General features: G+C 34.9%; 19 protein-coding genes across 51 annotated transcripts in view; 7 read left to right on the top strand and 12 right to left on the bottom strand.

The window, feature by feature from the left end:
* Positions 1–37,129, bottom strand: part of LOC120767435 (dnaJ protein homolog 1) — a 57,688-nt gene extending 20,559 nt beyond the window's left edge. Inside the window, exons 1-6 of one of the 2 annotated variants that reach the window (XM_040093496.1) lie at positions 37,006–37,129; positions 35,880–36,109; positions 5,724–5,884; positions 5,223–5,651; positions 4,816–5,044; positions 3,766–4,135 (exon numbers count right to left, since the gene is read on the bottom strand). In XM_040093496.1, coding sequence (XP_039949430.1) covers positions 3,766–4,135; positions 4,816–5,044; positions 5,223–5,448 — 825 coding nt within the window. In that variant the 5' untranslated portion in view covers positions 5,449–5,651; positions 5,724–5,884; positions 35,880–36,109; positions 37,006–37,129. Of the gene's footprint in view, positions 1–3,765; positions 4,136–4,815; positions 5,045–5,222; positions 5,652–5,723; positions 5,885–35,879; positions 36,110–37,005 lie in introns of those variants that run through there. The other variant, XM_040093498.1, reaches the window with a different exon arrangement.
* Positions 37,130–40,184: 3,055 nt separating this feature from the next.
* LOC120767427 (RNA-binding protein 5-A-like) lies at positions 40,185–45,997 on the bottom strand. Its single transcript, XM_040093470.1, has 13 exons — positions 45,824–45,997; positions 45,618–45,738; positions 45,223–45,516; positions 45,020–45,170; positions 44,864–44,930; positions 44,391–44,464; positions 43,412–43,507; positions 43,234–43,348; positions 42,858–43,094; positions 41,839–42,345; positions 40,921–41,773; positions 40,607–40,847; positions 40,185–40,534 (listed from the first exon to the last, which is right to left on the bottom strand). The coding sequence occupies exons 1-13, from the start codon at positions 45,837–45,839 to the stop codon at positions 40,421–40,423; spliced, it is 2,886 nt and encodes a 961-aa protein (XP_039949404.1). The 5' UTR covers positions 45,840–45,997; the 3' UTR covers positions 40,185–40,420.
* A 475-nt stretch (positions 45,998–46,472) lies between these two features.
* On the top strand, positions 46,473–48,656 carry LOC120767430. 2 transcript variants are annotated; one of them, XM_040093477.1, is made up of 6 exons: positions 46,473–46,656; positions 46,732–47,386; positions 47,446–47,642; positions 47,699–47,816; positions 47,909–48,407; positions 48,468–48,628. In XM_040093477.1, exons 2-6 carry the CDS (start codon positions 46,754–46,756, stop codon positions 48,626–48,628), a joined length of 1,608 nt encoding a protein of 535 aa, XP_039949411.1. In that variant the 5' UTR covers positions 46,473–46,656; positions 46,732–46,753. The 2 variants fall into 2 exon arrangements, with proteins under 2 accessions (XP_039949411.1, XP_039949412.1); XM_040093478.1 differs by lacking the exon at positions 46,473–46,656 and having other exon boundaries at positions 46,754–47,386; positions 48,468–48,656.
* Positions 48,657–48,660: 4 nt separating this feature from the next.
* Positions 48,661–49,371, bottom strand: LOC120767440 (zinc finger matrin-type protein 5). Its single transcript, XM_040093503.1, has 3 exons — positions 49,184–49,371; positions 48,989–49,126; positions 48,661–48,927 (listed from the first exon to the last, which is right to left on the bottom strand). Exons 1-3 carry the CDS (start codon positions 49,311–49,313, stop codon positions 48,734–48,736), a joined length of 462 nt encoding a protein of 153 aa, XP_039949437.1. The 5' UTR covers positions 49,314–49,371; the 3' UTR covers positions 48,661–48,733.
* Positions 49,372–49,784: 413 nt separating this feature from the next.
* LOC120767437 (transmembrane protein 222) lies at positions 49,785–50,852 on the top strand. The gene has a single exon (XM_040093500.1). It carries the CDS (start codon positions 49,951–49,953, stop codon positions 50,542–50,544), a length of 594 nt encoding a protein of 197 aa, XP_039949434.1. The 5' UTR covers positions 49,785–49,950; the 3' UTR covers positions 50,545–50,852.
* A 127-nt stretch (positions 50,853–50,979) lies between these two features.
* Positions 50,980–51,707, bottom strand: LOC120767441 (RNA polymerase II transcriptional coactivator). Its single transcript, XM_040093504.1, has 2 exons — positions 51,414–51,707; positions 50,980–51,345 (listed from the first exon to the last, which is right to left on the bottom strand). The coding sequence occupies exons 1-2, from the start codon at positions 51,471–51,473 to the stop codon at positions 51,055–51,057; spliced, it is 351 nt and encodes a 116-aa protein (XP_039949438.1). The 5' UTR covers positions 51,474–51,707; the 3' UTR covers positions 50,980–51,054.
* Positions 51,708–52,117: 410 nt separating this feature from the next.
* LOC120767426 (ubiquitin conjugation factor E4 B) lies at positions 52,118–61,259 on the top strand. Of its 2 annotated transcripts, none has more exons than XM_040093467.1 (13): positions 52,118–52,404; positions 53,994–54,310; positions 54,392–54,485; positions 54,549–54,687; positions 54,775–55,695; positions 55,764–56,476; positions 56,574–57,145; positions 57,665–58,061; positions 58,140–58,252; positions 58,312–58,489; positions 58,556–58,702; positions 59,859–60,201; positions 60,281–61,259. In XM_040093467.1, the coding sequence occupies exons 3-13, from the start codon at positions 54,432–54,434 to the stop codon at positions 60,577–60,579; spliced, it is 3,876 nt and encodes a 1,291-aa protein (XP_039949401.1). In that variant the 5' UTR covers positions 52,118–52,404; positions 53,994–54,310; positions 54,392–54,431; the 3' UTR covers positions 60,580–61,259. The 2 variants fall into 2 exon arrangements, with proteins under 2 accessions (XP_039949401.1, XP_039949403.1); XM_040093469.1 differs by lacking the exon at positions 52,118–52,404 and adding an exon at positions 52,455–52,612.
* Positions 61,260–62,741: 1,482 nt separating this feature from the next.
* Positions 62,742–73,056, bottom strand: LOC120767425 (serine/threonine-protein kinase Tor). Of its 2 annotated transcripts, XR_005704698.1 has the most exons (7): positions 72,831–73,056; positions 72,540–72,757; positions 71,911–72,477; positions 70,636–71,846; positions 68,249–70,154; positions 64,667–68,149; positions 62,742–63,076 (listed from the first exon to the last, which is right to left on the bottom strand). XR_005704698.1 is itself a non-coding variant. In XM_040093466.1 (6 exons), the coding sequence occupies exons 1-6, from the start codon at positions 73,054–73,056 to the stop codon at positions 64,895–64,897; spliced, it is 7,383 nt and encodes a 2,460-aa protein (XP_039949400.1). In that variant the 3' UTR covers positions 64,421–64,894. The 2 variants fall into 2 exon arrangements, 1 of the variants encoding a protein (XP_039949400.1); XM_040093466.1 differs by lacking the exon at positions 62,742–63,076 and having other exon boundaries at positions 64,421–68,149.
* A 1,523-nt stretch (positions 73,057–74,579) lies between these two features.
* On the top strand, positions 74,580–80,780 carry LOC120767433 (protein FAM151B). Of its 6 annotated transcripts, XM_040093490.1 has the most exons (6): positions 74,619–74,667; positions 75,721–75,818; positions 79,232–79,492; positions 79,631–79,872; positions 79,972–80,184; positions 80,252–80,780. In XM_040093490.1, the coding sequence occupies exons 2-6, from the start codon at positions 75,755–75,757 to the stop codon at positions 80,612–80,614; spliced, it is 1,143 nt and encodes a 380-aa protein (XP_039949424.1). In that variant the 5' UTR covers positions 74,619–74,667; positions 75,721–75,754; the 3' UTR covers positions 80,615–80,780. The 6 variants fall into 6 exon arrangements, with proteins under 6 accessions (XP_039949427.1, XP_039949428.1, XP_039949426.1 ...); XM_040093493.1 differs by lacking the exon at positions 75,721–75,818 and having other exon boundaries at positions 74,580–74,667; XM_040093494.1 differs by lacking the exon at positions 75,721–75,818 and having other exon boundaries at positions 74,592–74,781.
* A 689-nt stretch (positions 80,781–81,469) lies between these two features.
* LOC120767429 (protein peste) lies at positions 81,470–104,990 on the bottom strand. Of its 3 annotated transcripts, none has more exons than XM_040093474.1 (7): positions 104,465–104,990; positions 92,246–92,552; positions 84,069–84,377; positions 83,788–84,003; positions 83,408–83,708; positions 82,688–82,967; positions 81,470–82,620 (listed from the first exon to the last, which is right to left on the bottom strand). In XM_040093474.1, the coding sequence occupies exons 2-7, from the start codon at positions 92,369–92,371 to the stop codon at positions 82,212–82,214; spliced, it is 1,641 nt and encodes a 546-aa protein (XP_039949408.1). In that variant the 5' UTR covers positions 92,372–92,552; positions 104,465–104,990; the 3' UTR covers positions 81,470–82,211. The 3 variants fall into 3 exon arrangements, with proteins under 3 accessions (XP_039949408.1, XP_039949409.1, XP_039949410.1); XM_040093475.1 differs by lacking the exon at positions 104,465–104,990 and adding an exon at positions 92,626–92,644; XM_040093476.1 differs by lacking the exon at positions 92,246–92,552.
* A 4,750-nt stretch (positions 104,991–109,740) lies between these two features.
* LOC120767428 (protein peste-like) lies at positions 109,741–123,400 on the bottom strand. Of its 2 annotated transcripts, XM_040093471.1 has the most exons (7): positions 123,162–123,400; positions 112,188–112,327; positions 111,624–111,929; positions 111,347–111,562; positions 110,977–111,280; positions 110,623–110,899; positions 110,097–110,520 (listed from the first exon to the last, which is right to left on the bottom strand). In XM_040093471.1, the coding sequence occupies exons 2-7, from the start codon at positions 112,302–112,304 to the stop codon at positions 110,097–110,099; spliced, it is 1,644 nt and encodes a 547-aa protein (XP_039949405.1). In that variant the 5' UTR covers positions 112,305–112,327; positions 123,162–123,400. The 2 variants fall into 2 exon arrangements, with proteins under 2 accessions (XP_039949406.1, XP_039949405.1); XM_040093472.1 differs by lacking the exon at positions 123,162–123,400 and having other exon boundaries at positions 109,741–110,520; positions 112,188–112,304.
* An 8,290-nt stretch (positions 123,401–131,690) lies between these two features.
* Positions 131,691–150,858, bottom strand: LOC120767432 (large neutral amino acids transporter small subunit 1). Of its 10 annotated transcripts, none has more exons than XM_040093485.1 (8): positions 150,756–150,858; positions 144,916–145,532; positions 141,021–141,216; positions 138,819–138,921; positions 138,166–138,433; positions 132,950–133,274; positions 132,744–132,868; positions 131,691–132,680 (listed from the first exon to the last, which is right to left on the bottom strand). In XM_040093485.1, exons 2-8 carry the CDS (start codon positions 145,182–145,184, stop codon positions 132,404–132,406), a joined length of 1,563 nt encoding a protein of 520 aa, XP_039949419.1. In that variant the 5' UTR covers positions 145,185–145,532; positions 150,756–150,858; the 3' UTR covers positions 131,691–132,403. The 10 variants fall into 10 exon arrangements, with proteins under 10 accessions (XP_039949419.1, XP_039949421.1, XP_039949423.1 ...); XM_040093487.1 differs by having other exon boundaries at positions 144,916–145,358; XM_040093489.1 differs by lacking the exon at positions 150,756–150,858 and adding an exon at positions 150,576–150,592 and having other exon boundaries at positions 144,916–145,358.
* Positions 150,859–152,810: 1,952 nt separating this feature from the next.
* On the top strand, positions 152,811–154,759 carry LOC120767436 (guanine nucleotide-binding protein subunit beta-like protein). 2 transcript variants are annotated; one of them, XR_005704699.1, is made up of 3 exons: positions 152,811–153,002; positions 153,124–153,665; positions 153,784–153,876. XR_005704699.1 is itself a non-coding variant. In XM_040093499.1 (3 exons), exons 1-3 carry the CDS (start codon positions 152,894–152,896, stop codon positions 154,417–154,419), a joined length of 957 nt encoding a protein of 318 aa, XP_039949433.1. In that variant the 5' UTR covers positions 152,812–152,893; the 3' UTR covers positions 154,420–154,759. The 2 variants fall into 2 exon arrangements, 1 of the variants encoding a protein (XP_039949433.1); XM_040093499.1 differs by having other exon boundaries at positions 152,812–153,002; positions 153,124–153,335; positions 153,784–154,759.
* A 689-nt stretch (positions 154,760–155,448) lies between these two features.
* Positions 155,449–182,988, bottom strand: LOC120767788 (protein phosphatase 1L). 5 transcript variants are annotated; one of them, XM_040094046.1, is made up of 7 exons: positions 182,688–182,988; positions 177,420–177,603; positions 162,547–162,870; positions 156,704–156,986; positions 156,503–156,646; positions 156,265–156,437; positions 155,449–156,195 (listed from the first exon to the last, which is right to left on the bottom strand). In XM_040094046.1, the coding sequence occupies exons 1-7, from the start codon at positions 182,896–182,898 to the stop codon at positions 155,829–155,831; spliced, it is 1,686 nt and encodes a 561-aa protein (XP_039949980.1). In that variant the 5' UTR covers positions 182,899–182,988; the 3' UTR covers positions 155,449–155,828. The 5 variants fall into 5 exon arrangements, with proteins under 5 accessions (XP_039949980.1, XP_039949982.1, XP_039949984.1 ...); XM_040094048.1 differs by lacking the exon at positions 182,688–182,988 and adding an exon at positions 178,742–179,301 and having other exon boundaries at positions 177,420–177,971; XM_040094050.1 differs by lacking the exon at positions 182,688–182,988 and adding an exon at positions 178,746–179,301 and having other exon boundaries at positions 177,420–177,971.
* A 4,541-nt stretch (positions 182,989–187,529) lies between these two features.
* LOC120768263 (trimethyllysine dioxygenase, mitochondrial) lies at positions 187,530–188,948 on the top strand. Its single transcript, XM_040094860.1, has 2 exons — positions 187,530–187,910; positions 187,983–188,948. The coding sequence occupies exons 1-2, from the start codon at positions 187,715–187,717 to the stop codon at positions 188,888–188,890; spliced, it is 1,104 nt and encodes a 367-aa protein (XP_039950794.1). The 5' UTR covers positions 187,530–187,714; the 3' UTR covers positions 188,891–188,948.
* Positions 188,949–189,042: 94 nt separating this feature from the next.
* LOC120768998 (EH domain-containing and endocytosis protein 1-like) lies at positions 189,043–215,521 on the bottom strand. Of its 3 annotated transcripts, XM_040095838.1 has the most exons (10): positions 214,544–215,521; positions 192,166–192,438; positions 191,910–192,090; positions 191,727–191,846; positions 191,553–191,648; positions 191,392–191,490; positions 191,177–191,317; positions 189,682–189,723; positions 189,432–189,557; positions 189,043–189,364 (listed from the first exon to the last, which is right to left on the bottom strand). In XM_040095838.1, the coding sequence occupies exons 1-9, from the start codon at positions 214,561–214,563 to the stop codon at positions 189,495–189,497; spliced, it is 1,035 nt and encodes a 344-aa protein (XP_039951772.1). In that variant the 5' UTR covers positions 214,564–215,521; the 3' UTR covers positions 189,043–189,364; positions 189,432–189,494. The 3 variants fall into 3 exon arrangements, with proteins under 3 accessions (XP_039951772.1, XP_039951770.1, XP_039951771.1); XM_040095836.1 differs by having other exon boundaries at positions 191,727–192,090; XM_040095837.1 differs by having other exon boundaries at positions 191,180–191,317; positions 191,727–192,090.
* On the bottom strand, positions 193,827–213,267 carry LOC120768996 (laminin subunit beta-1). 3 transcript variants are annotated; one of them, XM_040095833.1, is made up of 3 exons: positions 213,019–213,267; positions 200,654–200,724; positions 193,827–200,584 (listed from the first exon to the last, which is right to left on the bottom strand). In XM_040095833.1, exon 3 carries the CDS (start codon positions 199,975–199,977, stop codon positions 194,536–194,538), a length of 5,442 nt encoding a protein of 1,813 aa, XP_039951767.1. In that variant the 5' UTR covers positions 199,978–200,584; positions 200,654–200,724; positions 213,019–213,267; the 3' UTR covers positions 193,827–194,535. The 3 variants fall into 3 exon arrangements, with proteins under 3 accessions (XP_039951767.1, XP_039951765.1, XP_039951766.1); XM_040095831.1 differs by having other exon boundaries at positions 200,654–200,711; XM_040095832.1 differs by lacking the exon at positions 213,019–213,267 and adding an exon at positions 203,091–203,192 and having other exon boundaries at positions 200,654–200,711.
* A 622-nt stretch (positions 215,522–216,143) lies between the features above and the next one.
* On the top strand, positions 216,144–286,603 carry LOC120768995 (dedicator of cytokinesis protein 9). Of its 3 annotated transcripts, none has more exons than XM_040095829.1 (14): positions 216,144–217,448; positions 265,749–265,865; positions 266,690–267,282; positions 267,349–267,534; positions 267,608–267,725; positions 267,787–268,954; positions 269,039–269,289; positions 269,371–269,706; positions 271,777–274,866; positions 274,935–275,081; positions 282,748–282,958; positions 283,022–283,310; positions 283,385–283,611; positions 286,189–286,603. In XM_040095829.1, exons 1-14 carry the CDS (start codon positions 217,344–217,346, stop codon positions 286,209–286,211), a joined length of 6,861 nt encoding a protein of 2,286 aa, XP_039951763.1. In that variant the 5' UTR covers positions 216,144–217,343; the 3' UTR covers positions 286,212–286,603. The 3 variants fall into 3 exon arrangements, with proteins under 3 accessions (XP_039951763.1, XP_039951764.1, XP_039951762.1); XM_040095828.1 differs by having other exon boundaries at positions 217,344–217,448; positions 271,774–274,866; XM_040095830.1 differs by lacking the exon at positions 286,189–286,603 and having other exon boundaries at positions 271,774–274,866; positions 283,385–283,687.
* Positions 277,371–280,084, bottom strand: LOC120768997. Its single transcript, XM_040095835.1, has 4 exons — positions 280,064–280,084; positions 278,064–279,976; positions 277,835–278,003; positions 277,371–277,656 (listed from the first exon to the last, which is right to left on the bottom strand). The coding sequence occupies exons 2-4, from the start codon at positions 279,695–279,697 to the stop codon at positions 277,588–277,590; spliced, it is 1,872 nt and encodes a 623-aa protein (XP_039951769.1). The 5' UTR covers positions 279,698–279,976; positions 280,064–280,084; the 3' UTR covers positions 277,371–277,587.
* Positions 286,604–288,358: the final 1,755 nt, after the last annotated feature.

Here is a 288,358-nt window from a genome sequence, read left to right as displayed (position 1 = left end):
TGCACTTGTCAACTTTAGTTAATCCAATTAACAATTTTGACATGACAACAAACTAAACGCGACTCTAATGGTCAATACTTGTAGTACAACAAGCGATTGGACAAGCTTAAACAAGCATACTTAGATACATAGTTTTACTGAAGCAACTAAGCGCAACTTAGAACTAGCACACATTACAACAATTAAGCAATTAGGCTGTGAAAATGCTATCGAAATATGTGTGTTGTTGCAATTTTGAAAATATTGTATGTGCTGGGAAGCATAACATATTTCGATTAGAAGTAAAGATAGAGCCATTCCTTTTTCGTGTCGATATCTTGTCAAACAAAAAAGTTTTCCTTACAAGAACTTGATTGCGATAGTGCAGCGTTGTATTGCAGCTATATGCTATAGTGGGCCAACATTGTAGGTTTGGGCAAATGAACAGCTTCTTGGTGAGTAAAGGACGTGTGGAAAATTTCAGATCGATGTCTCAAAAACTAATTCGTGTATATACAGATGAGGATACGGACATCGCTAAATCAACTCAGCTCGTCACCGATACTTTGTAGAGTATCTGAAGTCTCCTTGAATGAGCTAGCATTTTTTTGTTAACTTAATATATCTCTATCAGGGGATATATATTTAACCACTTATTAACCTACATATTCATAATTCTTGTTCACCCCTTAATGCCATTTTTTATACTTTAGTTATATGATCTAATGATAGCTTTTGGAAACTGCCATCAAAAAAAGATATACTATCTAATCTCCAAATGTACTTTTCGTACGTCATATGAGACTAGCGGCTTTCCGTAAGCGTTATGATGGTTATAAGATCATTAAGGTAGTAGAAGGGTAATGTCTACCAATAGAGTCAAAGTTTTGCTCATAACTGCTTTCATTCACCGAACTATAGAAGAACTGAGAATTTATGAGATATCCATGTACGCTTTAGTACTTGCTTTTGATATATAGTAATACCTGCGTTATTTTTCACTGACTGAAAATAGATTGGAAATGATTATTGCATTACTGAGCCCATAGAAAACTGCCCTGGATAAGAAGATTGTAAGATAGTTCATATCGTTTGAAATTTCTGAGATGTTGATTGTAATATCAGACTCTTACTTGAAATTTCATTGTCTCATTGGGTGCTTTCCTTAACATATTCTCAAAGTTTGTGCCTCTAGCTGCCATAAAACATTCAGCTCATAAGGAAAAGATGAAATGACAATCATTTAAGGGGGTATTCTAGTCTTGTGCCAGAGATTTCAGGTAATTTTTGAAGAGTCGTAAAAAATATTATTCTGAAATAATGTTGCAATGTCTGGTTCTACGGAAATGTTTGACAATGTATTTTTTTCATGAATTGGCAACTTCCTGAAAAAATAAACAATTTTTGTAGCACTTTTTTGACGGTTTCGACCTTTTTGAAAATAGTAAAAATTGAAATTTAAGAATTTTACTTCTAGACATGGACAAGTCTAAAGCGAAGCTCCTCTTAAAATGTCAGGGAAATCGTGTGTGGCGTTTTGAATAAAAAAGTTTCGAGAAAAATACGTTTAAAATTTTAATTCCGACCGAACCAGTTTGTATGCCGGGTTAGCAAAATACCTATATATCCGAAAATGGCTTGAGTTTTGAAAAAATCTCTTTGAACATAGAAAAGATAGTTTTTTTTTTACTTTTATACTTGAATAACCCTATGACTTTTTAAGCAAAATCTCGAATCGATCTTACGGTTGGAGTCGTGTTATATTTGGACTCTGTTGTGCCACGGTGCTCCAATTCAAATTTATTAACGTGGTTCACTATATCTAATTTCAGTTTGTTTTGTATTTTTCCAAACTATATTTATTCACACAAATATACATACATATTGTTCTCATTAAACGTCAAGATCTATAGTGAGATCATACAACGCAAACGTGGTAGATTTATTGGGCACCGTAACGCAATTTCTCTAGGGTCTTTAAAAAAATTCTTGCTGATATGTGGCAACCAAGCCAATCCAACTAAATAAAATTGAAAATTTGAACTTAAAAAAATCCAAAAAACTAAAGTCATTTAGAAACCCCCAACATAGAAATAAATGATTTTTTTTTTTTATTTTCTGAATGTGTTGAAAATTTAACACCTTTTGAAATTCACGCAACGTTTATTATGTATGAATTCCTGTATACCATGTATATGACATATGTATGTATGTATGTACATTTGTATTTTTTTTGTGCGTAGACAACAATAATCCAACAATAATAAACAGCGTGTCACGTTATTCATTAATTTGAGACCGACTGCTGGGAAAAAACTAAACGAATTATGTAGTATTTTACTCAGCCAACAACAAATTTAGCCACAAATTGAAAATTTTTTTCCTTCGCTTTTGGCATTTTCATGGTGGTTACTGCTTTTCTTTTTTGCAAGTTTTTTCTTAATAAAATAAAATGCGGTTGGCTATAACGAGAGGAAAACTGATATTGCACGAAAACTGTCAATTGCCGGCGATTAGTTAGACAAAAATAGTGAATTGCCATTTGTGCACAAAACATTTTTTGGGTTTGGAGATTTTTTAATGTACAATTTTTTCCAGATTTTTTATTGCATTTTTCTCAGTTTATCAAAGTTGCATTTGTTCAGCATAAATGGCTAAAATGTGTGTATTTCATGCTGTGAGAAAATGCCACTGAGCTTTTTGCCAATTTAATTTGTTAATTAATTATTTTTTTGTCGGTATTAAACTGAGTAAAATTTCGACTTTTATTTATTGTTGAGTTTGTAGACGTGATAAAATCTCGATTTGTTAAATGTGCATAGAGTTTGTGGAAATTTTTATTGAACGAGAGCGGATTTGCTATACCACAAAATATCGATATTTTTATCAGATTTTATTAGTTTTTTTAATGTCGATGCCATAAAATATCGATTTTCATCAGATTATATATATTAATTAAATGTCGATTTTTATCAAAATCTAGGTATGTTTCTTTAATATCGATACCATGAAATATCGATTTTATTGAATCGATTTTTTATATCAATAATTCGACCTGATTTCAGCATTAATAAAATCTTCATTTTTTGAAGGCAAAAGGCGAGAAATTTTATTTTTTATTGAAGAGGGTAAACGGATCGTCGGTCCATGAAATATTGATAACTTTTTTTTAGATAACATAACTATATCGATTATTTTTTAAATTAACTAAGTACTTGAATCGATATTTTAACCAAATGTGATTTTTTATCGGAATGAATGTACATATGTATACTTTTTTTTGAGGTATCGATTTTTTTAATTAATCTAAGTATTTCAATCGATATTTAAACCAAATATAATTTTTTATAGGAATAGATGTATGACTTTTTTTAAATGAATCGTTTTTAAATCGATAATTTCACCTGTTTTCAGTCTTCATATCATGAAAATATCATTATTTTAATATTTTACTGAATAAGTTTAGTAGATTGTCGATATATCGATAATTTTTCAGACCAAAATGTAATGTAACAATTTATTTTACTATATCTATTTTTATGTCGCAACTCGATATTTCTACCTGAGTTATAATTTCATGCTAGAAAGTATATCAAGTTAAATAGTAGTTAACTCTCTCTTTTGTCTTCTGTTCTCCGTAAAATCGGTTCAAAATAACAAATCTGTCGTTTTTTTTCGATATTCGATTCGATATTCAAAAAGTTCTATACCCGAAATTTTACCGGAAAATTATTAAAATTATTCTACATCCCTCGCGTCTTTAAAAACCCAAAAATAATGACTCACCTGCTTGAGCGTTAGGCGCGCCGTATATCTCAAGTCGCTGCCTTCCCGCTTAAACATCGCATGTGGTTTGTCCCTAATGATGAATACAATATCCGCTGGTATCTTGCCGGGTGCTTGATCGCCTTCTTTTTGAAATGTCACCTTCGTACCGGATTTCCAGCCCGGTTTAATCGATATACTCACATATTTATCCTCTTTCCTGGACGAACCGTCCGCCTGTACAACTCTTCGTGATATTTTCATCTTTTTCACACAACCTTTGTAGATTTCATCCAACGTTAGGTAGAGATCATGTTCGACGGGTGGATCTTGTTGTTTCTCCTTTTTGAATGGCGTATGCACATTGAACGAATGCGATCTAAATGAAGGTCTTCGCTTTATTTTTTAAGCATCCAATACAAGCGCTAAATGGTCGATATTATGAGGTTAACATTGACAAAAGAAAATACTTTCTGAGAAAAAGGGTTTTGAGGGAAAGAATGTACCTTCGAAACTCTAATAGTTCCAACTCAAAATGAAATTTCTATGAAACCAATGAAATACAAATAAGACTTTCAAAGTAATCATTACTTGAATTCTTGAAAGCCTTCCTGGGAAGAAACGATTTAAAAAAATAGGGATAGGTAGAATTCGAACCTCATTGTGAGATACATAAATATCTTAAATAGTTACTGTCGTAAGTATTCTCGTCATCTGAGCTATATTTTATTCCAAGAAGGTTCCAAAACATCTCATATTAATTCTAAGGAGCAATTTATGAGTTTTAATCGTAAGCTCTGACATTACCTATGGCTTATAGCATAATATAAAGATTTGTGCCCTGGTCAGAATACCATGACGTTGGAAATGTTAATCATCAAATCCAAAGATTTGAGTAGAGAAAGCTGAAATTGTGGTTGGAGCGGTTCATTTTTAGGGCTTATCGGGATTTGATGCTTAATTTTTCGCTTCACCAAGGAACCGCAACAAATTTCCCAATTTACTTTCCTTTGCCAAAGTCAACCTCGTTGAAATTTTTCTTTAAGCTGATATCGTATGCAAAAAACTCACCTGAACCCACTGCCGAGTCCATGCCGTGAACCCAAACCACCGAATGGCGATGAGAAGAAATCATGTTCGGTATCTAAATCGAACACATTCTTATCGAATAGATTATCGCCCATATCGAAGAACGACGCAAAGGGATTGCTCGAACCGAAGAATTGTGCGAAGGTCGCCCGTGGATCACCATGGAACTGATATGTGAAGGTATTATTGCCGGTGGTGCCGTTACGAGTGCCTACAAAATGTAATTGAACACAAAATAATTTTGTTAAAAACTGAAAATATAACTTACATGCCCACACATACATACAAGCACACAAAGTTAGGCATTTTTACACACAGAAACACACACAAATTGAGAGAGTTATAGAATTGCATGTTTTAAAAGTAGTATTGTAGAATGATCACCGTACCTCCACTCTTCAGACCCTCTTCGCCATATTTATCGTACACTTCACGTTTACTCTTGTCGGAGAGCACTTCGTAAGCCTCGGCCACCTCCTTGAATTTCTCCTCCGCATTAGCGGCTTTATTTTTATCCGGATGATAGCGTAGCGCTAATTTTCTGTAGGCCTTCTTAATCTCCTCGTCGGTGGCAGTTTTCGGTATACCCAGTGTTTTATAATAATCTTTACCCATTTTTTCACTTTTTTATTGTTGTTGTGGTCACTTGGTGTAACGCGTTATTGTGCTGAGAAATGATGTCGCTGAGTTATTGATGCGTGAGTATCTTCAATTTGTATGTTTGTACGTGTTTTTATGTGATGTTGCTTGGCGTTTGTTTGCGTCCAAATTGAACGAAACGGTAATTTAGCTGCAAACTTTAATTTTACTGCTTAAATCTGTTGGAAAAACAAATACGTGTAAATGCATTTGAAACTAGTCAGTTCACCACTTCGAATCTCACCACTTACACAACACTTGTATAAAACTAACTCAGTTGCTGTTGAACTCTTGGTTGTTGTTGGTCTTTCCATATGATCCTTTAGCGCTTTGTATACGTCACACACATTATTTGCTTTCGATTCCAAAACGTTGAAAGTATACTGCTCTTGCCGCTAACGGTTCTTCTAGACTGCAAAATTTTTTAGAGCAAAAATGCACAAAATTGTTAGTTGTTTCACTCGATGAAAGAATTTGGTAAAAAAAATACTGGTTGATACGAGAATAATTGTAACTTGTAAGGACAAATAAATGGCAACACAAATATATGTATATATTATGTGGATATGGTTTATCCAAAAAAAAGATAATAATAATAAAACAAATTTTGATGACTTGTTTGAATTTTTTTACTTCGAAAAAATATGGTTTGACAGCACGAAAGCGTGCGAACAGCAAATGCTTAGGGAACTGTGCAGGGACTAGGGTTGTTCAGAAATAGTAGCAAAAGTTAAAAAAAAGTCCATAAAAATGAGAAGAATTGTAAAAAAATGGTGGATTGCTTTTGTGCCGCTATGTCTGAATTTGGTATTCTCGCAAAACTAATACGGCTGTGTAAACTGAACCTCTCCGAGCCGTTCGATATTAAACGAGGTTTCAGACAGGGCGACTCTCTATTGTGCGACTTCTTCAATCTACTGCTGAGGAAAAGTATTCCAGCTGCAGAGCTGAATAAAGAAGGTACCATCTTCTATAAGAATGTACAACAGCTGGCGTACGCCGATGACAACGATATCATTGGTGGACAAAGTAGCGAATAAAATGGGTCTGGTAGTGAACGAGGGCAAAACGAAATATCTCCTGTCATCAAACAAACAGTCATCGCTTTCGCTACTTGGCTCCCACGTCAGTGTCAGTCATAACTCCGAAGTCGTAGGTAATTTCGTCTACCTTGGAACCAGCATTAACACCAACAACAATGTCAGCTTTGAAATGCAACGCAAAATAACTCTTGCCAACAGGTGTTACTTCGTACCGAGTAGGCAATTGAGAAGTCTCGACGAACAAGGACCAAATTCTACAAGGTACTCATCATCCCCGTCCTGTTATATGGTGCGGAGGCATGGACTACGGCTACAACATCTGATGAGTCGGCGTTGCAAGTTTTCGAAAGAAAGGTTCTGCGGAAGATTTAAGGTCCTTTGCGCATTGACAACGGCGAATACCGCAGTCGATGGGACGATGAACTGTACGAGATATACGACGACATTAATATAGTTCAATGAATTAAGACAGTGGCTACGCTGGCTAGGTCATTCCGTCCGAATAGATGACTCCAGCTCTGAGAGTATTAAACGCAGTACACGACGAAGGAAACAGAGGAAGAGGAATACCTCCACTTCGTTGGAAAGATCAAATGGAGAAGGACCTGACTACACTTAGAATCTCCAATTGGCGCCAAACAACGAAAAGGAAGAGCGACTGGCGGGCTGTTTTAAGCTCAGCTATAACCGCGTAAGCAGTGTCTATGCCAATAAAAGAGAAGAAGAATTTACTCATTTTCAAGTTTTTACCAGTTTAATTCAGGAATCATCGAGACCTTGGTTGAACCATCACGCTGTTTCTATGCTTTGTTTTGATATCTTGTGACTTCATTTTTCATGAACAGGAATTGATGGTTTGAGATTGTTAAAGATGATAAAGTCCTATAACATTCGATACGGTTTAAAGTCAGTTTGACAAATTCAAGAATATGCCTTTCATATGGCTTTCACCAAGACAAGTGATTTCTGGCATAATGGTGTCCATATAACTCGATATCGTTGGAGTTTTTTGTTATTTTGTTGACATTGACACTTAGAGGTTCATTACCCTTGACGAAGTTCAGAATTAAAATTACAAACAATTTTTCACTACATTTTGAATACTTTTGAAAAAGCAAATTAAATGACCGTTGGCATATTGAACTGGCCTAAACCAATGCTATTCATTTAATCTTGTAAGCTTTCTAAACAAGTTTTTGATTCTTTTTTTCACCAAACATTTTCGAAAAAAATGCGTTCTTCAGTTTTTTAGTAAGGCGAGGCTTCCAAGCCAGCAAAACGAGTCAACAACAACACAAATACATATATACACCAATCGGGCGTAAATACGCACGTGCGTGCAAAGAAGCTAATACACCTGAATATATTACTTATGTATCCCGATATGTAGATATCTATAAGTATATATATACGTACATATATACATATAAATAAATATATGTACATACATATATCATTAAAATTACACCACAGTCATTGAAAACATAACATTCAAAATCTCTTGCCCTCAAGTATTACGATCATCGACAGCAACAACAACGCGCACTTCATAATCATGCTTATGATCAATCCACTCGAACCCACGCATTCGATAAATTTAGCACAGCACAGGCGGTCCAACATTAACTAACTATCATAATCGCGGCGATCGCCGATGCTTGTGAACGCGCTGGCGGTTGGGGCGAGCGGCGTTGGCGATGACGCGCACAAAAGTTTGTGTATTATTGGCGTGTTGGCGAGCGGCAGCGTTGCAGAATGAAATAGTAAAGGAAATTTTCAAATATAAAAGAAAACATATAATATATACATACAAATTTGTATGTATATGTTTGTGTGTATGTTAGCAAGTCAATAAATAAATATAAATATGTTAACAGAAGTACGAAATCTGCTTACGTATGCTACATATTTTTAAACTTTTCATTTTCACACTTTATTAAATTGAAAAAAATATTTAGTCTGTTACTTAATTCAAGAAAATAAAGGCTTAAATGGAAAATCTGTATAGTGTATGCCTTTGTATACTGCTAAATATGTATGTATATACATATGTATATACATACTTATGAAAGTTTTCGATAGATTTTACTCAAAGCATATTTGCAAGTTTTTGGTGTTTTATTTTTTGACATTTTTCTCTTAGACCGAAGACATACATACGTATATTTAAGTACTTACATATAAGTATATGTAATAGAAGCATACATATAGTAATTAACATTTCCGACTTCGTAAGTGTATATGTATGTGTATGTATGTATATTGTTCACGACAATCATGCCTGATTAGTCCTATGATCTTAAAATTGTGACAAATTCTGTCTATATATTATATTAGGGCTATCTCTTGGTATGCCAGTGGAAAATTAAGGCTTTACTCGGATACAAATTCCTTAAAATGTTATGTTCTATAGAGCTGTCTTAACGCTCATTTACTTTTCTCTTTGTGTTTTGAGGGTTTTAGTCACAACTGTTTGATTAAAATTATAAATCATTATCTGAAATAGTTTTGGAGATAGATACTTCTTATGTATGGCCGCTCAGTTCAATCAGCTCTTTCAGCATACAATGTATCTCTAAAAGAGGAGACGAATGATCCGATCGCTATGAAGTTGGTTGCATATACTATACATACATATATATCTACTATACATAGGTCTTCATACAATGACCTACCAGTTTTGTCTTGGCATTTCATCCTGGAAAGACTTAGGTCTGAACAACATTTACGAATCGTTCAATTTTGTTAAAAAATTTTCAGTTCTGTAAGGAGTGTACTTCGCACACTTCACTCAAATTATGGTTAATATAGAAGCCTACTAAACCTACTGTTCGCGTCACCATCACACATTTTGAGACCCAGCATTCATTATTGGATAATATTCGACCAAATAAACCACGTCCAACACGAAGTGAAGAAAATATACCAGCCGTAGCTGAGATGGTACACAAAGACCGTGGAGAGCCGATTCGACGCCGTTCGCAGCAACTCGGACTGCCATATGGAACAACTTTGCACATTTTACGTCGAGATCTTAAACTGAAAGCACACAAAATACAGCTTTCGCAAGAACTGAAGCCGCTCGACCTACACAAGCGACATCGCTTCGCAAAAGTTCCAAGAAGATGCGACGTTTTTGAGCCAAATTTTGTTCAGCGATGAGACCCATTTCTAGTTTAATGGATATGTAAACAAGCAAAATTGCCTCATTTGAGATGAAGAGACACCTGAAGATATTCAAGACCTGCCATTTAACACAGAAAAAAAGGGTTTGATGTGCTGTCGACCGGTGGAATCATCGGTTCATATTTCTTCAAAAAAGATGCCGATGAGAACGTAACCGTCAATGGCCACGGATCGCGCCATGATAACTGACCATTTGATGCCTGAAATTGAAGCTCGTGATCTCGGCGACATTTTGTTTCAATAAGACGGCGCCACTTCCCACATATCCCATCAGTCAATGGATTTATTGAGAGAACACTTCGACAAGCAGATAATTTCTCGCTTTGGGCCGGTCGATTGGCCACCAAGATCTCGTGATATCACACCGTTAGACATTTTCCTTTTGAATATTCTTTTATTTTTTCGAATGTTAACAAACACTCCCCATTATATTTGAAGCTTCTGTGTTTTTGTTTTGAAAAAGTAGGGAAACCTTGTAATGGATCACCCTTTATTATTGCCTTAGGCAAGTTACAATAGGTCGGACTATGAAAACTCCTTATAGATGGAGGCTATTCGAGCTTCGCTACATTCAAGTTAACATCTTTTCTGTTTTTTGTTAAAAAAAAAGCTATAAAATCCATCTCCTCTATTTTTTAGAAATGCTTGAAGATCCCTTCAGAACATCAAAGTTGAAGTACGCACATTTCCTTGAGACTAAAGCCTATTTTGGTAAAACTTGAAAACTTTACATTAACGATAATTTTCAAAGCCATAATATTTCATCGCAAAAACTAATTTCTAAAAATCTAAATATAAATTTAAAATAATAATAATAAATTCTTTGCTGGAATACATTTTAGATAAACATATCAAAAATTTAGTTTCAAAGTTTACCCAATTAAACACATTTTCAAATATTATGCAAAAACATTTTTCTTCGCGACACAATAATCCAATTATAAATCCATACACATGTGAAAATATCTAAACAAAGAGATTTCAGTACAAATGTCTTGTTGTTGCTATTTTTATATGAATAGTTAACGGGATGAAAGGCTTAATTGGGTCAGCAGTTTGTGGCACCATGACCGCTTTCTGAACGCCTCAAAAAGCCGCAAGGCAGCACAATGGCAAAAAATCTAAACAAATTGTGAAATAAAAATAGAGTAAATTTAATAGAAAAATATATGTATGTATAATTGTTGAGGCATCAATGCCGGCAGTCGCGCTGATTTTTGCTTGGTAGAATACACATGCTTTCATACGCACACAGTTACACTTGACATGTATGAGTATGTCGGTGTTTGGGGCTATGTAGTGGGCGGACAGCTGTTAAATGACTATTTAGAAGCATGTGCATATGAAAGTGTGATTTTGGCGGATATGTGGAACATTGAATTTTGCTTGCTATGTGTTTTGACTTTCTGCACTTTTTGTTTTATCGCAAATAGACTGGCAATTTAATATTCGTGAGTCGTGTTTGCTGTTTTGCCTTTTAACCCGATTTATTTTTGAAATTTGGGCTGCCTTTTTTGCATACATGAAAGGGAAGCATATGAAGAACAATCTAATTGTTAGCAGAATGGCGTTAGGATGGTAACACAGTACATGAAGAAGCACTCAGTAGGACATACACGTAAGTGGCGGCAAGCCGCTTTGTAAGTCCACTAAAAATGTAAAGAGGTTACGAAAGAAGTGATAGAGAACATATGAGAGTATGAGAAACAACTGCCATAGAAAAGATAAGGCGCTGGGCATTGCTAATAACGTAGTTACCTAGAAATTCAGTATTACATTCGAAGTATGAGAGAGTAGGTAAAGAAAAAAACACCACAAAACACGGCTGATCAAATATGTAATGAACTCTCCATAGGAACTACGCATATAAAAGAAGCCGGTAAATGCTTTTAGTGAGACTCTTTTAGTTGTGGGAAACTTAACTTATGCTAACTTTCGTTAGCTCTTAGATCATACTCAAATATACAAGGAAGCCTAGGTTAGGTTAAGTTAAGCTGGTTGGCCAATAAGATAGATCAGTTTTGGTCCTTTGCGATACCAGATAGAGTTCAATTACTAGGTCCATGAGGAGTAATCATCTCTTAGTGCCTGCGTTTGACGCGAGTTTTAACAGACTCTGTGGCCTTACTATCGATACCTCAATTTGTCAATGCATTTCCTTTGTGTCTTGCTCTAGACAGTTCTGCAGTCTTCGCGATTTGTCAGCTCCATTTTGCGGGCATGACAGTGATCAGTTAGTATTCCGATCATATTCCTACAGTCTCTTCTATAAGAATTTTGTGTACGTCCGATCTACCGCTTTGCTCATGACTTCTGACGTTTTGCACCGAGATAGCTGGTTACATGCTTCTGTCCAGATCTTCATTTAGACAATGCATGGGTGTCCCAATGTTCGCGTTTTCGGATGTTGGCCATACACCATTCATGACAATCTCGTTCATTATTTCATTGCTCTCGATGCCTTTGTGGCTTGGCACCCAGTAGAAATGAAATTGCTTGCTACTGGCAATGCTCTCCACTTCTGCTCTACTTCCCAAGATACTTCTGTCCGATATGCGACACGAGGTTACTGCTTTGATTATTGCTTGGCTGTCAACGTAGATGTTGACTCTGTAATTGCCGGCAGGTGCAATTGAGGCCAGCTCCGCGACTTTTGCAATAGCGAAGACCTCAGCTTGTAATATACTACAGTAATCCGGCAACTTATAAGGCTGTTTTATGCCAACTCCAGCGTCTAATTTCGAGTCATACAAGGAAGCTAAATAGCACAGAAACTAAAGCTCAACCTTCTGCTAACCACAAAATGAGATTTATCACCATAATATTTGAACCCATCTCAACTTTATATATGTCACTATAAAGATTTCTTTGCATTTTCAAGCATTTGTGTTATAACTTCATATATGTATGTATTTACCTTCCGTCTTCACAGAATTGAGACTTTCCCTTTTTCGCACAGTTTGTACGTTAATCAATTATTTATCATGAATTTACAACAACTTTTTGCAATGTTTACTATTTTCTTCTTTTTATTTTTCAAGCATATGCAAATTTTCTTCAAAACACATACATGCCATATATACATATGTACATACATATATGCATATGTACCTTTGTGTGCGTATACATTTCATATCAGGCATAGTTGTCGTGTGTCTTACTGTCAATTTGTCATTATTAGCATTTCTGGGATGTGTTCCCAACCTTGATTGATTGTTTTTACTTTACGTGCGGGCATCACTTACAAGCGTTTCTATAAAAATATGTACATACATATACACAAACATGCAGTATTCTTATAACCGAATCAATCAATTTGGTATTTACTCAATGTAACAGAAAATGTTTTGCATGTTTTCAATTTTACAGTGGTTGCAGAAAGTGTGTAAACTTGTTGAGTGTGAAATTACGAAACAATTACACGATTACACGTGGCACACTTCGACGTAAACAAATGCATATGTTGTTTATAAATATGTGTGCAAGCGTCTAACTAAATTAACGGGTGTGCAAATAAAGTTTTCCAGCCGGCTTTCATTCTGACAATAAGAAAATTAGTTGCATTTCGCTTTTAAAAATATCAATAAGACAGATGCTGTTAATTAATTTTAAGAAAATTCCTTTCAGAAGCAAAAAATGCTTGGTTCTGCTGCCTTGTTTAGATCATATGGGTCAAATAGCTACATTAATAATTATAATTTATGAAGTATCAAATCCTCAGAAAGAATTAAATTTGAAGTCAAAAATCATATCTTGGATGCAGGCTGCTAGTTGGATCTATATAAGTCAAGCAGACACCGTGCCTGGCCAGTGCTTTGGTGACTATCGCGCCTCGATGAGATGTGATTTGAAAGTCATGAGGTGACTTCAAGGGAAGCTAACTGCGAACTGGGTTTAGTACGAACTTATATAATGGGTAGTCGAAAAAAAAGTTTTCGTATTTCGTCAATAGGTGTCGTTGCAGTCGTATATCTCCAGTGCTATCAATTGTGTCATACCATATAGTGTTTGGAAAGGTGAGAATTTAAGCTTCATTTAATCAAAAAAAGTTATTCGGAGCCTCGAAAAAAAGTTACAGCTGTTCAAAAAGGGGTGAAAACAGTGAAGAAATTCGCTACATTTAGAAATTTTGGTATAAAAAAGGGAAGAATGCCACGCAAGCCACCAATGCGTGAAGTTTGCGGAGACGGTGCCGTATCAGTTCGTGTAGCACAACAATGGTTTACACTGATGGAATAATGTCTCTAGCGGAAAAATGGTAAAAAGTGGTCGACCAAAATTGTATAAATTTTTATTTAATTATTGGTATAATAATAAAAAAAAAAATAAGTTGAAGTTTGATTATAAATACGAAAAGACTTTTTTGACTACCAATATGTCCAAGAACTGTCAACTCAGCACTATTCCTCGAAATTACTTCTGGAATGTTTTCCATCGCTACAAAAACAACAAAAAAAATACTTCAGAGAATTGCTTTTAGTTTGTTGCTACCCTGCCTATTATATATTTAGCACCATGTATACCCTTTTACAAATACCGAGCATATATTTGTGAGTATTTATAACATTTATGATTAAATACTTGACAAAAAATCTTACTTTACTTAAATGTTGCCATTATTATACACACTTATCAACTTATTCGTCGATGGACAGAAAGTGCTTTGCCGCTTGGAATATATGTATGTACATATGTACATCTGTTCTTAGAAATAAATAATTTGCTATTGTCACTTAAGTCCACAGACATGTCAAAGAGTGCAAATAAAAATTCACATTTTTCAAAATTCATGCTAATAACTTAATCCATAATATCGCGACTATCCATACACATGTCCATACATGCATACAGATGTAGAACTGTCTTTTGCTGTGTCTTTCTAAATGTTTTTAAGATGTTAAGAAGACGCTGCAAAATTCAAAAATATAAAAGAACAGCAGCATTATTTATTTTATACAAATCACACAAAATAAATTTTGTAGTCTTTTATACAGGCACAAACATACCGTACATATGTTTGTATTCATATGTATGTATGTATGTTCATTCATATGCATGTATGTCTATATATATGTATACATATATATATCTTCGTGGATATGTAAATTTTTGAAATCGTTTCCATTCGCTTGCTTTTTGGCGGTTGTGGTTAATTTCAAATAATTATCACACTTTTCCCGAGCAACCCACACAATGCAATATTTGCGAATGCGCATAATTGTTGAAAGCGGAAGTGTGCGGGGGTATAACGCTAATGGCGTATATTTGGCTGACAATGGCATGGCAAACGGCATATTGCGAGTGCAAGGTCATCAGCGGCGGCATATGGAAAATGATACAATGCGCAAAGGCGCCAATGTCAGTATATACAACATACGAGGGTGGATCAATAAGTGAAAAAATTTTCCCTCTACAAATGGTAGTGGGTGGGGGCTGTACATAACGAACTTGTTTTTTTTTTTTACTGGAACAAAGTCCATTCGAAAGTCACTCGGATGATGATGTGGAGAGGCAGAGATATCTAGGCAGCAGGAGGCTTCTAGATAATAGACCGGACAATAGTCCTATAAACTTTCGATTTTATCTTAGTCTTAGTCTATCTGATAGCTCGGGGCGTTTGTGTGGAGTACTATGTGAAGACTGGGTTCATGTGATTGTAGAGTGCCTGATGTACTCGGACATTAGGAATCTTTCCTTAAAGAACTTATGGACTGACGAACACTTAGAGGTTAGCGATGGGATCTCCACTAGTCGAAATGTCGAACTGTCATATGTCATATGGGCGTGAACTATTTAGACGGCCAAGGCGTTTAACTGGGAATTAGGATCAGTTTTAGTGTAAGTGGTGTGTGTATGGGGCCCAACCTCTGGCCACCAGTTCTGAGTAGTATGGGGACTCAACTGGTAATAATTTCGGCTACGAAGTCTGACCGGAGACTTAATTCTGATGCCACGAAAGCAGAAGCCCTTCGAGTGCGCTCCAACCTGCTCATGCGGACTGGTCCATCGGGGAATATGGTGGTGGTTGTGTTTAAAACCCAAATGCGGATTGAACTGACAGTTTTTCAGTTGAATGTGGAGTTGCTTTGTAACCTGGTGCCGAACCCAAAGCACGGCAGAGGTTTTAGATGGACCTGGAACCCTACCAAGGTGGTTAGTGTATCCAAACTGTCAATTGGCATTTTTATTGATTTGATCGGTTGTGCTTTTTAGCATTGTGGAATAAGACTGTCGTCAGCGGATATAAGACACTTTTACTAAAAACTATTTCCTTAAAGAACTTATCGGTCCAGCGCTGTAGAATCGTTAAATATATTTGTATATGTATAGAACTTATGTGCAAGCATACATATTTATATACCCACGATTGTGTTTTCCACATTGCAGCTATTTTTAATTAAACTCAAAGCACAGCAAATGCCAAACGACAATTCATAAAATAACGCGGCAAATACAAATTTTATTTTCAATTCTGCGACATATGAAAATAAATACTGAAGATGAAGTGAAAATGAAAATTTCTGTTGAAACGCCGCAATAACACTGAACAGCAGATAATCAGATTGTTTGGCTAGAAAATTGTGAGGTTGAAACAACAAAAGCAAGAAAAAAAACAAAAACAAAATATATTATAATTTATTTATCCAAAAAGACGCACACAGTCTAAACGCCACTAAATTTTGGTGAAATCTGAAAATTTTCAAAAATTTCTAATTGCTTTCGCCAGCACACTCGCTCGCCCATACAATTCTACACTCGCTCGTTCTTACAAAGTTCAAATTATTTTCTCAACACGCTGATAAAATTACCATCATATTACGCAAGAAGCAAGATTAATAGTAATGACAAAGTTTTGATTTTATAGTATCAAGTTTAAATATAATTTTCATTTATTTAAGTTTTTAATTGAAATTTCGGTTGCTAAATTGAGCAGTGTATGCTAGTTGAGATTTTGAGTAATCTTCAAGTAAAATTTTGGTCTTTCTATACAAGACATACAAATTTGTTAATATCTGTTTAAGTAAATCATAATATAACATAACATATATACTATATATACTAACAATAATTTTTAGTCAAGTCGCCGAACTAAAATTGCTCATAAGAACTATTTTAATTGTTTATTACAATTTTTAAGGCGACCACGCCTAGCTCTACCCAAACCATGAGTCACAATGCTAATTATGTTTTCTATGATTACAAAGCAATAACCTCTCTCAATGACTCTTTATGAGCACAATCTATAAATATTAGTCTCACGCCTACTTATTGGTGTATAGAAGTAGGTTCAGATTTTCGGAAATCGTGTCGCATATTTTTAGAATATTGAATATTAACTTTTTCAGCTATGAAAACATACGAAGCTTTTTCGGTCATACCTAAATGTCATACGTATGTATATTCTTATAAAACTATTCCAAATAGCATGTTTTATGTTTTAAATCAATTATAAACCTATATTGGGTTTTTATATTTAGAAACTTCTTACTTAAGACCCATGCTACTTTGTGCTCCTATGGTTTACTGAAGCTCCATATTTTAGAAAACGAGTCAAAATCAGAACATTGTGATCAATCACAACATTATCATTTTAATGAGGTTTAGTTCTAGATATCGACTGTATTTTGAACTCTAAGATATCTATGGTACAAATAATATAAAGAGTGATCCAAGTAAAGGTACTTTTTTCAATAGTCTTTTTTGACAGATCACGCGGGCTGATGTTATTTTTGTTCAGAATTATTTGGCATTTCATCGTGGAAAACAACGTTTACAAATCGTTCAACTTTATTACGAAAATTCGCTACTGAGCGTACTGCTTGCAACATCATTACCACTCTTCAGACCCGGCATTCATTCTTGAATAATATTCGACTGAATAGACCACGTACAGCGTAAAAAATACAGCAAGAACAGAAGCTGACCTTCCCAAATAACGCTTCATCCGACGGGCTACTGAAAAGTTCTAAAAAGATCTGTAAAGTCTAAGGTATATGCGGACTTTGATGCAGTCCTTGGTGCAAAAGATCACGCTCGAACGAATCATCGAAAAATGAACTCAACGAATGGATTATGCCGGGGCCAACATTTGAAAAAGATATTTTTCAAAAAAGAAATGCCAAAGAATGTTCTTTCGATTGATATTAAACATTCCCCATTAAATTTGAAGTTTCTGTGTTTTTTCTTTAAAAAGTAGAGAGATTAAATGACTTTTAGGTTTTTCATCTTCTTGAAATGAAAGATCATCCATTTGTGCAAGCCTGGTAAAAATTAAATGAGCTTCAATTAAAGTATCGAATCGAACAGACAATTGGTATAAATCTCATATACCGGCATAATAAAATAGTGATGAAATAGCAAGAGGTTATAACACTTTAAAGAGATATTACAATATTGTCTTGGGTAAATCTCATGTGTATAAAATTGTTTTGTTTTAACCTTCTTTGACAAGAGAGTAGAACTAAAGCAGTACTAACAGCGAAGTGACGAATCGAAGAAGTCTGTTATCTAGCTAATTACAACAATATTAATAAAAAATGATATTTATTACAGAAACCAGTAGAGTTTAAGAAAAAAATTAACGATGAACGTAAATAAATTACACAACTAATTAAGTTATTGCCTTTTAAACAAGTAAATACGGCTATATGTATATTTATATAGATAAATATTTATATAAAACCACACGACACTATGCGCTTCTCCTTTTATGAAAATTTCTGCAAAAAATAAAAACGCTTTAATTACAAACGCAATAAAATACGCTTCTTTACTTTTATGTCGGCATTGCAATCGCTTAAGCTTTCCGGTGAACGCGACATGGTTTCACTGGCTGGCAACGCGCTTCACGAGTCCGCATCTCATTTCACAGCAGGAAATTTGGCTCAATCTACTGGCATCTTTGCTGTTATTAATATGCCGACAGTTTTCTTAATATTTATTTACTTATTTTTCGCAATGACACGCTGAGCGGCCACAGCAAAAAGCGGACAACAACAAAGTGACAGTCACAACAATTGGAAATACTTCTTTATTAATGCTGTTGACATAAATTAATGCAATATATTTTATGTAAATATCATTCACTTCGTGGCGACAGACACGCTCAATCATATACACAAACATACATATATGTATGTATGTAAGTGCGCGTCTGCGTTTGGAGCGCATATGGCACTAATCTCCGGCGCATTTTGCACAGCTCTTCCGCTTGTGTGTAAGGTCAAGCGGTCGAAATTTCAATGAGATGGAATTAAAGTGTGCACATACAAACAAACATATATATATTATACTTATGTGTATAATTAAATATTTGCTTTGACTTGACGCTTCTGCTCAGGCATCTTAACTTCCATACGGACAATATGATTGAGGCATCTTTTTTCTGAAAGGTCACTTCATCAAAGCGAATGTTAACGGAAAAAGGATATATTTCGGTTAATTAACAACAAATACGCGCGATTGTTGACAGCATGACCTGACAGCTGCAACATGTCATCTTTGACCATTACTTTTATTAATAAGTATTTCCATATACATTTTTATGCAAGCTTCTTCCGTGTATTTCTTCCAGATTTATAAGGACACAGCTCAATTAATTATTAATTGCATTGTCAAACTTAAAATATGAGCTTTGTACTGAGCATGGCACTTTAATTTTATGTATATTTCATATATATGTACATTACTGGTTAGTTAAAAGTTAACACTCTTCAATATGTGTTGAATTTCTTCAAATATTCCACAGAAATTAAAATTTTCCCAGAATTGAATACTAATAGAGATTTTATTTCAAATGGCTTTTATGATTTTTTATTACTTTTCGTTTCCCCTTTAATATTTCTTCAAAATTACGTCACGAAGCCCTTACCCGCATAGGCCGAAAAAATAAATTTTTTAGCGATTTTTTTTTGAGAAATTAAAGCGTTGCACATAAAATGGATATTATATGTACATACGTATATATTTAGGGCGATATTTCAAGACTTTTTGATTTTTTTTTTTTATTTTTGCGTTAAAAATTATCTAAAAAACAAACTTTTTGGCAATTTATTTTTGAGAAAATTCAAACGGGCACAAAAAATGAATATTATATATGTTTAGGGAACATTTCAAGAATAAAAAACATGAATTTACATCTTAAAATAAAAAATTCGATTTTTTTTCAAAAATTTTCGATTTTTTTTATTATCTAAAAATATTTCAAAATCGACTGAAGAAAATTGGTTTACTAATAACTCACTTCTATACCCTAAATATGGTATAACAAATGTTGCTCATACGCCACAGTGGACAAAAATTCCTTCTTTTTTGATTTTTTACACTAATGAATATTTTTTTAATAAAAATTCAGTGATAATGATTTACCTTCAAAGGTAGCTACATATTTATTTTTAAAAATTTTGATTTGATCCATTTTATTCTCAGAATTTTTGTTTAGGCGAAGCTGTATATGTTTTAATATGGTTAATGAGAAAATTTGTTTCAATTCGAGAATATGCCTTACATGAAAAATAAAATAGGAAACTTGCTATTTTTTGGAATTAATGTATTCAAATAGGTGCATACAATTTGTACAAAAAGATGGTTGAAAGTTCTGGCCGAAGAATACCCAAGCCCAAAGCCAAATATTTAAGTAGTTATAATACTCATATATTCCCATAAAGTTCAGAATCACCTTAATTCAATATAACATGTATTTTGAAACATATATGTGATATATCTTTATACAGCCAACTCCAAAAAAATTGTCTCAATATTTCAAAAGTATCCGGCATGCGCTCGTAAATTTCCAAGCAATTAGGATATCGATGAAATTAAGCATTTTCGACAATTAAATACGCCTCAATTTCACATACATAAATTGGTTTATAAGCAATTAATCAGAACAAAGTTGTCTGCGGCAGACAGTAGGGATATACATTCCTATGTGCATATATGCATATGAGTATTGAATTTTTTAGTCAATTAAATGATGAAAATGAGAACTGAAAAAATGTGATACATTACTGAGTTTCTCGTTTGTTCTTTTTGCTGCTCATTTGGAAATGCAATTTGTTGAAGAAAAATATATTAAGTTTCAGTTGTCTCAATTAATTAATTTTTTTTTTTGGGGTTCATAACATTTATAACTATCAAGTGCTCAAATGAAAATATTATGGTACATACCATATAAGCTTGTAAATAATACTATGTTGTAATAAATAAAACATATGCCTCAGTTTAGTAAAAATTAATTAAATGAGATGTTTTATATAAATTTCCCTTTAAAAATTCGCTCAAACAAAAATGTGGTAATTTTATCACTGTTCTAATTGGAGATATGAGGATATGTGTACCCAACAGTTTAACGTTTGAATTACACAAACGCCGCCGAACGTGATATTTTCATAAAGCTAACCAAAACAGCGTACAATTACAGTACAATTGCTTAATTGCTTGCTTGTCTACTACTGGAAATAAAGAGAAATTACAAAAACTAGAATTTCTTTCTAAAGTAGCGTCTCGGGCGGTTAAATGGCAAACGGAGTACAAATAAGGATAAAAAATTAGCAATCGAAAATTGTGAAGAAAAATGTAATAGCCTCTAGACCCGCTACTCGAATGAGTTCACGTGTCTCAATAATACCCAGATATAGCAATCACATCTTAATCTAAAAATCAATTTCTTTTTTATTTTCAAAGTTTAACTACATATTTGAGAATATGTCTACAAGAGAATTTTTCGAAATTTAAATTATTTTCGATGATATGCACAGGTATTTTGCGAACTCAGCATTCACCATCCAATGAAACATTAAAAAATTAAAGGTTGTTTTTTCCGAGGTGTCTCCGGAATGGAAATAAAATATTTATTTCAAAAAATTTCAGAAAATAGAAATTAATAGTTTAATCTTGTAACATAAAAAGTTCTACTAAAATATTTAATTTTTTAAAGAAAAAATTTGTTTAATAAAGGCTGTTTTTACCCGAGGAAACCCATGTGACCCCTTAAATTTAGCTCCGTACAGAATTCCAAAAGAGCCAAGTTTTTAAATGAAATTCTAGGTTTATCAGTTGTTTTGTCTCAACTGACATACAAAAAGCATATCTCTGAGCTCCCACGTATCAAAATGGTGTAGTTCGGGAATTTCCATCTAAATAGTTGTACTCAAAAACAATTTTACTGAATGACGGTGGCCTCGACGTTCCCTCCCATATTAACAGTCTGATTAACACAGTATGTCAGAAGTGAAAAATTAGCTTTTAAAGTCGTATACCTCAAATTCCAAGTTTTGATAGAACAACTAAATAAAAGATAGAATAGCCTTTCACAGCTAAAATGTATTTTTATGGTTTTTTATTATTATTATGTGTATGTATAAGGGTTTATATATGTAAATAATCGGTTAAGTTAACAAGTGAGCGGAACATTATTTGAGGTTATCTATAGTTTAAGCAGATAATCAGCGGCAAAGTTCATTGAACAATTGGCTCTTTAGTATTACGCGTATGTAGTACATATACTTGTAGTGTATACATTTATACATATGTATGTATATTTGTAAGCAACAGTTATTTTATCTTTTATCTTCTTTGTACCCGTAAACAGCTGCAAAGCGCTCAATCAATTTTTAGACCGTGTTAACATGAAAAGGTACACTGAAAGTAATGCTAATACAAAGCTACATATGTATAAATGTATGTACATATATACATACATATATTATAATTACAACTATTTAGTACAAAGTGCACTCAACCAAAAAGTTCATTAAACCGCCCATTTGTTACTCAGACATTTCTATTATTCTTTTGTTTTTGTTATAGCATTTTATTACTATTGCTGTTGTTGTTGTTATTTAGCACTGAGCTAGTAAATTTTTCGCAGACAAGCGTAAATTAAATTTGTAAAATTTTTTGATTTTTAATTTGCATATTACAAATGCTTACTTTTATAATATATTATCTCTAAGTATGTATGTACGTATGAGTAATATCATAATATGCTTACATACCTTTATTTGTTTATAAATTTTATGATTTATATTATTTGTTTTACTTTTGTTTTTAATTTCAGAACAATATGCAAGTGACATTTTTGATTGTCAACAAATTTTAAGGCACTTAAAGGTACGTAATTTTATTGCAATATTTGTTACATCTGATATGAGTGTGTGTATGTTATTCGCATTATTATTCAGTTACACACACAAACATATGCCTTATTATACAGTTACACGCACAAATGTATTTTATACACTTATATATACATATATGATTCCGAGTAGTAGGTGTAGGCGCCAAACTAGGTGTAATGTGCCATTTAAGTCCAGAGACATAAGCATCGTTTTGTTGTTGCCCATAATTTTATTATTATTTTTTTATGAAAGATTATTGTACTCAAAGCCTCACATTTCTTTTTTGCGTTTTTAAAACTAAGTCTAAAAAAATTATTACTCAAAAATATATTATATAGATATATACATATATCAAAAAAAAATTTTCTTATATATGTACATATGTATGTATGTTTATATTGTTTGCTTTTCCAAAACTAACCCAACAAAAAAATTAAAAATTACTGAAATTGCATATATTTTACTCATAAGTGTAAAATGTTAAATAAATTCGCTATCAATTTTATTGGCAAGCGCAAGTGTTTGAAATGGCTATAATAAGATCCAAAAACGATTTCAAAATCTTGAAGAGACCCCCACGCATCTACGCGCAAAATTTGTTACTTAATATAATATATGTACACATTACATATAAGTATATGTATATACATACATATGTATGTATCTATAATATATGGCTTAAAACTCTAACAAAACTTATGTGAAAATTAAATGCTCAAGCAGATTTGTTGAACACACAAGATTTCTTTCAGAAACACAATTTTTGAAAGAGTAATAAATATACAAAAATATTCTTCGAACTCGAAAGATTTAACCATATCATTTATAAACACTGACATTTATGGAGCTTTTTCGCTTAAAAGTGACTTAAAATGTTCGCTTTTTGATTCCATTTTTTAGCCAAAGTGAATATTTTAAGTTACTGTAAAAAGCCATTGACTCGCCAAGTACTACTTTTCACCAAATCGAATAAGATTTAAAATTGAAAATTATACCACATTAATGAGGTATCCACATACTCACTTGTACGAATTCAACTCGTTAACTTTGTTGTTGCTTTTACATGTACATTTCTTGACAAGAGAGCAGAAGCGAGCAGAGAAATGGCGAATCGAAGGCAGCCAATAAAATGGTGCCTCTATGTAACTAGTAATATGTATGTAAATATGTATTTTGAATTCCATCATCAATTTTTCAACTATTTCCGTAATTTATCTATATAAAAAATCCTTACTTTCACGTAAAACTGCGTAGGCCACAAGTAAATATGCAGCTCTATTCAAATATTTGCGCTTAACAACTACATTTCACCGGCTGGTGAGTATCCATTTCTTAGGATTGGAACAAATCACCAAAGTCTAGTGTTTATTTTTGTGTTAACACACTCATCAGTTGTTGTGCCACAACAACAAAGCTCATTAGAAATATAAAAAAGTTATTTTGTTTACATTTCCGCTTATTTCGCATTCGTCATTTCTTTTTTCACACACTTTTTTGTTGGAATTCGCTACGAAACAATTCGAAATTTCCAGTGAGCGACCACTGCACCGTCACCGGCTTTGATATGCAAATTTTTGCGCATAAATTTCGGTACAAAAAATGCAATTTTATTTGCCGTAATTATAGGAACTTATGGTGTATTCTCACTTTTCAATGTTCTCTACATACATATTTACTTACAAAATTGTTCATCGTATTTCTTGAAAATACTACTGGGTTTGTAAATTTAAGAGTTAAGGGTCTCATTAATCGATAAATTTACCGAAACTTTTAACTGTTGCTAAATTTTGTTAATTTGAGCGATAATACCAAGTTTGGATAATCAAGGGTTTCTAATCAAAAATTGTTTGCATAAAGCTATATTGAGCCAAAATGACAAATCAGTATCCCGACCTAGGCACTTTAGGTTCTTTATAATACTTATTTTAAAGTCTTACTTAATGGCTACTCCGTTATCCATATTTCTTTGGGATACTTAATCAGAACGTTTTAACATACGAGCGTTATTGCTGTTTTTTACAGTAACTTAAAGTGTTCATCTAGGCCGAAAAATAGAATTCAATCGCGAACATATTCATTTTTTACAATTTTTGATGTGGATTAACTCATCAAGAGTGCATAGATTATTTTTATTCAATTTTTGATGATAAAGCTTCATCAAAGAACAGTGTTTATAGATAATATGATGGATATAGAACGGTAAATTCTATGTGTCACACAATAATTTTGTTGCTAGTTGCCAATTATTAGCCAATAAGGCGATCAAAACTGGCAAAACAGATTTCACCGGTGTAATATCTTAACAACTAGTGATCGCTTGAAGCATTTTTAACGATCCCTGAGTAGAAAATCCAACTTAAATATTAATTATATACGTAAATGCAAATTTTAAATCATAAATAAAAAAACTCACAATGGAGTTATTAAAAACAAAACGAACACTTCCCAGAGATTTACGCGCGCCCAACACCTACGTGTGCAATGTAAATAAAAACATACAAATATATATGTAAACAAACAGTTGCGTAAAAATATTGCAGAAGTAAAAACCACCAAATACTCAGAGCCACAAATTGAACGAATTAATTGCGGCATTGAAAGAAATGGAAGGCAAAGCCTCAAACGCACACAGACGCATGGAATTAGCAAAATATTTCTTTAATTTTTATCATTTCATACAAAAGCACACACAGCTACATATTTATATATAGCCACACTCAACAATGACCTCTGAAAATTCTTTAAGGCCAACAATTATACTTCATTAAGCGAAATTTGAAAAATTTATAAATTTATTGCGAACAAAAAACACACGAATCTATTTTTACAACACTTTCAATGGCCGGCCACTTTGCTATAAATTTTGAAAAATATGTAAATACATATTTATGCTTGTATGAGCATACTAACAAGCATACATATGTATATAGACAATAAGATATATGAAAAATATTTATCACAAACATAACCACATAATTCAGCTTGCGGCGAAATTTATTTGTAAACGATTGCTTCGTGTGAATATGTAATTTAGCCTACACACACGCCACACTTCGAAATGTAAGAAGAAATATTTTATTTACAGCACATAATATTTTGCGTAGTAGAGTAATATTTTATATTACTAATTCATTTTTTTATTTAATTTTTTTTGTTTTCATAATATTTACCCACTTTTCCTTTGAATCAGACACGCACGAGTTCGTGTCAAACAATCTTTAGATCGTTTATTTATTAGATTTAGCTCATGAAAAAATTAATTTTTAAATAAAAAATTCATATTTAGTAAGAGAAATTTTAAGCATTAGAGGTTAGAGCAATTTTTTTCTTCTCGCGAAATATAAAATACGATTAGGTCTATAATTATATTCGTGCGGTTTACCAAGCGCCATCTCTTGATTATTATTCCATTGTTCCAATATTCCGAACATGCGTTGGAACAGTGGCTTTGTGAGCTTTCTCAATGCATATGCATCTAATTTCAAGCGTAAGCAACAGTATTTTTTTTACTCAAATACGTCGAACTTTGCGCCTGGAGAAGTGTTTTTACGAGGAATTCTTCTTCATGACTTTAATATGAAGAAAACCTCAACCGAAAGTTATGGTTTTTCAGTGGAAGTGTATGGTGAACATGCTTCAGCAAAGCGATAGTGCTAAAAGTGGTTTAGAAGACGAAGAACGTCCACGGCGGCTAAAAAAGTTTGATGAGGAACAGAAAGCGTTACTCGATAAAGATCATTGCTAAACTCAAAAACAGCTCACAAAATCTTTGGGAGCTATTCAAGCAGCCATTTCAAAACATTTAAAAACTACCGAATACGAGTACATTTTAAAGCAAGATAGATGGAAGCTATCTGAATGGAAGACCAAGTGATGCTCGAAAAACGCTACAAAAAGAAGAAACTTTGGCATCGGATTGTGGCTGGTAATGAAAAACGCAACCATTACGACAAACCTAAATGCAAAAAATCATATTGAAAACCTGATCAATCAACCCAATCATATCAACGCCAAGATAGTTCTCCATATTTGTTGGTATCCCTGCAAAGCTAATACGGCTCTGTAAACTGACCTTAAACAACACCAAAAATTCCTGACGGAGTGGAAGGACCACTACCACTCGTTCGATACCAAGCGAGATAGAGAATATAATACGTGCCAAGCTAAATAAAGAAGGTATAATCTTCTATAAGTCATTAAACTCAACAACAACGCCTTCAGTACTGCTTTCTCCAAACTGATAAGGAAGTGAAGCGTATGGGTCTGGTTGTGGACGTGGACTAAACGGAGTATCTCATGTCATCATACAAACAGTCACCGCATTCGAGACTTGGCTCAAACGTCACTGTTGACAGTCATAACTTTGATAGACTCGTAGATAATTTCGTATTAACACCAGCAACAATTTCAGCGTTGAAATCCGACGCAGAATTATATTTACCACTTGGGAATGAGTGAGAAATTGAAAAGTAAAGCCACAATCAGCAACAATTTCAGCGTTGAAATCCGACGCAGAATCATTTTTCCACTTTGGAATGAGTAGGCAATTGGAAAGTAAAGTCCTCTCTCGACGAACAAAGACCAAACTCTACAAGTCCCCCATTATTCTCATCCTGCTGTATGGTGCAAAGGCATGGACAATAATATCAGCTGATGAGTCGGCCTTAGGTGTGTTCCAGAGAAAGGTTTTGCGAAAGTTGTGTGGTCCTTTGCGTATTGGCAACGGCGAATACCGGAGCAGTACAAAATATGCGGGGATATTGACATTCAGCGCATCAAGGGACAACGGCTGCACTGGCTAAGTCATGTCATCGATGTGGATGAAAACACTCCAACTCTGAAAATATTCGACGCAGTACCCCCCGTTAGAAGCAAAGAAAGAGGAAGGTCCCTACACTGTTGGTGAGATCAGGTGCAGAAAAACCTGGCTGCACTTGGTATTTGGAATTGGCGGCAAATTTCGAAAAGAAGGAACGACTGGCGCGCTGCTGTTAACTCGGCTATAACCACTTAAGCGGTGTCTACATTAGCAAAGAAGAAGATTGCCGAAAAAACCCGGAATTTGTGACTAGATACGAAACAAAAATTTTTCATCATGACAGCGCTCGGCCTTATGTTTCAAAACCGGTTAACTATTCGACAGCGGTTGTGAAGTTTTGCCTCACCCACCTCATAGCTCAGACTTCGCCCCTTTTGACTATCATTTGTTACGGTCGAGGCGGAATGCCCTCACTGGATTACGATTGATTCATTGTTGACTAACAAAAGGGCGTAGTTCTTTTGGAATGAAATCCACAAATTTTCAGAGAGAGGGGAAAATGTTATAGCTTCAGATGTTCAGTTATTGTTGATAAAAAATAGTCTATAAAAACTCCAACATAATAACCCTTTTTTAACGCACGTTTTTTAGTCATTTCCGCATTTTAATTATTGCTTCGAAAAGAATAGCACAAATTTGGATACATCTGTGCAAAGATATACAAACAAACACATCTAAAATGTTTATAAATATTTATGTACTATTATTTTCGAAAAGCTCTCGATCTCTTAATTATTCTATTTTGCATACTGAAAATTTCCTAAATCAGCGTAGACATACATATTTATGTATATTCACACAGATTTGAGTAATTTCGCTTTTTTTCTTCACTACTCACATGCATATTTTCCTTAAACGCTCTCACTTTTCGTGCTTATTCAACAACACGCTCAACGAATTTCGAGAAAATCTGTATCGATGAATACGTAGGTGTCTTTTACGCATTTTTGACACCGTAACACCTACACACACGCGAGAGTACAACAATATACAAGATTATAAATTTCGGTTCTTTCAGCTTTAGAGTGTTGGAGCACACCAAAACCATTCAGCGCTCTTTGCTTTGCTATAGCCTACAAGTTAGACTTTCCTACAGGTGCGATGGCAGGCGAGTAAATATTTATTACAAGTTCAACCTTTCACTGGTGTCGATGTGAAAGCAACTTGCAGCTAAGCCAGAAAGCCTACAAGATCTGCAAGAAAGCAATAAGATCGCTCCACTCATGCTCATACAAAAATATAGAGAGACCCATGACTCGATTCTTCAACTCGTGCGCATTTTCATTTCTCTATCTTCTCGCTGTGGCACAAATACATGCATACATTGCATACACATTCATACATACATACATGATTCTTATAGTATACTTATGTGTATGTTTTTCAATGTGATCGCAAACCGAAAAAAGCGCTCTGCCCGCCAGCGAGTAATACAAGTATGTGTCATAATTTAAAAATAAGCAAATACTATTCATACATACTTACATGCATACATTTACATACAGTAGTGTGATTTCATATAAACAAGTCGGAAAAAAATAGTTTGCGTAGCATAGCTAAAAATTAAGCAAATATTTGTAATTCTTTCAGTTTCACTTTGTATTTTTATGAATTTTTCTTGTTGTTGTTTAAACTTTGCCGTTGTGTGGGCGTTTCTTCATTCAACAACTCACAAATTCTTACATTGCCTCACTTTTTCTTCACCACTTAGCACTCACTAAAACAATAGCAGACACATGCTTCCGCGCACGCACACACACACAAACACACATTTAAAGATTTTAGAAAAATACTGAAGTAAAGTGTTGTCAAATTCCTCTACTCATTATTTCCAATACTCCAGTGCCGAAAATGCACAAACAGCACACCGCTCTCACTAAGGTGATTGGCGTATGTATGTGTGTGTGTTTGGTTGTATATGTTTATGTATGTGTTGATAAATAGTCAAGGCGGCGAAACGGCACTTAGTTGTTGATCTTGCAAATCGTGCTCAATGGCTTTTTACCGCTCCGTGTCGTAGTACAATGTGCCAAGCAATAAAACAAAAACAAAAAACAGAAACCCTCAAAATTATTGGAGGCCAACCATCTTTTTGTTTTTTTGTTGTTTTTATCATTTGAATATGGCGTTTTATTTTTTACCCTGCCTTTTTAAGATTTATTTAGACAAGACAAGCGGTTTTGCTTTAATTTATTTATAAACCTTTCATGGCAACATGCCTACATACATACATGCAGACATATGGAAATATGTGAATGTATGAATAATTGTATTGAAAAAATATTGAAATAGTGGAAGATCAGTGATGTACTTAGGTACAACAACCTTTAGAATTCTTAAGTATAAATGCGTAGAATGAAAACTTTTTCAAAGTTCAATATTTTCATCCTAAATGATGACTACTCCTCTTGGACTTAGCAACTGAACTCCATTTGTTATCGCAAGGGACCAAATTGGTCTGTGCGTGGCTTATTGGCCTAACAGATTTATCCAACCTAACATAAAATTGCTAGCTCAAGAAAACTTAAACAAATCTTTAAGAATCGTGCCTTCCTGGCTATGCACTACATTTTGTATAAATTCTCCAAAAAATCACATTCTAAAATTTTGACTTGGTTATGTCTAAAGATAAAATGCAATGACCTCATGTAATGTCATAAGCCTCATGAGTTTGCTCCTATGCGGTCTACGAGACTTTGTGACAGATTAGAGCCCACATTTTTCCTAACATTCTCTCGGCTCTGTCGTCTTTAGGATACAGAGTTGAAACTATATCCAAACTAAATTAAAAATTTTCTCTTCATTAACAATCGACTGATCTCTAAGCAACTCAAAATATAATTTTTCCAGTTCTAAGAGGCCGGAGTCAATTATTGTCATACTTCTTTGGCATTTCCGGATTCTCGTTATACTTCTGTATGATGAAGAAGATGATGATGAGTCGTGTGGCCGATCACTTGACTTATTTTTATCTCATTGCAAAAACTTAGTTAACTGCATAAAGTGTAAGAAAGAAAGCCCACTTTACCAATATCCTTCTATTCTACTCTCACAATATCGAACGTTTATGGTAGCAACGCCTTAAGACGATACCAAAGCCAAGGCTGCTAAAAGTTAAATCACCAAAAAAGTTAACCTCGTTTGATATTGTTAATAAAATCGTTGGATTAATATATGATGATCGCAGAATAAGAATTCCTAAAGTGGGTAGACACCATAAAACCATGAATAAAATCGAGCTAGCTCAAAACATACGGCAGTGATCGAATATATAGTACATATTTTTTTTGAAAAAGTAATTTATACCAAAGGAACTGATTGACCAAGAAAACTTGGTCATAACTAGCACTATTATAAAAAATAAGACTTGTGACCCTACAACAGGGGCTTAGGACAGAATTTTTTAAAAGAAACGCAACACCAGTCAAAAAAAATATTAGTCTACGGCACGACTTCTTCTTCTACTTTGCTGTAGTAGACACCGCTTACACGGTTATAGGCGAGTTAACAACAGCGCCAATTAGAGATTCCAAGCGAAGCCAGGTTCTTCTCCACCTGATCTCTCCAAAGGAATGGAGGTCTCCTCCGCTTCTTCGGCGGATACTGCGTCGAATATTTTCAGAGCTGAAGTGTTCTCGTCCATTTGGACATCATGACCTAGCCAGCGTTCTGTATTTTAATTCGCTGAATTACATACATATATCAATGTCGTTCCATTGAATGCGGTATTCGCCGTGATCATTGCGCAAAGGACCATAAATCTTCCGCTAAACCTTTCTCTCAAAAACTCGTAACATCGACTCATCAGATGTTGTCATTGTCCTTGTCTCTGCGCCATAAAGCAGTACAGGAATAATGAGTGACGTCTGCAGTTTGGTTTTTGTTCGTCGAGAGAGGACTTTACTTCTCAATCACCTACTCGGTTCGAAGTAGCACCTGTTGGTAAGAGTTCAATGGCGGGACTATATGAAATAAAATCAAGATCTAATGGAAGATTATTTCGAGATAGAGATAGAGATAATTTTTCGCATATTTTCGATAAAGAGCCTGAGGTTAGGGATTACATGACGTTAGTGTGTGCGAATAGTAATCAATACTGGAAAAATAAATTTTATTACTAATAAGCCCACAATTGGTCAAAATATAAGAAATGCAAATATCAAGAAACAAGAGAGCATTCAAAACTTTCACGAATAAATTCGTAATCTGGACACTTGAAACCAACGAAATTTGTTAAGATAGCCAGAGCAATAAAAAAGGTATATTTTTTTGCAGAGCTACATATGTAATCTAATTCCTCTATTAATATGAATGTCCCTGTCCGATACTATTTATTCCTCTTTAATATGGTCTCATCCAATTTGGATTTACTGGGCACCTTAATTCCTTCACGAAAGACTAATATATCATGGCAAATTACCGACATCAGTTATGGATACCCTTACCAGTTTCTTTTTTTTTGAATTTCAGCTGTCAAAAATTTGCTTGGTTTATTGTCGTTCGCAAAAATTTTTTTCTCGCGTATATTTACCGAATTATGTGTGTAGGTACACATACCATACATACATACAAACATATGTACATATATGCAAATGCTTATGTGGGTAAATCTTGATATATTATTTTGGGTTTACCGCATTTTCTCATACCAAATGCTAGCATTGTTGTTATTTTTAACATTTATTGTTGTCCATATATTTTTTATGGAATATTTTAATTGTTGTCGCTGCATCGGCGAAATATAAATGTTTGAACAATTTCGTACAACACCTTCGCCGGTCACTCAAATTCAATGAGTTTTTTGGCATGAGTTCGGTTTGTCGATGTCAAGGCCCCCACATGCATGCAAACAAACTTATGTATGTACAAATGTGCGGGTGTAGAATTTAACAACTGGACAGACATACATATATGTACATATGTCAGTATTCATATATTTGTCTGTAAGTCTATATATAATAGGCCTTTATAAGCGCCTATTTAAATATCCAATCTTGTGTTGTTGCTGTTTTTGACTTACAAAATTGTATTTATTATTTTTCAATTATAATTGGAATTATATTTTCGCAAAAACAAAAACAAAAACATTCATCAAATTAATATTTATTGCCACGCGAAATTTGTTCTTAAATGGTCTGTATAATCTTCATAAACGTAGACGAGAAAATAATGAATTCTCAGAAAATACAAAAGTACACGAGGTGTGGTTCCAAAACAAGCATAATGAAGTATTATTTCGTTTTTTGGTAAACAATTGTGTAGAAATCATGGTTTTTAGTGATTTATTCATTTTCTATAAAAAAGTTTTTCATACAAGATTTTGGTGTTGAGCGGTCAGTTTGTATTGCTGTATTGGTTTGCATCGGCGGTTCGGACAAATGAGCAGCTTCTTCGGGAAAAAGAGACGTGTGCAAAATTTCAGATTGATATCTCAAAAACTGTGCGACTAATACGCGTATATACAAACAGACAAACTGGCATACAGCCTGACATGGCTAAATCGACTCATGTATAGATACATATATAGAACATGTATTTTATAGGGTCTCCAACGTTTCTTTTTGGGTGTTAGAGACTTTATGACAAACTTAATATACCTTGTGCGAGCTATAAAAATAAAAAAGTGTCAAGAAGATTGTAGTGCTGAAACTCTATGACACATGAAAATATCAGTTCTGTAATGTGGACCAAAAGAGGACAAACTAAACGGTTTCAAGGCATTTTTCTCATTCTAGAGTTAAAACGTCTGCCTAAAGGTAATATTTCCAGTTAAAAAATATATATTTTCTTTTCTCCGACTGCTACACTTCAATGACGACCGATGCTCCTCGCAAAGAAGAAGCGATTTGTACTGCTCTTTTATTTAATTCATCTGTTAAGAACTAAGAAAAAAGTGCCGGTGATGAGTACAAAGAGTTAGAAGTTGAAGGCGATCAAAGAAAGAATCAATAAAGAACATAAAGCTAATTTTCTTGATAAGAATTCTGAATTATTTCACAAATATATTGGTAGATAAATAGACAGTTCTGATCAGGAAACACTCCAGAACGCCTTTAATGTTTTCCTAGAGCCTTTCCCTCCTAGAGCGGATGAAAAAAAAACATTCGCCCATACCCTTCTCTCTTTGTGAGAGTATTCTAATCGAAACAGAAACGAAAGAGAAAGAAACTATTTCCCAAATAAAAAAGACAGTTGAGTTTATATCGGTCAAAATTTCTACATATCGAGCACCCAAACTAACTGTAAACTTTTTCCTGAGTTCATGGTACTTATACAAATAGTATAGATCGCAATTGCATACAAGTAAAGAATTCTCAACCGAAATAAACATTTATCCACCAAAATGAGAGAAAAATTGCAACATTATTTCTTTTTTCATGTATTCCATGTTTCAAACTTGCACAATAATTAATCTTTTCGTGTTTTTTATAATCATTTATTCGATGTTTCAAAATTTCACACCCTGTTTACAACATCAAGGTGCTTATTTGAAAAATAACAGAACTAACACAACAACTTAAGGCAAATCTATAACTAGTCAACAACAACAACATATCTACCTACACACGTATGTATGAATGTATGTACACTTACACTCATACATATAAACATAAAAGATATTCCAAATTCGAAAAGCAAAAACAAAAACGAGAGCAAATCAACCAATCGCATGCAAAGCAGCAACAACAATCACACCAACGAAATAAATAAAATGTACAAAAAAAATAAGAAGAAGAAACTCAAAAATAAGCAAAAGTGCTAAAAATAAAATTTATTTAAAGAAATGAAACCATGAAAATTTTCGAAAAACCGAAAAATGAGTGGAAAACTTTTGCTAGCAAACAAAAAGCAACGAAGAAAACTTGTGGAAGAGGAAATTACTATTGGAAAGCGATATATAAAGACATAATTAGAGATATTAAGATACAATTTTAAGGGAAAAAATGTTTAAGTTAAATTAAATTCAATAGAAAAGGTGAAAATAAAAAAAAATGTGAAAATCGTAAAAACTCATGCCTACAATAGACATTATAAGTATTAGGAATATTTTAAGAAATATGTTGGATATATTCTAAGTATATGATAGCAAAGATATCTCGCTTTAGTTCAGAAACATTATATAAGTTATATAGGCCTTTTTGGAGGACCGGGAACAGGTCGCTGAAGACCGTGCTGGGAGACTTGCGACTTCGATAAACACCGACAATGTGACTCGTGTGCACAAGGTTTTGAATTAAGACCGTCGACTAAATATTCGTTTAATTGCCCAGATGTTAAATTTATCAAAATCAGGGTCAATCGGGTCCGACAAGATATCGCAGCCAATTGGAAGTTGCACCACGACACCGCCAGGGCTCACACTGCAGCTCCTAACCAAGGCCGGCATCTCAATGCTTCCGCAGTCGCCCTACAGCCCAGATGTGGCCTCCAAACTTTTTTGTTTCCTTGCCTGAAAAGGCCGATGAAAGGCAAACATTTTGAGACGACAGAAGGGATCCAAGCAGCGTGCACCTTAGCTCTCAAGGCTATTCTTTAGAATGTCTTCCGTGACTCCTTTAATGCATCGACGCGGAAGGAGCTTATTTTGAAAGTTTTTAAAGAATTGTAACGATTGGTTCAATTTTTGTTGTTACTTTTTTTAAATCAAATCAGTCCTATTACTTTCGGGACAAACCCTCTATAGCAGGTATTAAGCTAAGAGATAGCAAGAAAAACACTAGAAAAGAAGTCGGGACTACATAACCGAAACGGAATCAGATTATGATCCGTCCATGACCTTTCAATCAAACTCGAAAAGAAAGCTATAGCTACGAATTCGTAGGTTCTCCAGGAGATCGGCTACGGAAACAAAAATGAATCACCGATTATTAAAGTACATAAAAATCTGCCTTTTCAAAGCCTCTTCAAAAAAATTCACGAAAAAAACGCGTTCTTTTCCGACTTACAAGTGGTTATGACCCCTTAAAGCTTTTAAGCAATTGAAGACATAAGAGATTTTCTAGCAAAATTGTGCTGAGATTTGTTCACCATTTTTGCAGTTAAACTGAGCTCGGTTGCTGTTTACTGCTTAGCGATTTTCTGAAGCTTTACTGCTTTCCAACTCATTTGCTTTAGCGCTAACATTATAAATATTGTTTTTGTTTCTACTTATGATTATTATGATTTTTTGTTTTTCTTTCTACTTATGATTGGTTGTTTTTGTTTGTTTTAAACATATTCCGACTCGTTGCTTTATACCTTATTTGTATATTTTTCCGTAGCACGTTCAACACCGGTAGATAATTTTCTGCAAAATCGCTTACGCTGCTGCTTACGTTCGATTTGGTTTTTGTTGTTGTTATTATTGTTGCTATTTGTGTTGTATGTGTTGAGTGCAATTGCTAGAAGCTTAATTGTTAATTTGTTGTTTTATTTTTAAGCTTCACTGGTTTTTAGTTGTTATTGTTGTTGCTGGCGCGTCGATGACACTTTTTGTATATTAATTATAAATATGTATATTTTATAATTACTTTTATGAAATATTATAAACTATTAAGTTATAGCTGCACGCTGCTTAGGGGAAAATTTAAAAAAATATTTATACATATGTATGTACATATGTTTACGGGAAAAAATTAAAAAAAAAAGAAATATTTTAAAAAACTTAAAAAAATTTATTTTTTAAAGTTAAAAAAAAAGTGAAATTATTAGTTTTTTATTATTTTTTTATGATTTTAATAAAAAAAATTGTATGGAGGAAAAATTAAAAAAAAAAGATGAAAAAAAACTTTTTGAAAAATAAAAAAATATATGTATGTACGTATTTTTTAAAATTACAAAAAAAGTGAAATTATAAGTTTTTTTAATTTGTTTTTTATGTTTTTATTTAAAAAAAATTGTATGCACTTAAATTAGCACTTGGTTCACTTAAATAAAATTATTTATGCATATGTATGTATGTATAAATTTTTTTTAATATTTTTAAAAGTTTAATTTAAAAAAAATTAAATATTAAGTTTTTTTTAATTTTTTTTTTGCATGCACTGGGTTCACTGAAATAAATTTTTTAGGTTTGCAGAGTCCAAATTAATATTTTTTTTAATATGTTGAGTAGTCGTGAAAAATATCATTTGTTTAAAAAATTATTATTTAATATTTTTTTTTTACTTTTTAATTTTTTAATAATTTTTTTCCACACTTCACGTTCTTCCATATAAAATACGTTATGTTTTATTTATCGTTTATTTTATTTAACTTCTTCGCTACCATTTCACTATTGTTTTACTAATTAACGAATATTGTGGATTGTCTTCTTCGCACACGCACACACTGTGTGTTCCTCACTAATTAACTCACACGCTCGATTAGCGTTCGTTTCACTCACGGGTTTATACAATAACGCCAACGGACGACTGAAAATCTGACCGGAACAACTACAAGTATGTAGCTAGCTAGCCAGCCAACCAACCAACCGACAGATACAAAGATAGATCAGATACTATTCGTAATTTGCTTGAGATTTTCTGATTTTGCCATTTCAGCTTTTAGCTGATGTGCGGTGCGCGCCTCTTCGCCGCCTGTGGGCTTTTTTCACCAACTTATTCTTTTTCTCATAATTATTGCTGTGTTATTTTGTTTTTGTTTTCGAACTTTTCAGACTTTTTTGCGACCAATTTTGACCACATATGGCAGATCGTTGCGTTCAGTTTGAGCGCTGAGAGCGCAAAAGCGATTGTTGTGACGATTATTAACAAAAACAAAAAGCACAAAAGCAAAAATAAATAAATCGCAAACAAGCTCGAAGGCTCAAACTTTTTTTTTTATCAAAAAATTAATGTTGTGATATTTTTATATAAATTTACGCCTTTAATTATTATTTAACACAAACTTTAGCACTTCTTTTTGAACCACAGGTGGACTTTAATATATTTTTCACAAATACATATATGCATATATATTTTAAATATACTTTATAAATATTGTAAATATCACTATTTTCCCGTTGACACCGCAGACAGCTCTAATGACCAATTGATCCGCGGTGAGAACATGTTCGAGAGACCACTCAGCTGTATTTAGCTAGACACTAACATGCATACACACATATATACTGTATATATATACATATATGTACAGATGTATGTATGTATGTATGTAGAAATCTTTTTTTCACACAAATGTAGTTTTAAGCACACTATGAACACAAAAGCACGATCCAAAAACAAAAACTAGAAAAATAAATTCGCTCTCGCGAAAATGACGTAAAATGTCAAAAAATAAATAAATAAATAAACCACGTCCAACAAGTATTTGCCAACGTAGTATGTGTGCGAGTTTGTCTGTATTTTGGGTTGGGTTAGCACGAGTAGCGGCTGCTTAGAGCGCCGCGAACTTCACACGATCGTGTCGGTGCAGAACAAACCTGTTTGTGGGTTGCGCGTACGCGTCTTTAGCCAACAGCAGCTGATTCGGTACTAAGAAGAAAGCTTCGGCTTTTCTTATTTAACCATGTTTGTTAAGCTAAAGCTTGGCGAAACAGCAGAGTAATAATATTTTTAAACAAATTCAATAAAATGTTTTAGTTCTTTATTTGTTAAATTATAATTTTTTTTTTTTGTTTTTATGAGGCAATGACCAAAAGTGCGTCACGCTTGTTGTTGTTGCTCCAGTTGAGATAGAGTTTAATGAGCTTTTACTCGTTTCATGCGCTATGTACTTAGGACGCGTTCGCATATGAATAAAGTGGTGAGATTTCTAAAGAATATAGAATTTGATATTACTTTAGGCAGAAGAGTATATTAGCAACACGTGTTCCACTATGACTGACTTGGTCTCGACGAAGCAAAGAATATTGTATAACTTGCACGACTAATGTCTAACGAATTTTTCAACCTGAAACGGTCACTTTAGTAGAAAAAGTAGTGACAAGTGGAGCATGACAAGTGTGCGCGCCTAAAATCACACTATTTTCTTTGGTAAAGGCATGAAAGTAGCCTTCATCGCTCATAAGAAGTATAAAATGCTCAAGGAATGAGTTCGAGAAATTCGACTGTAAATTTTGACTCGTGAAATATAATAAAATGAGCCTCATTAGTTCTACCAATTAAAAATGATCGAAAATTGGTCGAAATTGAATATGAAATTCGAGTTTATGAATGTGATATTGCGAAACAGCTCTACTAACTTCACAAAATAAGCATGTATTTACGTTCTCTGTATTCCTGAGAAAATACGTTGAGCTTCTTATCGATCGGGTTAGAAAACCAAAGCTTGGTTCAGGACATCGATACGACTTCTTATGAAATAATGGAATATGGAAGCACATTAATGGATTATAAGGACATATATTATTATTGTTCTAGCGATAATTTCAACCATATGTATATGATCATATTTGACCCGGACTGATAAAAAAATTTACATACTTCAACTAACAGTGTGTTCTGTAAACGAACTATTTTCAACGGATTGGACCTGAGGAAAATTGATGTTAGATGAGTGAGTTTACATGTAAAAAAGTGTTTTATGTCTCACGGCGCCTCATTTAATGCCAGTTTAATATGTCGGGATCGATACTAAATAAGTTCTCAGGAGCAAATATGGAGGTTTTACTCGAAACTCTATGAAATATCCCAGTATTTCGTTTGCACTTAGAGATAATTTGACTCCCGTTACGTCATTAACGTCAGAGAGAAGGTTCTCAGTGGTCTTCGCCGCAAATATCCACCTTTAGTTTTGTGTCACGCTACACACACTGTAGCACAGAATTAGTGATGATTTGACTCTCGTTACATTATTTACTTAAGAGAGAAGGTGTCTAATTGCTATGTGAGTATCAAGCCCGACTTTATAACAACCTGCGTCGGAGGACTGTACCCAGGGGTCTTCGCCTCAAATATGCATCTTCAGTTATGTCAAGTACGACAACAACAACAAGTTCCTGTGCGGAGACTGGCCGCATCGTTGTGTTGAAGTTAAAAAGCTCTAAAACTGTTTATCGGTAATTATGATATTCGTGACCTTGGGTATGAGGATTGCCAAGAATTTGTTGGCCTTTTTTCAATTTGCTACCCTCTAGTGTCCTTTTACCTTTTTGACAAATATTCAATCTGACGCACTGATACGATTTAGGCATGTTTACCTGTCTGACCCTCTGTATATACGCGAACTAGTCCAGCAGTTTTTAAGATATCGGTCTGATATTTTCTACACGTTTTTTTCTCCCCAAGAAACTTCCCATTTGTCGAAACCACCGACATCAGACCCCTAACCAAACAATCGGAATCAAGTGCTTGTATGGAAAACTTTTTTGTTTCACGCCATATCTTCACGAAATTTGACAAAAGTCATAGCCTAAAGCAATAGTGCAATCTCTCAAAAAATTGTTAAGATCGAACCACTATAACATATAACTGCCATACAAACTGAACGATCGGAGTGAAGTGATTGTATGGCGTTGTAGTATCTGTGAAAGGTATTATAACTTCTGTGCAGCCGAAGTTAAGTTTTTCCTTGTTTTTTCTTGATTTTTTTTTTGTTAAAATAAAGCAATTTCTTGTTTCATCTGTTTTACAATATACAAACATATATTTTAATTTATTAATTGAATTGTATAGAAATATTCAACAATGAAGTGAAATCATTTAATTTACTTTTCAATAATATCCTTCTTAAAATTAGGTCGAATTGAAAAATATATTCCCACTTGACCAACCAGATTGATGAGTACACTTCAATTTAATAAAAAAATATTAAAATATTTGCAAACTAATTAAATGCTTTCGTAAGAAGTAAAGCAATCATACTGATTCATAGCGTGACTTCATCATCTTCTTAATATACGTCTTATAGTCCTCGCCGGGTGTTATGCCCGCCTTGTTGCCCAAGCCAACGGTAGATGAACGTGCATCCGCCTACAAAAAACAGAAATATATATGTGTTCAGTACTATTATTTCGTTAATTTGTTATGCGGTCAAACACAAACCTCTATAATGCTTGTGCGTCCTTGATTTTTACGCCCGAGGCCCTGCCCTTCGGACCAACCCATTTTTTGTAACAGACGATTGCCAACATTATTCGAACCTATCGGCATTGGCGGCGCTTCCGCTTGGCGTGTGGAAATCGATTTCATCTCCATTTCAAAACGCTCGCGACTACGATTGGCAACCGGTGGATCACTCTCGCCGTATTTCTGGCGTCTTTCTTTGGCGCGATCGCGATAGTTACTGCAGAGAAATCCAAGAAGATTTTATAATATAAATTAGTAATGCATAAAAATAATTAAGAAAAAATACTCACGACAAGCCTGCATTGCCCATAGATTCACCAGCTGCATTGGAACCACGTGCCAAGTTAAATTTCTGTAGATTTTCCTTATGCAAATTAGACATTTTTAGATGCTTTTGCAATATTTCAAGCGATTGAAAGGCGCGTTTACACAGCAGGCATGTGAGCTTTTGGAAGTCAACGTAATCTTTTTCACTGGCCTCAGAAGCAGCACTAGTGCCACTCGTGGTCGCCGCCTGACCGCCATGTTCCTCATCGGAATCGGAGGCATACGCTGTGAGCTTATTAGTGCTCGCCGTGCTTGGCATATAGTCTGTCAATTTGGCACGTTCCTTCTTCTCCAGTATAGAGAAGCCGACATCAGCATATCCGCTGGATAGCGCACCACTTGAGCTACCCGCGGCTACGCCCGCAGCACGAGCTGGTGCATCGTCTGCTTTCGAAGGCAATATCGGTTGCGGCGTCGCAACTACTGTATAATCTTTTTTCTGATTCAATTGTTTGGCCCACTTTTCCATGTCCTTAACTATTTTCTTAGCTACCTTCACTTTATCATGTTTATTACCAGATTCCTTCTTGTCTTTCTTCTCATCTTCATTGGCGGCACTCTGATTACCGCCAGCATTTGCGGCACTCGCTTTGCCATCTTCTCCCATTTCATTATTGACTACATCTTGTATTGTGGCTGCTGCCGCGGCCGGTGTGGCCAAAACATAAGTGCTTTTGCGCTGATCCCAATAGAGATAAGCGCCCGTTTCACTATTGTAATAATATTGGGAATGTGCATCATAATACAGACCCGTGGTCGGGTCATAATAATATCCAGAGGTTTCATCATATTGATACAGTGAGACATCGGGTGTCGCTGAAATGAACAAAATGTGGATATCAACAAAAAATTCAATGAACGACGACTATACGAGTACTTACGATATGTCTTGCCGTCGTTTCCCTTTGGTGTGGCGACATTTTTCAAAGCTAAACTAGCCTTCACCGCCGCCGCGGCAGCCGCAGCAGCTGCAGCTGCTTGTGTTGCTGTCGTCTCAATACTATTCATTTTCTTTTGCTTACGTTGTATAGCCGAGAGCGCAACAGCGGCTGCCGAATTCGCAGAGGTTTCTGTTAACTGAGCAGAGCTTGGCAGATTACCGTAGTGGCCTTTATTAATCTCACTTATATAGTATTCTGTGTAGTACTGTAAATAATGTGCATGCTCCGCCGGTGTCGAAGCGTACAAGGCGGCACTGTATTCGGCCAAGCGAGGCACATCTGCCAAGGTGTATTCGCTGGCGCCGCCGGCTAGGGAACCTGAAGCAGCCATCATTTCAGCTGCCGTCATCGGGCCAATAGAAGCTGAGGCTGAACCACCAGCAGCTGAATCGCCCTTCTTGGGCACGATTTGACGATTCTCGTGATCTATGCAATAAGTGACGAGTACTGCAACAAATTGTTATAAAGTAAAATATTAGTATTATTGTTATAAGGAATGATGTGGGACTAGAAAAACAAGAAAACTGTTGTTGTTGTTGTTTTAACGGGTTATCTAGTCCCTGTTAGGATGGTAAGGATTATCTAAGTTGTCGTCGACGTCATCTAACGGGAGGCCCAGGAAACGTGCTGTTTCGACAGGGTCGGACCAAAAGGAAAAGGGTGTCAGATGAATGGGGTTGGCGGGGCATGCAAAGGGGTAGCCAGTGTCATGCGAAAACTCATTGCACGCAGGACATATGTTGGATATGTCGGAGTCTATTCTGGACAAATAGGAGTTTTGCTTGCTACAATATCCAGAATGAAGCTGCGCAAGGGTCACTCGCGTTTCTCGCGGCAACTCGAACTCGGCAATCAAACAATTAAACTCGTTAACTTCGGCTGTACCGAAGCAATAAAACCCACATCCTTCAAAAAGAAAGATGTTTCCATACAAGAAATTAAAAAATATGAATACTCACATTGGCGATTATCAATTGTTAGCGGTGGATCTAGCGCCTTTAAAGCTGTATACAAATTCATCGAATCAATGAGGCTATCGAAATTCAAATAGCATATACCACGTGACGTCTGTGTTAATGTGTCGCGGCTAACGAGTATTTTCGTAATTTTACTCGCCAAATCTGGCACATGCTGCTGCATCGCGGTGAGTACGGCCTCCTCTGTCGTTAACGTATCCAAATTGCGTAACATGATCTCTGCATTAGGGGGATTGAAGGATCAGTAGAATTTTTAGTTCAAATAATTCAGAACAATTTTAATATGTTATGCGTTAATGATTTGAATATTGCTTGCAATATTGCTTAGTATCTTAGCAATAAGTTTGTATAGTTATACTTTTCGTTAAGATGTTGCTAACTTCTTCGCTACCCTCGCCGATTTTTTCGCTATCCTCGCGCGATGCAAAGCACTTGAAACAGACGAAACGTCGTTTGAAATTCAAAACGCCACACTGTAAATACAAACAATTGTCATGTGCATACATAAATACATATGTATAAATACTATTACATACCTTGCTACAATGCCATTCTGTAGCATTTCCTTTCTGTTTAGGTGAGACACTGTATTGCAGATTGGCGCACGATTGATCCGGCAATTGTATTGAGCCCTAGAATGCATGAAATGGGAAGAAAATGAGAGAGAAAAAGGAATATATTAATAACGATTGACATTTCAGGTTCCCACAGACTACACAGTCACCGATTGGTTGATTGCATTGAGTTTGCAATGTTGCAGGTTGCACGCGCTTGATCGCATCAAACTAGAACTCGAACATGACTCAGCTAGTTCTGTTTCTCATGCATTGTTATATATATGTATATATATGCCATTTCGATATCAACTCGATTATGGTGCAAATTATATAAATTTTCTAATCTCATCTCATATGTTGCATGATAATCTTTTTTTCTTTGGGTTTATGTGAGATCTGGCTGAGCGATTGCATGTCTTGTCGCATAAATTTTAGGTATCAGCTGAATTGCTGCGTTGATGTTATGTTGATATTGTGTGCCTACTTCTAAGCTACCATAAATCTTAGTGTGAACTTTTGTTGTTTTCTAACTGTATTTAATTTCGCGAGCAAAAAATTATTAACGAACCTTGTATGCCTTTTTGAAAGAGTCACAATTTCTTGATATTTCGTAAAAATAAAAAATTAAAAAAATTAAATTATACATAACCAAACATTTTTATGTGTAGCAAAATATAATTTTTTTAGCACACGAAAATTAAAATGTATTTTATGCCTCTTTAGAAATTCATTCACTATTTTTTTAATACACTTAAAACACTCCCTAAAATTTAAGTTTCTTTCTATTAATATTTACGTTTCAATAATTAAGTATCAAACTATCTACCCTCGCCCTCACACATTCTTTTAAACTCATTTTTAAACACATTTAAAAAGTATAAACACAATGTATGCGCTTGAACGTGATCTGAGATCGTTTGATGGGTGTGTGTAGAGGTGGTTGAGCAACAAGTGATACCTGGGTTAGCTCCATCCAACGTGCAGCTTCATCAATGGTACTAAACTCGACGAAAGCGAAACCTCGTGATGCACCTAAATTTTAGATAGAAGCAAATACAAAATATTTACGTCAAAAAATAATGTATTTTTGTTGTTGTTGAATATAGTTGGATTTTTTTTTATGTGGAATTGCAACAAATATCGTTTCTTGTTGTTAAATCAATTACTACAAGCAATATAGGGTATAATTGTTTGTAGAATTGTCTTTTTATCTTTATTTTTATTGTAGCTGCTGCTGGTATATTTGTAAACGTTGTAATTATATGTAGCCCAATTTGTGGCATCTATTGCATTAGCTAACTTTAACGAGTTTCTGCCGGTACTTACGTGTCATATATTTAAATTTTTTATTTATCACTATTTATCACTAATATCATTGGAACTAGTAAACTAAGTTTATTTTAAAAATTTTGCAATGTGTTAGAAACCCACCTGTTGGTCGTTTGCGTATCAGTCGTATTGAAGCGGTCATGCCTTGTTGAATCAGTATGCTCATTAGCTATATTTTAAAGGATAAAAATGAAATATAAGCATTATTTAAATATTACCGTTTTCATGTGTATATTGCAAAATTATTGAAGTGCTTACATCTGCTTCGGTAATGTGCGATTGTAAGCCCAAAACAATTATGGTGTTTGATGGAGTTTTGTTGTAGAAATGACTGTGAAAGCTCTCATCGCTGTCATCACTTTCACGATCATTTTCGTATCGCCGGCCATAACGACTATGACGATTATCCCTGTAAATCAGTCAATGTCAAATAAAACGATTTATCTGAATATTTGCTTTACCTTCTATCACGATCCCTGTCATAATCGCGGTCGCGATCTCTATCGCGGTCATAATCACGTCCTTTGTCTCTGCCGCGATCGTTCCAAAATCGATCACGTTCTTCATTATAGTCATCATCACCACGACCACGATGACCACGAGCATTATAGCTTTTATCTTCTTGATAATCATCATAAATTAAATCACGATATAAATCCTTTTCTCCACTACCACCACGTCGATGTGGTCCCATGCGTTCGCGTGATCTCGAGCGTGAATTACGACGTCGAAAATTTTGATCACGACTACGTTCGCTACACATATATACATAGAACCATAACACATATATTAGAACCATTAATTATTGCTTTAAACACTTTACTATACGATATAGATATGTACTTTGTACACTTACCGTGATCTTGAACGAGAACGGGAGCGACTGTAACGGCGGTAGTCTCGTCTCGAGCCTCCGCCTCCGGCCACATTACCACCATTACGATGTCGACGATTGCCTGGCGATATGCTACGTGAACCTGAGCGCAAGAATAATGCCGATATAAACATGTAATTTATATACATACATAATTTTGTGTAATAATTATAATATAGAATACTTACGCCTATCCATATTCATTTTAATACTTTTCCACGCAATCCTTTAGTGCGTAAGTTTTTTTTTTATATATTTTAAGAGTTCAATTTCTCTTTTCCTCTCCTTTTCCTCCTTGTTATTTATTTGGAGTTCTTTTCATATGTTTTCTACCGTTCTATTGTAAGTTTTATAATAATTACAGAATTTTTAAAGCATCTAAAACTATTTTATGCAGATATTCTCAGAAGAAAAACGCACGATTGAAAATTATATCGATTTTTACCTTTTTGACATTAACTATTCCGACGAGTAATCAATAGAGATGCCAGATATTTGTGTGTACCAACGAACTAAACGCCTGGTATATTGCACACTAAAGTTGTACTAAAATTTACTTATATTTTGTTCTGTAGTTCCATCTCTAATATAAAAAATAAAAATACATGTACATGTTACTTGTAAAATTAAAATTATTTTATATATTCGTCATTACTATCAGGGAGAAACTGAAACAAGACCGATATGAGCAATTATAATAATTTTCAATAGCCTACTAAGGTTTGTTTTAGAACGAAATTAGAATCAGTCTGGTAAGCACATTGAATTTTTATTTTTTTATGTCAAAATTTGAGGGGGTTTCCTCTTTACAAATGATGGTATTAACTAAAAAGACATGTGTGATATATTTTCAAAACAACATTAGATTTCCAACTAATACATTGTTATAAAATAGAGAAAAAATAGTAACAAAAATACGAAAAATTTAAAACTTTTGAAATATATAATATATAAACTGACATTTTTGATTAGTGACAAGCAGGTCTGGGCCTTGGTATATTGCTTTGGATTTTGTAAAAAGGTATTTCCCCAAATAGTGCTTTATGGTCAATGAAATTACTTACTTATTTTTCTGTGCTGTAAATTGCTATTAAAGTGCTTGTGACAGTTGAAGTAATATGAAAAAGGTCATTTTAACAAAAAGCAATAGTAAAACAGTTACAACTGCCTTAAAGATAACCAGTCCTGATAACGCTAAATCTAAATTGGCCTATGCAGAGTTATTTCGTGTGGTACTTCAAATACCCGAAAAAGATGTACAACTTCGTATTTTGGAAGCAGTTAATGGGAAGTCATCGAGTGCACAGATTGTACATGCTTTGTGCCCGAATTGTAAAAAAACATTTGGTAATAGTACCGACTCCTTCAAAGAAAAAGCCACTCAAACTGATATTACCGAAGGAGTTGCTCATTCAACAAATCAAACAATTAAGATAATAACATTGCCAATTCATTCGTCGCAGAATACTTTGCATCCAAGCCATGGTGATGGCAGTCAAGAAAGAAACTTACCAGTTCTGCAAAGAAATGTAATTTCTACAACAGTAACACGAAATCATACGATAGCACAACAGTCTGTGGAGTCGAAGTCTACAGGAGATCAATTGTCTAAAACTAATGATTCAACAGATACACCAGTGAAAAGGAAACGAAAACGAAAAGTATGTTTGCCACAAGTGGTAAAAAAATCTCATGCCCAAATGGCACATACTCAACTACAACCCAAACTAAAGGCTAGAAAAATTGAAAAGGTATTTCCATTTGAGAATATTACATATGCATATATTTAAGACAAATACTTAATTTATAGGGCCCAGACATAAATCAAGCTGCAACAAATGTATTAAATAGAAGAAATCGCAGTGACTCGATAATATCTATTTCATCTGACATCTTAAATGATATCATTTTTAATTCGCCAGAGCCACATAAAACAAAAGAAGAACACATCATGCGCAAAATGGCTGAAGAATTTATAGATGCGGACATACGCACAGATGGTTTGCTGTAATATTTTATTTAATAAACTATGAATATTATTTAACATCTTGAATTTTGTATAGTGCCATACATCGCACCATAGTTGAAAATGACTTGGATGCCTTACGAAGGCAAATATTCGTTTGGAAGAAAATTAGAAAAGTGGAAGATCTAAATACCTTACTTACCGACGATGACGAAGTAAGTTTAACCAATTGATGTCTTAAGCTATATACATACATTATCACAGTGCATACGATTATTAAATGCTTTAACTTAATATCATCTTTCAGAACTGCCTCCAGTTAGCAATAGTTCAAGATTGCTTCCCTAAAATAATCAATGTTCTTATAAATGAGGGTTTGAACACAAATGAGATCGATGACCACTCTAACACCTGCATTCATTTAGCTGTTCTAAACGAAATCGACGATAAGTCTTTGCGTTTGTTAATGGAAAAGATAGATCTAAAGCTATTGTTACACTTAAATGATGATGGATATACTCCCCTACATATGGTTGTGCGTACCAATAGTTACAATCAGGCAGAAATCATTTTAAATACACTAGATGAACGGCTTTCAGAAAAAGCTTCATTTATTCGAGATTTTAGCGCAAAATCATCCGAAAATGAATTTAGTAAATATTACGAAGACGTTTGTAAGAAACTAGAACAAAAATATGGCAATACAACAAGAAATGCACAACCGAAGTTGAAGAAGAAATTTTTGGAGATGGGCGATAGGAAAAGTGGGAATACGGCATTATTTTTTGCAATTGAAAATAAATTGGGTAAAATTCAATGGTTGGTTTTACTTTAAATGTGTAATTAACTAATATTAAATTTTTCAGAACATTTTGTGTTCTTCTTATTGGCGCATCTTACTGATCCTCGTGTTATGAATTTTAGCGGTCAAGACGCAAAATCGTATTATGCGGAATTCGGCAAAATGTTACAATTAAGTTTAAAAGTGGATAATGCCATGGAAAGTGTGGTGACAATACTGGGGTAAAGCTAAAAAATATACTATTAATAGAAAATTTTGTGTTATAGTAATTTATTATTGAAAAATTGCAAATATTTAAACTATTTGACAAAATTTATTTTTTTGACATTTTTAACCCCATTCAAGTGTGAGGCAATCATCATTTATTCGATCAAAGTTTATAGGTTTCAGAGATTCTGGTAGGGGTCTGATTTTCATTGTTTTATTACTTTTTTCATTATATCTATACCATGGAAGCATTATTTTTTGCACATTTTTCAGTTTGCCATTTCCTTTGGACCTTTGAACTTTTTCCAAACGCTTCACTAAAAATATATAATAAATAATTATTTTAAATGATGATTTCATTTTAAATTTGCAACGTACCAATTTTTCGCAATTGCTCTAGCTGCTCTTTATTGTAATGTGTCGACTTGCACATCAAATCGAATTTGCAATATTTGCCGTTTAAGTAACGTGTGCAAGGCTCCTTATTAAGTTCCTGTTCCAGCACTTTTTTAGGGTCTATTAAATTATATCATAGTTAATAATTTGGTGAAACCCGTTTGGATGCACACTCACCTTCGAATCGTCTCATAAAACGCAATTTTGCCATATTATGAGTTAATCCCGAGTTGTGCGTTTTGCGCACATTTACATCATTCTTAAGAAAACAGCAACAATAGTCGCAATAAAAACTTTTACCACCCATTCAATTCGATCTTTTTTCATACAATAAAATACAAAAAATTAAGAATTACGGAAATGTAATATTATTTTTGACAAAATATTTTTTGTTTACAAACCCTCTACTAACAATTTTGGAATTCATTCACAATTTGTGTATCCATTCACAATAGATTTTTCCTCTTTTGTACCGATAATGATTAAAAACTATCTAAAACATAACTAACTTGATGCAAGTTGAATTTCAAAAGTTATGAACTTGAATCCCAATTTCTTATCAATATAAATTTATAATCGAACAAAAACTTTTTATTAAAATAATGTTCAGTAATTTTTAATAATTAGTTCAATGTTTTCTAACATCTGCATTGGTACTGGTGGTATTGGTTTATTCGCATTAAGTTTACAACTAGGTTGATTGTACCTATTATCGGGCAATCGCTTTGGTTACTTGTATTGATTAAGAAAGGCAACATTGCGGAGATATTGGCAGTGTTGCATACTTTATATAAATGTCATATAGTTCACCTATGTAAATGTTTATTTTTTCACATCAGCTTATCATATAAAAAGCTGAATAAAAAGTACACAAATGGATTTACACACGAAAAGTCGTTCAAACAGTTCTAATTAAAAAAAACAAAATTGTTTCAAAGCCATAAATGACTAACACCAGTTCTGAAAACATTGGACAATCCCTACCTTCTGGAACAAGAGGAGAAACTGTTGATGTCGCAATGGATGATCAATCGGATCGACTCGTCCTACCTCCAATAAATTTTGAAAATGATCGCTTTCCTTATTGCATCGTTTGGACACCGATACCTGTCCTCACTTGGTTGTTACCCATGATAGGTCATATGGGAATATGTACATCTACTGGTATCATCCGCGATTTTGCCGGACCATATTATGTGTCCGAGGACAAAATGGGTTTTGGAAGACCGACAAGATATCTGCGTTTGAATCCAAAAAATGTTGCAGGTGGATCTGCTGAGTGGGATGAAGCTGTGGCTAAAGCTTCAATATTATACGGAACTCGCATGCATAATCTCTTTTGCGACAATTGTCATTCACATGTGGCCACTGCCTTATGCGGTATGCGCTACAATAGACGAACCAGCTGGAATATGGTAGTGCTGTGTCTTTGGATATTTGTTTGTGGCAGATATGTTGGTTTCTTGGGTTTTATTAAAACATGGCTACCGTTTATAATTTTCGTATCGTTGTGCTCGTTCCTGGCAGTGTACCTTTAAGTTTATTTAAAAGAACTTGTTTGTAAACATGGGTTAAGCTAAAGAATTTATTTGCATATACATATAAATATGTAACGAAATATTAAAGCGAATATTAAACTGTGCAATTCTTTTTTAAGATTAATAAAAGATAGTATTAGTAATTTGGTGTGATTAATGTATATGTATATCTCGTGATTAGAAATAACGATGTTAATGGACGTTGGTGAAATTATGAGCGAGATAAGATGAATAGCATTTATTCCAGGTGCTCAGTTATCTGTAAGTTCGTTGTTTGGTTAATAAAATTGATAATTTCATAGCATTCACATATAAATATTTTGATAAAACAATTCCGGAAATATCGCCTGAAACTCATTTACCAAATGCTAAAATTTATACATACTTTCTTATCAATGTCTAATTGAGACACGGTGGTTTTTGTTTTTCCGATTATATTATTTTATACACATACATATAAAAATTAATAAATACAATTTTGCTGGTGAGCGACGAGTGTAATTGGTTGACTTAATCGCCCAAAGCTTTATTGACCTCAGGAGCTAGTTCCAACAATTTTTTCCATTGATGGGGATACAGGGATATTCCTTTTTTACCAGGCAAAATTTCACCATTTTTTTCGTAAAACTCACGGATGTCCACCATTTTGCGACCTTTAAACTCATTTATACGCACCTGACGCAATTTTTCAATTGTCCAAGGACCATTTGGATTTTCTGAACTATTAGTATCTTTATTGCTGGATCCGCTACCAGTCTTATCAGTACTTGCTTTGGATTTTTTTACCGGTGGTACATTTCTCTGTGAAGGCAAGAAGAATTGTTAATTTCTTCATGAACTTATATATTTATTTCGAAATATAAGCTTACATCGTCAGGTCCAGAATCACTGCTAGATGAACTAGTGGTTCTCTTCTTTGTTTTAGGCATTTTAGAAAACTTTTGTAAAAAGTTAATTTCTTTAATATAAGAATTCTCTTTATTGACGAAATATAAATTCACGCGGGATAAAACCTTTTCGGCAAGCTGCTAAGGGGACATATACAGTGTTGCCTTCACTATTAAATGATTTTCAGAAATATTAGAATTCATATAAGTTTATAACGTATTATAACATTGTTAATTCAAAGATACTCAAGTTCAAGGAATTCGGTTATCATGTTAAATACAAGTTTTATTTAATTTAAACATTTTATTTCTATCGTTATTGAACACTAAAATAAGTTAACGAAGCAGTTCAGGATTTTGTTGAAAACTGGAAATAATTAATTCGCCGCAAATAAACCACATATGATGGATTTCACCAGTCATTCATGCTCAAAGTTGCCAACACTTTAATTGCAAATAATAACAACATATTTTTATGGGAATTTTTAAAAGTTCAAGAAAAAGTTACATAAATTGAGGTATTGACACTTTGAGTAATATGCTGGTTTTGGTACCTCGCCAAATTGTAAGCGGCTTATTAATTCCAATGTTTTTAAATTAGTGCAAAGGCTTACGGATTACTTGAAAAGCTTAAAGATATATGCGCTTGGCATCTCTACTAATCCACGTCCAATTGTTCATTTGTGCTGCGACATTTTGCGTTCAGTTAGTGAAGTGGTGAAGTGCAAGATTACGCGACATAAAAAATAGGAAAAATTAAACAAATTTTATATTCTACAAATAAAACTAAATTGCCCTCTTTGTAAAGGACAAAAGCTAATAGCAAACTCTACGAAAAATTGTGAGATTACAAGACATAAGCCACAATCGAAAAAAAAGAAAATATACGTGTACATCATAAGTATTGACTCGAAATCGTTCGGTTCAATGCACACTCATATTGTACAGATTTAACAGTAAAAAACGAAAAAAGGTATATAATGCTGGACAAATAAATAAAAATGTATTATATTTTTTTTTTTGCTTAAACCGTAATTTTTTTTGGCAAGAAAAAGTTCCCGAAATAAAGTACTATAAAAGACAAACAAAGAAAAAGTGCATGGAAGGACATATACCTTTTTATAAGTAATTTTTCTATAAAGACACTACTTTTGAAGTGTGTAGAAACGATAGAAAAAGGGGTGAGTGCGCGGAAAAGATAACTGGTGCTGCTAATTAACGGAAAATGTTTTGACTGCTGTGAAAACTTGAGTAAAAAAATATCCATATACAAGTATATACATATGTTATATATACGGAAGTTTAGAAACAGTATTTTAAAACACGGTTAATGCCTGTAATAAATTTCCTGAAAAGTTTACGTAAACTTGTATTAATTTTTAAGCAAATTATTTCAAAGAGCCGTCGCAACATTTTAATGACAAAGAAGAAATTATACGATAGCAATTTCAACAAATTTCTATTGCGTAGTTGCACATATGTACATAATTTATGTATGCATATACCAATAATATGTATATACATTCGTATATGTAACTTTTTATTCAGCTTGTATACAAAATTAGAACAAATTTGGTTACTGATTGGTTGACACATATTACGTTTATTTTTTCTTATCAGATTTAGTCAATGGCCTGTCACTTTTCCTAATTTCATAGCATATTGGCTACACATTTCTTTGTATGGATGCTCTATTTGTACATACTTATATCATTTCCTATTAGCAAGACTTGTCATTGCTCTGAAAACAAGAATCAATCCAATTACGTTAACCAAAGATTAAACATTTTTAATGTTCGGTATATGTGGTACGCCTATTATCAGCCTCTTTTAAATTTTTATAAAAGCCTTGATGCTGCACTTGACCGTCTATGGCTTATCTATAGCCGGGCGTTCGTTTTTCCACAGCTGATATGGTATACTTTAGGTAAATGGTAATAAAATATATACAATAAAATTGAGTGGATGGATGCGATTTCGTTTTTATGTCTTTCACCAGACAGTTCGCATTCGTCGTAATTGTATTTACATAAAATTTTCCTGTGCCTATATTTATTTATATTTCAAGCGCCACTACCACAGGGTGTTCTTAGCATAATGCTCATCATTTTTATCGATTTCTAAAAATAGTTTTTGCAAAAAATGCATTTGCATTGTAATCATTGAATGGCAAAGATAAATATTAAGTTTATTTTGTATTGGTAATTTCTTGTGTTACTGCTATTGTAATATGTTTTCAAGGTATACAACAAATAAATATATGGCATATATGTATGTACATATATAAATTATGGGAACATATACGAATTGTATACATACATACAATCATTTATGTTGGTGTACATAAAATATTAAAATAAAAAAATATTTTTGCAATATATAATTATTATATACCCAACGTATTATATAGGATAACAATTATATATTTATAAACCGTTATTTCTGTTTTTTTTATAATTACTCTTAAACGTTTTGTTGACATTTGGACTTAGAAAGACATTTGGCCTTTGCCAAGAGTCAACATATACTAAATATTTACCATGTACTCATATATCCCCATAGTTCGTTCACCCACAAAAACGCAGCAACGAAGTCGGCAGTCATCATTTCAACCTCCACCTTCATACATCTGAACGCATCATAACACAATCGCAAAATAAAATAACGCCAACGACAAAATAGCAACAATATTGTGAAGAGCTTTGGTCACTTTTTAATTTTCATGTGAAATTTACTCAGCCAAAGAATTTTTACATAAAGAAATTTTATTGGTGCTGAGGCAGTAGAGCAATTGCAACGCATTACCTTGACGGTGACAACACTAAGAGAATAGGAAAGTCAGTGAAGAAAGAAGAGGCTGCTCTTTTGTTAACTAAAAAGTAAATAAATATACACATATACAAATATTTTATATCGGTGAAATAATATAAAACTAAAATAAAATTTATTTACGCATATAGAAAGAAAAGAAGGGGAACTGAATAACGGCATTTATTTGGCATGTCATCTGCCGAGGAGCAAAACACTAAGATGAATGAATTAACGCCGGAAGAGGTAAAGTGCAAATAGTTCTTAGACACGAACATACATATATAAAATAAAAAATTATTTCCATAGATACGCGCCCGACGATTGCGTACCTTAGCGGCAGCTAATTCGTCAAAAGTAATTTCGCCAATTAGTAATACACCTACAACGGCAGAAAGAAGCTCAAGTAGTACAACAACGCCAGCTACAACGGACGATAATGAAAAAGGTTTGTGTTATATATTTTGATTTAAATTTTGTTTGACACAATTGTTTAATAATAATACATATTAACATTAATTAATTTTCCATATAGAATTACGTAGTCCTAATTATGCTGCAAAGGAGTCTCGGCTGTTACGCACCAATCTGGTAGCACCGGCGGAAACACAACCGGAAAATGTGCTGCCGGATGGAGAAAGCACTAAAATGGACGTTGACGTCGAAATGAACTCGTTGAACACTACACCTACCCAGCATATAGACATAACGAAATGCGCCTCCATTCTATCAACTGCCTCATCCACAAGTACGTCCCTACTTACACCACCAACTGTTAGTATTATTAAATCAGAAAACGGCAATCATGATAGCAAAAAGTCCATTGACAACCAATTAGAACACATGGAAACAACTGATATAGATACTGCCGACATGATTATTGAGCACAAACAACCGGAACAAACGACAGATGAATTCATCGAAGATATGCTTTCGAAAATATTCAATGCTACATGGAATGAATATAGTGTCGGTTCAATGATATGCCCGCAAACGGCTAGTTTTCTTGAACATTATCCGCAAATGCGTTTTGATTTCGAAACCATTATGCATGATGTTCTCTTAGAGTGTGTACTGAAGCTATTTAAAGAAGAACTCGAAGCACCAGAAGGAGCTGGCAGCAGCGCGAATTCATCTGCCGAATTGGAAGGTGCGTCGGCAAGTGGCACCGCTTCAGCAACGGCAACGGTGAACGCAAGTGACACCAAAGCAACTACATCTCCAGCGGCAAGCACTTCTACAGCTACAACATCATCCGGTGTGACTTCAAATCCCACATACTCAACGCCAAAAAAGATTAAAAGCGATGACACAGAAGTACAGGAAATACTAGCAAACGCGGCGCCCGGCAGCGCTGGTGGCACGCGATCGTCAATTTTCTTTTCCGAAAATGCAATGACGCGCGGCGGCAGAAGTAGCAGCGCACGCGAAGACGAGCGACCAGCGTCATCGCAAGGTGCAACATTTACATGAATGCATATTTTATTATTTTAATTGCAATACAATTTGTATCTTTAAATTCAGCATCCACATCAAATGCCGCCAATTTGGATAATACTATCGGTCCAGTAACACCTTCAAGCAGCTTCCATGGCACCATGGTCAGGCAAGAGGTGATCTTGTATTTGGTGAATTGCCATCGCCTCCGACAACAATATACAACAGATAACAACGTTACCGGCAGCAATGTACCCATGGATACACAAACAAAAATACAAAATGTATTACAACAAGTACATGATGCTATAATGCGTACTACCATACTCGTGCTCACCGATCGCATTAATGAAAATGCAAATTTCATTTTCGATCAATCGCCAATGCTGGAAATGCTCTATCAGGGTCGCATACCCGACGGTTTCTTATATGATTTGGTAGCCACGGCGCATAAAACAACTGAGGATTTTCAACAAATATTTGGTCAACTACTGCGCGGTCTCTTCATTGGCATGCAACGTAACATTTGCACGCCCAACGTCAATACACAACAAATCGATGTTCTAGCTAAATTGGTGGTTATAAAAGTGGGGGCAGCACGACCGATTTGCGATTTGATTGCAGCACAAGTCAATTTCCTACCGTCGATGTGCACGAAGATACCCGGTCGAGAAATCGTTAAATGCAGTTATCTGGGACCGTTTCTCTCCGTATCGCTCTTTGCTGAGGAGAATGTGAAATTTGCCGAAGCGCATGGCAAGAGCAATGTCATCGTGTACAGCATGTATCACTTTCGTTGGGTTAGTAAAGCTAAATATTGCTTGTAGTTTAATGGAATTGAATTTTCAAATTATTATTTTTTGTTTCTTTTTTTTATTTTTGGTATTGTCAAAATAGGAAATGCAATCCATGCGCACATCAATGCATACAGTATTTCATTCGTTGCTTGTGAATGTCAACAGCCGCCCCCAAACACTCGAATACATAAGTAGAGTATTGCGCTACAACGAGCGTCGTGCACAGTTCGCTTGCGATGAAAAATTGCTTGCACGCGATGGTTTCGTCATTAATTTAATGAGCGTGTTGCAACAACTGTCGGTGAAAATCAAATTGGATCGCATCGATCCGTTATTTCCATTTTATAAAGACACATTGATCTCAATTGAGAATGATACGAAATTGCGTTTTACCGCCGACGAATACAAGCAATTCATTGAACGTGATTTCGCTACAGCCACCCATAATGCCAATTTCCAGACGCAATGTTGGTTCCTCACACTACAAGCTCATCATTTAGGCTACATGCCGGCCATACAACGCTATCGGCAGAAGGCGCGCGCTATAAAAGAACTACAAAAACTCATCGATGAAATTGATCGTACCAAATCACATTGGGAGAATACACCGTACGCCAAAAGGAATAAACAATTTCGAGAACGTTGGCATAAGCAATTTAAAAAGTTGTCCAGGTAATTGATGTTCATACATATATCAACACAAAAGAATTTGTGCATTGAGTAAACAAAATTATAACGGCATATACCATCTGATCAAATTAGAACCGGACTGACAATACCGATGGAAAAGAATTCATACTAAAAATTGAGTAAACAAAATTGCAACGGTGTATGCCATCTGATCAAATTTGAACCGGACTGAAAAATATCAAAAAAATTAAATTTGCTCATATCGTTATTATCGCCTTCAAAATAGGCTCCTGAAAAAATACAAGCATGCCAACGCCGAATACAATTTTCCATAGACCGGCTCAATTTTGATCAGATGGTATTAATGAAACTTGTCTGTTTTTAGGCATCCCTCAATTTTTGAAAAATTTATCTGAAATTTTGCACACGTCCTCTTCTCCCCAAGAAACTGCTCATTTGACGAAACCGGCGATATCGGTTCACTTTATACTAATTTCCACCTAAATACTAACAATTATTTTAACATATTCCAATAATTTCAATATTTGTATGTACTTTTAGGTCCAAATTGTGCAGTGAACTTTGTCTGCTCGATCCAAAACTTTTATCCTCTTGCATGTACTTCTATTCGACTGTTTGCGAATATCTGCTGTATCAGATTGAGGGACGGCCCGTTGATGGTCCATACATAGCCAAGGTGCCGGTGCAACAGTTGAAGCCAACCGATGTGCTAGCCGCCCTGCCGGAATGGTATGTGGACGATATTGCCGAATTCATATTGTTCGCCATGCAGCACGCTCTCAATGATATACGGCAGACAATCGATCATTCAATAATCACATGGCTGCTAACATGCGTATGTGTGCCCAATCTCATTAAGAATCCTTACGTCACTGCCAAATTAGTTGAAGTGTTATTTGTATTCTCACTGGGACCACAAAATGCTCTAAGTGCATCTGTAAGTCTAATCAATTATTATTTTTTTTTTTCATTTCTATTTATAATTTTAATTTCATTTCTATTTTTAAACGAAAAGATGTGGAATCACGAATTAGCACAGACGGTACTTTGCAGCGCGCTCATGAAATTTTACGTAGATATTGAAACGACTGGACAAAGCACTGAATTTTACGATAAATTTACAATTAGGTTTGTGAACACACACTAGTGAAAGAATTTTTTTTATATATATTTTTGCATCTTTACAGGTATCACATAAGTCATCTGTTTAAATCAATGTGGGAGAACCCTGTGTTGCGGCAGGTTATGATAACTGAATCGAATTCAGGTAAACAATTTGTCAAATTCATAAATATGCTCATGAACGACACCACATTCCTGCTGGACGAATGTTTGGAAAATCTCAAGCGCATACATCAGACCCAGGTACATTTTACGCAATTTTCACCAATTCTTTTGTAATGAATTGTATTCATTTACATTACTTTTTAGGTATTAATGATGAATGACAGCGCTTGGGCGCAATTGAGCTCTGACCAGCAGCAGACTAGATTGTCGCAATTGAATACCGATGAGCGACAGTGTCGTTCGTATTTGACGCTAGCACGCGAGACAGTGGAAATGTTCCATTATTTAACGGTAAGTACATTAATTTTCGAACTGTTTGGAAAGTGGTTAATGAATAGTGTGGAGAATTTCGCGATCATGCAGACGAAGAGCTCGAGTTGCCGCGAGAAACGCGAGTGAGCCTTGCGCAACTTCGTTCTGGCTACTGTAGCAGGTTAAACTCCTACTTGTCCAGAATAGACCCCGACATATCCAACATATGTCCTGCATGCAATGAGTTTCCGCATGACACTGGCCACCTCTTTGGATGCCCCGCTAACCCCACTCATCTAATACCCTTTTCCCTTTGGTCCGACCCCGTCGAAATAGCACGTTTCTTGGGCCTCCCGCTAGATGACGTCGACGACAACCTATATAACCCTTATCATCCTAACGGTGATTAGATAACCGTTAGAACAACACCATATGCACAACAACAAAAATAATGTGCACTAAAATTTGCATGGCTTTTGTTGTTTAAGTAAAATAACGGTGTTCTCACGACAGTCGGGTCTACTTAAACGAAACGGATTCAAATGTGTATGTACATATAGTGAACAACTCGTCACAGAAGCATAGTTTTGGGGGTTCGGCGATGATTATTTGTTTTTTTTTTTTTTGTTTTTTTTACTTATACTTTATTATTCTTAGTTAGGTAGGGTTTACTGGTTATTATTCGGAAGACTATAATTCACGAAGCACTGCACCATTAAATGCCCAAGCTGTCTATAGTAAACAATCGAAGGTCAAAATTATATGTTTTCTGTTCCCACGTGGGCTAGGTCCCTTAAATCAAACTTATACACTTATCCAAACCTATTAAGAGCTCTTGATTTTTAAAACTAAAACCACAAAACTACCGCAAATGCAGAGGTTACATCAGTCATGTTTTTTGTCGCTGCAAGAACAACATGCAGAGAAACATTTTTGGAATTTATCTTGATAAAGTTCAATTTTGCAGAATTTGTTGAGGAAAGACCGCTGTCAGAAAAAAATACTGCTCAAAACTCATACTACGCATTTGGCACAAAACAAACAATTATTTCTACTTTCTATATACACCTAGAACCTATATGTACATATGTATGAGTACATTTACCTAAAAAGCCATTATTGTCGCTATTAAGACGTATGTGGAGAGGTATGTGTGCAATTTTTAATTAAATATAATTTTTTTCATAATTTTCAGAACGACATTAAAGAGCCATTCATGCGCGACGAAATAATCGACCGTCTGAGTTCAATGTTGAATTTCAATCTACAACAATTGTGCGGCCCCAAGTGCAACGATCTGAAAGTGCGCAATCCCACCAAATATGGTTGGGAGCCACGTCGGCTGCTGGGCGAAATTTTCGATATATATCTACATCTAGACTGTGATAGGTTTGCGCAGGCATTGGCTGCCGACGAACGTTCGTTTCAAAAGCATCTGTTCGACGATGCCGCCAGCCGCATCGAACGTTTGGGCATACGCTCCACGATTGAGGTGGAAAAGTTCAGAGCATTGATTAGTAAAGCGCATGATATTTACGGTAAACTTGATATTGCTCTACATTTATTTATAACAATTGAGGTTATTTTTTGCATACTTATGTCTTTATATTTTTGCAGTTGCTAATCAACTGGCCGAAGATGAATGCGCCGATGCGCCCGATGAATTCAAAGATCCGCTCATGGATACACTAATGTCCGATCCGGTTACACTGCCATCGGGTACGATTATGGATCGTGCTATTATAACGCGACATTTACTCAATAGCAGTACCGATCCATTCAATCGTCAGCCACTAACCGAAGATATGCTCGTGCCAAATAATGAGCTAAAAGAACGTATCGATGCTTGGCGGAAAGAGCAGCGCTTCAAAAGACAGCAGGACGCGAATGTGCGCGTAAATGATAAGAGCAGCTAAATTGTATTTGTAATTAGTGTGTGTAGCATGGTACGAACGATGAATGAGATACAAGTAAAAAAGAAAACGAAAATGTTACAAAATGCGCCATCGTACGTTGCTGCTGCTGCTGGCTGCCATTGATACAACAACTAATCGCGTTGTTTGTTGGCGAAGGTTCATGAATCGAATTTTAATTAGTTGTTTTGTGTGTGTGCGTGTGTTTGAACAAACAAAAACAAAAACGAAACTGAACAGAATTGTCTTACTTATGATTGCTGCTGCTTCTGCTTCTATTTATTTACCTCAATGCAACTTGAGATACTAAATATTCCATTTCATTTGTTATTTTTTCGCTTGAAAGCTGTTGCGATTACGCTGCGTCATATATGCATTTTTCGTAATTATAATTTTTGTACGATTTGTTTTTGTTACAAAATGGAGAAAAAAGCCAACACATAATGCCGTCAAAATAATTATATTTTTGCTTTATTTATTCCATTTTTTTTGTCTTTGTATCTGTAATTATTAGTGGTCTAGTGGATATGCTTATTACACAGCTGAAATTTGCAAAAACATAATAATTTTTTTATACATACATACTTACGCTACTGAAGGAGAAGAAAACACGAAGAAGAAATAGTTATAATAAATGTTGGTTCCATATCCGCCCTGCTTCAATAATACAACAACAACATACATATATTGTCAATTTATTTGAATAGACGTATACACCAACATATAATAATAATTAGCAGAAAAACGCAAACGAAAAACAGCAAACAAAAAAAATTATGTAAAATTATAAAACAAAAAAGGCGTTTGAAAATACGATTTTTTTATGTAAGCATTAGTTTGAAGCTAATAATTAAAATAATAAAATTAATAATAAAAGAACAACATAAATAAATAATTATCAAAACAAAAAAAATATATATTAAAATATATGCGTAATATACGATGGCCTATATTTGATTTAATACAATTTTTACATATATGAGTACATAAATGCATATATATATAACTAATATATACATCTATATAAGTACATATATATAAAAGCAGAAATTACATAAAATAATAGTAATATTAATTGTAAGCTATCTATATTAGCATAAAATGGCGACGTCATTGCCGCCGTGCATAAAATAAAAACGTAAGTTCTTGAAAAGATGTTCAAAAAAGCATAAACAACGGATTTTTAAATACATTCTCATTTGCAGTCTCCGATAGGAAGTAAATTTATCAGCATCGTCATAAATAGGAGGCTGTCCGCTGGCTAATTATCACAAAGTAACCAATTTTTTCTTATGTCTCGGCAATAACTAGCACTACCAGGCGCTCAGACGTCACCACAACTGTGAGCTTAGCGGCTTCATACCGTTTAATGTTACTAAGAGTAAATACTATTCCCCCGACAGTCGGGTCTAAGTAATCGAAACGAACCCGGATTTTTATTCGACCAAGGACTGTCAATTCGCACTATTCCTCAAAAATTCTTCAGGAATGGTTTCTGCCACTACAACAACAACTAATAGTAAATATTGCTGCCTGCATTTAGGCGCTGAGTGTTGACTGCTTATCATATAGCATAAACGATATCACGCCACGCTTACAAATAATGTGTATGTTTTCCTATGTATGTATATTTCCCATATTTTGACGAATGATTTTAAAATTTTACGAAAAAATGAGTTATGTAAAAAATAATGCAACCTTTTTATAATTTTTTCAGGAAGTAGTTCGAACAGTAGTTGCATTGCCAATGTGTTTTTGGAAGAAAAAATGCAATGAACTGAAACCAAAGATTCTGTGGTTTGAGAGATATAGTGTAAATATATGTAGTACTAATAAATCTACGTCAATAAAGAAGAAGAACTACTAATAAATATAAATATCTCGTAACAAATATAACCCCAACCCTTACCCTTCGTTCAGTATTAGTGCATAAACCCTAACCCTACAATAAAAAGAAAAAGAGATATTGATATTTTTGTTTCTGTAAAACTATTCACTATTAAACTGAATTTAATTGTCGCTTATCAGCAAATACAAGCGCCGCGCGCAATTTTGTATTATCAATTTTGCAATATCATCATCGCGTCTAAAAATAGTTTTGAACCAGAAAAAAAAGACACAAGACTCTTCATATACATATGTATGTACGCATATACGTTTTTTTATTATTTATTAAATTTAAATTTCTATTTCACTTTTATTATTTCATAATATGCTTATAAAATATGTATGCTTAAGTGAGCGCGTCTGTCGCGTAGACTCTTGCGCGCATAAAGTACACTCGTATATATGTATGTATATAAAATTACGTATAGTAATATTTTGATTAGAAATAACGAATTACAAGTTTTTATTTGTTTTTGTTATTAATTACTATTTATTTAAATCTAAGCAGTTTTATTTCAGCGCTCTACGGCGTGAAAACTATGTTAAGACTTCAAAACAAATCTACAAATACAGAAAAATAATCAGTTTACACGCTTCGGTGGCAATTTACTAGCTGAAAAAGAAATTATTATTTATTGAAGCGCAATTTTTACAAATTCAAACAGTAAAAATAATAATAAAAATAAAAAATAATAGAAAAAAATAATAAAATAAGATAAATAAGATAAAAAATTAAAAAAAGAAAAATTAAATTTAATTTAATTAAAAAAAAATCATAAAATTAGTAACATAATAGTATCAAAAAATAACAAAAATAAAAAATCATAAAATTCTATTTTTTTTATTATTATTAAAAAAAATTAAAAAAAATAATAAAACCAAAAACAAAAATAAAAAAATAAAAGTATAAAATCAAAGAAAAAAAAAATAAAAGTATGTAAAAATTTTAATAAAAATAAAAAAATTAAATAAAATAAAAATTGTAATGAAAAATAAAATAAAAATTTTCAAAAAAATAAAATTTTAATAAAAAAAAAATAAAAATTTTAATAAAAAAAAATAAAAATTTTGCTAAAAAATAATCAAAATTAAAAATTTGCATTTTTGCATTCGCTGTAAACGAACAAATAAACACTTTTCGGTAGTGAAGCAATAGTCAATATAGTCAAAGAAAATTAGTAATAATAACTTAACAAAAACCCCTACATATGTATGTATGTACATCATACAAAAAATTTTAACGTTTCGAAAACAATATTGAGGAAGTAAAGTACTTAAAGTAGGCGTGGCAGCTTTACACGCGATTTTTTGTTATTCTTTTCTAGCCGTAAAGAATCTAAATATTTATCTGAATTATGTAAACAAGACATTGTTCGAATCTTTAATTTAATTGAACAAAAAGTGAGGTAAGGAAAATATTTTGGTTACAAATAAAAACGATGTTTTTAGTGTAAAAAAAAAACGACGAAATTAGCAGTTTAAGAGAACTTTTCAATTCTTATAGAAAAACATAAATTTTTCCAACCTGAAATAACGCTCGTCAAGTAATTTCAGGCTTTAAAAGTGAAAGTCTTAAAAAAAAAACAATCTATTTTTTTACATAACACACCCTCTACTCGGAAATATTATTTATAATTAGCTTTTAATTTTTTCGTTTAATTTCTTTAAGCAACAAACTACATACATATATTTCTTCTTTGTTATAGGTATGTAAACATCATTTGTGACGCAAACTTTATAAATTCAGACCTTAACCACAACTACATATGTACATTTGTATGTATGTTCTACTTTGTATTAAAGAAAATGAACATAACCTCAAAAGAGTTACATACATAGAATGTTGTTTAAAGCATTTGGCTTCGAAATGCTCTTACCAAGCAACATTTAAGTGCACAACCCAATATTAAAAAGTAAGTCAAAGCAATTTTTATTCTACGAGAAAAAGATATTTTTGTAAAATATTGTCAAGAACTCTTGCGGTATTGAAGAAATACCATTATTTTATTTACTATTTTCACTGCTGATTTCAAGTGCTAAAAATACATGTTTACTTTTACTTAATAATTGCTAGACTGCCATGCCCACTCTAAGAACTTTATAGTAGAAATAGGTTTTCGAAACTAAAGCGTTCTCGAAACGTATTTAAATATGTGGGTATGTATGTAATGGAAGTAAAGTAAAATTTCAATTATTCTAATACCTTTGAGCGACGTTTAAGCAGCTACACTACTCCAAACACAACAAAACTGCGTACAACTTTCAAACCTGTGTATGTAGGCGTGTAGTGCGACAGTACAATTGCATGTTGCGCCAAAAAGTATGCTACACTTTGCTGCATTGGTGACAAATTTTCGTAAGTGTTCCATAAACTTTTTTTTTCACCAAATTTCTTAAATATTTTAACATTAGTATTAGCGTTAGCTATTCTTTACCAGAATGGACACCAGCCTATATAGCATTGGCATAGATTTTCATTATTGGTCGCCTGCTGTATGAGCAGATCCACTTGTTGTGGCACCGCCACACTATTCTGCGTTTGGAAATCTGTGCCATTCAATTTGCTCCGCACACGCTTGATAACTTTGCTCGCCTTGCTGTTCGTTATGTCGGCGACTATTAGCGCGCCACCCATCAGGTGATTGGCACTCATTAGTTGACTGTGCAGAAGTGGTTCTTCGACGGAGTTGCTGAGACTGCCGTTGCCGCCACCGAACGCCATGCCGGAACCGCCTGGATCGTTATTCGATTTGGAGCGATGATTTTTGTCCATATCGAGTAAACGCCAATTCAGCAGCGGATCGTAGACGAATGCTTCCAGCACTGCCATTAGTGAGTCTTTGTTGCGTCGCAACACCAACATAACACTTTCACAAGTGCGTCGATAGGTACCCTCAATGCCAGTTACCTCCATGGCTTTGATTAGCATGCGTGTCAGTCGGAAAGGTATCTTTTCGGGGAATTTCTCACGTGTCATTGCCACTTCAAAGCAATCACCGAAATCGATGTGCAGTATTTTGCCACTCATGCGATCCAACATCAGATTGGATGGATGTCGATCGCCCAAGCCGAGTATATAACCCACCATGGACATGACAGCGAGTGAGCGTGTGTAATTGGTGCGGCGCTCGAACCACACTTCCGACGATGGTGACTTCAGCCACAGCAATTTGGCCAAATCATCGCCCTGTGTTTGCGCCAGCGCGCATTCGAACACTTCGACCTTTTGCATCAATGTTAAATGGTCATAATCGGGTGAGACGCTCAGCATGAGACGATGTTCCTGATTGAGTAGCATCTTTCGCTTGTCACGGTAGTCACGTATGAGTGTGTGCAATGTGTCACAGTGCGGCACCCAACCAATAAGGCCCGAGTTGGTGCTTAACGGTATAACGGCATAACGTTGTATAGCCAAATTGCGTCGGAACGTGTCGGGATCGTCCAGTAGCAGTGTGTTGACCAGCGAGAAGAGTTGCATAACACGCTCATCTTGACGTAAGTCTTCGTGTCCCTTTAGCAAATACATATAGTCCTTACCGTTGGAACCGCGCAAACACAGCTTGCGTGGACGCTGCTTTGAAGTGATCACCTGCAGATTGGTTTTGATATGATCGATACGTATCAAATCCTGGTTGGGATTGTAGGAACCGGGTACGGCTAGCTCCAGATTTTTGCATGTCATCAATTTGGGCGAGACGTAGGGCAATTCAAGTGAGGTTAATTGCGGCAATTGACGTGATATCTTTTGGAAAACATGATAATATATATCCCAAGCATGATCCAAGTCCATCAACACGGATGAAGTTTTATAGCGTTGAGTCCACTCGTAGGCTTCGGTTAGCTCACGACCGTAGGCTTGTGAGAATGATGTCTCCTTCAATGTTTGTGGTCCACGCGCAAGCAGCGCATGCAACGGCTCCAATATATCAAACATTCCCTTCACATTGCGATCGGCAAAGTAAAGACGCGACGCCTCTTCAAGTCCTTCATGCCATTGTTCGTGCCATAATATGGCGACGCGTATCAACTCTTCGCTGCACGTCATGGCCTGCTGCACCAGCGTCGGATAGTGTTTACGCATTGATTCCAGTATTTTGAAGGCGGCGTTTTTGCGCGCCACCGACGCTGACTTGGATGCCACTGTGAGTGGATAGACCAAAGCTTGTGGATGATATTTGCCGATGTCAATGAGCAGATGATGTATCAGTTGATTGACCAGCTTGCGATGGGTGTCAATGCGCGCTATTAACTGCGGTATCACTTGCAGCCACGTGTTAATCTCTATTGTCTTCATGCCGGTTAGCAAAGCGTCATAAACTTCCGAATACTGGCCATAATCGAACCAGAGTGTTAGCAGACGCAGTGTGTCTTGCAGCGAATTGCCTTTAATCAGGCTGATCGAACGGAAGAAGCCATCGACCGCCTGCACAGCGTGCTCAATGATAAGTTTCTCTTTGTCTTGCAATATATCGCCGTTCGTTGCGGTGTGCGCTAGCTTATCGAGTTGTTGTTTCTGCGCTTGCACCACCTTGAAGTTCATGTACGCCCATAAATGCCACGCCTTGTAGCAGGTGGGATCATTTTCAGTCGCCTTCTCGAAACAATCTAAAGCGCCTTGGACGATTTCCGGTTCCAGCGAACTCTGCAATTTGTTTTGCCACTTGCCGAGCCGTAGATAGCAACGCGCCAATAAGCGATGATCTTGTTTCGCTGCTTCCTCGGGACCGATACAGTTCAACTTTGCTTGGAAAGCATTGACAAAACAACTGAGTTGCTCATAGGCACCTTGCATGTTCTCTGCAGCGGCCATATGCTTGGTATAGGCATATGTGACTTGCGGCTGATTGTAAGGCAATTGCTCTTTGGGTTGTGTGGATGGATCGGTGCCCAGCAGCATGACGAGTGTTTTGTGCGATAAATGCAGCGAACCGGATTTGCGACACAGACTGGCGTATTTCAGCCAAGTGTGTACATCTTCCTGAGGACGCACAACCAGTGAGTGCACCTGTATGATACGACGCCAATCCTCGACCAAACGTTGACCGCCCTGTAAACGTTTCCACCACATACTCTTCAATGGTTCGCGGCGTTCCGGTATCAGTTTATATTGTATAACCTCCTCCAATTCGGCCAACATCTGTACGCAAACCATAGCACCATAGGCACGTTCGTACGACTCGCCGGCCATGGATGTGAGCTCGGTGTCGAGCAAATCGCGTGTGCCATCAATTAAACGTTGCGCCGTCTCGAAATCTTCATTATGTACGGCGAGCACGGCGCGATAGAAGCTGCCGTCTTGCGTTTCCTCCGGTATGCAGCGCACATATTCCTGCATCGCCTCCCAATCTTGCAGACCCCAAGCAGCAACTGCCGCCAAGGGTCCAGCACGTGATCTTGCGTCACGACCCAGATTGTCCCACTCTTGTTTGGCCACAGAGCTGAGCTCAGACCACTCGCCTAATGCCTCTAAGCAACGCATGTGTCCCAAACGTGCCTCCAGATCATTACTGTTATCCTTTAGGTTGCCGGAATAGTGTTTCAGTGCTTGCTCCCAGTTGTGCAATTTCTCATACCAACGTCCTTGTACTTTGAACTCATTGCTGGCGTTGCGATAGGTGGTTAGTAGGCCCTCAGCGGCTTCCTTCTGTTGTAGCTTATTGTTGATGAGGATCAGTGACTCAAGCACCTGTGGTGAAAGTGAGAAACATAAATTTAGAAGTAAACAAAAAATTTTCGTGGTTTCTGTTAGTTTTGAACTCAGTTTAACCTAACCTAGGTTACCCACCTGAGGATCCTTATGCGTTTGGAATTCTTCTTCTTTGTAACGTAAAGCCTTGGCGTATGCGCGGCACGCCATAGCACGTGTACCCAGCAGTTTGGTCTCTATTGGTATTGGGTCCGTGTCACAGTGCTCCATAAATTCGGCCAAATTCAAAATGGTTTGTGTGATTTCCGGCATATCAGTCACTTGCAATGCTTGTATAAGCGATTGTGTGAGTTCGTTCTTATGCTCCTGCAAGAGTTCAGTCCAACATGAGATGAAAGCCGCATTGAATAGATCACGTAGTAGTTTATCATAATCTTGAGCAAGCACGTGACAGGCGCGCAAAGCCTGCGAACGTGATTCCTTCAATAAACCGATTGATAGACGTTTCAGCCATTCGACCCAATCATCTTTGGAGACACGACGTGTCACCTGCCAGGCAGCGCGCAAATTACTTGTGGAAACGATGAGTCGTTTCATAGCGAAATTGCCGCCGCTGTTGGGCGCAACTAATTCGGTGGATTTAAATTTGGTCTGTCGCATATGGAACTCATCGTCTAGGCACATAGTGGTGTTACTTTGTATTTTCGTCAATAGTTTTTCATATTTCGAGTCGACAATGCGATGCTTAGTAATGGTGCGTTCGACCAGTGGCACAAATACCAGATACTTCTTACCCAATTGTATGACGACTGAGCAAAGTGTGGACATGGCTTGTTCGCGTAGCTCAGGTTCGGCCTCCAGTACGCGCACCAGCGGATGTATGATACGTGATGAGAAGTCTGTAAAGTCAAGTATCCATGCGAGATGATCGATGGTTTCTAAAGCCACCAGAGAGACTTGTTGCGGCACGTATGGCGCATCAAAGAGCTTCACAATTGGCGGCACAATCAAATGCAGATAATCATCCAAAGTATTGCCGAACTTTTGCAAAGCCTGCAGCAGACGCTTGGTTACCGCGCGGTCTTTGGAGGTGTCGTGCTGCAGCACACGCAAAATTTGCGGTATCAATTCTGATAGGTAATTGCGAAATTCACAGCCCAAAGCCAAGGCGATTTGCTCAATCAAGTTAATCAGTGTCAACTGTAGCGTCGTATAGACCGTCCAGAACTCTTTAATGAGCTTAAAAATGTCACTCATATAGCTGATGATGTGCTGCTTAACAATCTGCACCAATATGGCCAATTGCTGGAAGAGGAATTCACGCAAATTGATATCGGCCGTACGTACATTCTCCAATAAACTGGGCAACACTTGTGCCAAATAGGGCACACACTTAATACCGAGACTCTTGAATATGAAAGTAATGGCCTGTACGACGCTGGTGTGACGACTGCTGAGTGTGGGATCGCGCAATATGCGCATCAGCGCGGCAATCGCAACGGCTGGATAGTATTCGTCGAGTACATTACTCATGTTCACAAGTAATTCGGCCGTGGAAATGTCTTGATTCTCATCCATTTTGAAATCACTTAATGAAATGAGCACACTATCCTTTTGACTATCAATTAGACCTTTATTCATTTTATGCTTATACGGATCCATTGCGCCCAATAAACCGAGTACGCGTATGGTTTCACGACGTATGGAGCGGCGTTGTTCGGTTTTCAAAAAATTTATAAGTATGTCAATCAGACCGGGATACTTGTGATAGGGTGTGACTACACGACCAGTGGCGCTTATCAGTTGGCCGAGTGTCCAAAGTGCCACGCCACGTTTCTCCGGACTACCAGCGTCGCCCAGCATTTCTAGAAGAATTGACAATAAATCGTCGGCCCACATTTCCATTTCGTTAGAACCGCCATTCACTTCGGCTAAGTCGCCGATTGCACGCAAGACATTCAATATAACGCCTGGGTTGGGATCGGCTTCACGTAACTTCGGCACAAGTATGGTGAGTATGGGATGCATGTAAGATGAAATCAATCTGTAAAATATGAGAAGAGATATTATTACAGATTTAAAATGCGACAATACAGAAGTAAAAACCGGTCCCACGACAGTCGGGTCTACGTAACCGGAACGGAGCAGAATTTTTTTTTGCTAAAGCTTTCATTTACGGTGTGTGTTCAAAAACTGACGGGAATTTCGATTTTGTTTATATTCATTCGACTACATTAATATACATATGTAATTAAAATAGTATACATTCCATATTATGCACTTATGTCAGCGCTTCTTCAAATCGTTGAAACGATTCTCAAACTCAATATTTGGGTAGATCATCAGCAATTTTCATCTATCTTGTAAAACAACGGTCCTTTTAGGTTCTCTTTTTTTTTTTTTGGAAATTGGAAAAAGTCACAGGGACAATGTCTGCCGAAAAAGGAGACTCGAAATTTTAAAATTCCCGTTATTTTCTGAACACACCACGTAAATCTAGTTAGTTTTCGTTCTTAGGCACTAACCTAGGTGTACTGATTATCAAGTGATCCAACATCCTGGCGCTCTGTTCCTTATTTCGACTCATACCAGAGTGCTCCAATTCGGTCAAAAGTTGTATCATAATTTTACGCAACTTAGGCATAACATAGGCTGGATTCATGGCAGACAGCCGCCCTACGGTCACCATAGCCAGTTCGCGTATTTCGAAAATTTCATCATTTAATGTTATAAATAGTGCACTAAGCGATTCGGGTTGCGCCAACTCAGCATCGAAGGTTTCATCCAACGAACGCAGTATGCGTATGCGCACATTGCAGTCCATATCAGTGATGGCGACAATTAGCAGTCTTTCGATGACATGCGACACTGTTTCGCTCAGTGTATTTGAACTCTCTGTGCTATCAGCTGACTGCACGGCGAGTTTTAATAGACGTGTACACGTCTGTACAGCCTCTAAACGTATCTCCTGCTGATCGTGATTAATGAAATGATCGGCGCAACGTTGTACAAAATCTAACATGTTTTGTTCTTCGAAATTGAAACTGCCGAGCGTTTTGAGTGCCAACACTACAGTGGGTACATCATGTTGCAGATTAATCGATGGATCTAATGGTATGGTGGCCAGTGTTTGATAGGGTATGGCCAGTGGTTTGTTCATAAGTACTTGCGAGAGCACACGTATGAGCCCTTCAGCAATGGCCGACTTTAAATGTGGTACATTTTCGGCGAGTTCACGTAAGCAAACGGTTAAAGCGGGCGAGAGACCACTGAAAAACATCTGCTCCAATATATTACGCACATCCTCTGTGATGCCGGATTTGACGGCGTGCGCTAGCAATGTTATACAGTGGAAAATTGCTGGGTCAATGGCTGCCTTACGCTTGCTTGGCGTAATTTTTGGCGGTAAAGCTATTTTGATGGCGCACATAATTGTTCGTAAATGCTTGTCAATGTCGCGCTCCACGGCTACGGCTATATAACCAATAGTTACGTAAGCAATGTTGCGATCCTTTTCTTTACGTGGCACAATGCTGAGTAAGTGACTAACGCATTCCTGCAAATAACGCTGTACGAATACTTCGCGATTGAAGGCCGCGAGGCGTGGTAGTATATGTAAGAGCGCTTGCTGCACATAGGGTGACTTCGAAGTGCGCTGTTCCAGCACATTATCGCAAATGTTTATGTAATTTTCTGTGAGTATCTCACGTGAATATGCCGACTCCAGCACGGTAGCCTAAAATATGTCATATATTGTATAAAAACATTTATTTTACTACTACACATTCATAAATACTTACCGATGAAAATTTATGTGTACCGCCGTGTTGTGCATCGTGATCCAAATGCATGTGTGTGGAACCTAGCTTACTTATAAAAGGTGCTTTCAAGCGAGGCACTAAGGTGGTTAGTTGACTGCCAACTGAGCCGGAGTGTATAACTTCGCCAAATTTATTATGCTGTGCATCGGGCAAAAGCGACTTCAATGTTGCATAACGACGCTCCCAAGCGGCATGTGAACAACGGAAGAGTTCATTCAAAATTATCAGGCCGCCATGAATGCAATCATCACGTGTCATGCCTTTTTGATCTTTTGTGCCAGTCGGTTCGGCTACAAAACTAGCGCTCGCCTCTTGATAGCAAGTTTTATACCATTGTGGCTCAGTTGATTGTTTGGTACTTTCACGTTGTGAAGTTACAATAAGTGCGGCACGTAAAGCTTCGCCGGCCGATTCACGAATAGCTGCTTTCGGATCGAATATTGCGTTAAAAATATTATCAAAAAATGTGGAAATTTGTTGATAAAAATATGTTGGCATGGCTATAGCGAGTTCACGTAGTATAAAAACTGCAGCATGACGGCGATACTGAAATTAAATAATATTTATTACTACTTGCTATAGAATACAAAAAAAATGTGGAAGAGTACCTCTTGTCGATCACCGCTTAACATCTCGAATGCACGCTTTATATCAAAATCAATAGATTCAGCGCCTTTCGATCCAGGCAAGTTGGCCAGTTTGACCAATGTACGCGCCGCAATTTCCATTACAGTGGTGTCGTTTGAAGGCAACAGCGTACGCAAATGATTGTAGTAAGGTGAAATACGCTTCATTGTATTTACTACATCGCCACTGATTAAACACTCTGTAATTGCAGTATAGAACATGGTTATAGAAAAGCAAATATATATACATATATATAGTAAGTTACTACGCACTTATGGCCAGTACAGCGCCTTTTTTGTCATTTATATCGGCAGAATTCACCATGCTGAAAATTTGATGGTTGAAATCATCGAAGAAGGCTACCAAATCCTCCTGGGACATTTCACGCAGTTCCGTTTTTACGTACATGAATAAATCTTGTGCTGCTTTGTTTTGCACATTGCGATTACGCGACTTGAGACCAGCAACGAATTGCTGAACAAGCGCTGCAGTCGACATTTTTACAAACTCTACTTATTACTACCAGTCGTTAGAGTAAATATTAGTTTTATTCAAGCAACTATTAACTTTTCCGGCAAAGTATTTCCTGGTTTCCCAACTAGTGATGCATCTTATACTAGATGTGGTGTCTCATGGAGTTCCTCATACATACATGCTGTTTGAGGTTAAGTAGAAGAGTGTATATTGAAATTTACTACAACACCGTTTATTTCATTATATATATTACGAAAAGTTTTAGTTAAGTTGCAGCGGTTTGTTTACAACTGCTTTTTATTAAAAAATCACTTCACTATATAATTATAATACTATTATTATATTTATATTAGGTTTTTCACAATATTTTCACAGTACGACTGGATTTTACACAGTTTTATCTGTCTGGCTCACTTGTCAACTGAAATGTCTATAAATTCGCCGTACTAGTGCGTAAAAACAAAAATCACGGCGAAATGGCGCATAAAATAAGCGAATTCGATGTAAACAAAACTTTTTTTCACCCATTTCGGCGAGACGCGAATTCAACGAGAATGGCAGAAATTGTAAAAAACAATGTGTATTTTGATTCATGAATGAGTGTGTGATGAATGGGAGATGAGGAAAGGAAATGATACAGTGTGTTCAAAATGATTACGTATATAGAATGGGTATATGTATGTATGTAAGTACTATAATGCGCCAATTAAAGTATTTGTGCCCTGAACAAGGTATGTTAATTTGCCATGAAGTCTGTAACAGCTAGAAATAAACGTCGAAGACTCTGTAAAATATATATATAAATGATCAGCATGACGACATGTATCGATTTCATCAGGTGTTTGAGAGTCTGTAACAGCTAGAAATAAACGTCGAAGACTCTGTAAAATATATATATAAATGATCAGCATGACGACATGTATCGATTTCATTATATCAGGTGTTTGAGATATCTATCAAGAAATTTCACACACACCTATTTCTTTCCCAGAAGCAGCGCATTTGTCGGAATGGCATATAGTAGCTGTCATACAAACTGAACTTGTAAAGAAAATATCTCCATTTGACAAGATACAAATCTTCATGAAATTTGGCATGGACTTTCTCTTAAAGCAGCTGCACAATGTCTGAAGAAATTGTTTGGATCGGATCATTATATGTATATTACTACCAAACTTGTCGATGTATAGATTTTTTTATTTGTGAAGAATCTTTTTAGCTTTTTTTGTGTTTTGCATTTGATTTTGGAATTTTTATTTGTTTTCGCAATTATAGTAAACTATAAACTAATCTGTAAACAACATCATAAATACGAACTTAACTAAACTCAAATATCTCTAATCTATAATTATAAATTCAATCGCTTTATTGACTTTTATTAGGCAAATGAATCGATCTGTGTATTAACCAATTTTTTGTTTAAGCATCAAAACAAAAATTCACAAACAAAAACACCGCGCAAGAGCAAATTTAAAAGAGAACATATTGGTGCAAAGAGCATACAAATAGATTGCTGCCGGCTAGACTTGGAAAAATTTCGCAAATAGTATACAAATTCAATTGTGCACCGACTTTCCAATCACAAGGGTGGTTTCGTTGTAATCAGCAAAGCGAGAGAGTGAAAAATTTGTTGAAGTTAGTTGAAAATTTATTACCCAAAAAATAATTCCATAACTAAAGGTGTATTAATTAATAAAACGCGTTTAATCTTATATATGAACTGGAGTATTTAATATTCTGACATAAAATGTATGTGTACGTATGTATAAATGTGCATATATTGGCAAACGAAAGTCGAACAAAGGTTGATTGAGTGTAGTGGGCTAGCCGTGTCGGCTCAATGACCAGCGTGTGGCTAAGTGTTTTCAAATTGTATTACTAATACATACACAGTATATACTTAAATGAAAACTTAGATATTTATTTGTTTGTAAAATACACCGCTCAGTGCATGCTAATTGAATTTACATACATAAAAAATTTAATTATTAAGTGGTATTTTCAGTGGTGATTTGAAATGAATTTCTGTTGGAGAAATCATAAGATTATTTATTTGCCAATGCTTTATGCCTACATATGTACATACAAGTATATGCTCACGGAGTTAATTAAATTATTCGTTCAACATGGAAAAGAGTTAGATCATAAATTTTTAAATATTTTTGTATTTATTCTCATATTTTTTAAATTTAATACAAAGTAAGAAAAAGTGTTAAGTTCAGCCTCATCGTAGCTATAATATCCTTCACAGATACTCTACTTATAGCACAAACCGAACTGAACGAATTCTTTGGATATTGCAAAGTTGCTTAGGATAATAATCTATACCAAATTTAGTGAAGATATCTTGTCAAATAAAATTTTTTGTTCTGACTTAGAACGATCAGTTTGTATGGTAGCCATCTGCTACGGTGAAGCGATATCAATAGTTTCAACAAATAAGCAACTTTTTATTTAAAAAGCTTTTGATCATTAATTTATTTAAACTATCTTTAATTTTTTTTTTAATTTTAAAATTTTTAATTTTTTTTCTATATAACATTATTTTCAAAAAAATACTACTACTTACATATGTATATCTGATTTTATTTAGCACATTATTTTGTTGTATATTTATATATGTACCTTGCACTAATATTTTCCCGCTTTTTATTTTCTTTTTGTCTTAAAAATCTTACCCTTATGTAGACCAAATTTTAGCAACAAATCTTTTAGCATAAATATGTTTCCGCACCTTGAAAACCGCAACAGCGTTTATTTGTATCTAACTGCACTGCTTGTATTTGGTAAAGTAAATTTTATTTTTTGCCATTATTATCAATTAGATATAGCGCTAATAAAGTAAACATGCAAATGTATACAACAACAAAGCATATAATTATAATGTGTTTACTAAGATATTATTGCTACATATTCTGCTTTGTAAATTTTCTGTGCGCAAGCCTTCTATATACATATGTAGCTATGAATGTTCTTATATAGTGTATATAAACATTAGGGTGGGTCAAAAAAAAACTTGGTACTCTGAAAAATAATAATCATGAGAAACTCTTTGACAACAAGTATGAGCGCTTAATTGTAACGGGATGGTCCTGCGCCTTGCAGTTTTCTTTTTTTTTTTGGAATTATTGGATAAAAAGTTCGCTTCCAACTACTTCAAAAATTTTTTTTTCATAGGTTTTGTAAGAAATTGTATGCTTTTCGAAAAAGGCTTCTTACGATTTTTTTGTTAACAGTAAATTTCTTATAAATTTATTAGTTTTGCAAATTTTAAATGATTTTTTTTTTCATTGAGTTAAAAAATTTGTAAGAAAAAAATTTACCTTAAAACAATCAAACTTCAACCGTTAATATCTTTTCGGCCATTGCGACGCCATTTCCGGTGGCCCCTCCGAAAAAAGGTGCACCCGCGTTGGCAGAATGACTCCTTACAAGATCATCTAAAGTGAGAAAATCAGTGTTTTAGTTGAAACCTTCGAAAAAAACTGAATATTGGATTTTTGCCAAACAAAAAAAATTTCGCGACATTTTTTTTAAATAGTTGTAATCGAAAAAAATCCTTCTTGCAAGTCTTTAAGAATTATACCTCAAATACCTGTGTAAAATTTTATGAAGATCGGTTGAGTAGTTCTCGAGAAATCTTGCAAAGCGACTTCAAAATACAGTTTCGAGGAAATCGCGTTTAAAGACGGCGCACTTAGCCTAGATAGCCTCGAACACACAAGTTCTTAAGGCTGTATCTCCGAAATTATTATTCGGATCAACTTCAAAATTTAGAGCAATATTTAAAAAAAATATATTAAAAAAATCTATTTTTTGAAGCCTGTAAACCCATGTAACCTTAAGAGCTCATGCTTGCAGAGACTCTTAGAAGAGCCTCGTTCGTTTTTTTGCCCGCTCTACTATGTACATCTTTCTTATATGTGCTTACAACTGTAAAAAATGTAATTGTAGTTCTAACTCACTTACTTCGTAGTAAATGTTTGTATGCCGTATCTCATATATCATAGTTCTTCTACACCTTATTTGCTTACAATATCTTTATACATACATACATACATATGTACGTACTCATATTTTAGATAAGTAAAGAAACACTTACTCATTTGTATTTTCTTTTTCAATTTTGTTTGCACGTTTACTTGCTGTGATCTCTTTAGATAGTCATTTTTCATTTAACAACATTTTTGTTATTATATATTTACGTATATTATTATTGTTAGATACTATATATATGTATGTACATACCCTGCTGGAAAATTTTCTTGCTTCTTGACATTCTCTGCTGTAGTCTTCAACTAGTTAATTTTATTCGCTAGTCGTTGAAAATCAAATATATCAATTGAAAGATGTGGTAAATTCGATCCTTCGGCTATTACCAGTGATTTTTTTATTTTCGATATTGTTTAGATCATTCGCATTATATTTGTGAGGTTATGGCTTAAATAGTGTCACACTAGAAATATATTATAAAATTTGTAATCTTTAATTTTTTTTTTTTCTTCATTAAGTACGAAATATTTTCAATAATTCTCGATTGGTACAAATTTAAGGTAATTGCAGTAATCTCTGCACACTACCTTTGTCTCATCACTTCGCATTTTCCTGCAGCGCATCTACTCCTATAGGTAGTATATACCGTATATTTGCAAAATGCAAACAGCTGTTCGCTATTCAGTTTGGAAATGACCGGCAAATAGCATTACTTTTCCACATGTCAGCTGGAAAATTCACCCCTTTCTGTCACACACTGCCTTTGCATGCTCGCTGCCAGGTGACAGCCAGCAATTATTGTATTCGCGCTTAGGTAGAAATTTCATCGTTCTTAAGCAGCTGAGGTGATTACATTTTCACATGTATTTGGGTGTATGATTGCGAGTTTATGTGTGTGTTTTGCAACAGTAAATGTAAAAGAAATGCAATTAAGATGCTTTCAAGTGACGCTATTTAATGACCGTAGTTGTAAAATGAACCATATGAATGCGGAGAGAAAATCCAGGTTCGTGGGCAGCCGATACCCATATATGTACATCTGTGGTATATTCGGTTTTGGAAGAGTATTGCTCATATTTGGCAACTATTGTGTAGAGAGTAGGCAGCTTATAAGGTAGTCAGCAATTTAAATTAATTCTTTCTTTGCAAATATTTCTACTTTTATTTGAAGATAATTGCTTATGAGGGTGTCTTTTACAATTACCTTCGCCCGGGAGATCATTTTGGATTATAAAGAAAATTTGAACAAAGTTTTCGAAATTTCAGACTTTCAAATTGTCAGATATTGTGTCTTTGTTGAGGGTTAAAGGGATTTTTTAAAACATGCAACCGATTTTTTCTATACCAATAATAACCCGCACACTATTATAAGTCTAAGCATCGTTGCTGCTGTAGCCTATTCGTATTTTTATGTGTTTTTAGACCCGATAGTTATCATAAATCCTACAGTCTTCTAGAGATTTGCAAATGCCTTCTCGCTAAGCATTTTTTAAGTCTCGGCTTTGTCTCTTCACTCCAAGATGAGTCAGTAATCTATCAAGTGAAAGGCAGCGAATTCGAAAAGTTGGCTCGGTGTAATTCTCAATGATAGTTCGCCTGAAATGTAATCTAAGACGATTCTGTATCGTTTAACTGCTCTGCTTTAGCACTGATACTTATGCCGAAACTTTAAGCTGAACCTCTTCCCCTTCGACTTACTTAATGATTGTCGTTATTTAGTAGATAACGTCCCTTAAACTCGCACCTTTTATGAATAAAATTTCTTTCTTAATAAATTAGCTGCAATTTTCAAAAAAATAAAATAAAATAAGTCCCTTCCAAGAAGACCGGGTTTCTATCAACTCGTACATCATTAAATAATTTCCGATGTTTACGAAAATTAATTTATGAATTCGTCTAAGCATTTATTTACTTTAAGTTGTTTTTGTACTTGCAAGCATATTTATCATTGTCAATATATCTACCTTTTCAGCAAACTAATATTATTATACGCTTTTATACGGTGTTGGTTAGAGGTTCTCAAAGGAAATCTATGTTAATCAACTTTAATAAAAAATCCATTATTTACCATTATCTAGCATCAAATATTATAATTTTCATCTCATGTTATGTCTTGTACATTGTACAATTGGTGTCCGTAATAATATGTCCGTCACTGTATTTAAATCGAAATTATTCCAAAACTTGGACTAACAAATTTTTACAGCTTTTAACAACAACAACAATGTTTATGTAAATGCTACACCTGCATTTCAAATGCAGAATGGCGTAAACAACAACAATTTCCACTCCTACCACATTCTGCCGATTGATAAAGACAGTGATTTTAACTCCAATGCAACACAATTGAATTTATATAACCAGTCGCTAATAATCAAAATGACACTTAGCGATAAAGCCAATCTCACCGCCATCACGTGGGCGCATGCGGTTAATAGTCAGCAAGAGCTGAGCGAAGCGCTCAACAGTGAGTATCATGAAGTGCATTTTTTGTACGCAGTCACCATGACGTATACGTAACAACACATCATTTAGTTGCTTATACGCACACGTGGCTTTTGTTGTTGTAATTGTATTTTATGTGCATGCATAAATGTGTTTCTAGGCGACATAAACATGATTGAGGCGGACATTGTGCTCGGCAAGCTTAACAACACTGGTGACGATTTGCCGGTGATGGCGCATCCGCCGGCCAATTCCTCGGATCTCTCATTGACTGAATTCATGTTGCGCATTTTGGAGCACAATGAGGCGCATGACGAGAATGCGAAGGGTGTCAAATTGGACTTCAAGTCCATCGAAGTGTTTGAGGGCTCGCTGAATATTCTAAGTGAACTGATACCATTGGTAAGTGGATAATGCCAATTCGAAATTTTATGCGAAACAGTAATCATTTCAGTGATTAGTTAGGGATTAATTATTCTTTTCTGTTTCCGTATCGCTTAGATGACCCAACCCGTTTGGCTGAATGCGGACATAATACACGGACCTGTCAATCAGACCAGCACCGTACCGGTTGATCCGGAGCGGTTTTTCGCTGGCGCTGCGAAATTCGAATCAGCCGTACTCTCGATTGGTTGGACGACACGATGGGGTGCCAATTTCACAGACGGTGCTTACACGGAGCAGCAAATCGATGAAATGCTGCTTGCAATCAAAGTAAGCACTATATGCTTCCTTATTGTTGCTGTTGAAAGGGAATTCTTTTCTTTTTTTGTTTGATTAGAATAACAATGTAACCGCCAAACAACATCCAATCACATTCCCCGTGCGCGCTGGCATTGCCGCCAACAGTTTGGAACAACTGCATGCGCTGGTGGCTGCTGTCAATGAGACCAACGAAAGCTCACTCACCATTTGGTCATCGGCTGGTGATTTTGTTGATGTGCCGAAGTTACGGCAGCTCATTTTCTCTTTTGGTTTTGAACGCGTGTATTTGGATGTACCGGCGGATTTAGCCGATCAATTGGAATTGAATCGCACGGAAACTGGCAATGCCGCCAGCAGATTGCCGTCTTTGCTCAGTTTTAGTGTTGTCAGCGCCTGCTTGTATTTGACCAGCATGTGGCTGAATCGCATTAGGTTGTAAGTTTTTTTAATAAGTGGATAAATTTCCGGAAGGTGGAAAACATGGTAGTTTGGAAAGTGCGAAAAACTCTGAGAGTAGAATATTCAACAAATTAAGCACTAATCTTTATTGGAAATAAATAGTATGCATTTAAAATTAAAACTGAGAATTTATCATCGAAATCATATAAAAAAAATCATAAAATCAATTCACATCACGGCGTCAGAGTCACCCAAGCACTGGCCAGGCTCTGTGCCTGTTTCACTTATATAGAGCCAGCTGGCGGCCAGCTTCGCGCGCATTTGCTTCGTGACTTTCAAATCACACCACATCGCGGCGCGAATGTCATCCAAGCACTGGCCAGGCTCTGTGCCTGCTTCACTTATATAGAGCCAGCTGGCGGCCAGCTTCGCGCGCATTTGCCTCGTGACTTCAACTCACGAATGTCATCCAAGCACTGGCCAGGCTCTGTGCCTGCTTCACTTATATAGAGCCAGCTGGCGGCCAGCTTCGCGCGCATTTGCCTCGTGACTTCAACTCACGAATGTCATCCAAGCACTGGCCAGGCTCTGTGCCTGCTTTACTTATGCTTGTATAGAGCCAGCTGGCGGCCAGCTATCGCCTCTTTTACTAAACAAGTGAAAATAAAACAATTCTTATTTATATTACAATTTTCATTTTACATTTTATTAAAGTAATAAATATTTTATTACATTTATCAATTTCATATTTTGGTTTCTTATACGGGAAGGCTTTTACCCTATCACGTTTTGCTGTTCCAGTTTTTTCTCACATTTTGTCATGCGTGCTTTTAAAGCTTTGCATTAACGGTATACAGGAAAATATTAAAAAAGACCAGCTTTGTACTTAATATAATTTGTTTTTGTTTCTTTTTGTTTTTAATTTCAAGAAAGGGCACACAATTTGAGTTCGAAGTGAAAATACTTTTTGATTTTGAGCCTTACAAACTAGAGAAGAGAGTGACTGCTTCACTTATATGTGAATATGTAGGTTTGTATGTATTTATTGTATGAAGACATGATGCTTAAGAGATTAGGGAGCATGAAAAGTGATTATAAACTATTTAAATTTTGAATACCAATAAATTATTTTTTGTTTTAAAAATTAACAATTTAGGTATGCAATACTTTAATTTAGAGTCGTAAGGGTTTTTGAAGAAATGCAAAATTAATTACAAAGCAATACAGTACAATAGGCCTATATTTCTCGTGGCTCCATGCACTAAATTGTCATTTTGCGCTGTGTTTTTCCTTTGTTTGTTACTTGCTTATAATTATTTTGTTATACAAAAGTCGTTTGATTACATGGATACCATTGCGAAAGTGACAAAGACAATGTTGAAAAAAAAATATTTTATATAAACTTTACATATGAATAACGTCTATATGCTAGAAATTACTTTAATTACTGTTTATGAGGTTGCATTTCACTATTTACATACATACATATATATAAGTAAGTAGAGTTGTATTCCTAGAAACTTAAGCTATAATTGCTTGGTCTCCTAGTTGCATTCAACAATGGCAGGCGCTCACATAAGGAGCATTTGAAGAAAAAAACTACTACATATGGAACCTACTAACAAATATAACACATACTATCTACTTATCAGATCAGAACGCGGTGTTGCGGGTCGCAGTAAGCTTTCGCTTAACGGCACATCGTTTTGTAGCACTTCACCACCTTGGTTGTAGCCCAACAGTGACACAACTTCCTTCTGTGGCTTTCTTAGCGGCGTTAGCGCTATCGAACGGGTTGTGCTGTTGACAATTGGATTGAGTAGCGCGTTTTTACTCTTCGGATCGCGACAGAGTTGTGACATATATTTTGTTGGATACCAACAAATGAGCAGTGTACCGACAGCAAGCATAATGCCCGTCACCACCTGGCCCAGTGTCACGATTAGTGGTACCAAGGCGATTTGGCTGGCGATCTCCGGTGTAACACGTACGCGCTCTTCGGCCCACATGAGCGGCATAAATGTGCGAGGAATTTTATCGAATGGACTGTGTAGAGAAATAAAGGACACATTTCAATTTCTGTAAGTAAAGGTTTAATTTTGGTCAAACTTACGCCATTCCGGGCACGGGCGACATGAGATAATTCGCCTGGAAACCACCGCCCACGTCCATGGGCACACCACCATTTGGTTCCAGTGTCATGAAGAACTCATGCTTTGAAGGATCCGGTGACAGCCCTTCGATTGCTTCCAAATAACTAGGATCGGCTTTGTAGAAGTGTGGAAATGATGTGTACGTAGGCGAGTTATATTGGCAGGGCCCTAAATTCACCACACCAGCTTTTTCACATTTTCCATTTACGCAGAAACATTTCATTTCTGGATAGAGTGTACCTAAAAAATTTAATTATTTTAAATTAATGCATACACATTAATATGTACATATAATTTTACAACTAACTCTGTGAATGTGTAAACTAACCCTAAACTATACGCTTTTATTTACTGAGTGTGATCGCGGCATAACTGATCAAAACAGCTGAGAGCAGAGTAGTGAAACAATTGTTTTTGATAAATGCAAAATTATTTAACATTTAAATATGTGATAAATTTCGTTTACTAAGTCTTATAATTAAATATAGTGTTTTTAATTAGTCTTAAATCAGAAAAATTAAGTAAACAAACGTGGTAAGTGCTTTTCATTTAACAATAAAGTAAATACTTATTGCGATTGTATACCAATGATTTATTATGCAATTTCCTGATTTAAAAAGTGTATATAATATGTAGCTTTTAATTTAACTTCTAATTGAATGAGTAAGTCCACAACTTACCATTGTCAAGCGCCCGTTCAGTAGCGGCATATTTGAACGCGGTGATTCCGTGAATTTTCACCGTCTCAATGTAATCCAAAGGCACCGCGCGGCATAGATTCTGCAAAAATATTTCTATCGAGTCTGTCGGTACAAGATTTGGTGGAAAGAATTCTCCCATTGAACCTCTAACACGACCACATTCACCTTCATAAACGGTTTGTGTTTTGTGATTCCATTCGTTAATTTGTCCCATTTTTCTCAGATCATCTGCGCCGGTATGTATATTGAAGTGACCGTCATATACTGAACTGTCGTTGCGCTGTTCGAAACAAGCAAAAAAATTATGTTTTCTTTATTTACAACATTTGATTAGTTGAATTTGCGCCGACGGCACTTACCGTATACAGCCAGCCTACTCGATCGAATGGCACCACAATATCTGCAGCAAATTTAGATACAAAACTGCCCATTGTAACTAATGGATCACTATAACCGGCAAATATCCACTCATTCGCAGTTTTTGTAATTGATACTTCTTCTCTATACATTTTTAAAACATTTCTCAATATACTCTTTTGAAAGTATGAACCATTAATAGCTTGTAAAGCGGCACCCTGTGTATTAGAAAGTATAAAATTTTAGCAAAAGTTAATGAATGCGCCTCACAATAAGCACTTACATGCGCCACTGTATTTACTGAGGTTACGCGATCAGTGAGTTTTCCTTTACTATTCGCTTCATCGAAATAGAATGCAGCATATTTGCGATATGATACAGTATTATTGTGCTCATGCCAAACAATATTTACTTTATCTGGTTTTTCTCGAAACCGATATGGACCCAACTCCTCGAAACGTGGCTTCTTGCCGGACCCAACGTAAAAGTCTTCCGGATTCGTCCAATTGAATAGATATACATCAAAATTAAGTGGTAATGGTGAAACTTTCCAACCTTCATATGCGGGTGATTTGGGACTCAAAGCCATTTCCTGAAAAAAATAGAAAATGTCAATAAACAATTTATTCATTAGAAATATGTTATTTAGTTATGTCATACAAAATTACTTACATATATATATTTCAGATTACAAAATTTAATATACATATAGTATACTATACTAAAGTGGCAGCACTATGTTAGTAGCTCAATATTTACATTTGATATACATACGTAACCGGTGGGTAATTCATTTGGAAGAGGTTAGCGATCAGCTAGCAGGAAATTGGTGTATAATTAGAATTGTAATGACGAAATTGGGAATAAAATTAGTTAGTCGTTAGAAAATAACATTTGTGATTAGAATTAGCTCTTCAGATGAAATTAGGTTAGAACCGAAGTTACTTTAGCAGCTGTGCAATTACATTGAATTCCAATTATTTTGACATACTATCAGTAGACTGGCAAATTATGAAAAATATAACCCCCTGAACCAGTGATAAGGGCGTTTCTACTTCTAATGTCTATACGTATTTTCAATCGCAAATGCAGTTATGTATAAACTTGGAAAATTGTGTAAAAATATATAAATACTGTTTGTAAATACCTGGAAATATCTATATAACAACATGTGTACATATGTTGTCAATTAAATTACACGATTTTTAATTATTAAACAAAGTAGTTATAAAAAAATTGATGAATTAATAGTCATGTAACAATTTTTTAAAAATTTCTAATTAACTGATAATTGAATTCTTACAATGACTTTAATATTTAATAAAAGAAATACATACACTGGTGGCCAAATAATTTGAAATGATCTGTTTTGCACAACTTTCTTACATTCTGACAAAAAGCACACGGAAATTGTAATTAAATGATATTCTGTAGAAATGTATTTTGCTAAGTTGGTAGGACTGTCCTTAATTAATATGCCAAATATGAGTGCGATCTGCCAACCAATTTGTTTACAGCAGCTGCTTAAGTCGGTAAAAAAATCGAACAAAGAATTTGTCACAAATTTTGTATTTCTAACCAAATTTCGTGTGCGGAATCGTTGCAAATGTTGGAAAAAGCTTTCGGTTTTATCAAAAACACCTGCCTACCAGTCGTACAAGGCCTTGAAAGACGGTCGAGAGACGTTGAAAACATGCTCGACATCTCTTGCTAGTCCGTTCGAATGACTTTTGTTGACATTTTCTTAGTCGACTGGTCCCGAAATTGTCAGAAAGTTAATATCATTGATCAACCACCGTATTCACAAGATTTGACTCCGTGTGATTTTTTCTTCTTCCCCAAACTAACATTGCCGCTCCGTGGAACCCGTCTTCAGTCGATCGAAGAGCTTAAACAAAATTCGCTGAAGGAGCTGAAGTCTATCGCAAAAAAGGGTTAAGGAAAGTGTTTCGAGAACCGGAAAAATCGTTGGCATAAGTGCATTTTATCTGATGAGAATTACTTTGAAGGCGACAAAATAAATATTGATGAATAACTAAATATTTTGCGTTTTATTTACAATTTCCGGAGACTTTTTTGTCACAATGCGAAAATTATGTTTAGGCTTTTTATATTTATAAATTACTTCATATATTCGAATATATGTACATATTTTCACTGCAAAAAGGGGACTTTTTCTCGAGATAACAGTAACACCAGTAATATTCAACTTTAAAAGATATCAGAAGTCAGTTAGGGTGTTCACATAGCACAGTTATACAATCTGATCTAATCTAACTAGGACTGGTCCATTTACTCACAAATCGACTTGATTAAAAATTTTCCTGGATTGAAACAACCTTTTTATAAAACTCCAAACAACGTCAAGTAGAGATTGCAAGATATATGTATATATAACGTGACCGATAGCTCTAAATGTATCAAAAGCATCAATATAATGAGAAATGGGTTTATAAATATGAAGTCGAAACTGTCCAACAATCCACCGAATGGCGCACCGAAAAAACCAACATTTTTGCAATATTGAATTAGGAACCTATTTTGCAGACAATAATAAATTTTTTTTTCTGAAATACGTAAATTTTTTTCTATTTTTTTTTTTTTTGTGAGTCCGGGTCAAATTTGTGGGTGCACTGGCGATAATAGCAAACATATGTATTTTTAAATATTGAGAAATGCTGAATTTATGATGAGAATGAAATTATAAAAATAATTTTTTTTTGTTTTTCCGTTGTGATATAACAAATATAAAAATAGCACCCTCTAACTCGCTTAAATTTAGTTATAGTCGGAATTAAGTCTCAAATAAATACATAGAATGTATGTATATGTCAACTTTTGTATTAAATTTGCAATTAATTTGTTGCGTTTATTTTCTATTTTAATAATATGTTATAACAATTTTAATTTTCCAACTATTTTCGCTAATTACATACATATGTATGTATATTCGTAATATTTGCTTGCATTGAGGTCGGTTTACTTTTTAAAAGTAAGTGCCGCCAAACCGCAACAACCTCATAGTGATGAAATTGTAGTTTAAACACCTTTATATGCTTATGTAAATACATTATGTATATACATGTATGTACATATATGCTCATAGTATGTGCGGGTGCTAAAAAATATAATACAACCCTGTAAATGAAAGCTATGGAAACCCCACAATACAATACGTTTTTGCATTAAGCGCTTATATGGCGGAAGAACTTTTTTGTGCCAAGAATAAAACACGACTAAAGTATAAACACATGTACATATGTATGTATGTATGTTTGTAAGTAAATATCAAATTGACGATATGTGTATAATATAGAAAATATATGTACATACCTATAAATCAACATAAAGTATACAATTTGTTATCGCATCACTAATTTTGCAGGTGTTCAGAAAGATAAGACATAATCAAAGAAAAATAGCATTTTGGCACAATACATACTTACATATGTATGTACATGCACAGTTATGTACCCACAAACATACATGACAATGTATTTACGCAGCTATAACATTTCTCGATTCGCATATTTATAATAGCGATTGTGAGAATCATTCTTTGGCTATTAAACATTTGTTATCGGCGCATGGGCCGCAAGTTAATCTTTCTTTCAGCTTTTGCAGAATTAAAGCCACGAATTTCCGTAATGCATACATATGTATATGTATATTATACATTGTATGTATGTATATAAGTGCATTTAAAATGACAATATCTGCAGGTATTTAACTGTGCCCAAGACGGTAAAGAAATATAATAATTTTGAATATAAGCGTCACTCGCAACGGAAGTTTGGCCTCCTTAACTTCAATACGCGACACGTGTGCTCCATTAAGGCAGAAATTTATGGCGTTTATCGAAAATGTATTTTTTTTTTTTTAACGAAACTGATTTTTGGGTTTTTATCTCAACCGTTGGTAGGCTAATTAAAAATTACGATGAGCTCAATTCGCAAATTGTCTTTGTAGGATATGCATATAAGCATTTACAAAAGATTTACCATTGCCTTCAAATAGTAGATTTTTTATCTTTTTTGTAACAAAAAAAGAAGAAATTTGCCTGCAATGCAATCGAATTCTGCCAACGATGAACCCATTCGATGATTATCGCAAATATATATGTACATGTGTATAAATGTATGTATGCACAAACAGTTGCACTAAATGAATCAGTTTTTTAATTGTAAAAATATTTCCAAAGCAAAATGAACTAATACCTTCTCATGGGTTTTTGGTGCTCGTATCACAAAAAAACAAAAAAAAACTGGGCTACAAAAAGTTTATGCATTTTATTATATACCCAAAATTTAGTAGAGGTATTAAAGGAAAAATAAATTATTACGAAACGGTTCTGACTATTTACTTTATTTGGAATTCTTACTCACCGTCGGTGATATCTACTTTTAAAAATATAGGAAGAGAAAAAGTTAGAACATACACATATTTTATACATTGGGACAAAAAATCTTCCGGAAATTGTAATTAAATTCCCCGGGTAAATGATACCTCGTTCTGGAGGACCTCTTCAACTGATGAAAATATTAAAAAAGGGAAAATTATGGTGCTTGAAAATCGTCAGGCAAGCGTTAGAGGGATGGCAAAAGAGATCGACATCTTTCGCGAGTCCGTTCGAATGATTTTGGTGGAAAAATATAAAATGCGTTCTTGCTCGACTCGTGACGATAAAGCTGAATTTTTTTCAAAAAGAGCACCATTGTGACCGAATTTAAAGCCAAAAGCACAATAAATACTATCGATCAACCTTCGTATTCACCAGATTTAGCCCCGTGTGATTTTTCCTTGTTCCTCAAACTGAAATTGCCACTCCGTGGAACACGTTTTCAGTTGATCGAAGAGATAAAATAAAATCGTTTGAGGAGCTGAAGGCCATCCTAAAAACTGCTTATGAAAAGTATTCGAGGACTTTTAAAATCGGTAGCATACGTATATTACATTACTTTGAAGGCGACAAAATAAATATTGATGATTAATTAAATATTTTGCGTTTTATTTACAATTTCCGGGTACTTTTTTGTCTCAATGTATATTGGTTTAAAAATATATATCTATATACCAATTCCATCCATATTTGTTACTAACTTACACAATATTTCTACCTTAAAAATCTCACGTATTGATCAATGTATCGTATTATGATTAAAATTAAAGAAGAGTTAGTGGTGTTTGGGTTATCTTTTTGAAGTCAAAAACTGCGTACTTAGGAGTTCTAGGGATCACAACGGACATGCCTCTCTAGCTGACCAAGTGGGTTTATTCAAGGTCTCACGAATATCAACCTATTTACCTAACCTAACCTAGAATAAGTTATAGTATTATAAAAGCGGTGGTTATTACCCAACTTTCTTCGTATTTCATACGGGGGTAAAGTTTGTGAAATTAGTGGTGTTATATGTAAATGGACAAAACAAGACTAATTTTTCAAAAACTGTATATACATACTTTTATACTAGACAATCCCCAGGCGGACTTCCGAAAAAATGTGCTTATGTGAGGATTATTCTGCTTAAAATTATCTCAAAATCCAAAATCCCCAAAAAATAATCTTGCTATAGAGGAATATAGGTAATGATGGAAGTACTAGTAAAACTTTTAGTTTTGATAAAATAGCATTTTTTTCAAATATGCTCGTACCTTTAAAACTTTATGTTATAAAAATGTGTTTCTCTAATTTTTGAATTGCGTCAAAAGGAACATGAAAACTCAAAATTAGTCCATGGTCACTTTAAGTACCAGCTGTATTTAGAAAAGTGGTTGTCTATATGTTATAGTGTCTTCAACGCGAAGTTCATCAATCACGTTATTGAAATAAAAAAAATCGGTGACTACATGTGAATGAAATAAAATCTCATTAAAAAAAACCTAAATTGCCAAATAATAAAAGTTAATATCCGGAGTAATGGAGGTTTTGTTTATATATGTATGTATAAATTAAAATCATACACGATTAAAGCATTATACTAGGTCATAAAATTTGAACTTTGAATCCAAGAGCATTTATGTTAAGGTAAATTATATTTTTAATTCGTTTATTTTTTTAATAATGTTGGCTGTACTTTTTTCCTCAAAACATTACAATAGCTAATTGAATTGTGCTAATTAAACTTCAATGCTGATTTTTATACAAAAAAGTGAAAAGCAGTTTTATAAACTAAGTGAAAAATTAAATTAAAAATCTTGTAAGGATTTTAATATTTATAACAAAGACACCTAGATGAGTATTTACTTAGAAGGTTGACATTTTTAAAATTATCTTATCTAAAACAAAGTCGAATTAGGCAATAGTATAGTACTACTAATCGAAGTTAGCACCTGTATTTATTTTGTTCCAAAGATTTCTTTTTTGCTCGACCATGAATCATAACTGTTAATGAGGCAATCGATCAACCGATAGATATTTGTTTATAGGGTGGTCTTATACCATTTACAATTTCATGCTCAATGGTGAGTTTAGATAAAGAAAATTTTAAAATGCATAAATTCAAATAGAGGCGCAACTAGATGACAGTTTGTCGGGTTAAAATAAACCTAATTCAAACCCAGAAAGCCTAATCATCCACCGATTTATGGGTTATGAACCTAGTATATACAGAAAAAAATCCCTGAAAGAGATGTTTAGCTTAATTAAAAAAAAAATCACATTTTGATTGAAAAAATGGCCTTGTGAGGTAGATTTTTGGGAAATTTTATGTTGCACAAAAATCTACGTAGTAAAAAAAATGTATCATAACCGGTTGAAAAGTTCTGGTATTTAAAATAAATGATTTTTATCGTGTTTTTTATATGATAAACTTTGAATGCTCACCGATACCATTTAAAATTAGCTAAAAATACTGCCCTGCAGTCATATTTTTTTCTCTATATGTGACCTGGTCTACGGAAAGGGGGCTTAGGTGTCAAAAAAAAGGAGAACAATTAATGAGATAACGAGAAACTGACGATTATTTTTAACAGCTTTTCCCAGAAAACTAGTTTTCGCACGTTAGGTCCCTTTTCGTAGACCAGGTCACATATAGTTTTAGGTTAGCTTTTGGCTCTTCCTAATCTACATACATATGTAAATGTACATTAGTGTATATGGTAAATATTTCTATCACATATAGTTTTATGAATCACTATATAAATTTTAAGTATTTATACTTTATCACTTTTATCATTATCAGTTAGATTATTTCTGTATTATGGTTTTCCGATTGAGTAACATTTACGGCCACATATTTGACTTTGTGCGTAATAAATGTCTGAGAAAACAAAATACACGGTCAATTGCTGGAAATTACCGTAGTGCAGCTCGGCACAGGTGTGCGAATTTGCTGATAAGAGTTCACTTTTTGTGATAAATGTGCAGCTGTTCATATTTTCACGGCAAGAAGTTATGTTACGAGTAATTTTACGCCGATAGCATTTAAAAGCTTTTCGAATGGGAAATTGCATTTGTATAACGTGTTTGGTTGTTTAGTAATGAAAAGTATGTACCTTAGAGGCAGTCTGAGATTTTCAAAAAATCAAAAAAAAAATTGGGTGGTCGGCTTAAAGTAGAACTTTTTGTCTATTAAGCATTATTAAATATCTGGAATACTGAAAAAATATTTTCTTGTCCAATCTGCTGTAGTTTCGAAGCGTTCGAGTCAGTCAGCTGAGAACTTTAAACGCGTTTTTTCGAAACTGAATTTTTGAAATCGGGCAACTATGGTACATATTTTATTTCATGCTTTCACTTGAAATTTTAGTCGTGGATGCTCATTTTTTATTAAAAACTATTAATTTTTCAGTATTTCCCTTTTTTATAAGTTCGCAATTTCGCAAAAAAAAAAAAATATGCTAAGCTTAAGGGATACGTCCTTGTATTTTATCTTATGCAAGTTAAGGGCCCATTTTTTATTTTGTTTCAGATAAGAAGAGTTCAGTAAGAGTTCCTAGAATCACATCACACCGTAGACGTCCCCGGCCCTGTATATACGCGAACTATTCTTTCCGGTTTGAGATATCGCTCTGAAATTTTGCACACGTTCTTTTCTCCCCAAGAAGCTGCTCATTTGTCAGAACCGCCAATATCGGAATATTATAGCATAAAGCTGTAATCAAACTAAATAATCGGAATCAAGTAGTTTTATGGAAGACTTTTTCATTTGACGAAATATCCTACCGAAATTTGGCATGTATTATTGTTTTTGTTTGAAATACATTCTAACAAAGTCGGAAGGAAAGAAATACGATAGCTTTTTTCTAATTCACATAATAAATTGGCGAATATAAGCCTTTTTATGGCTCTAGACTGGCCTACCCACTAAAAACTTTTTAACTGTAAATCACATAACTATACGGTTTCGCATATGTGAATGTGTGGTGATACCTCTATAAGCTTCTAATATACATATGTATAGTATAATTAGTTCATTACCAATTTTTATTACATGAGTAGATTTCTGTCTGTTAACTTACCTTACCACGCATGCGCGTGAATATATCAATCCAGTGTGCGAACAGGTAAACACCGCTGGTGAAGATGAGTGCGCCTAGCGCAATAACACTGAGTCGCCAAATGTAGCGACAGCATAAAGCAGACATCTTTCTGGTAGCACTACCCTGATATAATCACTGATTCTTAGTTGAATGTAGATCTACCTGGAGCCGCGTTATAAACGATACAACGGTAATACGCGGAAAGTTACCGCACACGTTTGTATGTATTTATATTTGCACAACTGTCTTGGTTCTTATCACACGTAACTCGAATGCGTTTTAGAAACTAGAAAAAACAAACGAGAAAAAAAAAACACTTTTTAGACACTTTATTAAAATTTTATATAAAATACAAGCACCTTATGTAAATATATATGTATGTATTTATGGATGTCTTAATAATAAATATATTCTAAAGTGCGGCGCGAAACGCGTCCGTTCGTTCGACTCCCACAATATAGACTGTTCGTTTGCGCTACATGCACAAATTAGCTGTGTGATCGTTTGACACTGCCATGCTTATCAGCAATTATGTGTAGTCGTCGAAATTCCTCCGATAAGCATTTGGACTTACCGAGGCAGCGTGCGCTATAATGTCACCAACAGACGTACATACATATTTAATATTTAAATATTTGAGGTGCGAGAGTCGAGTTTTCATCGCTATATGAGTAAGTTTGGCGAAAAGGTTTAAATGGTCTTGTGTCAGCTATCAACTCTCCCAGTATGATTCATCTAGTATAATCAGTAAAAAAATATGAAAAAAAAATTGTTTTCATAATATATTTATGCACACAATAGGTGTGTATACTTGTAGGTATCAAAAAAATGCTTGACGTCACCGTTTATTGCCACACTTACTTGCAAATTCAGCTTGATTTTAGATAAAACTTCCAAAACATATATAACTATACATATTTATGTAGATATTGACGTGAAATTTACTTATTTACAAACAAAAAGATCTAGAAATAGAAGCTTAATATCCTTCCTGTATTTCTTATAGCAAAACATGGTATAAAAAGGTCTTTATCTTGATTTTGCTCGGTCAGTAGTACTTACATATGTATATGGTTCCTAGGTTGTTTTTTATATTTTGGAATTTGACAACTCTGGTGTTGCAATCTGGCATCCAACAACTTAATCGTAAAGTTTGATATTTTTCATGTTATACATACTCAGAACGTTTTGTCATACGAGCGCTATTTGTGATGTTCACAGTAACTTAAAATATTCATCTCGACCAAAAAATGGAATTAAATCTTTTTTACAACTTTCAACTTAGTTTCAAAGTAGTCCGATATCGGCAGTTCCGACAAATGAGCAGCTTCTTGAGAAAAAGAACGTGAGCAAAATTTAGATCGACATTTCGCAAACTAAGGGAATAGATGGCGTTAATACAGATAAACAGACGGACAAACTGAGAGACGGAGATGACTAAATCAACTCAGCTTTTTAGGGTCACCGACGTTACCTTTTGAGTGTGGCAAACTTAATATACCCTGTTCAGTTATTTTCCGCTTCCGGACTACTGTTTAGGGACAGTACAATCAAGTGGTACCCCGACGGTTCGAAAACGTCGGAGGGAATTGGCGCAGGGGCTGCAGGACCACGTATAAAATTCTTCATATTTATAGGTAGCTTTCCGAGCATATTCCAAGTAGAAGTCTTTGCTATAAGTCGGTGTGTGGAGTTAAACCTGCAACGCAACTATCGCAATGAACGTATAGCTATACTAAGCGGTAGCCAAGCGGCACTCACAACGATTTCTGCACACAAGATCAAATCGCTATTGGTGCAAAAGTGTATACAGCTACTGAATAGTCTATCAGAACGTAACCACCACCACCAGGTGCACTACCTTAATTGGGTGCCAAGTCACCCTATATACTTAGCTATAGCTGAAAAGCTTGCCCGCTCCGTAGCATCCACCAACATGGTAGGACCGGAACCTTTCATTGCATTGGTTACCACACCATAAAGGTGCTGCTCCGCAATGATGAAACTGTGGGTAGAGAGAAGCATTGGCAACACCTCCTAGGCATGCGCCATGCCAAGTTTCTAAAGGGTGGTTATAACCTTAAAAGGTTCAAATATATAATCAACCTACAAAGGGAAAAACTCAAGCTACTTGTCGCCTTCTGCACTGACCATTGTAAGCTCAAAAAGCACTTATTTCTGCGGCTTGGAGTTCGAAACATCAGAACATCTAGGTCCAGGTGCAATCTTCACTTATTTTCCTGCAGTGAAATTTCTTAACTATTTAGCAATAAATTTTGTTTTTCAGAGGAATTGTTTTTGCTATAAATAATATAAGTATATGTAATAAAAGAACTTTTCCATGTCAAGTTTCTTTCGACTGTATCCTCAGCACACTTCAAAAACCTACAGTTTAATCACCAACCCGATAGAGCCCTATTTACCCTGCCTTCAGTTTCGATTTCTTTCTAATATCGATGGTAAATATTGCTGAATTGTATTTTTTGTAAAGTATTTATTTATTTATAAAGAAATAAGGCATCAAGAATGATATTAGTGTGGACGGTTCCTATAAACAGTGAAATTCAATAGCTTTTATTGTAAACATTCTCAAATAATGATGTAGTACATATGTATGTATAATATTTTTTTATTTATGTATGTATGCACATATGTAAGTAGTTAACTTGCTATTGGAGAGGGTAAATAATGAGCATTTCAGAATTTCTTGTGGGGCAATACGATCACAGCGCTTACTCAAGTTAGAGCTAAGCGTTGGCAATATGTATAAGTATGTATAAAGTAATAAAATACGAGGATATGCAGAATAAACAAATAAAAATCATGGAAATGTTAGTTCATTCGCATAAATATATATGTACATATAGACATACTATGTATAAATATACAACATGACGTATCAAATTCATCAGTCAGCACTATACACTCATCTAAGTTTTATTCAATCAGTGAAATCGAATACATCTTTGTGTAAATGTTTGTGCTTGTGTATATGGTTGTAGGCGTTGCTATTTTTAAATACTTTGATTCTCAAATATAACCAAATTAGCATTAGATTTTTCTAATAATAGTTTTCTTCTTTCGGTTTTTTCGTATAAGCCGAATTTACGGTATTAGTCATTAGGTCAGTTCATAAAGAACATTATTTTCTCCAGTTTTGCGAAACCAGTACAACAATAAAAAATAACTTGTAACAAATTAAAATTAGTTCATGAGAATCCCTTTTGAAATTATGAAATTAAATGAGTGGTGTGTTTTTTTAATAAAATACGCAGTAATGCTTCGCAGAGCGGTATATTATAAAAACAGAACATTAGATGCGATCGGTCTACTAACATACTACAAAAATTTGAAAATTGACACGTGATCGAAAGTTTTTAGTAAAGTGAAATGAAGGTCGTTTTCTCAATATCTGCTTAGCAACCAAACCATCTGACAGTTAAGTTCGGATTAGCTTAGCCAAGACTTGGAAACAAATATTTCAAACTCGGCCATTGCGACGCCATTTCCGGTGACCCCTCGAAAAATAGGTACGCCCACGTTGAGAGGATAACTCTTTACAGGATTATCTGAATTGAAAAAATATGTGTTTTAGTTAAAACCTTAACTTAGAACTTAGACGAGGAAAAAAAACTGAAATTTGGATTTTTGGTCGATATTTTTACAAAAAAATGAAAGTTTCGGTCCAATTCTTTAAGAATTTTATCTCAAAGTTCGTGTAAAATTTCATGAAGATCGGTTAAGTAGTTCTCAAGAAACCTTGCTAACCGACGTCAGAAACACAGTTTCGAGAAAAACACGTTTAAAGACGACTAACTTTAGCCTAGCTAGCCTCGAGCACACAAGTTCTCAAGGCTGAATCTCCGAAACTATTACTCGAACCAACTTGAAAACTTAGGACAATATTCTAGAGGTTTTATAGAATTCAATAAGACAATAAAAAATAATATTTTTTTGAAACCTATGTAACCCCTTAAACTAAAAAAGTCTGAAAAATATTTATGTTAGTTATATTTTAGAGAAAAGTTGCCACCTGTTTGAATAATTTGAGTATTGTCTACTATATAATTCGAGATACAGAGGGTAACTTATTTTAAGGTTTAAAAACTGTCTCTGAATATCCCTTATGCTTATCATGTTCCCTGCTGAGTTTGGTAATTGCGATACATCCATCAAAACCTAAGTTCTGTTGTGCACAGTTTTACGCCACAAAATTTTATATTTTTATTGTCTAAACATCATATACATACATATATATATATAGTTAATCAGTGCTATAGTGAATTTTGCAAATTTTAGATAACGCTTCATACAAGCGTTTATTGAAGCAAAATTCTGTAATTTACTTAGTTCCACTCTAATGTTATTGAAATTGTTTTAATGTACATATACATACATATATGTTATACAAATATACATTATCAATTTATAATTAAAACGCACTTGCATATAATATTTGTGGCGAGACATTCGATTAATTGAAAGTAGTCAAACCAGTTCCAAAGAAACTGTCGCCATAAGGCAAGTAAAACCATGCACAGTAAAAAAAAGTGGTTTATGTATGACTCGGCACGCCTACACACAAAAAAACGTAGGAATGATTTTACAAAGGTGCTCCACTTAAGCGGTTACATAGGTTTCCTCGGGAAAAAAAGCCTTTTTCAACAATTTATTTCTCATATAAAAAATATTTTATTACAATTTTTTATTTCACAAACATACACTATTAGCAAAGAAATTCTGAAAAAATTTTTGGTCGAAGGAAAAAAAACTGAAAAATGGATTTTTGGCAAACATTTTTACAAAAACAAATGAAAATTTCGCGACATTTTTTTTAAATAGTTGTAATCGAAAAAACCCCTTCGTCCAAGCCTTTAAGAATAGTATCTCAAAGACCTGTGTGTGCCTCGAGCGCACAAGTTCTCAAGGCTGAATCTCCGAAACTATTACTCGGATCAACTTAAAAATTTAGGACAATATTCTAGAGGAGAAATTAATAAAACAATAAAAAAATCGGTTTTTTGAAACCCGTAAACCCATGTAACCCCTTAAAACTTTTGGAACTCTTCATACGTAATGTGCTATACTTAAGTGGTGTATGTGTAGGTTATGTATGAGATTATGTATACCAATATGTACTATATAAACCTACACAATTATGTATACTGAGATCATGAATAACCGAATCGGCCACATACAGTTGGCGTCATAATGAGTCATGGGTCAAGCTTTCTCATTCATTTAAGCATTTAATATGCAAATTATTATATTTATATTTTTTTTATTTTACAATGACAAGCGAAAAAGCGTAAAAATTGCAAATTTGACAGCTGCCGAAAAGTAAGCAATTTGTTAAGGCTACAGTTTCGTCTAAACTTATTCGTACATACCATACTTAAATGGTAAGGCTAGGAATACCGAACAAGTTTTGAAGTTCCGGTATTTACAAATTTAAAAAATTACGGCTTACTCCAAAAATTAATATTAATTTATAATAAAAGGGCTTATCTCCATTTGCGAATTTCAAAAATATACCTTGTTTTGCTCTATTTGAGAACATTAACTGAAAATTTCGAGCTTTTACAGCAAACGAATAGTTTCGGAGATATGAGCGCGTTTGTAAGAAATTTTAAAAGCTTAAACGCGTTGAAGAAAATGTTTCCGGAACGACTGGGCTGATCGACTAGAAGTTTTCACACGACCATTTTAGATATATATGTCAGTTAATGATCGAAGGAATAAGAATTTTTTATATCAATTTTTTATGCCTTGAAATCTAAATTTCTTCGGAAAAAATACTTTTTTGGAAAGGTGGCATAATGTCAAAAATTAAGCTTTTAACTCGACCTTAGATCATTTGGTGTTTTTATTTATAGGATTTTTTTGTTTTTGTATTTGATATATTTTGAAACCTAAAAATCTTTCCCATAGCCAAAAACTTTTTTAAGGTAACTGACGTTCGGCAACGGGATCAAGCGAATTCAAAACATAGAATTATATGGAAATAAAAAAGTATTTATTGATCGTGCAGTCGGGAATTTTTATCTCAGAACTTCATATAAAAACTGAATAATTTAATTAATCTCTATTAAGGGGTTACAAGAGTTTCATCGGGTAAAAAACAGCCTTTTTTTCAAAAATTTTTTTCTCATACAAAATTTTAAATATTTTATTAGATTTTTTTCTTGTTACAAATATACACCATTAACAAAGAACCTCTGAAGTGTTTGGAAAAAAATATTTTAAACTCAGCCATTGCGACGCCATTTCTGGTGACCCCTCGGAAAAAAGATGCGCCCGCTTTGGCAGGATAACTCCTTACAGGATCATATAAAGTGAAAAAATATACATATGTACGTGTTTTTGTTAAAACTTTAATTTAGAACTTAGACGAAGAAAAAAAACACTGAAATTTAGATTTTACAAAAATATGAAAATTTCAGTGAAAATTTTTCGATTTTTTTTTCAAATTGTTGTAATCGGAAAAAAATCCTTCGTAGTTCTCGATAAAACTTTCGAGAAAAATGCGTTTAAAGACGGCGCACTTAGCCCAGCTAGCCTCGAGCGCACAAGTTCTCAAGGCTGTATCTCCGACACTATTACACGGATCCACTTGAAAATTAAGGATAGTATTCTATTCTTTGTAGAATTTAATAATAAGAAGGAAAAATCGATTTTTTGTAACCACTTAAACAGCTTGTTAGATAGCTCTCGAGTCAAAATTCTCTCGCCAATAAAAAATTTCGATGAAATGTCGTGAAATAGGGAGAATCTAAGGTCGAAAGCGGGACATATATACATATATAAGTATATGAATGTGGTTTGAAATATTCAGAAATAGTAGAGGAATTCGAAATGCCAAAAGGCATGAGGATACCGGGACTTTATGACCTAGTACGTATATAAGATTTTACAATACAAGTACATACTTACTTACGTAGTTGAAGTCAAGGTCTATTGGGCTTAATTTATTTCCAGTAACATTTGCGTAATTCTATTTATGGCATATATCCATATGGTATACACATATATAATATTGATATGCATATTTTTATGTAGATATGTACATAATTATACATATGTAACGTGTTCGAAGACCTCTATTTTTCTACAGCAAAATTTTTATCAATTATTTGGTTTCTACTAAATTTTTATACTTATATTTAAAGTATGTGTTTATATAGAAATATATGTAAGTATATGTACATATACATATGTATATTTCTTTTGTAAATATATAGTAAATATTTTTTAACCTACCCGCTCATATATTATAGCGCATTTATTGAACTTGTCTGATTGTCAGCGCAAGTTGCAAATTAATTCAGCCAATTGAAAATTATTAGCTTTGCGCTCTCTTCGCTTGAAATGTGCGCTGCCAAACGTCAAACAAATTAATTTTACTGCAGTTATTGATAAGATTCGTATTTCTATAGAGCCATGCACGAATAAATTTATGAAATTTCATTAAATTTTATATTGATATTTTTTTATATTTTTATTTTTTTTAGCATTACAATTTTGCTTTGTCGCTCTCTTCTGATGATGGACTTGAAAATAGAAAAAAAACGCCTGTTAATACATGCACATACATAGGAACATATTAATATGTTTATATGCATACATATGTACATATGTATAAATATCTAAAAAGTAAAAAAAGCAATTTGCTCAATATTCAAAATTATTTGCCAAAACAATGGAAGTGGAGCGTAAAAAAAATATATATGAGTGTATGCGCTTGTTTGTTTTGCGAATAAAGTATTTGTATTAATATCGGAATAGAGTACATACATACATATGTACATAATATGTATATAAGTGACAGCAGTGCGCGAATATAAAACAAAGCGAAAGAGAAAATAATACTGTGTTTACTAGAGTATTTTCTACATTAAGATTCTTTTTTTTAATGTTCAAAGTGTAATAATGTGAAAATAAACAAACCGGAAGAGCGCTGTAGAAAAATATTTCGGTTTCCTAATTATAAAAGTGTGGTTAATTCAAGTGTTGAAAAGTAGTGGTAACAGCCGGCGTAAATGAAAAAGCAAGCGACGCGTTGGAAGCGGCATACACGGAGAACAAAGAGAGCGTGCACGAAATTTGAAAAGTTTGGTGACTGAAAGGTGAGTGGAAAATATATGAAATAAAATTGTATTACTACATACATAGTTTATTTAATAAATATAACTTAAAAAATTCAAAAAGGCGTAAGATTGAAATATTCAAGCATACATACATATGTAATATACTATATACATATGTATGTATGTACATGTATATATAATATGTACATAGTACATACTAATAATTGCAAGCAAGAGAAGCCGATATATGTATGTAAATAATATTGTTATATTGTTTGCTTCCATTGGAGACTTTTTAATTTAATTTTAATTCATAATGATAGAGGGGTTTTACTAGTCAGTTATTGCCAGACTGAGAACGGCCAGACAGAACTTTAGAATTTGAACCGAACAATGCTTTCTTTTGTTTTAAATACGAGTAAAATAACCATTTGTTAGCCAGGAAAATCGCATTTTTCTGTGATTTTTTATTTTATTTTTTGAGGAATGATCGCAGGGCTGGTAAAAATTTTAATTTTTGACAAAATGGCGGCTTCCTAAAAAGTTTTTTTTGTGTTGAAATTTACACCTCAGAGTGCCTTAAGATATACTTATGTATGATAATTATTGGATAATCGAAAAAGTCTTTTCGTATTTCTAATCAAACTTCAACTTATTTTTTTTATATTTATAATAATAAATAAATAAACAAATATGTATGTACCTTTTTGGTCGACAACTTTTGCCATTTTTCCACTAGAGACATTATTCCATCAGTGTAAATCGAAATTTCGAAATTTCCAGAACGGAAGCGACCGAATTTCTTCGTTACTTTCACTCATTTTTGAACAGCTGTAACTTTTTTTCGACTTCCTCGAATTTAATTTTTTTTTTTGGTTAAATTTCCAACACTATATGATAGCATACAATGTGATTGGTAGCACTGCAGATATTCGACTGCAACAGCATCTATTGTCAAAATACAAAAAGACTTTTTCGACTACCCAATATTAACAATAATTGTAATCCATCGATCAACATCTGGCAAATGTAACTAAGAAAGCCGCATAAAATTTCAAGTCAAGTTCAAGTGCTTTTGCAAAATAAATCATGTTGTTATAAAGAGCCTACTTACACACACATCTTTGTCGCTTTTGTCGCAAACCTTAAGTTTTTTTCCACATGTAGAAAGTTAAGCGGAATGAGGCTATGCTCTTTAACATTTGACTTGTTACTTAACTTCCCCTCCAACATCTTACATACTATATACATATGTATACATTTCTTTTTAATTTAATTGGTCTCATAACCAACTCTGCTACTAAATTAGACAGTTCCTCCCTCAAATTTACACTAAGTGATCAATTCCCTGAATTATATATAAATTGATATACACACTCTCGTCTATATCGGCATATTTAATTAAAGAAGTATTATTCAAATGTCATGAGACAATTTTGCTTGTTGTTTGTCCACAAGTATACAGAATACGAAATTAATTTATATCGGCATATGTTTTATAACCCAACTGTACATATGTATACATATTTCTATACAAGCAAGTGCATTGCACATACATAAGTATACTTAATTTCGTGGCAGAAAGACCAAAATCAATGTACAATTTCGGGCAAAGTAGTATATTGACCTTTGTGAACTAATTCGTCATGTGAGAGAAAATATATTTGAGCTAGAAAGTAAATTACGTTGCAGGGTGATTCAAGTTGCGCCGTATTGATCAATGGCATATATGTATGTATGTTCATACATATTTCGGTGCATGCAAGCAAATAAAAATATTTTCAGCAACTGTAAACCAAAGCCACGCAAAAACATTGAAAATCTTTAATATATTTACACATTGAGAATTAAAGCGTATTACATCCGTTTTTAAATTAATTAATCAAAATTTCATATATCATGGCTACCATAAGAACATCGCGATCTTGGCATATAGGGAAGGCCTTTTATTTTCGGGCTTTTTCCGTTCCGCGACAGTCGGGTATAAGTAACCGAAACGGATCTCGAAAATATCTGGGAAGGTTTCTGCTGCAACGCTTCAGGCTAGTGAATATTTTTCTAATAAAATTCGGCCAATTTGAACCCGGGCTTCTTATACTTTTGATTAACTTACAAATCATATTTATACCCTTAACACAGTGTATTAAGTTTCCCATGAAGTCTATAACACGCAGAAGAAAACTTTGAAGATCCTATATAGAATTATATATGTACATATGTACATGCATATGTAAATTCTCAACGTGACCAGCTTAATTGATTTAGCCCTATCCGTCTGTCTGTCCGTTTAGGGGTCAAAACTCTCTCCCTAAAATCGGAGAATGATAGTTCGGTAACAATAAAAGACTGGCGAAAACTTAGATTGTGAAAAGATCGCTTCACACAGGGTTTAACCGGAAAGTAATAGCACTGATTTTCTTCCGCCGCCACTGTATTCGGAGCGTGCGCGAATTGACTGGATTCGGTAAAGATCGTTCCATGCTAACGAACGAGTAGCTGGTCAGTTGTCTCCGAACACCTGGAGAGTCAGGACAAACATTTTTGCGCGACGTGCTTCTGTGAGTGGCTCAGGCCGAAAATGCAGCGTTCTTTAGAGCAGAGGTACGCGATTAAATTCTGTATGAAATTCGGTAAATCTGCGTCAGAGACGTTTGATATGATCAAGCAGGCTTAAACAGTCAACATCAAGTTTTACGTGGAAGTCCTCAAGATACTCAAATGAAGGGTCAATCGGGTCCGACAAGACATGCAGCCTTTATTGTGAACAGGTACCTAACCAAGGTCAGCATCCAAATGCTTCCGCAGCCGCCCCACAGTCCAGATTTGAAGGGACTTTCTTGTTTCCTTGCCAGAAAAGGCCGATGAAAGGAGATTCAAGCAACATGCACCTCGGCTCTTAAGGTTATTCCGGATAATGCCTTCTGTGACGCCTTCAATGATTGGAAATCGCGTTGGCAGCGCTGCATCGACGCAGAAGGAGCATATTTTGAAAGTTTTTAAAGAATTTTAACGATTGGTTCAATAATTTTTTTTAAATCGACTCTGTCCAATTACTTTCTGGACAAACCCCGTCGAGCCCGTTACTAGCATAAAACCAGAACTCAGAAAATAGTTTTAATTCAAATTCAGAAAAATTTACGAAGTAACATCAATATTAAAAATATTTTGGAAGGGAAAAACCCGACCAGGAAGAATTCTGGATCCGCCACTGATAGCTGTCATACAAACTGACCTCTTTTTACACCCTTTATCTTGTAATAAATAAATATATAGCTTCAGTGTGGCTGAAGTTAACGTTTTTCTTATTTTTTTTTTTGTAATGTATTCTATGAATTGCTTTCATCTATTTTCATTTCATTTCAAACCGAATATTCTACTTCATATGTTTTTGTTTTTTTTTTCAATAAATTAACAGTGTTATTGAATTTCACTTTTTGTATTTACATGGATATAAATATTTGTATCTGAATATGTAAATACATACATACATATATATATATACAGATACATATGTGCATAACATAAGTATATAGAATAATGTTCATCTGACTTTTTTGCTGCTTGACAGCAAGGAGCGTCGTCTGTGCGTTAATAAAGCCGCACACATTCACAATTTGTATATTAGACTATTTAACACATGCACATACATACATACAAATATGAAAAATTAAAAGAAGTTAACACCCACTTTAAGTTAACAGCGAAAATAAACACGTTTTTCGGCGCACAAATTTCTTGAATATTTGCCATGAATTTTTCAATTTTATGCATTTCTTATTACTTTCTGATTTTTTGCTAATTTGTATTTCATTCATTGAAATGCATATAAATTTCGTTATCAAAGAATATTTTATATATTTTTATATTAAAAGCGGAATTTGCCTGCAATGTGAGTGCTGCGGATCACTGAGAGCGAATTCACACCTACATACACTCATACATATTTACTTATTCGCATATGTACTTATAATCAAATACATGATTATTTTTATTTAATTACTATTAGCCTCATATACTCAAGGGCAGCATAAATATGTATATATTTTTTATATATGTATGTACATATATATTATTGCTATTTTCACATATTTTTGCATTATATTTTGCTTACTTTTCTTTGTTGCTTTCCTTCTTATATACTTATTGTGTATTTCCTTTGAGTTTTCGACACTCTTCCACACACAAGTTCACAGTCATATTTATTTATATACACTTATTTTCATTTTATGTATTTTTTTTAGAATGCACATTCTTCACTATAGCTTTGTGTGCATAAACATATATACATTTATATACATATTATGTATTATATATTATTATTTTCTCACTTTCTTACTTGCGGAAGAATAATCACAATTTTGCATTTCATACTTATAATCTACTTATTTTCTTGCTTTGTCACTTTGCGTACACTTTCGCCACCACTGTACATGTAAAATGCGTTCGGCTGCGTAGACACAGGCGTATTTTCCCACTTGTTTATTCATATTACAAGCATGGCGTCGCACTGCGTCGCACGGCAGCCCTCTAGGTTGAGTTCGTTTAGACGCGATTTATTTGATAAACTTTTTTTTTCAAGCAAAATTTTCATTGAAAATTCACGTTGCAGCGACCACACGCTCGCGACTGCAATATTTCGACTATTTTGTTATTAACAATTTGTATTTAATTTGAACCATCGCTGCAAAACTCAACACTCGATCGTTTAGAGAGCGACTAGTGCTCGGCAAACCAATACACGATGGTGACGAAGAGCGTGTGTGGTATTGCAACTGCTGTGTACCATATAGCCAACGTCAAGAGTCAAGAGCGGAACTCTAAGATTGTTGGTTGGTTGGCGCACCACTTTGACTTCTACACATTGCTACATGCATACCCTCTACATATATATGTATATGTATATATATAAATTTGTAAATACTGTCTACTTTTCAAGGCGCATAAATGTTTCTAGTGCCGCTCTCTCTTTTGTTCGGTTGCTGATTCTCGAGTGTCGGCTGATCGGTTTTCACGTCACATCATTTGCTGTGCTCAAAACGTGTTTTTCAAGAGTATATCTGCGTTAATCATGCTTTTAATTATACACGTATGTACATATGTATGTGATATTTTTATTTTTGACTTGTATATAAATATGTACATACAGACATGTATTTTCCGATCAGTCTTCCGCTAACCGGTCGTTGATTTTTTTTATCTTACTGCATTCCTGAAATATCATAGTGTCTTCTTGAACGCGTATGTAGTTCTGTTACTTAATCACCATGGTACAGCTATATAACATCTTTTTTTGGCGATCTTTGAGGGCTTAGTAACACAATCAAAGTGCCAATTGTTGGCTCTAAGTTCATGATATCATACAAATGAATGAATTAAATATTGCGTAGGTCAATAGTTCAGTTGTTAGATGATCTAGGTTAGATTAGGTCGTAGGGTTGATCCAAAATCGATCAATCTCACGTTTTGAGCATGGATGATCTATGAACATACATACATATATAGTTCTATTCTTAGAGAAAGAGACACATTTATTATGAAACTTCGTGCAACAAAGACACTTCTCTAGATACCGATGATTCCACCGGTCCACAAACCACACTAAACCCTTTTTTCTAGAGCAGATGACAGATCATGAATCGATTCTGGTTTCTCTTCGTCCCGAATGCGGCAATTTTGCTTGTTTACATATGTACATACCCATTGAGCCAGAAATGGGCCCCACCGTTGAACAAAATTTGTCTCGAAAACGTCGGGTCTTTTTGGAACTTTTTAAGAGCCCATAGCGTCAAGCGATTTCGCTGAGAAGGGTCGAGCGGCTTCAGTTCCTGCACAAGCTGTATTTTGTACGCTTTCAATTTAAGATCTCGATGTAAAACACGACAAGTCGTTCCATACGTCAGTCCGAGTTGCTGCGAAGGATTTGTAAACATTTTTCAGGCGTAAATCTTTCCATGATGAAATGACAAACAATACTGAACAAAAATAACATGACAGCTTGACACGACTCACGCGCGATCTGTAAAAAAAGGCTACCCGTTATATGGTACATCAAGTGTCTTTAGCTTCAAAATTGATAGGTGGAAAACCTTTGAATGCTCTTGGATAAATTGCGAATTGTAAAATATGCTCTCACATCTTATGGGTTTTTTGAACTTTGAAAATGAGTTTAAAGTTTGGAGGGAAGATGAAACTGCTGGAGCCTAATTTTATAGAAGAATATTCAAAAGCAAAGCAAGTAAATTTTAATTTATGATATATATTATAATATTCTGCGAAAACGAGAATTCTAATATGGTTGAGCATCGTACGATGTTTTATTGAGAAACGCAAATATTAGATAATAATAAAACTCTGTTATCTATTGCAATATGATGACATTGTGGAAAAAATCAGCATATTAGATTAAAATTTTATTTACTTTATTTTTAGATATTCACTCGTAATTTAAACTCAGCCGGTTTTAACGAATACACACATCTTACTTTAAACCTTTTAAGCACCTGACGTAGCCAGATAAAGCTCATAATTCACAGTTTCTACGTCAAATTAAGTGAATAGTACTTGCATACGTATACTAAGTAAGTGCTGATAAAAATCGTGATGCTTTTAACTTCAATTGTGAAATTCAAAAAAGAAAAATCATATTTACAAACTTGAAGAGATAAATTTTTTCACTGTGCTCATATGTATGTACATATATAGTATGCCTGGGTTCGTTCAGTACCTAACCCTAGATCATGAGGATCACTATTGAATCGCTGATTTAGCTTATAGAAAACAAAAATCTTCATCAGTTGTCCTAGTTAGATATATATATGTACATTTGTCATATACGTTATATAAATTCTGAAATATTAGATATCGAAATTAATGTATTATTTATCTTGACCACATGTACCGATAAACCGTATAAATCAGTCTACCGTTTTTTTTAAGTGGTACATAATCAAACGTCAGCCGATGAGTTTTTAGGAGTATTGCTTAGGCGTTACTTCGGTATTTGTTTATCACATATGGGGTTTTTACTTTTTAATGCTTCGCAAAACACACAAAATACATACTTGTATACTCAGGAAAGAGCTTGATGCTCTGGAAAAACTTAAGGCTACATCGAAAAAATACATAAATATTTCTTTTTTACAATGTAAGTCCTCGAAAATGAGAAACCAATATTCTTAATATACACAAAAGTTGTTTGCCTTTAAAAATTTATTTATTTAAAATTTTGTTATATGGGAAATAGGCGTAGTTGCAGTCCGATTTCTTCCATTTTCGGCCTGTGGCATAAAAATGTTAGAAGAATGTTAATTACCGAATGTGGTTGAAATCGGTCGAGCAGGTCCTGGCGGATCAAAAAGTGGCCGGTGTCACACCCATCATCTAATTTTTACACCGGCTCGTATGAAGCTCACTCAAATCATTCCGGATGTAAACTTTAGTTTTTGTTCTATCGCGCTTTTAGTAGTTCATAACAGTTCCGTTATAAAGGGAGTGGGCGGAGTTGTCATCCATTTTCACACTGTCAATAATAGCTCTTATAAGAATTGTCATAAGGGAATTTGGCTATTGTAGCTTTAGTGGTCTAGGAGATTTGTACATTAAACCTATTAGAGGGTATAAAAATAATACTACAATTAAAAACCACGCTCAATTCAGCCTTGTCTACCACAAATATGGTAAACATATTTACAAAGGTGTCAAGAAAAAATAACTATGGGACTTGCAAGTCATACGCGCTTTAATTTACTACTCAAAGAGCAACGACATTTTATATTTTATTATAACAAAAGAGCAATCAAATCAAGTCCCTCAATGTACAAAAGCATGCAGAAAGCTAATAGTAGCTGCTACAAAACATATTTATATACATATGCACATATATAAATCAGTTAATCATTAAACAAGCAAAGTGTGAATATGTCGACTTAGTATTAATATGAGTTAATATTAATAAGAGCGCCGGCATAAACTTTTGAGAGCACTGAAATGTGCTCAAAGTAGCAAAGCTCTCGTTATAACACTCTGTATACAATTAACAGCATGTCACACTGTAAAGCAAAACATTTTTCATGTAGGCTTAACTGTTAAAAGAATTGTTTAAGTTACAGTTTTTTAGTTGGATATCAGCTACCGGCAAAAACGCACTGAAATCTTCTCAGGTGTTGTGTTTCTATTTCCGCTATTTCTCCTGGATGTCAAAATGTATGACAACCGAGGTATTTTTGCCTTGATGTGTTGACATTATTCTATCTCATCTTCTTCCAAACAGCTGATGTAGCTGGCATCCGGTAAGATATTCAATCTTACTGCATGAATCCCGATCGGACAGTGTTTTTTCAGAACTCCTACCTTGCTGAGAGCGAAGACTGGCCATTTTCCGAATTACCGAGGATTCGAAGGACCAGCGACTGCAAAGCAACAGATAGCCGACCAGCACTTGCAGATTTGATGTAAGGCCCACCAGTTGAATAGTGAGCCACAGGAAGCCAAAGGATCTCCTTACCGGTTCTAATTCCGCAGTTATTGCTTAAATGCTTGTTCTTGCAAGCCATACAGCCCGGCACCCAAGCCAGTATAATCGTGAAATAACTCGATGCTAGAGTTAAAGAGTTTAGACATCTTTTTGATAGTTTTGAGCGCACAGTCAGCGGACTCAAGGCTAATAACGCCGTCCTACTATTGGTGTGGATAGTCATATCTCTGAAGTAGGCTGCGCTCCGGAGCAGTAGATCTACTACTTGAAAGATGATTCAGTGGTAAGGAAGCCTAAAACTGGAGCCGATGTTAAGTTACCGGTAGTGTATTGCTCCACCAGAGAGCCTTTACTATCAGTTGTTCTCTCAATTTTTCAGAAGTCTATTGGCAGCATCATTCACTAGTTGAAGTTGAAAAGTTTTTTGCCTATGAATTAGTTCTAGCTTTGAAGTTCGAGTTAATCGATGAAATTCAATGCAAGTCGACGATGTTCAGAAAATTAGTACTGAACTGTGCTGAAGCAGATTTGCCATAATATTTCTTATAAACCCATTGCATTACATCAGCGGTGTTTTTATCAGAAAGAAATGTTTTTTCTAAACACGAAATTCGCTTTTTTCCATTGCAAACAAAAATAGCAGAGAAAGCGTCATTTTAGATCAGTAATCTGAGAATAATTGGATGCAATGTCGAGAAATTTGATAGTATGCGAATTTTGTTTTAACCTTCGAAAGTTAGTAACCTAAGGCAACAACAGATAAATGTTTTTCTAATATTTCATGTATAAAAATAAAAAAATCGTTCTTATTTAACATATCAAATTTAATGTTTTATTTCTTATTTTTTTCTAAAAAAATTTAACAATAATTTTTGGTTTATAAAAATATAAAATATATAAAGAATAACCTAGACCAAAAAAAAATCTTACAAATGACCATATAAAATTATGGAATAGATTTTTTTTACTAACCACTAAAAATGCCAAAGAACTAGAACTAGACACAATACATGCCTACTTAATTTTGTGTAAAGCTTTACAAAGTCACGCGCATAGAACTATGTTTATGAAAATGAAGGCATTAATAAATGAATAATCACTACAATATTTTGTATAAAATCGCCTTTACATTTGTACATACATATGTGTAGCTGTGTAATTGAGTAAACTTCAATTTAAAAAAAAATAATGCTTAATAACTGCTGCTAAAATTAAGTTTTTTCCACACAAGCTTATAACTACTAAGGAACCCGCTACAATTAAAAGCTAATCATGTTGAGCTCGTTGTCGATTGCATTGAACTGCGATCTGTTGAGCTCATGCTCGCTTCTATACTGAATTCCGACAGCTGTGTATCGGCTCTTTCTAATATTTTCTCATTCGCCTGCACCGATGTCACCAACAGTGGCGCATTCTCCGGTTGCATTGATATGGCTTTGCCCACAATGTGATGGGTTTGTGTGTCTAAATTGTTGATTTTTATTTGTTGTATAAGACGATTCTGTAGATGCAACTTAATCGGATACCAAACCAGCATTATCACGCCAATTACTATGCTGATAACGCCAAATACTTGTAGACTTAGTAAGACTCGCGGTAATAATTTGAACTCTTCCGACAGCTGTGGTGGGATGCGCGTACGAGCTTCGAACCAAAAAAGCGGGAAGAAGATGCGACGCTTATCACGAAACAATCTGCGTAAAAAAAAACAAGACGAATTAGGAACACCATCGATTGGTAGATGAAATTTTGTATTTGAATATTTTTGAAATTTTGAAAAATTTTGCTTTACTTACCTAAAATCGGAAACCGGTTCAACCAGTATATTAGATTGTAAGCGTGCCGACATCTCCAGCATCAACCCTGATCTCGGCTCTAACACCAAGTAGAGTTCGTGTTTTTTCTTGTCGGGCTTTAAGCCATCGATTTCGCTAAGATAATATGGATCCGCATCGTAAAAGTGTGGGTAGGATAGAAAAATAGGTGATCCAAACCAGCATGATGTTATGTTCATTAGACCGGATGGTACGCACTCCCCATTACAATGGCACACATTTTCGGGGTATAATGTGCCTGAAATCGCAAAATTAAAATAAATAAATATCTAGCTTACTTAATAGAGACGAAAATTAGTAAAGTATATTATTTACCATTATCAACCATGCGTTTGCCACCCTCATACCGGAAACCTTTAACGCCCTCCACCTCCGTCGTTTGCACATAATCCATTGAAACTGTGCGACAGACATCCGATAAAAAGAAATTAACCGGCTTATGTGGCTGCAGATATAACGTTTGGAATTCGCCCGGCGAGCCGTAGACCTTAGCACATTCGGGTGCGTATGCTCGTGTCGTGTCACGATAGTTCCAGGTGTGTAATTGTCCGAATTTTCGCATATCATCAGCGCCGGTGTGTATATTGTATATGCCTGTAACGTCAGCACTGTAATTACGCTAAAAGGAGAGAATAAATATTAAATTTTCGAAAAACTTTCTTAAAGAACACACAAAGGCACTTACCGGATAACAATAACCGAATTTGTCGAACGGCACTTTCACATCTATAAGTGAAGTCGGCAAATAGTTGGCCATATTCAAAAGCACATCATCAAAACCCTCAAATAGTAACTCATTCACTGACTTCGTTATCGAAATATCACCGTTATAGACATTTAAAGCAATATCGATTACGCGACGACGTAACGGACTCCAGCGTTTCGCTTTAGCTGCAAGTGACTGCGAAAAAAATAAATGATAAATTGACTTATTTGGCTTAAATTCAAGCAGCGCTACTCACCACCGCCAACGAGTTGAGTGTCACTATATTGTCATCCAGTTGTCCCTTACTGTTCGCAGCATCAAAATAATATTTGCTTTGTTTTTTATAAGTCAGTGATGCATTTTGTGTGTGCCATTTGATGTCGACTTTGTGTGGCACCTCGGTGAAGCGATATGGCCCTAGTTCTTCGAACTTTGGTTTTATATCACGATTTTGAAAATCTTGCGGATTTGTCCAGTTAAATAGGTAGAAATCTAAAGTTAGTTTCAAAGGTGGTGTTTTCCATAATTCGAACATTTTTGCACCCGGTCGCAAAACCATTTCCTATGAAAAAATATAATGTAATTTTTATTGAAAAATATTTATTTTATTTATTAGGATGTTAAACAGCTCATTTTGTATCTCATTATTTAATAAAAAAAAATCTCAAATAATAACTCGACAAAACTATAATATTTGGTATTTTTATCTTATGATTTTTTTTGAAACCCTTTTTCTATCATAAATAAATTCCAAAAAATTCAAATTTTAATTTTAAAAACTCAACAATAATTGGATTGTCATATAAATTTAATTTCTCACCTTTTCTAAGAATTTGTTTAACATTGTTTCACCAAATAACACATTTCCTATTCCCAGTATGACTAGACATAATCCAACTATGTTGAATATGAAGCGTCGGTTCTTGCTCGGCATCATTGCTATGGCGAACTTCGCCGAAACTGAAATGGCAAAAAATATAAAAATTATTTATGTATATATCATACATATTTACTCCAATTCTGTAAAATGATCGAAAAGTGATAATGCCCACAAATTTAATTTAATTTTATTATATTTAATTTGTTTTTGCCAGCTTTTTTCTAAGCAAAAATCATCCTGCCGATTTTCACTATGAAAAAAGTAGAAATCATTGAAAACCTTGTAAAACTGTTTAGAAAAGTCAATTTTAACAATAACGAATTATATCTGTAGTATCAAATATTTCGACCTGCACGGGGAATCGTAGAGCCCTCTTTAATTTTTCCTAATAACGGCAATGTCATTGAAAAAGTGATCTTTACTGATCGAATTTGACAAGGATTGACAAAAAAAACTATATTTTTTCGTATTTTAGTACAAATCTTTATTATAGCATTCAAAATAAGCTCCGGAACCAATGAAAGCATGTCAACACTTAATATAATTTTCTATACTCTTGCTATAAACCTCAGCCACGTCTCGTGCTTTTGATAAATGTAGGGTTCTTAGCTATGTTGTAAAGCATCTACATATTTTACGACCTCTAATCGATGTCAATTTTGCTAAAATATAGGTTTTTTGATACGAATCTAGCATTGACACGCTTGATACCCAAAAAATTAACCAAACTGTGTTGAGTGGATCCTTAGGAGATGTTAATATCCTCTGTTATCTGTCTGCTGCCCAAACGGCGATTCACACTGTTACTTTAACATTTCCGATGTTATCGCCATTAGCAGAGCTGGATGGACAACTCGCATGAGGCAAGTTTTCGACGGTTTCACGATCCTCACTGAATGATTTATATCACCCAAATATTTGTGTAGGTGATAAAATGGACTTCCCAAAACACTTCTGCAACATTTTCAACGATTTCGAATACGTTGGAAACACGCAATTTCAAGCAAACTCATGATTAATCTTTTTTTACTGTAAAAATTGTCAGACGAACACTTCGCGTCATAGGCATATGAATATCAAACTTCACACAAACGAAGATCATAAAAAAAGGTCGTACCAATCTAGGAAAAAATTGTTTACCGATTCGGTTTCGATTCGCGCAGCTTAAATGGAGCAGTCTGACTTAAATGTATCATTGATCAGATGGTATACGTGCCGGAAATCCATAATCCCTTATTATCGGTAAATTTCTTACTAAAAAGTGTTGTGTCATACAATTCATTTCATTTCCCTATTTTTCAAAGCGTAGAGTTATGGGGTAATAAAGTTTGTATTAAGCTCTTATCAAATTCTAAAAGTCAACTGACAATTTCATTACAAAACGTCCGTTTCGTCACCGTACTAAATCCATAAAATTCTAATTATATAAAAAGTCCATATAAACAAGAGGGTATAACAAAATACTATATATGGTACATAGATTTGTTGTTCTATTCAAATTAATTAAAACTGTTCATATGGTCGTAAATAATCTGAATTACTTTGGAATTCATGCAAATGAATATTTCATTAAGGCAAACTGGAGTTTCAACTGAATGGACGTTTTACGTATTTCGAGTAGTAATAATAACTGTTTTGTTGTATTGTAATATTCTCAATGAATAACATGTATGGCAACCTATGTTTATGAAGCGTAGCATTCATTGTTGCATTGATTTATTTGGAGGTCCCCTCAACGCTTTCGACACTACCTCTTGGCTATAATTAATTCTAGAACAATTTGTTATCAAATCACTGCAGCGATTACAACCATTTGGTCTATTAAAGAGTCATAACTTACAACATTTTAACGAGTAGTACAAGCGTAAACAAATTTTAATTGAATAGCAGTAATAAAAAAGCAGTGATATTTAAGAAAGGCATTAATTATCAGGTAATTTAACATACATTTGGTATGTGTGTACAACATGTGTGGAATTATTTGCCGGTGGATATCACATTTATATAGTTAAATTACACAACTACTATTACAGTTCAAAGTTACAAAAATTGTAATAAAAATTTGATAAACATTGTAATGCATTTAACGATTTTAGGAATGCTGAAAAGCTATCGCAGAAGTTCATAGTTCTGTAATATGTAATTCTGTAAATATGTAATTATTTTGTAGATATAAAACGTACTATAATTCAGTTAGCAGTTAAACTAGAATGGTTCGTATAATTGAGCACAACACGGGCCTAGAAAGTTTAATGTGCGTACCTCATAAACTACTAAGGCTCTCTCTGGAAATTTAGAAGAAACATTGCGCTCTCAACATCCATATATGTATCTAATTCTGTGTTCAAAACTTGTTCCTTCAGAAAGTTGGAGTTAGGATTAGTGTTGATATGCCTAGAATTAGTATGGTATATGGCTTTATTCACAGTGCGACTATAGATTTTTCATATCTCACAAGTCACTAGACTAATTTCAACTCAACTGTATAATACATTAGGTCATCTTAGAATAATTTATAAATGAATTAGAACCTTGCCTATTTCTTATATGGGGGTTTTCAATAGGGCACTACAAAAGTAAACCAATCGGGACAGCAAATGACGCCATATTTTTTCCCGGTCTTTTGACATTTCTCTTCAGTAAGATTTGCCATTTCATCATGGAAAGATATATAATCCAACAACGAGTCGAAATTATTGAGATTTACTACCGAAATTCGAAGTTAGTGGTCTCAACTGTAAGAGCATAGAACGTCAGTTTATTTGACTTTACAAAAGATACATCACGATTTTTTAATTTTTGGATACAAAACTGAACACATGTAGTATACTACCTCTGATGTTTGGACTGACCCTTATCTTACCGTACCCAACTTACATATATAAGGATCTCTGTCCGTTTTCTTAACTTTGTACTGTATAAGTCGGCCAGCTTTTCATAAGGTTAAATATCTAGCTCGACGCGAAAAATGGATGAAAAAATAATAAAAAAAATTCCACGCTATTGTTCATAGCATGTTTTTGAAGAAATCTCAGTATTTTTCAACTGTTTTTTAAGCTTATAATTTATAACTGTATTTAATGTTTCGTGAGCTTGTAAATTTCTTCGCAACAGTCGAATAAAAGTAACAATAATGATTTTGAAGAAAGACATGATAGAAAATATATTATCCTTTTAAAAACACTTTATTTTCCAACTGTAAACAGGCTGTTCTATAGTATTATCAGCGATTCTTTTCGTAAGGTTTAAGATGAATTCATATTTTATGAATATTGTCTCCAATTTGCGTTAGAAGAGCCTAGTCAACCGATGAATATAGAAAAGCACCTGTCGTAAATAAGTTCGAAGAATAAGTTCGCGAAGTTTCGAATTTAGATCGCGAATGTTATTTACTTTTTATTTTGTAAAGGAGAGCTTTAACAGCATATTCGCTAGTCAGCAATTGTTATGCATTATAATACAAGAATTATATAAAAATGTGAAGACGTAAGCTAGCTAGCAAGAATTGTATTTATTTTGACATGTTAATATTTTATGTATTGTTAGTTTCACTTGATAAATATATTTCAATAATTTTGAGTTTCTAGAAAACTATTTCTGAGGGTATATACATATGTATGTATATGTGTATTGCATGCATGAATAAGCTTGCTAATCAGACACTAAAAAATGTTTTGACAGTTTGGGTTATAAGTCACGTCAAAACCACTAAAAAATTTGTTATATTTTGTTGCCGGGTCTACATAAGTAAATGCAAATATGGTGCGCTATAGAAATCTCAGTAATTTAGACAGATTTTTAAACAATAATACTGATATTATTTATTTTCGTAATATAATATTTATATAATAATATCTCTACATATACATATATATTTTTATATTTTATTTAATTATTGTTATTTTTAATTTATACATTTATGTTGTATTTATTTTGTTTTTAATATCAATTTTTTCATTTGTAAATTCCATTTTACACTGAACAAGGTATATTAAGTTAGCCAGGAAGTTTGAAGTCAGAAGGAATGTTCGGGACACTATAAAATATATATAAGTATGTACTACTGTGGGCAAAAAATAGTAAGACTTTTTTACTTCAATTTCGCGCGAAAACCCATTCGTCGAAATATTTTTTTTCTAGGTTGGTATGACTGTCAGTGACATCTGTGCCACATATCACCAAAAGAATCTTTAGTGATTATCATACTCTTGTCCTGCTGAAGTACATAAAGTGCATTCGGCGATTTTTACGATGAGTGAAATTATTCAACAAAGAAATTCCTTAAATTGTTTGTGCGAAATCAAATTTCTGCTGCCGAAACGGTCAGAATGTTAGAAAAGGCCTTCGGTGATAACTGTTTATCGCGAGCAAGTGTTTTTGATTGGTACAAATTATTCAAACAAGGTCGAGAACGCGTTGACCTCGAACCACATCCAGGATGGCCATCAACATCAACTGTTGATCAACACGTCAATAGAATAAAGGAATTGGTTTGAAAATCGAGGATTAACAGTCAGAGAACTTATTGGCATCGTAGAATATCGGAAGAATCAAAGAAAACCATTTTGGAAGACCATTTTAGTCTACGAAAAGTGAAAGCTCGATTGGTTCCAAAATCACTAATATTTTTCAAAAAACAGCGTTGCGTTAACGTTTGTAAAGCAAAGTTTTCCGACTACCAGGCTGTCATGAAATGTACTTTTACTGCCGATTAGTCTGGGATCTATGTTTACAACACGGAAACAGGCGATCATTCGGCCGAATATCGTTGCAAAGGGGAGCCGAAGCCGAAAAAACCACGTCAAAAATCAAGATTATGTTAACAATTTTCTTCGATTATGAAGGTGTGGAGCACTCCGAATTCGTTTTGATCGGCCAAACTGTCAACAGGGAATAGTATTTGAGTGTTATGCGTGGTTTACGTGAAGCAATTCGTTAAAGTAAGTCGGAATCATGGACCGACAACTCTGGTTTTTGCCCTACGATAATGCACCGTCGCATACTGCATTGATTCTTCGTGAGTATTTCGACAAATTGTCAATTAATATAGTGCCGCAAGCACCGTATTCGCTTGATTTAGTTCCATGTGACTTCTGGTTATTTATTAAACTGAAATGACCGCTCCGAGGAAACCGTTTTGAGTCAATTGAAGACATTAAACATGAATCGCTACGCGCATTGAAGTCTATTGCGGAAAATGACTTTAACAACTGTTTCGAGGATTGGAAAAAGACGCTGGCAAAACTGTATTGGGGCCTAGATCGATTAATTTGAGGGGGACGATGTAGATTTTGTAGATTAAATTAAGAATTTTAAAATTATAAAGTCTACTATTTTTTGCTCATAGTAGTATGTCTGTTCAATGGCGAATTAGTCCCTCAGTTTTTGTGATATCGATCTGAAATTTTGCACACGTTTTTTTTTCTCGAGAAGCTGCTGTTTTTAAGAACCGTCGATATCAGACCAATATCAAAATCATGTTCTTGTATGGAAAATTTTTTTGCTTGGGAAGATATTTCTAAAAAATTTGGCATATATTATTGTCCCAAGTAACTCTACAATCTCCAAACAAATTGCTTAGATCGGACCACTATATATACCACTGAATTTTATAGCATACAGTTGCCATTTAGTACAAACTGAACGATGAAAATCAGGTTCCCGTATGAAAAAATATTTTATTTGTGAAGGGTATTATAGCTTTGATGCAACCAAAGTTAACGCTTTTTCTTTTTTTTTATACTTTTTTATTATTCCAGAGAAAGTGCTTGATTTTGCCACTTATCTAGCAATAAATCTGTCAATGCGCACAAATTCGCACATTTATCTTTTATTGTTATTTTTTTGTTGCATAAAGCGTTGCAAACTGTTTTAAATATTATGAGTTTGTGCCTTCTTTTCATTAGATTTTTTTTATGGTTGCATTTAACTACAATCAGTGCTCATTATTTTGTTATTACTTTAATAGTTTTAGTTTTGCGTAATTAAAAAAAATATATATTACATCATTTTCATTTACATAAAATTTCTCGTAGCAACCGTTATACACACACTGCGGTTCAATTAAAGAAAACTACAATTAACTAACCAATAGCTTTGCAACACATTTTTTTAAAGTTGACTAATATGTTCTCAGCAATTTTATTGCATTTTATTGTGAAGCGATTCTGACTAAACCTTTACCACAGCATTCCGAAAAGCGACTAAAATTGCACTCAACCCGAAATTTTTATGCTGCATTTGTCCAGTTTATCGTTATCGAAGAAGTATTGAAAAAGAAAGTGTTTTTATCAGTGACCTTTTATAAGACTGACATCAACATACCAATACACACACACATGCATTTACAACTGTATTTATGCGCGCACACAGTTGCATTTGTCGCTTTATGTAGGATAGCCCCTCTTGATGTTGTCTTATCGCGTTTGGTTGCTTAAAAATACCGTTGATGCTTAAGTTGTGTATTATCATACATTAATACATAACATACATACACACACTCATACATATGCACAAATGTGAGTACAAATATTTCCGTGTGTATGTTTCAGTAGTTTTCTGGAGACAATCAAACACTCGAATCCCTACAACATAAAAATGCAAGAACAAAAATCAACCAAAAACATTGCGCAAAGTATATTCTTAAGTAAACAAGCGTTTTCGTTTACAATGATAAGCAAGTGTTTTTTTGGCCCCGCCGATAATGCGTCGAACGCTCTGCCAATGATGATCAAATAGCTAGCTGATTGTGCGCCTTAACGTCATTTGCCGGTTGTAAACACACTTTTACAGTGTGACTAAACCAAGAAGGTACAAAGGCAGCCACAAGACTGGTGATAGACGAAGGTTGTGAAAACAGTCCGAATCGTAAAATTTATCATTTGATGATTAAGTGTTTTTATTTAATGGCCTGTATGTGGATGTATATCTATAAAAGTTGTCGTAAAAAAGTTTGTTTTCAACTACTTTTTCACCAAAATGCCAATTTTTAATTTAAGGTATCACTGAAGGCAACCCTATCAATTTGACAATTTACCTGAAACTAATGAAACTATTCTTAAATATTCAGTAGTCTTTGTCCCACGAATCACTTCGTAAATCATTACCGCCATGAATTGGTGTTGGTCTTCAGTGGAATCTAATATTTTTTTTTGATTCATCAAATTACCTTAAGGGGTTACATAGCTTTTTTTTCAAAAAAAAATTATTATCTTATTAGATTCTGCAACTGCAACCTCTAGAATGTTGCCCTAAATTTTCAAGTTGATTTGAGAAATAGTTTTGGAGATACATCCTTGAGAACTTGTGCGCTCGAGGCTAGCTAGGCTAAATGCGCCGTCTTTAAACGCGTTTTTCTAGAAACTGTGTTTTGAAGTCGGTTGGTTAGATTTTTCGATAGCTACTCAACCGATTTTCATGAAATTTTCCACAAATCTTTGAGATACAATTCTTAAAGAATTGGACGAAGGATTTTTTTGATTACAACTCTGGTAGTTGAAAAAAAAATGTTGCGAAATTTTCACAGAAATTTAAATTTTTTTGTAAAAATGTCTGATAAAAATCCAATTTTCAGTTTTTTCCTTCGTCCAAGTTCTAAGTTAAGGTTTCAGCTAAAACACGTATTTTTTCACTTTAAATGATCTTTTAATGACTTATCCATCTTTTTTCCGAGGGGTCACCGGAAATGGCGTCGCAATGGCCGAGTTTAAAATATTTTTTTTCGAAATATTTCAGAATTTCTTTGCTAATAGTGTATGTTTGTAACAATAAAAAAATCTATTGAAATAATTCTTTTTTATATGAAAATTGTTCAAAAAGACCGTTTTTTACCCGAGAAAACCCATGTAACCCCTTGATTAAATTTTTTATGGATCAACTGAGCCGCCCTTTTATTAGCATTCAGATACATTGCGTTCCGGAAAAATGAAATTTCATTAATCAGCACATTCACGCCTATTGCATTTTATAGACAGAGGTCGCTACGTCATCACTCCCGAATACGTCAAAATACTTTTACGTCTGAATACGTTTACACAATGGGTGCATATAGGGACACATAATGGTTATTGATATCGATTCTCTATCAGCTCAAATTTTCATATACAAGACTCTTCATTTAATTCCGAAGTTAGCTAGCCAGTCGGTCAGTGTTCCACTGTTATTTTCAACGGACAAATGTCGAAAATATTTAAACAAATTTTTTAAAGTTTTGAATACTATCGTGAGTTAGATACTGTATAATTTTGACTATTAAACATTAAACCCGTAATTCGTTAAAAAATATACATAAAGTTTTGTGGTTATTCAAGTGCAGTGATTATAAAAAGTTTGTGTATGGCTATAACCATGAAATAAAAATAAAGATCAGAATTAACTGACAACATTTTTAAGGTGATATTAAGTGGTTTTCCGCATAAAGTGAGTTCTAAAGTTACCACGTTCTATACACTTCACACGACGCGTTCTGAATCTAAATCAATGTTGAGAAATGAGATGAGTTTAATTGGCACAAAAACCCACCCCAAAAAATAAAAATATCGATCAAAATTGCTGAGTGTCTATAGTTGATTTACAACTATTTTTTATCAAACTATTTGCGACTCCGGTTGTTTAAAATTAAGTATCAAAGCGTCAGCACAACCATCAAGGAGCTGAAGATTTTGTTTCAAGCTTCCTGCTTAGATCACTAAATTGTTTCATTGTTCAATAGTTTCTTGTCAAGAAAGTGTGTTTCTGCGTGTTTTTCTGTAATAATCCACATTTGGAATACATTGAAAGGGAAATTTTCTAAATTATTTTCTCGGTATATTAAAGGGAATTTCTCAGCCGTTATTATAATTACGATTAAATTTGCCTCCCATACGCTTTTTTTTTGTCAAATCATCGCAATTAATTATATGTATATACATAAGTACATAATTGATAACCCCAAATGCAAAAAGTTGGCCCTTAAATTAGTGCCGTTTAACACACGTTTAACGAATTTATAAATTTATATCATTTTCAATCATCAATCATCAATATAATTTTCAGCTACGTTTAAAATGAGCAGTACTTATTGCAAAAAAAATTGTATATAAATATTTTGTTATTGATAGTGATAAGATTGTGAACTATAAGTTTTAATTAACTCATATTGTTGATTTCGCAATAAAAATTAACGCTAAAATCAGCTGATTCATAGAAAGGAAAAGGAAACAAGTAAAGAAGGGTATAGCCGAACATTCCTTACTCTTGCAACTTGCCAGGATCAAAGCAGGGTAAATACCTTCAGATGCATATGGTTTGTTAGTTATATGGAGTCTAGGGCAAGTTTTTCTCCGATTTTATTCATTTTATGTACAAAAATATACTGCAATTGGGAAAATACACTCACTCAATTTCATTAAAATAACTCACACATTGGGTGATATAAATATGTATATAAAGTCAATTGGAAGGGAAGTATTGACCCGATTCAACCAATTTGATTGTTGTCAAAGAAACATTATACTGGAATTTCAATAACATATCGCACAGATTGACCGATATTTTCGGCAAAAAGTCAGCCATAAGCGCTGAGGTTCACATGTTGGGAATGTTGTTGGTGGCTCGAACAATTATGGTCCGATTTCGCCGATTTTTAGACTCGAGATTTTCTGCCTTAAAGGCACTATTTGAGCAAAGTTTTATACGAATATAGTATGCTTTGGTGCTTGATTTGTGTACTGAATTTCTCAAAACGGATATTTTTCAAATCTTTTGTCAAAGTAAACGCACGTGTTCGTATTTCCAAAAAGCCCTATACGCCTTATATTTCCACTTTTTCTTCGAATCACCTTGAATGATGATACACTTGATTTCTTGAAGGGTATGCAAATAAGAAAAATTGTCACGTTTGGATTAGGAATAGTCCTGAACAGATTCATCAGAATAAAGGTTTTAAAATATTATTGATCCATTATTATTCGAAATGGAGTATAAAGACAAAACTAGTATAAATAGTGAGTGGTTCAGCCAAAGCAAACTGAAGCAACTCTTTGGGTCTCCTCGACAATATTTAATGTTCAAGTGCTGATTTCTCAGCTAAATTTATATAGCATGTGTAATCATCACGCCCTCTCGTGCCCAAACAATATCAAGAACTGAGCTTCGCAATTGTTTTTTACATGGGTCGTTTGATTTAACTCCGTTAGACTACTTTTCGAGGAAGTTAGTCAAGTCAGTGAACTACACTGATAAATCAGCTTAACCGAGCAGTTGGAAACCAACATCCGGTCCGTTATTGTTGAAGACAGTGTTGCGAATTTTAATCGATATGATGGACTACGTAAGACGGAGGGTCCATTGAAATTCACAGTTTCATAAAATGTGCAAATATTATATTATTTATAAATTTTAACTTTCGCAAAGCTTTATAATGTGTGCTTAAGAAATCTCCACAGTTACAAATATTATATTCAACACGAATTTTTTTTAGCATACTCGTATTCAGTTGGTAATCGAACCCGGGCGTGCAGCATCGCCTGATCCTTCACACTTGCCGTTGAGTTGCGCCAACTGCGGTGCAAGTGCAGTCTTCAGGGCAATGCCTGCAGACATGCGCGATGAAGCGTGCCGGCTGTGTGCGATAAGAAAGACAGCGGAGTTGGATTCGTTTTGCATATTCTTTCATGTAAGAAAGAAAGGCACATACTTATGTATATTCTACAGATTTTTGCCACTTGGCGACAGCGACACTTTTGTCGCCGAATTTCACAGTTCAATATTATTCTGTCACTTGTTTCTGTGGCTCTTACTATTATCACTTGAATTTTGTTTATGTTTTTGTTATTTTTTTCATTAAATTTCCTTCAAGATAATTGCTCACATATTTAATTATCAATATTTAATTAAACGTGTGATTTATATAAAATAAAGAAATGTTTCACTTACAATTTACACAAATTGAAAATTGACTTTTCCAGTTTTCTATTTCAAGCTCAGCTTTGCATAGGTAAGCGCATAAATGTTTATTATTATTATTTTTACTTTTTTTTTAAATCAAGGTACACTAAATGGTTGTAGAATTGAGGATTTTAGTAATAGGTTTTATTAGTTTGCTCCTTTGCTTTGGTCGGCTGCTCAATTTGATTGGCTTCACTTGATCCGCGCTTGTCCGCAGCTTGATAATGACTGTGTGATCACTTTGTCGGTTGTGTAGCAAAATAATACGCCGATATTGTTTTCAGTGTTTTTTAGTAATACTAATCTAATGCTAAGATTTTTTAATCTACATACGCGTTTTATATTGCAATTATATATTATACATAGCTATGTGGAGAATACTTACGTATTAATCTGTATGTATGTTTGTAGCCTATTGAAGTGCATTGGGAAAATAATTATAAAACACTAAAAAATAAATATAGACAAATAGCAGAGGCAATATGAAATTAAGACATTTAGGGATTTAAGTAGAGTAATTACTGCCAAATAAAAAGTCACCGATTACAGACTGCTTATGAGGGCTTCTTAGAGATTATTAAAGCATACATTGGAACAAAAAAGACTCTAGAAATTGTAAATAAAACGCGAAATATTTAATAATTCTTTAATATTTACATACTTTGTAGCCTTCAAAGTAATCCCCACCAGATGTAATACACTTCGCACGATCAAGCATGTCCAAAGAGACCTTTTCATGGTACTCTCTTTTAAAAAACTTCAGTTTTTGAGAGTGGACGCGTTTCATATCCAAAATATCCATTAAAATCATTCCAACGGACTCCCGAGAGATATCGAGCTCTATTGCCATCTCTCTAACTCTTGCCTAATGCTTTTCAAGCATCATATATTTCACTTTTTGAATAATTACATCAGATTGTCAGGTCGAAGGTAGTCAGTTTTAGTTGTTTAGCACCATCGGTGATCGCGTGTAACTCGAAAAGTATTTAATTTTCTTCTTAAAAAATTTTACACTGGTTTTCAAAATATTTTCCATAATTTTACACTAACATTCTCGTTTCAACCAATTTTCGAAGACCTTTTAATCCTTTGAGTTTTGAAAACATTAACCATTATTATTTTGTATTATGAGAAAGGAGAAGCCAGCAGTTTCCAAACTATATAAGAAGATTCCTCAATTTAAAGTTTTTGCTGTCAAAACCCTTAGCAAGTGACGTTTTGCGAAATTTTGTCTGACTATAACATACTTACATACTTACTTATATATGTACGTTTTTTCCGTCTAGCAACACATGTAACGTGGATAAGTTCTATGTATATTTCATAATCCAAGACTAGACATTTTGTGACATAAATTGGCTTCTCTCGTATAGGTCAAGAACCGTAGACATCCTACTTACGACATGCGCACATACAAACTAATATGCATTTAGTATATATTAACATAGTTTCACAGTTACCATTATCAGGCGATCTCCGACCTATGTATAATATGTCGCGCGACTAAAACCTCGTGCCGTAATCGCGCCCCAACATCTATGCTGCGAGACGAAGTTACATACATACATACGTACTCAAATAGAAACATACTTATACAGTTATGCACAGAGAAATAGCACACTTACAACATTTTTAAAAATGTTTTGTATTTATTTTTAGAAACTTGTTTTAGATGTGATATTATATATATTATTTTCCTTTTTTGTTCAACGTCCACCGGTTTCGGCTGCACACAGAAACAACATACTTTCAGAATTCTATAAAAAAAAAAAATTATATGAAAGAATGTAAAAAAAATACTATATTACTCATTACCACGTTAATACTTTTGTGACATCTGCGAGATTAGCTATCCACCAGTTTCTGGCATGTATTGCGTGGAATGGAATACCACGCTTCGTTAATTCCAGCCCTAAGATCATCCGAATTTTTGGATTTCCGTGGCCCGATCTTAACTTTTACATTATTCCTCTAAGGTTTTCGGGTTTCGATTCTAATACATCAATAGACTCAGTAGATAATCAATCCTTTACTGCCCTAGCTACATGTTTCAGATCATTATCATACATCAATATCCAATTTACAGACATTGATTCAAATGATAATGGCTCTATTGTGTGTCTGAGGAGGTTTAAATAGGAATGTTAATTCATTCTACCATCTGACCAACGCTCCCACTTCATACCACGAAAACTCACCCCACACCACGACATTACCTCCAGCATGTTTAACCGGTTTTTGGTTTATATTGGGTTTCTAGGATTGGCATTATATACGATGATTATACGTTTTACCATCGGGTCCAATTTAGATTCATCGCTCCATGATACACTTTCCAAAAATTTTCACCACTACCGCCATGAGTGTTAGCGAAAGTAACTTTTATATTTTGTTTTGATAGAAGCGGTTCTTTCGGCTGATGCCTCCATAGAGGTGAGCGTCATTGAGGCACCATTTAACAAGCCCGCTAGATAGGTTTATTGTTTTTTTTTTATTTTTGTCTCTGATTTAGAATTGACTGATGTAATAGGAGTATATACCATTTTTCACAAACATTTCAATATCTCTGCGATTTGAGAAGGATTATTCCCGTTTCCAAAGAGTCCGTACACAGCACACCGTTTTTCACACTAAAATCAATAACTTTCTTGCACAACTTTCGACTCTTTTTTTCCTCAAATATCAGCGTCAATAAGTGTGCTATTTCTCTGTGCATAGCTGTAATATGCCTATATGTAAATATCACTCATCTCCTTCGATGTTGCTGTTGCTGTTATTAATCGTGTGCGCCTCTTTTTGCTTGTCAACATTTCATGTAATTATCTATTAGAAACGTTCTTCGATTTTTAGGCTTTTATATTTTAATGAGACCCATTACTAGAACATAGATTAAATATTCTTAGCAGCATACTTATGTGTGATTTCAATCCAAACATCGCACCAACTTTTGGTATAAGGGTCATAAAGGCTATCAAGTACAGATATGTTAACGCACATCCATATGCTCATAAATTTCTTAAGATGCATGGATGCTTGTGATTTTTTCTTGTACCTATAAACACAAAATATCTATCCTTATCTTAGGCAAGTCAAGAATTTTTTTCGTTGTAACCTTTCTGGAAGGCAGCAAATAGTGCGAAAATGTTTTGAGTGATCGAGTAAAACTCAAAAAGTGACTCGACTTGGAAGTACTTACCTTCCAATGCGGAGCTGAAAATGGAAAAAAGAAGGAAACTGCATTATTCTAGATTTCAAAAAACTTTTTTTGATTTTTTGGGCAATGACAATGATTTCAGTCCAGCTTTTGTGTTTCTTAATTACTGTCTTATTTTGCTAATTATTCAATTAAATTATAATTTTCACAGTTTCTATGTCGAAATTGCATTTATTTGTGATACAAACATGTTTGTGCAATTTTATTTGGTCAAAAAATGTCAACAAAACATCGAGATCCGGCATAATCTTTACCCCAGACAGATGGCTGGTGGAAAAAATTTATTTTCGCCGATAAGAAGCTAGACACAAAATTTAATCTGCAAGAAATGATTCCATTCTTATCTATGAATATAAATATGTGCGTACAAATAAAAGCGTACATGTGTACATAAATTGTTTATTATATATAAAAATGAAAAATACTTAAATGCAATTAGATATGTCCTCAAGTAGGAAGTCATGAATGGAGGCGTACAAGACGATATTGTAAATACATTTATTCGAATCAAACAAGAACAATAAAGTAAATACATATGTAAATAAACGTTCCTTTCAGTCATATATTTGTTGTTTATACGAGTATACTTATATATGTACATATGTATTTAGGTAATACTATGTATGTATGGAAGAGGCATGTCATTAATGCTTATGATGCTATGTCAATGCTCAGCGTCTGGCCGTCTGTATATTATATATACACAAAATAATACCTCAGTTTTTGGGTTATCGATCTAAAATTTTTCACGCGTTCTTTTCTCCTCGAGAAGCTCCTCATACCTCGGATGTCAGACTCCTCTAGCATATATGTAGTTGCCTTACAAACTGAATTAAGTGCTAGTCTGGAATTTGTATTGATGAGATATCTTCGGGAAATTGCCATGTACCTGTATTATTCTCAAGTCAAGTGTGCAATCTCCGAAGAATGAAATCGAACCGATCATAATCACGTTCAGGAATATCATTGACTCCAAATGTAAGTAGAGGTTGTTGACTTGGCTAAATGTAAACAAAGCTTGTAGACTTGGCTAAATGTAAATAAAAATGTCATTGACCTCATAAGATGTAAGCAAAGGGGTCATTGACCACGGTAAAACGTATAAGAAAGGGCCATTGATCCCATAAAATATAAACGGCAATAGAAATTGAACGATCAAAAACAAGTCGCCGATCCGATCCGGTATTTGGCCTGGATTATTGTCCAGGCATATAGCTCCCTTACAAGCTGAACAATCGATATCAATATAAAAATCTCTTTATATGCTATAAGAAATACACCTCTGAGTAATCTTTTCAGTCCACTTTTACATTGCGAAAAATCGTTGTCTATTTAACTGTGCTATTATTTTCAAATTAAACACAAATCTTGCTTTGACCAGCTTTAACAATGTCCCGCTATTCAGGGGTGTGTTCGGCTGATTTTTGTGACTTTTATTATGTCGCACCTAAACTTATTCAATTTTTTATGATTAATAAAACAGATGAGAAGAAATAAAAAAATAGTCTACTAGAATACTAAACTTCTCGAGCGTCTGTTGTCCAATATAGAAATTAAAAAATATGCAGTCCCTGAATTTAATGGCCGGCTGCCGACGATTTTAATATTTTTTTTTTTTACAAATTAATCTCGACTGGTTTGGCGCATCCGTGTGAGCCACAAGTATGTGAAATATTTAAAACGCTCTAAGAAAATGTTGATTAGAATTTGAATTCCCAATCGGCATATTGATAAGGCAAATTACTGCGAAAGTCTTTAAAAAGCTTTATAATAACCTAGAATGACTTTACAATCTGCATATTTTATTATAGGTAAATTAATTATAATAAAAATAAATTTAATCAGCCGCTTAGAAGACTCTCAGATTATTATTAAGGAATGAGAAGCTAAAAACTTTCGAGACTTTATACTTATGTTTTGAGGGCTCAAGCACTCGTTGTTAGCATTGAATTTCGAAGCGTATGTGTTTCAGAGTTATTTCTGTTATGTAATTGAATAATAGTTACGAACTGACCCTTTCGCTGGCACCAGTTGTGTGTAATAGTTATTGATAGTTTTCTATTAAATCATATTTACATGGAATGTATTGGTAATCTTGATAAAGATTTAATTGTTTTGAAAAAAAAAAATAATCCGTTTAGACGCTATGATGAAAGTGAATTAAAAATCTAGTCATATAAATTTTCCGTGATCACAAATATTTTTTTTTTCTACAAAGCGAAGAGAAAATCATTTTTTCTATAAAATCTGATTATGTACATAGCATAAATAAAATAATTCGTTTCCTATAGAATACAAATATGTTTGCCCTTCAGGTTGAAGTTTTTGGGACGGCAAGCTTCCCCATATGTAATACAAAATCATACAAAAGTCAAACTATTTTTTACATCACGATTTAGATTTAGTTTTAATCTCTTTTAGTGTATTAACTATTATTTATTTTATTTAATAAATTTAACATTAACTATTTCTAAGATTCCCTGCTGATGTAAGTCAAACATTTACTTTAATTAAAAATTGAACCAGAGCCAGAAGCGCCTATTTGTTTATGTTTGCTGTCACTTCTCCATAATTATTATGTCTAGTCATTATTATTCGATTTAAAAATATTTTTTGTTCATTTTTGGTGACCTATTTGCCAATCAGTGCACTAATTTCTTCTTTATCTTGGTAAGTTTATTCGCTTGGTTTTAGAAAAGATTTGTTAATAGAAATTGTGACGTGCTTTTCGAAATAGCAGATGTTTATACCACTTAAAAAAATGTCCTTATTTTATTTTAAATTTGATTTCAAACACAGCAAAGAGAGAAGATCGCTTATTAAAATAATTATATTACTTTTTATAAAAAATGGTAGAAAAAAGTTGCAGCAGTGTATGAAAATTGTTACTAAGGAGATTTTGTTTTTTTTTTGATTTTTTTATTTTAATAAGTCTTAATATTTTTAAACCCAAAACGCTAAAAATTAATTTCCAATAAACCAAGTTTTCGTTGGAGAAGCTTTAGAAATTTTTCTAAGATGTAAAAAAATATCTTAAATATAATTCAATGAATTTTATTTTTGTTCACAATTGATCGTGAAATCGCGTGTCGTGTCTGTTGGCTATTTTATCTAATTTCTCAGCAATATTTGCTCAGACTCAATAGTTTTGTTGGACATCCCCTCCATTTAAGAACATATTTGCTTCAGTCAAAAAATACAACTCGCACATACATTGAGACAAAAAAGCACACAGAAATTGTAATTAAATTTCCCAGATAAATGATATTTCAAAAAAATGTATTTTGCTAAGTTGGTCGGACAGTCTTTAATAGCATAGCATTTGGCATAGTAGCCAAATAAGAATGCGATCTGTCAACCAATCCACAAAGATTTTGTCTTAAATTTTGTATTTCTAACCAAATTTCGTTTGCGGAATCGTTGCGAATTTTGGAAAAGGCTTACGATGATTCAGTTTTATCAAAAACACAAACCTACGAGTGGTACAAGACGGTCGAGAGATTGTGGAAGACTTACCTCATTCCGGCCTCTTCAACTGATAAAAATATTAATTAAGTGCAAAATATAGGGCTTAAAAATTATCAGGCAAGTGTTAAAAAGATTTGAAGAGAGCTTGACAGCTCTCGCGAATCCGTTCGAATGATTTTGGTGGATATTTTGGAGATGAAACGAGTTCTTGCTCGTCTCGTTCCAGTAAACCTGATTTTTTTTTCAAAAAGAGTACCGATTGTGATCGAGTTTAAAGCCAAAAACGCAAACAATTTCCGTGTACTTTTTTGTCACAACGTATTATACATATACTCCACATTATCTCGTGCTTGAAATATCTTTAGCCGAATTTTTAAAATAAATGTGACCTGACTACAAAGAAAACAAAATTATATCTCATGTATGTATTTTTCAAGCATTTATTTAATTCTGAAGCTATGTTATTTCACATTTAAATTATTATGGTTATACTTTTTCTAATTATTAGTATTAAATAAGTATTTTAAGCATATCTGCCATTACATATTTGTATAAGCAATGTATATGTTTAAGTGTATAAGTGTGTGTATATTCATAAATTTTTAAATAACTTATATTAGACCAGTTTTTTCTTAAGCGAGCGGCAAAAGAAGGCTCAACTCAATTAGAATTTCGCTGAAGCTAATTTTCAATAGAGGTTATAACGCAGCTATCAATATGAAAGTAATTGTTTGAAAAATTTTTACTTCATTTCAAGGCGTTTCTAATCGAGCTCACTATACTCGAAAAAAAAAACAAGTTTGTGTTGTTGTTTTACATTGCTTTGTTTTTTGGCGTGTATTCTTTTGCAACTCGCTTAGCAGATAACTATTCTTTAATTTTATATCAACTAACCTATGTATATACATATGGTATATTATGCTGCATTGCATGCTTTAATATCGTTTAAGGCATTATTCCCTAAAATGTCATAGTTATTTCGTTGCGTCTTTTAAAGCTAAAAAAGGCTTAATGCGAAGAAGTTCCTTAGCTATCCAAGCAAGTTTAATAGTTTAAAAATTTAGTACATAAATATTAAACAAATCATATTTAATGGTTAATTTAAAGAAAATTTTGTTTTTTTTTTCTTAATTTCACGAAGAGTAAATTAATCATTGCAATCCAAGGCTGAGCTCATGGCTGCAGTAAAAGCAAAATAAAGTTGCCAAGTAAGAAAAAAATATAAGTGACTATTAATATTTGTATTTTTTTATAGTTGGCATCTAAATGGCAAATTATATGAATTAAAAAAAAAACTCAAAAATATTCAAAAAACAAAAAAAAAATGCTTTTAAAAATGCTAAATTTAACAAAGTATGAATAATAAACTATTTTTAACCATTAAATATTTAAATATTAACAATATTTACTCCATACAACACTCCGTATCGGACCAAACCATTTTTTCAACAGATTGACTCATAAGTAAATAAGTAATGTCACCGCTTTTCGAAGTCAATAAGCCTAATTTAGAACTTCTGAGACTTTGATTCGAAGTCATTAAGCCTAATTTAGAACTTCGAAAGCAAATTTTTTGATTTTGGATGCTAATTTTGAAAAACATAGAAATCTTTTTCATAACTAAATCTCTCGAGAAAAGTTATTTTTTTTTTAATATCCGAAAAATGTTTTTTTTTTACCGTTGCAGTTTTTTTTATTTTTTTAAACCATACTTTAAATAAAAACGTTCCTTTTTTCTACTTACTCTTTAAAAGAAAAACGTTTTACTGCTTGACTACGGATTTTCAGACTAAATTTTAAATTATTGCATTCGTTTGGTAAAAAAGTTATTTAAATTATATTATTTAACTAAATTTGTGTATATTTTTCACATATAATAGTATCTGTGTTGCTTCACAATGTTCTTAGTCTAATAGTTATATAAGAGAGCCTCTTAATTTAGTCAATTAACAAATTATTCACACTTTTCAGAAAATTTGGTGCATGATTTATTTAAAAAGATGTCGGATGCGCCCATAAAGAATACACTTATAGACATAAGCTTCCTAAATTCATTTTAATAACGGAAAAAGTCGTATTAAAAATTGTAATAATAATATTGCTATTTTTTAGAAGCTTCATATATAATGTTTACTAACTAAAAGCACTAACAATTCTTATATTCATTAAATTTTTGTTTAAACTTTTAAACCAAATCGTTACATATGACCTTGTACATACATATTTTGTTGGTCTGCAAACTTACATACATATTTACAAGTTTATTCCAAATATGCTTGCATAGGTGAGAGTCTGACTTAAATACATGAACTTTAGCTTTAACTTATAAAATTAATTTTATTGAAATAAATACAATACTTTTCGCTATAAAATTAAATATTTAATACGCGTATGAAATATTTCGTACTTATATAAATATTTACATATGTACTTGCTTTAAACTAAAACATAACCTGTTTAGCGCTGAGTTTGTTTAATTTAATATTTACTAAAATTAAAGCCTATGTATATAATTTTATACTTTGTAAAGCCTTCACTGCTTTCTAGTTTACTTCTCGTCACTTTCACTACTCTCTATGAGCTCCGTATTGAACATGGCTCTGCAGAAATTCACCATACCACGTGAGAGTCTACCATAACAAGCTGGTTTATTCTTACGCGCTATGCATAGATAATAAAACGGTATACCAGCAACGGTAATGCCAATACCAATAATGAGATTCATCGGATCCTTGAAGCTAGGCAAGAGCACCAGGGTCAGGCAGCATATAATGAAGATTATTGGCAGTGCCAGGTGCACGCGAATAGGTCGCGGAATGTTCGGTCTGTAAGTGTAGAAACGTTAGTTATTTTCATTATAGAAAATTAATTTCAAAAGTTGCATTTACTTGGTGTGACGCATCCAGAGCATGCCCGCTATGCTGGCGACCACCGACAGCCACAACATGGCACTGAAGTAATTTATCAAAACGTAAACATTGGCAGTGAGTAGTGTCAATAACGACATGATGCACTGTGTGAATGAAAAAAAAAATCACATATTAATTATGTTGGCATATTCTACTCCCACTCCATCGCAATCTGTGTCACTTACCGAGAATATCAGTGATGGTATGGGCGTTTGTTGTTTAATGTGGAATAGTGTAAAGAATTTGGGTAGATGACCCTCTTGTGCACCCGTCGCAAAGAGACGTGCCGACGTGAAGAGCACACCGTTAACGCCACCAAATGTGCTAAGCGCTACAAATATCGGCACCATGAAGGCGAGCGGCCCGAACACGCGATTACCGAACGTGACCGCCACTGCCAATGAGCTGAGCATTTCCGTTTTCGAGACCACTACAAAGTAGGCGAGATTCACAAGCACATAAATACCGGTGACTAGGGGCATAGCAATCCAAATGGCGCGTGGGAGATTCCTAGAATGAGAATGAAAAGAAAGAACACATGAAATGTTTTAATAAAAATTCATTGTAAAATCCGTTTTTGCATCGAACTTTCAACTAACCCAACAGGTGTCTGCATATTCTGTATCTTATGTTGTCTATCTTTATCTTTTTAAGCTTTCATTAGAATTTAACACATTTTTTGACTTTGCTAACTGAACTGATAGGCAATAAGAGATTGGTATTCTGCGCAGAAGTCTCTTCCTAGTATAGAAATTTTATAGTGTTGAACAAAATATCCGAATCATAACAATTGAATTTGATTTTCGACCTAAGTTTATAAAATCTAGGTTAGTCAGACAGATTTTCACCAGTGTTAAGTCTGGAAACTTTTAATAAAAATTCTCGAGATTGTAATTCCCCGTTTTGTTTCGAGGTTCAAGCTTATCATCAGGATTGAGAATTCCACAAATATATGGGCACTACCCAATCTTCTCATATTTGATGAAGACATCTTCCAAATTGTTTTCATTTTAATGGAGAGATTCAGTTTTTTTTTGTCTAAGTTGGTGGTCCTTGATCAGATAAAATTCGAGATCAGTTCCGATTGCTTAAACCTGACTCTTGTGGGAACGTTACAGTGTAAGTCTTTGTCGGATAATTTTCCAACGTATACTCTAGTGTCTAAGTAATTCTATATACCTACAAAACCAACATAATTTACATTTAAACCTCGTCCAAGATAACTATAGCGAAGATTTTGACATTTTCTAAAACTTTTTTTTGTTATGGATATTACTTTAAATATACTGAAAAATATTTTTTATTTGTTTGATATTTTCTTTAGACGATTGCAAGTAGATAATTATGCCAGATAAATGTATACTGAGATGTGCACTTCATTTGCATATTCACTTATTTCACAGCTGATAAGCTATATCCGAGCCGGTTAAGCGGACACATAAACAGCTGTTCATTTAACAATTCACTGTTTTCTGAATTGAACTCTCATGAATTGCAAATCACAGCAATTCAACAAGTGTAAAATTGCATACATACAAATATGAATAGCAATGGTTGTAAGTTTTATGCACGCACCCTGTAGAGAAACCGAACGAATTAACTCCGAACAGTATTAGTTATAGTAGGTTTTCCTTAATTTACAATATTTTGTGCTTATAGGTGCTACTGGCTCCCAAATAATAAATTACTTTGAAAACTATCGCCTCGTTTGACCAACTATCGAGTACAACTTGTTTTCGGTTATGCAATTTATTTTCCTATATTTGTTCTAATTTTCATTCACAGTAAATAAAATTAATTTTTGAGCAACTATCCACTTTCAAAATTATAAAATCGGCGTACGACCTTGACTTTACATACATATATCATATCAATTTCCAACCAGCCAATCGACTTTATATCGAATATTTAAAATATTGGAATGAATCGTTTTTATATTTGTAAAGTATATATGACTTAAATATTCTATATACCAATCAGTTGAATAGTGTTGTTACATGTATTTGACTTTTCATCGCTTTAATAGGCCCCGTTTTTCCTACTAAGCCATCTGAAAGATTACTCCCACGTTACTTTCATTCGCAGCTACCCACATTTGAGCATTCAATATATGTAGATATGTATGCGTTTGTGTGAAATTTATGTGCATACATATTCCAGAATCAACTGGTGGGCTTTGCTTTTCAACAAACGCTGCGCCCAATGAATGAGCGCTTGACAAACACATAAAATCACTTGAACTTTCACTACAAAATAAATTGCCTTCAAGGATTGTTAAACGCTTGACTTTTACGCACACGCACACCCACATTCACTTTATATAAACACCACTCATCAGGGCATAGTGCTGCTGGAAACTTTACTTTTATGCGCAATGAAGCCACTTGAGCGTGATACAATGGAGGTGGAAACAGCGTTGCAAAGAGAGGATTGCTAAGCAAATAGGATAAAAGACCGTCGCGAATGACTTGCTAAGATATTGACCGAATGACGCAAGCAATTGATTGACACAACACTTAAGAAAATTAAAGTTTTCAGTTAAATTGAAATGTGATTTCATTCCTGGGATGTCACTGGAGTAGAGAAATCCCAGAGAAATAGTTTGGCGTGCATGCGCCGCAAATTTTGCCTATTTAAAAGTATTGAAATAAAATCGATAAACTTTAAGGGACACATCTAGTGTGAAAATTTTAAAAATCGTGTTTTTCATATTTCGATAACATACTAAAATTTTAGGTCCATATCTCAAATAATTTTTAGTTAAAGACTTCTGAATCAGGCTTGCCGCTCAATGCGCTAAGCTCCCTCAGAAGTACATTTTTAAATTATTCGGTCTGATCAATTTTTTTAGGTGTGTAATAGATGGTTTGTAACACAATTTTTTTTTTTATTAATTTTTATAATAATTATTAAAATACTTTTGTGTGCGTTGAAAGCAATTGTCGAAGCTCTTTTGTCCCTCAGATTGAGGTATCTCCAAAAAATGTGTTCTGAACGCTTTAACCAACTGTACAGGTTGTCGAAAAACGTTGATTTCTCTATTTTTGACGTATGGAAAGAAAAAAAATGTCAGGACTATACAGTGGATAACTCAACAAATCAATGTTTTAAGTGCTTAAAATGCAATTATTTCAGTCGATTTGTGAGAGCTCGCATTGTCCTGATGAAGAGTGAATCGTCTTTGGTGGTTATTTTTTCTGATTTCTTGCAAGACAACAGGCAAATGGTTGTGTGTCCTCCGAATTTACTGTTCTCGGATTTCTAGTGGTATGGTTGCGATAAGTCTAGCTTTTCCCCAAAAACAGGCAACCGTTTGCTTCGAAGTTCTTGTTGCGCGAACAACTATTGTTGTATTCCGCTCTTGAAAAGCCTATACAGTCAACTGCTGTTTACCTTCGGGTTCATACGATTAATCTTCTTCTTAATTGGCGTAGACACCGCTTACGCGATTATAGCCGAGTTAACAACAGCGCGCCAGTTGTTTTTTCTTTTCGCTACGTGGCAGCAGTTGGATATTCCAAGCGTAGCAAGGTCTTTTCCACCTGGTCCTTCCAACGGAGTGGAGGTCTTCCTCTTCCTCTACTTCCCCCGGCGGTTACTGCGTCGAATACTTACAGAGCTGGAGTGTTTTCGTCCATTCGGACAACATGACCTAGCCAGCGTAGCCGCTGTCTTTTAATTCGCTGAACTATGTCAATGTCGTCATATATCTCGTTCAGCTCCTTGTTCCATCGAATGCGATATTCGTCGTGGCCAATGCGCAAAGGACCATAAATCTTTCGCAGAATTTTTCTCTCGAAAACTCGTAACGTCGACTCATCGGTTGCTGTCATCGCCCAAGCCTCTGCACCATATAGCAGGACGGGAATTATGAGCGACTTATAAAGTTTGGTTTTTGTTCGGCGAGAGAGGACTTTGCTTCTCAATTGCCTACTCAGTCCGAAGTAGCACTTGTTGGCAAGAGTTATCCTGCGTTGGACGATTTATCACCTGTCGCAATTTCATAGACGTGCTTCGAAGCACCGACATCCTATTGCTTTAATAATAATAGTATTGACGGGGGCCTGTTTTTGAATAATTGACAAATTCCTTGGTAATCAACGTGAACAAATTTTTTTTCTGTAAAATGTCCGCGCAATATTGAATGGTGGTCCCACCAATGCCTTTAGTTGTCTCTATATCGTTCCTTCTTGCAATATTAGTTTGCTCACAGTATCAATAGTTTCCGGAACAACAACTGATTTTGGACAACCTTCACGAAATTCGTCTTGGAGTAATCTACGACCTGGAATAAATTGCCCATATCATCCGGTCTGGAGCTTTATCGCCAAAAATTTCATTAAGTTCATCGATGCATTATTCCATTTTTTGCCCGAGATGAATATTCTAAGTTACTGTAAACAACACAAATAGCGTTCGTATGTCAAAACATTCTGAGTATGTATAACATCAAAAATGTCAAACTCTAAGATAAAGTTGTGTGTGGCCAGATTGCAACACTAAGGTTGCCAAATCCCCAAATATAAAAGGCAACATATGCACTCGTATCTACCTCTACGAGATTTTAATTTCAACTTTGCTATGGTATGGCTTTTTAATTTATTTTTGGTTTTCATGTAAAGCCTGTTCTTACAAAAGATTCTTTCCTATTTCAAGTTAAGCTTGCTCTCTCTCTCTCTCTTCTTGCTCCAATTGACTTTTCTGAAAAAGAAGAGTACTTCCCTTGCATTCTTATCAGAATACCAATCTTAGTGTAAAAATTCTTAAAACATATACTTATAAATCGCTAATAGCATTGACAGACGGCAGCGTTAAACCAGATTAATTGCATTTTTCGGGATTAATTCAGGAGTTACCACAGCTAACTCCGTTGCTGAATCCAAAAATATTTCTCAAAATTTTAGGGAGTTTGTGAGATTTTCGTTGGCAACATTGTTAAAAATGGCCAATTTTCATCTATTGTGAATGAAATACAAGCAACCCTGACAGCTGTTTATCAAATTCTCAATATAATATCAATAAAACTTCTATGTTATGATGCAGTTTTAAAAATAATGTGTTGATATGCTTTTGTAATAAAAAATGGTTTGGTAAAAATTGGTCGGCTAACAACCGTAATGTTTATCTTCTATCAATTTTTATTGAAAATATTATAAAAAGGACAATGAGCTGTTTATGACAGTTTCAAACTCGCATAGCTGCCGTCTGTCACCTACAAATTTGGATCTGATTAAGTGCGCAGTTAATCCGGATTAACGCTGCCGTCTGTCAAGGCTATAGCTTCATTTTTATAACTGTAATTTTTTTTATACATATGTGAGAGGTCATAAAGTATTTAGCACACATTTTCAAAGACAAATTTCTGAAAATTTCCTTAGAGTAAACTGTTAAAAAAACTCACTTGTACGGATCCTGCAACTCCTCCGTTACGAAATTCAAATAATTCCAACCACCGAATGCAAAAAGACCCGAGTAAAAGGCGAATCCAATATTGCCCGCATCATAATTGCCCTCCCAGGCGTTTTCGAAATTCTCGAAGCGGCCCAACGCCAGATAGTAGAGACCAGCTAAAATGATCATGATCAATGCCAACAGTTTGCCGGCGGTGAAGATGTCCTGAACTTTCATCGACCATTTCACGGATAAACAGTTAATGGCAGTGAGCAAACCTGCAAATATATGTACATATGCACATGTCATTAAAAATATATTTATTCCAAATTTGCAGCCGTTAATTGCCATAAGTTTAAAGCTAAAGCAAAGCAAAAGCTCATTTGTTTACGATTGTGTGCAAAAAGTGGGCGATCGGCTGGCGTGTTGCGCGAGATAATGTTTACAAATGTAAAAGGAAGTTCATAAATAAATGTTATATGCGCGGGTGTGTGCGTGTAGGCTGTTGTTTTATTGATGGTAATTTGTTAAATATACTTCGTTTAATGTTTCGTTATCAGCGTAAACAAATCACGTGTGACGAGTATGCAAACTATATATATGTACATACGCATGTTCATATGTATTTATTTATAAATGCATTTTTGCTTCCTCCTCACTTACACAAACAAATTGCCGCTAAAATCTTTACAGCCGATTCGGGCGGTGAGCAGTCTTCGAAAAATGGTTTTGCCGCATATTGCGCGAAAGTCAACGCGACAATTGTCTGGAAGAATATGAAAAATACATACATACGAACATTAAAATTATAAAGTGACAGAAATAAAATGAATTGTAATTAAATTTGCTGCAATTCATTAACAGATGTAAGCAATTTGCGGTTTGTTATAGCTTTTTATACTAGTATACTTACATTAGGGTGCTTAAAAATTTTTGTTCGTAATTTTTTCATAACTCTTAAATGAGAAACTAACATGAACATTTAAAAAAAAATGTTTGATACACCCTCATATACATATATAAGTAGGTATATTACATACTAGGGTGGGCAAAAATTAATATTTTTTTGCTTGGTACTCTGAAAAATAAAAACTTATTTTACTTAAAATTCGCAAGAGATCTTTTTTGTAGAGCATTCAATTTCCTACAAAATCTATGAAACGAGATATTTCTTTTTTTAAGTTGGAAGCGATATTTGGTTTTTCATTCTAAAAATGAAAAAATAGGAAACTGTCAAGCGAAGAACTTTCCCGTTATAATTAAAAGCTAATACTTGGAGAGACTTTCTTATTGATGTGTAAAGACCTAGTCTTCTGATTCCAAGCGAAAAAATATTGGATTTCTGAACCCACCCTAATGTATATAATATATACATATATTGGGTGACAAATCATGCATATTTTAGTTTAATGTAATTGTAAAATAGAATTTATAGTCATACATAAATATACGCAAATACATAGTATTAAGAATATCACTACATACTCAATAAAACTCAAGTACTCAATAACAGTGTGCGAGTCCACAGGGGTTTTCAATTTCGACTGATCGTTACAGAATATTCCATCTACATATTTAATATTATATTATTAATGTCAAAACAAGAAAAAACTGTAAAATGGGCTGTCCGAAGCGGTTTAAAAAGATCTTTAACTTGAATTGGATCTTGATATGTAAGTTTATATGGCAGATACATATATGCTACAGTGGTCTGATCTCAACAAAGTAGGCGGCGATTGTAGCGTGGCCTTGGGCAATAATCTATGCTAAATAAAGATATCTTGAGAAATAAAAAAGTTTCCCTGCAAAGACTTGGCCTCGGTCCGACAACTAATCGATTTCTTAGGAAGTATTTCAGATCGATTTTTCAAAAACTGAGGGACTAATTCGTGTATATATAGACCGAATCGAATCATTTAGTTCCGCTGAACCTTAAATACATATATACTTTATGAGGTCCCGGACAATTCCTTGTGGGACCGATACCATTCTATGATTATGCTTTTTTTCATTCTCATTATCAACCCATCAATAGTGCATCCCCCTGTATTTTTTTATGTTCGAACATGGCCAGTTTTGAAAAAATTATGTATTTATTCACGATGTGAGTTCATAATAAGTAAATATAGTTTTAGAATCAAATCGAAATTATTGATACTTGTTACACTATTAGCATATTTTTATTTATAATTTCCTAGTAGTTCCCATTAATCAATGATTCATCGTTTAAAGCGTGCAAATAACAATAACACATCTGTATGTATGTACATATACGCACGAACACATGTATTTTGATGTATGTTATTACAAAAACATAATAATATACATATGTACATATGTATGTACATATACATATACATATATGCGCATAACTTATGCATGTATGTACATATGTATGCATATGTATAATTAGGCTTTATGAAGTGTATAGTAAGCTGCATTGCTTATTAAAAATAAGTAATTTATGTCACCTTGCCTATTTAGCTCGCTCAACTTGACCTACTCCATGGAAAATATGAAAGTAAGCAGAAATTTTTAATTTAACAATTAACTTGAATGCCAGAAATTATTTTGAAAAGCTGAAAATTGATGGTTATTTCAAATTTTCAAATATTAATACATATATAAATTGAAAATAATACGGGTCAATTATATTTTTTTTTTTTGGAAAATAAGTTTAAGAAAACAAGTTAATTTTTTTAGAACTTTTTTTCGCGTAATTTTGTCATAAAAAAAAACTCCCTACTTAATTCGATTCATTATTTATACAGTTTCTTGATAGCATTTTTGTTTATTTACACACGTGTATAATTTACTTACATGCATACATTCACATAAAAATATGTACATGCCTACAAAACTCACCTGTGTTGTTGGTCTAATGATCAACAAAGCTATCCATAATCTCAAAAAGCCGACTAGCGGTCCAAATGCCACCAACAAATATGCATAATCGCCACCCGAACGTGTGATGCTCGTACCCAACTCAGCATAGCAAAGTGCGCCGATCGTCGAGAGTGTGCCGCAAGCAGCCCAAATGAGCAGAGACGAGCCCACCGATCTGAAAAGTTAAACACGAAATAAATATAAATAAATAAATAACTAAGGAATTTGAATTTGTTGGTACACAACACAATTATCAACGTCTAGACACGTCAAAGTAAATGTTACGTATACGCACGGGTATTCCTCGAAATTTGCCGTTGCCGCGAATTAAAAGTTTGCTCTACTATAGTTTGGACCGTTGCAAATTACAAGTTTTCGTTGAAAGAGTTGCTTTAAATTATGCGCGTAATTAAAGGCTGCGCAGTGACAAATGAGTGGTTGGCGATTTTCTCTTGGAACTCGTTGGCAAAATGTTTGCCTTTTATGTTTAAAATTGACAAACTTGTTCAAACACAAATCAAAATGCTAACATGTTTGGATGTATGTACATGTGTTTGCGTTTGATTGGCATTTGCCGAGGTAGTGTTTAGTATTATGCAACGTAAGATTCATTATATATTTATATCATTTAAAGGAATTTAAAATTTGTATGTTAATATTTATTAGCAATCATTGCTACTTCTTTATAAATATTAATGCAAGTTAAAATTTTAAATTATTTTTTATTAAAAACTATTACAAGTGTTCAGAATTAGATCTTAACTCGTTGTCATTTTAAATGAATATTTTTCTCAATCCACTAATTGATTTAATTTAGTGAATATAATTTGTTAATGAAAGGTATACACACGAGTGGTTTAATAAATACTAATACGAGTAATTACACAGCTTTCTAGAGATGCTGGAGGAACCACACACTAAACACCGGCCATCGAATGTCAAGAAAGTAACCCTCCTACGAAGTGTTTTGTGAAATGAAAATAAATGATAATACACACATTTCTTGTATATCTGCAATTCTCCAATTAAACTAATTGATACATTTTCAAAGAAGTAATGTTAGCGCACGCCTACACATCTTACTCTCTAATTGTAAAGACATGTACATACATACAAATGTATGTAATATATGCTTTCTACAGAATGATTCGTTCCAGAAACTATAATAGCAATATATTTCAATGTTTTCGTATTGAACAATTTGCGATAATTAAAAAAAGCTGGGAATTAGTTGTTTGAATAGTAATTTAAATATGTATATCTCTGACACATACGTATATATGTATGTATATGAATGTCTTCATATATGCAAATTGCAGAATACACATTTTCAATACACAAATTGTGATGTGTGTTCTCACACATTGGAGATATTAATTATACGTCTTTTCTTTAATAGGAATTTCTTTAACTTTTACAAATAAATTAATTCATGACTTTTTAGAGGAATTTTCATGCTACTTACTTAATTAGACTTTCTAGTAATTATATAAATACAAAACAGTATCAATTTTGAATCCAGCAAATTTACGCAATAAAGCGAAAGATTTCCATTTAACAATGAATCAAGTTTCGGTCGACATACAATTTTAAGGTGTTCCATGGGTTTCGTCCAACAAAAAATATTGTTTATTTTCTTTTTATATTTTTTCAAATAAAAGATTTAATATTTATTCAAATAATACTCACAAATATTTCCAATTTTTTTATTTAATTAAATATTTTTACATACTTTTTATTATTCCAATAGTACATAAGTATTTTACAAAGATTTTGTGAAATTTTCAAAGAAAAAAATTTAAAATTCCGCTATTTCGACGTCACGTCCGGCAATTCCGCGAAAAAAGTGTGGCTACGCGTTGACAACAGGACTTCTTATAAGATCATAAAAAAAAATCGTCCTTTAGTTAAGACCATAAACTAGGTATTGGACGAAGGAAATACAAAAAAACAAACAAAATTTTGGAAGATGTTTTTACAAAAGAATGCAAAAACTTCTACAATATTTTTTTAATAATTGTAATTTAACTAAAAAATCCTTCGTTCAAGACTATGTATATGGTTAAATCATTAAATGAAATCTTGACAGTTTCGAGAAAAACGCGTTTAAAGTTCTAAGTGAATATATACATAGCTGTCCTCAAACACGCAAGCTTCCAATGCGTATCTTGACAATTTAGAACAATATTCTAGTGATGTTATTTAATTAAATAAGACAATATTTTTATAAGATGTGAAATCCATGTAATCCCTTATGGAAACCCAACGAGGAAAATAAGTACAATACAGGAAATTAAATTCATCAATAACCCTGACTCTCCACTCAACAGTTTGTAGCCTTTTAAGAGTCGCATACCTATATTCCTAGAAAATACAATAGATACCTTAGACTTCAAAGTTATGATAAGAATCTGAAAACGTTAACATTTTTCTCAGACGAAACACATTTTCAGAGTAACACTAATTCTAAAGTAAAGCATTAAAGCCTAAGGTAAACCTAAGGGACGCGTTTTGACACAGTTTTTGAACTTGCAATATTCTGGATGTGAAAGATTGATATTTACAAGCATGCGGTATTAAATTACTATTAAATTACTATTATTAACACACCTAATGTGACTATCCCAAAAAAAGGTGATTTAAAAAAAAATATTTTAAAGGCAACCACTGCATTAAATGTTTAAAAACTTTGAGATTATATTTACATATATATAATTAATGAACATTAACTAATAATTTCACAAAAAAAAACTAATTTTTGCCATTAATTCGCTACTTTCCAAAATTCTAAGAAATGCCTCCACTGCTGCAGTGATTGCGTACTTCATAATGCTTAAATACAAAAAAAAATTAATCTTTAAGATTCTTTAAAATAATTAAAATTTAACAGAAAGGAAAAAAGTTGTAATTACCACCAAAATTAAATTTTTCATGCAATCAAAAAAGTAGTGAGTCTTTGAACAGAGAAAAATTTACAAAATAAGCTGAACTAAGAAAACACGTTAACTTCGGTTGAACCGAAGCTCTAATACCTTTCACGCATATAAAAGATTCCTTACCAGAACTGTGATCGGATCGTTTGTGGGGTACAAATATGCTATTGTGACTCGATCTGAAGAATTTTTTCGAAGTTCGCACCGTTGCTTTGGACAATAGCCATGCAAAATGTGAAGATATCTCGTCAAATGAAAAGTTTTCTATGCAAGCACTTGATTCCAATCATTCTATAGTGATTCGAAACCAGCTGTTCCTCCAATGAGCAACTACTTGGGTAGAAAAAGACGTGTGCCAAATTTCAGATCGATATTTGAAAAACCATATACAGACAGCCGAACATGGCTAAATCGACTCAGTTCGTAAACAAGATCATTAAAATAAATTAATTGAACTAATTTACTTAGCTGAGCGATTACGCTTTAAAAGGCTTTAACTCAAAAAGTATTTGAGATATTAATTTAAAATTTTAGTACGTTATTTTGAAAGGCATAGGCCATCAAAATATGCAAAAACAATAAAAATGAAGTTTTTAGCAATCACACTAGGCCTTTGAGCTAATAGTTTTCGCTTCTACTTATAGCGAATTATCGCTTTAAGTAACACCATCACCATAAAATCAACTTCCGTACTTACTGTCTAATACGAGTTCGTATTTTATAGCCACGCACAAATTATTAACACCATCAATAAACATAATGAGTTGTAAATAAAGCAACTGTTCAAATATAGATTTTCGTTTCAGAAGTTAAAATAAGAGAACTCTTATTAAATTTCTTGTTATAATTCTCTTTCAAAGCAAAAATTACAACTACACACAATCATATAAATGAAAAAATAATAATGAAATATAATAACGGTGGGAATTCAAGCTACTTACTCTGTATAGTTGAAGACACCTGTTGGCGCTATAAATATTCCGGAACCGATAATAGTGCCCACAATGATAGCCACACCGTTCATTAGCGTCAGTTTGCGTTTCAATACGATTTTATCGCCGTCGTCAGATTCAGGCATTGCCGCCGTGCCATTTCCATGGCCGTTAAGCGTGGCAGCGGCGTCGGTGGCGGCTGCGCTACCATTGCTTGCAACAGGTGGCGAATTATGCACTAAACTTGTGGTAACACCATTGGCATAACGTTCTGTCATTTTAACGTATTTTTTAATTTAATGAATTTGATGTTTTCTTTTATAAATGCTGTAAATGCTAGTTCTTACGCTTATCTTGTACTTTTTCACGAATGTTTTGGAATATTTTTGTGTCAAATGAAGCCGATTTATGTAAACACTTTTAAATTGTTTAGTCGCTTTTTGTGTGGATTACTATTGTTTAAGTATTCATTTAAATTTTTAAATGATTTTTTCGTAATAAAATCACGTTTTAGCAATTATTTATTTTTATGTTTGTATAAAATTTTCGAATATTTGTTAGTTGTGTAACCTTACAACCGTTCAGCTGGAGCTCGCATCAAGAACTGAACTAATGGACAACTACCGCTTTCGGTTTTACCGTGTGTGAAAAGAAAATTTATAATTCAACTGTCAAATATTCGTTGGAAAATGAGACAGCTCATTCTCACACATGCATATGCACTTGCAACACAAACCCCGTAGGAAAAACTTCACTTCAATTTTATTTAATTTTTTCAAAAATTCAAAATGCATTGTTTCGAGCTAATTTAACCGCAAACAAAATAATTAATTTATTATGTATAAAATTTATTATTTATATAATTAATGTAGGTTGGAACATACATAAATACACAACAATTATTATTGCCTTAATGTGTAGAGTTCGGTCTCATTGCGGTTTCCGCGACTTCAGCATTTCCCACATTCATTATATATATGCACATGTGTATCATACGTAAGTTTGTGTGTGTGTGCATGTGTAGTTTGTAAACACACAAAATGTTTAGCATTAATTTTTGCGAGCGATTTTTGCGTTGCCGTGCAAATTTTCTCACTTTAACACTGCGCATGCATGATAAAAAAATATCACAGCATTAGGGTGGTTGCTATAAAAGTGAGTAACAGTTTTATTTTATTATTATACTTAAAATTAGGAAAAAATTCCTAATGGTAACTGACGGAAAATGAGAGGGAAACCAGTAATCTACCTTAATATCAAAACCGAGACTGAACAGTGTTCTTCGCTAAGAGGAAAAATATCAATAAAGCTCCCGAAACTACTATTCAAAAAGATTTTTAACTAAATACGAATAGCTTTTTACTAACTAGTAGCAGTGGTCTACCTCTATCAACACTTCAAATATTAACATAGGTACACTACTTATCAGCAGACAGCCAAAACCTCATCCTGTAGTGTTTTTCTTACAAACAACGCTATTTTTTAATTGGAATGCATATCTTATCTTAACTTAAAATCCTTGGACTTATCATATTATCACTCAACCCTAATTGAATGTGAATCTGCATGTGTACATATGTACATATATATTGACATGTATGTTTGTATAAATATGCTGTTCTAATGTGATTAGCATTGCAAAAAGAGCGACAATCAGGCCTGTCAAACCAATAACCAACCAATAGTTCGATCCGAATTCAAAGTCATTGTCTGCTGTCACAAAGCATTTTAATCTCACTCACCGGCAGTCATTATTGTATCCACGATACACCTGTTGAGTAGCATAGAATGGGATGAAAATGTGTGAAATGTGTATGTACATACATATGAATGTATGTATACAAAAAAAAATATCTCGTTGCTGCTGGAGAGTTTCCTACAAAGCAAGAAAAATCTGTTCAAATTATGTCCAGATATTATAGAAAATATATTTTTACAAATTTTAGTCGCGTAAAATCGGGATTTCACGAGACATGAACACTTTAACTGAAATTCGTTCGAAGACATTAACTCTGTTGACTGTCAGAATGCCCAAATGTTGTGATCATTTCGATTATTACTTATAAACTTGACAGTTGAAGGTTAAAAATAGCATTATAAGGAACGAAATAGAATCTCTTCAGGTTAAGGGGTTACATGGGTATACGAATTTCAAAAAATCGTTTTTTTTTTCTTATTAAATTCCAGAAAACTTATAGAATATTGTACTCAATTTTCAAGTTGATTCGAGTAATAGTTTCGGAGATACAGCCTTGAGAACTTGTGCGCTCGAGGCGAGCTAAGCCAAGTGCGCCGCCTTTAAACGCGTTTTTCTCGAAACTGTGTTTTTGAAGTCGGTCGGCATGACAACACAATTCTTTGCGATACAATTTTTAAAGACTTGAACGAGGGATTTTTTTCGATTATAACTATTTGAAAAAAATGTCGCGAAATTTTCATTGAAATTTTTATATTTTTGCAAAAATGTCTGCCAAAAATCCAATATTCAGTTTTTTTTCCTTTGTCCAAGTTCTAAGTCAAAGTTTTAACTAAAACACGCAATTTTTCACTTTAGATGATTCTGTAAGGAGTTTTCCTGCCAACGCGGGCGTATCTTTTCCGAGCGTTCACCGGAAATGGCGTCCTAATACCGAGTTTAAACATTTTTTTCCAAAAATTTCAGAATTTCTTTGTTAATAGTGTATGTTTGTAACAATAAAAAATTTTATAAAATCATTTATTTTTTATATGAGAAAATAATTGTTGAAAAAATACAGTTTTTTATCCAAGGAAACCCATGTAACCCCTTAAGGAACATTTTTGGAACAAAATACGAGTTTTTGAAAATTCATTTGTACATACATACATATTTCTGTATTTTGAGTGAGAAAATTAAAACGTTGTGCTGTCCAGCAATTTAGATTTATGTATTCCTTATCTAAAAGTAAACGTAGTTGCTTTTTAAATACTAAACACCCAAAAAAATGCTAAAATGAAGATAGCACCGTTTTTTGTCTAATTTAGTAGTTATAAAAAGACAGAAATATACTTATTTAAGATTAACGCTGGTAAAAATGTTAAAATCCTAATTCTAAATAGTGGCTATTAAACTCTGCCTACGACGAATATGCAAAACACTTTTCGTTATAATTTAAGAATTTTAATTTTTTTTATATGTATTTGACAAATCTTCGCAATTATTGGTGCTATGAAATATCAAGAAAAACCCTTCAGCTGATCAGATAAATATTTTTTTTATTATTTCAATTAAAATATTAATATTTAATATTAATTTTATCATTAAGTTTTAATTATTTTTTTAACGAAGAAAAACATTTCTTGCATCTGGTCACCTTAAAGATTGCATGTGCTTTAAAATAACATAACAATGCCTTTAGATATGTATGTATGCTTTGTTGTATTGGCCACACATATGTACACGGCAATGGTTATATTGCTACCTGGTGTTGCGTTTCCATGCAATATAAAGCAAAATTTCATCAGCCAATACAAAATAATTCTTCTGTTTACATTTCAACTCGATAAAATATTTTCAATATTCACGTTTTTTGCTGAAGTTCCCCCCATTAAGTGTACATTAGGCAACCGCACTACGCGAATGCATTTCACGAAAATGGTGTATCAGTTGCATTGCTGGCACATGGTGCCCGTTCGGCGCTGTGATAACTGAGCATTCTACAAGCGAGCTCGAATAAGCGCACGTTTTGCATTTTGCATTCGCGAAAAAAGCATTTTTACTAAAAATATGCAATAGAATTTCTTGAATTTCTGAACTTTTTTAGAATTTAAGTGTTGCTTACAAGTGGTTTCGTGTTTGCAAATACATATGTATGTATGTATGTACAGATGTAACGTGGTAAGAGCTTACATACATACAAGTATGTAAGTTGTGTGTTCTTTTATTACATTTCTCCTTTAATTATTGTGCTTTCTGTAAATTTCCCACAGAATATTAAGTGAATTTTTTATCATTGAGCAGACACATTTTACAATCACTGACGATAATTGCCGCACTAAATTTATCTAAATTGCCGCTCCCAAAACCGCCACAATCGGTAAACGCGCTCCAACTGAACAGACTGACTGCCATTGACTCTGCCATGTGTGCCGTGCCGACACCGAAAACTGGTGGTGTGCGTGCCGTGTTCTCTTTTGGCGCTTTCACGCAATGTCATCACACCGTTTGCATTCAACCCCAACGTAAAGTCATAGCTGAGCGGGTGCGAAGACCATTTCAGTTTTTTTTACTCATTTCACCCTGATATGCGCTCTTGCAATATATATATGTATTTATCGTTATTTTTGCAAAAAGAGCGTAAAGCTTCTTCAAACCCACCCGTGTTGATTGCATGATGCAGGAGAAAGGGAAATATACATTTACAGACATGTATGTATATATGTATGTATATGTACTATATACATATTTCTGTAAGTTAGTATTATTGGAGAGTTACATTTTGTATGTACATACATATGTATGTATGTATGCATATCCGTACATTTAACTGGTTAGTGTTGATTCGTATTTCAAGTTCATTGCCTGGCGAATTTCACGTGTTCACTAATCTCTGCCAGCCTTTGATTGAGTGCTTCCATATGAGATACTTAAGCAAATTAATATGACAATACTTAATTTATAACAATTATTAACAAGACTGAAGTGTTTGAGATTCAATAATAATAGGCTTAATTTAATATGCCCTGCTTCTGTATGGGAAACTCCAATAAAGTGGGTGCATGCGAAATTGTGAACATTTAGAGTCTTACAAAGCAGCAACTGCGCTCCGAAGTCCAAGTTTTTTTTTAAACAAGAAAAACAGTTAACTTCGATTGCACCAAAGTTGCAATAAAAAAGTTTCCATGCAAAAAAATTATTATGATCGTATACGCTACCGTCGTCCCAGCTGAACAATTTGTTCGTGAATTCTACTGTGGGCTTAATCCGAGCCAAATTTCCTAAAGGTATCACGTTTATCAAAAAAGTTTTCCATACAAAAGCTTAATTTCAATCGTTCGGTTTGTATGACAGCTATATGCTATAGTAGTCCGATCGGAACAATTTGTTCGCAAATTATATCGTTGTCTTGGACAATAATCCATTCCAAATTTCATGAAGATATCACGTCTTTCATAAAAGTTTTTCATACAAGAGCTTGATTTCCATCCTCCAGTTTGTATGGCAGCTATATGCTATAGGGATCCGATCTGAACAATTTGTTTGGAGATTGTACAGTTGCCTTGGGCAATAAGCTGTGCTAAATTTCGTAATTATATCTTGACAAATAAAAGAGTTTCCCGTACAAGCCCTTGATTCCACTCGTTCAGTTTATATGAGAGCCTTATGTTATAGTGGTCCGATATCGGCGGTTCAAACAATTGAGCACCTGCTTATGGAGAAAAGTACGTGTGAAAAATTCCAGATCGATATCTCAAAAACTGAGGAACTATTCTGGTTATAATGAAGAGCCTCAGAAGTCTTCAAACACCTACGAACTAATCTTTGATTTTTATGCGAAGCTTTTTCACTTTTCACACTCTAAGCAGAAAAGCAAGTGTTTTTAGATTTCAATATTTCTGAAAAATATTTTTTTCAGAGTACTAAACAGTGAAAAATATTTTCTGGTCACCTAAAATTGGCGCACACTCATTGTAAGTGCTTTCGTACTCACTGTGGATACGAACTCACGCTCACATACATACATATGTATGTAAGTGCGTATGTATTTGCAATTGGGTCACTTAATTGTGCCGGCAAATTTGCTATTTTTAATTCGCCCCAATTATAAATATATTTGCAGGTTAGGTTTCTGCATTTCCAAACAAAGCAATTCACATTCAATTTCAATTACTTTCATTTAATTTCCCACTGCTGAGCGTTTCCTGCATAGCGTTTAGAAAAATCAAAACAAAACCACCGACCGCTACATGCCGCTACAATCACGCATTGAACATGGCGGCAATGGCTAAACGTCAAACAGCATGGGAGTGTTCACTATGGCACAGCAGAACATTGCTCATTGCCGGTCACCAGCTGGCGTGCGCTGAGCGCCGGTTGAAACTAAAGCTAAAATATCAGTCGAAAGTAAAAAGTTGCGGATAATAACGGAACAGTCACAGTGAAACGCAACACTGAATGCCACCTCGCGCGGTATGTTCACAGTTTAGTCGCCACTGCCGGCTGCCGGCGTAGAAACTAATCCGATTGTTCGCAACTACGATTTCCTGCTACCAAGTGCAAACTACTTAATGCAAAAGGGTCACTCACAGTCATATTGAAAACGGTATCAAAAGCAGCGGTATTCAGATGCGAGGAAATTGTGAATTTCAATGGTCGCATTTCGATCGAAAACTGCACGCATGGTGGAATACAACAGTGTGTCGCCGGCGCACAATGGATATTTTAGGTGCGACTGTAGTGGCTGAATTGCTTTTGTTTCAAAATGGCTTACGAAGCATTACAATTTCGTTTTCAAAATTTATTATCTCCATTTATTTGTAAACTGTCAACCGTTTGCCGGAAATCGACAGCTCCCTAACAGCCGGCATTCACGCTTAACGGCGCGTCGTTGGTTCGTTAACTCGCCGTTTGGGTGCCCTGTGTGGCGCAAGCAACCTTGCGACTTCAAAGAATATCAAAACATTTTGAATTCTGATTCCCAAACAGCAGGCGCACAGCAAGGCCACGCAAGCGAAACGCAATGCAGCACTATTGCGAATAGTACACTCACCAAACACATCAGCGCCGCCGCCAACCCCAGCTGTCATCTCATTCTCGCACACACAAAGTGCGCATTGTAGGCGGCATCTGGTAAATCAAAGCGGCCATTGTTTACTACAGACACTGCGGCATAGCAACACACACGCACGTCTCATGACTAAGCACATTTACGCGCGTTGTGGCTGAAGAAACTTGCCTAGCGCGCGGGCGTTGGTTTGCTTGCGTGGCGCGGCTGTTTGCCTGGGAAAAAATTTCGCTGACGTGCCTAAAAGTATGGAATTGCGATTTCAGGCATCTCGGTAATGTGCGGAATTCGTATTGGAAATTCGGTTGGACTTCTTGGACGTGCTCACGCGCATGTTTTGGCCAGATCTACCCGCTACGAAAGCAACGAACGCCGACTGTGCAAGCGACGAAGCAGCCGCCGCTGCCATTTTCATTCGTTCGTGCGTTTATGCCGCTGGCCTATCGATTCGCTTGGCAATCAGCTCGATATCTGTTTTTGGCGCTAAATGTCGTTCGATGAGCGGCAGGGCGACAGTTGGCATTCGTTGCCTTCTAAACTCGCTGGAAACCTGGTATAAATAGAGCTCGATGACTGTTGTATTATCGAGAAATGCACGGCAATCGGCATCGTGCATGCAGGCGAGCGAGCGAGCAAGTTCGCTTCTTCTTTCCATGCGCACAAACACATCGATTGAAATTAATAAAAACGATTGCGATGAATGCTTCAAGGGCGGAAGGGAGGGGCGCAGGGGCTTTGTGCGACTTTGTAGTTGTAATTTAGATAATTAGGTGGGCAATTATCGAAAAACGTAAATTTTGAATTTTTACTACGCAAATGAAATGCCGAAAAATGCCAAGAAATCGCAAATTTAATTTTCGCTTGACACACATATGTACATACAATTTATATTTATAAACTTCGCTTTAGAAGAGACTAGCAAAATGTAAAAACGCAATCCAAGAATTTTATAATTTTAAATCCAATATTAATATTCTGCACATTAAATTAATTTTTATTTACGTTTTCTTATTTTTATTTGCAGCAATACCGCGAGCTTGTTCGCGTACATAGTTAGCAGTGACACATCATCTACCGCTAGTGTTGCGCGCGACATCTGTTGGCAAAAATAACACATGTGTATCGCAGCCAAGTTTGCGCATCAAATGCCAATTTCCTCATTTCCTTCTTTTCCATAAAACCTTCGTAAGGTTAAGTTGTATTTTCATTGCGCTCCGCAGGAAAATTTTATAAGTCCTTGAAAAATGAGTGAAACTCTGCAATTGCGCGGTACCCTTGTTGGCCACACCGGCTGGGTAACACAAATCGCCACCAACCCAAAGGATCCCGACACCATCATCTCGGCTTCTCGTGGTAAGTGTCATTCTAGGTTAGGTTGTGCTAATTGGAAATTAATCCAAATTATTTTCTGCCATCACTCAGTTGATCATTGCATTTGTTTAATGCTTATAACCACTATGTTGTCTAATTGCAGATAAGACCCTTATCGTCTGGAAATTGACCCGCGATGAGGACACCAACTACGGTTTCCCACAAAAGCGTTTGTACGGACACTCGCACTTCATCAGCGATGTTGTGCTCTCATCCGATGGTAACTACGCTCTGTCTGGCTCATGGGACAAGACTTTGCGTTTGTGGGATTTGGCTGCTGGCAAGACCACCCGTCGTTTTGAAGATCACACCAAGGTGGGGCGAAATGTCACAATTTTAAGTCACAACTTTTGTGTAGCATAGTAGTTGATAGGGCTTAACTTTTTATGGAAAAAAATTCTAAAATTGAAAATGCACTAAGTGCAGGCAAAATTGCTAGGAGTATAGGTGGTGCTTATTTAGGGCCTTGTGCAAACAATTTGACAAAGTTTGAGGTTAGATCAGCTAGTCTAGCAAAGTAATTTGATAGGTCAAGCATCACCTAAATATGTATAAAAATACGTGCCTATGCGAGGCAGAATTCTGGTTGAGTGTCGTGGAGCACCTTCTCGGATAATCTTCACCGCAACAGCAAGGCGGTAAATTGTAAGTCTCGAGTGGTAATATTTTTCTTAGTAATGGTTTTTGGTTCATAGTTTATTGTATATTTATATAATTTCGTTTCTTTTATAAAAATACTAATATTTCTTATTTTAATCCATAGGATGTGCTCTCCGTAGCTTTCTCCGCTGACAATCGTCAAATTGTCTCCGGCTCTCGGGACAAGACCATCAAGTTGTGGAACACTTTGGCCGAGTGCAAGTTCACCATCCAGGAAGATGGTCACAGCGATTGGGTATCTTGCGTACGTTTCTCGCCAAACCACTCCAACCCAATCATCGTGTCTTGCGGTTGGGATCGCACCGTCAAAGTCTGGAACTTGGCTAACTGCAAGTTGAAGAACAACCACCACGGCCACAATGGCTACTTGAACACCGTAACTGTCTCACCCGACGGTTCGCTCTGCACCTCCGGTGGCAAGGACTCCAAGGCCTTGTTGTGGGATCTTAATGACGGCAAGAACTTGTATACTTTGGAACACAATGACATCATCAATGCTTTGTGCTTCTCACCCAACCGTTACTGGTTGTGCGTCGCCTATGGTCCATCCATCAAGATCTGGGATTTGGCATGCAAGAAGACCGTTGAGGAGCTCCGCCCCGAAGTTGTGTCGACCAGCTCCAAGGCCGATCCACCACAATGTTTGTCGTTGGCTTGGTCCACTGACGGCCAGACTTTGTTCGCTGGCTACTCTGACAAGACCATTCGCGTATGGCAAGTATCCGTCTCTGCTCATTAAGCTCATGCTTGTGTAGCAGTTAAGGACGCTTAATTGCAGTGGCATTATTTTTTTTTAATTACAAATTTCGTACGTACTGAAAATAGTGTTGCCCATACTGTTTGGGCATTCAAGTTAGAAATGTATGCGAAAAGAAAAATGTGTACTGTATTTAAAATGTTAATTCATTGAGCGCTGATTTGTTTATTATATAAGCAAATAAATAACAAGGAAATGTCAAAAAATCTAAAAAAAAAATTAAAATTGTATATTTTGTATTAATTTAGTGGTATTTTAGTTTAAGACGTGATTATATAGTAAATATAGGGTTATTTATATAATAATTAGGTGTTTTTCTTCACTCAGTGTTTGTTTTGTGTCTGAATTTGTTGTTGGCTTAGTTGTGTGAATTTTTCATTGTCCTTTTCCTTGTGTGCGGCGCTTTTGCGGTTTGCGCGCCTAGTGTAAATTGCTTAGTTGGCATTTCTGCTTCACATCCAGCTGAGCTGGCAAAACATTGCATACTTTCAGGCGCGCCATGCACATTTATTTTTGCGCGGACACTTTCTGCTGCACTTTGCGCGCCTGGTAGAAATGGGCAGTTCACATTTCTGCTAAAATTGCGGATGTGGTTGTGTGTGATGTGCGATTTTCGGTGATGCGTTATCGATTTCGATGAATTTGCGATCGGAGCGATAATTTACTTTAAAAACGATGCTTTTGATAGAAAAAAGAATATTTCTGCTAGAAATTGGGAATTTTAAAGATTTTCAACAATGTAAAAATAAAATTGGCGTAAAATAAACAATTAATTTTAGTTTTAGTTTCAATTTTATTATATTTTCGTTAAACATTCGTGTATTTACTAAATTTAAAAATTCCTAAATATAGTTCGTAATTTATATAATTAAATTATCAGGGGGTCTTATGCACATACTCATAATTTGCAAGGCATTTTCTTGAAAACCGAATAAATATGAAGCGTAAGCAGTGTGGAAACGAGTTTCGAGAAGCTAGTGGTTCGCTTTGGTGTGGCTAGATAAATTAATATTGTTGCAGGTGTAAGATTACTTGGCTTCCTTGAAGTGTTGCATAAAAAAGTGTTATTATATTCAATACATACATATGTACATACATAGATGAATATGTCGTAATGTATTATTAGCGAGTTTGTTTTTTATATGCATTTATACATATCTCACATTCGAATATGTTTCGGTTTCGAAAGAAATGCTTAATAACTAGTAACAGGGCACATAAATAATTTTAAAAATACATTTTTCTTCCCACCCTCGTTTTTCTTTTCCTAATTTCACTAACGCTGGTCATTTGGCGTGCTCTCAACTCCATCCTTATGATGACACAATATCCATATATACACATACATATTGAAACATGTATGGTATATACATAGATGCAATAAGGGAGATTTACTTCGCGGTGACGCCACTATTCGAACGAATTAAATTTGTTACGGGAAATTTCGCCGCATTATTGGTTGCGGGAAATTTAGCTGTCGACGCCGGAGCGGATAGTGACGCTGGCGCAGCTGCATTGTTGTGGGTCTTCGATGCAGTTGCACTCGTTGTTGTGGCCGAACTGATACGATAGTTGCCATTACGAAAGACTACCAACAGCACGGTGATATTATCCACTGAACCACGTTGATATGATTCCATTGTTAACGCTTTGGCGCCGAAGTCTGCTTCGTGTAGATGCTTTTTGACAAAAGTGCAGGCCTCCTCATTGTTGAACGTGTCCCACAGACCATCTGTGGCGAGTATCAGAAATGTGGGCCTGTAAAAAATCGAAAACACGACAATAATTTCCTCAACAAAACAGTCAAATAAGGCATCGCCTACTCACTTGTGGTCATTCAAGTCGAAGGTTAATATATCCGGATTGGCTATGACTAGATTTTTGTCCTTCAATGGATAATCGCCGAGCGCACGGGACGTCGCTAATATGCCGGCCACACGCCAAACGCCACGAAATGCGATGAAGCCGCCAGCATCGTGTATGCGCTTGCGCTCACGCACCTGTGGAACAATGAAGCATATGATTCTTAATTATATAGAGGAGAGTTATTTCGGTGAGCACTTACTTGCTGCGGTTTGTGATCGAATGACAGCGGTATCGCTATTCCACGTGAGTCGCACATAACGCCACGCGAATCGCCAACGTTCGCCACGGTCAATTTGCTGCCCTCGATGACGGCGATCAGTGCTGTGGTGCCGGCAATATTGGTCTGGAATGGAATTAAAATTTAGTAAAATTATGAAAATGGAAAAAAAATTTTACGCACCTGCTTTTTTGCTGCTTCAACCAGTTTGTAGTCGGCGGCCAAGACTTCGTCTGTGATTAATTTGCCATAATTAATTTTACCATTTTCAATGTAACATTTGGCGTCGAAATTCTGTGGTGGTCCATTTGATTTGCCGCCCTCGCTGCCAGCATCTTTACCGCCACCGAAAAGAGCATCTTTGGCCGCATTGCTGCTGCGCATTAGAGAGTTCAGTTTGGAAGTGAAGACATCGGTGTCCTTTTGTTGTTTGCCACCTGAGGGTGTCTTGCAATCATCTGCGGTACTGTAAATGTAAGAGAAAATATTTAAATGAGTATGTTACTTGTATTTGATAATGTTCAGTTAATAAGGAGAGTGTTGATGAGGTAATTTTCATATAAAGTAGCTCAGCTTAGAACCAAAGATAGATCAATATTACTACTACACAGTTCTACCTGTAAATGAGCATAACACCCACCTCTCCACGCAATTATTGTACGGATATTTTAGTAGAAACCGTCTTGCTTGAAGCGAAACCGCCTTCTAAGAACATCAGAACTACATTCCTCCAACACGTCGACGTCATATAACAATATTTCGACCAAATTGGCATTGAATGCCATGCACAGCGGATCTATTAACTGACTACCTCCCAGTGAATGGCTTGGAGTCCAAACTCCACCAATCGCAGAACAAGATCCCGCGTGGCCGCGTGGAAAAGAGGGACGCTAGGGAAGCTTCGTTCTTGGTACCTGCTGCAGCAGATTTAACTTCTACTTATCCAAAATAGACCCTGCTATACTCAATGTATGAACTACATCTTTGCGTGAACCATGAAACCAACTCAACAACAACAAATCCAAGCAAGGATTGATTGTTAGTAAAGTTTTGCTATTTGTTTGGTGGGATTTGGCAGGGAATCATCTACTGTGAACTGTTCCCCTACGGCCAAACTTTTAATTCCGACCTGTGCTGTCAACAATTGGACTGTTTTTGGTCTATAGTAGAGGTATTGTGTTTCATCAGGACAACGCTAGGCCATATACATCGACAGTGACTCGCCCGAAGCTCTGGGAGCTTGGTCGGAATGTTCGTATGTACCTTATAGTCCGAATCTGGCAGTAAAAGGCTAGGCACATGTAATAATTCCGGTCTAAGGCGAATGATGTTGCTGGTGAAAATATCAGCTTGTGCAAAAACTGAAGCCGCTCGACCTTCTCAAGCAACATCGTTGTTTCCAACGTTTTCTTTGCAAGTTTTTTGTTCAGCGATTAGGTCCATTTCTGGTTCAATAGGTATGTAAACAAGCAAAATTTGATCATTTTCAAGAGCTGTCATTTTATCCAGAAAAAACAACGGTTCGGTGCGGTTTAGGGACCGGTGTAGTCATCGGTTAATATTCCTTCAAAAATGATGCTGGTGAGAGCGTAACCGGCAATGGCGCCCGTTATCGCGCCGACTATTTCATGACAGAAATTGAAGCTCGTGATCTCGGCGACATTTGGTTTTAACAAGACGGCCCCACTTCCCACACATCGCAACAATAAATGGATTTATTGAGAGAACACTTCGGTGAGCAGATAATTTCACGTTTTGGGCCGTTCGATTGGCCACAAAGATCGTGTGATATCACACCGTTAGACTTTTTCCTGTTCAGTGTCATTCGTCAGTTACCAGTCGAAATAATACTGGATAGGATTTTTAATATAGTCGTTAGTTGGTTAAGGTTCTAGGTATATATCCGATCTTTAGTCACGATATGTCTCGGATAGTTTAAAAGGCACTTCAATTAAGGAAAAAGTATGCCTGCCATTTTTCCATTGGAGCAAAAGTAACACCAGTTCTTGCAGTATTTGCTAAATACATATTTCGACATATGAGATGAATGCTGAAAAAATTTTTTTTTTTGTATTATCACTGTCACTAAAAACGCTCCTCAACTAAATTTCAGTACCTAAATATTTAAAAATTTATCATACTTCATTAGTTAAAGTAATAAGTATTTTTATGCGCGTGTTTTATCTGACATGGTTTAAGATCAATTGTTGTATAAGGCAACTATTAACTTAACTACCCAATAAAATATTTATTTTCAGTGCACAATATTTGAAAACTGTGAGAAAGTCACGAATTAGTTTGTGCTGAACTCCAGTAAGCTACTTTGTAAGTAGTTACGTCAAGTCTATGGTCTGTGCTGTTAGAAAAAAGCTACACTCGACCAGTTGGAAGGCATTTTATAGTCGAAATATGGCAGAAAAAAGATGGTTTTTCAGTAAAAGCGCTAAAAAAGTTAAAAAAAAAAAAAAAAAACGGTTCGGGATGTTACTGAAATTCTTAATTCCTGTGAAAATACATTCGTTGCCATCATGTATGAAACTCGATTTCTTTCGCATGACCACCACGGGCACGTTTGCAGAAATCCAGAAGCTGAAGCAATTCGGGCTAAAAATATTCGGTTATCATTCAGCGGTAGCGATTGCCATTCACGGTAACGTGCCGGTCTTGATCATCACAGAAGAAGTACGGCCCAATGACGCCGCCTGCCCATAAGCAGCACCAAACCGTATTTTTTTCGAATTCACGAACATATGATGATTCTGGTGGTCTAGCGGCTTCAGTTCTTGCGTCAATGTGATCTTGTAAGAATGTAGGCCAAGATCTTTTTCACAAAATTCGCCACAACGACGTCACAGAGATGCCCAACGCTTGAGAACGAGGTATGTGAGACTGATTTGGGTCTTCCTCAAGTGATGCGTTAGCGGCAGCAATATTCTCGAAACTACGGGCACTTCCTTGTCTCACTGGCACTGTCAATTGTTGATTTGACAGGACGATTATGACGAGCATAAATTGGACGGAGCGCTATTAAAGTTGAGGCCACTGACTCCGAATTTAGGTAGTAAATTTTAATAATTTCGACTCGTTGTCGGATCTCTTTAATCTTTCCATGGAGAAATGTCAAAAAGCAGTAAAAATATGGCGTTGTTTCCTGTCCTTATCGGTTTACTTTTGTGGCGTCGTTTTGGAAAACCCTTTATTTAAGGTTCTAAAGGAAATCAACGAATTTCAAATGCTTATTTACAGGCGTTGTCGCGTGTAACTGAAATCCCACCGGCTTGAATCTAACTAAAAACTATTCACAGTAGATGGAAACACGACGTTTAAGGCACTAATAATCCAAAGCGAATTTCAAATGCTTTAAATTCTATGAAAATCACGGTAATTTCATAAGATATAAGCTTAAAAATTCCATCTAACCATTTACAATGCAAATTTGGCATGATATTCTACGGCTACGATTTAGATGGGGCTGCATTTGCAAAATAAGACTACATCGCAAATTTACCATGCTCTATTTTGCAAAAATCGTAGTAAAACACAACAAAGGAAAGGAAAGTGTATACGAAGATTTTGGCGACTCAATACAAACTTATAAATAAGATATAAAAGAAAACAATAACATAGACAATGCCGTGCGTTCGCTGGCTGTTCTAGCGGATATCTGAATAGATACTATATCTTATGCATTATATATGTACATATGTTCGTGCGATATGCTTCCACGAGTTTATCGGTCCGCAGGAGGGTCGCATCGCTTTGTGAATCGTCTTGCCGCCATGTGTCTTGATTTTTGCATTTAAATACATTTAGCGCGTTTATTTCGGACAGCCGCCGATAGCAGTGGCGAGGGCGTGACGCTTTCAATTGTCTTCTGCAATCTATGCTGTACATTTCTCATCACGAGCGCGTCAATTGTTATTCGCAAAAGTTTTATTTTATTTTTTAACTCATCCATATTTAATTCCAATTTATCTTGGTCTTTTTGCGCATCTTGAGTTTGTTTGTTTTCTTCTGCCAACGAAATTGTATTGCCCTGATTTATTATTATTCCTTTGACCATTCAATTTGATGTGTTTACTTCGGTGGTACTTTTTCATTTTTCCTTTGCGAGTGGAAAACATGTGTTAATTAAATCTGCGTACATTGTCAAATTGGAAATTAAAGGAAAAATATTTTCTTTTAAAACTAAACGAACACTGAATTTCCGGCGATATTTTTATTCCAGAACGGCAATTTCGTACACAAACGAACACAGAATCGTAGCCACTATTATAAAATAAGTAATATAACTCATGGTATTCCTTTTTGATAGTTTGGACGTTCGGAAAGAATGCGCAATGCACCAGACCTTACCAATAGAAGAAAACTGTCAACATAGCCTTGATTTTTGACCTTGGTTTTTTCGGCCTAGGCTCACCTTTGCCATGATATTCGGCCGATTGATCGTCTGCTTCCGGGACGTAAGCATAGACCCAGTAATAATACGTTTCATGACATCCTCGTAGTCGGAAAGCATTATTTCACGGATGTTAATGCGTCGCTGTTTTTCGAAAAAATTGAGTGATCTTGGAACTAATCATGCTTTCACTTATCTTAGGCCCAAATGATCTTTAAAAATGATTCGCACTGATCCTTCTGATATTCCATGAATGCCAGTACGATCTCTGACTATTAATCGCCGTTCCTGAAACACCAATTTCTTTATTTTGATCTACAGTTGCTGTTAATGGCCGTCCTAGACGTGGTTCGTCGTTAACACGCACTCGACCCACTTTGAATAATTTGTACCAATAAAAAACCCTTGCTCGCGACAAAGAATTATCACCGAAGAACTGATAAGAAGCTTGAACAGCTTCTTTGTAGAGTATAGTCGGACGAAAGCATTCCCGACGATTAGAATTTAAGTGCGCTTTTTGCTTAATCCACCAAAAGAGAGACCCTACAATCTGCGCCAACTACCATGTGATAAGTCACCTAAACATCGCATATAAGATTTTATCGGACCTCTCCGACCGTTCGATACCAAACGAAGTTTCAGACAAGGCGATTCCCAATCGTGCGACTTCTTCAATCTACTGCTGTAGAAGATAATGATATTGATACCTTTCTCCAGACTGGATAAGGAACCCAAGCGAAATATCTCCAGTCAGCAAACAAACAGTCGTCGCACTCGCGGCTTGGCTCCCACGTCACTGTTGACAGTCATAACTTTGAAGTCGTAGATACTTTTGTCTATCTTGGAACGAGTATTAACTAACAACAATGTCAGCCTCGAAATCCAACGCAGCATAACTTTTGTCAACAGGTGCTACTTCGGACTGAAAAGGCAATTGGACGATAACAACAACTGATAAATCGACATTACTAGTTTTCGAAAGAGTGGCTCTGCGGAAGGCTTATGGTCCTTTGCCCAAGTGACAACACACATTGACATAGTTCAGCGAATTAAGAGACAACGACTACGTTTCAGAAAACACTCAACCTAAACAAGGCCACCGTAGCAACTACATACACCAACAGCTAAAATTTTGTAAAGCCCTTCAATCATAAATCACAAAATCAAAATTTAGGTAAAATTTCGGCGTCACAGAAGTGGCTTATAGTTTCAACAATAAAGTGAACAGAAAGTTGAATTCAGAAACACAATTCAGAAACCATTCCTGTGACAGTCGGTCTATGTAACCGAAACACACTCGGATTTTTATTCGACCAAGTATTATCAACTACATGGACTACATTAACTAAATTATTTGAGGGACGTTTTCTTTCACTACCAAAAAAAAACTAGGGACAAAATTCAGTTTTTCTCTACCAACAAACATTTTATACAGGCTTATAGTCCAACTAAATTTATTTATATACATTTCAAGGGCAGCCAGTCTGCGGCTAATTGCATATTACTAAAGCGTCGAGTAACTAACCTGTGACCTCTCCTATTCACATTAAGTATCACATATACCATATAGAACACATACATACATATTGTATATGTATGCATATAGCAAGCATATTAGTAAACTCACCTGTGTGCCTTGCGCAGACTGTCTCGTCGCCGCACTGACGGCTCATTATTCTCCTTATTGCTTTCATCTTTACGGCTTGCCTTCCGCTTCAGGTATGGACTCGCGTCATATTCCGCGTAATCAGCATCGAGTGCTGCTTTTTTATTACTTTCGGACAGGTGTTGTTGATTGCCCAGCAGCTTTGTTGTAGCGATAATTTTATTGTAAATATTTTTTACTAAAATATCTTTCGCAAAATCCACCGCAAATTCACCGCCGTGACCATCGAAGATGGCAAAAAACGAGATTCCTGTATTATTATTGATATTCTCTTCGATGATGTATCTGAAAAGTGTGAAGAAACAAAAACAAAAAGTAAATCATTAAAGATTCTGAAGCGTAAGAACAGGTGGTTGATTGATAATGGAAATAGAAATGAATGAAAATAGAAACAGAAAATCTTTCGTGGATTATTTGTTGAGTAATGAGTGTGTTGTTGTTCGCTAGTGGGTATATAAATATTCTATATGTAATACATATATACATGGACATTTTTTACAAGTAGTATTTAACACGAGTTGAACGTTTGCGGCTTTGTTTCGTATGGATTGTGTGGATTTCGTTATGAATGAAGCGCTGTGATCGCGGCGCCTTCAAAATTAAAGTAAAAGTGAAAAGGAGAGTGGTGCGGCGCTGACGCCCACTCAGGCACGTACACGGTTTTTTGTTGTATGCAGTAATTAGCTAATGACATACTTATTTTGAAATTTTTGTTTACTATGTCCGAGTCCAACTGACATATGCCATAAGCTGATGGGGAGGCTGCTATTATTACTACTTATAATAATAAAAAAAAGTGCATAATAATTAAAATAAATTACTTGTGAGCGAAATGAAAGACGAAAGCAGGCAAGCGACTAAATTAAAATAATTAAGTATTTATGAGGTTAGTTCAGAATTTTCGAAAAGTAATTACTTTTTTTGGATTGTGTTTGACAGAAAAAGAATAAGTTGTGACGTCATGAACGAATGAGAATTTGACAGTTTTGCTTTGTTGCCACATTAGGGTTGGTGTTAAAATTTCTTATTAATATTCGACCGACTCTTCGCCGTAGCTGAGAGTGTACACGAAGGCCGTGGAGAGTCGATTCAGCGCCATTCACAGCAACTCGGACTGACGTATTGATTTACTTGGCTCATTTTACGTCGAGATTTCCAAGCGACATCGCTTCGCTCTATGCGTTCTTGAAAAGATACACGAAGATTCGACGTTTTCGAGCCAAATTTTGTTCAGCGATGAGGCCTATTTCTGGATTAATGTGGCGAAGAGCATCCTGAAGAGATTCAAGGATTTCATCCAGAAAAAACAACAGTTTGGTGTGGTTTGTGGGTCGGTGGAATCATCGGTCCATATTTGTCATTCGTCAGTTAACAGTCGAAATGCTCGAACGAGTCATCGAAAATTGAACTCAACAGATGGACCATCTGAGACATGGTCGCGGCCAACCTTTGAAATGTACTTTCGAATGATAATAAATATTCTCCATTAAATTTGAGGGTTTGTGTTTTCCTTTAAAAAGTAGGGATCCTCGAAATGGATCACCTTATACATTAAAGAAATCAAAATTTTTAAAGTAAGTGATTCCCGCCTTGAAAACTAGACAAAATGGAGACCATTAAAAAAATTTAATTTTATCCAAAATTTTTATTTGGAGAACTACTTATATAAAGTCCTTGTATGGAGAACTATATATAGATCATATCGGAAAAAATTCTTAGCGATAAAATAATATGATGTGGTTTCGAGAAAAACGCGTTTAAATATAAACTGTTTAAGCTAGTTTAATGGAGCGTTAAATTTTAGAAGGCTGTAATCCAAAAAATCTTTCAAATATCGGTTTGAAAATTTAATGTTATTTTTAAAGGTATAACATATTGAAGTTCGAAAAAAATATTTTTTTTTATGTTCACACTAGGTGTGCCTCTTAGTTTCCATTCAACATCTGGTAAATGTGTTGAGTGGGAGACCACATATTTTATAGATCTCGACAATTCTCGAAAAATTCAATTCAAAGAGATATCCTTAGACACGTGCCGATATTTATATAAATATGTATATATATACATAGTATATTTAAATATATATTTTAGATCTTAGATATTATCAATATGCCCGCAGTATGTAACGGAATGATGGAATGAGTTTGCGATGTTTGGAAATGTTTACATCTATTTGTTGCTAATTAAAAATTTCTAGTTAAATTTTTGCATAAACATTATCTGTCAGTTGCTAAGGCACGGTGCAGTGAAATATTCGCAGATGTACATGCGAAAATCAGCCTTCAATAAAATAATTGCACATGGCGAAGCATCGAAAACAAAACAAAGAAGTAATGCTGTCATTAAAATATAAACAATGAGACTGAGATTCGCAAAATCACGCCTTGCATGACAAAGGCCGAGGCGTTTCATTAATAAATCTGTTTTAAAATCAAAAGCGCACGCTTCCCGAGAATGATGATTTCGACTTGCGACGAAAGTTGATAACTAAGCGTGACCAAAAATGTATTTGTCATCAATGGAAGTTTTCTAGCAGACTGTTGTGATTTCAAATCAATAATTCGAGAATACTTATACAAAATCAAGTTTATGTGCTAAAACATAATATTAACGCGTGTGGACATGAACTTGAACTTTAGAAGCGATTAAAAATTGTTTTATGTATTAAAAATACATATATGTATGTACATATACAGTCTCCATTTAGTACATATGTATATATTTCATACATGTGTGTACCTTAGTACTTACATACATATGTTAATGGGAAAGAAACTTGATTAAACATCGTGGGAATTGAGCGGAAGCTTTGCAGACTTTTTTGTGTACGTCAGAGCGCTTGGCGCAGAGGTTCAAATCACAGCGGCATAAAGTTATAAATTACGGAACAAGTTGTAGCAGTCAAAAATAATCTGTATCTTTCTTGTAAGCCATTTTCAGCGATGACACGAGTTGCGGGAAATGCCAGAAGGAGCATACATCAGCTCCTTTGTAGGATATGTGCCCAATTCACAAAAAGGGAGACCCCACAATCTGCGTCAACTACCGTGTGATAAGCCTCTTCAACATCGCATATAAGGTTCTATCGAGCATACTATGTGAAAGATTAGGGCCCATCGCCAACATGCTGAATGGACCTTATCAGTGCAGCTTCAGGCCTGGAAAATCAACAACAGCTCAGATATTCACAATGCACCAAATCTTGGAAAAGACCCATGAAAAGAGGATTGGCACACACCACCTTCTGCCTTTACGCCGCATTTCTGAATTTTGTAACCCCGCAAAACTAATAAGGCTGTGTATACTGACGCTGAGCAATACCAAAAGCTCTGGAGGATCCGGAAGGACCTCTCCGAGCCATTAGATACCTAACAACGTTTCGGACAAGGCGATTCCCTATAGTGCGACTGCTTCAATCTACTGCTGAAGAAAATAATTCGAGATGCAGAGCTGATTAGAAAAGGTACAATCTTCTACAAGAGTGTACAGCTGCTGGCGTATGGCGATAACATCGATATCATTGGCCATAACAAACGCGCCCTTAGTTCTGCTTTCTCCAGGTTGGATAAAGACACGAAGCAAAGAATCTGGTAGTGAACGAGGGCAATACGAAATATCTCCTGTCATCAAACAAACCGTAGTCGCATCTTCGACTAGGCTCCCACGTCACTGTCGACAGTCATAACTTCGAAGCTGTAGATAATTTCTTCTATCTTGGAAACAGAATAAACAGCAACAACATTGTCAGCCTGGAAATCCAATGCAGAATAACTCTCGCCAACAGGCGCTACTTTAGACTGAGTAGGCAATTGATGAGTAAAGTCCTCACTTGACGAACAAAGACCAAATTCTACAAGTCACTCATCATCGGTGGCAACGGCGAATACCGCAGTCGATGAAACGATCGGCTGTAAAATATATACGACGACATTGACATACTTGTAGTTCAGCGAATTAAGAGACAGGCGAATAAGAGCGAATTAAGAAACGATGGCTATGTCATGTCGTCCTAATGGATGAAAACACTCCAGCTTTGAGGGTATTCGACGCAGTACCCGGCGGGGGAAGCACTTGCAAGACCTCTATAACCGCGTAAGCGGTATCTACGCCAATAAAGAAGAAGACGATACTAATATCTGTCTATATTTAGTTGTAGAAAACTAAGTTTTATTTTGATTTATGTACTATACCATAAGTACAATCCCTATAAGAGAGAGAAAACTCTCAAATAATTAATTGGCAACAACCGGGGTAAAAACATTACTAAGCAGAACGAAAAATTTGTTCAGAGAGACCACTTGAACTCGAGACATATATTTTTTTTCGACCTAATCTTCCAAAGATTTAAGTATAATCAAAATTAGAATAACGCAAGTTTTGGTATCAAAAAAATATAGCTCTCCTTTTCATGTTGTCAGACGTTAATATAATCTTGGCAGGAATGAAGTTGTTTAACAGAAGATTATTTAGGAATAAGACTTGCTTTACTAAAATGCCATTGAGAAATTGAAAATGCACTATAATATATATCGTCACCTAAAATAAAAAAAAACGTATCATCAAAAAAATCGAAATTGAGTTTTTTATTGTTTACAATTCACTATATAACCATTTCATAAGCAAAACTAAAATTTTATTTCAATATGAGTGGTTTCATGATATCGTTTTTCCTTCGCCTGAAAAGTGATGTTACGTTATTTTGCAGTTTAGGTGACAATATATTGCCATCGATTCAAAGAGATCGTTTAATAATAAAACAGTTTTTTCGAAAAAAATTGCTTTTCTTTAAAAGATTACGAACTTTTCAGCCGGTCTGTTATTTTTAGTCACATATATATTTACATAGATAAATATTATACATATATACACGATAAAGCCCATCTGGTATGCATTATGTATGTATGTACATATAGGCAAAGAAGAAATTTTTGTTTACTGAACATAATTCTTTTGGCGGACTTAATTAATTGCAAGTGAAAGTGATAGAAGATATTTAAAAGCAAAAAAAAGCTGAAAAAACAATAATTTTTAAATTCATTAAGAAGCATATGAAATGATGGCAAATGAATACACAAATAGTATTAAAAATATAAATAAGAATAAATATGGGGCAATAAAATGCAAGAAAATCACACAATGAAAAAAATATAAAAAATACGTGCATATAGTATAATGAAAACATAAAAAGCTAAATTTAAAAATACCATGATAAAGAATAATTTAAAACAGTAAGAAAAACAAGTGTCCTGCAGCCAAATTAATAATAGAAAAAGTATATACTAAGCATACCGAAGAAGTATTAATAAAATTTATTGCGCCAAAGAAAAAAAAAAAACAAATACAAAATTAAAGGCTCAACTTTGTTTTTATTTTTTTGCTATTTCTGCGTCTAATTCTGTGGATTTTATTTTCGTGTGGCAGAAAAGTGTGCAGTAGAATACGTGAAAATGTTCAAAAATTTTGAAAAATGTTCCCCAGCCGAATATGAAAAGTGTGATATTTGAAAAATGTCGTTTTGTGGCGTGAAAGTGGTGACGAAGAACGACGCCGCTGTCATTTGCGACGTTATAGAAAATTTGTGGGCGTGCGTGCTTACATATGTATGTATGTACATACTAAATACATATGTATATTATATTTATTATGAAACAATATTAATGCTTACATATATGTGTATACGAAGCATCAAAGGAAGCTACATTAATATTTAATAATTTATTATTTTATATATTGCAATATGAAAATATATGTATGTATGTATGTGTATGACATATGTACTATGTATGTACATATTTCGGAATATATACCCCTGCATCTAGTGAAAGTCAATGTTAATTTCATGAAAAATTTGACATAAAATTAATTTGACGTTCATCTAAATGTAAATATTATTATTTAGATTGGCCAGAAGAAAATAAAATAAATTCAGTTTAATTTACAGAAAATAAATTAAATATAGTTTTGAATGTTTGCGAGAGAATTTAGTTTTGTTTATGATTGTCTAGAGGCTATCGTCACCTAAAAAAAATCGAAATTAAGTTTTTCATTGCTTACGATTCACTACATCATATTACATACAGGGTTTGTACTTAAAGTAATAGGCCGATTGATAAAAAAAATTATCGAACCAATCATTACAATTCTTTAACTTCTTAACTTTCAAAATAGGCTCATTCTGCTTCGATGGAGCGCTGCCAGCCCTTTTCTAAGCATTGAAGGCGTCACGGCAAGCATTCTACGGAGTAGCCTTGAGAGCCGAGATTCATGCTGCTTGGATCCTCTGTCGTCTCAAAATGCTTGCTTTTCATCGGCCTTTTCAGGCAAGGAAACAGAAAAAAGTCCCGGGGCACATCTGGGCTGTAGGGCGGCTGCGGAAGCGTGGAGATACCGGCCTTGGTTAGGTACCTGTTTACAAGGAAGGCGGTATGAACCGGGGCGTTGTCGTGGTTCAACTTGCAATCTTTTGAGTCTCTTGAGGACTTCCACGTAAAACTTGGCGTTGACGGTTTGTCCAGAAGGAACAAATTCATGGTGAACGATGCCTTTGATGTCAAAGATAATAAGCAGCGCTTTCACCTTGGATTTGCTCATTCTTCCGGTCTTCATCAGCGAACTCTTCCCGAGTCTCCAAAGAGGCCTGATGCCACCGAATCACACCACTTCTTGCTTAAGCAACATCTAGGTAAACCTGCTTGATCATATCAAACGTCTCTGTCGCAGATTTACCGAGTTTCACAAAGAATTTAACTCTGCTCTAACGAACGCTGCATTTTCGGTTTGCACCACCCACAGAAACACGTCGCGCGAAAATGTTTATTCTGACTCTCCAGGTGCTCGGTGACAACTGACCAACCGCTCGTTTGTTAGCTAGGAACGCCTTCTACCGAATCCAGTCGGTGCGCGTACGCTCCGAAGTACAGTCGCCGCAGAAGAAGATCAGTCCTATTACTTTCCGGACAAACCCTTATAGGTAGCATAAAATGTTCAGCTTCCGTTGTCAGATATAACCATTTTATAACTAAAACTCAAATTTTGTTTCTTTGAGTGGTTTCTATTATATCTTTTTTCCTTCGTCTGTAAAACTGTGAAAAGTGATGTTACGTTATTTTGAGTTTTAGGTGAAGATATATACCATTTTGTTGCTATTTATTTATAAGTGAAAGAAAATTTGAGTGAATTTTGAGATTATGCAGTTAAAATTCGAATTGGAAGACGTTTTTTTTATAAAGACTGTTTGATTTCTTCACATGGGGCAGAAATTTTGATGACGAAAAGCAAGACCTCGAGTGACTCTGCACTCAGTTTTTTTATTTTACAAAAGATACTTTAAAACTGAAGAGATAGTTCATTATTTCTTGATTGCAATTGAATTTATTATCCATTTTCATTACTAATTTGTTGACAGCTGTCAAATTGCTTATGTCTAACACCAATCACATTGAATCAACATTTGAGCTGCTATTATGATTTATGATATTATAATTCTAACCAATAGACAACTAAACAAAAAAGGCCGTAAAAATGATGGAAAACCCACATCTAATGATAAATATTCAATAATAATAATAATTTCGTATCAAATATGTTTTTTAATTAAATTATTTACTGTAGTTTTTTATTTTTTCTTTAAACAACTCATTTCCAGGAATGTTCAATGTTATCATCAATAAATAATCAGCAGTTTTAGTCGCTAATCGGCTTTTATATACACGTTCTAGTATTTTCAGAGAATTGAAGTGCAATTGCTGGCGTTTACATATTTTTCCACTTCACTGAATTGAAATAAGCAACATGGTAATTAGTGAGGAGAAATGACAATATCTGACTATATAATGACTGTTATTTGTAATTCGTGAATACGAGGGCTGCTATATATATTCTGGCCTAGGGCAACACTAAGTGTTGCCAGGTGCAATCTGACATTTCCATTGGAAAGTTTGACATTTTTTAGCATAACATCACTCAGAACGTTTTGTCATTTAATCGTGAATTGTTTTATTTACAGGGAATTAAAAAATTCATCTCGGCCAAAAAATGGATTTAACTCGTGAAAATTTTCGTGCGATCATTTTTCACAACTTTCGACGTGGATTATCACGACAAGAGTGCATCGATGAACTAAAATCTTTGTATGGCTATGAAGCACCATCCTATAGCACTGTGAAAAACTGGTACAACGAATTCTATCGTGACCGACGCTTGCTCAAAGACGAATTCCGTGAAGGTCGTCCAAAACAGCCGTTGTGCCAGAAAACATCGATGCCGTACGTGAACTGATAATGCAAGACTGACATGTAACATACCTTCAGATAGAGGCATGCCTATGCATTTCTCCCACCAGCATACATTCGATATTGCATGAACACCTGGCCGTAAAAAAGGTTTGTTCTCGTTGGATCCCGCACAATTTGACAATCGCTAAAAAAAAAGGCTCGTGTGCATTGGTGTAAAGAAATGCTGAAAAAATACGATCGCGGTGCTTCAAAAGACGTTTATAAGACAGGTGACGAATCATGGATCTATGCGTATGAGCCCGAAACAAAACAGCAATCGACAGAAAATAAAAAAAAATAAAAAAAAAAACATTTTCGTTGATAAATATGCTTATTTACATTATTATGCCAGAAATATATATAGCAACCTACGTACAAATAGAAGAAAAATAAATAAATATATGGAAGGATATACTATTAACATAATGAAATTTCCTATTTTTCCTTAGACTAAATTAAAATGATAAGAGCACGAAAAACGGTAATCAATAACGGCTGATGGGGGAAATACGAGTAGTTTGTCGCATTGTACATATGTATGTTTTATGTAAGGAGTAAGTATATAGAGTAACTAAGTATTAGTTGGTTAATTACCTGGGATTTAATTCTAGGCAACGTGATTTAATCTGTTTGGTGTAAGTATTGTATACCTTACACAGTGTAATTAATTTTGCCTCGAAGGAAACATCGGAGGTCCTACAAAATAATGGGGTTTTCGAAAGGGACGATACAAAAGTAGACCGATAAGGACAGAAAACGACGCCATATTTTTCCACGTTCTTTTGACTTTTCTCTTCAGTAAACCTCATCATGGAAAGATATACTACCCAACAAGGACTCGAAATTATAAAAATTTACTACGGAAATTCAAGCTTCAACTTTAAGAGCGGGGTTTTCAATAAGAGCGTTACAAACGTTTTTTTTTTTTTAATAAAACAAAAATTGGGATATCAATGAAATTCTTTACTCCTGTGAAAGTACATTCGTACGTACTCCATGAGTCACCATTGCATCCAAAAAAAATTACGGTTTGGTGCGGTTTATGGGCCGGCGGCGTCATTGAGCCGTACTTCTTCCGTGATGTTTAAGACCGGCACGTTATTGTGAATGGAACCTACCGCTCAATGGTAACCGAATATTTTTGGCCCGAGTAAGACGATATGGACTTAGACAATATGCGGTTCTAACAGGACGGCGCCACAAGCCATACAGCGAATGTCACTATCGATTTATTGAAAACCTATTTTGGTGAATTTTGGTTATCTCACGAAATGGTCCGATCAATTGGCCGCCTCGGTGGCGCGATTTGACGCCGTTAAAATATTTCCTGTGGGGCTACGTTAAATCTATGGTTTATGCCAACAAGCCAGCGGTGATAAAAAAAAAAAAAACTTTTGGAGCGCTCTTACTAAAACCCTTTTTATATGTATATAAATGATCAGCGTGACAAACTGAGTCGATTTAGAAAGAGATCGAGATATCGACCTGAAATTTTATATACATTCTTTTCTCCCCAAGAAGCTCAATTGTCGAAATCCTTCAAATCGAACCGCTATAGCATATAGCTGCCAAACAAACTGACCGAGCAAAACTCTCTTTTATGGAAATTGTTTTATTTGTGAAGGGCATTCAAGCTTCGGTGCAGTCGAAGTTAATGTTTTCTCTTATTTTTTATTTAGTCGTCAGGGTAACAATTTCATGTTAATTGCACTTTTTTATAATGTTATTGGTATTAATCTAGGAGCATACAATTTAAATACCGCAATTATACTCGATTGCCGATAATACATTACTTTATTATGTCATTACTTTAGCTGTAGTTTTTGCTGTTGTCGAGGTTGTCTAGACCCTGATTAGGTGGCAGACCGGGTCGGATCTTTAGATCAGAGTCATATGGTACACATTTATTTATCTTTAATCAAATTGAAACAATTAAATTTTGTAACACAAATAATTTTTATTGCTTTCAAAATATGGTATTTAATCTCGCAAGAGCAGGACAAAAATGTATTACATTTTCCATTCTACTTCCAAGGTCGAGATAACCGTTATTTTGACAACAAATAGGAAAAAGCTGTAGGAGTTCAAGATCCAAAAATTTTTCCGAATAACTTCTTCACAAGAATAATAACGAATGGGTCACTCGTGGATTGTTTTCAAAGCAAGGGAACTTAGGATATGTCTCCAACGACGGATTGACCGGACAATATTGAATATTATTTATAGATGAACGTTATTTCAAAAAATACAGGAAAATGTCACAGGAGTTTGAAATACAAAAACTTTCCGACCGGCTTCTTCAAAGAAATAATAACGAATTGGTCACTCAAGGATTGTTTTCAAAGCAGGAAAGCTGAGGATAAGACTCTACCTGTATCAACGCATTGAGCGGATCTTAAAACAAAAAGACAGTATGGAATATTATTTGCAGCTTTCGGGTAAAGAAGGTTTTTTTGTGTAAAATATATAAAGAACTTTGTGAACACCTGTTCTACTCTACGCGACATCATTTGAAATAAAGAAATATTATTATTAATATGAATAATGCCATAATTAATGGAATCTTACTGGAAACCATTAGCGGTTATCATTACTTCATGTATGAATTTATGTAATGCTTTTTATTGTTGACGTCAAGTAATTTACATTTACATACTATATGTAGACTCCATACTATCTCATAGAATATTATATTAGTATTTATTATTAATTATACGTTTCATGAAACTTTGTACGTATAAAATTTAAAATGATTTTGTTAAAACATATGTACAAATAACTGCATACATAGTATGTATGCATATTTTATATCAAAGGAATAGGAATACTACTTTGTTCAGCGACTTTGAAAAAATGTATCTACAACATGTGTTCATTATATGTATGTATGTAGGTATATCTTTAGTGGTTGCACCTCATTTCGGCGATTGCAATTTTTTGGGTGAATATGTGGTAGCACCAAGTAATCGTATATGTATGTTATATGGTTTTTGTATGTATAATATGTGTATGGATGCCAGTTTGTATCAAATATCTAAACCAAAGTATCACGATGATATTGGGTAAGTAAGAAGACTGCATAAAACCGCAAAGTTGCCAAGATAGCAAAGAAATAAAAGAATGCATAGTTAATTGAATACATTTGTACACTTCTTTACTATATATTTTTATATACAAAGATAAAATCTAGCAGTGCATTACCGCACATCATTATATGTATATGTACATACATATGTATATGCATGAGGGTGAGTCGAAAAAATTAAATTTTTTTTCCTAGGTAAGGTGAAAATATCGTCACAAATAACGAAAAAAAATATTCAAATACCATAAATAAGAAATAAATAACACAGGAACATTTAATACAAGAAAATCACATGGATAAATATTAGGATTAGGGTTAATTTCGAAGTATGATAGGGGTTCATCATATTCTTACAGAACGAAATTTGCTTCGTCACAGTAACGACTGTGATTTGCTTATCAAACAGCAAAGAAGTGATCTATTTTTGAACGTTTTGTTACTGGCGGCGAATAGTGTCTTGTTTACATGAATGTAAAGCGTAAAAGATCTGGTCCAAAAAGGATGAATCGGCAAACCACTTTGAATGCCGATAATCACTAAAAAAAGGCTGTTGTCTATATGGTGGGATCATTAATTATAGGCTTTTGGCCAACAATACTACGATTAATTCTGAAGTGTATTGTTATCTGTCGGACAAATTGAGAGATGCGCTTAAGGGATCGTCTCTATGTGACCCTCCGAAAAATCACTGATTTTCGCGATTTTTTTTTGTAATGTTGCAATTAACTAATCAGTTCGATTTTTTTATAAATAAATCTGTTGTCCGAGAGTTGGCAAAAGGTATTGGGTCAAAATGAAGAATATATAATTTCATAAAATGTTTTACAGAATACAGGGTCCGGCACTCGAAGTGTAACCAACTTCAGACCGTTCGCGCAGCTGTCGCACTGGAATCAGCTGTTTGTAAATTTGCTGAATGACAGTTCGGAGTATTGTTCACAAGTGTACAAAAGCGTTTTGCCAAAAGTGAGCGCAAAAAAAGTGATGAGCGATGGAATTCAAACGTAATAGTGTGATTGCTATATATTTAGCTGGAAAATCACAGCCAGCAATTGTTCGTGAGCTCAAACAACTTAATGTGAAAAGGTTTTGTTTATCGCACCATCACTCGTTATAATGACACTGGTAGCATGGCAAAACGACATGGAGGTGGTCATCAAAAGACTGCAACGCCATGTGAAATGGTTCGGAAAATGAAGAAGCGACTTGAGCGAAATCCACGACGAAGTGCCAATCAAATAGCTAAAGAACTGAAAATATCCGACCGCAGCATCCGACGCATATTGAAAAATGCGCTCAAGGTCAAGCCTTACAAGTTCCAAAAGGCCCATGATCTCACACCGAAGCAGCAACAAGTAAGACAAGTAAGTAAGCGGTCAAATTCCGAACTTTGTGTTTTCTGACGAAAAAATGTTTGCAATTGAGCAATTCGTAAACTCTCAAAACGATAGGGTTTACTTGACCGACCGTTCATACGAGAATCTAAGTCATCGGTTGGCCACCATGAGGCAGCACCCGCCACAAATAATGGTTTGGGCCGATGTCCCCGCAGATGGGCGCTCTCCAATTGTTTTCATCGAGTTTGGCGCCAAAGTAAATGCGACATATTAGCGGGAAAGTGTTCTGGAGTCTGCTTTAAAGCCGTGAACAAACAAACATTTCGGTCGCAAACCATGGACGTTTCAACAAGACTCAGCACCGTCTCACAAACCGCGAGTGAACCAAGAATGGCTGAAAAACAACGTTCCGAACTTCATTACGACCACAGAATGGCTCTCGAATTCACCAGATGCGAATCCAATGGATTATTCTCTCTGGGCCATTTTGGAGAGCAAGGTCCGAAGTAAAAAATACACCAGTCTCGAGATGCTGAAGAAAGCCATTGTTCGTGAGTGGGCCAAAATACCGGCAAGTCACATTCGGGCAGCTTGCGATTCGGTTTTTTACCGTCTCAAGGCCATAGTTAAGGCAAAAGGTGGCCATATCGAGCAAAAGAGAATTGATCCTGAATTTAGGATTATTTTCACACATTTTGTACTTTAAAATAAATAAAAATAATTTTCCAAACTGAATTTATGGCTTTTGTAATTGGTTACACTTCGAGTGCCGGACCCCTTAAAAAAATATAATATTTTGCACTAAGAAAACGAAATTACTTATGGAAGACTCAAATATGTATATAATTCTCCATTACTATTATTATTTTTTCATATTTTTCTTTTCCGTTCAATTTATATTTCTCTAATGCTATTTGTTAAAAATTAAATTGTAATGTTGATTTATTTTATATGATGGGTTTACATCTCACAGTGCGATATAAATAAATGGAAATGCAATAAAATGTGCAACAATATGTATGCATCTATATACATTTGTACATACATATGTACATAGGTAAATGGTGCAGCAAGACGCTGGGCCAACGCCGCCTTTTGCGTCAATCTGAATTAATTGCATGCTTACATATAAAGAAGTACACATATGTACAAACATATATTCATACATAAAATGCACATACATAAGTATGCGTATAAGAGTGTGTATTTCAATGAAAATAAGCGCATGATCTATAAATACAAAAATACATGCAAACATATAAGTACAAGCATTTCTTTAAGCTTGCACACATGATAGAAATTATTACAACTCAGCTGCGCGTGTTCTATATACTATATACATATATGTACGTATGTATGTAGGTATGTGCGCATGTATTTAGCGCAATGAACTCTCACATTTCGCAAACTTAGCACATTTCATAACTTAAAAGAGATTAGGAAGTCTAAAGCGATCAGCCGACTAAAGAAACTTTTAGCCAATTGTTTAGAGTGGAAGGTTAAATCGATTTATGGACACTTTTACGATTATTTATGTATGCTTATCAACATCTTATCAGTGATTTACTATCGCTAACGCGACGTGCGTTTACATTAATTTCAATTCATGGATTTCCTAATATACATATGTAAGAATTACCTAATATTTTGTGCAAAAAAATAATGAAGCCTTTATGTAAATTTGTTTGTTTTAAAAAATTTTAAAAGTTACTATTGCAACCGTAATTATTTTGTATTACCCAATAACTACTAATTATTATAATATAGATACGAGCGCTGATTGATTGATGACTTTAAATTTAAAATGCATAATTTTTTGAACGAAACTTTTATTTAACCCTTTTATATAATCCAATAACTAATATAATCTCACTACAAATAAGGGTTGTCTATAAAAATGAAGACTTATTTTACTTCAATGCGTAGAAAGTCCTTGACCTACATGCATTGTGTTCATTTGACATGTAAATATGTATGTGTGTACATACATATGTGTTAATTAAGCAGACATTTTTGGGCGAAAATCTGTGTATGGAATATATTATAGCTCATACGGGCATTATTATTTACATATGACAGCGCGTGAAATCAGATCAAATTTGGTTTTAATTGCGTTTTGCTCTTCATTTTGTTACTCACCTGTCTTCCATACGTGGTCTTCGTCCGAGTAACGCATAAACGGCACTTTGCTGACGCACCTCTTCCCAACATTGATAATCACCATGACCGCTTGCCTCACTTGTCAACTTCAGACGATTTGCCTTCTGACGACCAAGTGTGGTTTGTATACGCCCCAATAAGCCACGACTCCAGGCATCAACAGCTTGTAAGTAAATTAAGAAAATGAAAAGAATCACACCGAAAAATATCACTTCGGGTCGTAGCAGATAGAGGCGACATAATTTCCATATGTAAGCCAAGGGCGAATTGATGGACGAAAAGCCCACAGCGAATTTCGATAAAATCTTCATGTGGGAAACGTATGCTTGGTAAAAGACTTTATCCTCCAACTCGTCATCCATGTGTCGACTATAATTTCACTTGTATTTTATATATATTAATTATAGTTATATTAATACTTTAAATGTGTGTTTGCTTAAGTTGTGCTTTCAGTAGTACACTTTTTGGAACAGCTGACTTGTCGTTTTGTTTACTTTTTACGGGTCACAGTAGTGATATCGATTGTTTTGACTAGTGGTAAAGTAAACATTAATATATGTACATACATACATGAATATACGAATGTACATATGTATGTATGCATATAAGTATATACATATGTACATATATTTAATTGACTTGGCGCACTGACGTTTAAATAATACAAGAGTTTGACACTGGAGTAGACAACGTCGTGCCTACAAAGTGGGTAGTTTTTGGGCACATAATAAATAAAAAATAATTTGCGACCAAACAGCAGTTATAAATAATATTATACATAGACGTGCATAGGTACAATTTCACATTGGTTTACTCCCAAGGTTTAAAAAATGAAACTGATATCTTGATGTATGTACATGATGTGAATAATCAAAGCTCTAAACAAATATTTCATTGCGGTTGGTAGTTATACATATAGTATGTATGTACATACATTTTAATGTAGTGCGCACATTGGATGAAAGAAAGATTAGAAAAAGGATATTTCAAAACAAAATTTAAAACTAAGTACTCTACATACATATGTATGTATGTGATTTATTAAATTTAACGCCAATGTTTTATTTTTAGGGACCACACTTCCCGTCACATAAACCGTGACCAAAAAATTATCATGAGACTCTAAGCACGTATTCGCTAATTTTCCTCAAACAAACGGCCAGAACATATGCCACTGTTCATCAAACTCTTTGGCAAAAGTAAAACGTCGGTGCTCGGTGCCTTTTGCCGCAATTGGTCTAACGGGAAATAATGCAGACTACAACACCAGCAAAATTTTCTTCTTGATTGTTGGTACATACATACATATGTATTTTGCTTTTCACGTCGTTCGAATTTCACATATTTAAATTTTATTACACACTGTCTTCGTTTTTATCCAACAACACAACTAATATATGTACATATATTTTTTTCACAAAACCTCGCCTCACCGGTGTCGTTATTGTTGCGTGCCAAAAAATCACAAATATTCTTTTCACTTTTCGTTTTTGCTTTTGAATTTCTTTATTTAAAATGACGTACTTTTGCGCCGATTGTATTAATCAACTGAGTCAATTAATGTAAAACAAAGGTCATTTAAGCATATTATTACTGTGAAATAAGAAAATTGCTGCAATTTGCTGAAAATTCTTGGAGAGCACGTCAGGAAAGAGCAATGCCCTTTTTATGTAGGTGACCCGTTCGCTGTAAACGTACTGAAAACTGCAGCGTTCATACAATTTTTTCTCTTTCTTTTCACATAAAATGCAATTTTTATTTTTATGCGCACGACATCACATATACTTTTCCCACTTGTTGACACTAACGGAATTTATCGACGACTGACCAAAGCAATATACGAGCTCCCAATTCGCCCCACAAATAGCCCCAAAATAACAGCAAATTTTCACACAACAACAAAGTGATAAGCAGCGGAACGGTTGGGAATAAAAACGACAGCTGTGTGCAGCCTTACCAGAAGCGTTTGAAATGTTTATTGCAATGCTTACACATTTTTGCAAATAAGATATTTCATAAACATATAAAGGCAGTAATAAGTTTATTAAACTATTATGTTTAAAAAATTCTTTAGTTAAAGTTATAACTCTTATTAATCGGGGTTGCCCAGTTTATTGTCATTTTAGCTTCTGTAATGATATGAAATATGGCAAGCCTGTGAAACGGTACAGAGTGGTATAAAGCAAACAAATGCTTACAAATCGTCTACACCGTACAATCGTCTCATCGTTGTGATTTTTTGGCAAGACATTTTATAAAGAGCTACCCGCGTTTGATTATTGTGTAACACAGAGCAATACCGAAAATTTTGAGGAATTTGTATTTATTTTGACAGAATAAAAAAAACTTGCATGTAGTAAAAAGAAGAAGAAGTGTAAGTCAATGCGTTAAAGTTTAAAAGGTTAAAACAAATTAGGTAACAGTCGATTGCAATAAACATGGCGTAGATACATATATGTTTTTATGTGTCTAAAGTTTGATTGGTGATATTGAGGTTATGACAGACAACACTAATTTTATCATGTCAGATAATGACAGTAATATTCGGCTATAGTAAAGAAAAGAGAAAGCCGAAATTCTGTAAATTGGTTTATGGAGCCTGGACCAATGTCCGCAGAAATTTCAATAATTTGACCTACTTTATCGCCCATGATTCACCAGTATAACGAAAATCAGTAGGGGGCTAGAATATGTACAGGAAATTATTACCACCTAATTTCAAGGAGGATTTCGAGCCATGTGTGGAGGAAAGTTCTCTGAGCGCAATTCACTTGGGAGTGGTCAGAAACGATTCTTTTAAATATGGTTCAAGCAGCTCACGACATCCAGTCTTAGGCCAAGTATTCTCTGGGTATCCAAAAAAACATCCGTTTGAAGGCGAACTACTGTGAGAAAGCGAAACATCCCTCCCCAGAGTTGTGTGGTTTAGGACCCGACACGTAAAAAACACCCACAAAAAAAAACAAAACAGATTTCGATAAGAGTCTTAAACCCGGCTATAACCGCGTAAGCGCCAATAAAGAAGAAAAATAATTTCAAAAAATATCTCACAGAATGACTGATATATTCAATAGGTACCGAAGTGTCTTGTTAAAAGTCTAATTTCCCTATTTTTGGATGAGAGTTGAGAAGCATTATACTATTTGTACTAAATTTTATCTGTTAGATTCGACTTCGGGTCTTTTCATACATTTACCTAATATGAAGCTCGTGTCTTGATATGTTTAGACCACCAAAACTTCGCCCCACTTAAATCTCACCTTTTCTAGGGTTTATTTAGTATAATAACATAGGTAAGCCAACCACATCTTACAGTTAATTTTTCTGATTGCAAGTGGGTCTCAAGAGTTGCTCTCTATTTACAAAAATTACTTCCGCACATCTAACTGTATTATCACCAATATATATTTAAATATTTCCGGGCCCTAAGTCTATGTAAGCTGTCTGGGCGTGAAAAATCGCAAGAAACACATAGAATTTCAATTTAGCCATACATATGTATTTACATATGAATATGTATTATATTTACATTGTATATAACATAGGTGTACTTAGAATTCACAAATATCTGCCTAAATTATGCAACCCTCTGCTATTTAAGCAGACATGCAGACGTCGAATGCCCAGAGCAGAGACATGTATTTGCTTATATGCATAAGGATTAACAAAGTCTAAAGGTTAGAGTATGTATGTATGTATAGTTACACTTAGTTCATCGCATGTGTACAATATCCATGTATGAACGCATATTTCTTGTCTTAATGTTTAATATTTAAAAAAAATCTTAATAATAATAAAAATATTACATTGTGACACAAAATTCAGGTTCATGTCTTCGTATTTGATCAAGCACAAGGATATGTAAGCTTGCACCTCGCATAACAAAATCGTAAAGAAATTTTCTCTAAGAAACAAGAAGATATTGTACTGAGAAAAAGTTTTTATGTGAAATATTTCAGGAGACAGAGGCGTACGCAAATGGGGTTTTAGGGGTTCGAACTCATGTGCAAGTACATATAGTGCATTGAGACAAAGAAGTGCCCGGAAATGGTAAATAAAACGCAAAATATTTAATTATTAATTAATATTTATTTTGTCGGCTTTAAAGTAATCCCCACCAGATGTAATATACTTATGCGAACGATTTTTCCCGTCCTCGAAACACTTTTCATAAGCACTTTTTGGGATGGCCTTCAGTTCCTTCAGCGATTTTTTTTTTATTTCTTCGATCGACTGAAAACGGGTTTCACGGAATGACAACATCAGTTTGGGGAACAAGAAAAAATCACACGGAGCCAAATATGGTGGTTGATCGATGGTTTTTATTGCGCTTTTGGCTTTATCATCGTGTATAATCCATGAATTGCCCTTCCACGATTCCTGCCGTTTTCGACGGATGCTCTGACGCAAATGCCTAAGCCAGTTAAATATAACTCCTTATTGATCCTCCCTCCCTCCGGAACCAATTCATGATACACCAAACCACGAATATCGAAAAAAACAATCAGCTGACCTTTATTTTTAAACAGTTTTGGCGTGGTTTTTGGTTTCGTCAGAGATTTTCCCTCGATTGCGATGATTGTTGACTTGTTTGCTTTTAAAACTCATAAACCCATGTCTCATCGGCAGTTTTAATGCTCTCCGTGAATGTGGGATCGGATTTCGCACGATCAATCATGTCCAAAGAGATCTGTTTAAGGTACTCTTTTTTAAAAAAATCAGCTTTATCGAGTCGAGTCGAGCAAGAACGCGTTTCATATCCAAAATCATTCGAACGGACTCGCGAGAGATGTCGAGTTGTCTTGCCATCTCTCTAACGCTCAGTTGAAGAGGTCAAAGATCATCCAGAACGCGACCTGTCTTCAACGATCTCTCGACTGTCTTTGAGGGCTGTGTAACACTCGTAGGCTTGTGTTTTTGGTAAAACTAAATCTTTTTCTACAGTCGCAATGATTTTGCACACGGAATTTGGTTAGAAATACAAAATCGTAACGCCCTACTGAGGTGTACCGACTTAAGCAGCCGCTGTGAACTAACTGACTGACAGATCGAGCTCATATTTGGCATAGTAATTAAGGACAGCGATAGCAATCTAGCAAAATACATTTTTTTGGAATATCATTAACGCGGGAATTTAATTACGATTTTCAGGTGCTTTTTTGTCACAATGTACATAGGCATATTGTGTTGTAACTTCAGAATTTAGACTTTATAAGTACAACTATGTCAACTATGTCAACTATTTACCTGTATTTATAGTAAGTGGACGTTTCAGCGAGTTATACTCGTATGCGCGTAGCTCCATTCTACTTATTGTTGCCTTCGTTTGTTGTTGATGGTTAATTTTTTGTGGCTGAGGACGCTGGTAATACTTTTTCAGATCCATTGTATGAATGCTAAAGGAATCCAGTTTCAAGTGTGAACACTCTTCACCTGTTTGCCGATAATACTGACTCATTCAACTTGTGTTTTTATCAATTAGTACGATTTTTTGTTGTTTTTTTATATAAAAATGTAATATATGCACTTTCTACACTTTTTATGTTAATTATCCACTGAGTATAGTAGTTATTTTTATTATTAATGTTTTTTAGTTTTTTTATTGTTATTATTACTTAATTTACATTTAAATAATTATTTAATTATTAATTTCGAGTTTGCTTTGCATTTTCACACTATTATTAATTTTTAATAATTTCACAGCACGTAATTTTTAGTTTGCACAACCTTTAACACTTTTGAATTATTTTACGTATTTAAAAAAAAAATATTTTTTCGATTACTTCATTGCATACTCGTACTGATTCGTATTTTGTGTGGTGTGTTAAGTCATAAAAAAATAAACAAATAAATTCAGAGCTGCAGTTAAAATTAAGTTAAGCGATTTCTCATTTTGTCGAACTTATTATTGTTGTCCCCAACGGCAAACTAAACTTATTATTCGAAAGCGTTCGAATATTCTTCCTTGTCGCAGCAGCAGCGACGTTTGCAGTCGCCGCCAATATTGCTGCTTTTGCTGCCGCGGCATTTGCATTGTTTTTACATCGGCATAGTCATTATTATTTATTATTGCACCGCAGTGTTTTTATTGCTTGCTCTCTTTCGTTTGCATTTCACCGAAATACTGTTGCGCTTAATAAATGTTTAAGGAACTAACAAAAACACTTGCTGGCTGCGCCTAAGCGCACTGGCAATGCATAAATATTACATATAGTATCGCGAAACAATTATATTTGCACGCGCAAATACACACATTTACATAAATAAATGTGTTTTTGAGTAAAAAAAAAGCAATTTTAAGGAAACAAGCAAAATGAAGGTAATAAAAAACATTGAAGAGCGTGTGGAGCAAACTAAACGTCGCCGACAGCTGACTGAGTATTTATTTCGCTGTTTGCGATGGCAAAGTGAAAAATGGCATGACAAATTAATATGATGTGTGTATCCTGTAGGAAAATTATATGCGCAAATGGGCTAAAGTTAAAAAATTAAATTAATTAAAAAAAAATATAAACATTCTTAAAAAAAAATAAAAAGAAAAAAATATTATAATGGGTTTTCGAAAAAGTCTTTTTGTATTTCTAATCAAACATCAACTTAATTTTTTTCAACACTATATGGTATGACACAATGTTATATACATATACGACTGTAACGACACCTATTGACAAAATACGAAAGGACTTTTTCGACTACCCATATAATTAATTTCAATTCTACCTCTCTTATGGATTAGCCAAACACTTTCGTTTATGACAGTGATTTCATATATCAAAGTAAAATATATATATTTTTATACCCATTTCTCGCAGGGTATGCGCGCTTGTATTGATACAGATATAAATATGCTGTAGGCGCACACCTTGACGGCACTTGTAAATCCCGCTGCTGCGGGCGGCATTGGCGACATTGGCTGCGCTTAAGTTCTGCTGCAGCAGCACTATGCACTCGTTATGTACATATGTATAGTGAGTATGTAGGTGAATATCTGTGAGCATTTCACTGTCAGTGTCAGCGGCAAGTAGGCGCAATTATTTTGTAAATATCTATCTGACTTGCATTTGCACAGCGATAGTGCGAGACACGTGTGTGCCAATGCAACTAGTGCACATCGCCGAGCGTTCTAAATTACAAAACAGCGTACAAGTGTACTAAACAAGCAAAAGGGTGAACATTCGTAGTAAGAACAATAGCAATTTCAATAAACAACTGTAACGTAAGAGAATCACTAGGCATCCATTACACGCGTGTCCGATCTATAGCTAATGCAAACCGCATTTGAAAGTTGCGTCTAGGCACGTTTACATGGTCACATGTGGCCCAAAAGTGTAGTACTACAGTGGAACACACATTGTATGCAGATACAATGCATTCATATACATAAACACATACATACATATATACATACATATATAAGTAGTTTTAAATTTATCAACTTAAATTGAATCACGTTTTGGAACTAATTGGAAACTGACCTAGAATTAATTAGCTTAAAGCTCTTTTTTACAACAGTAACAAAAAATTTACATATGTAAGAAATATAAAATAATAAAAAAATAAATAAAGAAAATAATATATGTACCATATAATTAAAAAAAAGAAAAGTAGATTAAAATAAATAAGTAAATAAATATAAAATAAAATAAATTATTTCCGCCATACAGACAATTCTACGAAGCAATATATTATTGCAAAAAAAGGTCGAAGTTCACTTGACAAATATGTAGACGAGAAGCTCGTTTGAAAGGTAAAATAGAGTTGGAACAGCGTTTTCTATATAACTTTCATATTTTAAACATATATTTAGGTATATACTCTCTTTTGAAGAATTCTTGGAGAAAAATAGCTAAAATATTAGCAACTGACTTTACATTATAAGTCAAAATCAAACTCAGCATTTTGAGAATAAGAATTTAACCTACTTTTATTATACAATTCACCTAAATGCTTTCAAAAAATATATAATGTCGAATTTGTTTACTGGGAGTAAAGCAAAATTGTATGACTTTTTCCATTTTAAATTTTTTTTTGCAAAAAATTATTTTTTTTTTGTAATAATGATAATAATTCTAAATATAGATCTATATGGAATGTGCAGAAAGTAACTGTGTTTTTTTGAAACGTATAATCCTATATACTTAGGCTCTTATATATTAGTCAGAGCCTTTATTAGTTATTTTACTATCCAATTGCAGTGCTCTTCATAATTTTTAGGGTGTATTTTTATTGTTTATATATTATAGTATTTATTGCACTGAGTGACTATATGCATGTACAAACACACATATGTATATAATATATCTACTACATTTGTATACTGTCCCCAACAAATTAATCGCACCTATGGGGGCGCAATGATGTAAGCATGACGCTTCTACTAGTGACTAATATCGGTGTGTTAATTAAACTAATTGATATGCATACATACATAGTTAGTAAAAGAGATTTCTGTTTTGACATATGTAGGTATTTCTGCATTTGTAACGCTGAATAGCTCATGTCGAGGGAAGACTCACTTCATAGTTGGTAAATATTTGTTTTGGTTATTAAAATTAGAACTATCAAATTTATGTTCGGAGATTCTTATTAATGATAAGGGGGCATCTAAACAATTGCGATTTGAGCAAAAATACTAAAAAGATATATATTTTTCATTCAGGACACTAGAAAGTAAGGCTACAAAGTCGAAGCAAACTATATCATTTTGAGTTAAGGAACTATTGAATGAAAAAAATACAGTTGAAGAAAAAGCTTCACTTAATGATGAGTTTCCGGACATTGCACCATGAAAAACCAACGACCAAGAATTGGTATGTTAAGTTTAGACGTGGTGAAATGAGCATCGAAGACGGTAAATACCCAAAGGAAGTAGATACCGACGAAAGCATTAAGCAAGTCTACAGAATAATTTGGAAATTGCAGTTGTTCGGAATAGCAGGTTCTCTAAAGACATCAACAGAACGTGTAAATCATATCATTCACGAATATTTTGTTATGAGAAAGCTTTGTGCAAAGTGGGTTCACTTTTGACCAAAAAATCGTTGATCCGGAGCAGTGTTTGGAGATGTTCAAGCGTAATAAACCCGAGTTTTTGCATCGTTATGTGATAATTGATGAAACACGGCTTCATCGTTTCCGACAGTTATCCTTGTGTACTGCATATGATGAATCCGCTCGAAAGAGTTATGACCTTGAAAATGGACAATCAAGACAATGACAGCGACTATTACAAAGGGTTAATGAACCGTTTGAAGGGCGAATTGGCCGAAAAACGGCCGCATCTTTGCGCACACCTTGCGCATGTTCAAGTGCTCCATCTCAATGTCATGAAAAATATTAAACATCTGGGCAAATAAACGAATACCTAGTCGACGTCTGAGTTCAAAACTTTGCGCACATGAGTCACATTGTCGGTGTTTTTCGAAGTCGCAGGTCTCCCAGCACGGTCTTCATCAGCGACCTTTTCCCGGCCCTCCAAAAAGGCCTGGTGCCACCGAAAAACACCACTCCTTCCTAAGGCAACATCTGGATAAGTCTGCTTGATCATATCAAACGTCTCTGTCGCAGATTTACCGAGCACGCTCAGCACACTCAGAAGTTCAGTCGCGGCGGAAGAAAATCAGTCCTATTACTTTCCGCACAAACCCTGTTCCAGAGAAAGAGTGAAAATCAGTAACTTTATCATTTGAAAAGGTTGTAACGCCATTTCCAGGCAACTCTGGGAAAAAAGCTCTGATTTGGGCTTACTTTCGCACCACAACAATTATAAAAATTTTTAAGGGATGGCTTGACATCCCGGTCGTTGCTTTCTAAGTTTAGATTAGATGCAAGAATTACATTACATTAACATGAATAGCTGGACCCACTGTGTATATTGAATAGACCACAGGCGAGATAACATAAGAAGGAGAGGAAGAATTTTATTAATCTCGTTCACTCGCATATCGGACTCATACAAGTATATTCACACACACAATTCTATATATGTATGTATACATTTCTGTATATGAACAAAAATAAATAAATATTTATAATTATTTAGAAAATATAAATCTGTACTTACAAGTGTTTATTGATCGTTTGGAATTATCAGCGGTTTATAGAGATGATTCGACAATGTTTGCGGCTTATCAACAGATTCTCTGCGTCACATATATATTTTTTGTATGTGTATACTATATATTTTTGAGCAGCTAACTGTTGTGAAGCCAAAGTCTAGTGTTTAGTCTCAGTTTATTAACGCAAAGTAAAAGTTCAAATTTGGAACTGAAAAAATGATACAAATTAAACACAGTCGCAGTGGCAAAACGCTGAAAATCAATACATTTTGGCTACGTGATCACTGTCGCTGCAGCGATTGCTACAACACGGAGACCAAGCAACGCAAATACAATCTGCTGGACATACCGAAAACCGTGAAACCGACAAGGACTGAATACATCAAGGATGGACTGCAATATGAAGTGCACTGTAAGTCAAATGTAATTAGAGTTTAACTGGCATTACATACATATATTTGTATATGAATTACATTTACCACAGGGAGTGATGGCCATACATCCGTTTATGATATCGATTTCCTGCACGACGCGCAAGTTGAACATATCGTGGCGCACGCCGAGGACTCTACTGTGCGCGTACCCTGGAATCAGCCGTTTATTGTCGCGCACGAAGCGCACTTGCGCACCACACTCGCCGAGCTGGTGAGCTCCGAAGTGGCAGTGCGTAAAATTGTGCAAAGTCTGATACGTTACGGCATCGCTTTCATTGATGGCGTACCGCCGAACACCACAATGACCGAAATGGCGGTGCGTCGCATCTTTCCGCCGATGAAAACATTTTTCGGCGAAATGTACACCTTCTCCGATGTACAGGATCACGCTGATACCGCCTACACCAAACAATACCTCGGTCTACATACGGACAACACGTATTTCTGCGATGCTGCGGGCCTGCAATCGTTGCATTGCATCCAACATGTTAACGGCACGGGAGGTGAGAATTTCTTCGCGGACGGTTTGCATGCAGCGCGCGAATTGAGGCATCAAAATCCGCGCGCTTTTGAGATACTAACGCGTGTCGCCGTGCCGGCGGAGTATATTGAGGATGGACAATATCATAAGCATTCTGCACCGATTATACGCGTGGATCCGGTGAGTGGTGAAATAGTGCAGCTCCGCTTGAATGTATACGATCGCGCACAATTCGATAGCATACCACAAGCGGAAATGCAAGATTTCTACGAAAGTTTCCGTGAATATTTGGAGATCGTGCAACGCATCGAGAATCAATGGACTTTCAAATTACATCCTGGCACTGTGTTGATTTTCGATAACTGGCGTGTGTTTCACGGCCGACATGCGTACACGGGTCAACGCACCATGACTGGTTGTTATGTACAGCGGACGGACTTTTTGAGCAAGGCGCGCGTACTGGGCATCATCGATTGAGTGGAAAATATGTAATAATGCTACATATATTTATATACATACATATGCCTTGTGAAAGTTTGTGTGGTGAATAATGAAAAATATTGAGATTTTTTACTTGGATTTTTTTTATTTATTATTAATTCTTGGCACTTTTTAAAAACAGAAGAACAAACTTTTTTGAGAAATTAAAGAAATGGGAGTCATAAAATATTAAAAATTTATGTATGGTAAATATGTCAAAATATGACGAAAAGTCCTTTAATCGATATACAACAAAAACTCATTGGAAAATGCACTTCATTTACCGCTATCACTTCGGATCTAAGCATTTAATTACATTTAATTGATATTTTAATCTTTTAATTGTACACTTATTCTTCAGTACTTAAGTGATTATATAACTGTTCAAAGTATTTAAGTGGAATGATATATTTTTGCTTGAAAACAATAACAAAAAAATATGTTCTTATCAACTGCTTACAATACGAATTGCTTGGGAAAGAAGAAAGAAAGGAAAAATAGTAATAAAACAAAGACAGCAAAAGTTTACTATCATTACCTGTTTTAGAGATTATATGGAGGAATAATATAAAATAATAGCATCAAGAACCTTTTGGCTTTTCTAACGCCGTGAACGTTTATGTGTGATTACTTCAACACCGCTTTCTGATGTTGGTGGAATATCCTGCAAAAACATAAATCGAAATAGTTTTTCAAAGCCAGTTTCGACTCAAAAATATGTATATAGTATATATGTTTGTGATTTTTTCAGGTAGTGTTTTTCGAAATGCTTTGTTCTGACTACATACCGTTGAACCTCTACCACTTTCAGATCGCGTCGGTAGGCTTTTCTGTAAAAAATTAGTAAAGTTAGTAACAATAAATTTAAAAAAATATTTATAAGATCATAAAATTAATAATATTATTTTAAAATATTTGAAAGAAATTTATATTATGTTGGGTCTATAAATATACTCCTTTCGTTTTTTCTTCAATATTTGTAAGTTAATTAAAAAAAACACTTTTTGAATAGTATTATTGGAAGTATTGTCCATCTAAAGCTATAACAGTTCTCCATCTTCCCGTAGGAATATAGTTATAGGCCCAATTTATGTACAGTAGAGGCCCGCTAATCCGGATCAATTAAAACCGGCCCCTATCCGGAATATAGCGAAATCCGGATTACCAAAGACATATCAGAACTATGTATGTATTATGAACAAATAGTTATAAATTTCTGTTTGTTTATTATAACAAATAATATACATGTTCGAAAAAAACAAAAAAAACGTAAACCAATAAAGCATAAAAGCGAATATAGTGAATAATAAACATGTGATCCGGATTAGAGAATACGGATAGAGAATGTCGGTCCGGATTACAAGGGACATAATAGAAATTTTGAGTTTTTTAACCCTGTCCGGATTTCAGTGGAATCCGGATTAGGCCATGTCCGGATTAGCGGGCCTCTACTGTATAACTAAAAAGTACTAATAATAACCGAAAAGTTCATTGAACCGATCTTCAGCACAATTTTGTACAAATTTTGTACAAACGATGCTGTATCAGTTCGTGTAGTACAACAATGGTTCGCTCGCTTCCGTTCTGGAAATTTCGATGTGAATGCACCACGCTCTGGTCGACCTTCACCAAGACCGTCACATGAGGAGCCATGAAATCGCTAAGGAACCTAACATTTGTGATCAAACGGTTTTGAACCATTTTAAAAAGGCTGACTACAAAAAAAGCTTGATGTTTGAAAAATTTAATGGACCGAATTAACATGTGCGAATCTTTGCTGAAATGAAGTGGAACCCTTTCTGAAGCAAATGGTAACAGGAGACGAAAAGTTGATCAAATACGACAATAATGTACGAAACAGATCAATGGTCGCAAAGCCAGGATTGATGCCTCGAAGGTTTATGCTGAGTGGCGAATTGGGAGAGCTTGGCTGTGAAGTTTTGATGCATCCACCATATAGCCCTGATCTTGCACCATCGGACTACCATTTGTTTCGGTCAATGCAGAACTCCCTTAATGGAGAAAAGTTGGTTCCAAGAGAAGCCTGTGAAAATTACTTGTCGCAGTTTTTCGCCGAGAAACCAGACAAGCTTTACACTGATGGAATAATGCCTCTAGCCGAAAAATGGCAAAAAGTGGTCGACCAAAATGGTACATATTTGGTTCATTAAAGTTCATTATAAATATAAAAAAAAATAAGTTGAAGATTGATTAGAATTACGAAACTACGACTACCCTATATTTGTAAGTATCAAATTAATAAAATAGAAAAAATATATTTACAACATTTCTTGTTGGTCTCCAACCGCGCAGCAATGCGCGCTCCTCATTATCCACATCTGTATCCGAAGAAGAAGACGTCGAACTGCGCTTTAAGGCAGCGCGGCTCTGAGGTCTCGGCTGTACAGTAATGCTGACAGGTTGCTGGGGTGATTAGTTAAAAGTAAATGTGATGCAAAATAAATTAATCTCTTTTTTTCATAATTCTTTTTACAAACCGTAGAGCGAGTCTCGTCGTTTCGTTGTATATGCGGCAAGGGATTTGTGGCATTCGGGTAAAAGATTTGTTGGATTTCACGCATTTTATTGATGGTTTTCTGAAACACCATTCAACAAGAAATTAAAGGTTAAAAATAATTAATAATACTGTGAAACTCACCTCTGTTTCAGTTTTATAATCAACGTGTTCTTTACGCAAGGTATTAATGGTTTTATCTTTTTGCAACAGTTCATCCTGCAAATCATTGATTGATTTCTGTAATACGTCAAAATATACCATATACGAATTTAATACAAATACAATAATGATCCTACAATAAGTTCAGTATCAAACCTGCTGTTGCTCCAGCTGCAGTTTGCTTTCATTGATTTCGATTCGTGTTTTTACTAGCTCCGAGTTGTTATTGTCCAATTCAGCGTGCTTGGCTTGCAATTCTTGACGAATTACATCAAGCTGCAAGTTAAGAGATACAGTTATTCTTTTATATCCATACATTCCTTCATTAAATATACCCACCTCATTTCTCAACACCGCCTCCTTTTCACCACACTCCTTCAGCTCATTTTCATTGGAAATCATCAATTCACCACAGCGCTTTTTAAAAGTCAACAATTCAGCGCGCAGCAAACTTTTACTTTCCATCAAACGAGTTTGCTCTTCTTTGTATTTGGTGAGCTCTTTTTCGCCAGCGGCAATTCTACAAAATTTAAAAAAATAGTTTTATGTTTTTTTAACATATACTTCAAATAAATTTTTGAATAAGTACACCCACTTTTCATTTAGCGCCAATATGGTGCCATGTTGATTGTTAATTTGTACATTTAAAAGAGAGTTTTGTTGACCCAGCTTACTATTTAGTTCCGTTAGTTTTTGTAAACTGCTACGATGGCGATTTATGAACGTTTCTAGCGCCTCTTGAATAATTAGTGAATTAACAAACACTCTCTCAGGGCTATTTCTTGCAGCTGCATTTCTTTCAGTGGACTTCATGTTGTTTTCTTGTAATTTATTTGACTTTGATACTAAGTCGTTGCGATTTGCTTTACTGTAAAATGAAGACAAAATTCATTGCATAGTTCTAGGCTGTATTACTTTCTGCCGTACATACATACATATATAACTAAAATATATTTGTTTTGTTAATGTAAAATTTCGAGATTCCCTACTTTTTTAAAGAAAAAAAAACACAAAAACTTCAAATTTAATGGGGAATGTTTATTATCATTCGAAAGAACATTCTTTGGCATTTATTTTTTTGAAAGTTATCTCTTAAAAATCTTGGTCGCGTCTACTTCTCAGATGGCTCATCCGTTGAGTCCAATTTTCGATGACTTGCTTGAGCATTTCGTCTGGTAACTGGCGAATGACACGCGTGATGTTTTACTTCAAGGCCTGAATCGAAGTGGGATTGTCCGCATAGACTTTAGACTTTACATATTCCCACAGGAAAAAGTCAAATGGTCTGATATCACACGATCTTGGTGGCCAATGTATCGGCTCAACAAGTGAAATTATCTGCTCACTGAATTGTTCTCTCAAAAAAAAAAAAAAAATTGATTGATGCGATGTGTGGGAAGTGGCGCCGTCTTGTTGAAACTAAATGTTTGATTTAAAGGCTATGCTATTGAACCGCACCTTTAAGCGGTGGTGTGCCAATTCGAGATTTTGGACTTTTGTCATTCTTCGTGGTAGCCGTATGCGTGAGACCACGTTGAATATGTGATAAAACTTTTGATAATTGCCAAGGAAATGAGTGACCGTATACTGATTCCAATATGAAGCAGTCCAAAGCCAAAGCCGCTGCCGCTCCTACAAGCGAACAAAGCGGGGGAAAAAAATGAAATGAAAGCTTTGGCCTTTCAAAACAAAAATCCGAAGTAGGTTTTAGACCATCGATCTGTTACTTTTTCATCCCATATAAAGTTAGTGACCCTGTATATATGAAGAATTGGGTGAAATCTGACCACGTATAGAATTTCGTTTTGAAAAATTATGGTATATTTTTGGTTTTGAGGTTGTAGTATTCAGTTGATCGAGTTGGTGTTAACATACAAACTTACACCAGGTGGCGCTGTGATATTTATCGTGATTAAACCTTTCAGGGTACAATAATGCATATTAAGTTTACCAAGAAGTTTATAACACTCAGAAGACAACGTCGAAGACTCTTTGAAGTATATACATATATAATATAAATGAAATATGTTTTCAAGTAGTTTGGAAGCGAGATATGAATTTTTCTATATAATACGAAAAAAAATAGAAAACTGTAAATCAGAGGGTCTTCCCGTTACAATTAAGAGCTCATGATTGGATAGTATTTCGTAGAGATGCTTAATAACAAGCGACAAAAACAAATATTCGTTTTGTTTTTAACTCACCCTGTAAGACAACCTGCTAGATAGTTTTGCTACTCATCAATAAAAAAACTAATAAATTTTTAAACATTTTTATTGGCTCAATACATTAATACAAAAATTACACTTAGTTATTACAACAAAATCTTTAGTGGAGAAATCAATCTCAAATGTTTTACATGTTATTTAAGGCACATAATTTATTCATATGTTCGAGACGTATTTATTCGTTCTTCTTCTTATCGGTTTTATGTTTATGTATTGTATGTATGTAAATATATGTGTGTGTGTATAAGTGTATAAGGTAAATGAATGTGACTTTCGCATTTTGTCATTCAAGTACTTTTTGCTTAAAAATTGTTTTTGTTTTCATTTCTTCGCTATTTCTTAGAGATGGCTTCTTTAAATAAACTAACATAGAGTAAAACATATTTCATATATGTATGTATATAAAATATAACATTTGCTTACAACAGACACGTTTTTGTTTGTTTCATAATTGTGTGCTTTACTAAAATTAATATTTTGTTCATCAATATGGCTTACAATGCAATTGGAGAATAGAAGAAGTAATAATGAGTACAGAAAAAAATTACTAAACGCGACGCAGCCGCCACGGCGCACAGCTAGCACAACTAACACTGGCTTTAAAATCGATTTATTTGAGTTTTGGTCTTTCTAATTATTGCAGTTATCAAAGGCTATTGTTATTAAGTATAAATGCAATGATGCAACACTGCGTTACTATTCCAACTAACTATGGTAGATGCGCGAGGCTCGCCGCTTTAGCCGGTGCACAGCCTGTAGCGGTCGGCATGCTCTTGGATTTGCTGCAGCGACAGAGTGAGCTCATCGTTGAGCGGCTTCAAAGCGTCCTGTAATTTTTGCAAAGTATTATTCTTCTCCAAGTAGACGTCTTGCATCACTTGCAGTTGACTCAGCTTGTCGTTGGTGTCAACGGTCAGTTTGGAGGCGCGTTGCAACAGTTTCTTGGCGCGTTCACGTGCGCTCTCCGAGCTGCGCGCACGATCAGTTAGCGTTTGATTGACCAAATTCGTGGCGGATTGCAATTGATTGGAGTATTCGCGTCCCTTCAAGGCGGCCTCTTTGACTGCAATCGCTTCGTTCTTGATTTCCTTGGCGTCCAATTCATTCTTAAGTATATTCTTTTGTATGCGGCTAACCTGTTTGGCCAGCTCTTCAACCTGTTGTGCTGTTGCATTGGCTGGCGCTTCCGCTTCGCTAGTCTCCAGATCGATTTGATCCAAATCCTTGGCTGCAAGTTCGATATTTACATTGGCTTGTGATATGGCGTCGATGGCCTTCAGTTGTGAGGCGTCAGCATCGTCGAGATTCTTCACTACCGAATTGGCAGTATCTAATATTTCGTTGGCAGTTTCTTTGGTCGTGTTGGCTTTCGCTTGCAGTTCGTTTACGCGCGCAAGATCACCACGCGTGTTGTAAATGATAGATTCGACATTTTTGAGTGAGGATACAGCGTCATTGATTTTACCACCCAACACTTGTATCTCTTCGGGATCCAATTTCAGGTCCAGCATGAGTGTTTGCAGTGCAATGTCCCTACTTTCGCTGGGCAGTGCAGTGTTATTGTTTATGAAATTATTCAGTTGCTCTATCGTAGCTTCACCCTTCTTAATGTTCTCATTGGTGCGATTGAGGTAGCGTTCGGCATCTTCGAAGGCGCTCTTTGCCTTCTGATAACCTTCGGACGCGTTGACTTTAGCTTGGAAGAGTGAACGTATAGTCTGATCGGCCACGTCTTTTTTATCTTTAATTATTTGTTCAGTGTCTTTAGCCACTTTAAGTGCCTTTTCGGTACGTGTTAGTGCGCCATGTTCGCAAGACAGACCGCCACAGGAACCGCAACCGGCGCCGCCACAAAGCGAATCGCATGGATCGCCGCTCTTATCGCACACTTCATTATTCAAACCGGGTATCATGCTGGTTAGCGTTGATAGCTCGTCGCGATAGTCAGCAATAATGCCATCATTGGCTGTGATCGTAGCTTGTTCATCCTTTATCTTATTCGATAGCGTTTCAACGCGCTTACAGTTGCGATCTGTGTTGGTCGCAAAGTCTTCGGCTTCATTCTTCACTGTAGACAAGTCCAATACACGCTCGAATGCATTTCGTGTTAGATTCAGTGCTCCTTCGATGTTAGATTCCTGCAGTTGTATGCCATTCTCTTTGAGTTCTTTTGACAATTTCTTCACGAGCTCAGATTGATTACGTAACGCTTCGAGCTCGACAGTGGATAGACTCAAAGATGAGTGTATATTCTCTAAGTTCTCTTCGGTCTCTAGCAGTTTACTGTGTGAGGCCTGCAGTTTCTCCTTGAGTTCCGCGCCTTCCTTATCCAAAGCATCAATGTCGTGCAAACTAACAGTGGTATTTTGTAACAGATCCCGTATATTCTGCAACTTCTTATCCAAAGTGCTGAACTCTGCGGTATATGCACCGGTAGCGCCAACTAATTTGATCTCCTTTGCACGTTGTATGGCCTCTGCGGTAGCGTCTTCCAAACCATGTAAAATCAAATCCCAATTGTTGAAGCATTCGCCGCAAGGTGCGCAATGCGGGAAGCGTCCTTGATAACCACGCGCACACTCATTGCACTTATAGCCGCCCATGCCTTCGTGACAGACACACTGTCCAGTCTCACGATCGCATTGGAAGTCCGCCGAGCCATAAGGATCGCATTCGCAGGGTTGACATTTTTCGTTCGGATTGCCCCAGTAGTTCGATTGGCATTGATTGCATGCACGTCCACCAAAACCATCTCTGCACTCACATTGACCGGTATAACGGTTACATTGTTCAGATAGAGAACCGATGGGATCACATTCACAAGCCTCGCAACCTTCACCGGAAGCGATCTTCCAATGATTCACCGCGCACTCATCGCAACGTATGCCCTGCACATTTGGCAAGCACGGACATTGGCCGGTAAAGCGATCGCAATGCATAATCGTTTTATTCGTACCCAAAAAGTCACAGTCGCATTGTACGCAGTTCTGTTGTAGCGCATCGCCGAAATAACCATTGCGACAGAGTTCACAATGGTCGCCAGTCGTGTCGTAAAGACACTTCAAACACTGTCCAGTGCGTCGATCACAATTGCCGGTATCATAAAGATCGATATTGTTGCTACAGTCACATTTTTGGCAGGAGCCGCCTGGTGTCTCGGCATCGCCGAAGTAATTGTCAGCGCAAACCTCACAACGTCCACCGTCATAACCCTCTTTGCAATGACAAATCATGTTGTTATTGCGTGTATCAAGCGAGCAACCTTCAGCATGCGTATTGCCGCTGGCAACTGTGTCTGGGCAACGGCAAGCGCGACAGCCTATCTCACTGCCCAACAAGGGATTGCCGTAATAGCCTTCCAAACAAGCGTCACAACCATAACCGCTTGTGAAGTCCAAACAGTTGATACACTGACCGGTGTGGGCGTCACATTGCTGAGCATGACCATTACATTCGCACGACTGACAGTTGGGGAAGTTCCAATAACCCGGTTGACACTGATCGCACTCACGTCCGTAGGTATTGGGATGGCAAGCGCACTGACCAGTGATTAGGTCACAGTTGTTGTCTTTCGAGCCAATACTATTACAGTCACAAGCTTTACAGCCTTCCGGTCCGAAGCCATAGGTGCCAGGAGCACATTGATCGCACTGACGGCCCATCACATTTGGTTTGCACTGACAAAAACCACCATGTGGATCACATTCCTTACTCAGCGCACCTGTCGGATTACAGTTACACATACTCGCGCCATCATGTATTTCTGTGCTGGCAAAGTTCTCCAAGTCTCGGCAACGTGGATCCACAATGTTGGTGTAACGCATGTCGTACAGCGACTGATTGCAGCCCATTTGTATATATTCGCGACGACGTAGATCGGCAGCAATTGAGCCGGTAAATACTGATGTCACTTCAATGCGTGGCACCAGCGTCAGTGAGTCAATCATAATTGTCGCGGAGGGATTGTCTTCATTTTGGCGACGTCGTTCGAAATGTATTTTGAACTTATACACTTTGTTCGCTTCCAGACAAACATTGCGTAGAGCCACAACTTGACGATCGCGTTCGGGTAGAGTAAATGGTATACGTGTTTCGTACACACTCGAACCGGGTTGTACACTGAGTGCGCAAACACCATTTGGATCTACTTCGTCATTACGTACGAGTGTTATATAGGCTTTCTCCCAGTCATCACGTGAGGTGGTCTGATAACGTATCACCACATCGTAGGGCATGGAGCTCGGTATATCGTCAACAGTTATTATAAATTCCGAGTTTTCCGGTACACGTGTGAAACCGATACCGGTGTAGTCGGGCAAACGATCGGGCAGTGGTTGATATGGCACAACAGTGCAATTACCATTATTATTAAGCGATACGCACACATCGGCAAATTCAACATCGTGTACGACATGCAATGGTGGTATGAAGTAATTCTGCTTCGGCTGTGAGCAATTGCGTCCAGTCATATGTGGGCGGCAGCGACATTGACCCGTTATAACGTCGCAGAAATTGTCATATGAGCCACCAACATCGCAAGCGCACGGTGTACAACCATCCTCCGACTCCGAGAGGCCGTAAGTTTGTGGTGCGCATTGATTGCAATCCTTGCCGGTAACCAATCGTTTGCACGTGCACTCACCGGTGTACATATTACAGCCCGAATTATCAATAGTGCCCAGCGTATTGCATGTGCATTGCTCACAACCATCGGGATTTTCGGGCAACAAGTTCCAGAATCCATCTTTACAGAGATTGCAACGACGGCCCTTCACATTGGTCTTGCAATGGCAAGCGCCCGCTTCAACGCCATTTTCGGGATCATTCACCGAATCGCAAATGCCCTCATCCAAAGCGCCATTCAAATCACAATCACATGGTCTGCACACTTCCGGACTGCGTATATCCTGCTCGGGATCACGATAGAAGAACGGCATACACTCCTCACAATGCTGACCCTGCGTATTGTGCATGCAGTTGTCGCACACACCACCCGAAATGCGTCCCGATTGTTCGAAGACCTTCTCATCGAAATGACAGCTGACCGCATGGTCATTACATTCGCATTTCTTGCAGGCATTGGTCTGTTTACCGAAAGCCGGTTTCCATGGTAGATCATTGAAGAAGTCTTCGCAAGTCTCACAATTCAAACCTTTAGTATTATGTGTGCACTGGCAACGGCCATGTACCATATCGTATTCATTCGATTGCGTGCCTTCCAGTGGCAGACACTGCGAGGCGTGACCGTAGCAAGAGCAGGAGCCACGTACCACCATGTTGCTGATACCATAGTAATATTTCTCCTCCATTTCCAGCCGATTGTCCAGCAGATTATCACCCAGTTTATGCAGTTTAGTGAAATTGATACGTAAATTGGTCATCTTCAACATATTTTGCACGTGTGTCGCATACGGGTCGGACACATTGATGTTTGGCGGCAGCACACGGAAGATCACTTCACCGTTGCGTGAAGGCTCTACGTGGGAATAGCGCGATGTACACATAACATCGGTGATGTTGCGCAACACAATCGGCACACCGGGGAATGACTCCGCGCAATCGTAAGCGAAGTAACGGTATACATGCCAAGTTTGACCGAAATCAAACGAGCGCTCGATCAACATAGCCGCCGGACGAAAAGTGGTGAACGTGATAATCAAGTGAGTAAAGTGAAACTCGGCCTCCAAATCCAATTGTATGGTCACATTTTCCTTGCCGTTTTCCGATTGCCACCAGGTCGGCAGATTTGTGCCCGGTTTCGTTTTGTAGATAATTTGTCCGATACGATGATTCTTATAGGGATCGTTGCGCGTATCCTCACGTGTGTCGCACAAGAAACACTTCTTATCCTGCAAATGCGAAAGTATACAGAAACGTTCCGGCGAATGTATGCCACAAGTGGACGAGGCGGTCAGACGATTTTCACGTCCAATCAATAGATTACCCGTTGCCGGGTAGCATGAGGAACGTTCACATGGATGTGTCTTTTTGTATTCTCTAGGCGGATTCAGTGGACGATCGCGACGCCCGGTCAGTCGCTGTGCCTGTGTCGTTGATATCGCACAACTGCTCAGCAATACGAACAGGCAAACGGCGATAAGCGTTCTGATGCTGGTGCTGTTGTTGTTGTAGCAGTTGAGGCGGCAGCCATATGTGCTGCCGCGTTGTGACTTCGACATTATTGATGAGAAATTCTGGCGGCGATTAAGTGGCCCGTTACTCGTATTATGTGTTAGTATGACGTTCGTTTGTGGTAACGGAGCAGTCTATAGCGACGACACGACGCGATACGAAGCGTGGTGCGCCTTTATATATAATTTCGTTTAATAATTGCTTTTAGATTTCTTTGCTTTTAAGATTTGTGTGTTGTGTTTTGACTGCACGCATGTGTGTGTGTGTGCAAACTAAGTGTGTAAATGTATGCGTGTGCCAGTAGTTTCTGCAATTTCCGGTTGTAACCAGGCGATTTAAAATCAGTACGCGAGCTCTAGTTTTAAATGTGCTGTGTTATTGTTGCTGCCTTCTTCCTCTACACTCTCTTCTGCGTCTTCTTATACTGCCTCAACTTTAAAAGCTGCGACACTTTTGTGCTCTTTACTCGAACTTATTCCGTGCGATTACGAGCCGTTCGGTAATCTTAGAATAGCTTCGACTGTATGTGTTTTTAACTTCCTCTCCTCGTGCGTGTGTGTGGAGTAAAATATCGCGGTGACCTCTTCTTGCTGGTTGATTATGAAATAGTGCTTCCTGCATTGCGTGTGGGCAAATGCATTGTTGTAACTCCACCTGCGCGTTTGAAAAGCAAAATATTAATTTCGGAATATCGTGTAAGGCATTAAGAATTTTTGGAGTTACTTGTAATGGCGTGAAGTGGAGTGGACTTTCGGCAGTGCTTAGAGTTCCAGTGCAAAATCTGTAAGAAGTAACTGTTAATTAACTGCATTTGGAGAGTAAAGAAACAGTTCTGATGAATGAAAATTATTGTGGGCAATGGCGTTTGGGCGTTTCCTTTACTTTTTTGGAAATTTTTTGGCAAATTTTGTGTTAAGAAACTTATAAAATTAGTGGAATAAGGAAAATATGAAAATAATTTTGAATAATTACAAAAAAAATGTTAATATTTTTTTATAATTGTTTTAAATAAATTTGTTCTATACCCGCAAAACTGGTAATATTATTTGTTCGTCGTCTTTTTGTTAGACATTTAATAACAAAAACAAAAAAGGATTTATATTTTTAAAACCAAATGGCGATCAAATTTTCTCAATGTCTCTTGAAAATACAATATTCCTTGTTGACATTTGAGTTGTGATATTCATGAAAATCAGATTTTGAAACTTTTTGTATAATATTCCTTAGAAACTAGTACCAGAGCTAAAAACTTATAGAGCGCTAAATTAGTAGTAATTCATTTTTAATTTATTTTTCTTTTTGTTTATAAATTTATTTCAAATTATATTTTAGCTTTTTTTTATATTTTTTTTTTTATAAATTTACATATTTGAAATAACATTTTATGAGTTTTATGTATAATTTTTTTATAAATTTTAATTAATTTTTTTTTATTTTAAAATTATATTTTATGATTTCAATTTTATTGTTTATTTTTATTTAATATAATAAACCAAAATATATTTCTTTTATATGATGTTTAAAAACTCATTGCACACACACAGAAAATTCACTTACATACATATGTATATGCACAAAAGAAATTTATTTTATTATTTTTCTTTATGGACAATTAATTTTAGTTCATTTTACCATTTATAGGTTTAGCTTAATATTTTTTATTATTAAACTATAATTTTCAGGTTTTTTAAATAAACTTTTTCTCGATTTTATTATTTTTGTAATCAGCCGAAAAATTTAGTTTCGTTATTTTCTTTTATTTTATCAAATTTAATATGGTTTTTCAACTAATTTTTTAAATTTATTTTACGTGACTTTACTTTTTTGCTTCTCAGGTTTCTTTTTATTAAAATTTCTTGATTTTATTATTTTTATAATCAGGAAAAAAATTCAGTTTCGTTATTTTTTTTTATTTTATCAAATGTTATTTGATTTTTCAAATAATTTATTTTACGTGACTGTACTTTTTTGTTTGACACCTTTTAATATTTTAATTATTGCTAAACATACATAAAGTTTAAAATGTAATAATTTTATTAAATTTTAAATTAAATTTCAAATTTTGATGTTAATTTTAATTGTAATTCGACCTAAAATTAATTTTTTTGACTTTTCTTTTTATTTGCTTTTATTTTTTTATTGTTTTATATAATAACTTCATTAAATTTTATACTAAATTAAATTAATTAAATTAATTTTTTTTTAATTCTTAAATTAAATTAAATGAAAATAAATTAATATTTAAAATCAATTTTAATTTCAATTTTAGTTTTAGTTTTAACTGTTATTAAATTAATTTAATTAATTAACTTTTTTTTAATTTTGAATTAATTTTAATTTTAATATTATTATTATTCTTTAATTTTAGTTATTTTAGTTTCAAATTTAATTGTATTTTTATCTAAAACACTTTTTATTTAGTTTTATTTCCGTTTAATTTTTTTTATTGAAATTTTTAATAAATTTTGAGCTGTTTCTTTCCGCTTTACAATTAAATAAATATTTATTAATTATGCAGTGTTTATTTTCCACAATTTTTGTAAATTTTATAAATGTTTTTACTTAATTATTTCTTAAATTGTTTATGCAGCTTTATTTTTAAGTTCCTTTCTTATTTTATATTATGCTGTTTTTCGTTCTAAAATATTTTATTGCATATAATACATTTCAGTTTAAATGAATTTCAATTTAATTGATAAACTTTGCATATTTTTATATTTTCCTTCATATGTTTTTAATAATCTTCATTTTGATTTGTAAAGTTCTACAGGAACTTTTTATAATTTTTAAGTACTTTTTACTGTCACTTGCTCAAGGCGATTTTATAATTTTTTCACAATAATCAATTTTTTTTAATGTTTTTCTGTCTCAGTATTATATTTAATGCTTGCACACGTCCAGTTTTTCGATAACACAGTCTCGAGAAGTGCATTCATAGTAATAACATCCATTAAAAACTTTCAATATTCATTACACCAATTTTATAAAAAAAATTTCTAAACACTCTTGGCAGACTTTTTTTCTTTAACCACTTCAAAAAAAATATTAAAAATTATTTTTTAATCAACACATTCTTGAAAGTTTTCTGACTTTCCAACACTTGTAACCCCATTTTTTTTTTTCAAATGTGCTTTCTTCACTATCTTCCTGCTACACTTACACTTTGTCACTTATCTCTTAAGTTTGTTTTTATGATCCACTATCTTGTTTTTGCTTCTTGCACAAACTGAGCCTAAGCTGTTAATTAGTTTTCGAAAAACTTTGGGCGAACCGAGCCCGACAAGCAACGCGGTCAGACTAAAGTTATAAAATGGAATTTTTGTACACCAGCGCGTACACGAGACACCCCAACCCATACACATCCAAGTTAGTAGGAAACATGCATACAAACATACTCATATAGAAAAATGTATATGTTGTACTTTATGAACAAATGTATACATACATAAGAATTTCACTCTTTCTTGGCGATAAAAAGAATCATTGAATTATGCTCTACTCATTTTTTATTCACAATGCCTTCTTTAATTTTTATCAGCTAACAAATAATATACTGTACATATGTTTGTATGTATGTATAACGGCATTTGGCCGCGTTTTTCCAAGCGACAGGAGCACTTTGAGAAACACACAGCATTTTATGGCAAAAGCTTGGGGCTTAAAGTTTGGAGAGCAAGCGCATGCTGGTTTAGAAATATATAAAATAATTTTTAGAAAAATGATTTTACTAAAGCTTTAATCGCAAAAATATTTCATAAAAACTATCTTACAGATTTTTTACGAAGTTTGCATACAGACAGGATATTTTTAAGTAAGATAAGGATGATACTTATATCAATAATTAGGTTAAAGTTAGTGTTATGTTTTTATTAGTTATGCAGTAATGCAATTTTTTAAGAGTAAAGCTTTTTATAAGTTGGAGCTTCTCGACTATTTTCACACAAGAATCTCCTTTAATATTTTGTAAAGCTTTCAGCCAAGGGTTTTTACAAAAAGCTGAAAAAAAGCTGTAGCTGAAAAATATTATCTCAACGGCATTAAAGGATTAATATGAAAGCTTTTTTCAAAAATCATGCGATATATGTAAATAAAAGCTTGTGTTTCACATCTGTTAATTATCACTTTAATGGTGCTTTCCTTAAGAAATGCAAAGCTTACACTATTTTTTACATATAGAAAGCATTAGCTAATGCTTAAAAAAGCTTTTCGAAAGCAATCTAGCCAGCAACTTTAAAACTCGGACAGTTATTCAAGCAATTTCTTGATTTCGAAAGCTTTCAAAGCATGAATTGTTGAAAGTTCTTGAGATCTGAGTATAAGAATATGTTACTTTCGTGTAAAGAAAGCTCTCAAAACAGGAATTGTCGAAAGTTTGTGAAATTTGATACGAAAGTGGTTTACTTTCATGTAACGAAGGCTTTTAAAGCATGACTTGTTGAAAACTCCTATATTTGAGTTTGAAAATGGCTTGCTTTCGTGTAAAGAAAGCTCTCAAAGCATGAATTGTGGAAATTTCGTGAGTTTTGAGTATAAAAATGGCTCACTTTCTTGTAATGAAAGCTCTCAAAGCATGAACAGTCGAGAGTTTGTAAGTTTCGAGCTTAAAAATTGCTTACTTTCATGTAACGAAAACTCTCAAAGCTTGAATTGTCGAAATTTCGTGAGTTTTGAGTATAAAAAAGGCTTACTTACATATAATGAAAGCTCTAAAAGTATGGTTTGCCTAAGATTTGCGTAAGAGAATGGCTTACTTTCATGCCACGAAAGTTCTCAAAGCATGAAATGTCGAAATGTCGTAAGTTTTCAGTATAAAAATTGCCCAATTTCATGTAATGAAAGCTCTCAAAGAATGTATTGTCGAAATTTTTATGTAACGATAGCACTCAAAGCATGAATTGCCGAAAGTTAGTGATTTCGAGTTTAAAAATGGCTTACTTTCATGTAACAAAAGCTTCCAAAGCTTGAATTGTTGAAAGTATGTTAGATTTGAGTATAAAAAATCCCTACTTTCATGTAAAATTTGATTCACTTTTTTTATAAAAATAAATTATTGCATTTAATAATCATCAACAGCTTTGCTTCTAATTTGTTCATATTTTTCCATTTCATAAATAACTTTCACTGAAAATCCTCATTAAAACAAAACTACGGCACAGTATTTATATTTCGTTTTATGTGATTCCTATGTACCTTATATACATTCACTTGGTGATTAACTGATAAGACTTGAACTAAAAATATGACTTATGCTAAGCTAAATGCTCATGATCCAACAGACTTGAACGGCGCCAAAACGTTGAAATTGTCAGAATTGAAATCAAAGCGCGATCTGTGAACAAAAGTACTTAGTTTTGGTGTGTAAAATTTATGTGTTTGTATGTGTTTATGTGAGGGCACATAAAATATGTTTTATGGGAACAGCATTTGGCGCTTTGGCGTACACTCTGGCAGCTCATGCGCCCACAAGATTCTCAAGCCTACTTCTAAGTTATAAGCAAGCATGCTTATACACACATCCAGACATACGTACTTACATCTGTATACACATACATACACTTAAGCATGTGTATGTACTGCAAAGCGTCAACTGATAAAGAGTTCATTCACTGATTTCATTGTATTGCTTATACGAATTTATTATTGTTGTTATTTATTTTTTAAAGTTTTTTATTCACAAGTTTTCGTTAAAAGTAGTTCATGTGATATTTTTATAAATATTTTGCTTTTTTGTAGAGCACATGCTGTACTATGTTGAAAGTAGGCAAACAGGCATGCCTCCGCCTTTGAATGTTGCAAGCAAAATATATAAATACATATGCATATGTACATACATGTATGTGTGTGTATGCGGTTGCACTTACATTTTTATTTAGCTTAAATTAGTTGCAATGCTATTGTAAATTAGAATTAGCAAAACTGTAATGGGAGCGAAAGAATAAAAAAAAATGAAATAAGCGCAGACATGGCAATGCACTTGAGCGCGCTTTTATATTGTTGTTATTGTTGCTTTTAACTTTTTTTTGCATTTGTTGTAGCTTTTAATGCATTCTAACACTTAAAGCAAATTTTTGCGGACATGAGCTCATCCAGTTAATCCCACTGAAAATAGATCCATGAAATAATTGTGCAAATTATTGTTGTTATTGTTGTTATGGCTATTATTGTTATTAAATTCTTTTTTATATGCCTTTTTTACTAACTGCTACGTACATACATGTACATATGTATGAGTGCCTTGCGTGCTATTTTTACTTTATTTTGTCCAAAGTCATTTTTTGTGTGTGTTTCCATGTGTGTGTTTAGCTGAAGTAGCAACTTAATGCAGAACTTGAAAATTTATCTCTCATTACTTGGTTAAATATTTGCACCCAACAAAAATTGTTAGAGAAGAAAAAACAAGAAACAAATGTGTTTGCAATGTGTGGACTGATGCTTTTGGGCTCGCCAGATGGGTGGCTGCTTGTGTGTGTGGTTGTAGATTCACGCATATGAAGTACATACATACATGGATTTGTAGCGAACACCACACATACAAGTGTTGATATATGAATGTGTGCGTGTTATATTGTGGGTGTAGTATTTTTGAATGTGTTGGCAAAAAATGGAATTAAAAATTTGATTAAATCTGTTCACGTACGCCGAGAAGACAATACACATGAAAGTATATTTGAAAAAAGTAATTATAGATGTGTCATGTATGTCCTTTTATGTTGTAATTGCGCTTTCAGCAGTCCAAAAATGTGTTAATGTATTCAGACACAAATATAGAAGCTAATTAAAATTATACAAATATTTTTTGGAGAAATAAAAAAAGTTTAATATTAAAGTAGTCATCATCAGATAAAATACGCTTGTTCCAAAGCTATTTTCATTCTCAAAGCATCCCTAACATTTTATTTTGAGTCAGTTGAAGTAATTAAACATAAATCCCTACGCGCATTGAAAGCTTTTCCGGAAATCCACATCAACAACTGTTTCGAGAATTGGAAAACACGTTGACACAAGTGTATTGGGACCAATGAGGACAACATAAATTAAAAATTTTAAATCTCTGTCATATGGCTCACCGCGCCTCTTTTATTGGGATATTGGGCTCGTATCTTATAGACTTGACAGACGGCAGCGTTAATCCGGATTAACTGCGCACTTAATCAGATCCAAATTTGTAGGTGACAGACGGCAGCTATGCGAGTTTGAAACTCTCATAAACAGCTCATTGTCCTTTTTATAATATTTTCAATGAAAATTGATAGAAGATAAACATTACGGTTGTTAGCCGACCAATTTTTACCAAACCATTTTTTATTACAAAAGCATATCAACACATTATTTTTAAAACTGCATCATAACATAGAAGTTTTATTGATATTATATTGAGAATTTGATAAACAGCTGTCAGGGTTGCTTGTATTTCATTCACAATAGATGAAAATTGGCCATTTTAACAATGTTGCCAACGAAAATCTCACAAACTCCCTAAAATTTTGACACTTTTGAGAAATTCAGCAGACGGAGTTAGCTTGGTAACTCCTGAATTAATCCTGCAACATTAGCAAATAACTTAACAAATTGATTAACGTTTGAGAAGCTTAGACAATCAGAAACCACTGTAATGGCTATTTGCTGCCACCTTGATATTGCTACATTCGTTACTTCAATTTAAACAACTTCGTAGCAATATCCTCCATAACCAATATAATGGATTAGGTTGTGGAATCGATAAGTAATGACTTTTTTTATGGTAAAGAAACTTTTCCGAGCGAGATATACGAGAGTAATTTTTCCATCGGAACGTGTTTTCGTTAACAAACTAGTCAAAATATTGGTTTGCAACCCGATGACTTCCCGCATTATTATTTCTTAAAAATCCGTATTTAAGTGCAATAATTGAGGAAATTTGATGCTGCTGAGACCCGATGAAATGAGAATTGTTCAATTACTGAATTATGTATTAATTTTTAGTTTCGAAAAGGCTTTTTGCTGTGGTATATATTTAAAAATAATGTGAGTATGAGTGTTTGTCAGTTTTCGAAAATGAGCACTGGTCGGCGGTTTTGAATATCATAAATTGATTATCGAAATTTGACTATTGCTATTTTGATTTGTGATACAGTAACTACTTCCTGTACTATTCCATACATACATATGTACATATGTATGTATATTTATTTTCGATGATACAAAATGTTAGGATTTTTCGATGTACAATAAATTAATTTCTTTACAATCAAATTTATATTGGCGGAAATATTGAGAGACCTTTTAAAAGCGTATTTGAAGGGGTTAAAAAAACTTGGTCAGTGCTGAGAAAAAATTCGCTTTAAACATGACTGCCGTAATGGACCATACTTACATGCCGAGATATTTTTGAAAACATATTTCGAAAAAAAACAAACATCTGTTCATAAAACATTATGTGAGTGTGTTGGTATTTAGTTGCTTAATACCACTACACTAATGCAAACGGAATAAACAAAAATAAAAATTATTGCTACGGACAGATGCTGTTAAAAGGCGTTCACGACTAAATGAACAAACTGAACAAACAAAAGTCTAGAGTAATATAAACAAATAAAACCGACGAAAACGCGCCAAGATGCGACTAATGAAGTGACTTAATTGAAGTTTATTTGCACAGCATCAGCTCTGAAAGCAGACTGGAGGGACGCCAGCCAAAAAACCACAATGGCTGTGTGCTTTATTAAATAGACATTTGGCTAATTTTGAGAACTTGCAAAAAGCGCAAAATAATCATATATTATAGTTATGTATGTTTGTAGTTATGTATGTACATACATATGTACATACTACATAGTAAGTGCTCGTACATAGGAATATTCAATGACACCAGACCGAAAATTCTACAGGCAGACGTAAGTTAAGTACGTATAGTATTATATATGTATATGTACATATATGTATACGATACACATATGTACATATGTTCACCCACATCTACACATGTATGTGCATATCTGACGTATGTAAATAGAGTTTTAATTGAGCGTGCAGCGAGCAATACTTCACTGTGCCAGCATAAACATCACGTTGATTGACAAGAAAATCGCAAGCTGAAAAATTGATTGAGTGCATGCATGTGTGTATGTATGTATGAGCAGTTGGAGCATTACTCAGTTCATATGAATTTAAAAATCAAAATCAAAAATTATTAATGTACACAAACCGGAAAATTTTAGATAATCCCGAAATTTCGGGATTTAAAAAGGGTAATTTGCTTTTAAAAATCAAAATATCTATTAATGTACATAATCCCGAAAATTTTGGAAAATCCCGGAATTTCGGGATTTTAAAATCAATTTCAATTTTGAATAATCCAGGATTTAGGTATTAATTTGCATTTAAAATCTAAATATTGATTATTCTACCCATTCCCAAAAATTTTAGATAATCCCGAAATTGCGGAATTAAAAAAACAATTAGAAATTTGTATTTAAAATCAAAATATTAACTAATGTACACAATCCCGAAAATTTTAGATAATCCCGAAATTTCGGTATTAAAATATTAATTTGCACTTAAAAGTCAAAATGTTGTATAACTGAACTTTTCGGGATTAAAAACTCATTTTCGGAATTCTACCCTGAATAAAATACCATATTTTTTGCAGATTCACAAGTTGTAAAAAAATTTACGAAAAATATTGTCTTAAATAATTCCCTTAAAACTGGCTCTAATTATTGGATTCTAATTATGAAGATACCATATGTTTGTATATGCACTTCTTAGAATTAGGCGTACTATACACATTTACTGGCGTTCTGCACAATTTTCTTATATGTACGTATGCACATACAAAGAGGACTAAGAATTTTCAGAGATCCACTTAAAAGATTTTTGTTAAGAACCAAATTTAATAAATGAAATGAGACCTTAAATAAATGTAGTATGAGTTTCGGGATTTTGGAATTTCAATAATAGGAATTCGGGATCCCGATGGGTCATGTCTTGCTGAACAAATATTATAATGTTTTTCCAAAATCTTAACACGTGTAAGAACACATAAATTAAAACTACATCTAAACATGTTTATATACATATGTATTTGTATGAATGTAGATACTTATATGTACATATGTATGTATGTATGTAGATGAATATATGTGTATGTATAAAAGTGATTTTCCTAGCACATTTCGTAGCTGAGTAAGCACTGAAATTACGCACAACAACAGTTGCGGAAAATGTGAGCATGTAATGTTCCGGTAGACCAAAAACTCAAGCAATAAAAAACAATTGCCTCACAGCACATTGGCCCAAGCTATGAGATCATAATCGCGACTAGCAGAATTGTAAGGAAAGAAGTGTGCGAAACTAAAAATACCAGCGTTATGCTGAGGTTTTTTTTACAGAAATTTTGCACTCTCAGCGCTTTGCAGTAATTGTAGTGCAAGTGCAAGTTGCAATTTGTACCTTCACACATACTTAAATAAAATTAAATATAATATGAATTAGATTCGAGTCCAAGTTCATACGAGTCCAGTTGAGATAACTCATTGTCGCGTTTGTTTATATTTTACCGTAATTAACGCATCCGTCTTTCGTGTTGATTTTTCGGCATCTTTTTAAGCTTTATTTGCGTCCTCCTTCGACGTTTGCCTCGCTCTTCGCAGTTACAATTAAAATGTATCCGCGCACAAGAATACACGACCGCACTGGACGTCGATGCTTGAGTGCGTTAATGAATAAATTGCTCGAATGGATGTGCAAACACTTACAAACAAGCGCATAGACTTAAATATTATACAAATGTCTAGAAGTATGTATGGTATGTATAACGAAAATGGGTATAAGTTTTAGACGCTTTTAACGCCTGGTTTCGATTCTTTGATGATTTTGATTTAGATTATAATTCGGAAATGCAGCAAGAGCAAATAACTATTCGAAAACTCAGTTTCAGAGAAATTTTTCGTTAAAATAATGAGATCGATGTAATATTACTTGAACCGTAGGACAAGAAGGTAGATGAGTAGGTGGAACTCATCTGATAGAGTAAAAGCCAAACTACTTACATTAAGAATTCAGAGGTTTACACATCTACAGCTATTTTAGAGGAATTTTTCGAAAAATCAAAGTAACAATATACTAAGTATGTAGACCAAAAGGTTCACGGAAAGAATTCTGCAACTAAGATAGTTATTGACTTTTAGTGAGAATGCTAAACAATTATATTTAAATAAGACCTAAGAGTGTGGGAAGCGGACAAAAAATATCCAAATGGAAATAAAAAGTTCGAAATTTTTCAAAGACTAAAAGAAAAGCAGCTCGAAGTATAACACAAAGTGAAAATAAGTCCTTTTTTAGGGAAAAAATGCTTTTGAAAACGTGGTTTTGTAAAACGGAAAGCTTTGTAGAGATTTGATCAATTATTATTATTTTTATACCCTGAAAGGGGTAACCATGTTCAGTTAGCCACGAAATTGGTAACATACAGAAGAAATTGTTGGAAATGCATATAAATGGTCAGCGAGTTGAGTCAGTTTACTCATGTTCCTTTGCCTGTCCATCTGTTCGTATGTCCTTATGCCCATTCGCTTGAACCGAATTCGAACTAGTTCTTCAGGTTCTGAGATATCGATCTGAAATAAGTTCCTTTCTTCACAAGCAGCTTGCATTTGGACGCCTTCGGACCCTTAAAGCACTGAATGATCGGAATCAAGTGATTGTATAGAAAACTTTTTCATTTGACGGGATATCTTTACGAAATTGGGCAAGGATTATTAAAGAAGCAATAATACAATCTCCGAAAAAAATGGCTCAGAACGGATCTCTGTGGCATATGGCTGCCATACAAATTCAACAATCGAAATCAAATTCTTGTAAGGAAAATTTTTTATTTCAAGCTTTTTTATAGGTTTTTTTTTATATTCTAAATTTCTGTTATGAGCGTCAAGTGCGGTAATAATTTGACTTTTTGCGTCTAATGTATTCTTTAGGCCATTAGGCGGACTTATTCTTGTGATCCAGAAACCGTCTATGAATTATTCTATATATCGCAAAAATAGGAAGAAGAAGGAAGTATCAAAATGTTGCCATCACGCCATTTTACAGCTAATTGGAAAGCTCAAAAAGGATTTTTAATATCTTTTCGTACGTGTAGAACTGTCTGATATTATTCATAACGGATTTGTGTAAATTGCTGAGGTCATAACGCTCTTAATTAAACAATTCTTTATTTATTCAAGATTAAATATTTGCTGGCTGTCGTTGCATTTTTCATAGAATAAGAACATGCATGTACATATATAGGGCACAGTAGATATTAAAAATATTTGTATATTAGTTTTACTTCTAGTTTTCAAAAATAATGAAGAAGTTTAAAATGCAAGAAAAAATCATTTATGCTCTGCTTATCATTGCACATTTTGCTGCAACTCCAATTACAAGCAGACAAATAGGCTACTCGTTTGTACATATGGACACCTTAGCGGTAAACAGTGCGTTACATAGCATTTTACACAGAACGTTTACTATTTCAATAAAGCAGACTATTTTCTCAAATTATGTGAAATATAGTACAATTGCAACAATTTTTTTGAAGTAAGTTTAAAAAAAAAGTATTTATATAGACATATGTATATATGTATGTATATATCAAGCATATATAAGTAAATGTATAATATACATACATACATATGTATGTGACCAACTCAGCAGTTAGTTCCTATCAGTTGCATATGACTGCATTGTCTCAAGTTTTTTCTTTGACTTTGCAGCAGTGCTTTGTGTGATGAGTCTGTGGCAGCGAACGGCGCAAGAAAAACATGTGATACCCTCAAGTGAAAAATGAAAAACCAAAGGCCAGAAAAGAAAGCAAGTGATATGCATGCGCCTCAAGGAATGTACCAGTAAACGGAAACATGTGTATGTATTAAAATGGTGTCATACATAGTGGTATTATCTGCAACTTCAGAACGCTCTTGGGCTATATGGAGAGCACATATTTTATCCTTATACATACACTAATTTTTTATTTACTATACTTAAAACGCCGATCACCACAATTGCCCACAACATTTTCATTCATTTTTTCAAACTTTTCATATTTTTCCAATGAAAAGCATACTCACCATTGACCGAGTCCAGTTGTTGATAAAAGCCCAACTCCTCTTGCACACTCAATTTGTATATGCACCTACAAGTATTTATGAAGTTTGTCTGTATGTATTTATGTAGGCACTTTACACACACTACTGCATATGTACAATATGCATGTTTTAATACACACACACAACCGAAACACTGTGTTTTTTTCACTTTCTTAAAAATATGCCGTACTAAACGTTTGAGTATCCGTTCAAACGATCTGACTCCGTAAGATCACCGCTCAACACTGAACGAACGTCTCGAAGCAATGCGACTCACAACTGGGAATTGGAGATAAACCAATACAACAACTGCAGAGATATCTGGCCGGCGGTGAGTGCACATTCAGCAGATACTCGTGCGCTGAAGTCGGCCACTCAGTGGGTCGGTGCTCAGCACGAAAAGGAATTACAAAAATATTGAAAAAAATATATAATAGTTTTGTGTGCAGAAAAATTTGGATATGAGGCAGCCACAACTTCAGAAATACATACATGTATTTGCACCAAAAATTTGTATATGTTGACTTACATTGAGGCATTGAGTCGACAAGTCTCGAGTTAGACGACAACAACGCTAGCAAATGGGTAAACATTGCGATACACAAAAGAATATAAACAAATGTGCCGACGACGAAGTACGTAAATGCACAAAAATCACACACACATACATATAAAAATTGTAGTTAGCTGCGTGTATTTGACAGGTTCTCTGATGCTAGGCATAATGTAGATTGTCCGAGCGGATTTGTTAGGAGTTGATGTCACGCACGTAGGCTCTCTTCATTTTAGTTGCACAGGTAAAGCGAAATGTTTGAGTGTGATTTTTAAGTAGATACCACTTTTTGGAGTTGAAAGCGCAAGCTATAATATTTACTCATCGTTGTAGCCAAAATGCATGCTTTGAGTTAGGAGAGTATTTTGATGAGCAAGGTGTGGCTGCTCTTTTAAACTGCCTATTGCTTATTAATCGCAAAAAGCAAAATATTTATAAACAGATCCATGCAAGGGAAAAGCGCTTCGGCAGAGATAAGACGTTCGTACATGCATAAATTTTATGATAATTAATTTGTAATTCAATTTAGTTTGAATTTACGTATTTAGCGCTGTAGCTGATTAATATAATCCTCATTATTATAGTCGTAAGTATTATTAATACCACTGCAAAGATGCCTTTATGCAGTTCCAGTTTTAGTCTTCAACGCATAATTTTCGGCGCCTCACTTCACACTAGCAAAATCTCGATTTTTTATTAGTAAAATAACTAAATATTGGCAATTAATTACTTAAAAAATAAAATAGACTTTTTAAAATTTTAATATAAATATAAACGATTTCTATATAATTTAAATAAAATATAAGGCATAATTTTAGGCGCATACGTATTGTGATAAAACATGTCGGAATTAGTTTATCTGCGTACATGCTTGGGTAATATGCGCATGAATTAACATAAACAAAATAAAAGTAAATTTAATAATTTCATAAGTTAATCGTTTAAATTTCTTACCTTGAACTGCTTCTGGGCATGGTTTTGGTTTTAAATATTCGATTCTTGATTTTCAATTACTTAGATTTGCACACGAGCAGTGCCGTCTTACATATGTAATTCATTTTAATAATTATTATTTTTTAAGTAAACTTTATTTTTAGGGAAGCTTCACAAACTGCAAAACTTCACTGCTTAGATATTTTAAAAGCTATATTAATTATTAGCTATTAATATATTTAAAATCGCACTCGATAAATAATTACATTTAGTAACGAAGTTCACGAATTTATCTGCCATTTACTTTTTTATTGTAATCTTACACAATTTTCAGCAGCAACACCGAAAAACACTTATTAGAACATAAGCAACACTTTATTTTCGGTAGATTTTTATTTACATTAATTTTAATATGCCGCAATTAATCTGTTATGTTTTATGCCTTACATATTTCTGGCCAAATGCTTTTTTCCCTTTTTTTGTGCTACGCGCAATGATTCCGTTAAAAATCCGTTTAATATGCAATATTCATACTGCAAATTTTCCGTTTAACCTTACAAGGTCAACCAGAACCGAAAACTGTAGATGAGACAACTCAAAATTACTGTTTGTTTTCACCTCGAGTGGAAATCGCGCTAATTTTGCTGAATTTGGAAAATTTCACTTAAATGTGCACTAAAATTTGAACTTAGTATTTTTTTAAAGACGAGAACACTTTCAAACGTATATTTTATTTGTATGAACAACAATAACGTATCTCGAACCTTCTGTAGTAACCGCACACACGCTCGTATTAAACGAAACCGAACCGGCAAATGGCCGCTGCACATACGAATTCAATTTCATTACAGCCTTTTGCATTGCACCAATGTTATAATTGCCTTGCACGTGCACTTATGTTACAGATATCTTGAATAAAGATAATAATATATATATTCGATTAAATTCGTAAATTTCTCACTTCAAACGTTTAAAATACAGGAATAAAATAAATTTACTCTAAAATACATCCGGCGGAAAATTTTTGTTCTTAGTTGTGGCATCTAAGTTAATAGTGTTGCCACCAGACAACAATTTAAAAAAATAAATTCAGCATATTTGTATAAATGCTAATCATAATCATGCAATAGCCTTACCCACAGTTAGAGCAGACAGTAAATAAAGCAAAAAAAAATCATAAAATACTTAATAGTGTTAATTTATAGCCTTTATGTATCGTTCTACACATCTTTCGACAATTACTGCATGTATTTTAATGTTGTTTTCAGCAGAAGCTTTTAAGCACAGGCATTCATTCGCGACATATTTTCTTTTCAAAGAAACTTACTAGAGTTAGACAGAAGCGTAATTAGAAACTTTACAAGCGAATTATGTGTATTACATTTTACTTTAATATTTATTAAAAACCCTCAGGAATTATACAAATTTATCATTTATATTTTGAAATCAATTCTATGCATGCAAGCGACTGTGTCTTCTGGCATCTTTGCCGTACTTATCTTCCACATTCAAAAACAGCTGTTCCCAGTGTTGCATTCATATCGTACAAGAAATTTTCTGACCACTGATTAGACGGCGAATTGGTTTTTAGTCATAAAACGCGCGTCAACCAATTCGGTTAAATTGGAAATTTTGTGCGAGTTTATTAGTTTTTTGTGCTGTGTCTGTTGAAATATACTTTTGTGTGTGGGTGAATCAATGTTTGGAATTTGAATTGCAATGCAAAATGTGAAAGATGAGTAAAAAAGTAAACAAAATCGAAAATTGTAAACAAATGTGCTAAAGCCAACGAGTTGCTAGCTACAATTGAAATAAATTGCGGTTCACTTTGTGTTCTTTGCAATAAATATTAAGAATATTTACATCTGCTAAATTTGTGCTGAATAGAATTCTTTACGTCTCTGTATATATTGGAATAATATTTTGCAGTTATTTTGGAAATCGCGAAAATCGCAAATTCTATAATTGTGCGGTGCAAAGCAATTGTGTTTTGTGTATAACAACGGAAAAGCCGCCTTACGCGAGCGTGTGTGTGTGATATAACTATGTAGTGAAGCCAGTGGGTGGCTTGCTTTTTCCAGCCTGGTTACATTGTCCTTCAACAATTTCGCGAAATGTCAAGCCATGTGTACAGAGCCCCTAGTGTAGATATCAATAAATAATCGTGAAAAGAGTTTACTAAACTAAAAGTAAGCGTTTATTTTAAAGTGATGGGTTTGCCGGTGTGGCTCCCACAGGAATAGCAGTGAGATTACTCATCGGGTTCTATAAAATAAAAGTAACAAAAAAGTGACCGGGCGTCATTCTCACAGTAGACCCCTTACGAGTGTCAGAAAATATCTATACAAACACACGTGTTCCGATATTCATATATATACATACATAAGTGCAAATAAATTAAAGGAAGTAGTGGCGCTATATAAAAATAGATTTGTATTCGCAAATTTAATGCTACTGAAATAAAAATAAAAGTGAAAAGCTACGTCATACTCTACGTTGTATACGTATCCCTGCATTTGACAACGCAAAAACAACATACGAAAAGTCACCAACTCGTTGGAGGCCGTGCTGACATTCGGCGCATATTCGTACATATCTGCATAAACGACCGTGTGTTTGCGTCAGTGTTTGCCATCATCTGTGTTCTTCCTTTCAACTTGTATTCCATCTGCCAAGAACTTGAGTTTTTTCTATGTATTTTCATTTTGTTTGTGTGTAACTTGTTTTTATAAGAATTTATAAACTGGTATAAATTCTTGTTGGATTGTGTTCTTCTACGAGTTATTTCAAACTTGGCCTTCGCTTTTGATTTGTGGCCAAGATGAGCGAACGCAAATTCTCACGCGTCCTAAACAGCAACAAAGCCGGTATGGCAGCACAGCTGCGCGACTCCGTCTCGCAGGTGGTGCGGCAGAGCACAGCGCTGGTAAGTAACTATACACATATTACATACATTTTTACAGGTACACATTAATGTATTTATGATTGCACAATTTCCTCGCCAAGCTTTCCGTTCCTTATATTTTTTTTTCTATTTTGCACTTACCTCCATATTATGTTATGAAATTATGACTTGCTGTCACATCCTGCTATGCGTTTTGCATCGGAGCTGCATCTTCGCGAAAGGGTGTGTCTGTGGTCTCTACCCTGCAATTTTGTTATTGTTGTCACATTTTTCTTGTGCTCGTATGTACTTTCGCTTAAATATGTGCATACCTACACTGTCATTGCACTTTTGTTTTTCTTTTCATTCCGATTGGACTGCCGGTTTACACGTCCGGCCACTTCGTTTGACATTAGGTGCGGTGATAAAGTTGATTGCATACATACCTACATTTATACACAGACACAACGTAGAATCTTTCGTAATGCATTTAATATATTTTAATTGTCAGCATAGGAAGCGTGCCGATCGAGAGGGCAATGAACTCGTTGGTATTCTGCAAAAGCAAAACGCGAGGTAAACAAAAATAGTTTGCAGAAAAATTAGTATATGTATGTATGTACATGTAATAAATGAAATTAAAGTTATTGCGAATGGAGTGAAAATATGAAGATTATATAGTAAATGTAATTTGGAACAATACAAATTCGATAGTTAAAAGTTTGAAGTGAAATTTTGTGGCCGGGCAGCAATGTGACGTGGGATATAATTAGATTATATTTTTTAGATATCGATCTGAAATTTTGACACGTTTCCTCTTCAAGAATCTGCTCGTTTGTCAGAATTCTTGATATCGGACCATTATAGCATATAACTGCCCTATGAACTAACTAGAGAAAATCAAGTTCTTGTAAGGAAAATTTATTTGTTTGGCAAGATATCTTCACGTAATTAAGCTCAAATTTTTGTCTATGTAAGCCACCGCTACCTTCTACAAACAAATGTTCTGATTAGACCAGTATAGAATATGGACTGCCATACAAATTGACCGATAAAAATAAAGTTCTTGTATGAAAAAATCCCTTAGTTGACAAGATTTCTGCACTAAATTTAGCTTAGATTGTTACCTAAAACTGCGTTACAATCGGATTTATATGTATATATGTATGTATATGTAATTGTCATACAAATTAGTCGATCAAACTCAAGTAATACATAACTTGAAAAGTTTGGCAACGCATAGCCTCCAAAATTGTTTAATATATTTCGTTATTTATTTACTTAATAATTTATTTCCAATTAATTAAACCGCAAATTAGTTCTCAAGCTCTATCATAACCAAATACATACATATACCCTGCCTGATTCTCTTATAAATTTCGTTAAAAAAAAACAAGGAAATACTGTAAACATTTGAATAGCTTTTGTGTAATTTTTGTTGCTAAAGTGTAAACTCTCGGATAGGCCAAATACACATTTGCATTTTAAATCCCAGACCACAACAAATAATTTGGAGCAAGCTATTAAATATCTCTGTATGAATAAAAAATTCTCGAAATACCGTAAAATACTTCAAATACATAAATGATAATAACAAAAAAAAGCGTAAACGGTGGAAATGTGCGTAAGAGCAGTACGCAAAAAAAGAAAAAAAGGTAAAAATACCAAAACGTCAGTGAAAAATTTTGAAAGTGATCGACATATGACCAAAATAGCTAAAAAGTGACACTTGGCGCATAAAATACAGCAAAAAAGTTGTAGAAAAGCATGGGGAAGAACACCTATTAGCCAGCAAGCTATTGTAGCTATAAAATCTGTGGCGACAATGGGAGAAAGCGAAGAAGCGAAGTGCATGTTTCGTTTTCTAATTTAGTCAAACTGGCAAATGTTTACGAAAAATGACGCACAATGCGGAATGGACAAAATTATAACAAGACCATCAGTTTAATAAGAATGAGAAAGAGTGCAAAGATGCTGGCTAAGAGCCAATAAAGTGATGTTAAACAAAAGGGGGCGATGAAGCTACATACTTCTATATGAAAATGTATACTTATATATATGCATGTTCGGAAAACGAATAATAAACAGCGGAAAAGGAAAATAAAAATCAATATTTTAGCCATAGAAAAAGTATATGCATTTTCAGATCATATGTTTGCATGTATTGTTATCGTACTGCTATTTTCTAGTTTTCTTAGAAAAAATGATAAGCTGGATTTATAAGTTAGAAAAATCGTTAACGAACAACATTTCAGAAAAAGGTTTCCTACAACATAATTTCTATGAGTCATCGTATTTCTCATAATCTCTTGTGTGCATACATATCTGTAATACATGTTGTTTCCTTTTATATGTTAGTAAGTGGGAAGTTATATTTAGTGCAAACCTACAGCAGGAAACTTATTATCCGTAATATTGTTTTTTACTTTACACATTTCTTATCGCTAGCGGCAGTTTTTTTGTACTTCCTTGTTCTGCTTTGCTACTTTGGTTGCCTTTTGGTTTTTATGGGTTCTGGCTGATGTGACGCCAAGGTCGTTAAGGCAGCTAGACAGTGTCCGTGAATTGTTCCAGGTATTCTAGTTGCTTACATACAAAGAAAAGTATCTTTATATGTTAATTATGTTGTTGTATATACATACATATGTACATATAGCATATTATATGAAATAAATGTATATTTAAGTGTATTTTTGAAGCGCTTATGTATTCATATTTGCTTCGCCTTAACGCTTCTTAATATTATGAACAAGTAACAGATTTTGGTTTTGGGTTAAAGCGTGTAATTGTGTAGAATTCCAATAGCAAAAGGTTAATGAAAAGTAAGGAATGGTGCGATTGTCATATAAAAATAAAACAAGTAAGAACATCAACTATGGCTGCAGTTAAGCTATAATATCTTCCAAAGGTCTATTTTTTATAGCGTAAAGGGATATAAAAATACTTTTATTCTGATTTTCATCGGCCAGTTTGTATGGCAGCTATATGCTATAGTGGTCCGATCTGAACAAATATGTTTGGGGAGTATAGCATTGCTCCTAGACAATAATCTGTGTAAAATTCCTGAAGATATTGTATCAAATAAATAAGTTATCCATACAAGGACCTGATTTTGATGGGTCTGTTTGTATGACAGCTACATATACGCTATAGTGGTTCGATCAGCTGAAAAAGACGTGTGCAAAATGTAGAGCATATACTTTATACATAGAGTCTCCGACATTTACTGCCGCTTTGTGGCAAACTTAGAAGAAACTAAAGATTCTTCTTAAAGATTAATAATTTTTATTGGCTTTCGCAAAAAAAATATTTCTTCTATCTTTTATCGAATTATCAGCAACAATATTTTCTACTTTTTTTCTCTAATATTCTTCGCCCAGTTATTTTAAAAATGAATTAAATTATCTATTAAATTATTTCATTAAATATACTTTAAATTAAAAATCTACATTTTATCTCTCCACTGTTCTAGATTTTTTTTTACTTTTGCTTATTTTGTTTTTCGATTGCCTAATTTCAAACATTGTACTAAATATTCCAGTTTCAAGGTTTCACGCATCATTATCACAAAATCAACGCTGTGCGCGTTCCATGGAACTAAAACTCATACATATAGATCATAACTATTGTTTTTGTTATTTTTATACCAGCCACATTAGTTGTATTATTTATGAACACATTTTTAAGTACATATATTCATGGCATATATGTATACATATATGTACATATGTATGTATGTATGTAGCGTGCTTTTATTTAATTTAATTGTACTTTATTTTAAGTTTTACGTTTTCCATTCAGTATTTCGGGCAATATTTTAGAGATGTATGTACATACATATATATTTTAACCAAATAAAATATATCACAATATCAATATGTTAAATTCGGAATATAAGAATAGCATTCGTATATAAAAAAAAAAAATTGTAAACTTTTAATCGCACCGTAGGCCCTGGTAGCTAGTGTGTATTTACTCAAGTTAGTTTAATATTTCATGTTACTCTAATAAATAATAATAATAATAATAATACATATGTATGTATACAGTACATATGTATGTATATACAAATTTGGAATTAGTATGGCTTTGCTGCGTCAATGGATGCCTCAGTGGTACAAATTTTGCGAATTATTTTTGTTGCTGTTTTTTTTTGTAGCTCAGAAAGTACGAATCGTTAATGGTTAATGGTACAATATAATATATACATACATAAAGTACATACATATGTATACAATATTTATTTTTATTTTTTGGTGTTTTTTTTGTATTTTTGAATTTATTATTACAATGTGTTAAAGCTTCAATGATTTGATTAAAATCAGTTTATATATTGAGGTTAAAGCATTTGTAAATACCGGTTAATTTTCGAGAATTAATATACTTTTTTCTATTGAAAATTAGGATTAGGTATTAGGTCGGTATATTAGAGAAAATTGAAAAAAATATTATTTGTTATGGACTTTAGAAAGCAAGTATCCACAAATTTTCGTGAAAAAAATGTGTACAATATAAAAACAAAAAACCCAAAATTGGGTTATGGGAGTTTTTCACATAAATTTTGAGGCTATGTGAAAAAAGTCTTTATACAAAAGTTATAGATTTTTTCATTGCTTACAACATTGTCATATAACTTTTTTCTATAGAAGTGGTAGTTTTGTCAGAAATCGCTATAAATCATTCTTAACCCATAAAAATTCAACCTCTGCCCTTCCTTTTACCGTCCTCAGATCGCCCGTAAATATTTTTTCGCTTAATGTTTGTTGTTTTATCTTTCGCTTCCTTTAAGTTTCAGCCTATTGTATTTTTTTTTTGTTTTCAAAAACTATCTACCCTGGTCTAAAAGACCTTAATTTCGAGGCTATGTTATCTGCGGAGTGTTTATATATTTAATATGCAAATAATCGTAGAATTATGCTTTTTTTTGGTTTTGCGAGTGAGGTGGTCGAAAATGCCTTCCGCAACATCAGAGCTGACGTCACAGCAACGGTATAAGGCACTTGTTGGTTACTAAAACCCCTCTCCCAAATATGTATAAATTGGCAACCACAAAGTCATTTGTTTTAGTCTATTATTTCTCTGACTTTGAGTTTCTTTCTAAAATACATCCTTTTCGCAGAATTTACTGTACTGTATTTTTTTTTACTACCTTCTCTGCTTATAGGCGACAATAATCCGATGAATTGATAAAGAATAACCTAAAAAAGTGTAAAATAAAACTGGGATTGTTTTCATAAGTGATCTTGTATTTGTCTTAGACCTATAGTTTCAGAGACGGCTTCTTAAAATGAAATTTTTTTTTACTAGAAATAGTTTAATTTTTTTGTAGATTTTCTAGCATTCTAATTACATTTTTTTACTAAAAATAGTTTAATTTTTGTAGATTTTCTAGCATTCTAATTACATTTTTTTACTAGAAATAGTTTAATTTTTTTGTAGATTTTCTAGCTTTCGAATTACATTTGGGCGGCTTATTTGCAATAAACATTGATCCATAACAATTTGCAGCCGAAATTAATGAACAATGCTTTCATTCAATTACATTCTCTATTTAGCGCTTCGACCACTGACATACATACACACATATGTTATAAGCATTTATTTATTTACGAGCAAAAGCGACGCTGCTTCGTACCAACTTCATTGACCTCACAACGCCGACAGTTGTAGCCCTTTTAAATGAGCCAATTGAGGCACTTGTGACCTTTTTCATGTTGTGTGCTTGTCAGTCGGCCGTTTAGTTATTCGGTACGCAAACGATCGAACAAATATTGCTAATTGAACACATTAACATCAGCTGTAGCAGTTTAATGAAAGTTTCACTTCAAAGTCAATAAGTGCTTAATTTTAGTTTTAGTAACAGACAGACATACATACATACGTACTTACATACTTGTATACAAGGTATGAGTGCTAAGCACTATGTAAAGACATGTGTTTTTTCGTTATATTTTTTATTTATTTCTTTTGGTAAACTTTACAGCCGGAAGCATTAGGCAGCTTAATTAGCAATCAAAGGGAAATTGTGTGAAGCGACAAATCGACATATTAAACACATACATATTTAGCCGTATTTAAGCGTGTCGCATTTGCTGATTAAATAAAGTAAGTTGAGTTTTGTGCTTATTATCAAGTGACTCAATAGTTTTTATGCCGTTGAAAAGTTAGTAATTGATGAATCGATTTTTTGTAATACAAATTTTTGCATTCTTATGGTAAAATGTTTGGAAATTTCCATTTCTATTGCAATTGTGAAGCTATTTTTATAGTATTTTATATTTTATTTTTAAATATAACTTAATGCCTTTTATTATCGTTCAAAATGTTTTGAAGCTCACAAAACATATTATTTTCTGCTCCCATGTGATATAAGTCAGGTGTTAAAATTTGGAAACATTTGTGTGTAAATGAAAACGAAAGTAGCAAAAAAGAAAGAGAAAATGAAAACTAAAAGGTAATTTTATGTCCCCTATGTCAGATAATAACAATTTCATGGAAGAATATATTAGTTGAATAAAAAGACATAATTCATTTTAGTCAAAAAAAAGATAAACGCCAACCATTATAAGATAATAACAAAAACTCACACACACATATGTATATAAGTATGTATATATGTATATTATATATATTTATATAGTATATTTAGCTAGATATGTATATTATATATATTCAGTTATATGCCGTTATGCACCGTAAGCATATGACAATATGCCAATAACTGTCGGAATATCAATAAATACGCATACATACATACTTGTATGTACGCATATCTCATAAAAAGCAAATAATTTTAATAGATGGGCGGCTTCGACGTTTCTATATGCCTATGATAACAATGGTTTATGATTAAATATTCTATTTCATAATATTAAATAATATCTCAGTTTATTGTTTGGCTGTTCAGCGCATTAAAAATTGATTAATTCTATATTTGTTATAATTTCTTGCATTAGCTGGCGCATAAATACTTAGATATGGTTTTAATGCATTCAACATTTTTTTTAAATATAAATACGGAATAACATTTATTTATATTTATAATGTTATGTATTTATGTACTACTAGTTAATGGGAGAAAGTATAATTTTTGATTAAAAATTCATATATGTATGTATGTATACTAAAAAAATTAAAAAAGTACACTTTTTTAATAAAAAATCTAATTTCTCCCATTAACTATTACATAAATGCATAAACATTATGTTTTATTCACTCAGTATTTCTTAATACATATTATGCTACTTTGATTTTTATTTGATTATTTGAAAATAATTTACATTTCAAATATTAATATTGATAATTTTTTTAAATGAAATTTTTTTTAAAATGAAAATTTTTTTTAATGAAAATTAAAAAAATTCACTTAAATATTTATTTTTGAAAATTAAAAAAATCTAATAAATATTTAATTTTGAAATTTTTATGAATAATATTTTTTTATAAAATTTTATTAAGTTAAAAATATTTAAATGCTTAAAAATAATCAAATTTAGTTTTTTTTATAAAAACAAAAATAAAAATTTCTAATTTGTAAAGTTTTAAATCAAGAACAATAATTATATTTAATGGCTGAATTCCATATTTATTAAATGTAAAACTCAAGCGCCCATAAATGATGCACAACAACAAAGAGGCGATGCCGATCACAACATGCAAAGAATTGTAATTAAATATGTGAACATACATGTATATAATATTTAAATATATGTATGTAAGTACATAAATATTACTCCATGTTCTATGTTTTACAATTGCACACAAGGTTCTTGACGAGCGTGACAAATTTGGCCGCAACACGTTTGACACACTTAGCAAATCGATGCAACAAATGTCACGAATAATGAAATGAAAATTGAAAATTTTATATAAAAACACATAAATTGAATGAAAAGATGAAAGCAGGGGAAAATTTTAATTGAAACGAAAAGAAAATAGGATATAACAAGTAAGAAAGGGCTGAGTTCTGGTGCAACCGAACATTTCATATTTTCAAGTATAAGTATAAAGCTTGTTACATACATATATGGGGTATAGGACGAGTTTCGCCCAATTTTATTCCTTCTAAGTACAAATGTGCACCGTTATAACAAAATAACGCTCTCTCAATTTTATTAAAATAACTCACATATTGACCGATGTATGCGGTATAAAGTCAGCCGGAAGTTCAAAAACCTCTATATTAAACTTGAACAGTTTTTGTTTGATATTCAGTGGGTTCTAAACGCGAATAATACCAACATTGATTCTTAATTCCTCAATTTATCTTAAAAATATATAAAACACATTTTTAACATTTTTTTATTTAATATTTTAAAGTCTGCTACCCAAATAAGGCTTCTACCTGTCGCAGTTACGGCGCATAAACTGGTTTATATTTGAAAAAATTTCGTTAATTTAAAAATGCATTTTTTTGTGTCTAAATCAATTAATTATTATTAATTATAATCATGAATATTAATTTTTGCTGAACTGTGGCGGCTTTGCGAGCTTGCGCGTACGCCAAATTCGCGCTTAAAAATATATTTTGCATTTACATACAGACAGATAATTTATCTGCTTTATTTTTATCTCATCATTGTTTTTGTTGTTCTCTCTGATGCCGGCATAAACGCCCGCTTGGCGATTTGCCGCACACTTCAAAAGCTGCATTTGTCATATGTTCGCCGATAGGTACCGGTTTTTTTGTCAGCACTGTCCGTTCGGTCGTTTCGCTCCAGCGCTTCAACTTTATTGGCACACATATGCTTTTATTTAGATATTTATCTGTCAGGTTTGTTTTGGTTTGTGAGCAGCATGATCTACACTTTAATGCCCCCACATTTTGATTTTTGTTTCAATTCGCTGAATTTCGCTTTGTATCAGTAGAATGGAGAGTTACACATCTATTTTTAGAAATATTTTATTTTGTATTATTTTCATTTATGAATAATTTTTTTTTATTTATATTGTTGCGTTTCTTCCTGCTTTTTTTATTTTTAATTACCTTTTCATATTCTTTTTACTGCCTTTTATTTATTGTATTTTGTTTTCATTTGTAATTTCTTTTTGTTTGGTTTTGTTTTGTTTGGAAATGACGTGTTCACGCAGCCGCGTCACGGATCATGGGCTTCCATCACCTCTGCAGCTTAACTGTGAATAATCCCTCTTGCGAATACATGCATAATTCCGGCAACATACAACATTAAAATACATATACATACAAACATATATATATATACAAACATACATACATACATACTTTCATGTTTGTGCTTAACCTCTATCCTCTCCCTACTGCATAACAACAAAGCAAGTCAGCGAAAATACTAGTTTCTAACTAGAATTTTTGCATAGAATATGAAGTAGACCGAAAAGCACTGATTATGTAACAATTTTTAACCAGTCTTATTGATACAATAGTTAAAAAATTTTATAATTTATTTTAAAATTTATTCAAATTATATTGTCCAATTTGAACTAGTAGGCGAAAATATAGGTATTTGTGCTATTAAACTCTAAATTGACCAGTCAGCCGTTCGACCTGTAAAAAATCCATCGTGTTTGTATAGCTAAAATATCAGCTAACTCCTGGGCCTTTAGTTTCATAGATAAGTCTGCAACTAGTTCAATTCACTGCAGTGTTGTTTTTAGTTTTATTCTTTTCATGCTCTTCCCTGCCTTTCAATGGTGTTTAATTTCCTCTCAGTTAAGCTTTTCAGGTTTTTGTATTTGTTGTTGCTGCATTTAATGTGACATTGCGGAAAGAAACGATTTATTTTGTCCATGTTCTATACCCTTATTCGCGCTGTCAGTGGTGTTGAGTCGAGGGTTTGAGTTGTTTAAAGCTTGCAACGCGTAGCTTTGGGTTGATTTTCAGTTTTCCGCTTTAATTTATTGTTATTGTTTTAAATTGTCGTTTTACTAGTGAGACAGCATACTAATTAATTACTAATTTTGTGTATAAAAAAGGTAATTAAAATGTATTAACTATCTCATTTGCTATTGCAATATGCTAAATAAAGTGTAGAACCTTTTCTCTCTCATGATATATAGCGCGCGCATGTGATTTCCTTTAATTTTCGGCATTAAAATGTATAGTGTACAGTTTTAACTCGACTAAATATGCGACTCAGTAAATCATATTTCTTTTTTATGAATAATTTTGTTTTAGATATATTATTTTTATAGTTTTTATTGTATTCTTCCGAAGCATTTTCGTATTTTAAGTCAAACTGATAGATCTAAAAGTTTCGAATTCGGGTGTTCTTTTGCTACTCGTTAATAATATTAAAAACGATGTTTCAAATACTTTAAAACAAGTGTGTCAACTTTTTTGAGAAATCAGAGTGACATTGTTAAATTGACGGCAATATTAGATTTTTACATTTTATTTTCATACACTCCAATGTGTTCAGTCTCCAAGTAGTTATGTCCACTTGCAAGTGTAATAAATTAATCAAGGATTGCCTTGTTCCCGTATCGCATCTCCAGAAGGACCGCCGAAAAAGAGTGCTTGCTGTGGGCAAGGTATTCATGCATAAAATTATAATAGATGATAAAAGGCTTCTTCCGATTTTTTTTTTAATAAAATCGTCCTCCATCGATCGTTACATGACGAATATATCTAAGAAGATCGTGTGAAAATCTCAAGCCAATCGTCCTCCATCGATCGTTACATGACGAATATATCTAAGAAGATCGTGTGAAAATCTCAAGCCGCTTTGTTCAGTCATTAGTGATAAAGTTTGCTCTCCGACTGTGAAAAGAGCGAAAAACACGTTTAAAGTTTTGGAAGCCCATTACACTAAACTGTTTTCAAATATAAGTAGATTCGAAACAGATATAACCGCTTAGGAATCACGAGCATTACATTTATAAAGAAAACTCCAGACTACCTACCAGTTTTAAGTTGGTATTATCGTGTGGCAATTTGTTAAAATCGGGGTTGTATCTCAAGGGAAATTTTTGGTTTTATTATCTCAGTGTTTTTCAGTAGTGTTTAGTGTTAAACTCCAAATACTAATAAACTTGAGTTTTTGGTGTTGGTTAGGTTAGTTTAGGTTAGGTTACGAGGTCGATCTCAACTCGTTTAGAGGGCTGGTCCGGTTGCCAACTACAACTACATTGTGACGAAAATTGTAATTAAATTCCCTTAAAGTGATTCAGTTTGATCAAAAACACAAGCCTACGGTCAATAGATCGTTGAAGACATGCCTCGTTCTGCACGATTTTCGACTTCTTCAACTGATAAAAATATTAAAAAGTGAAAGATATGGTGCTTGAAAATCGTAAGACCAGGGTTAAAGAGATGGCAAGAAAGCTCGACATCTATCGCGGATACATTCGAATGATTTTTGTGGATATTTTGAGTATGAAACGCGTTCTTGCTCTACTCGTCCCGATAAAGCTGAATTTTTTTCAATAAGAGTCCCTCAAATAGGTCTCCGTTTTTTTCGATATACGTGGTTTGGTCATGAATTTGTTTCAGCGGTACAGACGGTCAATAAAGAGTTCTGTTTGGTCCAAAACGTCCAGAATTGTGGAAGAACAATTCATGGATTTTACACGATGATAATGCACTACAATTTCCGGGTACTTTATTGTCACATAGTTTTAATAAGTATAATAATGAATCAACCGAGTGTATTATGTGAAGAATTTTGTTTGTAAATTGTAGGAAATATTTTTTTGTTTTTGTTTTTTAGTTAATTAAAATAGTGATGAAATAAATAATAAGTGGGTGAGTTAGACGGTGAATACTGTATTATCCGCAATCTCGAATAAATTGTTTATTATCATGTTACTGTGATCTGTTGTTGTGAATACTATTAATTGAGAATGAAGTCATAAGGCTGTTGAATAATAATAAATCTTTTAAATTAAAATTAAGTTCAAATTAATTGGCTTTTATTGGCTGCTGTGAATTTCCAGAGCAAATAATTCAACAAAGAAAGTTATCTATATATGAACATATGTACATACATACTTAAGTACATAAAGGCCGAATTCAATAAGCGAGTCACAAGTTCATATCAACGAGTATAAAAGTAGTTACAAAGAAATTCGCCAACAATTCATAAATAATTCGCAGTGATTTTTGCAGTGTATGTGCACAGTGTTCACTTATGTTATGATCTGGGTCAGCGGGACAAATCATCGCAATCACAATGATAACATTTTCATCCGCTTTTCAACAATTTCCGCTTCATGACTGTAAGCAATACTGAATTATATGACTGTATAACGATCGTTAATAACTACAGTTATTATTATTAAATATTTTTTAATTTGATTGCTGCCCATCAACGCGAACACTTTCTAAAGCGCATTGTTTTGCTGCAGTTTGCTTTTAAAGATTGAATAAAGTCATCTTTTTTGCTGTAATTTGCATATTTTGTAGTGCTAATCGCTGTTATTTAACACTTTCCAATTTTACACCTTTTTCTGTAGCAGAAATTATTGATGATTATTGAAGTTGTAGCGTGCTAACGCTGCAGGGATATGCACAGTTGAGCAGATTTCACTATCAACTGACTTTGATCGCGCTCGTAAAACGAACTGTGGCGGTATATAAATTTGCTTAGCAGAGGTTAGTTGAGGTTAGGCTTTCTGTTTCTTTGGTTTTGAGTTTATATTACTTTCTACTTACGTTATGTGAGGTTTGTTGAAATAGTTATGTTATGTTATGTTATGTAATGTTATGTTATGTTATGTTATGTTATGTTATGTTATGTTATATTATGTTATGTTATATTATGTTATGTTATGTTATGTTATGTTAGCTTAAGTTATGTAAATTATATCATGTTAAGTTAAGTTTTGTTATATTGAGTTATATTATGTTATGTTAACCTAAGTTAAGTTAAATTATGTTACTAAGTTATTTTATGTTAAGTTATGTTATGTTATGTTAAGTTATGTTATGTTAAGTAAGATTGTATTAAATTGTGAGAAGTAGATTGCGAATATGAGTAGCTTAAATCACACACATAATTAGATGTTAGAAGTCGTAAGGTTGTCACCTCGCTGTTTAAAGTTATTCCATTTTTGAAGCCCGACAGTGTTTAAATAACGAAAAAAAACTTTTTACGCCTTTCATCAATACTTTATCAACTTTTTACCCTTTTTAGTTTTATAAGCTTAACAAGGTATATTAAGTTCATAATAACCCGAAATAAGAAAGTCGGAGTCACTATAAAAAATATATATGTATGTACACATGTATAAATGATCAGCTGATCAGCAGAGTCGATTTAGCCTTGTCTGCCTCTTTGTTCACCCATCTATGTATGTATGTACATATATACCCGAACTAGTTGCTCACGAGATATCGATCTGAACTTTGCACACGTCGTTTTCTCTTTCTCTTTGCTTATTTGCTGGAACCACCGATATCGGAACACTGTTTTCGAATAGTGTTTAATTTTAAACTCCAAAAATATCAATACACTCGACTTTGTGGTGCAGGTTAGGTTAGGTCAGGTTATGAGGTCGATCGCAACACGGATCTCACTTGTAGCTGCCATTGGAATTTAAACCTTGTTTGGAAAACTTTTTTGTTTGACGAGATATCTTCACGAAAACTGACATGTATTGTTATCCAAAGCAACACCACAATCTCAATAGAAGCAACTAGTCGGTTCGGACCACTCTGGCATATACATATGTATGTATGTAGCTGTCATTCAAACTGACCGGTGAAAATCAAGTTCTTGTATGGAATCTATAGTATTTGTGAAGGATATACTAGCTTCGGTGCAACCGAAGTTAACGTTTTTTCTTGTCTTGATTATAGAAGTTCTTGGGTCTTCGAAACCTCTGATCTATTCTTAATTAAAGAAATATGTACTTGTATTATATGGTAATCATAAAATCTAATAAAAATTCATTTCGCATTTAAATACATTAGCTCTAGATTTATGATATTTAATTAGCGTACTTTAAATTATGCTGTAATTAATTGTAACTTAATTATATCCATTATCTCTCGTTTCTATTTCTCTTTTTCCACACATATTCGCATTCAACGCCAATTTAGATGCAATATCCTGCACCGGACAGCCGCAATGTGGTATGGGTATTTAAAATTCCATTTTTATTGTTGTTGGTTCAGTGCGCAATTATTGACCGATTTTTTACACTCACACAAAGGCTTAGATGTAAATAATACAAACATACATATGTACTACTTTAATTGCATTGCCATTTTTTATGGCTCAGAAGTTAGCTTGGCTAATGGTGCGCCTTTTGTGTTTAATTGTTGTTGTTGGTTTTATACAATTTTATCTCAATTTCCGTCTTGTCATCGTAAGTTGTCTATGCAAATGTGCAAATTTCTTTGGTAAATATTTTTCTATATTGTCAAATTCCCACACTCCAATTGTTGAAGCAAAGTTATGGTTTCATTTTTTGTGTGTAAATTTTTGCAAAATTCACCACTTCACCACACAATACACCTTAATTATGGTTAAGTGTTTGTTATTAAATATTTCCGTGTTTGTTAATTGTTGTTTTTTTTTTTTTGTTTTTTAATTCTCGTTTGCTTGCTGACAGGTATACTCTTCAATATGCTTAGTTTAATGGATTCATTGTTCAAAAATTTAGTAAAAACTTGTTGGCATGTCTTTAGGATTTTCAAATTAAATTATAAGCAAGCAGTCTTTGAATCATATTTCATGTTCTTTTTTTAATATCACTACCATTATCCTTTTGATACTTCGAAACAAAACTTTAATGAATTATTGGTTTAATTTCCTTATACTCTCTTGGGCCCATACAAATACCACCACAATATGGCCTAAAAAAGGTGCGCTGCGGTTTCAAGTGTTAATATTCGCTTTTTGAACTTTTAAGCATCCTTCTTTCCGCTTTCATTTTCCCCGCATCTGGCTTGTGGTTCAACACCTTCCTCTCTGAGCTCATACAAACTTGTGCACGCTTTTTGTTTTTGTATTTAAACAATCGATTAAAGCTTTTGTCGAGTAAGTAGACACACGTGCACGAACTCATACCCACGAAACTGTATAAAATTGTGATCAGAAACTCCTACACATATATGTACATATACGTGCGCTCATTTTACCGGCAAAGTGTGTGTGGGTGACAAGTGGCCTTCATGCTTTTTCAATCATTGAGCGTAAGGATAATACACTTTTTTGCTGCCTATCGTCAGATATAAATACATACATATACATATATATACCTATATGTGTATATGATGATTATTTTTTTTAATTTTTATGTGTTTGAATGCCACCTACAAAAGTTATCGCTTCCATGATTGTGTGCTTGACCCCATTGCGCTTTCAATTTTCCGCTCGTTTGCAAATGTCCCTGTTTCAATTTATCATTTTTTCAGTCATTGAATGATTTTATGGTTGTGTGTATGTATGTGAACTGCATGAAATATTCTTTGTTGAATTATTGTATATATAAAAATTTTTCTAAAGGATTAAGAACCAAATGATAAAACTCTTGTGAATAAAGTATCTATCAATGGAATAATGTAAAATGACAGAAAAATTTTCCAGTTCAGCGGAAATGGCTAGCCGCAGAAAAAATTAAAAAAATAAAAATTATAATTTTTTTACTTTAGCCACAAGTAGTCCCTTTGAAAGTAGTCACTTTTGAGGTGCCTACATATGTACATATATGTAATAAGCTTCACAAAGGAGAAATCAACTCAGTGCCTCACAAGTTCCCTTATTAAACTTTTTCGCACCAGAAGTGAGTTCAAGGCGTATTGAAACTAACTTTTCTTAACTACCAATTCTAGTCCTACCTAAAACTTTCACTCATTCCTGCCTAAAACTTACACCTAGTCCTACTTAAAACTTCCACTCATATGGCTCGGCTTTCATTCGTTGCTTTTGTGTCATAATTTTTGTTGCGATTATCTGAAGGTGGGTAAGATGTATTTTTAAATCCGTTTCCATTATGGTTAACATTTGACAAGTGTCACTCTGAGCTTATCATCTAATTTTCTCAATGTTCCTGGGTAAAACCATTCGATCCACGTTCATAGTTTTACATTAATATTTCTCTGCAAGTTTCCCCTAAATCCTTACCACGAGGATTTTGGTGTTTCTCAGTCAGTGATTCGATATCAGAGTTATCATAGTATTTTCTTTATTTGAATTCGGTTTTTTTTATAGGCTACCTTTTGTGGGGTTTTCAGTAATAATTCTTATTTCTACCCCTTAAAATTTCAATAGAATCCCGAGGATCGAAATAGTAAATGTTTTTCTCTTATATGCATGTCCCAAAGTCCAGTTAAGGGACTCCAAAAACTTCGGTTAATAGAACTGAACTGTAAACGTAGTCGTATCATTATGACGTCTCCTATTTGTAAGACCTTGAAATATGAGATTCATTCGAAAGCTGGATGATAATGTAGGTGTTTTGACTTATTATTATTCTTGAATTCAGCGTTGGATCATAAAATCTCTCTGCTTCTCTGTATTAGTTGTCATTTAGAATAATGCCGATGAATAAGTGGAGCCTATTGGTCTTCAATCCTGACGTTGTTCAAAATACCCACTTTGTCGTCTTTAAGATTCTGACACTATAATATTGAAGGTTCTGTTCAAAAATTGACGTCATATGATTATACACACATTGTGGCCTTGGAGTACGACTTTAAATTCCACACAGACCAAGTGGATATCCTTCCATAGGAAGATTTGAGCCTTAGCTATTTGAAAAAATTCTATGTATTCTTGAAAACATTTTAAAATCGGGAATTAAAAGTACAACACCCATTACTTAATCAATTGCAAAGTCCCATGCCAGGGAAGAGTACGTGCCACACGAGCTCACTTTTGTTCAAAAGCAGCGACGAGTTGATGATTCGGAGAAGAGGTTTGAGAAGTTTAAGCGTAATAAACCCGAGCTTTTGCGTCGATATGTGACAATGGATGAAACAGTGTCCACGATGAACCCGCTTCAAATTGTTGAAAAACGCAACAGTAGGCCTGCAAGGTTAAGCGGTCTGACAATTTGAAGATAAAAAGTGCTGTTTCACCAAGATAATCCACCTTGTCACAAATCAGTGAAAACAATGTCAAAAATCAATGAATTGGGCTTCGAATCGGTTCCGCATTCGCTGTATACTCCAGATCGGGCCGCCAGCAACTCAGATCTCAAGAGAATGCTCGCAGGGAAGAAAAGTTCGTCGATCGCCGAAACTGAGACCTATTTTGAAGAAAAGGACAACTAGTACAACAAAAATGGTGTAGAAAAGTTGGAGGGTCGTTTATAGAAAAAATTGGCAAAAAGATGTATTTAACTATGGTAGGTCGGGGACTTTTCACTTGTACTGTCAAAGCGTCTCTCGATCGCAACGGCCCTTTCAAAGATTTTTCAGAACTTATTTCGCACCAATAACCGCAGTCTCTGGCTTTCTCAGTGCTGTGGACAAGCTCTGATGCTTCTACGGCACTTCTAGAATATGAGTGTGAAAAAAACTTAGCTTACTTGGATTTACTCACATTTCAGTTTAGCCCTGAAAGTGTGTCATGAGTGCACTTTGCTAAAACCTTCACTTTTTCCGCTCACCAGTTCGTCTCATCTAACAACAAACAAACAAAAGCTACATGACAACAAATTCGTCTGCTTATGAGTCACTTTTGCCATTTAAAGTAAGGGGAACCCGTCCACAAATCCACCGAAATTCACAGCGTTTTTCGTGTGTGCGGGTGTGCATTTTTCTTGTGAGCAAAGCGCAAAAGTGGGCCTCACCTGCAGTCATTTAGTTCAGCGATTGTCTAACATTTTCAAGTTGAATAACCTTTTTTGAGCAAAACTAAAATTGTCGGCGATAAAAGTACTTGATTTTCAAAACAAAGCAAAAAATTATAGAAGCAAACCTGAAATCGAAAACGCCATCGCATTTTCTGAGTCTCACATTGGCACTCCTTGCCAAAATTTATGTAAGCTGCAGCTCAAGCACGAACGTATGACATTTGCAAGCATAAACAAAAAAATAGAAAATTGCTAAAAAATAAATTTGTTTGGTGGTTAACATAAATTTGAAATAAAAATTGTGTGATGTTCTTAGATTGCTTTGAAATAAAACTGGTTTCGTTTCATAGCGGCTGCGAGTTGGTTGCTCCTGCTTTGAGCTTCAATAATTATTACTTCATCGACCGAAGCTGTAGTCAAGTGGGTTGTCAACCGTTGGCACATGAGGTGGCTGTAAGGAAAATGTTTGAAAAATAGTTTTTAAAATTAATTGGAAAATAATTTTCAATTTACGGTTGTCTTTTGACGGGTCATGCCAGATTTACCGAATATTTCTTTCGAAGTAAAACGTACTTAATATATTTTATGATATTGTCACTATCCAGCCAAATTATAGTTGAATAAGGAGGCCTAAAAAGTTTTCAGAAAACATAAATAATTAAAATAATTTTGCCCAACTTCCTTTGCTTATTAGGTCACTGCGTGCTTAGACTAAGAGCAATTGTGTTGCTACTGTATTAGACTAGTACATAAAATGCTGCGTCCTAAAGGCATACTAAATGCTATTTATCACTTAAAGGCAATTGTGTTTGTCTGCAATACTTCAAAGTCGTTTACCCGACAATATTTATGACTCAAAAACTAAGTACATACTTCGAAAACAAGAAAATGCTTATGTCATAAGTCAACCCGCACAGCCGCAACAAGTTAATTGCCTAAGGCGCAGCACGCAGTGCTTCGGAACAATGAAGAGTTTATGAAGTGAAAACAAAAAAAAAAAAAAGAAAAAACAAAAGTATGCAAAGGCAAATCAGTAGAAATGGCGAGATTGAGTAAATTAGGTTGTCAATTACTTAGCCATTCAGAATATTTTGTAGGTTTTTGCGTGCGTCAGTGGTTGCTCTATTCAAGCCTGGAAAAAGTGACTCGACAAAGAGCGATTTGTATTATTTTGAGTGATTATAAACGAGTTAATCCGAGTTAATGTCCATATCAAGCGCACTGTGAAGATTTGATTGATTGGTTAAAAAAAAGTACTACTTCGAACTTCAAAGCTCAAAAAATTACACAATGAAACCTTTCATTTAAGCAGAACCTCTTGCACTTGTGTTTAAGTGCCTTATGCGGCAATTAACCGACATTTGCAAATAATGTGCGGCATATTTATGATGTGCGAGTTTCTAAAAGAAAAGTGTCATCCAATGGCTTCATAAATCATAGAAATTTTCCGCTGTCAATGCTTTGCTAGATTTGGACTCTTCACACACCATATTAAACCTGAAAATGATAGCTGGGCGAGTTACAGGTGACTAGTTTTTCTTTAGCCGTGCGCTTAAAGACAACCTGTGTGGCAATAAATGCGACACCTTCTCTTTTGTCACTGACACTATTAGATTAATATTTATAATTACTTAGAAAGACATATTTGTAAAATACTTTTTGTGAAGGCATTAACTGGTGCAGTCAGTTGCGGACACACACAGCTGTAATGACACCGGCGCCAGCTCAACGCTCATCGATCCTATTAGACCAAATCTATAAAGAAATTAGACGAGGTTAGCACCGTCTCTTGGGGTCTACTCTGCCCACCCTGGCAGGATATATAATAACACAGATAATTTCAGAAAATAATTCTCTGAAAGTATTCGGAATGCAGCGTTCTTTTATTCGACCAAAAATTTTCAATTGTTCTGCATTCCTAAAAATTGTTTTGGAAATGTTTTCTGCAACTTTAGTAATTCTTTAGTTTAAATATCTCCAAACTCCAGTGTTAAGACTTTTTTATCTAGCATATAGCAAATACAGTAGAGAAGTTAAACGAATGTATTCCACCTGCGAGACAAGTCAAAACAAGACGCCTCAAAGTCGGCTGCAGGGATAAAGTATAGACATACAACAAATGCTGCACCTACACTCTTGCCAAAGCGAAAAGTTAGCGGTGCAAGCATGAGCAACTTTGACTTTTTACGTCAACCGTTCGACAGCGAGTTGCCGGCGGCGACTTTGTTTTTATACCCAACTGTTCTGTGACCAACAAAAGGTATTACAGTCTTGTACAACTAAAGCGCTGTTCAGCTTAACTTAAGACAGCTTGAAGCCACATCTGACTCCGTGTATCTTTATAATTGAAGAAACAATATAATGGTGGTCCCAGGTAGTATTCATATTCCCCTCAAGTTAAGATCGTTTGATATTGCAACTGAATAAACTTGACCCACATACCTCTAACGGTACTTTTACTACTCAAAACTAAATTACCAGATCCTTTAGTCTCAATAAAATATGAGCATGTCATAATTTCGGAAAATAAAAGATGATCCATTTCGAGCTTCCTAACTTTTTAAAGAAAAAAATACAAAAACTTCAAATTGAATGGGCAGTGTTTATTATCATATGAAAGCACATTCTTTGGCATTTATTTTTTGAAGACTATCTCTTTCTAATGTTGGCCGCGGCTAACTCTCAGATGGTTCATCCGTTGATCCAATTTTCGATGATTCGTTCGAGGATTTCGACTGGTAACTGATGAATGACACGTGCGATGTTTTGCTCCAAGTCCTGAATCAAAGCGGGATTGTCCGCATAGACATTAGACTTTACATATTTCCACAGGAAAAAGTCTTTCGTGTCATATCACACGATCTTGGTGGCCATTCGATCGACCCAAAGCGTCAAATTGTCTGCTCACCGAAGTGGTCTCTCCATATATCCATTAATTGATGCAATGTGTAGAAAGTGACGCCGTCTTGTTGAAACCAAATATTGGCGAGTTCACGAGCTTTAATTTCAGGCATCAAATAGTCAGTTATTATGGCGCAATAACGATTCTCACTGGCATTATTTTTGAAGAAATATGGATCGATGATTCCAAAGGACCACAAACCAACTGAAATGGCAGCTCTCAAATCTCTTCAGGTTGCTCTTCATAACAAATGCAGGAATTTTTTCTCATCGTCAGATCCCTTCTTCGGAAAACCGCCTAGGGATCGGCTATGGGATCAAGAGAATCCAAAGTTATTCAAGTTGAATTCTCGATTATTGAGGTGCATCTAATTTTTTAATCGTATTAAATTTATGTATTATTTTAAAAGAAATGCTTTTTCAAACACGTTTTTTCTGACTATTGAGCGAATAACTCCTTGAACAAATTCAGATCTAAAAAATAACCTGGGAGAATATAAAATATTTGGCTCAAATCGAAAGTAAACTTTCCTTACATATCTCTCCTACAAATGACTGACGTATAGATCGCGTAAAAGCCCAACTCCTAATCGAAGTCGAAAGAAACCTGTTTGGAACCGAGCATAAAGATGTCTCAGTGCATACAAACGTACATGGATGACCACTGCGTCGTTGGAGGTGCTTCCTTGTCGTCATGCGGTGCTAAAAATGTGCATAGATGAGAAAAATAGTAGAGATAAATATGTACATATACATATATATTTGAATGGATTTGCTTACACACATATACATATGTATGTCACACTCTTGCATGGCATTTAATTGCACGCTGCACCGTTGTTAGTTGCGCCTTTCATGTCATTTGCGGTTAAATGCGAAACATGAGAAAGTAATTGAAATGAATTCATTAAAGACAAACAAATAAATAAATATATATATAGTATATTAATATGTGTGAGTGTACATATGTTATGCAGTGTAAAATATGCTTCTGTTGACAACTTAGTCGCCAGGAAAACAAGTTCTATGCGTGTGTGGAAGTCTTGGCGAATCCCAGCAAGAAAGTGAAATACTCACAATTTTTATTTATCGATTATTGGAAGCACTTCTACGCCGCCATTTGCTACCGGTTTGAAAGCTCAAGTGCTCAATAAATTAAGCCAATTAATTGGAGTATTAAATTAGTATGAAAATTGTATAGATAACGGTATTTTTTTGTATTGTTGAATAAATGGGTTCGAAGTCGAAAGTAATCATAATTTCAAAATAGTATATTTTGCAGTTTGCCAGGTAATTGAAAGCGTATAGAAGTAAGATAAACGATACATGATATAGTCGAGTTGATCTATTTTTCGGTTGGTCAGCTTTGTACAGATGTCTTCTTAGCTAGATATCCCGGCGTTATTGAAGAATTTTAATCAAAGTGTCTTCGAATGATTTTTGTAAGATTCCTTAGGGTTGGCTAGGTTTTATATAAAAGCCGATCTATTTCAAAGCTCCCTTTTTAAGGAAAAAACACAGAATCTTCATATTTAATGTCCGCATAAAATTTAGACTTTACATATCCCCACAGGAAAAAGTCTAACGGTACGATATCACACGATCTTGGTAGCCAATCGATCGGCCAAAACGTTGAATTATCTGCTCACCGAAGTGTTCTCCCAATAAATCCATTGATTGATGCGATGTGTGGGTAGTCTTGTTGAAACCAAATGTCGCCGAGATCACGAACATCAATTTCAGGCATCAAATAGTCTGTTATTATGGCGCTATATCATTTTTGAAGAAATATGGACCGATGATTCCACCGGCCCACAAACCACACCAAACCGTGGTTTTTTCCGGACAAAATTGCAGCTCTTGAATCTCTTCAGGTTGCTTTTCGTCCCAAATGCGGCAATTTTGCTTATTTACACACCCAATGAGCCAGAAATGGGTCTCATCGCTGAAGAAAATTTGGCTCAAAAACGTCGGATCTTCTTGGAACTCTTCAAGAGTCCATAGAGCGAAGCCATGTCGCTTGGGTATGTCGAGCCGCTTCACTTCTTGCACAATCTGTATTTCGTACGCTTTCAATTTAAGATCTCGACGTGGAATGCGTTAACTCGTCCCATACGTCAGTCCGAGTTGCTGCGAACGTCGCCAAATTGACTTTCCACGATCTTCGTGCTACGCTTATGGTTGCTATATTTTCTTCACGGCGTGCTGGACGTGGTCTATTCGGTCGAATATTATCCAATAATGAATGCTGGGTCTCAATATAACTGATCGTAGTGCGAATAGTACACTCAGTAGGCCGATTATGTTGGCCATAAGTTGAGCGAAGGACGCCTTTTTATTGGACCCATACACCGCACTACGTTTCTAAAAGTCAGGGAAAATCTTCTCATCTCAGTATCTCAACTGAAGATATGACGATCTATTTTTGAAATCTCATCTGCTTGTATCCCCCATGATTTATGAAATCGTAGTTGTATATATCCCACTTTTAAGGGGTCTAAATATGTTGCTAGTATGTTAATATCAATTCTACTAGCAGACACAGTCTTTTCAGTTATAAATCTTGGAATTCAAGTAATGTACCCCACTTTACTTAATGGAAAACTAAACAAAAATTATATGTGCTTTGAAAGTGTCTTCATCAACTGCCTGATAATATTTCAATTATCACAATAGAGATTACTAATTAACTATTTAATGACTAGTTTAACTGCTACTTAACTTACTCGACTGTAACATTGAACGATCTTCGTGTCATATTTACACTATAATTAACATTTAATCACACCGCATTGATTAGAAAATTTCCAGTGAATGAAAGAGAGAGATACGAGGACAATACGATAAGCCTATGACTTGTGTAGACAAATAGTAAGTTGAGAGCGAGTTTGGACATTGGATTTTGTGATGGAAGAAAGAAAGTTGTATTGAAAAGCATAATAGTTACTAATTTTTTCAAAATCGAGAAAAAAACATTGGATGGTATTTTTCTGGAAAGCAAATTTGTATCACTACGCTGTCATAGATGAAGCGATAATCCAAGAAAGAGATCAAGCTAAGCAAAGCAGCCAGAGGTGACCAAAGGCTGACTGGGGACTCTAGATACCGATAGAGGTATGAGGAGGAGGCTTAGAAATGCCAACTTTATTTATGCATATAGTGTCGAGCTGGAGGTCGGATAAAGGCTGGACCAAATGTCAGCGACTGTTTGTCTTATCCAACCGTCTCCAAAGACTCACGCCAAGCTTGTTTTCACCTTTTACAGTTGGTCGAGGCTGAGGTAGCACTCGATGAAGTAAATGCACAGCTAAATGGCTGCGGTACTTTTGTGCGTACGCCGACTACCGTTAGTTAAACGACTGGTTTTGTATGAAGTTATGGCTGAAATCAACCACAGCCAAGTAACAGCTGATCATCAGCTTTTATACACTGCATAATACACATGCATACACACAATTATTTCTCAAATACCGTTGCATTGTTTATTTGGCATTTAGTTGGTAGCTGAGGCACAGCGCCAACTTGTCAGGGTTTACAAACCGTATTTGTGTCGCTGGTTGGTTTGGCACTTGACATTTGGTCATTTAACTCCATGCTGTTGTTGTTACTAGTTTTTAAGGTGTATATGTCACCATATTTAGAAAGTTAACGGTGCAACCTAAGGTACTGTATTCTTTTGATGAATTTGTAACGGTGCAGCAGAAGGTAAATTTCTACCAGCGAGAAAAAGCCGGAAAAAGTTGTTTGATGGCCGACCGTTTAGTGTTTAATACTTAATAATTATGTCAACTTTAATAATGTTGGCGGTGAAAATAGAGAGAAGTGATTAAGTGTGGCGGCTGAATCAACATTTAGTTCAATTGGGTTGTTGTACTGGTGACATTGTTGCACAAATGAGTGAAATTAGTCTTTATTTGGGCTAATAGATAATTTGCACCGTTTTATATAAGATGTTAAGGCCTCAAGATGAAAATTAGCAGATAAGGAGTTTCTATGTTGAATAATGTTCAATTTTAACTATCTCTTCTAACTTAACCGAAGTAGAGTTCATTTGAAAGCTTCAGCTGATGGAATACCTATTTAGTCCATGTCGGAATCAAATGTAGCCAGCACATCTATGAAGGCACTTGGAAATGACATACAGTCTAAAACTTTTAGTCCAGAGTTTTTCCATCAGTTTTATGCCTCAACTCGACACTTATGTATATATGCATACAAGGTTTGTATGTCTCTTCTCCTCATACCGATAGGATATAGATTAGGTCCCATCTGGCTTTTTTTTGAGTAATGCACTGCGACTCTTGATCTATTGTGCCCTTTTCTTGTTATTACAACACTTGGTTTAATCCAGTCATATCAAAGAGGCTTAGTAAAACTGTTGGGTTAATAGTTATAATTTGTTCTCTCACCGGATTTAAATGCCAAATGGCCTAACACCTATTTCTTGCGATTGCCGGACAATCCAGGAGTAGCTGTCTGTGCTTACGGAACACAAAAGCAACACTGATCCGTGGAAAAGCACCTAAATCTGTGTGAAGGACACCACAGCCTGAAAACTGTATAACATTTAATAAGCTGCTATAATTTGTCTCTGGGGAGAGCGATTAGTTTCTTGGACCGTTTCGTATCGTACTCTCCCAGAAACATCCGCGCCTTTCGAAGCCCACACACTTGTTGATAGTGGCGTTTTCTACTGACTCTTTCCTCTTTGCTTACCTCCTCTCATAAAGTGTGTGGCCCACAGCGTGGAACGGTTCCGGTCCTACGGGCTGTTGTCGCAGCTTTTTTGCAACAGGAGATCGGCTAGCTCATTTCCATTGATCCCTCTTTGCCCAGGGATCCATTGCTTTCAGTGGCAACCCTGTTAAACATTTTTATGCACTCCAGTACCATAGTTGATTTGATATCAACGGACTAGATTGCCTGAAGTGCCTCTTGACTATCACTGAGAATGAGTATTCATTTCCCTTGCTAGTTCTTCTCTGGAATGATCTCTTCGCATCTGCTAATGGCTTAGATCTCAGCTTGAAAATGCTTAGAAACCTGTTCATGGGCACAATTTCGTACGTAGTCTCAATATATTAGCCCCAAATCAATCTTCCGTTGTCGAGTCGTCTGTATAACATCGCATTGTACTCTTATTAAGGTACGCCTTAGAGTGCAGTCCTCACATTTACTTCTGCTGCCCAGTGAGTCTTTAAATCCCTTTTCAAAGTTAGTCCTTTTGGTATTTATGTATCCCTTAAGTGGGAAATATGTTTTGGAAATAACTTTTAATGGTTTTTAAGCTCCGTCAGAGTATAAAAAAATGTCAAATTCAGACGAATAGATGAAAATGGAGACACAACAATAAATCACAAGAATCAAGCAGCAGTAGTTGAGGGCAGACAAACCATTCATCTTTAAAGAAATAATCGGAAGTGAGGAAGGTCAAAAATAATAACTAAATACTTTAAGGTTTTTTTTATAAAGTTTGGATTGTGACTCACAATGCAATGTCAACTGTGGGCAATTAAAATCGCTTTAAAGAAGACAGTGAAATATTGCAAGCAAGAGCTGAGCCGCTGTTGCTGCCTACAAACCGTCTAAACAACCTTAACCTTGTGCACACTTTTGGTAATATTTATTTTGGTTGCTTGTATGCGCATCTCAAGAGATAATTCCCACGCGAATTGAAAACATATATACATATTTATGTATTTATATGATTATTTATACACGCAAGTGTAGTAAATGTATGTTCATTTGTTGTTAATGATTGATTGGCTGAGTAGTTGGTGATCTTCATTGCTTTAACGCAAACCATTTAATTTAATTGCGGTTGAGACGTGTACAGTAGTGTGAAAAAACAATAGCAACAGATAGATGGAATTAAATTTTATAATCAAATGTTTATTATTTAAAAGTGTGGCCCTCATTTTATGCTATCTATGCGTAGCAAATTTTTTTGTTGCAGCACACACATGTAAAAATAAGTATGAAGAGCACTAGAGTTGTGCAAAGTACTGTCTCTTTTTCTAAATCTTTTTTTTCTAATAAAAAAAATTAAAACAATTGCCATACTCGTAAAACTAGTCGGGTGTCACTGCGAGAGTTTTAACGCATCAGGCTAAATGAGCAATTAACCTAGTGAAGCCACAACGAAAAAGCTTCCACAAAAAAGCAGCGTTTTCAACAAAAATTTTGCTGTGAAAGACAATAAATTGACAACTCCACTTAGGAGCAGCGAAATGTTTTGCAAATGCGTTCAAACTGTAACAACAACATGCACATAAGTATTGTTATTGTTGCTTTTGGAAAAATTGTCTTCGAAGTTGCGCTAACCGCTTACCATCAACTAACTAACTACTAGCTGTCATACAATTTGACTGCCAAACGACTTGGCTTGACAAGCGCGTTTTTTGTGACAAGCATGTCACTGCTGACACGCTGATGGTACAACTCTATCTGTGACACAGTGTTGCATGTGGTATTAATCTCTGTGTCAAAATTGTGATGATTTTTCGAACGATTCGTAATATAATATAATACTACTGTGACGTCAGTTTAGCAAAGCTATGAACCTTGCATAAATCCTAAACAGCAATCTGGCCGTTTATTGTCTTTTTTTTTGTAAATTTTCCCGGGATTTGTTCTTCATAAAGCTACCCATCTGTTATATACGATCCTTATTACTTATACCCAACTGTCGGTTATTGTTTTTTTGCATTATTTCTTTCATCAGATTTTTCTTATTCTTTTAACTATCCCTTTGAATCTAGGATAATGTATAATATTCCGCTCTTACATTCCTAGCCATGTTGTCGAGAGTAACCAACTCTAGTTCTATCAAAAGCCGTTATTTTATGCCGGTGCAACCTCTAATAAGGGCGTGAGAGATTGGTCAATGTTCTCTTTCAAACAGATTTTCTCTGTGCGTCCAGTTAGAAGTTAGATTTACTCAGGCTATGCTGTCCATCTCATCTAATATTCATCACAAACCAACACTTTTTCTTAATACTTAATTTATGCACATATCTTCTAATACCCGAACACTGTGTGTGGCTGACACTCTTGAAAATACCGCTTCTTCAATTTATGTTAATTGACGAAAAAAAAAACTAATTTAATTTTGCAATAGTCTCGTTCTACTTACATTTTTTGCAAACACTCCAAGTTGCTTGAAAGTTGTCGTGTTTTTAAACAATTAAATTTTTTGTAGAATTTTACCGCCCGTTTGCTCATTGTATCATTTTCTCATTGTTACGGCTATACATAACAGAGCTGTCGTTGCTCCCCACAAATAACAGACATGTTAACAAGAATAAACAAAGTTGATTTAAACAAACAAGCTACCAACTTAAATACACCTTACTTTGCTCGTAGCGCGCCGCTCCAGTCACCTTAGTCACCGGCCAGCGGTTTGTTGTTGTTGGCCCCACTGACCATCACTCGTTCGTTCGCATAGTTCGCTGGAAATCCACGGTGTCAGTGGGTAATTCAAGAAGCGGAAAAAGATATCAGGTGCACTCTGAGAACTGAATAGGCCTGGATTACGTAAAGAAAAAAGCCGCAAAGCAACTGGTTTTCGTTTTTTATGTGTCAGAGCACATATTTTTTTTCTAGTATCTGAGGAGAAAGGCATTTTTACACCTTTGCGTTTAAATAATCATTAAGGGAATCATCCATTTTTTCATGCAGTTTTTTTAATATTCGTATCATACATTTAGCAGGGGTCCAGGTAGTTAAAAAATATATTTTCGTATAAAATATTGATGACAATGATGGTTTTTCAAGTTATCTAAACCCGGTTCTCAGTGCGATTCAGATGGAAATGTCTGAACTCTCAAGTATCTATCGCAGAAATCATGATTAGTTCTGATTGAATGATGATTGAGTTCTGTTGCCTGCGGTAGATTTCTACTTATTCTTTTCTTCAAAAATTGAAAAATCTCGTATAGATGTTAGTACAGATGATCATCTAAGAAGTCTATCGTGATTTAAGAAGCTGTTTCGCATTCAAATTGCCAAGGCTATCGGGAATTTTTCTAATATGGTATTTACTTTAACCCCCGTTGGAGCGTAGGGCCTTTCTTATCTTCTTTAATTTTGTTAAAAATAACAAAATGTGATTTATTTTTCCCCAAAGCAGATCCTACGTAGTTCAACCCATTAACTGGTCTAAAAATTGGTGTCTCTTTTAAGGAAGTTTTTTATATGAACTGCCTAAATGTAGGCAACGATATTTTAAATATGATCTTCGCTTTAAGTTTTATAGCTAACGAACAGTATGGGAGTTCCGAGTTTTCGGAAACAATACATGCCAACTATGATATGTTGAAAAGTACCGGAATTTCGGTGTTCGAAACAGCCACCAAATAACTTGGCTAAAAAGGTCTAACACGCTAATGGAGTTCGACATTAAATGGCTTACAGATGTATGTAGATAAGGATAATAGAAAGAGGCTGAAACAATGGCAAATCATCGAGTCTATAAAAAAGCTTCTGCACTGCAGTATATTTTAAGTAAAGGTATTTGCTATTGGGAAAGTCGTGGTGCTAGCCTATAATGTATTAGCAGGTAATTCCACAGTTAATATCTACGAAGTCAGCCAAGTCGTACTCACTCTTGATAGAAGAGAATGCAGAAACATGGTTGAAAGACTCAATAGTCATAGTCTGGCAGCAAACGTCTACAGAGTGGGGTTTGACAGATCGGGAAGACTGCAGGAAATTTTAAGAACAAGGCACCAGGGAAACAATGGAGTATCTCTTGTACACTTGTCCTGCACTAACAGAGCGACATTGAAGACATTTGTGAACCTGACGGTCAAGACACTGTAAGATATATCGATTGTTAGGCCGCAGAATTTATTGGAATTCTCGTCAAGCGCTGGCATCCGAAGAAGATTCCTGCTTCTCATGAACTACGTAACGGCACTCAATCTGTTAACGCTATGGACCAAAACTGGTATATGCTTTTCTCTCAGGCCTACCAGAGTAACATAACGTAATCTAACCTTTTACAAAAAACCCTCAGTTTTCTCTTATCCCATGAAAAACAGCGTTTTTTAAATTAATTTTTCTATGTTTATTTTCATATTTTGCAATTGTCAGAGCGTTCATGCCTATATATACCTTATATGTATGTCTATATTTATAGGTGTGCTTGTAATTTACGGCTACTCAATTGTCCATACATATCTTCATAATTGTCATTCCACATATTCATCGCGGTATGCGCTTAAATGCATAACATTACCTGCGTGTAGATATTTAAATTGCATAATAGACGCACATATCGCTTATGACTGCTTTGTTGCTGCGCATGCTCTCTGATTGCAACGGCATTGGCGCTACAAATACAAATATTGTACAAATTCATAAAACATTCGTATGCAAATAACTGTGTTTGTTTGTTGTTGATAGTTTGTCATCTTCAAGCAAATATCATTTGAAAGTTTTTCCCATTAAGATTGCATACAAATGGATTAGATATATGAATGCTTCAATATTGGGCATTAGAGTGGGTGCGAAAATAATTTTAGGAACATGTTGGGTCTCTCATAGATTAAAGCCCAAATGCATCGGCACCGTGTTATCAGAATATTTCTTATTTCCAGTGTGAGCAACTTTCAAGCCACCAAATATTCAGGCGAGATATTGCTGTGTTGACCTTAATTTTTATAAAAGGTGGTCCGCAGTTTTATTTTTTGATCGCATGCTGTACATATGTAATGTATAATGCTTATCAAAGCTCCACTGCGGTTCGTTGAGGCTTTAAATTTGTTTAAGAAAAGATTCAACCAGTTCCGCAGTAGCTCGAAACCATGAACTATAAAACTGCCAGAATACACAGAAAAGGGTGTAATAAAATCGAAGTAAATCTGGTAATCGCAAAATTCCCTCGAAAATGGTAAAATGATCATCGACCCATAAAAATCGGACCATAAAAATCGGAGTGCTGAACTTGATTTAGCAAGGAGAAATATAAGTAGAAGCAAACACTGCAGACTAGGTCGCAGGTCCGAAAATTTTGCTTAGGCTGAAGGTATTGCGTTTTCAGTAAGACTGCCTTCGAATATAGAGAATATTTGGGTTCAAAAATTTCTGTTGAAGTGGCTTTATAAGGACCTTTTTTCATTTCATTCATAAAATGTTAGAAACTATGTGTAGGCTTTGGTGAGATCATCTTTTCAAGATGGTTGGTTAAACGTAGTCGAATAAGGTGTAATCCTCATAATTTATTCGAGGAAATGGCTATTTCCACTATTTCTTTATCAATTTAATAATTACTATACCGAAAAATTTCGGGGTCCCGAATTTGCAACTTTAGTAATACCGAAATCTCGGGATTGTAAGATGAATATATTGTGTATTAATTAAAATACTATTTTTGAAAATTCCAAGACTTCTCGATATTTTTGAAAATTTAAAAAGGATCCCGAAAATTTTCAAAACAAAAATTGTTAAACGATAGAAAATAATTCAGATGAATACAAAATTGAGCATTAATTAAAATACTAGTTATAAAAATTCCGTGAATTCAATATTTTTGAAATTTGAAAAGTCGGGATCCCGAAAATTTTCAAAAACAAAAATTGTTAATCGATTAAAAAAATCATAAATTATCAACCAAAAATATTTTGAAATGTCGAACGACCTAACCTAACACTTTAAAGTTCCACGTATACATACATACACACGTTTGTTTGCAGTATAGTTAAATGCATTTACAATTTGTTTGTTGTACAGGCCAACCAGACTCATCTATCTCGTTCATGTCTATGCACGAGCGTGTTGTTGGGAGTAAATTTCGTACATGTCTATTACAACGGACGATTATTTGAGATGCTGCAGCAACTCCTTTGTGATCCGTCTGACTTGTATACCTACACACTTGCGCAAATATAGACACACATACATATATATTTGCTTTGTATGTCGTCTGGCCTTTGTTCAAATTTCCGCAGTCTTTTGGGGGCAAACGTGCTTTCCAGAGAATACTTGTATATGTATATAGAAGAAGTTGCATAGTTAACACGAAAATGCAGCTGAATACATACACAGTACTTATATATGAAGTTATATATAAGTATGTGTATATGTAAAGCAAGTATATTTGTAAAGCGTCCATGTTTGTTATCCTTTTAGTATTTTTTGTTGTTTTTTTTTACTATTTTGCTATTAACATATCAACTCCATCGCTGCTGGCTATTGTTTTAGGAAAAATATATATGTACATATGTATGTATGTATGTTTGTTTGCATTTATGCTTGCATTTCCGTCTAAGCTTTGTTGACATACTGCAATATAAATTTGCAGCTTTTTCAAATGTCATTCACACTTTGTTAGTGACACATTTTGGTCATAATAGATACTGCGCCAACACAACACAAGTGTACATATCTACATACATATATACATATGTATAGGCATTAAATACTTTAGTGTAAAGCTTTTGATGGCAAGCTGAGGCCTGCACTAGTTGCATCTATTTTGATTTTATTTTTGTGTTAAAGCTTAAAATGGATTATTTCTCTATTTGAAAATGCATTGAACGAGATTTTGTAAGAAGATGCGTAATCGTTTTTATATAAGGCCTTAAACGGTTAAATAATTATATAGATTTACAGTTCATTTTAGTGTATTTGTTGTTGTTGCTGATTGCAAGACACGATTCACTAAATCCTATTTACATATTTATACAAATTTTTATTAAAACCCTTCGATTCGCCACTTCTTCTGAATATGTTTGAATTTTGCTTTGATCAAAATTAAAACTGAAAACACATCAACGCTATTTCAAATTGTAGAAGGGGAGCCAAATAGCTTGCTGGCTGCAAAATCGTAGATCGGAGAGCAGAAACTGACCTGCGAATAGATCCCTCTTGAAAACCTTTCCCTGAAATAATTCGCAAATGGTGCCGGGCCAGAGAAAAATCTATGATAGAAAAGGGTATGTATGAGTGGGCACACCACTTACGTAAGATGACGACCCAATATCGTGGCGAAAGTATATTAAACCCACCTAACGGAAAAAAATGTTCCGTTGCTTTGATATTTTTAGAGTATCAACTACGAGTATCTTTATCCATTTAATTTGACGGTCATCCCAAGTAATTTTACGAATTTTTAATATCCGAAACAGCCTGCGTTAGCGGTCCACTGTCTTCGTGGTCTTTCTGAAGTAAAGCTTTCCAAAGCTGAATATTCCAAAATTTCGCAATTGGAAACAAAAGTAAATTTTAGCTTCTCAATTTCCCACCGTTTTGGCCATGTTTTTAAATTATTGCGCCTGATTCTTTCGCAATCATCAAAATATCCAAACATACTTGCATATTTGTGGCTACCGGGACGTAGTACCGTAACTAAGTAAGCTGATGATCTTGCCAAACAAAGCCGCTTGCAACCACTTCTCCTAGTACTAAAGAGTATTCTGGAACTGAAATTACCTCGGGCGGCCTTCTCTTTGCTTGCGGTATTTAGCAGTATTAGGTTAGATTAGATTCCATGGTTATCACACAAGGACTGTTAAGAACAGTCTAACTCCTATAAACTATATATTTGTTGAAGAAATTTTATTCACGAACCACAGAGTGCATCGACGTCAAGAAATAAACAAAAAAAAAGTTAACTTTGGCTGCACCGAGGTTTTCCTTTCATATTTCGAGATTTGGAAACAAAAATAAATATTAATTAAGGAAAATTTGATAATTTTTTTTTTTTAAATATTGCCCATTGATACGTATGAACCAATTGTCGAAGCACTTTTGTCAAAACATGCGTTCTGAACGCCTCTTAAGGCTTCGAAAAACGTTGACTTCTTAGTTTCTTTTTGACGTATGGGAATAAAAAGAAGTCTTTAGGTGCCAAGTCAGGACTATACGATCGATTTGATTATATTTTAAGTGATCGAAAATGCTTGTTATTTCAGTCGTTGTGTGAAAGCTCGCTTTGTGTTGAAAAGTGATCCGTCTTTGGTGGTTGGTTTTCCTGATTTCTTTAAAGACAACTGGCAAACAAATGATTGTGTACCACTCAGAATTCTCTGCTCTGTGTTGTTTTAGTGGTATGGTTGCGAAACATCCAGTTGTTCCAAAAAACAGGCAACCATTTGCTGAGAAGCGCTTCGTGGGCGAACAATTTTTGTTGGATTCAGCTCATTTGAAAACACTCATACAGTCGACTGCTCCTCACTTTCGGATGCACAAGCGTAAATCCACGTTTCATCATCTCTCACGATTTCATAGGCGTGTTTCGAGGCGGCAAATTTTAACATTTCTCCCGACCAATCGCCAGGAGCCTAGTTTTGAGCGATCGACAAACTGTGTGGAATCCCACGTGAAAAAAAATTTACAGTCAAATTTCTGCCAGTGCCCCTAGTTCACGATAGGTCACATGACGATCTGGCAATATTAGTTTCTTCACAGCCTTTATAGTAGTTTCCGGAACAACAACTGGTTTTGAACGACCTTCAAGAAATTGACCTTGAAGTGATTTACGATCTGGCTTGAAATCACTATAGCATCATAAATACTGGCCCATGATGGAGTTTCATCGCCACAAATAGAATCATGTCGAAAGTTGTAAAAAAAAAACGTGCGGCAATGTTCGCGATTTAATTAAATTTTTTGTTCGAAATGCATATTTCAAGTTACTGTAAGCAACACAAATAACGATCGTATGTCAAAACGTGCTAAGTATGAATAACACAAAAAATGTCAAACATTACGATAAAGTTGTGAGTTGCCATATTAGCCATCACAAGAGTTGCCAAATCCCGAAATATAAAAGGCAATATACGCATAATAACCTTCACAGGTGTATTCCTTATAGCGTAAAAAGGTTGAAATGTTAATATATATATCTGAATTTTGATCGGTCAGTTTGTATAGCAAGAGCAGCTTCTTTGGAAGAAAAGGATGTGTGAATAACAAAAGCAAAACGAAAAAAATAATTAAAAATTGGCATAAAACAACATTTTTAAATCCATCATACTTTCATTTTGATTTATGCCCCATATCTGGTTTCCACTTTAAAGTTCAATTAAATGCATTCCATGCTTTTCATACACACTTTAATGTTTCTTAAATCAAAAGTCACTTCTGCCTGTGGTCACCAACGATCCTACTAATGGAGCCTTTGAGAATTTAACCTCGCACTGCTCCAGCGCAGAGGAACAGTGGAGAACAGTGCAGCTACTTAGCTTTTACCAGACCACTTCAATGTCTTCTTTTCGTGCACTTTTCATTTTAATTATGTATACGTATATACATATGTGTGTGTGGGGCTGCATATCACATATATTATACTTTATTTTTTCTGATTTATTTTGCGCTTATTTTTTGTTTTAAGCTTTAAGTGGCTGCATTTAAATACAAAAGGGCACCATCAATTCAATCAATGCAGCTACAGTGTTGCCACATTGTATGTATATATGTGTGTTTATAATATACATATATGTGTGTGAAAGCAAGTATGTGCATTCACTGATTTGCTGCATTTCTTTAGAGTTGAAAGTACTTCACTTTCCGCTTTTACTTCCCTACACATTCTTCCGTGCCTTGACGCAGCTCAACGTCAGCTAGTCTTTGTTAACCGGTCCCCAACCCGCGAAATCGAGTCCACACTTTGAAGTGACAATTTTACTTATTGTTCATTCGTTGCGATGGCAAATTACGATGTTCTTGTAATGTCAATCAAAGATTTGCATTCTCAGATATGCGTGTGTGTGCCTAGCTGTGTGAAGCCACTCTACTGATAAGCATTTGCATATCAATACAAGTATATATGTATGTATGTATGTATGTTTAGTTATGCACTAGTAGATATGTATGTTCATATATCTGTATATCCGTATGTAGTGGTGCAATTAAAGCATATTTGTTGGAATTCTTCTGTGGGAAGCTGCTGTGGAGTAGCCTTTAGTGGCTGCCGGACCACCAGAACTCAAGCAATTTAAAGCATGAATTATGTGCGTATATACAAACAGAGTTTGTGTGTAAGTGTTTAAAGCAATGGAATTCATTCACAAAGCGATTCCCACTTGAGTACTCTGAAGATGCATATATCAAGCATTTAGATATGGTGCCACCATTAAGCATACCAGCAGACTCTACTCGAAATAGACTTCAGCTAAACTAGGTTTTTTAAGCGTAATATGAATTTTCAAAAAGTTGCAGCATTAAAGAAAATAGAATGAAAACTTTGGGTGTTACTTGAGCAGCCTCACATTTTACATACATATATTTTAAATATATACTGTATCTTCGTCTGTGGCTCAAAGCACTACAAGCTTGAAACTTTCTATGAATATAGGCAAATCCATAGTAATTTATATCCTTGGACCTTACTTGGACACCTTCAGTCATGTTGAGGAGCCATCGGGCGGCCATGGCATCACTAAGGAATCATGAATGTCATCAAACGGTTTTAAAACATTTCAAAAAGGCTGGCTACAAAAAGAAGCTCGATGCTTGGGTACCATATGAATTGTCTGTGACAAATTTAATGGACCGAATTAACATCTGCGAGTCTTTGCTGAAACGAAATAAAATCGAACCATTTCTGAACCGAATGGAAGCAGCAGACGAAAAGTGTATCAAATAAGACAATAATGTGCGAAAAAGATCATGGTCCAAACATGGTGAAGCTCAACAAATGGTCGTAAAGCCAGGATTGACGCCTCGAGAGCTTATGCTGAGTGTTTGGTAGGATTGGAAAGGAATCATTCACAATGAGCTGCTCCTGCCTGGTCGAACGATTGATTCTAGACTTTACTCTCAACAACTGATGAGATGGAAGCAAGCAATCGAAAAAAACGGCTAGAACTGATCAACAGGAAGGGCTTCGTCTTCCATCAGGACAACGCTAGACCACACACATCTTTGAGGACTCGGCAAAAACTGGGAGAGCTTGGCTGGGAAGTTTCGATTCATCCATCATATAGTCCTCACCTTGCACCATCGGACCGCCATTTGTTTCGGTCAATGCAGTACTCCCTTAATGGAGTAAAGTTGGCATTAAGAGAAGCCTGTGAAAATTACTTGTCGGAGGTTTTCGCCGATAGGCCCGAAAAATTTTACACTGATGGAATAATGTCTCTAGCGGAAAAATGGCAAAAAGTATTCGACCAAAATGGTCATATTTGGTTCATTAAAGTTTATTATAAATATAAAAAAAATAAGTTGAAGTTTGCTTAGAAATACGAAAAGACTTTTTCGACTACCCAATATTATTATTACCTAATACTTTATGTATGTAAAAGTCTCTATACAAAACTTACTTGCTGGAAAGAAAATTTTGCGAATTCTTTTTTAATGCTCCTACTGCAGCTGAAGCTCAATTTTTAGTTATATTCAATAAACACAGCATTTCGTAAATTTGCGTAATTTTAGAGATGAAATATATTTGCCAAACATATTCACAATGTACGAGGGTTGCTGGAATTGTAAGTGCATACATATGTATATGTATACCAAAATACCAGGAAAACAATAAATATGATCACTGAGAATACATTTACAAATATTGCAACATAAGTATTATTTATAAGAACATTTTTCTGAATAATGTCAAGCAAAATTAATTAAATGCCAGTGTTTTATTTTCTCGATCGGTAAACTTTCTTTGAGCTCACCCTCGTAAAACCCATACATACATATGTACTTGTATGCTAAAAGTTGCGGAAGCAACTGCCAATGTTTCAGCATCTGAAAATCATGAAAATAAAACCGCAAAGTGGCCGCGTTGTTGCAGAATTGTTGCGAATTCGTTGAATGCAATTGCGTACCGCTTTATTAATTGACTTCAATTAAATGCACTTTGCTCGATGTTTTTCGTGTTGCTTTGCTAATAAACTTTGTACTCTCCCATTCTATGCGCACAATAATAGAAATTATTTCATTTGGAGTTTGAAGTTTTGTGCAACAACAACTTTATTAGACGTGCTTGTTGCAGTTGCTGGACTCAAGTGGTGCATGGCATTTTATGTAAAAGTATTGGTATGTTTTTCAAGAGTTTTTCTTTTTGAATTTTTCAATTACCGTGGCGAAGTTTTCTTAGTCATACAAATCGGGTACACATTAGAGAATTTAAATCTCGACAAACAGAAATATTTTTCATTTCCATAAGAGCGAATGAATATAATATATATAAGAGCGAAAAAATATGAATATATGCGATTGGATTCTTAATCTATCGCATATCTACTAAGGCAATCTAGTGCAGAATGACTTTCAGTAATTTTCTTGTAAAATCATTTTTTTGTATTTTCTTCATCTAAGTGGGTTAGATTAGGTAATAAATAGCCCTCCCCTATGTCATAGCAACTCACATAGTCTCAGCACGTTTATGAATTTCAATATACTACTAGGTGCTATGGAGGTGCTATGGGGTTTTAATCCTGTGTTTGCAGGCTGCTGTGCCAATCCCCCCCGTGGATCCGCCCCTGTTCAAGGCTATATCCTTGCGATTTAATCTTATAAGAGACCGCTTTAATCGAGAGATCGCTGACTATCGTTGACTATCGCTGAGTATGGCGATACTTTCATCTACATCCCGACTTTTAACAAAGACTTCTGAAAAGAATACGCTCCGAAAACTTCCCATTGGTATGGAGGGTGTGGTACGTGATCCTGCAACTCCTGCACCAATTGCATTCGACGTTTCCGAGCCGTCGGTGCACCACTTGATTGTGCTACCACAAAGCAGTAGGTCGAGAGTGGAATCATTCCGTGCATCCTTGCTGCTAAAGGCAACTTTAAACTTCTTAGTGAACTTTACTTTTTGTTAATGTTCTCCCCTGGGAGAAGAGCCAGTGGTATTTCAGCACTTAGGACCTTCATTTGCTGGAGCAAAATTACCTTTCCTCTGCCAAACCCTTCAGCTGCCATTTGAAGCAATGTATGTACATATAGCTGCTTGGTAAGGACTCCAGATTCCGTATTCTGTTCAGCTAATCAAATTAGGAAAAGTAGTTCGAATTCGACTAAGTGACTAAGTAATCTTAAGTTTAAGCAGGGTAAAGAGTTTACAGTAACATGTAATTATGAATCTTTAGGTATGTCATTTTGTAGAATCGGAAATGCTATTAATAATATTCTTTTTCGCTAATTACTCTACTCTGTCGTGGTCTACATATAAATCAAAAAGCCAAAATATCTATGTGCCTACAAAATTTTGCTTTAATAGTCTAATAAATAAGTAGCCAAACACCTGAACCTGAACCAAGCCAACTCATCAAATAAATACTTGCAAACATCGCCAAATATCCTAAAGAATCTCAGTGAAGGTAGGCCAAGTGAGCCGACCGCCGAGTGCCACAAAATGTGCAAGATTTCAAAGCGATAAAGTGTCTGCTGGTGCCCTCAAGCACGCTTCACAACAACCGCCCTCCCGAAAGGCAAATGCAAATTAATGATGGCAGAGATTGTGTATGAACAGAGGGACACTGGTATAGGCAAAATCGAAGTTAGGTGGAAATTTTGCGTGTCTGCAAACAATTCACTGCTTTTGAGGGTTAAATCTGACACTAAAATGATGCCACGCATTTTCACACCCTTTCCGGTATTCGTTGTATGTAAATGCCTACACTTGGGTAGAAATATTTTTGTGTCTATTTGTAGATGAATATCCTGTAGGAAAAATTTAACCTGTCTACGAGATAAGTAGTGCCAATGCGACGTTTTATTACATATTACTGAATACTAGGAATATAATTTTTTTCTTTATATTCCTTTTCCTATTCATATCCTTTTCAGTGTAGATTTTTTGTTTTTGATCTAATGACAGTCAAAGCATCGAGCTTTCAGTAAACAGAGTTCGCAGGTTCTAACCCTCGAGATTTCTCTACAGGGTAGCAGGAACAGTTATATACGAGTGCTTCTAAATTGCGCACATTGCCTAAGGTCAACGCAATGTCGCATTGTCTAAGGGCGCCATACGCAATGTTCTACAATTGTAATTAAAAATGGTTGCGAAAAATTGCCACCGAACGAAATCTGTCCTAAGGAGTAGAAAACCATGAATATACATATCTAAATATGTTAAAAAGGCGTCTGGTTGGAAATTTCAGAGATCGCTCTTCTTTGTTGTTTAACAATTATGGAAACAAGTTGAAACGGAAGTGACATGTGACAGATGGAAAGCTGAAACCACAGATAGAGCACTTAGTATACTTGTATACAGGCATTATAAACGACAAAATTCTAAAGGTTTCCAACTTTAACAGACGAAGTCCCTTTGTAACTTGACTTCTAAGTATTGAAAAGCACTTCTTTTTTTCAAACTTATAATTTACGACCCGATAAAGGACTGTTACTAATCGTTTGGTATATTCTAGTAGAATAAGAAATTTTGAGCCGAATTAGACTCGTAGTTTTGTTTTGACTTCGCGTGGAAGTATGTGTTTTCAGTTTTTTTTAATGAACAAATAATCGGTAATTAGACTCTCGGTTTTAGAAGAGAAATCGCACGGTGAGGTCAAAAAGTGCTTAGACACTATTTATATGCGGTGACCTGTGGCAAATCCAGAACTTCTTACGGGGGGTTTTTCTTACCAATATGTATTTAATATTGATGTTACTTCGTACAAAATTCTTGCGAATTTTAATTAAAATCTTCGATTTTGAAGTCAAAGAATGCTTAGGCGCTATATACGGTGATCAGTGATCACGTGACCTACGTTGCTTTCTTCGAGGTTTTTACTTTCTTCGTAAATTCTTCCAAATTTGAACTAAAAACTCCAATTCTTGGGGTCACAATGTGGATACATCATTTACGGTGACCGTTCTCCTTCCATAGCGACGGTGATAAACTGGTTTGATGAGTTTAACTTGTTCGTCGGTCGAAAACTACCAGGGAGGGTACTCTAACAAAAAATCACGATGCACTAATGAATCGATTTAAGAACGAGGAAGCTGAGGTAGTAGACATTTTGAAAGACAGTGTTAATTAAATAAAGGTTAGTTGGGTTGGGGGCACTTCGAACAATAAACACAATGGAAGGCATGCAAAACATTGCCTGTCGGTGTTTAAGCTCAATATATAAATTTCAATATAATATTTCGTTGATTCGTTACTGTTGACGACATGTATCCACATTATACGCAGGAACAGGCAAACAGGAGCCATGTTCCGAAGAAAGCGAATCCTGTTATATCGGCTGGAAAAGTGATGATCACAGTTTTCTGGAATTCAAAAGGTGTGATTAACATCGACAACTCGGAGTGGGGAAAATGGTCTTAATTCGGCCGAGTCAACGCTGAATTGCAAAAAAAGTCTAGTCTGGCTAGAAAAAAAGTGATATTTACGGGCTCAACCATATCATGCTGCAGAACCGGAAGTACCGGAAAATTAGAAGTAAAACTCAAAATATTTAATTATTCATCGATGTTTATTTTATCGCCTTCAAAGTAATCCCAACCAGATGTAATACCCTAATGCCAACGAATTTTCCCGTCCTCGAAACACTTTTCATAAGCACTTTTTGGGATGGCCTTCAGCTCTTTTCGCGAATTTTGTTTTATCTCTACGATCGATTGAACTGAACGGGTTCCACGGAGCGAGAATTTTAGTTTGGGGAGCAAGAAAAAATTACATGGAGCCAATTCTGGTGAATAATGTGGTTGATCTATGGTATTCATTGCGGTTTTGTCCCAAAGAGACCTGTTGACTTGTTGATCAAGAACGCGTTTTATACTCAAAAAACCCACCAAAATTATTCGAACGGACTCGCGCGAGATGCCGACGTCTCTTGCCATCTCTATAACCTTTGCCTAACGATTTTCAAGCACCATATCCTTGACTTTTTTAATACTTTATCAGTTGAAGAGGTCGAAATCGTACAGAACGAGGCAATCAACGATCTCTCAGCCGTCTTTGAAGGCTCTTTCAACATTCGCAATGACTCCGCACACGAAATGTCTTTAGAATTACAAAATTTTATACAAAATTTTTGCTCGATATTTTTATCTATTGTACAAACTGAGGTGTGTCGACTTAAGCAGCTGCTGTAAACAAATTGGTTGACAAATCGCGTTGATATTTTGCATATCAGTTAAGGACAGTCGTACCAACTTAGCAAAATATATATTTTTGAAAAGTCGTTTACCCAGCGAATTTAAATACAATTTCCAGGTGCTTTTATGTCTTAGTGTATGTACATACTATACATATATTATGTGTAGAAAACCCGAAAAGAGCCTTTTAAATGTGCGTGTTTGAAGTAGAAAAGTCAAACTTTTATATTTGAGTTTTAAGCAAACAAAAACGGGACACCAAAAAGTGCATTAAAATATGTACATAAGTCATAATAACTACGTCACGCCTGGCTTGATAAACCACATGAACCCCAATTGTGGTCAGCGAGACCAATAATGAAACATAACTGCCACCAACACTGCTACCAATACAGTTCATATATGTATGTTTGTATGTAAATAAATCGATAACGGTTTGCCATGAAATTTTTAGCAAAAACAAAATAATTTGGCATGCAAAAAACGTAATGAAAACGAACTGGAGTGCGGTGAAGTGTAGTGAATGAATGAATGGGTGCAGAAAAAAAATATATTTATATAGTATATGTATGTATATAAAATATATAAACCAAAAAGAGACTTGCAAAAACTAAAAGCAAAATTTTTTTAAATGGAAACTGTAGCACTGAACTAGACCATGACTTGGCAATGCTAAATATTTCGTGGCAACGCGTGCCGCATATACATATTTATTTAAAAAATGTTTAACGAAAATGCTGGCGGTGGTTGCTGGTGCTACAAACATCAACAATATACACCTTTTTGTGTGGTTTTATGTTTGTGTGTTTGATTGTTTGTACGAGTACTTGCAGATGCTTTCAAAGTGCCACCATTTAAGCCTGGTGAAGCACTTTCATATCAACCCACATTTTATACATATGTATGTATGTATTGTTGTAGAGGTACATATGAAAGTGATTCGTGTACTTGAGCACACGCTTTGCATAAAAATTAACAAACATTTTCACTAAAGACAATTAAAAAAAACCCGAACATGCAAGTTCATAAAAATTAAAAAAAAAAAATATTAAAAAAAAAATGAAAAATAAAAAAATAAAAAAAAAATTAAAAATCGAAAAAAATTGCAAAAACTTGTATTTTAGCACCCATACAAGACGCGCATACCAAATTGCTGGCAATCTCCAACCACCAGCTGACTGACGGCTAGTTAATTGAGAGTCAAATTGCTCACCGCTAAATATCAGCTGATGGCCATTGATGTCTTAAATTACTGTCTGCTCTGCGCGCACAGCCATATTGATCGTCTTTATATACACTATACATACATACATATTTAATTACTTTGTTTGTAAGCGGCTTGTAATTGTAAACGCCAAATGGCCCGTCGATTTAGTTTGATGAATTTGATAATGATGTAAATGAAATGGATGGCCAAGCCGCACAAAGTTATGCGTACATACTTACATATGTACATATATACATTTGTGTGCGTTTGCTGATAATAGTCTGAGTTGCGCATAATCGCCATCCACACCGTTATCGTTGACGTTGATAATGATGACACTGCATTAAGGCGTCTCCGATGAATTGTTATTGTGGATTTATGGCAACGACCGACGTCAACGGTGCCAAACGCGCTGCACCCATGACAACGCCACAGCAGCGATTACTGGCTGAACAAGGTGATTGACAAGAGTTCGATTATGCTGAATTGTTTTAAAGACATATAATCTATAAAGATTTGTTTGCGTTAACTCTAAATTTTTTTGTTATATAGCATGTAGGTGTGAGACTTCGGTAGAGAGAGAGCATCGATAATCCCGGAAAATTATTCTGTGGTGACACTTATTAAAAATTATTCTTCCTTTTTACTGGCATAGAAACCGCTTACGCGTTTATAGCCGAGTTAACAACAGCGCGGCAGTCGTTTCTTCTTTTCGCACGGTGTTGCCAATTGGAGATTCCAAGCGAAGCCAGGTCCTTCTCCCCCTGGTCTTTCCAACGGAGTGAAGGTCTTCCTCTTCTGCTTCCCCCGTCGGGTACGGCTTCGAATACTTTCAGAGCTGGAGTGTTTTCGTCCTTTCGGACAACGTGAACTAGCCAGCGTAGCCGTTGTCTTTTAATTCGCTGAACCATGCCAATGTCATCGTATATCTTATAAGACTCATTGTTTCATCGAATGCGATATTCACCGTGACCAACGCGCAAAGAACGATAAATCTTCCGCAGAACCATTCTCTGGAAAACTCGTAAAGTCGACTCGTCAGATGTTGTCATCGTCCATGATTCTGCACCATATAGCAGGACGGGAATAATGAGTGACTTATAGAGTTTGATCTTTGTTCGTCGAGAGAGAACTTTACTTCTCAATTGCCTACTTAGTCCGAAGTTGCCAAGAGTTATTCTGCCTTGGAGCTCAAGAATATTTAACTGATATGGATCTAGCCTCTTGTGCAAACAGCCGGTTGTGTGACGGAGCCGGAAACTTCCAAGCATCTGATGTCTGACTGCACAGCAGTCTTCAGACATAGGTTTAGGGCCCTGGGATCTACGTATCCGTATAGGAATCACATCGCCTCAATAGCATCTATACTGGAATTTATCAATACGCTGGGTGGGTCTATGTGACAGAGGGGAAAGAATAATAGGCCTTAGGTGCAAATCTCACATGTCACTAGGTAACTTATTTATTTGTGAAGGGTATCATAGCTTCGATGTAGCCGAAGTTAATTTTATTTGTTGCTTTTGTATGCTTCAGCTAACAACTCTGATTTAAGCCCTATTTTATGAGCTTTTACTAAAGTTATCATATCTTAGTTTTAAATATCTCAGAAATTATTTTCTATTTTAAGAAAGGAAAGCTCGAACAATTCCCTTCTGGAAAGAAATTCGAAATGTTAACAACGTATTTAAGCTACAAAAATTGTTTAACTCACCAATCTACGTAAACTGTGGCTACAGACAACGAATGTTTCAGAACAATGTTCAGTTCTAAATGTCCAGCAAATACCAAGGTCTGAAAAAATATATATTTTCTAGATCATGGCTTATAGTATAGTGATAAATAAATACTCGAATATTGTGGAACAACTAATCCATCCAAACTCTCAAAGAATCCATCCGAACTCTCTCAACGAAGAAAATTTGCCTTTGAGACCAGAGTTGTAGAATACCTAAAGGAAAATTTATTTGTTTGAGCATTCGCTTGCCACTCGCTTATAGAAAACATATCTACCAGAAGTCGATGTCTTTGTTAATGTTTAGGTGAAACATTCTTCATTATACTAAGAGTTTATATTATAGATTACCATATATTCTATTAGAGGCGTTTACTTTTTTCATACATTTTATAGAACTGTTCCCAAATAAGTTTACTTGTTCCATATCATGTACAAACATACTCCACGGAGACTAGGTATTTTCTGAAAACTATTGCAAAAGTATAATTTAGCTTTAAAGTAAAGTGTTTGCTGACGCAGCCATCTTTTAAAATGCGCCAGCAAAGTTTTGAAAACTATGGTGAAATATTACAAAAAATGTATGAATCAAAAAAAGGAAAAAAAAAATCGAAAAATAGTGAAATAGAATAAATTCATAAATTCTGCATTCAAAACGCCCCCTCATTAGTTTGGAACCAGAAGCAAAACAAAAAACTAAAAATTATAAAAACAAAAACACACACACAGAAACTAACGCTCACTAGACAAAATATACAACTTTATTTTTATGCTTTCAAACACTCGGGGAAATTATTATAGCAACATTTGAGTGAACAACAAGAGACCGACGACGACGACAGACATCACACATCCACAACAAAAACATAAACTTACGACCGGCAATGCTTAGATAATATAAACACACAACTGCTGACGCTGAATCTTTTGGGAAATTCGGTCAAGGTTATTTACAGACACCGAACTATTGCACTCTTCTGCTTGTTGCTGTTGCTGCTATACACATTGTACATAGTTATAGGCACTAAGTTCTTAAGACCTATAGATAGCATTGACACATCTATTGTGTAAGCAAATGTGCCCTTAAGAAAATGCTTAGCTGAAGTTTCAAAAAAAAATTATAATAATGATACAATGTATTTGAATGCACTTAAATATACATAAAGTACATATAAAGCAGGAAAAGTCGGATATCCCAATTTTAAAGGGCACCGTATTAAGTGGATACTCCACGGCGTAGTGCTTTTCCAATTAGTTGTGCCTCTAGCACTTTCAGACAGCCAAAGGTTGCTTGTTTGCTTTACACGCCGATATCTTTTTGTTCTCAATATTCCGCTTTCATAGGATCCTCAGTTTCTATTTTGCCTTTGAAAATTTGTTCAATCACTTAGCGGCGTGCCGTCTTCGAAAATCTACACTTAAGTATGTGTACTTATTTGTAGCAACCATATTTCAGCACTTTAAGGTAATCAGGCAGGAAATTTGTAGTCATAAATTTTGTCTGTTGCCGAGATTTCAGACCAAATGGCTTTTGGGCTTCTAACGAAAACATATTCACTATTAAGTGGGCTATTAAAATATAGTGTTTGTATTTTTGTTGGCCGGCGTTTTGTTTTGAAATAAATCTCAATCCCTTTGTGGGATTATAAATTGGTTGATTTGGTTGATAGTGGGTATCGAACATTTTTATGGAAGAAAGCTAGATAAATGATGATTCATAGAAAAGGAAAATTTAGACAGCTTTAATATTCATGCGATTTTCAAAAGGAATTAGAAATAAGAAAAAAATGAAAATGTAGTCAATTTGTCTGGCCTAACGGTATTAGAGGATATATTGTAGATAAATTATACTTTTCTGCTTAAAAGCATAAACTGCATACAAATAATTTCTCCTCACTATCTTCCCGACTATTGAGTCAGTACATTAACTGGCAAAAGTTTTGTCTTACCGCAAGAGTCCATTATATTTTTAGAGCAAAAATATGCTATAACGGGTATGAGAAATTTCCTGAACTGTCTTCGAGTTTTCAAAAGTAGCCTGCAAAACGAAAGAGAGAGAGATGCCTCACAGGCTTCCAGTCCGTTAATACGTAGGTTGGAATTCAATCGCGAACATTTTCGCGAAATTTTTTACACCTTTCGACGTGGTTTATCTCAGCAACAGTAAATCGATGAATTTAATTAAATTTTTTTCGATGAAGCTCCATAAAGGTCCAGTGTTTATCGATGGAATTATGAATTCGTTCGAGATCGTAGATCACTACAAAACAAATTTCGTAAAGGTCTTCCAAAATCAGTTGTTGTTCCAAAAACTATTGATGCTGTACGAAAACTGATATTGCAAGATCTTTATGTGATCTATTGTAAGACAGAGACAAACTTAGTAGCTATAGTTAGTTAGTAGGACCGCCATACATTCAATAATGCATGAACATTTGACTGTAAAAATATTTTCCCATGTTAAAACATACGATATATGTACGTCTATGATCGAAATACGTCTATGACATCGTGACAGGTGATGAGTCATGGATTTACGCGTATGAGTTCGAAAGTAAACAGCAGTCGACTGTATGAGTGTTTCCAAATGAGCCGAATCCAACAAAAGTTATACGCGCCTGAAGCACTTCCAAGTTGCCCGTTTTTTTTTTGTTTTTGGAAAAAACTGGACATGTGGGAACCATCCAGTTGTCCTTCAAGAGATCAGGAAAACCAACCACTTAAGACGGATCACTCTTCAGCACGACAATACGAGGTCTTACACATCGACTGAAACAATGCATATTTGGGCATTTAAAATATCGATATGTTGAGTCATCCACCGTATAGTCCTGACTTGGCATCAAATAACTTTTTTCATTTCCGTATGTCAAAAATAAACTAAGAAGTTAGCTTTTTCCTTCACCTAGAGAGGCAGATGGTGCGTTCAGAATGTTTTAGAGATAATTCAATCGGAGTGGCAAATGTGATGTATCACACTGGGTTTCGAACCATTCAATAGCGGACTATTGTCATAATATAATAGTTGAATTTTTCTTTAACCAAATACACATACATATGTATGTATTCCTACAATGTTTTCAAATTTTATAAAATAATTTACTTTCTTTTTTAAAACTTTATCTACAATTTCATAAAATAAGATCTTGTTAAAATTTTTGTATATATTTCAAACAAATTATACCATACCATAAATTCTCTAATTTTTCAAACCCATCAGTGTTAGTCACTTTTATTCACAAATAGTCCCAACACGGCGCCACATATCCGCATGACACCCATCAAATTAGGCACGAACTCATTTCATTTATCACGCCCTATGCTCCTCCACTTAACATTCCCTCAGCGCACCTACGCTTTTATTTTCAATGATAATGCGAAATTCTTAACATTTTCTTTACAACCGAGATGTCCTTCCAAAAGGTAATTCGGCCTTTGTTTGGTTTTGTTTTCTCTTTTCTTCGTGTTGTTGCTTTCGTTTCTTGCGTGTCATTATAATATCGTGCAATTAACTGTGCTGTCGTCTTTAATGGTTCCATTTAAGAGACACCTTGACTTCGTTTTTATATGAAATCAATAATTTGGGTGTGTAATAGCCGTATCCCGTGACCTTTATCTGTATGCTTCTCCGTTGTTTACATTTACTTTGACAGCTCGTAAAATTAGTTGCAAATACGATGATGTCAACTTTCAATTTTTTTGTAATTCAAAAGTGAACTTTATTTTAACCAAAAGTTAATGATTTTCTTTTTTTACTTTTTCTATTTCTTTTTAGAACAAATCGCACGTGGTGGAGCCCATCGATTTTGAGGGCTTTGTTGCGAAAAACAAAATGCTAATACAAAATGATCCGCAGCGAGAACTCTTGATATATCCCAATGACGATGTGTCGGTAAGTCTAAAGTATTCTCTCCGTAGAGCTTATAAGTATCTTGCTGGTTTTACTACTTTTGGTTTTTTCGATATTTTTTAAAGATTTGTAACAAATAAGTTGACCTGGATAACTCGTACATATGTATATCCACACTGTTGGTTAATAAGGCAATAATAGTTCTTTAGCTCTGATTTTGACTCTTCAAAACTTTATAAATCTAGTACTATTTCATTTTTGCTCACGGGTCCACATTTCAACCGATTAAATTCCTTATGGATCGTGCCAGATTGCTCTCATTTATCTGAGCACTCGAATTCCAGCCAGTATCTCTTTCATGTAGACGAGTGTTTTAACTATAGAAGCTTATAAATGGTCCAAGTTAGGTAGAGGTCGACAATTTTTCTGTTACTGTTAAGATGCTGTTGTAGACAGTTGAGTCTACGTACCTGGTTCGAACAGGATTTCATGTCCGACCAGCAACTGTCGCGTCAGAAGTATATTCAAATGTAATTTGGGAAGTGATCTACATATATCACTTCAACAACAAAAGTAGGAAACTTTTGTCAGAACCATAAAATCCCAACTCCCCAAAAGAATGTCTTTGAAACCCTGATGAATTTTATTAACTAGTCTAGAACTTTCAGAACTACCGCTAAGAATGAAAGTCGTATAGTTAGATATTGGTTGGCAGACTCGTTTCCCGTGACTGTTTTTCGGTTTTTGCTGCTTTTATGATTTTGTTTTAGCATTGCTTCTTTATGTTCCCACCTTAAGACAAGCTAAAGATAATATTTAGCTTTCCTTTTTAAATCAAGAAAATTCTTATATTTCTTAACCCTTAGGAAATCGTCATGCCTCGCAAACAGCGCACAAATACCAAATCAATTATCGACCGTTTCGAACCGCCGAACGAAGCTATCATTTGCCCATTACACGGTGGCACAAATGGCAGCTCTAACGGCTCAAGTAGTGCTTCCATTTCACGCCAGAGTAGTCATACAAATAGTCCCAAGACAACACAACGCCAAATTAGCAGTCAATCCAATGCAAACGTACAAAACGGTAATCTCTCGAGAAAAAGCTCGCAGAGTTCATCTACAAAAATACAGCTATCCATCAAATCACCAACTTCCTCACACGAATCCTATGAGTCTGCGCTTTCAACTGCGTGCTCGGCTGGTGGCAATCTGACTTCCACCTCGCATTCATCCTCATCGTCAACATTGAAATCGAATATACTCGCACAACCCGAAGAAGATGAGGATTTGGACGGCTCGGATGGTGCGGATGGCATGAGTAGCAATGGAAGTGGTGGCGGTACACGCGCCGAATGTACGCGCTTCACACGTCAAGCGTTGTATACGTATCGTGCAAAGAATCATCTCATACATTACAAGTATAGCGCTTACGGTGGCACTTGCCATGACTTGCCAAAGTAAAGATTGTCAATGCAAATGGTGTTGTTGTGGTTTCTAATTTTGAATGTGAATTAAATTTACAGAATAAATCCACCCGAGGCTTTGATAGAGGAAGTGTATGAGATTGATGCCGATCAGGATCGTATTGACGAACAAATGACGCGATCTCAAGCTGATTCGATAACCAAGCAGGGATACTTGTTGAAGGGTCCCGACTCGGGTTCGGATCGCATGTTTGTCAATATTGGCAATAAATCCTTTAAAAGGAGGTGAGATGATTACTTGCTTTAGTTAAATTGAAACAACCGTTAGATACATTATAATAACTCCATATGCTTTCAGGTATTGCTATCTGCGCCAGGAAGTGGACGGCACCTACATACTCGAATTACACAAAGATGAGAAGCAAGGTGAGGCTAAAGCAACAATAGTCATGGACTTTTGCACGGAAGTGGTGCAGGTAACCTCCTTCTCTCTTCTGTGTTTAACAATAATTTTCCAACAAATTCTTTTGTCTGCAGAATCCCAAACGTGGACGCTTTTGTTTCGAACTACGCATGACCGCTGGTCATAAGTCCTTTACGCTCGCTGCCGAAAACGAAGAAGAATTCAAGGATTGGCTAAGCAAGCTCTCGCTGGTGTTGCAACAAAACAAGATTCAAGAGGATAAACGTGTTGCATCATTGGAGCGCGCGCCGCAACCAAGCACCAGCACAGTCATCTTCGGCACACTAAAAGGCCTCGATCAGTCCATGAACCCGCAATTGATTAAGTACGGACGTGAAACAGACATTTCAATTGCGCAGGCGCGGCGCGAACATCGCCGACGTCTCTTCGCCTGCTACCAAACGACGGGTAAAGCAACAAGCACCGACAGCGTCGATCAGTTTCGTGAGCAATTCGGCAAACGCATATTTATTGCCTGTAAGGGCTTACGTTTTCGCTTGCAGTGCGCTGGCACAGACGGACTCGATGGCGAAAACTTATGCCAAGTGGAACCATACATCACCAGCTTGGCATTGTATGATGCACGTAACGGACGAAAATTAACCGAATCATTTTACTTTAATGTAAACGATGACTCTGTCAGCGATATGCTGCCCACGACGCCAGTGCCAAATTCCGTCTCGACTTGTTGTGTGCCACAGCGACGCGCCGATGAGAAGGATGAGCGCGCGCGCAGCAATGGCGTGCGCGTACAAAACTCGTTGCTGGAGAATCTCTCCGGAGATTTGCTGCGTTGTGGCAAAGAACACTTTGCGCACTTGCGTCAGGCGGTATTCTCAGTGACAGCGCCACATCCAGATATCTACTTGGTGCTGAAGGTGGAGAAAATACTGCAAGGTAGCATAGTGCAAGCGGCCGAGCCGTACTTGAAGACTGGACGCGATCCGAAGATCGCATTAAAATTACACAAAACAGCGCGTAATTACGCGCAAAACATAGGACACTATCGGCAGCCCTTCGCATGGGCGGCCAAACCGCTTTTTCGACTCTACCGCAACGAATTGGATACGGAGAATAATACATTCGAATTGACGACCATCTACCGACAGGAGGCGAACAAGTTGAAAGATGAGGAGCTGTTGAAATTGCTGGCGGAATATCGAAAGCCCGATAAATTGAGCAAACTCACAGTTATACCGGGCTATATGAAGCTAACCATTGAGGAGGTGGAGAAGGTGTCAGGTGAGTGAGTGTGTGCATATAATGCGTTTTCAATCAGCCATGTAGTTCTCACTTACTACAACATTCACATATATACACACGCAGGTTCCTTTACTAAGTCTTTAGTGCCGCTAGCTAACTTCACATTTCCACCCAAACCGCCCACGCTCGAGCTGACCGAATTCCAAAGCAATTGCAAGCGCGACACCTATCCCTACATAACATTCTGCAATCACTTATTTGTCTATCCGCAGTACTTGCAATTCGATAGTCAAAAGTTATTTTCGCGCGCACGCAACATTACCGTTGTGGTGGAGTTGCGCGACTCGGATGAGGAGGGTAGCAAGCCATTGAAGGTGTGTAGCGCAATGAAAACCAAAAATTGTTTATTGAATTTTACTTTGAAAACTATTTTTCCCCTCTGGCATTACTTGCAGTGCATTTACGGTCGCCCCGGTCATGATTTCCTAGTCTCGCAAATCGCTTGCCCTGTGCTGCATCACCACACCACACCCACTTGGTATGAGGAGGTGAAAATGCGTCTGCCATTGGGACTCTTCCCCGAACATCACTTGCTCTTCTCCTTCTACCATGTGTCGTGTAATTTGGGCAAGAAGCGTGATGCCAATGCTGCGTTCGAAACACCCATCGGTTATGCTTGGTTGCCGTTGTTGCAGAAGGGTCGCATCAATCTGGAAGAGCAAGCCATCGCTGTGGCGGCGACCCTACCGGCGGGCTATTTGTCGATACAGCCGCTGGGCCTGGGCAAAGGGGTAAGTGTGTGGCAGTCATAGTTAAAGTGTAAATATATTTTTGTTTTTGTGGCTAAAGAGCTCACGTTCGAAATAGTTATTACTAGAAAAATTGTTATTTTTTTTTTAATATTTGAAAAAGTTTAACATATAACACATACATTTGAATTTTTTTAATTTCCTTGTGGTTATCATTTGTTTTAATATTTTATTAAAATTTTTTAATATTTTTATTGAATGTTTTTATTTATAATTTATTTTTTCTGGCTTTAATTTTTTTTAATAATTTACATTTTTTTTTAAATTTTTATAAAACCATTTTTAACAATTCTATAAATGTATTTTATTTGTTTTTGTTCTAATATTTTTTTTTAAGTTTTGTATACATACATGTAGTGTATATTGTTTGTATTTTTTATTTTTCTTTGCATTTTGAACTAACCAATTTTTTTGTTTTTATCCCTACACACATTCTCACTCTTTGGTTTTATGCATAACTTATCTCTAACAAAAAATATACATACATACATATAAATATTCTTCACATTTTTTCATTTTCATCATTACTCACTTCGATCTTCTTTGTCTTGTTTTTCCATATTTTCCATGCTTCTTCAAATTCTTGTGCGTGTACATATGGATTAAAAAATATATTTTAATTTGGCTGCGACACCAACAAAATTTCGTTTTCATACAAAAAAAATTTTCGCTAAAAAAATTAATAATATTAAAAAATAAAAAAAAATATAATTAAAAATTAAATTAAAAAAAAAATTACAAATAAATTATAAATAAAATAAAAATTACCAAAAAATTAAAAAAACGTATTTATTTAACAAAAATTTCTCAAAAAAAATAAAATTTTAATAAAATTAAAAAATAATAATTAAAAATAAAATCTAAAATATAAATGTTAACAAAAAAAATTAAAATAAATTATAAATAAAATCAAAATTACTAAAAAAATTATATTTTTTCTAATATAAATTATGAAAATAAATACAAAACCTCAAATTATTATATAAATTTTGAAAATAATTATTAAAAAATCGTTTTCATACAACCAAAATTACGCTAAAAAACTAAAATTTCTAATAAATAAAAAATTTTTAAATTATAAATTAAAAAAAAATAAAAATTAAACGAAAATTAAAAATTACAAATAAATTAAAAATACTAAAAAACATTGCAAAATTTCATTTTCAAATACCAAAAATTTTTCAAAAAAATTATAATTCTAATAAATAAAAAAAATTACAAATAAATTATAAATAAAATAAACATTATTTTAAAAAAACGTATTTTTTCCAATATAATTTATAAAAATAAATACAAATTTCAAATAAAATTGTTAAAATAATTATTAAAAACAAACCTCATCTAAAATATACATGTTAACAAAAAATATTAAATATTGTTTTGCAATATTATAAATAATTAAAATTAAATGGTATTTTACAAAAAAAAAAAAATAAATTGAATTAACCGCTGTTGGATAAAATTATTATTTTTACATAATAACATAACCTAAAATAAAAAATACATACAAAAAATTAAAAAAAAAACAATAATTAACTAAATAAATTATTATAAAATTATTATTACTTTATGAAATAATTAAACTATATTGAAAAATAATGAAAAAAAATTAATTATATTTAATTGATATTGAATACAAAAAATTTCGAACTGCAAAATTAAAAAAATGAAAAAAAAAATGAAACCCGAATTGTATTAAAAAAATTAATAAATGAAATTATTTTAATTACTCATACATATTTTAATAAAAAAATTAAATTAATTATAAATAAATAAATAAAATATATGTATATTCCAAATTCATAAAAAAAAACATTAAAAAAATCCGCAAAATTTAAAATATAATCATAATATCAACACGCATACGCTTCCTCGGTGTCCTGAACACACAAACACACCTACACTTGTGCTCGTTCATCATCGTTACGCTTGGTTTACGATCATCCTGGTATCCATACGCACTGTATTCCTCTCACTGACACATCTTGCGCGCTTTCTCCCGCTTTCTATCTCCCATTCTTTGTCTACAAAACATTACCATATTTCCAGCAGAATTGCGGTCCCGAGATACAATGGATCGACAATCAGCGCTTACTGTTCGGCGTCGCCTTCCGCATGGACTCAACCGTACTGACCGCCGATCAGCATTTGCATAACTTTTTCGCTCACTGCGAAAGACTGTTGGAGGGCGGCAAAACCACAGCGCTCCCCGCAGAATCGGAGACCTGTAAAATACTCAAAGCGGCGCATGCGGTCGATATCAGCACGCTGATTAATTTCTTGCCAACCGTATTGAATGAATTGTTCACACTACTCGTGCACACACAGTCGGAGGAGATCGGTTTGAATATCATACGCCTACTGATCAACATCATACACATGCTGATCGATGAGGCCGGTCGCAAAGAACTACTCAGCGCCTATGTTAAGTATGTCTTTCATGCGCCCTACTACAGTCAGAAGACGTCGCGTACGGTGCACGGTGAGCTGTGCAAATATCTGCCGACCATTCTGCATCCGCACAATACCGATTTTCTGATCGTCAATAAGTTTATGCATTATTCGGGTATATTCTTCGATTTGATTATTAAAAGTATGGCACAACACCTATTGGATACGGGACGTATACGTATGCTGCGGAACGAACGCTTTCCCAAAGAATTTCCAGCGCGTGTTGAGAGTTTGATCAAAGTGCTGACTTCATACCTGATCTCGCGCTACAAAGATCTGCCTGTGGAGACGCAACAGTTGAATCGTTCGTTGTCGCAATTCGTGCGTCGCTGCCTCAGCTACATGGATCGTGGTTTCGTCTTCAAGTTAATCAAATATTATATGGAACAGTTTGAGCCGGGCGATCAGCGTACGCTGCAAGAGTTTAAGTTTGACTTTCTGGCTGAGATTTGTCAGCACGAACATTATGTGCCGCTGAATTTGCCATTCGTGTTGAATCCGAAGAATCGTCCACCGGAAATGATGCTGCACTTTACACTTTCGGACGAGTTCTGTCGCCAACACTTTCTTGCCGGTTTGCTGTTGCAACAGCTGAAACAAAGTCTGAACGAAGCGAGCGCGGTGCGACGCCATGCGCTGCGCATCTTCAAAAATCTGCTCGCCAAGCATGAACTCGACGATCGCTATCAGAATCGTGGACAACTCTCACGCATAGCTCTGATCTATGTGCCCTGGTTGGGTATTGTCATAGAAAACACGCATCGTATCGACGATATGTCTGGCGTGGCAACGCCAAATGGTCACGTCTACGCCGATTCGGCTTCGTATACACAGCGTTTGTCATGTTCCAGCAGTTATGTATTTGGCAAAGACACAGCCTTGAATTCGTCAACGTCTACGCCGCGTTCGAAAAATCGCATGACGCTGCATATTGAACATCCGAGTCCCCTGCGCGCTTCAGTCTATGTGAGAGATACACCGCACCCAGGCACAGCGCCGCTCGCAAATGGAAACTCGGAGAGTTCGCTAAACACGCTCAATTCCGATTCGCAAAATTCACAAGACACGCCCACTTTAGGCGCCGTCACAAATGGACACCCTGTTACCGACTTGACCGACGTAGCCATGCGCAACGGACACAATCGCTCGCTTAATCTTATGCACGGCGTGAATAGTTTACCGCGTTGCGATAAATTCAATACGGCGGAGAGTAAAGATCTCTTGCTTGGTTTTCTATTTGTGGTCAAGCATTTAGCGCAAGATCAAATGATCGGCTGGTGGCAGAATTGTACCGAAACTGAAACGCTGGCTTATCTCAGCATATTGGATTTGTGTCTGGTGCAATTCCGTTACGTGGGCAAAAAGCATATCAATTTAACGGACGATGGTAAGGAGGCGCGTGCCGCGCGCACCGCCAAGGCCAGTACATTACCTGCGCGTATGCAGCCACCTAGCGCAGAGCAAGCCGCTAATAGTAATGGCACAGCTCATGAATCGGGTACACTTAATCATACGCAGAATCGTGAAAATCTTGTTGAGGAAACAGCGCGCAGTCAACAGGCGCTTTACGAGTCTAATTTGGCCACTGAAATCGGTATGATCATACTCGATAGTCTCGGTTTGTATGCCGTACACTTTCGTGACAAATTGTGTGACAGCCTAGTGTTGCCCCAGCTGGCACGCGTCTATCTGCGTTTTCTGCAGCTGGGCCAGTCGGAGAGATTGTCGAAACATGTGTTTGCCGCACTGCGCGCTTTCATTAACAATTTCTCAATAGCGCTCTTCAAGGGCAACGCCACGCTATGCGGTCAAATGGTCTATGAGCTCTTGAAGGGTTGTGACAGTCGTCTAGTCGCAATACGCCACGAGTCATGCGCAGTGCTCTATTTGCTTATGCGTAGCAACTTTGAATATACCGGCCGCAAAGGACTCACACGTGTGCATCTGCAAGTGATCATCTCCGTTTCACAGATGATCGGCAATGTGATCGGTTTGAATAACGCGCGCTTCCAGGAAAGTCTCTCCATGATTAACAGTTACGCGAATAGCGATAAAGCAATGAAAGGCACCGGTTTCCCAATGGAGGTTAAAGATCTGACGCGTCGCGTTCGCACCGTACTGATGGCCACCGCACAAATGCAGGCCCATCACATGGATCCCGAACGCTTGCTCGAGCTACAGTATTCACTAGCAAACTCTTATGCTTCCACACCCGAACTGCGCCACACATGGCTCATTACGATGGCGCGCAATCACGAGCAGAATGGTAACATATCGGAGGCGGCTTGCTGCCACCTGCACATCGCTGCGCTCATGTCAGAGTATTTACGCTTACGTGGTGGCTGCAACATCAATTGGGGCGCCTCGTCCTTCAAGCAGATATCACGCAATATACCGCGTGACGAGCAAGGTTTGAAATTGGATGCAGGCGCTCAGGATTCGCAATACACCGAACAGATGTTGTTGGACCAGCTGAAGCAGTGCGCTGATTTTCTCGATCGCGCTGAACGCTTCGAGTGCTTGGGTGATCTTTATAAACTCATATTGCCGATGTATGAGCGCAATCGTTCGTATATCGAGTTGGCGCAATCGTACGAGCATCTCATGCAAGCTTATAATAAAATCGTCGAAGTGAATCGTTCGGGCAAACGGATGTTGGGTCGCTTCTATCGTGTCGTGTTTTTCGGCATGGTAAGCTAGACTTTTTTTTAGTTTTTTGTAGCTGCCAGTGTTTACGATTTATTTATTTTATTTAACAGATGTACTTTGAAGATGATCACGCAGTTGAGTTTGTTTACAAGGAACCGAAACTAACCTCACTTAGCGAGATTTCAGAGCGACTCTCGAAACAATACAAAGAGAAATTCGGCGAGGATGTGGTCAAGATGATAATGGACTCATCACCGGTAAGTCTAAAATTTGAGTCGGTTATATGCACAAATATTTTATAATTTATCCAGGGAAAAAGAAAAGTGTTAAAGTTAAAAAAAAAGGTTTTTTTCTTACTTATGAAATACCTTTTACACTTGTAAGAATATACCAAACAGATATCAAACTAAACTCTGAAATTTCGCCAGCTTGTTAAAGGTTTGAAGATATGAGATTTCAGTACAAATCTATCCATGGAACTGCATAACCGCGTGGTGATTTCGATCGTCCTCGAGAGAGTCTACTTCACCTTTCCTTAATATAGTTAGCTTTTTATTCTTTTCATTGAAAGTGTATTTTACATGGCGGGTCCCAAACGAAGCACACAATCCTGGGGAGGGTATGTTTCGTCTTCTCACTTTATCTCGCTTTCAAAAGGATGTTTTTTGGCTACTCAGAGGATACTTGATCTGAGACCGGAAGTCGTGAGCTGCTTGAGCCATATGTGAAAGAACCGTTTCTGTCCTCTGTGGCGCTCAGAGAAGTTTCCTCACTTGAGTGATCTTCTACACATGGCTCCACGCTCCAAACAATAAGCGCTTAAGCGGTGTCCACGCCAATAAAAAAGAATATTAGCTGGCTGGTATTCCGACAAAGAATTTCAGATCGGTTTACTAGCGACGTTTCGGGACGTTATATCGTTTTGTGTGTTTATTCCTTCCTTAGGTACATCGGTCGTTTCCAACATTTTTTTTGGAACTTCTTGGTATACACCCTCAATTTTTAGTAACAAAAATTCTCTTAATTTTCTTGCATTTCGCAGACTAACCTAGCTTTTGGAAATATTTCCTTTGCATAGAAAGGAACTCTGAACGCTGAAATACTCCATAAACTCTTAGCATATCCTCGACATGCTTTGGTGATTCTTTACATACGTATGGAGTTCACAAAAGATAGAACCATCTTGAACTCATGATAGTCGAGATGGAGTTTGGTCAGTATTTGTTGTTGTTGTTGTAGCGGCAGAATTCTGCCGAGTTGACAGTCCTCAACGGGATAAAAAATCCGGGTTCGTAGCAAGTTCTACGTAGCCGGAAATCCGACTGTGGTGGGAACGGTTTAGCCTATATCTCTCACTCAGGTCTTAATTCTTCCTTCTTATGCTTATTCCATCCGCACTTTTTTACCTTTATCTCCATTTATAGTTGACAAAATGGAAATAAATTTATAAAATCTCGATAACTATTCGGATTTGAGACAATGTTCTGTATTTATTTTCCACAAGCAGAAACTAGAGACATTCGACTATACATAACTTGTTCCAAAGACAGTCCACGTTAGGGTGGTAAGGTTCAGATAAGTTGTCATCGAGGTCATTTAACGGTAGGTCCAGGTAACGTGCTGTTTCGACGGAGTCGTACCATAGGTTGAGAGGTTCCAGATGCGGAGGGGTTAGCATGCAAGGAGATCAGTCTCGGAGTTTGAACTGCTACACTATCCAGAACAAAGCTGCGCAAGGGTCCCTTTCGAATCTCACGGCAACTCGAGCTCGTCGTCTACAATGGTTGGTGGTTTGACTCCTAGTACGCCATTTACTGAGAAGGAGTCGGTAAAGGTGTTTATGGCTCCAATGTGAATGGCGACCAGCGCATGTCTGAAGTTAGTTGAGTTCAAAGTCTGGTCGGCAGATTGTCTTGATGCCTGATCAGAATGGGAGTCATGCTGCTTGTTTGAGCTTTTATGGACCGTAGGGTCCTTTTTTCGGGTCGGGTGGCAGCGCAGTGCGCGAACTTGGTGCAGATTGCACAACTGTAGAGGCTAATGTCGCAGTAGTGCGTTGGCAGCATGGGACCACGTAACTCGTGGTCCACTCCCGGTGTGACTTAAGGTCTGAGTAGATCTTAAGATGGCTCCATCCATTGTATATATAATGCCTGAGGTGGAGTTTGTATGGAACTTTTTATCGCAGGCGCAGCAGAAAAATTCCTCCTGGCCCGGTCTGGACTCAATGACAGCAGGAGTCAGGAGGATAAAGAACAACCCAGCTGCAAGGAGTTGCTCCAGTGATGACAAACTTAATCTAATATTTACCGATCCAAAAGCATTAGATCTCCCAAAAACAGCCCTTGGCCGGTTAAAATCGGGATCAATTCTGGTAACGTAGAACCGGCTGTTGTAGGAATAGATCTTCCAGCATCATCTTTTAATAAAGGAATATAGGTAAAAATTTCAAAATTTTTGCACATACTTTTGCTGAAGAAACTATACAATTCTTCCAAAAATCTCCGACTTTTGTTGTTGTTAAAATATGTACCAGTATTTATTACAATTTACAGATATATTTTCAATAGTTTACATTTATCATTCATTGTTTTGGCACTGATGCTTGCTTCATATTTACAACAACAAAAAGGCAAACAAAATAAGCTTAAGGCTTGATCTCTCCAAAATACAGCGCAACAATTCACTTGTGTTGGGTTTTCCATTTAGCAATTGTTTAATTAAAAAAATATATATGTTTTTTTTCATATTTTAAAAGATACGTTACTTAAACAAAAATTGTGACAATTCAATATTTGATTCGACATCATCGTTCGGAAATAGATTACGACGCTGAACAGGCACACCGACCAGCCAGGGTTTTACGCAACATGTGGGTTTTGGATTTGCGGGGCATGGACATATAAAATGAAAATACAAAATAACACATTGAAGCACCAAAGTTCACAGAAAAATACAGCACAAATTCAAATAAAAAGTGAGGTTAGGTATTATTTCTTGATGCGCTTACCTTTTGCGCCTCATTTTGACGCAAGGTGGAGGCATGCGTGCCACGCGGACGTACTTTGCCCACCGAATCCTTGGATTTGGTCGCTGTGACAGTGGGTATGCCGGACTTTTCAAGCGCGGCATTTGACGACTTGCTGACGAGCGACTTCTTGGCCGGGTGTGTGGTGGTTCTGCAAGCAGAAAAAAGATGAGTTAGCCTTTATAAAATGCTGCAATGTGTTTTCACTTACTTTGCAGCTAAACTTTGCTCTGTTGAGCTCACCGATTTGAGTGAGGTGGTATCTTTCGCGGCGCTATGGTTGGCGGTTGAGACGCTGCTGGTTATGCGCGTCTTCGGCGCTTTGTAATTCATGCCATTGGATTCGGTTGTTGCCCGGCTAAGAGTCGTGCGTGCGCGTGCTGTTGGTGGTCGTGGTATGTTGGTGGCGCTGCGCGGCAATAGGCGGCTGCTGCACTCTGTCTTCTTGCTATCCGTCTTCGGCTTGTGTCCCATGGTGAGATTGTGTAGACTTTCCGAGAGACGTTTGGTGCGCGTCATCACCGAAGAGCTGCTGCGTGTCGACGTCTTCTCGCTGTGATGTGCGCTATTCTTGCCGCGCAAGCTCAAACTAATGCTCGCCAATTTGCGTAATGTAGTACGCTTCTCAGTCTTCTTCTTATCCTCCTTCTCCTTGAGTAGCTTAACCTTGCCGAGGTGTGACTTACTAGTCAGGCTCTTACACACCTCATTTGGTGTTTCCAGTGGCGTTTCGGTGCTGCCACCTGTTGCTATATCAATATCCGTTTCATTTGTTGGTTTGTCGCTTGGTTGTTGTCGTGGTTGCAGTGTATTATGTTCTGGCGGCACATCACCATCGCCTATGCCACCACATTCACATATACCATCCGCTTCGCATTCCACATCGCCATCACCATCACCGCACAAACTGTTGAACTCTTTTATTTCCTCTAGGATTTGTGGTAGTTCATGCGAAGCCTCTTCTTCGGCTAGTTCATTCTCTTCGCTCAGCTCACTAACTTCAACGGATTCGGTGTCTTCTTTACACTTGAACTCATTGAGTGTTTCATTGGAGCTCTGATCGGAGTATTGCTCGCGATTCTCTTCATCACTTACGTTCTCGCCAATCTCACTATTGTTGCGTATAGTAGGCGTCTCTCTTTTGTCACAGGTCGCTTTTGTCTCAGCATTATTCAATTCCAATTGGTTTAGTTGTATTTTATTCGCTTGTGCGCTCACCGGCTGTATCATCGGTTCTCCCTCGGCATCCTCAAAGTCTGTGCTGTCCTCTTCAGAGCCTCTTACGTCTTCTTCCACTGGCTTCGTTGTTTTTGCGGTATCCAGGTTCAACTGCGCAACTGTGACTTTAGTTGCCAATACCACTGCTCCTTCTTGTTTCTTGTTCAATTCTTCTTTCAATTCGACATCCTGGCCTGTGCCACTGTCACTATTGACTTTGACTGGCTCTCCCACGTTCGTCGCTTTTATTTCGTCCACAACTGGTTTTGCATCGGCTTCTTTTGCTTTAACATCATCTATTTTTTTCTTCAGCGCATTCACATCTGCCCCTATTGGATTTGATCCCGTTATACCGTCGATTTTTATAACCTTCAAAACATTTGCATTATGCGTCAGCTGTAGCGGTTGCGTCAGCACACTACCGCCGCCGACGTCGCCAATTTCTCGCATAATTTTCTGTCGCAATAAATATGAGGGATAGAATTCCTTGGCGTCCGGATTCAACCTGGATGTGATTTTGAGTCCATTGGTGGAAATAATGGTGCCACTTATCGGCGTTGGCAGCTTGGTTGTTTGCTCTGTTTCTTTATTTGTCATTTCTATGGGCATATCGGCGGCTGTTTGCATCTTACCATCTACTTTTTTTCGGCGACCTCTGTAAACTGCTTCGAGTCAAAATTCACTGCTAACTAAGTTTCTGCTTTTTCTGCCGTGTCTCAATTGCTTTTTAAAGACTTTCCTGACTGCCCGGTAGGTTTTGTGAAAATTTTTCGTCGACTGTCGTCGTTGATTTTTCTTGCGCGTTTTTTTGGTCGTTCGGCAGTCGTGTTGATCGGTCGTCGAAAAGCAGAAAATATACGTTCTCTGGTTTTGTTGTTTTTAAAACGAATTTTATAGGATTTAAAACTGAAGTAAAAAACGTAGAAATTTAAAAATTATATTGTCAAATTTCGAACCCAAAAATTAATTCCTTTCGGGAAAATATGTATTTACCAGATTTGTGAAATGATGCTTGTGGCAAAGTTGTCATAGTAATTGAAAATACAGTTTTTTTTTTATATGTGCGAAGGTATCAGTATTTCGTAGAGATTTAAAAATTTTTTTATTTACATGCTTACATATAAAAACAATGTATATATGTATACTTTTATAAATATGTATATGTTCTATAGGGGTTGTTCGAAGTGTTTATAACTGGACTGATTTCATTTCTTAGAATTTTTTTGTATATTTGAATTTAGTTTCTTCGTCTCTAATAAGTTTATTTTATTTGCATATTTTTCACATATTTGGCCTTTTGTTATTAAATATATTTATTATTTTTTTAAATATAGTCAATATACAGGGTGTGCCAAATATTCTCTTATTTTTGAAAAGATGATAAAAACTTCATATACAAATAGAGGTTATGTTTCGAATCAAAAAGAAAATGAAAGTATCTCTGATGGGGCTTTACACAAATGGAAGAGCTCCTACTGCAAATTTCAGGCTTTAATTTATTAGAGATCAATATGTATTCGCTTAGATGATGCCACAATATTCCGAGCAAATTTGATTTAATCGATATAGAAATAGAGTTTTTTATAGAAAATACATCAGGATGGATGACCGGATGACTGTCTGTCTATCCGTCAATCCATACAAGCAATAACTTGAGAAAAAATTTTTATCGAAAATATAAAACAATGCAACTCAGTCTCAAATTAAGCTTCAAAACTCCAGAAACATTAAATTTAATCTAAAGTGGATAGGTATGTAGGTTTATATAAAAATTCCGTACTTCGGGTTCAGCGTCTTCTTTTTCCTCCAAACTCTGGCTATCTACATAGTAAGTCTAGTAAATCACTGCAGTATTTTCCAAACGGAGTGTGCTCACAACAAAGAATTTATGTATATATAAGGGGTGATCCAAGTAGAGGTACTTTTTTAAATTTTCTTTTTTAACAGAACGCGCGTAAGTCAAGCTGTCATGTTATTTTTGTTCAGTATTGTTTGGCATTTCATCATGGAAAGACTTACGCCTGAACAACGTTTACAAATCGTTCAACTTTATTACGAAAATTCACGTTCTGTAAAGAATGTGTTTCGCGCGCTTCGCTCAACTTATGGTCAACATAATCGGCCTACTGAGCATACTATTCGCAACACCATCACCCATCTTGAGACCCAGCATTCATTATTGGATAATATTCGACCGAATAGACCACGTCCAGCACGCAGTGAAGAAAATATAGCCGTAGCTGAGAGTGTACACGAAGACCGTGGAGAGTCGATTCGGCGCCGTTCGCAGCAACTCGGACTGACGTATGGAACGACTTGGCGCATTTTACGTCGAGATCTTAAATTAAAAATGTACAAAATGTAGCTTAGCAAGAACTGAAGCCGCTCGACCTGCCCAAGCGACATCGCTTCGTTCTATAACTTGAAAAGTTCCAATAAAATCCGACATTTTCGAGTCAAATTTTGTTCTGCTATGAGGCCCATTTCTGGCTCAATGGGTAAGCAAAATTGCCGCATATGGGACGAAAAGCAACCTGAAGAGGTCCCAGAGCTGCCATTTCATCCAGAAAAAACAACGGTTTGGTGTAGTTTGTGGGCGGAAGAAAGCATCGGTCCATATTTCTTCAAAAATGATGTCGGTGAAAACGTAACCGTCAATGCTGACAGTTATCGCGCCATGATAACCGACTATTTGATGCCTGAAATTGAAGCTCGTGATCTCGGCAACATTTAGTTTCAACAGGACGGCGCCACTTCCCACACATCGCATCAATCAATGTTTTTTTTTTTTTGAGAGAACAATTCGGTGAGGAGATAATTTCACGTTTTTGGACGGTCGATTGGCTACTAAGATCGTGTGATATGACACCGTTAGACTTTTTCCTATGGGCCTATAAACCTTATGCGCAGAAGCCAGCTTCGATTCAAGGCTTGGAGCAAAACATCACGAGTCTCATTCATTAGTTACCAGCCGAAATGCTCGAACGAGTTATCGAAAATTGCACCCAACGGATGGAAAAAGATTGAATTGATAAAATTTATTGAAAGAGATAATCTTCAAAAAATAAATGGTAAAGAATGTTCTGTCGAATGTTTATAAACATTCGCCATTAAATTTGAAGTTTCTGGGTTTTTGTTTTAATAAAGTAGGGAACCTCGAAATGGATCATCCTTTATATACAAGCGGCTTTTAAATCACTAAAGTCTGTTAGAGTTTCATCAAAGATAGTAAGAGAACGCCTTGATCTTTTGGTGGATCTAACATCCCATCTCACGTTAAACCTACGTGGGTTTAAGGATATAGTGACATTTCTGATAACTGTGAAGCAGATGAACTAGCCCGAGCAGACACAATTCTACAATTAGACTCTCGAAAGGAGGGAATTTGTATACCTATGGCTACTCATAGATATTTAATTGACAAATATGTAAATAAATGGTAGCTGAGTCTCGGTTGCTCGAAAATGAAAAGTTTGAAGTCCCCGGGCCTCGGTGCCTTTAACTGACGTTACCTAAATAACACTCAATCCATAAGATATCTTAATGTAATTCATTTTATTTATATTTTTTCCTAATAACAACATGGCATGTTGTTAAAGATTAATTAAATCGGTTCAGTACTTCCAGTAGCCCTAATGCAAGGATTTTTGAACTTTCCGTTTTTTTCCTGTCTCCAGGTGGATCCTAATGCGCTCGACGCCAAATTGGCCTACATCCAAGTCACTCACGTCATACCATTCTTCAGCAAAGAAGAGCTCGATCAGCGCTTAAACGAATTCGAACAAAATCACGATGTCGACACTTTTATGTACGAAACACCATTCACGAAATCCGGTGCTGCGCGTGGCAGCGTCGAGGAGCAATGGAAGCGCAAGACGGTCATCAAAAGTAAGTCCATGTACATAGAAATGCGCAATAATTTTTTTTAATGCCAACTTCTGCATTTAACAGCCACCTACTCCTTCCCCTACGTGCTGAAACGTATACCGGTAAAGTCACGCGAAATCATCGAGCTGAGCCCCATAGAGGTGGCGATCGACGAAATGCAAACGAAGGTTTCAGAACTCGAAGAGGTCATACTGCCGCCAGCCGATGTTAAGAAGCTGCAGTTGCGGCTGCAAGGTAGCGTCGCCGTCACCGTCAATGCCGGTCCACTCGCCTATGCGCAAGCATTTTTGGACCCCAAAATAGTGAGCAATTTCTCCATAGATCGCGTGGAAGATTTAAAGGACATTTTCAGGTGAGCGAATTGCATATAAACAAATAACGGTATGCATGTATATAGGTATATATTTTTGTGATTACATCTTGCAGAGACTTCGTTAAGGTCTGCAATACGGCCCTGCAGTTGAACGCGCGCATGATCAGCAACGATCAAGCCGAATATCACAATGCGCTCGCCGAAAACTATCGCAAACTGTGTCAGGCGCTCAGCGAGCTACTCGGTGAGCCGTTTCAACCTTTGGATGATAGCGTCACGAGCGGGCAACGCAATAGCATGGCTTTGTTTAATGCAATCAGTGGCGCTTCGCAAAATTCAAGTACTGCCTAAAATTTGCTAAATACAAATTAAAAAACAAAAACAAATCAAAAATCAACGCACACAAATGCACACACCTTCACACACACATATACACATACATATATACACAATACGAATGTTGTGTATTAGTAAATTTTAGTTAAAAAAATCTATAGCAAAGCTAACTTGACTAGAATTTCGATATTTTAAGCAACTAACCTAACTAAAATTAATCAAAAATCTAAAAAAACTAAAGAAAATAATAACTATTAGTAATAAATAAAAAGCTGTGTGTGTGTGCTCTCTATGTGAGTTGTGCGGCTTTATAACACTCACTCAGGTGTTTGGTGCACGTTATAAACGTATGTATGTATGCTACAAACTGCTGATTGAACGCTTGATTTATGGCAACCAAGTTTAGACTTTATCACGCCAATGCAATGCTTTTTCTCGGGGCTTTGGGAGCGTCGGCTAATGGTGATTAATTAATACAAATTATTAATGGATTTATGTGTCTCTATGTATGTGCTTTACTAACCACAAACAACTATTTAAGGTGTGCGAAAATGTTGATGGGCTATTATGTTGGAGTGTTTGTTTAAACCATATATAATTATTATAAATTTAATTCTTCTCTTGCGTAAATTTTTAGTGAAAATTATTATATGTATGTATATAGATAAAAATTATAATTATATTATATATACATATATGTGTATATATGTATTATCCAAACATAAACTATATAATTATGTCATACTTAAAAATAATTTATATGCATTTACTTATATATAACCTAACTATTTCTATGCATTTTGACTTCTAAGTGTTTAAAGCAGAACTAAGTATTGTGCAATTTATGCAGTAAATTAGTATTATATAAAGGGTTACATACAGTTAGAAGGCCGAAAAAGCGAATTTTTCAGATTTTTTTCTGAGAAAACCTCTAAATTTATTGAATTCAACTGTATTTTAAGACTTAGTATTACTAAAAATATTTATTTGGAAAATAATCACAGCTGATCCCCGAGAACTGCTTTCAAAAAATACGAAAAAGAATAGATTTTTGACCAAATTTCGGCCTTAAATTATTTATAAAAAAATATTTATCGGTGAGAAAAATTCTTCGTTTAATTACTAGCAAATATATTTACGAAGCTCCTGTTAGAAATTTGAGACTAATCGGTTTAGCCGTTTTCGAGTAATTTTGGTCATCGACTTTGAAAACACCATTTCACCATTTTGAGAAAAACGCGTTTAAAATTTGGCCTCAAGCACTTTGAAACGCCTCTTCAAATTTGCGTATAACTTCGAAAATATTCTCCGGAACGATATAAAATTTTTGTGTGTATTCTTAAATATATGTATATTAAGAAAATGAAATAAAACAATCGATTCTAACTGTATATAACCCCTTAATGATATCAGTACATAATCGTTATATAATCACCGAAAAGCAGAGCAATAGTGTTGTTTAGAAAATTCATATGATATGCTAAAGCATTTATTGAAAATCAAGCCAAAGATTATTATCTAATAATTAGCTAATTTAGTATAAGTAACATTAACAATATTATATTAAATATTAATGCATACAATAATTAAATATTTAGTATACTTCAGAGCAGGGCTGCGATTAGTTTTGATTTAAAAATTGGGTTATCAATTTTGCGTTTAAAAATTAATTTCTCAATTTTTTATTAAAAATTAAATTTTTTATAAATTGAGATTTCAATTTTTATAAAATAAAATTTATTTAATATTTTTAATTTAATTTTTATTTAATTTTTTTTTATTTAATTTTTTTTTATTTAATTTTTTTTTATTTAATTTTTTTTTTATTTAATTTTAAATTATTTAGACAATCAATGTTTATTCCAATTTTTTAATTAAATTTTTAATTTTTTAATTAAAATTCATTTTTTAATTATTATTTTTAATTTTTTTTTTTTTTTTTTTTTAATTATTTTTTTTTTTTTTTTTTAATTTTTTTTAATCCAAAATGTAGTTTAGCCAAATTGTGAATGCTACTTATTTTTTTAATATGGAAACGGCGCAGCATTAGATCCAAAAGAGAAGAATTATTATTAACCATTTACGATGCGCCATTTCCCTTTTTTCAAAAATAACATATGACATCAACCACAAGATTATATCCTCTTCTTTATTGGTGTTTATACGTTTATAGTCGAGGTAACAATGTTATATAGTTAAATTCAAGACAGAAGAGCATTCGAACTTTTCATTTAAGTGGTGTAAACTCTTTCAAATGCAACTCTACCGTCATTCCGGCAGTAGTCTGCTCGAACCGCCTTTTTCCAAAAATTATTTCTATCAATTGTTGATATTTATTTAACAAATTATTTGTAAGATTTTGTAAAAAATATATTTTATAATTAATAACTCAACTAAATTTAAGGCCGGCTTCCCCATTAAACTTCAATTTTTCCTCTACCAACACTAATATAACATAAGTCGCTAACACCCCGTTCTTAATGTCTGTCTCACTAACGCACAATTTATTTACATTATATGTTTTTTTTGTCCAATTCATTACATTTTCATTAATGTGTTTTACGATTTTTTCTAATTCTAGGTTTTGGTTTTGCAGTGTATTAATTTATAATAAAAGCCACACAGTCACAAGTAATGCAATAAAAAGCAACAAACACCCATACAATTACACCAACACAATTACAAGCAAAAAATGCGACTCAATGAATTTACAACAACAATAACATAATTGACACGCATATGTAGAACATAAGTAAACTGCATATGTAAGCCAAACACAATAGTTAAAGGACAAGCACACGAAACGAGGATCGAATAAGAATTCAAAACAAGTACAACAAAATAGCTAACCGATACAAACACAGAAACACAGCAATGTATGTGCTTATGCAGTTAGAACAAATATTTGCAGGAGCGCTTTGGTTATTTGGCGTATAAAATATTTATGAATATAAAATTATATTAAAGGATATACATACTTGGTACACAAACAACAACAATAAGCGTTTGTAGTATTGCCACATATTTGATTTATATGTATTTTGCTTTAATTATTTATACATACATACATTTAGATTTTTAATATTTAAGGCTCAGCATGCATTTAGCCTTAACAAAGTGCTTTGCTTTAATTTTTGAGCAAATAGTGATCGATTTATTATTTTTATTAATATTATGATGATTATTATTAAAGAATTAAAAAAAAATATATTATATTAAAAATATAAAAAATTATATTGCATTTAAATCACAAAACACTTAACCGTATTTTAATATAATTTTAACAAATTTTGTTACACACATAATAAATAAGTAACTAATAAAAGTATTTACATATTTATTTTTTCATAACTATCTATTATAAATATATATTTATTGCGTACGAAATTTGCTTTAAATATTAAATGTTTAGGCATATACTATATACATATGTATATATTTTTTAAGATAAATTATATCAAAATGCATATATATAAATATTATAATATGTATTTTTTATGTGTCTGTAATTATTTAGATAAGTATGTATGTTTCTGATATTAAAATTATCTTGATATGTATTTTTTTTTTTTTGTTTTTCTCTTTTGTAAATATTAAACATATTTTATATAATATTATTATTTTTATTTATTATTTATTCAGTTTATGTGCGTAACAAAAACTTGACTTTATTCTATAAACATTTGTAGCGTAAAAGTGTTTTATGGTAGCAGTCAAAATTTTTGAAAAATTAGACCCAAGCAAAAAACAGTGTGGCCGTTTGAATATATAAAAATAAATGAATAATATTTATTTAAAAAATATTAAAGAAAAAAATATTGAAAAAAATAAATATTATTTAAAGATATGAAATTATTAAAAAAGTGTGGCCGTTTGAAAAAGTAATTAAATAATATTTATTTTTTCAGGCATAAAATAATATACATTTTATTCATTGTTTAACAGAACTAAAAATATTATGGAATTATTAAAATATTGTTAAAAATACTTTGAATGCAGATTGAGGTTAAATTATAAAAAATAAATAAAATCTGCTGAGAAAAGAAAAATTTTAAACAATTAAAATATGTTACACAAAAAAAATAAAATTAGAAATAATTTGTAATAACTTCCGTACAAAAATAATTTCAAGCAAAAAAAATGAATTTGAGCACTGACTTTTGAATTAGTTATATATTAAAATGCACTCTGTAAAAATTTTATATTTTTAAGAAAAATCAAGGAAACCCCACTTAATAATTACGTTGTCTAACTAAATTTATGCGCATATGAAGAATGAGAAAATTTCGAGAGCTATTCAGAGAAAATTTTTGTAGTAAGAAAAAGATAAAATTATGCTTAATAATTTAAATAGCACTAGCAAGCTATAATATGTACAATTTGTTAAAAATATTCGCTAAAAACTATTTGCTTTCTCAACTTAAAAATTCAAATACTAAATGTATGTTATGTATACATATATATGTACATTAGGGTGGTTCAAATATTTTTTCCCTTGGTACTCTAATCAGTTTAAAAATTCAAATATCAGATATGTATAATATGTACATTAGGGTGGTTCAAACACTTTTTATTTTTTTTCGTTTCTACTCTAAAAAATAATTTTTCGATCAAATTTAACGTTTTCGAGATATTCATCGTCTAACATCAATAAAAAATATATGTAAAAAAAAGAGAAAATTTTGTAGTATAGTAAATTTTTTACAAAACTGAGTTTTGCAATTTAAAATGATCTTTTTGCATTGAGTTAA

Source organism: Bactrocera tryoni, chromosome 2, assembly GCF_016617805.1.
Source record: "Bactrocera tryoni isolate S06 chromosome 2, CSIRO_BtryS06_freeze2, whole genome shotgun sequence".
In the NCBI taxonomy this organism is placed as follows: Eukaryota; Metazoa; Arthropoda; class Insecta; order Diptera; family Tephritidae; genus Bactrocera; species Bactrocera tryoni.
Note: the sequence above shows the minus strand (reverse complement) of the source record. Positions and strands in the feature narration are given on the sequence as shown.

Coding starts and splice junctions, on each gene's coding strand:
- LOC120767427 (XM_040093470.1), bottom strand. Junction 44,931..45,019: donor CGCACATTACCGAAGCAGAT/GTAAGCACTTCA, acceptor TTTAAAATATAG/CTAATGAGCATACTGATTCA. Junction 44,465..44,863: donor GATACGCAAACGACCAACAG/GTGGGTTTCTAA, acceptor TCTAAAATTTAG/GTGCATCACGAGGTTTCGCT.
- LOC120767430 (XM_040093478.1), top strand. CDS start 46,754: ATGAAAAAGGTCATTTTAACAAAAAGCAATAGTAAAACAGTTACAACT. Junction 47,817..47,908: donor TACTTACCGACGATGACGAA/GTAAGTTTAACC, acceptor ATCATCTTTCAG/AACTGCCTCCAGTTAGCAAT. Junction 48,408..48,467: donor TGCAATTGAAAATAAATTGG/GTAAAATTCAAT, acceptor TAAATTTTTCAG/AACATTTTGTGTTCTTCTTA.
- LOC120767440 (XM_040093503.1), bottom strand. CDS start 49,313: ATGGGTGGTAAAAGTTTTTATTGCGACTATTGTTGCTGTTTTCTTAAG. Junction 49,127..49,183: donor TTTTATGAGACGATTCGAAG/GTGAGTGTGCAT, acceptor ATAATTTAATAG/ACCCTAAAAAAGTGCTGGAA. Junction 48,928..48,988: donor AGAGCAATTGCGAAAAATTG/GTACGTTGCAAA, acceptor ATATATTTTTAG/TGAAGCGTTTGGAAAAAGTT.
- LOC120767437 (XM_040093500.1), top strand. CDS start 49,951: ATGACTAACACCAGTTCTGAAAACATTGGACAATCCCTACCTTCTGGA.
- LOC120767441 (XM_040093504.1), bottom strand. CDS start 51,473: ATGCCTAAAACAAAGAAGAGAACCACTAGTTCATCTAGCAGTGATTCT. Junction 51,346..51,413: donor GTGATTCTGGACCTGACGAT/GTAAGCTTATAT, acceptor TTGCCTTCACAG/AGAAATGTACCACCGGTAAA.
- LOC120767426 (XM_040093467.1), top strand. CDS start 54,432: ATGTCATCTGCCGAGGAGCAAAACACTAAGATGAATGAATTAACGCCG. Junction 58,253..58,311: donor TACGATAAATTTACAATTAG/GTTTGTGAACAC, acceptor GCATCTTTACAG/GTATCACATAAGTCATCTGT. Junction 58,490..58,555: donor AGCGCATACATCAGACCCAG/GTACATTTTACG, acceptor ATTACTTTTTAG/GTATTAATGATGAATGACAG.
- LOC120767425 (XM_040093466.1), bottom strand. CDS start 73,056: ATGTCGACTGCAGCGCTTGTTCAGCAATTCGTTGCTGGTCTCAAGTCG. Junction 72,478..72,539: donor TAAGCGGTGATCGACAAGAG/GTACTCTTCCAC, acceptor ATTTAATTTCAG/TATCGCCGTCATGCTGCAGT. Junction 68,150..68,248: donor AAACGCATAAGGATCCTCAG/GTGGGTAACCTA, acceptor CTTTCACCACAG/GTGCTTGAGTCACTGATCCT.
- LOC120767433 (XM_040093490.1), top strand. CDS start 75,755: ATGTTTCCGCACCTTGAAAACCGCAACAGCGTTTATTTGTATCTAACT. Junction 75,819..79,231: donor AACTGCACTGCTTGTATTTG/GTAAAGTAAATT, acceptor AAATTTTTACAG/CTTTTAACAACAACAACAAT. Junction 79,493..79,630: donor GCTGAGCGAAGCGCTCAACA/GTGAGTATCATG, acceptor ATGTGTTTCTAG/GCGACATAAACATGATTGAG.
- LOC120767429 (XM_040093474.1), bottom strand. CDS start 92,371: ATGTCTGCTTTATGCTGTCGCTACATTTGGCGACTCAGTGTTATTGCG. Junction 84,004..84,068: donor CAGTAAATACAGTGGCGCAT/GTAAGTGCTTAT, acceptor TCTAATACACAG/GGTGCCGCTTTACAAGCTAT. Junction 82,968..83,407: donor TGAACGGGCGCTTGACAATG/GTAAGTTGTGGA, acceptor TAAATTTTTTAG/GTACACTCTATCCAGAAATG.
- LOC120767428 (XM_040093471.1), bottom strand. CDS start 112,304: ATGATGCCGAGCAAGAACCGACGCTTCATATTCAACATAGTTGGATTA. Junction 111,563..111,623: donor CACTCAACTCGTTGGCGGTG/GTGAGTAGCGCT, acceptor TTTTTTTCGCAG/TCACTTGCAGCTAAAGCGAA. Junction 110,900..110,976: donor CAAACGCATGGTTGATAATG/GTAAATAATATA, acceptor TTGCGATTTCAG/GCACATTATACCCCGAAAAT.
- LOC120767432 (XM_040093485.1), bottom strand. CDS start 145,184: ATGACAGAACGTTATGCCAATGGTGTTACCACAAGTTTAGTGCATAAT. Junction 138,922..141,020: donor TCATTAGACCAACAACACAG/GTGAGTTTTGTA, acceptor ATATTCTTCCAG/ACAATTGTCGCGTTGACTTT. Junction 133,275..138,165: donor GAGTTGCAGGATCCGTACAA/GTGAGTTTTTTT, acceptor TTCTCATTCTAG/GAATCTCCCACGCGCCATTT.
- LOC120767436 (XM_040093499.1), top strand. CDS start 152,894: ATGAGTGAAACTCTGCAATTGCGCGGTACCCTTGTTGGCCACACCGGC. Junction 153,003..153,123: donor CATCATCTCGGCTTCTCGTG/GTAAGTGTCATT, acceptor GTCTAATTGCAG/ATAAGACCCTTATCGTCTGG. Junction 153,336..153,783: donor GTTTTGAAGATCACACCAAG/GTGGGGCGAAAT, acceptor TTTAATCCATAG/GATGTGCTCTCCGTAGCTTT.
- LOC120767788 (XM_040094046.1), bottom strand. CDS start 182,898: ATGAGTCAGTATTATCGGCAAACAGGTGAAGAGTGTTCACACTTGAAA. Junction 177,604..182,687: donor TCCACTTACTATAAATACAG/GTAAATAGTTGA, acceptor TTTACTTACAAG/CTGTTGATGCCTGGAGTCGT. Junction 156,987..162,546: donor AGTCTGCGCAAGGCACACAG/GTGAGTTTACTA, acceptor TTACATTTACAG/TACCGCAGATGATTGCAAGA.
- LOC120768263 (XM_040094860.1), top strand. CDS start 187,715: ATGATACAAATTAAACACAGTCGCAGTGGCAAAACGCTGAAAATCAAT. Junction 187,911..187,982: donor ACTGCAATATGAAGTGCACT/GTAAGTCAAATG, acceptor CATTTACCACAG/GGAGTGATGGCCATACATCC.
- LOC120768996 (XM_040095833.1), bottom strand. CDS start 199,977: ATGTCGAAGTCACAACGCGGCAGCACATATGGCTGCCGCCTCAACTGC.
- LOC120768998 (XM_040095836.1), bottom strand. CDS start 214,563: ATGCCCAGAAGCAGTTCAAG. Junction 191,649..191,726: donor TGCAGCTGGAGCAACAGCAG/GTTTGATACTGA, acceptor GACGTATTACAG/AAATCAATCAATGATTTGCA. Junction 191,491..191,552: donor ATTATAAAACTGAAACAGAG/GTGAGTTTCACA, acceptor ATGGTGTTTCAG/AAAACCATCAATAAAATGCG.
- LOC120768995 (XM_040095828.1), top strand. CDS start 217,344: ATGAGCGAACGCAAATTCTCACGCGTCCTAAACAGCAACAAAGCCGGT. Junction 267,283..267,348: donor ACTTGCCATGACTTGCCAAA/GTAAAGATTGTC, acceptor TTAAATTTACAG/AATAAATCCACCCGAGGCTT. Junction 282,959..283,021: donor GCGCAAGACGGTCATCAAAA/GTAAGTCCATGT, acceptor TGCATTTAACAG/CCACCTACTCCTTCCCCTAC.
- LOC120768997 (XM_040095835.1), bottom strand. CDS start 279,697: ATGCAAACAGCCGCCGATATGCCCATAGAAATGACAAATAAAGAAACA. Junction 278,004..278,063: donor GAGCAAAGTTTAGCTGCAAA/GTAAGTGAAAAC, acceptor TTCTGCTTGCAG/AACCACCACACACCCGGCCA. Junction 277,657..277,834: donor GTCAAAATGAGGCGCAAAAG/GTAAGCGCATCA, acceptor GTGCCTGTTCAG/CGTCGTAATCTATTTCCGAA.